The 264,608-nt window shown below is 46.9% G+C and overlaps 1 protein-coding gene, 3 long non-coding RNA genes, 1 other non-coding gene and 1 pseudogene across 5 annotated transcripts; all 6 read left to right on the top strand.

Moving 5' to 3' along the window:
- The first annotated feature begins 11,144 nt into the window (after positions 1–11,144).
- LOC126528638 (U2 spliceosomal RNA) lies at positions 11,145–11,337 on the top strand. The gene has a single exon (XR_007599067.1). It is a non-coding gene; the product is annotated as a U2 spliceosomal RNA (small nuclear RNA).
- Positions 11,338–13,268: 1,931 nt separating this feature from the next.
- LOC126528659 (U2 spliceosomal RNA) lies at positions 13,269–13,435 on the top strand (annotated as a pseudogene).
- A 17,738-nt stretch (positions 13,436–31,173) lies between these two features.
- Positions 31,174–80,654, top strand: LOC140213222 (uncharacterized). Its single transcript, XR_011890166.1, has 9 exons — positions 31,174–31,990; positions 48,148–48,215; positions 50,480–50,512; positions 51,500–51,529; positions 52,428–52,457; positions 53,776–53,814; positions 58,787–58,819; positions 79,335–79,364; positions 80,619–80,654. It is a non-coding gene; the product is annotated as an uncharacterized lncRNA (long non-coding RNA).
- A 9,115-nt stretch (positions 80,655–89,769) lies between these two features.
- LOC129383980 (uncharacterized) lies at positions 89,770–96,565 on the top strand. Its single transcript, XR_008611748.1, has 5 exons — positions 89,770–89,809; positions 92,851–92,880; positions 94,040–94,069; positions 95,090–95,119; positions 96,536–96,565. It is a non-coding gene; the product is annotated as an uncharacterized lncRNA (long non-coding RNA).
- Positions 96,566–100,229: 3,664 nt separating this feature from the next.
- Positions 100,230–192,545, top strand: LOC129384112 (uncharacterized). Its single transcript, XM_055069252.2, has 11 exons — positions 100,230–100,258; positions 121,869–121,951; positions 126,012–126,119; positions 134,620–134,736; positions 136,787–136,974; positions 147,377–147,492; positions 160,910–160,991; positions 180,937–181,074; positions 182,005–182,091; positions 183,888–183,994; positions 192,356–192,545. The coding sequence occupies exons 2-11, from the start codon at positions 121,885–121,887 to the stop codon at positions 192,405–192,407; spliced, it is 1,062 nt and encodes a 353-aa protein (XP_054925227.1). The 5' UTR covers positions 100,230–100,258; positions 121,869–121,884; the 3' UTR covers positions 192,408–192,545.
- A 25,999-nt stretch (positions 192,546–218,544) lies between these two features.
- LOC129384111 (uncharacterized) lies at positions 218,545–253,232 on the top strand. Its single transcript, XR_008611887.2, has 3 exons — positions 218,545–218,725; positions 229,008–229,086; positions 253,025–253,232. It is a non-coding gene; the product is annotated as an uncharacterized lncRNA (long non-coding RNA).
- The last annotated feature ends 11,376 nt before the right edge of the window (positions 253,233–264,608 follow it).

Raw genomic sequence — 264,608 nt, 5'->3', positions numbered from 1 at the left:
TGGCCAGCCCACCGTCCTCGGCACCTTGCCCAATTCCTATCCTGAGGGCAGTGCCTGTTAATAAACTGCTTGAAGATAACCGAGCGTCACCCATCTAGGTCTACGGAAAATGCCTGTTTGTGAAAATTTATTCGCAAATAAACCGTCATAAAACTCAATTTCAGTATTCTTTTATTATTATTTGCAAGTATAGATGACTTCTGCTTCTTGACATAGTATCTTTTTGTCGAGCTTTCTTAGCTACTATTGAGGAAGACAGTATGGGGACAATTGCTATAATAAAGGCCGCTAGCAAAAGGTTTGCGGTAAGAATGGCTGCGTGCTCTAGAGCCAGCGTATCTAAAATATTCGTCATGCAAAGAGCATTGGCTAAAAGCTGGCATTAATAATGGCAACGATATGGCTCAACACTGGTCCTACGCTGGCAGCACGATGGCTGCTGCAGTGGCATAACATTGGTCCAATCTTGGCTTTAACGCTGGGCCAGCATTGGATTGGGTTGCACTTTGCTAATATGCCAACACTGGTCTAATATTGGTACCAATTTCTGCCAGCATTGGGCCATGGTTGGACCATTGCTGGTGTGCTGGCTGTTAACAGTTGTACGCATGGTAATTAATTCATATTCCGTACTTGTTGGTTTCAAGTTCTTGCTGTTAAGTTTGACTTCATCATCAGCCTGGTTACGCCCACGCAGGGCAAAGGCCTCTCCCATACTTCTCCAACAACCCCGGCCATGTACTAATTCTGGCCATGTCGTCCTTGCAAACTTCTTAATCTCATCCGCCCACCTAACTTTCTGCCGCCCCTGCTACGCTTCCCTTCCCTTGGAATCCAGTCCGTAACCCTTAATGACCATCGGTTATCTTCCCTCCTCATTACATGTCCCGCCCATGCCCATTTCTTTTTCTTGATTTCAACTAAGATGTCATTAACTCGCGTTTGTTCCCTCACCCAATCTGCTCTTTTCTTATCCCATAACGTTACACCCATGATTCTTCTTTCCATAGCTCATTGCGTCATCCTCAATTGAAGTAGAACCCTTTTCGTAAGCCTCCAGGTTTCTGCCTCGTAGGTGAGTACTGATAAGACGAAGCTATTATACACTTTTCTCTTGAGGGATGATGGCAACTTGCTGGTAATGATTTGAGAATGCCTGCCAAACGCATCCCAGCCCATTCTTATTCTTCTGATTACTTCCGTCTCATGAACCGGTTCCGCCGTCACTACCTGCCCTAAGTCGATGTATTCCCTTACCAATTCCAGTGCCTCGCTACCTATTGTAAATTGTTGTTCTCTTTCGAGACTGTTAAACATTAGTTTAGTTTTCTGCAGATTAATTTTTAGACCCACTCTTCTGCTTTGCCTCTCCAGGTCAGTGAGCATGCATTGCAATTGGTCCCCTGAGTTACTCAGCAAGGCAATATCATCAGCGAATCTCAAGTTACTAAGGTATTCTCCATTCACTTTTATCCCCAATTCTTCCCAATTTAGGTCTCTTAAAACCTCCTGTAAACACGCTGTGAATAGCATTGGAGAGATCGTATCTTCCTGCCTGATGCCTTTCTTTATTGGGATTTTGCTGCTTTTTTTATGGAGAACTACGGTGGCTGTGGAGCCGCTATAAATATCTTTCAGTATTTTTACGTACGGCTCGTCTACACCCTGATTCCGCAATGCCTCCATGACTGCTGAGGTTTCGACAGAATCAAACGCTTTCTCGTAATCAATGAAAGCTATATATAAGGGTTGGTTATATTCAGCACATTTTTCTATCACCTGATTGATAGTGTGAATATGGTCTATTGTTGAGCAGCTTTTACGGAATCCTGCCTGGTCCTTTGGTTGACAGAAGTCTAAGGTGTTCCTGATTCTATTTGCGATTACCTTAGTAAATACTGTGGGCAACTGACAGTAAGCTGATCGGTCCATAATTTTTCAAGTCTTTGGCATCCCCTTTCTTATGGATTAGGATTATGTTAGCGTTCTTCCAAGATTCCGGTACGCTCGAGGTCATGAGGCATTGCGTATACAGGGTGGTCAGTTTTTCTAGAACACTCAGCCCACCGCGGTTAGAGGCTTTCATACATTGACGTTTCTTGATCAGATCAGACCACGTCTTCATAGAAGCTTTCGACTTCCTGGTGATCATGAGTGGATGTAGGGGCGTAGACCTGTACAACCTTTATTTTGTACCTGTTATTAGGTTGCACAACAAGACCTGCCACCAACTTGTTAATGCTACAGAGTTCCTGTATGTTACCAGCTATATTCTTATTAATCAGGAATCTGACTCCTAGTTCTCATCTCTCCGCTAAGCCCCGGTAGCACAGGACGTGCCCGCTTTTTAGTACTGTATATGCTTCTTTTGGCCTCCTAACTTCACTGAGCCCTATTATATCCCATTTACTGCCCTTAATTCCTCCAGTAGCACTGCTAGACTCGCCTCACTAGATAACGTTCTAGCGTTAAACGTTGCCAGGTTCATATTCCAATGGCGGCCTGTCCGGAGCCAGGGATTCTTAGCACCCTCTGCTGTGTCGCAGGTCTGACTGCCGCCGTGGTCAGTTGCTTCGCAGCTGCTAGGGACTGAGGGCCGGGGTTTAATTGTTGTGTTCATATAGGAGGTTGTGGCCAAATACGGCACCAGGGTGGCCAATCCTGCTCTGGTGAGGGAGTGCGTTGCCGGTTCTGGTCACCGGGATCAGGCCACACTCCAGGCCTGTTTATGCAATTTTTATCGACACGCCGATTTGTTTTTTTTAATCCGGTGGAAAATTGCGCGGCACCGGGATTCGAACCACGGACCTCTTGCACGTGAGGCGGGTGTTCTACCTCTACGCCACCGCTGCTTCTTACCTTAGAGTATATATTTTTCAGTAAAGCTGTGCATCACGTTCGGGCAAAACAAGAATGCATCAATTGTTGTAGCTTCATGCATGTCACGCATTTGCTTGTGGAACTATTAATGTCGTCTCTTCTAGTGTATAAATGAGTGCGCAGATGTTCTAGTTTGTGATTCTAATAATACTTAAGCTGCTGACACGTATTGTAGTTAGGCAGACATCAATTATGGACACTAGCATGATTCATTTAGCTAAGATGCTGCTTAGGTGCGCCCTAGAAGCAACAGTGTTCATTTGTATGTGTTCTTCAGTCACAAACCATTACAATATATGTCGCAGATCTTTGCATTTCACATGGAAAAATTGTGCTTTTTCAATTTACGATGCAGTCAAAATTTCTGTTCCAGACATGCAGTAAAGAGGACGGCACCAGTGTAAAGCAACACACTCTATTCCCTAAAGAGAAGCTACTGTCTGCTACAAAAAGGCCATTTTGTGGACTTTGGCTGCTACTACAAGGTAAACAACACCAGGTTCAGAAATAAACATGCTCGATATATACTGTATTCGCTTGCTAGTCTTGAGATACATGTAATTTATTTTTAGCAGATCATATGAATGTTTGTTCATATTTACGGTTAGGTTTGACTAATACATGCTGTGTCTAATCTCTGTGCTGTATCTCTGTTACTGTTCAACGAGCCATAATCCTTTTCAGCCGAGTGTAAATTCTGGGGATAGAAAGCAGAGTTGTAACATATGGTATGGGCCTGCCAGGCTAATGGTGCCTTAGATACAACAGCCAACGTGGGAAGGATGGGAGGCAGCCCTTTCCAGCTCAACCCTCGAGGACCAGCAAGCTCTCGTGAAAGGAGCCAGAGAGGCGGCCTTAGTCAACGGAATTCCGAAATAAGAATCCGACCACCCTTCTCCTAACTCCATTCCCCTTTTGCTGTCAATAAAACGTTTTAATCATCATCATCACCCCCAACAATCTGCACCAAGCACACCTTAGTCCTCATCACAGGTGCCCCCATCTGCACCAACAATAAGGGGCTGGAGCAAAGTTCGCAAGGCTTCTACATCACTGAAGCGGCTGCTGAAGTATTTGGATGAGGTATGAAGTCTACGGAAGTCTGTCAAAATTTACAAGTGCCTCAGCCATCATTCCGCCAGTACGGTATTGGCCGAGTCATCCAAGTACCCCAACAAAAATTTCTAGAAATTCTTTGTGTTCAGATGTATCTGCAACCTCCGAACAAACATGGATGACGTTGTCCAAAAGAGTTCCTTCGGATTGCCCTTCCTTAATCAGCTTCCTGGCCTTGTCAAATTCCTTTTGTGCCAAGTATAATTTTTTTCTATGAATAAAAGCTTTTTCATTCCACAATATTCTTGAACATTCTTCTTCCTGAACCAAACAAAAAAGGTGAACCGATTCTTAGCTCCTACTTAGTGCCAGGCACTGTCTAGTAGCATAAAATATGTGTGGTAGTATCTTCTAGTGTGTGCCGTCATGTGCAGTTCCTCTGCTGAAATAGCTGATGTGGCGTTGGCAAGTGTTTTGCATAACATTTGAGCTGTGTGCTATGTGGCATTTGACTTTTCTTAATGGTTTTAGCCGTCAGTGCTTGCAGAGCAGAGTGTTTTGTTTAATGCAAGCTTTCTCATTCCCATGTTTAATTCCTAATTTCGTTCCGAATAGCTCTTCTTGCTCGTTAGCCTGGCATTTTGCAGAAACTACACTGAAGTTTTTGATTGCAGAATCTCGTTTTGCTGCTGTCCCCCTGGTCGTGGTCACTGTATTACGTTTCTCGCATAGTAGCACTAGGCAACAGTCTCTCCAAGTAAGCACCTGCTTCTGCAGTCCGCACAGTGACGCAGCCTCCCAATTTACACGCACCGTAATTGGTGCTCCCCGTTCGTCCTGTCTAGCTGCTGCTGTGGGCAAATTGTGCTTGTGGCCTTTCTAGCCACGATTTGGCGTGAATGGAGAGCAGGGACCCTATAACGTAAAACAATTCCAATATGTTCTTATTCTAACCTCCTGACTTCCAATTTGCGTAACTGCCGACGAAAACATCGGTCGATGACCCGCAGCGTTGCCTCAACAGCCCAGTCCAGCGCTCTCTTAGTTTATAGAAGGTCACTTTTCTTTGCTTTCAAAACGAATAACATTGCTTACACTGAGCGGCTTGTCGTATCTAATTGGCGGACAAGAGGCGAGGAGCACGCTCAAGGGGAGAGGGATTCGATGGGTCAAGGCCAGTGCGCTGAAAATGGTAACCGGATAAAGAGGGTGGTGCCGGCGTCTGCGATTGGTCCACTTTCCCTCACTTAGCCTGCGGTGGCTGGTCGAAAATCGCGGCGGCATGCAATGGAGGGTTAAGAATACTGCTAAAACGGATCCCCAGCAGAGAAGAGTTGGCAGAGCGAGGTCGTAAGAGTGCCAAAGGTGCCCAAAAACGTAACACAGCGACACAAAAAGTTTTATTGTATGCAAATAACCTACGCTCTCCGGCAGGTGCGTCTAGCCAGTGCCTGAGCGATCAGCGCAGCCATCTTCTATAGCTTTCGGAACGGGGCAGCCTGCGACTATTCAAAAAACAATTCAGTACTGCTCGGCATATCAATGCATTTTTAACGCATACACGTCAATTTGACGTGGTGATTTTTCGCGGTTTTCCTTATGTCACGTGACAGACAGGCGAAGTGAGTGTAGTCCAAAAAGGTTTTTGACCAATCCCTCCGCGATTGGTCATTGCAGAATTGGAATAGAAAAGTTTGGAATAGCTTTACTTTATAGCGCCCAACATACGCGCTTACATGGTCCGACGTACATGAAGTTGATAGCCACATGGGTGGAAAGGCCCGCAAACTTGGCTGCCGAAGGTGATGCCCACGAAGCCGACTTGCCCACCTTCAGATTGAGTGGGGCACTAAGTCTGAGCCGCACATTAGCGCACCCCGAAAAAAAGGAAACAGGCATGTTGGAAAGAAGTTGCGCTATAATACCAGGTAGTCCATGTCGCTGTGGTGGCTGCAGCGGCTGATGCCTGTATCAGCCGATTGCTTTGCAATACAAGTTGCTTGTCTTCAACGGTGACTGTTAGTAAACAGGCGGGACGTGCCACCTAATCTGTTAGCGCTGATGGTTGTCGCTCATGACTGGACCGCCGTTGCGACGATGAAGGTGAGCCGTTTGCGAGCTCACGTTAGTGGTTTCAGTGTATCTCGACATGCAAATGTTTTTTTATGCTCTTGTACTACAATGTGCACTGCTTGTCTTCTGTCAATGAAGTCGCACGTCCTGTTCACTCACTTTTGGCTTGTTTGTATGGGGGTCAGTCGAGGCTCTCTGCTCTCCTGGCAGTTAGAATGCAACAGCTACACTGCAGTCAAGGCACTGAGGCATGCAGCCAAGTGAGCAGGGCGAGCACGTCATGTACCAGCGTGCGCTACCGAAAAAAAGTGCCAATATTAGATTTTGCTTTTAAGAGATTTTTCATTTCTGCTTCCTGATTGAGCATTGCCACTTGTCTCATTCCTGCCTAAGTTTCAAGTGCTACCGTTGCTTTTTTTCGCACCATTGCGTAAGGTACACTTTCCCTTCTCTAAAGCTGGTTCTTTATTCTGTGGTAAATGCCCCACCACAGTGCTGGAACAGGCAATAGCGTCGCTTTTCCTCTCCCAGCAGCTATATGTTCAGCATTATATACAACTTGCTTGTATTTCAGCGGTATGGTGTGTTCATCTGCTCACAACGCACGATGTACGATCAATTGCACGAAAGCTTTTCATGTGCAAGGGATGTCCAAATCACAGGCATTCGATCCTTTGAATGGCCCTTGACTTGCCCGTTACTAGTGGTACATTTCGTATACCTGATCTAGACGTCGTTAAATGTCTTGAATATTTGGTATTTTGTGGTACGTCCATGGGATATTTGTGGTTTGCTGGGGGGTGGTAGTTCCGACTTCATGATTGGTTTAATTTAATCACGCTGTAACACTTATTTGGCGCACGAATGCCAGTTTTGCTACTGACCAAATGACGCATACATACGTGCGTACGGTTTTATACACTCGCTAATCGCGTCCCAATTGCGCGTTTCTCTAGTTAACGTCTGTTTAGTACCTATGTAGAAACCAACAATCGGCTCATACGACGGTGGTACACACACACACACACACACACACACACACACACACACACACACACACACACACACACACACACACACACACACACACACACACACACACACACACGCACGCGCACCCACAAACACACACACACACACACACGCACGCACGCACGCACACGCACACAAACAAAGTCGATCTATAGAAACACGTTGTTCCACCTTGTATCGCTTCGTTTGGGCTCAAAAACGCGTCGCAGGTTGTTCCACCGCGCATCGCTTCGTTTGATCCCACACACTACTTCGGGTTGCCTGGACTATGGGGGTGGTCTGCGATGTTTCTCTGGGGATGGAGACTAGGGGGCTCAACGAAGCTAGGTACGCTTCGCGCGACCACGGCACCCTTGGGCAAAAAGTACCTATATGGGCAGTTCCTGTTGGGGACACGCGGGGGTGCTTCGTTCATCCGGCTGTATGGGCGTGCGAATGTAAATACGCGGCGGGGCGTGCTGGAGCACGCCGGCCTACTGCAGTGCCATCTGTCACTGCAGCCTCGAGTCATTGCTGGCAAGAGGAAAAATAATGCTGCAACACAGTACCTCCGGGATCAGCATTTATGGTTGTCGCGGAGGTCATGCGTGTACGTACGGAGCTCCCGATTGATTGCTGTGGTTTTTCGTAGTTTTTCCTGCGGCGTTCGCACATTCTTTATGTGCACGGGAAGCGCTGGATTCTTAAATGTCTGTGTGCGTGCGTGCGTGCGTGTGTGTGTGCGTGTGTGTGTGTGTGTGTGTGCGTGCGTGCGTGCGTGCGTGTGTGTGTGTGTGTGTGTGTGTGTGTGTGTGTGTGTGTGTGTGTGTGTGTGTGCGCGCGCGCGCGTGTGTGTGTGTGTGTGTGTGTGTGTGTTTGTGTGCGTGCGTGCGTGCGTGCGTGCGTGCGCGTTTTTTTTTTCTTCAGTGAAACCTGGAGACCGCCTTTCTGGCTGATGCAACTTGAAAGGAATCCCGTGGCACCCACCAGGCGCAGTGCAGGTGATCCTTCCATGCTTATTTTCGTCACGTGTTTCGAAATACTCAAAGCATATATGCGTGCTTACCGAACGGAAGGAGTAGACAAGTGTTCGTTTTTCTTCTGTAACAGAAACGCTGAGCATACGATCAGGAACACTGCATGATCTGTGGTTTGAAACTTGCAAGCATAGACGGCGTTATTGACGTATCCTAACAGTTAATTTGTAGTATTTATTTTTTGTGAGTTATATTACCTTCAATCATTTTGAGACCGTTTTAGTTCATAAATGCGGGGTTTATCATAACATGTTTAAATTTCCCGCGCTAGACACGCCGGCCGATCGCAGCGCCCTGCGTCATCGGGGAAGCGTCTCCGGTTCTCCCATTGTTTTGCTGTTCGGACGGCACACTGCCCCATTCCAGTACAACTTACCTACACTGCAGGCCGTGGACCCGTGGCGCCGGGGTTTACGCTGGCCCATGGGATTCCGGCACGGAGGAAGGAAACTCAGGAGAGGCCCTGACGTCACTCTTTGTGAAGCTAAAGTGAAGCCGGAAGTTGCCGTTGCTCGTGGCGTTGCTCCGCCTATCGGGCCAGCTCTCCTCTCTTGTTTACATTTAAAAACCACGCCGCGCTGCGCGCAACCGGGCTGCTAGGGCACGCGCGCGTCGCCGAAGTCATGTTGAAAGAAGTTAATAACGAACTTCGCAAATTGGGCCGTGAGGTCGAATCGGCTGCTTTTACCGGCTTTTATGAAAATAAACATGCTTTATCAGGCCAACCAAATGAGCTATTCCCATCAACCGCGGGTACCGGCCGCTGCCCAGTTCTAAAACAGGTCACCTTTATTGCTGACTTCTACTCGCTTTTCTCTGCTTGGACTTCCTGGGGCGCTCAGACGATCTTGCGGACTAGACGTCTGGTGATACGAAAAAAATGTACGCATTCTCACTGCACTGCAAGAACGCACTCGAGACACGTACGACACATCGACCCATTTGCGATCCATTCGGAGTTTATGAGCACAAACACATTCTCGATTGAGGAATCGTTGTGCTTTATTGAACAAAGTTCGGGTGGCCGCGCATCACTACGACAGCGCGCCGGCGAGGAGGCAAAATGTCATTTCTGACTTCGCGTTTAAATTGATATACTGCGGCCTGAGGTGCCTTCTTACCACTGTAAGTGAATGGCATCAGTGAATCAAAGTTTTGCGATAGCCGGCGCAAGCTGCAGAACAGTACGCGCATAGAACCAGCCGACGTGCGGCCATGGAACAGCCGTTTGATGTGTTCGCAGGCGTTCGTTCTGTGGAGCCTTGCAGACTCTTGCAGCGCACCCGCTAACCTTCACTTCTCGCGCGCACAGATAAGATACGCCCGCGGTAGGGAGGATTCGTTCCTTAAGTCAAAGCAGCCGATTCTTTCCCATCTTCCAGGATGACTCGTCGGCTGGCATGTGCACGGTGCCGTGGGCAGCAAAAAGCACATATTCGGCGTAACGCTCTCTCAGCGCGTGTATTGAGGTACACCTGTGCCGGTGAGCATGAACCTCGAACACGCTCAGCTGAAAAGACTTCGTGCTGTCGCGAGTACTGCGAGGAACAAGCAGCAGTTCAGTAACATGTGTTTTAATATGCACAAGAGCAAGTTGCTACTGAACACGAACTATGTATTCATAACGTACGTCTACGTGCCGCAAATGCACCATATGCGCTGTCAAAATTGCAGGAATCACTGACCTGCAAGGCGTTCGTTGTACAAAACGCATCGGTTTCGGCGTGCGATGGCACGTTAGCATGATTCCTCGAAAAGAGCAATATTTCCCGCGGATATTCCTTCGTCCGTTGCCATTGTAGTCGCACGGTACATTGCGTACAGCGTTGCGTGCGCGTTCATTTCACAAACTTTAGTTCCTCTTGTCCCACCTGGCCATAGCAACATCCGGGAGTACACGGTGCAGATAACGCAGTGCAACAAAACACGAGCGGCGTTTACATGAATGCGACAGTGTCGCATCGCATCGCATTTCTAGCGCATCACATTCATGTAAACAGCGGTAATGCGCTAGGAAGGAGCATCGCATTAATGCGCCAGGCGAGGGTAGATTTACGGGCGCGAGTCGACTCTCGCGGAGCATGTAAACGCAGGATCGTCGCATTAGGAATTATGGGAAGGAATTAGCCACCAACATGGCGGCGGTCCCGGCTGCCCGCTTCGAATTGAATTTGGCGTTTCTTTTGTAAAGTGCGCTTCGTTCGCAGCAAATGATTGTGCAAACGGCTTTCGCTTAGTCTCAGGCCGCTTCGACGACAGAGTGTTATGGATAACCTTGTGGTGTTTTCGAGATCACTTCTCGTTTCGAACGAGTCGAAGCCTAACGAAAGAAACGTTCGAGATGTCAGCGCTACCTATCGTTAGAGTTCAGAAATAGCCCCAAAGACGGCATATGTCCTCTGAGATGCGAAGATCTCGCTGGCCAACTAAAACTGTGAAAAACGTGCGCTGTTTAGCGTACGTTATACTATAGCGTATAGCGCACGCTATCAGTTGCGGACGCTAAACTAAAGCTGTCTATTTCTCGGCACTCAGCCACCAACGTGCACTCGGCCCACCAACGGAAACCAGTTACACCGGAAGTCGACTGCACTATCCTTAAACGACACCATGTGGCCTTTCCCTACGGCAAAGAAATAAAAAATGAGCAAAAAAGAGGAGAACCTCTACGTCATTTCCTCCACACTTTTCTCCTAGCGCGCGGCAGGGGTAGGGCCTCTCCTCAGTTTCCTTCCTCCATGGATTCCGGGATTCCCGCTATGAAAACAAAGGCACGTGACCATAACGAGACAACTAAGTTGTCGTTTTAGCCACAGGGTGGCGCCACTAACCTAAAGACCAGTCACACTCGAACGCACGCGAAATGATAGTACGTAGATTGTTTTTTCAAATTGGAAACGTTATATTTAAAACTTATTGTATTTTAAGATAAAAGTTATATTGCGTACCATTTACGCATATAGGAAGCATTATTTTTTATTGTGAAATTTGGACAGGTATTTAGAAAATGTAGTTCTCACTCGCACTTCCCTGGCTCTATGTTGTAGGTTAGCTTGAAGCGGGTCACATCGACACTTTACCAGCGACATCGCTTCTCGGCCTTTTGGCTAAGATCAAATGTGTAGTATCTGTTCTTATCAGCTTAATATCTGGTACGGCTCTCTCATGGGTCTTACGATATTAACCGTATTTTTGTAAGCCGGTGCTAGGACGGGGCTTGCCTCTCCAGTGCCACGGGTTGTCCTGGTATTGCACTGCAACCGGGTGCAGCCCACCGTCTGAAATCTAAAATCAGAACTGCTTCCTCAATGCACTCACGTGCGTCGCATCCCAGCTAACCGTGGCTTGTCGACAATGAGATGCCCTCGCCACATTCGGATTCCGACGGCGAAAAATCAACCGCGGCGCGTTCTAGCATGAGCACGCAAGTGGAGCTACTGTAATTTGGCCGCAAACTTTACTTTGCTTTAAAACTGCTTCCTAATGCCGCTAGCTGGCGAGCCAGGTACACTACAGAGCCGCATTAACGTAGTGGCAACCCTGTCGAGCCAGCTCGGGCTACGTCTGAACCCTGCGAAGTGCAAGTCACTGCACCTCTCCGGAAAGACACCCGTGGGGACAAGACCTACGACCTTCACGGTCTACGGCACCCCAATCCCATCAATCAGTGACTTCGAGGCACACACCTTCCTCGGGCGACCAGTCGGGTTCTCGGTACTACCGGACCAGGCAACCGTGGACGAAGCCATCAACGTGGGTCGCCGCCTGCTTACCTCGATGCTCGCCCCGTGGCAGAGATTGGACGCCGTTAAAACATTCGTATTTCCGGCGCTCAACTTTGCCATGAGGTGTGGCTCCCTTGGTAAGGCAGAGTGGTCTCGCCTGGACACAACGCTTCGCCCACTCATCAAACGGACCCTCTACCTGCCTGCCAACGCTGCTAACGACTACCTATACGGTAGCTCCACAGCGGGTGCCATTGGCATTCCTGTGGCGGCAGAAGTCAGTGACATCTGCAGAATTGACAATGCTTTCAAACTTCTTTCCTCTGCAGACACTGAAGCCCAGGACCTGGCACTGCAGGCGCTGATCGTCGTGACATGCAGGAGGTTGAGGCGCATTGCAGAACCGGGTGACATGGACGCCTACCTGAGCGGCGAGACTGAGGGTGACTTAGGGGCCACGGCGACGCAGCTCCAGTCCGTGTGGACGGAGGCCCGCAAGGCTTCTCGGCGTCTTGGTGTCACCTGGGAATTCGAACAAGACGGCTCCCGTATCTCCAGGGGTGACATAACACTTGGCCCGAGGAAACGTACTAAGGTGGTGAAGACACTCAGGACGGCACTGGCAAACGCACGAGATCACGATGTCCACCAAAAACCCAGTCAGGGGAAAGTGATGGAGTGCGTTGCCGCCGACCGGAGCAGTTCCCACCTTGTACCTACCGGCCAATTCACGAGGTTTGCCGACTGGCGTTTCGTTCACCGGGCCCGACTCAACGTCATTCCCCTGAACGCAGCGAGGCCATGGGCTACGGCCGTGGACCAACGGTGTAGGATTTGTGGCGGTCAACCAGAGACCCTGCCACACGTCCTGTGTCACTGCATGACTCACAGTCAAGCATACACCAACCGCCACAACCAGATCGTGAACCGAGTGAAAGCCGCTGCCTCCGCCAAGTTCACTGTCACCCACGAGAATCGACCAGTAGGTAATACTAATCTCCGTCCAGACCCTGTGCTTTGCAGGGGCGAGGAGGCGAACATCATCGATGTAACCTGCCCGTTCGAGAACCGGCCTGCAGCCCTGAACGCGGCCCGCCAGGGGAAGGAGGAGAAGTACCAGCCAGTCCGGGAGTACCTGCTGCGGAAATTCCAGAAAGTTACCGTGGAGGCCATCATCATCGGAGCACTTGGATCGTGGGATCCCCGAAACGACCGGGTCATGCGCCGCTTCTGCAGCCGCATATACCTGCGGCTGTTCAAGAAACTTGCCGTGAGCGAGACAATCGCTGCATCACGAGACATCTATGCAGCGCACATCGCAGCCAAGTGAAGAACAGCACTAGGTAGAAGACACACTTCTATGCCAGCACAAAAACTTCTAAAATACCCAACAAACACACGCCTCCATGCCTGCCCAAAAATTAACACCAAACTCTAGTAAATTCACATCAATAAAACCGTCTTTCATTGGAAAAATGTAACAAGCATTTTTTCAAAACCTCTGTTCTTATCAGCTTAATATCTGATACGGCCCTCACATGGGTCTTACGATATTAATCCTATTTTTCTAAGGCGGTGCTAGGACGGGGCTTGCCCCTCCAGTGCCACGGGTTCTCCTGGTATTGCACTGCAACCGGGTACAGCCCACGCTTCGAAAGTCTAAAGTCAGAATTCGTGTTCCCATGCATTTCAGTAATGCATGCCTCGCATCCTATCTGCAGCATGGCCTTACGATCAAGAAGTGCTCTCGCGTAGCTGCCGCTCCCTCCCCCCTCGACTCAGCAAGCCACTATCCTTCTCGGTCAACCGCGCGTGCTTTCCCTCGCATTCGGTGCTTGACGGCGGGAGTTTCTTGCATTTAGTCCTAGTACAGATCTACTGGTGTTTGTCACTGCTGTTCCCACAGTAACGAGGGATAATTGGTCACATCAGATTGCCTGAAAGATGACACATTAATTGCGATAAAGTATGAAGCCACTAGGTGAAGCAAGCTTCCTATTTTTATCGGTCATATAAATTGCGGTAAACATTCGCTCACTAAAATTATGATTAAGTTTGCAAGAATGGTGTCGCGAGCGTACAGGCTGCTAGCATGAACAGACCTCCTTTGATGACCGCGGGCACTCACTGTCCCAACCGTGGTGTGGTGAAGGACGTCAGCAGCGGCGAGAGAATTCACCTTCGTGCTGCCTCTCGCTTCAGCGCGAACCAGGGGCTCGAGGGCACAGCACACACGAATCCATCAGCGATTTCGTGTAGGCTAGCCTTTTGCTTCCACCGCAGATTAATTTCAAGATAGGGTGCGCGCGGCCGCTTCCGGCCTCGCCGTGTGCAACTGCGTCCATAGTAATCGCACCCTCCCCCAACCTTGCGCGCTCATCTCCCCGCTCTCCTCCTTAGGGCTCGCAAGAAGACGGCATGCAACCTCTCCCCCCTCCCCTCGCGCGCTCATGAAAGCACCGTAAGGTCCCTCTTATTGAGGGACTTTAAGGCACCGTGCATCAAGGCGCCATCTTCGCCTCACTCTTGCACACTTTCCTGCGCATCTACCGCACGCATACGGCGGGCGGCTGCAATCTTATCGCACTTGGACTCAATACGGAACTTCACGGCGACGTCGACGACGGCGGAAATTAATTAGCCTTGACTGTTCACATTGTTGCCATACCAACAAAAAACATATGGCGCGCTCCAGCAGCGCACGCTCCTATGGAAAGCTGTACGCCGTGCGGAATATGTCAAATTCGCGATATTCTGCGCCGACACCGCACTCGCCATCTATGACCTCTGAAATCCGGACGCGGGCGCCGCAACATTTGGGAGGTGAAATCACCGCTGAATTTGCTGCTAGCGGTGACGACGCTGCTCCGCTTCAGAGGCCACGAAATATGAAGAGGTGCTTTCGCAAACAACTGCATGTAACTTAGCCCTCTGCGCCACTGGTACATTTCATTTATTGCCTCGGTGTTTATTCGCGTGGTGCCAGCAAAATTAAGGTATATTGAAATCGCGCTTAAAAATTTAACACACTCCGTCATGTTGAGGTTCAACTTATAATGGCGATCGGTGGAGAAGACGTTACAAAAGGTTGTGCTTCATTATATCGCGAATTTCATTAGATTGGAGTAAATTATATCGGGCTTTAAGATACATAATCATGTTGGGTCAAAAATAAAGTGCCAACAGCTCTAATTGAGTGAAGCCGCATTGTGTTAACGTTCGATTCCATTTTTTCATTATTTTCGCCCCTCGTCAATGACTCGGAAGATGATTCGCCAGCCGACGTTATCGCTGGGATTGACCACTGTGCACTCCGCATGATAAGAGTGAAAAGGGAAATGTAAAATTATTTGCACAGGTGTCAAAACTGGCACAAATCAACTTTTTAGCCGCAAGGATATTTGGGGTTGCTGAAATCCTTCTTAAGAATCTGACGGACAAAGCAAGAAACATGACAAAGCCACACAGATCGTGCCTTGGATACATAAAACCTTGCACTTTTGTCATGTGGCGAGCAGCATTGCATTCACGTGGTACTTTCTGCTCGCAACTAGCCAGCTCATCTTTGCCCTTTACTAGCCACATCAGCTGATATATAATATACATTTCAAAAGAACGACACTCACCCATTCGTCACTGCAACTTGCAGGGATGTAGTATATAGGACAAGCAACTGTCCAGTGAAAAGCACACGTCAGTAAAACAGAATGGTGCGTAAATGACCGTTTCAAATACACCATTTGAATACATTTAGGCCATTATTGTGCCTTTCTTTCTTGTCTGTATATCATTATCGTCGTATGTCTCTAATGCCTGTGCGTGGTCATCATCGTGGGTTGCGCCTTGGTCTCTTTCGAGTGCCTTCATTGGGTTATAGAAAGGTTGGTGTAACGTCTGCCTCGTAATATAATAAATAAATAAATAAATAAATAAATAAATAAATAAATAAATAAAGCATGAATTTGGTTGAGTATGGGAACTCTTGTGGTTATAAGGGCATTGTTTTCATACGGAGACGCTTGGTAAAAGCTGGAATGAGCATGCCTCTTTATTTCTGGGGGCTTGACTTACCATTCTGTTTCTATTGAATGCGAAATAGACGTGACTTCTTAAAGCATGGAGGACAAACATATAGTCAACTTTTTTCCATCTTTTTTGTCAACACTAATGCAGATGTGCGCAACAGTGATATGCGTTTTATTAGGTCGTTCTTAAATAAACAGTTGATAGAAGTGCCTGTCCATTTATGTTGTGATGTGTATGAACTACTACAGCAAACTGCCCCAACAAGGACCATTCTAAGTAATTATAGGTCTTGCAAGACTTATCTCGCATCACATTACACAGCCCACTTCTCAGGTCTCCAGAAAACAGACAAAGTGAAGAGCTTTGCAAACCACTTGAGCTGTGTTTGGATTTCAGCGGATCTGTGGTTCCCAACTTGGTACATCGCTATGGCTGCCATAGAAGCACATATAGTCGTATGTGTACTTAACCAGCATATATAATGTCGAGCAATTGAACAATGGCCTCTGTAGGGGTTATGTGACTCTTGCAATATCTTAGGTATTTATAAAGCCGCATCATCGGTCCTGACAGGATCCATGGGACGCGTTCGTGGGACGTAAAGGAAGCGAAACCCTACAATGTAACGTGCTCGCGACAAACAAGCAAAACCTCCCAGAACGCCAAATCTCGGAGGCCATGGTTGAAACATGACGAGTGTTTCTTTTTTTTTATAATATCGGGTGTCCTCCAGCACGTGCCGTCGACATGAGAATCACGCCTCGAGAAGGCGGATCCAGAGGTGGGAGACACGATGTGAGTTGCTCCAGTCGCGGACCTGCACTGATGCACATACTTATGCACATACTACACACTTATGCACATACTACACGCTTAAGCACATTCTACAGCAACGAATGTATCATTCAATAGAACTTTATTATAAATAACTCGAAAAACATAAGCAACGATAGTTGGACCCATAGTGTAATGTGATTGATTACTTGCCAGACCAATAGGAATACAACAAAACATGCGCGTTGGTGAGCTCCGAAAAACAACATAAATTCAACAGAAATTTAAAATAAACTCACCACCTATCTCCGATACGGGTTATAAGTTCACAGATGTTGCATAGAAAAATAACGACTTTCATGGTAGTCCAAATAAATGTGCAGTTCTGTCTCGATTGGGTATCATGTTGCAAGCCATAGCTCCTATAAATTCTTTGAATATTTCGTCATAAAGGTTACATTTAGAAAAGTTAAAACTCCCGTTCGAGGTATATGTCGCGTAGCAGGAAAAGAGCATTTTCCTGTTGGTCAAAATGCTCTACTCGATAAACCGTGGACTGCCCAGTGACCCAAGTCGGCGGTAAATTGATTAGAGACCCAGCTAGACAGCAATAAAGTGCTTCAAGTAGCTGAAGAATCCTGATCGCGTTAAAATTTTAATTGAGAAGTTGTTGAGCCTATTGAGAAAATAAAAATTTCGCCTGAAGGCCGAAGCACTTACAGTAATGGCAGGCTCCTTCAATACTTTTCGAAAGTATTCAAGGACCATGGTCATAGCAAGGTTTAGCGCTGTGCTTGAACTCTCATGATTCCATTCTAACAATGCGCGAGCGCGACAATATTTCTATGCCGCTCAAAGCGGTACTGACATCGTGTCTTCGACTATTCATGTTTTTTCGCTATATGACGGTACTATACCTAAAGCAATAGAAAAAACAGTGACAAGGCTACCATGAATAACTTAATATAACAGCCTCTCAACAGCCACTTTCAGCTTTGTTTCCCATGAGGAGACTGTGCCACTACACTGCTACATCGGCGCTCACAATAAGTAGCAGCATGCGAAGCAACCGAGTGAGCCTAAGTGAGTGTCGGAATGTCCTGCTCTGACATACTATGTCGAGACGGCATGTTACAGTATCCTCCTGGAAACGAAACTGAAACCCTCTGTAGCAACGCTGTTATGTTAAATTATTAACGGCACTCTTATGTATGTCACTACTTTTTCTAGAGTTTGGTGGTCTAGGACTTTCATTTACCACAAAGAATTAAAAATGAATAGACGAAAAAAACATGCCAGTACCTCTTTTAAAAGCTTCGAGTGTAGGGCCTGTAATGCCATCGCACAGATGCCACTGCGCTGTCTGTAAACAGAGGCGCCAGTAAATTAACATCGTTTTAAAGTTATGAGCAATAATATATTTTGCGCCTTTAAATAGAAGATTTATAATAAAGTGCATGGGCTGTGCATATTTTTTGACTGACTTTTGCTTGTACGCTGCAAGTTCTAAAATTTCTGAGAAATAATTGCAGTCAGGAACTGCCTCAGTAACTTTGGCCGTTGGCCACCTAGGGGACCATTTCAAACCCACGCTAGGGATCAGTAGCAGGCGACAACTCTTTGCCGCAAGGATGGCTGAAGCTCGCAGCTGTGATTTCTCCTCTGCGGTGACAGCTGCAGGAAAGGCGCGGTCCTCTGTGAAAGCTGACATATACACGATGTCAACGGAGTTTAGGACAAACCAGTCCGCATACGCGTCACACGCGCCTCGCAGACGAGCGTGACAAAGCCCTGTTACAAAGTCGAGCTCGGGTTTAGTAGCCATTTCGTTGTGTGAACTAATGCGATGTCTCCGTCGTATACTCCTTTTTAGAATTCTACCCTTGCCACATTACTGTTTATGTGCCTCAACAAGATGCACACGTCGTTGGTGCAGACATATCTCAAACGACTCCACACGGCACGATGCCGGTACACAGTACATAATGGTCTGGCTACCGCCGAATACATGTGTCATCGCAGAATAACTGTCGCGAGAATGGCCTCCGGAAGAGCTGTTGCGAAATTGCCAATAAATATGCGGACGATCGTCAACGAATTCAATTGCCAAATGCACAGGTAGACAGAAGCGTGAGTAAGTGCTGCACTGCCAATGTAATTTCGCTGCCTACGATGACGAGCTGCCCTTTCTACTACTGTTGTCTCAATTTGAAGTCCTCTTAGTGTTCCACTTGAAAACGTGAAAGCGAAAGACTTACCAAATTTTCAGTATTTTGGAAATATTACTGAATCGAGAAGCCAGACCAAATTTTAAAGGTGGACCAGCACTGGCCAAGGAAGACGGGCGCTCACCGCAGTGGTGGGTTCGGGCCTCACGGCTTGAACGTTGCACTCAGAGAAATCAAGTGATTACGAAATGCACACCTAAAGGTTACTCAACCGCGAAACTTACGATCCACTCCGTGTTGCAAGTGTGTTCAAACAGCAGCCAGCTTTAATGACTTCACAAATATGATGCGTGTTTTTTTGACGAGAATCCATGCGCAGCAACTGCTAGCAGTCTTAGCCCTGCAGCTGCCTGTTTTGAAGATGTCCTCGAGCGAAAAGAATCATGCTGTTGAAAATACACTTGCCTGTCCTCATTCTGAGATAACCGCGATTTATCTCGGTATAAACCAGGTGAGGCGAAAAATTCGTACCTAAAAAAAGAAAAATTAACAACAGTTCCTCGTGAAGCAACTAGCAACAGTTCAATATTCGCACAGCTGCGCGCAAAACAGATCCACAGACCTGAACTGCGTGAAATTCGGCGCGGCAAACTAACGGGGGGAATGAAGCCAACAGTCACTGCTTAAGCTGCAGCATCTTTAGTGCACAGCGCAACGCACTCGTGCATTCTTACTTACCCTATAGGGGGTAAGCGGATGATGACGTGAAGTGCTTACCCCTATAGGGTGTAAGCACTTCACGTCATCATTCGCGAAGAAAGCTAGCACCATCCATGGTTGCCGCCACATTGCCGGTCGCTATTTTGAGCGTTCGCGTGTTTTGTGCGTGTCATCTTGTGTTGAAACGGCCGTACCGTCCTTCGTTCTTGTGTGACGGTCTGTTTTACACCGAAGCTCCGGTGGTGGTCGATGTATGTCCGTCTACGCGTCGCGTCGACACGAAAAATTTCCGGCTCTAGCTGGTCGCGACTGCTCTGTAGCTTTCGATCTAATACAGACATCTCGGAAAAAATCATATTGAAATTGGCCGCTAAAAGGGCTCTAGCATTACGCTGAGTCTACTTGTCGCAATTGCAGGCCGGTAGTTGAAGCTGGAAATGTTACTGAATTCCTGTCAGCTGTCAATACATGGCCGTCTACGGGGGGGAGTATGGTTACAGAAAATGGTTGCAACTTGTTTTATCGAAACTGGCCCAAAAGAAATTCCATGACAATTAGCCGCTAAGATGACTCTAACATTAAGCCGAGTTTCATCGACTTTTCATAATCACGTAGTTCACAATGAAGTTGTAAATATTGTGGAATTCCCGCCTGCTTTCAATGCACGGGCTTCTGCGGGAGGAAAACGGACAGCCCATGCTTGTCCGCTATAGAATAAAACTCTAGTCCTTCCAAGTTTAATTCAGCTAATTAACTAGGAAGTATGCTCAACCACAAATTACAAACAAACGTGTTTTGTTTCGTGCACTGCTCTGACTGCGTCCCGGCCAACGCATGTCGTGGCTGGTGTTGAGGCTCGGTTTAACGGCCCCCTGCGTCCAATACACACTGCTACCACCAGTGGGCGTTATGTGTTGTGATTACGTCATAGTCGCCTAGGTGACTTTATTGGCAGTTTCAACGGAGACCTGGCCTTGGCTCTGGTAAGGGATGGACGCGTGGTTTGCGTAATACCATGGTAATACCTATATATACATGGATGCGTCGATTTAGGTAAAGCACTGTAATCCACTATACCAATCGTCAATAACAGCGTGCTACTCTCACCATCTGAAGCGGCGACTGAATTAAACTCGCTTTTCAGCTCTGTATTCGCAAACTAAAACCCAATACCACCTGATCATACGTTTCTTTCAATTAGCTCATCTATGAATGACCTTATAATTACGCTGAAGGGAATAGAATTGGCCATCGATCGACTTTCGAATAACTCAGTGCAGGTCCAGACGGCATCTGCCCAAAGATACTTAAAATGATTAAGCTTATAAGATCCCCCGGGTTAGCCGCCCTTTTCCAGCCATAAATAGATACAGGAATTGTACCGGATTAGTGGAAGATTGGTCATATCACTCCCATTTACAAATGAGGTCACCGTCTGAGTGGCCTCAAACTATAAACCTACATCCTTGACTAGTATTCCAGGGAAATTACTTCAGCATATCATATCTTCCACAGTTATGAAATATTTAACCAAACATAACCGTTTTTTATAATAATCAGCATGGATTTCAGCAAGGATGCTCTTGTGGAACAGAATTATTTGAACATATAACTGATCTTCATCAAGCTGTTCACGATTCCATAAAAATCGATGCCATATTTACTCACTTCAAAAAAGCATTCGATAAAATTTCCCGTTCTCGCTTAATGATGAAACTTAGCCGGCTTAACATATACATGGTAAAATTGTTCATTGGATCTGAAGTTTTTTAACCAATCGCTAACAATCTGTTTCCGTAAGTGAACAGTTTCCCGCTTTAGCACAAATAAAATCTGGCGTCCCTCAGGGCTCCGTACTTGGACCAATTTTATTCTTAATTTACATTAATGACATCAGTAACAACCTGACCACAAGAGTACGATTCTTTGCAGATGACTGCACTCTCTACAGACAAATTATTACCTCGGAAGATACTAATATTTACAGGCAGACCTAAACATAATTTCACTTTGGTGCGAGCAATGGCAAATGGAAATGTTTCTAATACAAAAACAATGACATTTACCAGAGCCAGTAACGCTTAGTTAAGCTCAAATTTTATGGACAACATGTTCATAGAGAATGTGTCTACGTTGAAATATTTGGGCGTCCATTTAAATCCTAACCTTACATGGAATGAACACATAGATGAAATAATTTCGGAAGCAAATAGAACACTTGGATTCATTTGGCGAAATTTGTATTTAGCAAATCAGTCAACTTAACTATTAGCTTACACAGTTCTAGTTCGTTCAAAGATGGAATACGCTTCAATAATATGGTATCCAAATCAGACATACCTAATAAACAAGCTTGAATCTTTACAAAATAAAGCAGCATGTTCCATGACTAAGACCTACTCTAGAACATCCAGCATCACGGATATCAAAGAGTCCCTCCAATTACCCTCTCTAGAAAACCGACGACTGTTAGCACTGCTTTCCCACTTCCGCAGATTATATCATACTCCGTCATCCTTTACTGCATCCCACATCAAACCTCCGCAATGAATTTTCCCCTGTCTCGATCATCCCTTCAAAGTGCGTCCCATGTTTGCGCATACGAATCTGCTTCGACAATCACCGCTCTTTCTTGCTGTATATCACTGGAACAAGCTGCCAAAAGAAATTGCTTCTATACATGATCATGACCCGTTTGTGAGGCATTTGAAGCGTAGTTTAAATACGCATGTCGAATAAAACATAATTTTGTGCTTTTGACCCATTGTAATTGCATTTACATGCTTTGTACCGAGTGTTCATCATGTATGCATTTGTTTCTTTTTCTTTCTTCGTTTCGTTGTGTTCAGTGACCTATACTACGGTGTTCTATATTGCTTTTCCCCAGAATTGTGTTTGAAATCTCTTGTTGTTATCCTTCCTCCGCCCCCTCTATGTAATGCCCGCAAGGGCCCTTTTAGGGTATCTGAAAAAAAAAAAAAGCTACAGGCCTCGTGCGTATAATGTGCAAAAATACTGAAATACAAAGTTCGACAAAATGATAAAATGAGATTTTCAACAATCTTCGCATAGTGAAATTCTATTGAGCTAGTTGAAAAAAATGGGAGGGGGGGGGGGGGGAGCATGCCGCCAGAAGGAACGCTTCTTCGAAACAATCTTCTGCCGCCTATGCTTTCATGTATGAGGACCAACGCGCAGCTTTCTGCTGATGAGCGAACTACAGCTTACGTGTCATGAGCAAATTGTCGTATATGATAGATTGGTAAACTTACACAGTTTATTTAATTCGGAAACCTAAAGAACAGTAAACATTCACCATTCCCCTTCCCCGAAGAGGAAAAAATTAGCAGCAACGGGAAATCTATTAGTTGTAAAGAGACGTTGCGATGTGTAGAATCACTTGATAACGGTTGACAAAGTTTGACGTAAACAGTGTTAAGAGTAAACTGCAAGATCAGCACAATTAAACGAGGAAAGCACGTAGTCCTAAAAAATTTGCATTCGGTCAGGATAAATAGAACCGTACAGAGAAAAATACATGCATTTTACATACAAAACAGTGCACCATATAATGTGACAAGCTAGAATATATATATAAAAACAGGCAACAAAAATAGAACCCCACTAACTACAGAAGCCTGCGAGTTTCTAGCGAGTTCGTAAGCGCGCTTCTTCCAAACTAGTCGGTGGTCTTAGGATGGAAAAGCTGAGAATAATGCGTGCATTATGCATATGAGCTTCGATCATTCAAAAGAGTCCGTGCGAATATCGGAATAACTCTGTAAAACAATCAACTCCAGATGACGTGTGGGGAGCTGTGTGAATGAGCGCAAGCACGAATGAAGTACTGCTGTGGTATAGAGGGAACGGAAAGGTTGTGGGCCAGCAGTCTTTCTGAGCATGACAGGTGCTGTCAGAATACGCGATTTATACAGCGCAGATATAAGTTCTCGTATTTTGAGTGCGAAGGCGTTATGAAAACCCGCTGCCTTGTTCTGTACCGATTGGAGACAATTTGCGAGGTGAGCGTCACATGCGTGGCTTATAATACAATAGAAGCATATTCAATTGAAGAACGGATTGATAAATTGTGCCCCTTGACTATTTTTTCCTTATTAGCAAGTAGTACGTGACATTTAAGAAGTACCAGATTTCCTGAAGCCTTAGAACTGACGTTTCTGGTGGGAGAAGCCAAGCCAAAATCGGAGCGGAAAATAACCCATAAATATTTATGCTACTGAATCGATAGAGTTGTGGTGCAATTCATTAAGTACACATTGGGAGCTTGGGAATACAGCGGAATTTTCACATGCTCATAATTTTGTTCATAAATGTCTACTTTGTATTGGGGGCTAGCTCCACCACTGGAAAAGCTGGCGCCACCGTCGGCGTGACGTGTTATGAGGGATCACGCGGACACAGCGGCCGTGTCGTCTGCTTCAGAAGCGCCGAAGCGAGCTGAACACGGAAGTTTAAAGTCTCACCTGCGCTGCGGTTCTGATTTAGCGGTGAGGCTTTCTCGCCTTAGGTGTCTCTTTGACAACATTTGAAATCACTATAATAGGTAGTGGCTGCCTTTGGTGGCGTGTAGCATGGTAGGCTACTGCTCGGTGCCGCAGTGCCGGACGTACGTAACGGAGCCCGGTGTCAGCCTTATTCGCACGTAGCCGCAGGACAAGAAGCTCCGTGAAGCTCGGCTAGCGAAACTTAGAACCGGCAAACAGCCATCGGCTACAGCTCGGGTATGCAGCAAGCACAGTCGCGAGGAATATTCCTGCTACGGCGCCGGGACTGCGATGTTCGGTGAGTAGCAGAAAACGCGCACTGAGGCGTTCGCCCGCGCTCCTTGCCCGGCTAATATCACGACGGTTTAGTCTCTGAACTTGTTGATGCTAGACACTGGCAAGTTCATTGGAATGGAAAGGGAGTGGTAAGAAGCACATTAAATAAGGGCATGGCATATGGTCATGTTTGTGTTATGAATTAACGCACTGAATTACGAAAAAGAAGCAGTGCGAAATCGCCCGCTGACTGCATACAGTGCGACGCAACTTTAGAAATAATATTGAAACGTCCAACAATTTAGAAGAAAAAAGATATTGAATCGTCGCGACGGCACATCAGAGTCGCCAAAGGCATCGAAGTCCCTTGTTAAAACGAAATTGTGTTTGAACAGGTCTGATAACGTTCACGCAACAATGGTTGCCTGTGTACTGTTAAATGCTCATATGCTGCGGCCTGAAGCTCACAGCACGGTGCGAAAACGCTCTCAGTGAAAGCGAAGCATTGTGCGCGGACATGCATGCAGACGCGTGGTCGGTCGCCGCAAACCCGTGCGATAGCTGCATGCATTGAGGCTTCGTTTGGTTATGCGCGATTTGGTTATACAGACCGCCCACTATAAGAACATATTTCACATAGTTTACGCTCGGCGATTGCCGACCTTTCAGGCAAGAAGCCGACGCGGGAGACTCAATTACGGCGACTACGCGCAGTGGCTTTCGCTGTACGTATTCGCTAAAGAGATGGCGTCTGTAAACGATTCTGTGCTTTCAGTCTGCCCAAGATTATTATTTCGACAGTAATAAAGTTCCTTCCTTTTGAAAGTACTTACAGAAATGTACAGGAAGGCTGCCGCTTGGTGTTTTTATTACGCGCCGTAAGCCAAACCTATGAGGAGCGCGCCGCGTTATCCCTCATACTACGCAAGGGAGGCGCTTCCGACAGATGGCGACTCCGTAAGTCCTCGCCCCCAATGCTACTGAGACAGGAAATGTAGGACATTGGCATGTTTACAACAAAACGTAATGGCGTTCAAAATATGTTTGAGGAGCATATATTTGATGTAGCATCACTTATGTATGGTAAAAATCAAAGTGCGCCGAGCAATAACCTTTAGGATAACGCATTTGACTTGGACATCGCAGAGCAAGAAATTACTTATTTTCAGTGATATTGTTTTTTGTAAATGCATTCAAAACAACTTTCGTCTTCTCAATCATGCTCGACACAGACAATTTAAACTAATAAGTTATAATGGCCCAGGAGGCACTCTCTCATAGGCTTCTCAAAAATAAATAAACATAGCAAAACGTGTGCAAGGCATTATGATCAGTTACATGCGTTACAGCATGTAAATGATCATAATTACATGTAACTGATAAATTACATGTAACTGCATGTAATTTTGCTTGTAAATGAGTGGGTTGTGATGGTTTAAAAGGTTCATTAAGCAGTTGTTATACTGTAGTATTTTACAGCAGATAAATTCAAGAGATTAGTCAGTATTTGTCAGATTGGCATTATCGGCAGATTTGGTATAAATTGCTATAACAAAAGAGCCGACGTCCTGTCATTCGGAAGGCTGCCCTAATCATTCGATTGCTGGAACATTAGTGAAAGTATTGGTGTACGACAAGTTATGATTGAGAGTGTGGGCCTGACACCACCCGCTTTGGCGCTGGTAATTGGGGGTATAGCCGGTCGATTTCGTATGTTACGCAGTGTAGAGAGATTATATGCGCAGAAAAAGAAAGATTTATAATTAAATTTTAAATGATCACTGCGTAAATATATGGCAGAAATGGTTGTAAAACCTCTCGGTTGCTTTTTTTGTGATACAAGATTTATGATCCCATTTCACCCGGGCTAGAATATGCCAATTAGGTATCGAATGAACTGTTTGCAGAAATTTGAGGGTCGACGGTGTACGTGTCATTAGGAAAAGTACTATTTAAATATGTCGTTTCGCTTCAGACACGAAGCACTCGTTTTCTCATTCGATCGGGAGGCGTCGCGGAGAAAGCTGGCGAACAGGCGGCCCCGAGCTGGCGGCGAACAATGCGGATGACGTCGTCACAGGTGGTGGACTGACGCGGTCGACCCTCACATGTCGACGTAGCAGCAGTGTTGGGTAGCCGCGTGGTGTGGTGTGTGATACGGCATTCTTTATGATGGCGTCGATTGTTGAGACGTTGCCGAAAACAAGCAAACTGAAAGCGTCGTTGGCGATGCCTTTTAGAACATATTACACTTTATCATCTTCAGACATAGCATAGTCAGCTTTGCGGCACAGAGCCAAGACGTCGAGGATGTAAGAAATGTACGGCTCTGTAGATGTCTGAACACGAGACGCAGGAGCCTTTCTCGCGGCAACCTTGCGGCCAATGGGATCGCCGAACAGTTCCGTGAGCTTTTCTTTGAAATTGTCCCAACTGGTTATCTCGTCGTCATGCGTCTGGTGCCACAGGCGTGGGGTGCCGCCGAGATAAAAGATGACATTGGCGAGCATAATGGTTGGGACCCACCTGTTATCAGCGCTGGTATGTTCATATAGCTTGATCCATTCGTCAACGTCCTGTCCCTCTCGGCCAACGAACACACCAGGGTCGCGATGTTGGGCAACCGTGACGATGGGAGCAGTCGGACAAGCCGAAGCCGTTGCAGAGGCGGTCTCGTCACCGGGAGGCATGGTGACAAGCTCAATGTAGCGACCACTCCGGAGTTCCGTGGCGAGGACGGGGATCGCTCACCTCCACCAGAATGTTACGCGTAGAAAGACACAGACGGAAGAGGCCATTTACAGGCTATTTACACTAATTTACACTGCACTGGAGCCAGAGCACCAGGCCGACATTTGCTCGCGCCAAGGGCACAGACCCACTTCGTCGTCGTTCTCGCGGCGGCTCGTCTCGAGTATCGTAATATCGTAATAATAGATAGACGTTTTCTTTCCGTTCAAGAGAGATTTGAGACGTTTGGAAAACCAGAGGTTGTTGTAATCGAATTTAAGAATTATTGTTGGAATGTATTTATTTTTTAATTTGAAAAGCGTGTTCTTGAATAACTCCCAGTTAGTATTTACGGTTCGAGTCAGATACGAGCGTTCAAAACTGTCGAGATAAAATGGAAGTTTGTGGTTAATAGCGTCAAAGTTTCCTTTCTTGTAGTCAACAATTACTTTACTGATAGGCGATCGCTTTTGATTGGGGGTCAAATACAGATGTGCAAGAGGTTATGGTCACTGATACCTGGTAGCGTGTTTATTCCGCTGATATAATCAGGATTGGATGTTAATAAAAGGAATAAAAGGTCCAGGTTATTTTCGCTTTGAAAGCAATCGCCCTTTGTATTGACCGTACCAATGGATGAGTAGTGGAGGGAAGCGCAATGGTTGAGGTTTCTAAAGATCACGAATTAAGTTACTCGTGCACAAATATAAAAGCACTCTCTCGTTGAACGTTTGTCAGGATTGTGGGTCACGTGGAGGCTGTAGCCCCGAGCGAAGCTGCAACCTTGGCTATTTTACGTAACTCAGTCGCATTTCTTGCGACAACGTAAGGCTCTGGCCGACAGTTACTATTGGTCTGTGTAGCCGTGGCGCCCATGAGCTGGGCCATTCACACTGAGAGCTGCCAGAGTGTGATGGTTCCGGTGAGTAAAAGAAGCGAGCATAGTTGGAAGGAGCACGGAGGACGGATACTGGGTTTACAAATAAATTTTAATTTGAAGACCATCCCACGGAGCAGTGCCGTGCAAGCGCAACAAACACAAAAATCGGAGCGAGAGAGAGAGATAAAGTTTTATTTGCAGCAGAGGAGAAAAAGAAATAAACAGCAATGAACACGTGCTTAGAGCGTATCTTTAGTGATTACAGTTTCAATATTCCAACTCTTTATCAGTAAGTTGAAAAGAAGGTTCACTTACTGAAAGTAGACTGGAGAGGGAGCAATGTGAAGCTGCCCACATCAGAAAATTGGTCACAGAAATGTGTGTAAGCGAACGCTCCGTCCAACTTACTGATTGAGAGTTCGGATATACAAACCAGACACCAAAGGTACGACGCTAAACACGTGTTTATTGCTCTTTATTTCCTAATATTTTCTGTAACTTCACGCGCAAGCGCGGAAGCGCTTTGAGGGATTGTCTTCAAATTAAAAATCAGTCGTGTACAGTGGTTGGGAATCCAGCGTTCGTACCGTGTCCTCCTTCTAGTTGTGCTCGCGTCTTTTAATCAGCTGGGACCATTATAGCCTCACGATGCACCAAATCATCCAGCAGACCACCCCAGTTATTGGGCATGTACAGTTTGTTGTAACTTTTGTATTTAATGACAGACATTGGACATTCACATACTCCTATGCAGTCAGCCGGATGCATGCTTGGTCTCCATCATCAGACCTCTTCTCCTCGAGCTGTCGCCATCGCTTCAATATCGCCCACGGTCTGCTGCTCCGCTGTCGTCAACAATTTTTCAAAGCGCCTAAATAACTATCAGTAAATCAGTTTAGAAGAGTATGGCCCGCAGAGTCAGGGTGTCAAACGAAACCGGAATCGAACCGAAGCCACCTTTCCTGCCTTCTTGGTAACGAACCCGAGCTGGTTCGGCCACAGGTTCAGCTCAGGGTTCTTTTCGTTCAAATTCCACTGACGAGGGTAGAGGACGTCTCTCGTGTGAATTTATCGCAGCGCATGGAGTGTTATAACCTCGGCAACAGTCATGTTGCTCGCCACGGTGGTCTCAGTGGCTGACCCAACTGCACCGACTGTCGGTGCGTACTGTATAGACCTGTCTAGCCCCCGTTAATCGATAAGGCATATTTATGTTTGACAACTCAGAACTGGTAGTGGCCGGTAATTGCGCGACTACTGGTTTCACATCTGTCGTCATCGCTGTTTCCGCGCCGCGTCGAGCTGCACACGAACCAATGTCGACGAAGTTAAGGTTTTCATCGTTCGCATCATGCACTCATTAGCAGACATTACCGGCGATATCAATGCGACATCCTAACGTTGGGACACGTTTGATGGAGACACGCGTGATGCATAGTCATCACAGTTCGCATCCGCTGCTGATCTCGTAGTACTCAATTACCCTCGAACCCAACGTACATTTCAATCGCACCTTTTTCATAGCTAGACACATGGCGCGTTAGCATCTCTTGTTAAGGGCTACGTATAAGTTCACTGTGTGGCTAAGCCTGGTTCATTAGCGATTCCTAAACGCTTCCCATCAAAACATTTAATGCTCTCCTTCTTTTGTGAAAACAAGCATCAACTAGAATGCCTTACACATCAGTTAATAAAATGGTTCCTCTAACACCGAACTGCCATTTACTGCTGCGACACCTGCGAGGCGTAAACCACATCTTAAATTGAAGTCCTGAAGGCTGAGGAATTATTCTTCTGCTGTGGAATAGTATTATTCACAGACTTCTAAATCTCCCACTGCCGCCGAGTGCGTCAATGCAGGCACACGCTGGCGGCAGTTGGTTGTCATTTCCGCAACCAGTCGCTCGGATCTCGAAGCGAGGACACGCGAAGCACTCACGTTAGCTCAGTTGTCACAAAAGACACCGTGAGAACCGGAGAATCATGCTTCTCATAGATCACCCCATGCCAATATTGTTACCCTAGTTCGGAACCGCACTGTCTCTTGAAATAGCGTCTCTCTTGAATGCTCCCCCCCCCCCCCCCCCCCCCCGCAAAAGAAAAGAAGAAAAATCCTCAACATTATTTGTTATTCGAGCAGAACATGTACTGAAGATGTAAACTATCTCCGGACAAAATCAGAAATTATTTGATCCCGTTTACTCACACTTTGCTACTTCCGTAGCGCTTAATTTGCTACAACCTTTGCTAATGCCGTTAGGTAGATAAAAATAAATTCTGGGGATTTCTCGCGCTAAAATCACGATATGGTTATGAGGCACGCCGTAGTAGCGGACTCTGCATTAATTTTGTGCACTAAATTGCATTAACGTGCACTAAATTATGCACGGTACACGGGCGTTTCTGCAACGTGCAGTCATAGAAATGCGACACCCGCGCGATCCCGCGACTTCGTTCTTAGCAGCGCAATGGCAGAGCCACTAAGCAATCACGACGGTTTGATAAGCATGAAGAAGGAAATACATGATGGGAAAGAGTAAATTTTCAGAATGAATTGTACTCTGTACGCCCAGTTGACAGCTGACTCTTTCTTATATCAGAACCATCACCCACTTGGTGGCCAACGTTCCCGATGTATAAGCTGACTTGAAATCTCACCTACGTACAACGCACACTCCTACATCACCGTCACAACCCGTGCGGGTTGCACCTAGTTGGTGTTGAGAACAGTTGCCTCACTCGTCCTGTCTTGTTTTCCTGCTCGGATTTGAGATACACACTAGCCCAGCAACTCGTTACACTGCGATATTACATGTTCTCTCAGAACTGGATGCCTTAGTAAAATAACATGAGCACGTACTACATGAGTATCTAATAGTCGACTGGATAGTGATTTTGCACTTTGCACAGTACAGACAACAAGCGCGAGCAACTTCAAGAATCCAGCGAAAGGGTAAACTTGGGAGACTGGTGTCGCGGTAAACCAGTGCACAGGCATGCAGGGCGCCGCAAAGCTAATTGAACGCGCAAATTACAACACGCAATTGTGTATCTTGCATAATTTTTGTGATAGCGTTTTCAAATTAGTGTCCCTGCAAAACAAGACGGTCTTACACAGCTGGCAGCTAAGCAAACTACGTTTCTCTAAAGGCATCGCGCGTTTTTCAACCCTAAGTATGCGAATGTTTCTTTTTTCTTCTTCGAACCCCGTTGAACCCGAGTGAACCGGTTCAGGAAGCTCCAAGCCGGTTTGAATCGTTAATTTTGCTCCCGAGCCGAAATATAACCGAACCGAAAAACGTGAACCAGTACCCGAGCTGAATCCGAAAAGATTTCGGTTTTACACCCCGGACGGAGTAAAATGTACAAGAGAGCCGACTGATCTGAGAAGAGAGGACCTTCTTGATGCGGCCAGGCGGCAATTTCGCCACTTGTACAGGTGGCGACGCATGGTGAGATATGTACATGAAAGTATTTGAGTATGATATACCTCTCCTGTGTGATGCATGATATTACGGGTACGAGTTATCCTACCAGTGCTAATGACTCTCTAGTGACGCGACACTTTCTGTGTGTTCGGGACCTTAGTTGTTTGTCTAGTGAAATTTCAATGTCTTCTTTATTGTTTTTTTTTTCATAATTCTTGCCTCTGTAGTGTGTTTGAGATTGCTAGATAACTGGCAATAAAGAGACCTATACGTTCGGATTTTGTTACTTTTGTAGTAAAAGAAAAAAATATACCTTGAGCCCAGTAACGGAAAGGTTTGCAAGGATGTCGAAGACGCTCTGATACACCTTCCATGCGACTTATTCTTTAATTTCTGACCATAATGTTTCCTTTTCTCTGTACCAAAGTGATTTCGATTTTTTTTTTCATGTGATATATTTTTCTCTTTATTCCTTCATTTTATTAATTCCCCCTACCTCTGCTCAATCCCGATCTGTCTATCCCCGACTTAAGTTTATTTCTATTGCAAATCTCATGTTGTATATGGTGCTAGGCGGTTCGTGGTCAATACCCTAACGTGGGTATGGGCCACTATCTCACAAGCTCTCACATATAAGTCTACATTATGGCGCCGAGAAATCGCCGTGTGGAAACGAGGAAAAAGACGAGCCCTTGACATGGGTAAGCTGGCTGAACACTGTATTATATTTCAGTGCTTCGCTGACGAGCCTAGTATCTTTGCATACACGCGAGAAGAATGTCCGCCAGCGGACAGCAGCGTGTAGGCCGACGATGAACTGCGTCAGGTTAAGGGGCTTCGTAACTGATTTTCGAGTGAAATTTCCACGCATTGGAGGTTGGGGGGTGGCGTCAGGGTAGCCACGCAAGCTCGTGAGCTTGACCCGTTGAATTCTGGCTTGAAATGTCACCTGGGAATGCCGCATTTGCCGGTGTGTGACACGCGTTATCGAGGACATGTATTGTCATATTTTTATGACAGACCCGCCGGAGTGGTTCACTAGTTTTGGCCTTGCACTGCTAAGCTCGAGCACACGGTTTCGACTCCCTGCCGTGGGGAGCGAATTTTGACGGCTGCCGAATGCAAAAAAAAAAAAAAAAAAAAACCGTTCGCGAACCGTTGCTTTGGGTGCGCGTTGACGAAGCCCAGGCGGACAAAAATGTGTCCAGGGCCTTCTCCTATGCGGCGTAAGTCATAACCGATTTGAAACGTTGGACCCCGCACTAAATAGGCATGAGAACTGCACGGGCATCATTGAGCTCGATTCTACTTTCTGCTTGCAAGTCGATCACTCATAATTCGTTTCAAATGGATGCGCCTTGCCAACTCGCCCGCTGCAATTATTAAATCGCAATTTACGCCGTAAAGTGCTTACTGAGAAAGGCATATATCGCACTTTTGTCAAGTGCATTTGTTAAAGCCCCTAAAGCGGCAACATTTCATACATGAGTCTATAGCTTAAGTAATATTCCCACAATGCATACGTGAGTTTTTTAAAGCCCTACGCACAACTTAGTGTCACATAGCAAAACGGGGCAAAATGCGTTAATCTTTGCTCTTGAGATACATTATTTGTCAAAACGGGGTAAAATACATTAATTTCTCCTCTTTAGATGTATTATTTTGTCGCAACAAATAGAACTGTCCCATCCTTCTTACGCGCAAGCGTAGATGTCCCTGTCTGTCAAATCGGCGCGATTACGTTTGTCGCCGCGGGGGAAGCGAGCACGGGAGGAGGAACGAGACCAGAAGTGAAGAGAATCGCCGCATTCGCGCCCTTTCCGTTGGTGCTTCGATGCCGCGGTGCTCGACGTCCATGTCCCTGACGTCTGTCTGCACGCGCAGAAGCACGCGCTTTCCCTGGGGCGCGCCGGGCGTTGCAACCTCTAGATCAACGCGGCTCCGCTACCGCGTTTGTAGCCTTTCCGTTTGTGCTTCGACGCTACGGTGCTTGCTGTGCATGTCGGCGGCGTCCATACGATTGCGCGTAACCCGTGTTCGCGAAGTGAGCGTCACTGTAAGGCTTAAAAAAAGTGGGTTTTTCGTTACAGCAAATTTTGCGAGAAGATGCTTAGAAAGAGGAAGCTTAAAAATAAAGTTACAGGATCTAGTTTGCAACCTTGTAATCGGCGATAAACAATTACAGGGACGTTTCGCTCCGTAAACGCGGGTTACGCGCTCGAGTACGGACGCCGCGAACATGTACAGCGAGGACCGCGGCCTTGAAACACGAAGGGAAACGGGGCGAACGCGGTCGCTACACGGATCTCGACGGTGTGACGCCTCGACAGGCCACAGGGAAAGCGCATATTAAAGTGATAGCGTTATGAGACCCGTGTCACAGAAAATGCGGCGTCGGACGTAGTCTCACAAAAAAAAGATTTTCGAATCACCAATACCCAGGCCCTCCATGTGGAGCAAGGAAGCTACTGATCTAATTGAATTTCTCAAGCTAAAGTACGTTGAAAAACCGTGAAGTACGACTTACACACAACCTACATACATGATAGCGTCGGATTCTAATTTGACTATACGAGAAAACGTAATTCTGTTACGCGAAAACTAAAGAAACACTCTTTCCCAGCGTTTCCCCCACTCAAAGACCGTCCACGGCGTCCGCCATTTGCGCACGCCGGCGCGTGAGTTTCTCGAGGGCCACGGAGCGGCGCGCCCGGTTCCTTGACATACCTCCAGATGGCGCTCCCTAGCGGCGGTGACAAGCGCCATGTCTGCAATAACGATTAGTAAGAGTTGATTGGAAGATTAATGGAATTAAGGAAACAAGAAACAACGGAGGTGTACAAAAATTGGCCGACGATAGCGCTTCTTGGTAATGCGATCTTTGAGCGCAGCTGCTGCCTCATTTTCACAACAGGCAACCGCATACAGAACACGCAGTGCCGAACGGAGGCGGTTCTGCGTTTCGGATTGGGCAGCACACACCGCGATCAGCCGCTATCGAGCCGACGCTCCGGCGACGTGCCATCCCGTCATTATATAGCGGGTCACCGCCGCGGAGAGGGGGGGGGGGGGGGATTAGCAATTACTATTCAATGTTTCTTCTGAGGTGGGATCACGAAACGGGTGGAGAACAGCGACGTTGAGCAGAGGTCACACAATCATTCACTCATCATTCACTCACAGACAGGCCTGAATGTGGCCGCACAAGCTTGGGGTGGGAAGTACCAGAAGTAAGGGGACGAAACGCTATAACTGTCAATCGTGTCACCGCAACGGTGTATCGCCCAGTAAGGGGATGTATAGGGCAAGAGCAGAGGCAGGAGAGGGAAAGCCAGGCGCAAGCACTGTCAGAGGCGACAAATGACACTGAGGAACGCGCCCCGCAAACGGGGAAGCAAGAGACACTTCCGAAAGCCGTATAGCCACGCGACGCGCAGACGGAGGAGATTGTCGCAGACTGTCGCCTTCCTTCTCCGGCTCTTGCTTCGCTCGCAGGGACAAACATAATTTCGCCGATTTCACAGACGAGCACCTACCTACGCTTGCGCGCAAAAATACAATTCGCTGAGACTCGAGAGTGCGATCACCACGGCACCGCAGTCTCCATTCGTCTGCGCAAGTTTCGAGTCTCCGCGACAACGTGCACCATCTCCTAGTTCTTAACACAAGATCACTCATTAAGCATCTTATTTTTAACGACCGAGAGGCGTTAACTTAAAGAGTGTATATGCGGCGGTAAAGTTGTTAATCGATGGTTTAGTTTTGTCTACTGTTAGCGTCCTCACATGGAAAGACTTACACAAATACTTTAGCAAAAGCTAGAGCAGCCTTGTTGGTTTTGAAGGAAAGTATTGAGCAAGAATAGCAACTGCGAACATCAATTTAATAGCAGTGACGGAATCAGGGCACGACGAACTCGGCTGAGATCGCAGACTACAGAGACGATGTCCCATTTTGATAAGAAATGAATCAAGCTATAGTTATGTATCGCAATGTATATCGAATACAAAATTTGAAACTAGATTCTAGAGTTTTACGTGCCAAAATCACGACCTCGTTATGACGCCGTAGATGAGAGAGGGGGGACTACAGATTAATTTTGACCACCAGGCGTCCTTTGACGTGCTCGCAATGCCGGGCACATGAGCGGCTTTGCACTTCGCCCTCATCGACCGCCGTGGCCGGGAACTGATCTCGCGGCTCGGTGTTTAGCAGCGTAATGCCAAAGCCACTAAGCAACCACCGCGGGTACGAATGCGAACGAATGTGTGGTGTAGAACTGAACTTAAATGAAAGCAAAGCTTTAATTTTCGATAACGTGAAAGACCTCTTAACAGCAACCTTAATGTAGTTCCAAAGGCAAAAGTACCTGTTCTTTTTGAGCCAAGCAAAGTCCTACCACGGACGTGGGAAACAGTTGAACATAAGGAGATTGGAGACACTAAAAGGTGTAGCAACGCCTGACCACGAGAGAGAGAGAGAGAGAGAGAGAGACATAGAGAGAGAAAGAAGGAAATGCAGTGAGGTCAACATGATGCGCGTGTAGTTTGCTGCCCTACACAGGGAAAAGGGGCCCAAGAGAGAGAAAAAAGTATTTGACATAATTAACCCATCTCACAATGAATGTCGACGGTAATGCATTAACGAGTTGAGTGACACGCCGTCCTGCCACCTCCGAAATGCATCAGGTATGAGGCCTGTATTGCAGCTGGTCTTCTCTCTCGCGTTTCGATGATGATGATGATGATTCATTAGAGCGATACTGTTTACCTCTAGCCCCCGTATGCATCCCCGCATGCGCTCCCAGGAGAGGTACCCTGGGCGGCTTACGTCCGAATCACGACACCTGAACAGGAATGGAGACATGTAGACGGAGAGGGAGGAAAAGGAGTTTGGCGACGGCGCCTGCGCACGTGATCTGCGCTTCCGTGGTTATTACGTCCCGCGCGTCGGAGCAGCCGGCGGGGATGCGGCAGCGGTTGCGGCAGATTTATGGGAGGTGCGGTGACCGTGGTGGCGTTTGTGTCGGCGTAGTGTGGTATCGCATGAAAATGAAAAAAATATATATATATGATTTCACAATGGACGCATCCAATGTATGCAGCCCCTATATGCAGCCTAAACAGCTTCGCTCGTAATCCCTCCCGAAATGAATGTTGCGGCCCCACGAATTTTCGATCTTCATTATGCGCTTCGATGAAACGGCCGTGGTTTCGGGGCCGTAAGTTCTGTGAAACGTACGCCACGACGACCTGTCCTCTTCTGATAATGCCTTTTAAACGGGGCGGTGGCAAATAGTCACCTATCCTGCTTGAGTTAATCAGGTATGCTATACATGCTTTTCATTCGGTACACAAAGGAAATAGGGGGTTGGGGGGGGGGTTCTTTTGTGTGCATATACATCTTCTTAATCTTTTCTTTCTCTTCCTCAACACTTACTTACCTGTCTTGTACAGCTGCCTAAGCCTGTAACGGATCCGGTCGTATCAATTTCTTCCCTGCAGTTTTTATTTCTTCCTGATGCGCTGCGCCATATAGCGGTGATCTCGCGAAGTCCGCACGTGGCCGCCTAGATGCGCGGTGCACCGGTGCATGCGAGCGCTGGTAAATAATCTCACCCTCCCCGCGGTCATGTCGCAGTCAACAATAATCATAATAAAAAAATGTTTGTTGCGCAGCACGCTGACGCTTCTGTATGCCATGCTTCTGGAACGCATGTGTCAGCGTTCGATTCCGCCGAACAGCGCCTAAATTTAAACGCATTTTTTTTACGCGAAACTTCCTTAAAAAGGCTCAAAGAGTCGCTTGCTGAAACCGATGTAACAAAACATGCTAAAGCATTATCGCTTATATCCTTTGCAACCGTGCTACCCGTATAACCATATAGCTTACTTTGGTATCGTTGCGTAGATGAAAGAAGCCCTTAGTCTACCATGCATGCGGTGTCGCGTGTGCAGATTCTGTACTAAATCGCATGAACTGAGCGTTGCTGGTGATGGCTATCGCAATGTTTCTGCTAATAAGAGCATTCGAAAATTCCCACACTATCATTCGTACTGTCATAAAGCTATCGATATATGTGATAGGAGATTGACTGGTAGTTTTGCATAACTAGGACTGCACCACGGCAGAAGTAGTGCCCATTCTGGCGGCACGAGTGGCTGAGGTGTCCACAACGTACTATAAACATATTTATCAAGGTGAAACACAAAGTCACATGGTAAATAGCCAGTCAGCCGCATATACCGTAGTGACGCGGGAAAATGCAAAAAAGAAAGGAAGAGCACGGCGACGCTTCGTCTGCTGCATGCTTGCACCCCCTGTTGCAGGCTTCCTTACTTCCGAGCTTATATTGCTCGCCAATGGAGAAGAACGAAATAATCTGACAGGGTGACGATGTTACTTGTCATACCCAGCATTCACTCTGATAGCTTCCGCAGGTGCGAAAGCTACCTTGCGCCGATGTCAAATTCGCATGTAACCGGATGTGCATGCCAGACGCAGTATTAGGATTTTTTGAGCAGCTCGTGATGGGTTGCAAGCAGAAAAAGGAATGATGATCATGTCTCCTTGTGTATTGTCGTCTTTTCGCGCCGCGGCTTAACATATAGCCGCCGACGCTATCTGCCACGCGCTCGCCTGTGTCCTTCCAAAAATGTGACAGAACATTATACGTATATGCATAGTGTTACAACGCAAGTAGTTTATGAGTGAACGACTAGAAGAAAAAAAAACTGCATCAAGTAACCTTCGCACGCTCGTTGTTACCGTTCATACACAGCTATTTGTGCCAGGCATAGTAAAAAGCCTTGCCATCGAGAAAAAAATCACCACACAAGCACTCCGTACAGATGGTTAACCAGTGAAGCTAAAACGTGCGGCCCCAGTGTTTATCACTGGGTTAATCCCGATGGTTCATTAAACAATGGCTTGGTAGACTGCCGGATCCTCAGTACGCAGTTTTTGCTTGCGCTCGGCTGCACGAGCTAGTTCTTGTGCCCGGGCTGCAGCATCGGCACGGCGTAGAGGAGCTCATTCCCGGTTATGCTCGCGGCGTTGCTAACCGAAAGCTGCCCGCTCCTCAGGAGTGCGTATGACACGTGGCTAACCCATTTCGGAGCCGGAGAGAAACTGCTGCGCGTGCTCGACTACGACGGAGAGCAACGACGTCACTACTGGCGCAGCCAATCGCGTGCCTCCCTCTTTTTTTTTTTTTTCGCGCATGTACGTGGGCTTGCGCCGGAGGCGTCTTTAGGCTGTTTCACATGCTGCGACTGCAATGACGAAAATCGGTACTGTCGCACGCGTCGCAATGCGATTTTTAGAGGGCTCATTTTACATGATTGCGATTTTAACAATGCGACCGTTGCGACGCCCAGGGTTGCTTACTGCCAGGTTTCGTGGCACACGCTGCATAATTCTTTTATTGTGGTGAATAAAACGTTTACACTATAATATTATTGACTTATCTTGATTGGAAGCAAATAATATGTACGTTTACTAATTTAAAAACGTTAGTTAAGATTTGTCGTGGAGTGCGCGACGGCGGTTTCTGTAGTTCAGTGCGACATCGCGCACGTAAACAGCTGTTCGCAGGTGGTTCAGCGGTTCAGCGATTCTTTATTCCATTGTTCAGCGCTGTGTGTTGTCTTATCTACCTTCTATGACCGTTTCGTTCTGCCTGCGCTACAACAATCTACAAGATGACCTATCGACAAATTCATATAGCTACCCTCACCGCATATGCAGTATTCGAAATTCGGCTGCCACGAAGTTGTCGGGTCAGCCCAACAAGATCCTCGCGCTACCCGTGCTCGGCGTCAGCTTCTGGAGAAATGATGCGTGTATATTGCCCGTCATTACGCATATGTGGTGCCTGCTCCTAGCCGTATTCTTACGCCAAATGCAACAAGAAGCACCAACCCGAACGTCCGCGTGTGCCCGTGAACGAAGCCTCAAACGATCTGTGTGATTACGACGTGGAACGAAAATTGTGTTGTGAAATTCAACCTTAGCGCTAGCCTGGTTCGTCCATCGCCGTGCTTGCGCTGCGAATATATATGTGGGAGCCCTCTCTAAATATTTCTAAAGGCGCAAAAGCCGACGCATCAAATGTTTCGACCAGTTACCGTCACTTTTGTAGAAACCTGTACGTTGTAACATAGCATTCTAAAAGACACGCTTCTCGTCCACTTTTTTGTCCCGTGTCTCGCACTGGTGGTATACTCGGAACTTCTAACAAGAAGACCGTATCAATACGCGCTATTCATAATGCAGGATCGTAGGCCCACGGCAGGCGCACTTGCCGTAGAATTTTTCAGCTTTGTGCTCAGCCTCGCACGCCGCTCACGGTTAGCCTGTTTTGTGGAAATAAATATTATTATTATATTATTAATGTTATTAGATATTATAGTTTCTTCACTGTTTTTATAGCAATCATCCAGATTTCTTAAGCTAGTCATGCATTTAACCTGTATTATATCAACATTGTTACGACATGCTTATGGGAGTCATTTCAAACTAGATTGCTCAGCAAGAGAAAGTACAAATGCAAGTCTCAATGTTTATTCCAATTTGGCATTCCTAAACAGATTATATTGGCAGAATTTTATGCCTGCTAGCATTTCCTGCAGTTCAATGTTCAGAGCTGGAAAAACTGATTCCTTTTCTTGCTGTCGAAAGGCTGCTTAAATGTCGATAGCAAGCTATAATTATTCATTTCGAAAGTGTTAAGCAATAACTATATGTCTAAGCTTATCCATGCGTTTTTGTTCCACGAACACAATTAAGTTTTCTCTCTCCCTCTCATTGACAGCCATGGAATGAAACCGTTCACTTTCATAAGTATCAGGATGCAAACATTCTGGAGTTTGTCCTGAGCATTTGTCTGCATCCTATACTGTGCATGTTTGTATCAAGTTCTGGTGTTACAATCGCAGTGATCTACACATTGTTATATTGCAAAAAAACAAATTTATTTAACTTTGTTTTCAAATCTACTATGTGGCCATGCAGTAAGGACTACATTAATAAGCAAAAAAAAAAAAAAAAAAAACTGCAGATTCAGTGTACGTGTTGAAATCTATGCGAAGTGAAGCTTTTGTCAAGTGGTCAATTAAATCTGTTAAAGTAACTGCAATATATACAATTTGTCTTATTTTCAACAATCCAACATGTGATCTTTTGCAAGGTTTGCTTATGCACCGCATAGGTCACAACCTTAATGTCATGTAATCTTTATGCATTACACTGTTCACAAACTGTACCGAAACGCAAATGGCAGTTAACGTAGATGCACGCTGCGAGACATCAACACAGTGACGTTTGTTGAGCAAGAAATGGTGCGAGGTGTATGCAGATGAATGAATGACGTGCTTATGTACTTATTTATTTACGTACCTCGCAGGCTGCAAGGTTGGAGTATTATGCAAGAGGGAATAAAAAAGTTGTTACAAAAGGAAGAAGGGCACATTAAGAAAGAAGCCAGCAAAAAAAGCAGTACCAATACATTACACCAACTAGCCCAACGTGGTTTACTGGCACAACATTATACAATACTTAACAAACAATAACAGAAAAAGTTACTGCCCATGCACCCTGTACAGATGGTAAATCAGCGAAGCTGTAATGTGCGGCCCCGGTGTTTATCACTGGGTTAATTCCAATGGTTTATTCACGTCTTTCTATATTATTGGTTATGTCTATGTTTGTTAATGAGGTTATGCACATGTTTGGCTTGGGTTTATCACATTGTTTATTTGGAATGCCACACATCGCACTTTGCAAGATCACCATCATGGAAAGTGCAATGAGTGGTTCATTGTGTTAATCCAGCGGGTCCATCAAAGTCTTTCTGAATTATGTTACGCACTTGTGTTTTGTAATGCGTAAATCATAATGTTTATGACTCAGTTATGCACTGTAGTTACCAAGTGACACACCGGGGCTGCACATTTCATTTAATTAAATACAGGGACACATTTTTGAACCTATTGGGAAGTCGGAGAGAGACTGCTGCACGCGCGCTCTGCTGCTAGAGAGAAACGACGTCACTATCGGTCTAGCCAATGGCCCACCACACCTTTGCTGCGAGATAATAATGACATCATGATCTTGTCTTAACCCCATCCCCCTCTGTGTCCCTTCCCTGCAATAATACGCATATAAATGTATGTTTGAAATGCATAAGCATTGCTATGTCTACCCAAGAAGAAATTTCTCTGTCCATCATGCAAGGCGAATACAATGACTAACACCCCCTTAAACAATGGCTCATACCCCTACAATAGGGTTTTTGGGATCGGACCATGAGTGTTTCGCCTAGGCATATACAGCTTCACTGTAAAAAGAATGAACACCTTTCTGCTAGAGACCAAGACAATCATGAGGTGTATTAACAAATGAAAGTTTAGTGAACATGCCAAGTAAATGCTGGTTGACAAGCAATACATCGAATTTACACAAAAAGCAGAAGCAAGATCTGATGCGTGTCCATACAGATCCCAACAGGAAACGCATCCATCTCTGAAAGTGTAACAGCGGCCATACTGACACAAGATTCTCCCAGTGTCCTTGCATCTACAGCTTCCATGATTTCTCTGGGCAGCCGATCTCCACAGAATGCTAGCTTCTTCCTTTACAATGCACTCTCCACATCTGAGCGTGCATTGCAGAGGAAGAAGCTAGCATTCTGTGCAGATCGGCTGCCTAGAGAAATTACGGAAGCTGTAGATCTAAAAATGCTGGGTTAATCTTGTGAGCACGGCCTCCGTTAGAAATGGATGCATTTCCTGTCAGGAAACGCACATGAATTCTTGCTTTTTCTTTTTGTGTATGTTCAGTCTATTGCTTGTCAGCGAGTATTTACTCAATGTGTACATTAAACTTTTGGTTGTTAGATCATCTCGGTTTTCCTGTTTGTCCTATGTGTTTTCTGGCGCCATTTGCAGCCAGGCTATTTGTTTTTTTTTATAGACTGCAACAAGTCACTTTAATGGCCCTCGTGATACCTTATAAAATTTTTTATTTGGCCAATGTAGCAAGAATGTACAGTGTGAAGCAGTAAGAACAGGGTACGCTAACTTCTAATTAAAAGGTTTGTTGTGAAAATGCAGTGATCTATAAAGGTTACCACAAAGTAGTACAGCAATAAAACCTGATAAAGACTAGTGCTTGATGAAACGAAACATAAAAGCAGGAAAGGGAGAATATATATATATATACAAGTCCAGGGAAAAAAAAACATTGCGATCACCAAGTGTGCATGTGGCTACCTTCCAGGAAACTGATTTTTTTCCCAATGGCATGGAACTGGAAGAATGTGCTTGCATCAGCAAGCTGTCAGTCTGTCTATTGAAATAACAACAGTATTTCTCGAAAGGTGCTGGCATGCAGGATTGGTAATTGTAATGATTTTTTCCTGCACTTGGAATTTTTCTCTATTTTCTTTCTGTAGCATTTTTATTTATGTTTGGCTGCATCAAGCACCAATTTTTATCTATCCTTCAAAGATGTCTTTCTTTTTCTGGGGAAAACTCGGGGAAGGCAGGAGACGGAAATTCAAGAGGATGAGCAACATGAGAACAAGGTGAAAGTAGGAGCCAACGTTTCCACAAGTGGACCTTGAAGAAGACAACTCCACTTGTCGAAACGTTGGCTCCTGCTTTCACCTTGTTCTCGTTTTGCTCATCGTCCTATTTTTTCTGGTAATTTATATAACTCGCCACATTTTTATAAATGAACCTCAGTTGAAAGTTAGTCCTCATCCATATCTAGTGTCATCCTGTTGATACTGCTTCATGCTATGCACTCTTGCAACATTTGTGTGTGTGTGTGTGTGTGTGCACACGCGTGGATTTGGATGTGAGATCGGGCCCTTGGGCAGAGGTATCATTCTTCTCCTGTGCAGCCTTATGAATTCATTAACTATAGTGCAACAGAAATACGGTGGACAAGAACGAAGTGAACACCCAGAGCACTTCGTTCTTGTGTGTTGTCTATCTGTTGCACTTTAGTTAATAAGGAATACACACAAACTCATCTAGTTTTCAGTTATTATGTCGGGCTTATAAGCCCGCTTGTGTGATGGGCAGGCCCAGACAGTTTCTGGTGAATCCATGCAGGGTGTTGTGCAGGGTGTAATTTGCACTACAAGTGCTGCTTTGATTGCTTTCAGTTCAGCTTTTCTAGGTGTAGGATGACCTGGAATGGTACTCACTTATATGGGGTTTAGTTCTATGTAGTGTCATACTACTGTTACACTGCTATTGCCATGCCATATGTGCCTTATGTTTGCTTGCATCTTCATGATTAGCAACCTCCTCTGTGTGTTTGGCAGTTGCATATAGTCTCCTGGCCTAATTGTTTGCCCCCATATTCCACAGTATGGGCCTGTTGTGTTTCAAGTTCAGGTACTCCTGAGGTTGTGTTTCTGAAGGGAGGGGTAGTCGTCTGCATCTCATATGCTAGCTGGCATAGTATCTTGGGACGAGGTTCTGAGCTCTTGAGACAAAGAATTTGTGCTGCAGGCTGCAACTCTACTCTGTCTAGGTGCTTGTTCGTTAGCACTTTCTCATAGAGGTCTTCAAGCATGGTAAAGTTGGAAAGACCTGTTATTACTACCCGATGCCTGTATTCGATGAGTTGTCTTTTTTGTGTGCTGCTGGTAATTCATACCGTACCATACCTTGGACACAAGCACAGCATCTGCGATTTTCTATAGTATCCACTCGTCCACCCCCATTATTTCGAGATTATTCTTTTCACCAGGTGTGGAAGTTGCGTCCAGGCATTGCATAATTGTTTCACCCACATGCTGGCTCTGCCGCCATGGGCTTACACTAGCTGAGGATTTGTGGATGTTGACTTGCGGGCATATTTGTCCAGCTATGTGGATCACAATGCGCAATCTGTGGTAGTTCTTGATTCTAGTCTTTCTTTTTTTCCGACGTCGATATGAGCTGACTTATCAGAAAGCAAGAGGCCAGACTGGCCAAGAAAGTCTGCAGTGTTGTCGAGGGCTCGTGGCATCATTCTTGATTTCTGTATAAGATAACTTTCCCATAGACCGTAGGCTGTAGTGTTGCTTGTAGTATGCCCGTGTTGTTGGTGTGTGTGGGCCAAGTGTACCTCCAACTCTCACCTGGTCTTTCAGAAAGTTCCTGTTTAAGTGCTCTACCAGAAATGTTTTTGCTCATAGTTCCTCTTATTAGAGTACCATGAGGTACTGCTGTTAAAAGCCTCTTCACTCTCTTCATTCTTTCATAAGCGGTATTACACAATGTCCTGCAATAAAGTTTCTGCTGCTTATGGCCCACTCATATCTGCCAGAAGGGACAACTCTTGAAAAAGGTTTTCTTTGTGCTATGTGTGCGCCGTAGTATGAGCATTCATGCCTTGACATTTATACATCTGTAGAACCAGCTTCCTGACCGAGTACTTGCTATACCTGATCATGCTTATTTGTGCAGTGCTGCTGAACAATATATATTGATGCAATGAATATTTACACACTCGAATTATCATGAAAGATGGTTGTTTTACAATTCTGCCCTTTGCTTTCTGTTGGTTTTAGATTTTGCATAAGCATGCCCCCCTATGCAATAGTATTTTGAAGTGTAAGGGTTCAATAAAAGGTGATGAACTAAATCTAAGTGCAAGAGCTTTTTTTTTCACCTATGACTCCCATGGCTGGCAAATCAACCCCTTGCCTTGTGTTAGCAGCAGAATGCTATAGCCACAGTGGCAGGTGAACAAATTGAAGAACAATATTTCTGTCTATAATTTTTTTTCTTGCCTGTATGTAAGCAAAGTTTGGAATAAGTTTGTCATTGCAAAAAAGCCCAGTTTGTGGTCTTTTATTGAATAAACCACATATTGTGTATAGTTGAAATGCAGAAATTTGTTCTAAAATCCTCGGGTGATATATGTTCTTGCAAGTAGCAAGGTATTTCATTACTTATAAAGATATATGGGTTTACACACTAATACATGTGGCCACAAACTTATTAGAAACTTACTAGAAACATGTAAGGCATGAATGTTTCTGCACACTTGATCAGCTGTGAATGTGCAAGAACTGCTTGTACTGGCTGACTTCACTGCACAGTTTTGATTTACTTTTCTTCAGCGTTTCGCGTTATACTGATTTATCCCCTCAAGAACCGGCCGTTTGCCTGCTTTTCGCATCGTTGCACGAGTTCTACATAATTGTGCAGGAGGGTACGTTGTCACTGTGCCACTATAGCAAGCAATATACTTAATCTACTAACTGTACAGTTAATTACCTTGCAGAGCAAGTGTTCATACAGATGCAGTAAGGATACAAAGCCCGCAACATAGTCGATGTTTATTGGTTTCTGTGCAAGAAAAAAAAATTATCCCGAGAAGAGGTGCAACTTAACGTGCATGTAAGGTTTTATTCAAGCCACGGATTTAATGCTATCGTAGCAAATTCATTACGATAGCCTACACATTCGCTCTGTCAAATTTAATAAGAGGCAAGATAAGCTTTCAAGATGCATCGGGAAATTCATGCTTGAAAACCGACAAGAAAATGCAACTGAATGGTACCGCGCTCAGCGCAACGTTGAAACTTCGGGTACTTTGCTGTCTTGTCATTTGCCCTTGCCGAGGTTGAAATAATTCAAGCTGCTCCGTAAGCACGATTTTTGCATGCAAGCAAATTATGACGACCTCGTCGTCTGCTGGGGATCGAACACCTCCTAGCACTGACAACTCGCAAAGGCGTACGAAGCAAACGTGAAAATGCACTTCGCTTGCTGTGTAGCGAGTCAAAAACGCATAGAAATCGGAGAATGCAATCTGCGGTACAAGTTTTTTATTCTCCCTTCGCGTACGTACCGAATTCGGCGATCCACGTCTCCGCGCATTGCACTTGTCTTGCGGGACGCCATTTTCCAATACAAACCGGCGAAATAACTCCGTTGACAGCTCTCCGCGCAATTTCGACGGAAAATCGCAGCGATCGGTGCGATGGTGCGACTGTGCGACCAACCGGTTGGTCGCAGCCGAAAATCGGGGGGTCGGCACTGCGACTGCGATTTTCATCGCAAACGACGGAAATCGCACTTCCGGTGCGACGAAAATCGCATCATGTGAAACAGGCTTTTGGCGTACAGGCGACGGCCGGACGAATCGGCTAGCCCCCCCCCCCCCCCCCCCCCCCCCCACATACAGCTTCGCTGTTAAAAAGAAACCTTCTGAAAGAAGCGAACTTGCGAAGAGCAGCGCAACCATCACTGCTCGTCGCCCAAGTACTCTTATAGAACTATTTCTACGCGTTCTAGAGAAACTTTGACATTCTGCATAATCCTTTCCATTCGACGAATTCTACGTCAATGCCCCACGTGGCGGCGCCAAGCCTTGACGCTCCTGGCCAAGCGGGTTGCACTTCCGATCCATTGGCCCCCTTTTCGGAGGTGTTATCGCGGCAGTATTCTAAAAACATATTCTGAGTATTGCGGCATGAAGGCCTATAGCTTATGCCCACGAAATGAGCGGCTCGCCACGCCACTGGCTTCAGTCTGCGGGGCTCAGGAAGAGTATGCGCTCATCTCTGCTCGCCCATCGTGGTAGCTTCCGCCTTGAAACGACGGAAACGCTCAATGACGTTTAAAGAAATACGCGAGCGCGACAGGAGGCTTGTTTAATATCCATAATGGTGCAATATAAATGACGACATGTGCATATCCATAGCTATACCTGCTATATAGATAAGCGCTAACTAGTAGAAGCCTCAGCGCCATTGAAAAAACGCTTACAGATGTGGAAATAAAGGACGCGAACTGTTCTTACACTTTCGGCTTTGCACTTGGCGCACTTGGCGCACAACACTGTGGAAGCACGGCCATCGCAATGGACCGCGCCGCGCCTTTTGTGGTTCAGTAGTTTAGACACATGCCGGTCTGATCCAAAAGAGCGTGTGCTCGATGTCCTGCCTGGGGAACGTTCTTCGTTTTGTTTATTTTTTTCTTTAATGATCACTTGAAAATATTCTTTGTGTGAACTTTTTGCGGCGTCTTTTGAGCTTCATACCAGATCTGTAGATGAGACTACATGCAGCCCCGCGAATCATGTGTCATTGGTCCGTTTATGCTTGGCTATGCACTCGCGCTAGTCGCGCTAGCATGCGCGTAAGACTGCTGAGACGAGGTACAAATATAAATAAACCCAAAAGAAGAAAGAAAGATTTAATACAACGTATATGAGCAGCCGTATAACACGGTTTGTTACATTTTAAGAGTAAATTGTTCTTTTTATTTTATGCTTAACCAGCGACAGATCAATCGGTGGGTTGATATCCTCTATTCTTTTCATAACGGGGCAGTCTCCAGCCATTCAGATTAAAAAAAATACACTTTTGTTCGGCCTACTAATGCACCTTCAATGCGTGCAGGTGACTTCAATTAACGTGGTGAGTTTTCGTGACGTCGCATGACAGAAAGGCGAAGTGGGCCCAGCCCGTAAACAACTTGATCAATCGCGAAAGCCTAACGATGAGAAAGGGGTCAAATCAAAAATAAATGTTCTGTTGTTCGGTCTAAGCATGTAGAATCAGTGTCTACACGTGATATCATATGGGGAGCTTTCGCACCGTCTCACGATAGGCAGCCAAAGCGGGGGTGGCGCAATTTTTTTTCTTTTGCCAATAATGGAGGTCTGATTGCAGAAATGAAACATAAACAGTTCGGAATAGCTTTGCGTCATAGCGCCCCTAGTTTGGTCCGGAAATAACATAGCCCAACAAGGTTTTTCCACGAGTTGTACAAACATTTACCTACTTAAGCGCTCATAAATGTATATGCATAACGACGGATTCATTCCTTTTGTGTTTCAGCTTTTCACAGGTTGCAAGGGCTACGCCATTTCTTCTAGCAAAACCCGTCGGTCTCTCCACCTAAGAAAGTAAGCCTGCCCGTACTGCTTAATATTTACCTGTGGTGTAAAGGCAGAGAGCCTTTTCAGACGAAAGAGCAGACTTCGTCGTCGCCGATGAACAAGCCTTGAAAAAACAGTGGCAGTGCGTCAGCTCGCCTGCAGATTTATTTTCTGCCTCGAGTGCATGAACTGCATGCTCCGTGGCACAAGCTGACTCCTGAGCACCGTTTCTTCCATCGACTTCCATCCGCCGCCCCGTTTAGCAGACGACACTACCACAGAAGTTGAAACAAACATTTCAACAGCGGCATCAGTCTAGGTACTAGAGAACTGTACACGTTCGCGGCGACCCTGGCTGGCGCCTTCTTCCAGGCAAAACAGTCCGTTCATTCATGCACTAAGGAGCGCTAGCAAAGGAGCACTAACGAAATTAATATTTCGTTCTCCTTAAGCGATTAGACGAGAACAAACAGCAAGTGCGACAAGAAAAAAAAAATACCTTCGCACATATGTGCAGATCTGAGCAAATGATACAGTACACACATCGAAGTTGTATCGGCGACTTCTCACAACTTTCGTAGGAAGTACTAGGGGCCGGTACTTTGTGATCATTAATTGTCAACGCTTTTGCTTTGTGGCTGCTTTGAAGCTCCTATACAAGTTGCGTTAATATACCACGATGTCAGCTTTTTATCGCTCGCTTCCTAGCCGACTTCCAATGTGTAGCTGGTAAAACGCGAAGTGAGAAACAAGATTACGAATGAATATGTATATGCAAGCCGCGCAACGATGAATTTCAGTTGAACGTATTAGTACTTCCTGCGGACGCCTACTTGAGCAGCTTATGACTGAACTAGCGATGGCTACGTCACCGTACACTTTGCTAGGTCCAATGGCAACGGTGCAGGGTTGCCATTTCGCAAAACATTTCCAATACATTTCTATTCCATTTTCTGCCTTAGCCCTTCGCGATTGGTCAAACATATTTGGGGTGACGTCCACTTCGCCAGTCAGTCACGATGCATCACGAAAACCACGAAGATGATGTCTACACACTCATTAGGAATTAACAATGAGGCAGAACAAAAGTAAAACTGTCCTTTCCAATTCTGCGCCTTGGTCCCCATTAGCCTTCCGCGATGAGCGAAAATGTTTTCGAGCAACGTCTGGTTCGGCTGTCTGTCGCACGACGTCACAAAGCCATGGACACACACCACGTCAAAGCGACCCGTGCTCACTAAAGGAGCATTATTATGCCGAAAAAAAAAAGTCAGCGTTCCCTGGAATAGCTGAGACTGCCATTTTTGCGAATACAAGATGACTATTCACTGATCGTTCCGACGCTGTGTACTTGAAGCTGCCCGCGAGAATTGGCCTCCTTGCGCATAAAAAAATATTTTGCGTAGCGCTGCAACGTTGCCGAGCCTTTCGGACCACGTATATAACGTCGCTCTGACAAATTTTCTCGACGAAGCATGCCTTGTGGCTACAGGCTTACGCTCCTTAGCACGCCTCCGCAATGGTCAACGGCGGGTTCCGGTAGTTAAATCGGAAACTAAGAAAGGGGAAGCGGACCAATCGGAGACGCCGGCGCCACACTCTACACCCGGTTATCTACTTTCACTGCGCCAGCTCGGCCCCATGAATAACCTCTTCTCTTCTGCGCTCTCCTCGCTTCTTAAAAAAAAATAAGGGGTTTTACGTCCCAAAACCACTATCTGATTATGAGGCACGCCTTAGTGGGGGACTCCTGAAATTTAGAACACCTGTGGTTCTTTGACGTGCACTTAAATCTAAGTGCACGGGTGTTTTCACCCCCATCGGAATGCGGCCGCCGTTGCCTGGATTTGATTCCGCGATCTCGTGCTTAGCAGCCCAGCACCATAGCCATTAAGCAAACACGGCGGGTTCCTCGCCTGTTGTGAACTAGTTAGATAAGAAAAACGTGTCGCGTTAGGCAATGCTGTTCGCTTTGAAACCAGGTAATGATCCCCTCCTACAAACGAGGAGAGCTTGGTCGTGCCGCCGGAACATCGCCCTTGCTTGCGTCAGCGGTTACGTAAGTGTGACGCCACGAGACTGGAATAAATTTACGTCATAGCGCTCCAGATCAATAAAAGGACGCTAAATATTACTACGGCAACCTGACCGTGACAAGATTGCCCACAAACAAGTACCGCTTTCCGGAGCATTGAAGACAGGATATTTCTTACCCAAGAAACGCGCATTAATTTTTCTTGGTTTTTAAACAGGATACCGGCTTTGCTCTCATATTGGTTCTTGCCTTCCAGATATGTCCCGACCGACAGCACCCTCCGCCACAGGTGAGCTCGTCACATGACACTTCATCTTCTCTTCTTTTTCTAGTTACATTATTAATGCCATTACTGCCGGTCTTCTATGGGCATTAATTTAACTTAATATCTTTCATCATACTTAGAAGCCAGCCTTCACTCTAATGTTTTATAATTTTTGACACTCCATCGTTATCACTCCAACAAGACGTTTCTATCACCGCGAAGAATTAGAGAGGGAAATGAACAAAAATAAGGAAATTGTTCGAGATAATCATGCGATTCGATTGCGCGCCGTGCGCAGTTGGTCACATGGTATGCATTACAAAATGACGGCCTGCCATCATTTACAAGGCGAACAGTTTCCATACGTACACCGTTGATACTTCGCGAAGCCATATTATCGCAAATAAAAGGAAAAAAAAAAACGCAAGAGCATTTCTATGGCCGTTTAAGGGGCTGTAGTAAGTGTTCAGTGTAGCACCCGTAGTATCCGACTTTCTCTTGCTTGTGCTTCATTTATTTGCCTACAAAAACTTCACAAAGGTTCTCTCTGTAGCTTTTTCAGGAGCTTCTGCCCTAACATATCTAGCACAATTCGCATTTCGTTCCGCGACTAGTGACCATTGACTCCATTTCACTTCTATTGGCTTCACCTGGGACCTCCTGTTGGCTAGAAACCCTCTAGCTTTTCATATAACCCGCTTCCACTCAGCCGGGTTTACATCGCATATGAACCGCCCGTGATTACAATGCAAATTAAGTACCGCAGCGCACCTAATGCTCGAGAAACGCGTGCGGGTAAACCCTACAGTCCGAATAAATTACCTTGCAATGATGGAGACGATTATGTGCAACTGCCACGTAGAACGTCGTGCTTGAAATTGTACATTTTCGGCGGCTCTTATGCTTCAATTGACGGGGGCAGTTGGAGAAGTATGGGAGAGGCCTTTGCCCTGCAGTGGGCGTAACCAGGCTGATGATGATGATGATGATGCTTCAATTAATGTTCCGCAGGCGCTGAGGCCCAGCCTGCGTCACCCACAGGTAAGTAGCACTTTGACATCTTTTGGTAATTCGAAATTCGATATGACGAACGCGGATGCAATAAAATCTTGTGTGAAATGAAGTATAGAAAAAAAATTATTATCGTCGATAAAAGCGCATAACGAGTATGTGCTTATAACAAATACCAGATTTAAAAATGGCTGTTTTTGTATCGGATACCAGTTCGTTGTAAACGCTGCAGTACTCTCTCTATTGAAACTCTTAATAAGTTACTTGGCTAAAGGCATTATCGCTAACAGAACTTATATAATCGAAAACGGACCAATTGTACTCGTTAATGAGTCGCTCCTTCGCTTAGCCATGGGTTGACGTTACAGAAAAGTTATGAAATTATGTTATCCTACATGAAATGGAACCGATGTTCATCCAGTTTTAATCGGATCATTTTAACGTCGACGCCGCGGCCATAGCTTTGCCGAATGGGAAGAGATAACACTTAATCAGAGAAATCACCTTTTTCATTGGAAAATGTACCATGAGCAAAGTTAATAGCTTCGCAAAACTATCTTTGGGTGTACACTCGTGCGAAGCAAAACGTATGCCGAAATGCAGCAATAAGTGTCGCTAAAACATCGCGGATAAATTCATGGCGCGCGATGCGGCTTTCAAATGCTCTCCGACAAACGAAGGAACAAGTGTCTAATAAAGGTCTTCCGTTTGCGGTAATTCAGTTAAAGAAACTGCCACTGGAGTCTAGCTCTGTTACGTTGCTTAGTTGCACACTAAAGAGTTCTACCGCACTTGCCTGAAGTTATGCTTATATATGGGGAAATTAGGACGGCCGGGCTATATACAAGATGCGTGCTAGAGCTGCTTCGCCAGTGCTATGGCCAAAAGACAGTGCCTCATTTGTTTATTACGTTTCCCTTTCGCACAGCAACCACCATGAAAGCGGCAACGGGACCAAGTGAGTGCTCACTTTCTTCGAAATTGCAGTGTCGGCGGGTCTTGCTAAGTTGCCGTCCTACAACGGAGATCTCCATGTCCTCTGATAAAGCATGAAGGTTGCCCAAGTGGTCCTCAATAGTTACTTACGAACTGTGAAACCTTGGACGCGCGCTTTCAGTTGGTGGTTAGTAGCCGACTGTTCGTATCACCTGAGTGAGGGATGGTCTTCGAATGGCATAAGGCTCTCTAGTTCGTACTATAACAAACGATAAAAATTTTCGCTCACTCGATGCTTTCTCTACTTTTGTGCCAGCCGTATTGTAACCATCTTTTAATAGTCTTTAAAATAGTTTCATTCACTTTCCCTAACGTCCTTAGAACACAGAGCTTGGTGCACAGTGTGTATGCCTTCATTTACTGCAGCACACTATATACAACTGCAAGTTATCAATATAACATGTACTGAGTAATTTTATCGCTATTTTCGCCCGCTGAGCACGTGGCGGCAAAGTGGGCGAAATGAAATTGTAGATGGCGTAACAAACGCGAAATATCAGACAGGAAAATTTTCAAAGATACTTCAGTAAAGCGCCGACACCAGTTCACGAGGCAAGTTGCTGAAGCCTTTCACATACAAGGAGTGGCAGATGTACCCATGAATGCTTCGTCCGTATCACTCTGAAACAGTAAACTTGATTTTCATAGAAAACTTTAATGCACGGAGACAATGTTCATATTCAATCTGGTTAAATTAACTTGCCCGGTTCTTTCGTTGTCGTCGTTCTTCTGGCGGTAGCTGTGCAGTGTTTGCACGCAGCAAAATGTGGCCATGGCTTTACGAAAAAGCGAGTTTTTTGTGTGGGAAACTTTTTTCCGTTGTTTCGTGTTTTTCCGCGCCATTTGAAATTACCCACCGTAGACTACTCCGTAATCAAATGAAACCTGCATTATTTCTGAGCACGCGGCTTGCTGGTGCCAACGAAAACAAGTGCTTGTCTGTCTTCTTTGTTCGCGTACAAAAATAAATAGTGTTCTCAATACTCGTAAGATTTCTTACTCACTTTGCTGTCTGTTCCGGATAATGTAAATTGACATGCGACGTAAAGGTCGTTAAAGTGATTTAGAATTAAACTAACGTTAGGCGATCGAATACCGCCGATATAATGTATGGTATGACCAACAGAATAATGCCGCCATAAAAGCGTTGTCCGTTCCCTTGTGTAAAAAAAAAAGTGTCATCGTGTAGATTTTTCTGGATCAGATATCGACAGTGCCGCAAATTCTGAGAGGACGCCTGGCTAGAAAGCGCATGTTACAGTGTTTTACTGACGTTTTAGGAATGCCGCAACCGCCGGTGGCACCCTTGCGCCCTGCTGGTAAGTGTAGCAAGCCTCGACTAACATCAACCTCCTATCGTGTTTTGATTGAAATGTTTGCGGAATTCCGCCACTATTGCCCGCATGCGATTTACTAAAGTCATGTAGAAGCTGGGTGCATGAGTATGTGTAAGAAGATATCAATATGTGTCACGGGAGCGTGCGTTCAACTAATTGAAGTCATCAAAGTAACATGCGTCAGAAAGATCGCAAAGCACGACCTAAACACTACCTACAGACATGATAGCGTCGGAGTGTAATTTGAATATACCAGAAAACATAATTCTGTTACACGGAAACTTGAGCGCAACCACCTTTTTCCAGCGTTTCTACCATTCATAGATCGGCGTGGCCCACTCGGTTCCTTGCAACAACGCACACCCAGATGGCGCTCGCCTCCACGCATCCGCAAGAGAGCTGCTGTTGCCGGGAGGCGTGACAAGCCATTGGGGATCTCTGAATGCTATCGCGTTCCACTCTTACAGGCGAAGCTTAAGCGCCCCCCAAACGTTTAAAACTAGGTTTGCAACAACCAAAACATTGTGCGCGAGAGAAGAACACTGAAAGGCAGCAACATCTGCGGCGCTTTGACAGGATATTTTAGACGGGTTGCCGGCCATTTTTGTGTGCTCATCTGTTCTCCGAATAGCGCCAGTTACTTGACAAGCCATCTCGTACTCTACGCCGCTTGCTTACGAGCGTGAGGCTCTCGACAACGTAGGTGTTATGGTGTTGCCCGAAATTGCTGCTGTGAAATTGCGACGCTCTTAAGAAAATGAAATACCAGAGTGAGCGGCGAGTGCATGCTGCTTTCAGAACCGTGACTCTTGTAGAACACTGTAGCAATCATGATCAAGATAACCCAGAGCTAAACTGGCCGCTTGATGTTACCTCTGGTCAGCAGTTCACGAGAAAATAAATCAAACATCTTTTACAGATCTCCATCGTAGACACATGCACGTACACATGCAGGCGTGCTGAAGGGTCTCGTGACTGTAGGGCATTACTGAGGAGTGGGCACAGAAATGGCGGGCAGACGGTGTTCTGCTGCAGTTCTCAACCAAGAAATTTTGGGCGCTAACATCGCAATCGAAATCATTGCATTCTTGCAGCACGTGTACTAAAGAAAGAAATAGTTTCGAAACGCAATGAATTGGTCACCTGGTGTATAGGCAGCGCAGAGGTGCGCCATTTAAGATGAGCAGTGCGTTAGAGTGATTATCTGGCTACTTGAGGGTCATGAACAACAACAACAACAACAACAACAAAACCTATGTATACAAGTAATGCTTTACGACAAGGAGTCTCATGAAATGGAACGAAACGGTCATGGTAGTATAGACAATTGAAGAGATCGCTACATCTGCTTTAGCTACATACAGATTGTCCCAGCTAATGTTAACCAAGGTCTTCAAAAAAAAAAAAAAGAAGTGCAAAAACACGGTGCCAGGTATAAGATTTTAAGGCCTACGGAATTCGGTCGTCAGACCTGTGACAACAGAACACCATAGCTTTTGTCATTGTACCTCGCACCATTTTTTTTTCAATCTTTTTTTTTTCTTTTTCATTGAACAGCTCGGCTAACGTAAGCTGGGACACGTGGTAGACGAGGTTTACTCTAGCACTTTGACAGGAGTACAGTTAATTCCCGTTTGTTTGACCTCAGTTAATCCGACTTTTTTCTTAATTCGAACACACTGGAAAGTTTTAGCATGAAAGCAACGTTGCTATAAAAGGAAATCTCGTTCAGCCCAAATGTGATAGCGTGCTGCTTCAGTTAATTGAAGCCCGCCAGCGACTCTGGGCGCTTTTAGCCGTATGCTGACGGAGTCACGCTTCCAGAGTAAGAAGCAAACCTACATTACAAGATACTTCAAGGATACTTCAATATACTTCAAAGATTAAAATGGATCTAAACTTGGTTGTTTCGCCACCATTTTTTTTTTCATTCAGCCTTTCGTTTATTTCGACCGAATCTTTTAGTCCCACAAGGGTCGAATTAACGGAAGTCGACGGTACTCCAGTTTTCCGTCTTCTTATTATGACAACGAATTGATGAGTGAGTTGGTTCGACATACCACAAGTCAGCAGCGCAGGGAAGACGAGTACAGAAGAAAACGCAAGAGGGACGCCATGAGCGCTGAACTAAGAACTGAGTTTTATTGCTGATAATAGCGTGATCAATTGACACATGCAGGAACAAGATATCGGCTTTTGTGTGCAGATAAGTTATTAGTTCAGCACGCGAGGCTTCCATTTTACGTTTCCTCGAGTCCTCGTCTTCCTGGTGCGACAGCCTTATTAGGACGACTTCACCGACAACTGCGCATTTGTTCTCTTGAAAGTTTCCTGCCATCATCTTGTCCACGGTGCCTGTAAGCGATTTCCGTCTGAGGAGCGTTATCGCAAGATGATCTATCCTCGCGGTGGCGGAAGTAATTATAATCGCGCGGGCAAGATAGAACCTCTGCAAAGCATTTGATAGTGCCCGGACACTTTAACCTCCGATTCCAGCACTAAATTCACAAGAGGCACAGGGTTGCCGGCCGAAAAAATTATATTCAGTCAGCTCAGTGGCGAGGTTCACATACATTGATTTTCTAGGTTATTGAAATGCCCTGAGTTGGTAAACTTGACACTTTGTCGAGAAGAAAGCGTAAAAACGTAAATTAAAATCCGAAGTGGAGCGCCAGAAGTGAGTGAAGGGGGTGAGGCCTAATGGTTCTTGACAAATGCGATAGAAAAATCAAGTGAAGTCTGGGCCGTACAGATCGTGAATAATATATATAGGGCGAAGGCGTAGTGAAGTAACTGATCAAGAGTGTTGTACCAACTGAAAATGAAGCTCACGTGAAGGCCTTCTGCAGTATGGCCATTCTACGCCCATTTCGAAAGCTGTGATCATGCACTTGTCGATTTAGAAGCTGACACCATTTGGTGCATTGACCAAAATCTTATTTTTGAATCTTATATTTCTCATCCTTTTTTGATCGGTCAGATACAAGCGCCCATGTCAACTGGCTATCTGGATGAAAGCAGAATCCCTGTTCAAAAATATGAGAGCCGCGAATACCTTCGCGTTGGGAAAAAGCGATGTTATTTACTTTGTTTTGAAGCTAAGACAATAAAGTACTGAAAATTATGAAGTCCCTCTATAATGCTCTGCAGAAAAGCACAGTCTTCAATGACTGAACATGGTTTTGCATGTTGATTTAAAAGCGAACTATTGTGGATGGTGACTGGGTGGATTCGGCCACAGCTTCAGGGGACATGTGAGCTTGTCCTAACGGTGCTAGCAGCGCATACGATGCTTGTACTAGATTGGTGTCATAAATATATTCCACGTTGTCGAAACATTGCGCTTCTAAATTAAGTTAGTATCAACGCCGTTTGTTCTCGCTGTTCTTTATTTGCCAATTCCTTTGAAGCAGTGGCTCACCATGTTTCTGACTCAGTAAAGATCCTCGCTGCGGTCACCATCTGATCGTTTGTATTCGACCTAATCGCTCGCGGATGTGCTCAGTTGCAGTAGATTCGTCGTTGCCGCGCACAACGCTCTGAACATGGATCGTCTGTACTTTGCAATAACTTATAGCAAAGACGTATTACGGCTAGTCAGTGCTTACTTTGTAGATTATCACAAAAAGTCGCAGTTTTGCCCTAAAGGCGAAGCACCGATTCTTATAGCAAATTAGCAGACAGCTATACGAACTAAGGACAGTAGCTTTATCAGCCGTACGAACTTGGAAACGTTCGCTTACTAACTGAATTAATAAGGATGGTGTCAGGGCGCGAAAGCAAACAGAAACAAATCACACTCGATGACCGCGGACACTGTTGACAGCTGAGCGATGACCGATGACAGCTGTCCATCGCGAAGGGTCGGCAACGCAGGCGGACCTTGTGTAGCGGAGGTCCGTGAGCTCCGTCACAAATAGTTAATTTTGTACCTTAATATGCCAGTAACCTTCTTTTGAAGCCAACTACTGCACACGCACACGCCTTTCCTCTACTGTTCCCCACTTTGTAGCAATCAATGGCACAGTGTATCAGGGATCACCAAGTTGCACTTACGATCGCTGGACACACAGTAACAGGGCAGAAGCTGTACTGGTTTAGCATTCGGGTGCTCTCACCTGAGGTCACCAGGCGCCGCAGACAGCGGCACTTCGTTCTGCTAGAGCACAATGCTTCGCTGAAAGCGTCTATACAGCACCGCTAAGACATTCAAGGACAGAGTCTTCCATATTTTAAATATCCTGGCAAGGTGGGCTGCTTGTTGGATAACAGTCGCTTCTTGACCAGAATGTATAAAGGGCTGCCCACCGGTCGAGCGAAATGAGGATGCTATCTAAAATCTTTGATTTGACCTGACCACTCAGTCTGAGAAACCAAAACCTTAATTTTTCCATACGATACTAGATTAACCACGCGTCCGTTTGTGGGTGGAACAGGAAGCTCGGTTAATCCTTAGCTTGCGAATGCCAGTCGCCTATGCACTTTCGTATAGCAGCTAAGAAACGATGTATGGTGAAAAACAAAGACAAAAATCGCACGACTGACATCACATTGGTTGCTATAAAATGCCGCTACACACTGAATGAGACTTAAGCAGTCAGTACTTTGCCAATTGGCTGAAGCGTAGCGGTAGTCACAACGGGCAGCCAACTGGCCGGCATGATCATCCAATAATGTTTCGTCAGCGACTGCGTCACACCGAAGCAACCATTGCTGAGATGCGTAACCAGAACGTGCGTCATAACAAATCTTTCAGGTTTTGTGCCAGGGCCGCTGATGACGCGATGGACCGTGTTGGACAACCAGCTTGACTAATGTAGAGGTGCCCTACAATATGCCACAGGCTGAGCAGCCTTGCTGTTTTCCGAGCATCCAAACACGAGAACAAACATTGGGGCATCTAATGAAACCGTTGGCTTGATCCTTATTTGCCTTAATCTGGTCTATGTTGCAGCTCCCGATGGGCAGCCAGCACAGCCAGCAGCAGGTGAGTGTGAGGTTAAGAAGAGACAACGTCAAGTCTATCAGTAAACTGCACCCTTTACTGAGGTTTATTAAGTTTGAATAGCTTGACTCATATTTGGCAAATAACTGTCATTATTATGCATCACCACGAGTGAAAGAAGTGACAAATTTACTACGCAATTTATTTTCCATGTTTATTGGGTGTATAGACAGAACACATACACATACAATCTGAATATTTACTTAATATTCTCACGTCTTTATATTGTTACATGTAGAAAGACACAGACAAAAGAGGCTATTTACAGACTATTTACACGAGACTGGAGCCAGAGCACCAGGCCGACATTCACTCGCGCCAAGGGCACAGACCCACTTCGTCGTCGTTCTCACGGCGGCTCATCTCTCGGGTATTTACCGATCATATCGTACGTAATACTACCCCCCGGCGGCAAAAGCGCCGTCACGGTGCAGTTAAATATCCAAGGCACGTGGAGAGTTGTAGGGCTTGAGTCGGGTGACGTGGACAATATCACTGGTTGTCACAGCAGAGGACGTAGTGGGCGTGGCGGGAACGATTTCGTAGGTGACATCTGTCACTTGGCGAAGCACGCGATATGGGCCCGTGTAGCAGGAAAGCAGTTTTTCACAAAGGCCAACTTTACGCGATGGTGACCAAAGCAACACGAGGGTGCCGGGGACAAAAGTGACATCACGGTGACGGAGGTCGTAGCGCTGCTTTTGTTTGTCTTGAGAGACTTGTAGACGAGTGCGCGCAAGTTGGCGAGCATGGTCAGCATGGGCGATAGCATCACGGGCATAAGCGCTAGTTGATGCTGTGGTGGACGGAAGCACAGTGTCCAGTGGGAGCGTCGGTTCACGGCCATACAATAGGTAAAAAGGAGAAAAGCCAGCAGTGTCGAGACGGGAAGAGTTATACGCAAAGGTGATGTAAGGTAGAGCCTGGTCCCAGTCACGGTGGTCGTCTGAAACGTATTTGGATAGCATGTCTGTAAGGGTGCGGTTCAAACGCTCAGTCAGGCCGTTCGTTTGAGGGTGGTAGGAGGTGGTAAACTTATGCTGTATTGAGCAGGCACGCACGATATCGTCAATGACTTTGGCTAAGAACGTACGGCCACGGTCTGTTAGCAATTGACGCGGAGCACCATGAATCAAAATGATATCATGCAGGAGGAAGTCCGCAACATCAGTTGCGCAACTGGTCGGAAGAGCGCGGGTTACGGCATAGCGGGTCGCGTAGTCCGCCGCGACTGCAACCCACTTGTTACCTGATGTAGATTCCGGAAATGGGCCGAGAAGGTCTAAGCCGACACGATGGAAGGGCTCGGCAGGGATGTCGAGCGGCTGCAGGTAACCAGCGGGGAGCTGGGAAGGCTTCTTGCGTCGTTGGCAAAGTTCACAGGCGGCGACGTAACGTCGTACGGAACGGGCAAGGCCCGGCCAGAAAAAACGGCGACGTACACGGTCATAGGTTCGAGATACGCCGAGGTGTCCTGCCGTTGGTGCGTCGTGAAGCTCTTCTAAAACGGTTGAGCGGAGGTGTTTAGGTACGACAAGTAGGAACTCAGAGCCGTCCGGATGAAGGTTACGACGGTACAGAGTACCGTCGCGGAGGACGAAGAGGCGTAGTGTGGCGTCGGCCGGAGAGTGTTCAAAACGGTCGATGAGTGCTCTGATGTAGGCGTCACGACGTTGCTCGTCGGCGAAATGAAGCAGCTGCGACACAGAGAATACGCAAGCAGCACTGGGAATATTGGAGGAGTCAGGGTCGTCAACAGGATAACGCGACAAGCTGTCAGCGTCTTGGTGCAGGCGGCCAGACTTGTACACCACGGAATATGAAAATTCTTGTAGCCTCAAAGCCCATCGACCAAGCCGGCCTGTAGGATCTCTTAGCGATGAGAGCCAGCAGAGAGCATGATGGTCAGTGACTACGGAAAAAGGGCGACCGTAAAGGTAAGGACGGAACTTCGCTACCGCCCAGACTACAGCAAGGCATTCTCGTTCCGTAATGGAATAGTTGCGCTCCGGTGGTGTGAGGAGGCGGCTCGCATAAGCAATAACGCGATCCTGGCCACGCTGACGCTGGGCTAAGACGGCACCTACGCCATGACCGCTGGCATCTGTACGCAATTCTGTAGGGGCGTCAGGGTCGAAGTGGGCGAGAATGGGTGGTGAGGAGAGAAGAGTAACGAGACGAGAGAAGGCGGTAGCTTCTGCAGTACCCCACGAGAATTGTACGCCTTTCTTCAAAAGATTAGTGAGGGGTCTAGCAATTGCCGCAAAATCTTGAATAAAACGACGAAAGTACGAGCATAGCCCTACAAAACTTCGAACGTCGGCGGCTGTCTTCGGAACTGGAAAGTCTCGGACAGCGCGAGTTTTGTCAGGATCAGGCTGTACTCCGGAAGCGTCAACGAGGTGGCCCAGAACAGTAATTTGGCGGCGGCCGAAACGACATTTGGACGAGTTAAGTTGCAGCTTCGCCTTTCGAAATACATCAAGTATAGCTGTGAGACGCTCAAGGTGAGTGTCGAACGTGGGTGAGAAGACGATGACGTCGTCGAGGTAGCAGAGACAGGTGGACCATTTGAAACCTCGGAGCAAGGAGTCCATCATACGCTCAAAGGTGGCAGGGGCGTTGCATAATCCAAACGGCATTACTTTAAATTGGTATAGGCCATCAGGTGTGATGAATGCCGTTTTTTCTCTGTCCATATCGTCAACAGCAATCTGCCAGTATCCAGAACGAAGATCAATAGAAGAGAAATAGCTGGAACCGTGGAGGCAGTCAAGGGCGTCGTCTATACGCGGGAGCGGGTAGACGTCTTTCTTAGTAATCTTGTTCAGATGACGGTAGTCTACACAGAAGCGCCACGTGCCATCCTTCTTCTTAACCAGCACTACAGGTGACGCCCAGGGACTCGAAGAAGGTTCAATGATGTTTTTGTCTAGCATTTTGTTCACTTCGCTTTGAATAACTTGGCGTTCCGACGCAGAAACTCGGTATGGTCGTCGGTGAATAGGAGTAGCATCGCCAGTAAGAATCCGATGCTTGACCGCGAGCGTCTGGCTTAAAGGGCGATCGTCGAAGTCGAAAATATCTCTGTAGGCCGCTAATACTCGATAAAGGTCTTCAGCCTGCGCAGAAGACAGGTCCGTCGCAACCATTTTCTGTATCTTGGGATCGGCGGCAGAGGCTGGCACGAGAGGCCTGCTAAGCTCGCAAGAAGGATCGGTTGATAAATGTGCCACGTGATGGTCGCCGAGACAATCAACGTTGGCTAGGCAAATACCTTGTGGTAGAATTTGCTTCGCCAATCCAAAGTTAAAGATAGGCATGAAAGTGCGGTTCGCAGTAATAGTAAGTATACTGTGAGGCACGGTAACGTCATACTGTAGTGGAATGTCGCGCAGAGGAGTGACGAGGTACTCGCCATCAGGGACTGGTGGAGAAGACAAGAGTTCAATATAGGCTATTGATTGTGGCGGCATGCAAATAAAGCCAGTGGGGCGTAGGCGGCACTGGGGTGCGTCAGAAGGTTCTGCGAGAATAGGTAACTCAAGGCGAAGGGTACTGGCAGAGCAGTCAATAAGAGCAGAATGCGCGGAGAGAAAATCGAGGCCGAGAATGAGGTCGTGGGGGCAATGAGCAATCACGGTGAAGAGGACAGGAGTGTGGCGGCCGGCGATGCTAACACGTGCCGTACACATGCCGATGATAGGCACAGTACCGCCATCCGCAACGCGGACGACGCGTGCCGACGCTGGGGTGAGGAGCTTGTTCAGTCGTCGTCGGAAGGCAGCACTCATAATAGAAAGATGTGCCCCTGTGTCGATGAGTGCCGTGACAGGATATCCATCAACGTCAACGTCAAGAAGGTTTTGGTTCGTGTTTAACGTGAGCAGAGGATTTGATGGCAGTGTCGACAACGCAGCTTCACCTCCAGAAGCTGCAGTGCCTAGTTTTCCGGCTGGGCCCGGGAGGTGATAGGCGGTGAAGAGAAGCGGCGGGGTTGGGGCGAACGGGACTGACGGCGTCGAGGTGAGGGTGAGCGGCTGTAGCGAAGGTTCGGAAGAGGAGCATCAGCGGCAGTGGGTTCACGGCGGGTGGCATAGGGAACAGAAGGTCCAAAGGTGCGGGAGGAAGTGGCGGCGTATGTTCGAGGAGGCGGAGGCCATCGGTTGCGGCAGTGACGAGCGACGTGGCCGATGCGACAGCAGTGAAAGCAGATTGGTCTGTCATCAGGGGTACGCCAATCGGACGGGTTGCGGCGAGATGTGGCGGAAAAGGACTGTCGGGGACGAGGAGGGCCGGTGGAGAACTGGGGAACGCTGGGTTGAGATGTTGAACACACGGAGTTCAGACCCATGTTCTCAAATTCTTGTCGGACTACGGCCTGAATCATGGCAATCGTGGTTGCTGGCGGATCGGGAGGCGTCGTGGAGAAAGCTGGCGAACAGGCGGCCTCAAGCTCGCGGCGAACAATACGGGTGACGTCGTCACAGGTGGTGGCCTGACGCGATCGACCCTCACATGTCGACGTAGCAGCGGTGTTGGGTAGCCGCGTGATGTGGTGTGTGATACGACGGCTCTTGGCTTGTTCAAGGCGACGGCATTCTTTAATGATGTCGTCGATTGTCGAGACATTGCCGAAAACAAGCAAATTGAAAGCGTCGTCGGCGATGCCTTTTAGGACATGTGACACTTTATCGGATTCAGACATAGCATCGTCAGCTTTGCGGCATAGAGCCAAGACGTCGAAGATGTAGGAAACGTAAGGCTCTGTAGATGTCTGAACGCGAGACGCAAGAGCCTTTCTCGCGGCAACCTTGCGGCCAATGGGGTCGCCGAACAGTTCCCGTAGCTTTTCTTTGAAAGAGTCCCAACTGCTGATCTCTTCGTCATGCGTCTGGTACCACACGCGAGGCGTCCCGCCAAGATAAAAGATGACATTGGCGAGCATAATGGTTGGGTCCCACCTGTTATTAGCGCTGGCATGTTGATATAGCTTCAGCCATTCGTCAACGTCCTGTCCCTCCAGGCCAGAGAACACACCAGGGTCGCGATGTTGGGCAACCGTAACGACGGGAGCAGTCGGACCAGCCGAAGCCGTTGCAGAGGCGGGCTCGTCACCGGGAGGCATGGTGACAAGCTCGACGTACCGACCACTCCGGAGTTCCGTGGCGAGGACGGGGATCGCTGACCTCCACCAGAATGTTACATGTAGAAAGACACAGACAAAAGAGGCTATTTACAGACTATTTACACGAGACTGGAGCCAGAGCACCAGGCCGACATTCACTCGCGCCAAGGGCACAGACCCACTTCGTCGTCGTTCTCACGGCGGCTCATCTCTCGGGTATTTACCGATCATATCGTACGTAATAATATGTAGCCTCAAATGATTCAAATGATAAACTTTTGTTGAAGGAAGGAAGGAAATCAACTTTATTCAGGTCCTGCAGGCCACGAGAGCTTTGGGCTCTCATGGAGTGGGCGTCTCCCACGACGGAACCGGGAGGTTGAGTTTCCTGGCGGCGTCGTGGACCTGCTGGACGGCCCAGAGTTGGGGAGCGAGTTCTTCGCTCCGGATTGCCTCTTCAAACTTGCGCTTGTCCTGTTCGTAGTTTACGTGAGCTTGCGAGCACGGCCAGAGTAAATGATAAACGTTAAGGGATGTATTGCAATTGGTGCAATAAGACTTGTCGTAGAGCTCAGGCATGTAATGGTGTAATCTGTTTTGAGTGGGGTATGTGTCTGTTTGTAGCATTCTGAGTGTAACCGCTTGAGCTCGAGTGAGCGTGCGGTGTGGCGTGCTATATTGTCTGCGTTGTAGGTAGTAGTGTTTAGTGACTTCGTTGTATGTAGTGGGCGCGTCCTTATTCTCCGAGTGGTCGGGTGAAGCCGCGCGGTCTGTAAGCGCGCGCGCAGCCTCGTGTGCCGCCTCGTTAAGGTTGGGGACGTCGCCGAGCTTTGGTCCTAAGTGTGCCGGGAACCAGTATATGAAGTGTTTCTTAATCTCTTTCTTTGAAACAATTTTGAGAGCCTGTGCGCAGACCGTGCCCTTCTGGAAAGCTCTGATAGCGGCTATGGAGTCGCTGTAGATATGGGAAAGATTGTCGTCGGTGAGCGCAACAGCGATCGCAACCTGTTCGGCCTGTTCAGGCTTCCTTGCAATTACCGTGGCTGCATATCTTGTGGATCCGCGGCCGTCCACAACCGCCACTGCGAAAGCTTTGTTTCCCGTGTATGCCGCCGCGTCCACAAAAGCTGAGCGTTCACGGTTCGCCAAGGCTTGGTTAAGAAGGAATTGTCCTCTCGCTTGTCGTCTGCCCCTGTTGTTTTCGGGGTGTACGTTTCTGGGTATAGGGCGGACCGTGATCCTGGCGCGTATGTCCCGTGGGAGGTCCGCAAAGTCTTTTTCTATGTGTCCTTGTGCAAAGCCTAGCTTCTCTAGGATCGTGCGCCCCGGAGGCGTCGTCGAAAGCCTAGCAAGCTGGGCGCGCTGCTGGGCTTCGGCAATTTCTTCCAGGGTGTTGTGCATGCCCAGGTGCCCCAGCTTCTCGTTGCTGGTGCTGGTTGGAATGCCGAGGGCTTGCTTGGTGACCTTCCTGATTTGGGCATTCAGTCTGTCTCTTTCGGATCGTGTCCAATTGAGCATTGCCGCAACGTATGCGAAGTGACAGGTGACGAACGCGTGTATGAGTTTGATGAGGTTATGTTCCTTGAGGCCCCTGTGTCTATTGGCAATTCTTCTGAAGTTATGTGCACATGACATCACCTGAGGCACGTGCTATGACGTAATTTTATTCAAGCGTGCTGGTATCTGCATATTTGCCAGTTTTTTTTTCACTCTCTATGCAACGTCACGAAATTTACACGGTGAGTGAGATCATAAAACGCGCGCTGCTCACAATGACACTTCATATTTGTAAATATCTTCTGCATATTTAATGTTGCATTGTTTCTTATGTGACGCACATATACAGACACAACTATCTAATATGACCATGCAACAAATCAAATTACATCTTGTTCTCACAATTTTTTACAGCTTATACAAAAAAATGGAAACGCCTTTGTTTCGAGTGCATTTATAAAACAACCATATTTTTGTTCGAGTACCATTTCTTGATTCTTAGCTATAAAGACTAGCAGCTAAAATGATAGCGTCGGACTGAATTAGAACTGAACCAAAAGCCCAAATGAACTGCTATTTTCAGCCGAAGCGGAACTGAAGCCAACCATTATTTTTCGTCCACATAGGAACCAAACCCGAACAGGAACCTATTGGCTAAATCATTCCTAACGGGAAAATAAACGGTTCGGAAGGCGCTGTGGGCGATATGCTGGGGGAAGGTCAGAGGGGAGTCGTCGGACAAGGGCTCAAAGCCTCCCGCAGCCTGCAAACGATTCCTATCACTACAGCAAAGTTCAAATAACTTCAAATAACCACAAAATCTTTTGCAGACTCGCTACTTTGTTAATTTTCGTGCCACCGAAGCTGTCCTTGAAGCGATGAAAACAGTGGGCGTTTTACATGTGCTTACGCATCTTGCTCCAGCAAATGGATCGGAACAATGCTGTTCAACTTCCTGTTTCGTTGTGACGTTGCACGCGATCGGGTGAGCTGCAGTTGTAGCCCAACTACTCACAAGAAGGCCATAGCGTCGAAACTCCTAACTTTCTTTTCGGTGCTGTTCGGGGACACGTGTCACGTACGCGAAAGCGTTACGTGTGCCAACGATGACAAAATAAAGCTCTCCATTGGATCCACAGACCAGATAGGCAGGTGATAAAGAAGTAAATATCTTTTAGAAATGCAACACATTTTTAACGGGGCGTAAGTTTGCTCTGCTTGGTACAAATACTTGGGAGTGTTGCTAGGTCATCAGTGCAGGTTGATGAGACTGCGAAATATGACAACTAGGAGAAACTCAACCTCGACCGCTGTTTCTGGATGCAGTGCCCCATCCTCATAAAGTAATTTATCTACATCAACTATGCAGCAAGCTACAATATTGCAGAAAAGGCCGCAATGCAATTGGCGCAGTAATTAAAACACACTATAAACACGTGACAGCTTCCCACTTTGAGCCCTTTGAGATAGCGGCACTTGTCCGAGTGCGTTGTTAAAACTGCACTCGGTTGCAGTCAGTGCAGAACAGAGCTTTCTCTGTATGGCTGACCAATGTCACGCAGGCCTGTATCGTTGCCAAATGTTAATATGCTAGTCCCTCACTGGTCCTCACCAAAATGAACGAGGTGCACGCAGGTGCAAGAAAGCACAGGTGAAATTAAATAGAAACAATTGTTTTGAAAGCACAAGATACTGTTGCGTTCTAATGCAAATCACAGTATGCTTCCGCGCCATCATTCACAGTGTATTCAGTTTCTTGCGCACCGTTTCAGGCGCTGTGTACAAAACTGTATGCGCGCATATAGTGCATTACTAGCAAAAGCATTGATGAAAGTAATCTTTAACATGTGTCACATACATGTTGTAATACTTCTCAGTAGAATGAACGAGAAAAAAGGACTTTAACCAATGGGCCCAATTTTATTAATCCTACCATAAGAAGCCAACAAACACAGACACCAAGGACAACACACGGGAAAAAACTTGTGCTTACTAACTTAAATAAAGAAATGATAAATTAATGGAATTGAAAGTGGATGAAAAAAAAAAAAACTTGCTGCAGTTGGGGAAGGATCCCACGTCTTCGCATTACGCGTGCGATGCTCTACCAACTGAGCTACCGCCGGCGCCGTCTTCTCATTCACTTTCTGGGGAATTTTTGTGTTGCTACTGGAACTATTCCTGGGATTTTTTGGCAGCGCCAACAGTCACAAATCTTAGCGACGGATGTGGAATTGTGATTCAAGTCTGAATAACATGAGCAAGATGTTTTAGTAAAACGAGTGAGAAGTTTGGCAGCTGGGTGTTCTTGCTAAGTACGAGAGGTAGGTACCAGATATACGAGGTATGTCAGAAACGTTTGTGCATGCAAGAGCTAAAAGAAGATTTGGGCACGTTTCAGCTATATCAATGCAGTCACCTTCAAAATACTTTCCATTAGACAAGATACACTTCGTCAATCACTTCTCGATGTATATAAAATAGTGCGAAACAGAGCGTGCAGGCGCCGTGCGACACTCGTAAAAGCGAAAACATTTCGAGGCGAAACTTAAGAACGCAAGTTCCAACCCAAGCAAAAGGCAGTCTGCATTTAAAGTGTTGATATTGTAACGCACAGTTGAGTGATGGCGCTTTAATCGCTTTATCTTGGGCGAACTTGTGCCCGACAAACAGCTAAACAAGAGCCTCACTGGAGCGTCCGCAGTCTTTTCGCAAGAGACTCGCACCTCTTCTTCTTCCCTCGTGTCCCGCGCTCATGACACGCTGCTCCGATTGCGCGTGCCTTGCGAGCCCGTGTTGCCCGCTTCACTGCCGCTATATTTCGCAGGTAGCAGTAAACAACTGGACGAACGCAGGAGGCGGATGGCGCGCGTAATTTGAAATCATCTTGTGTCATTGTCCCCCTTCCAAGAGTGCATCGTCCCGATGCTCATACAGAGGGCGGTGATTTCTAGACTGTCATGATTTCGCAATGCTTGTAGGCGGAAGCAGTTATTGCCTGTCGTAGTACGGTTTCATTCTGACGACGTGGACGATTTCTGTTCGATGCCGCCGTCGTGATGAGGTTACTTGACCTTCTGGAGCAACTTCGTAGTTCAACGGACTAATTCGGCGAATTATCCTATACGGGCCGAAGTAACGACGAAGAAGCTTCTCGGATAGGCCGCGCATCCGTACGGGAGTCCACACCCATACTTTGTCTCCAGGTGCATACTGGACGGCTCTTCGTCGCACGTTGTATCGGTCCGCGTCGGTTTGCTGTTGCTGCTGGATGCGGTGTCGTGCCAGCTGCCGTGCTTCTTCAGCTCTTTGTGTGAAGGCGCTGACGTCATTGTCATTTTCGGAGGTCTCATCTACTGGTAGCATTGCATCTAAGGTTGTGGTGACGGTCCGGCCAAAAACGAGTTGGAAAGGTGTCATTTGAGTCGTCTCTTGCACAGCGGTATTGTACGCGAACGTTGCGTACGGTAGTATCCTGTCCCATGTTCGGTGCTCCATGTCCACGTATATTGACAGCATATCAGTCAGCGTTCTGTTGAGTCGCTCAGTCAGTCCATTTGTCTGCGGATGATATGGCGTGGTTTTTCGGTGACTGGTGTGCGTCAATTTCATAATGGACTGTGTCAAGTGGGCAGTAAATATGGTTCCTCGGTCCGTGATGAGAACTTTAGGGGCGCCGTGCCGTAGTACTATGTTAGTGACAAAAAAATCAGCTACTTCACTGGCCGTTCCCTTGACAAGAGACCCTGTCTCGGCATATCGAGTTAGGTAGTCAGTTTCAACTACGGTCCAACGCTTTCCTGATGACGATGTGGGAAAGGGGCCAAGTAAGTCCATTCCCACTTGTGCGAATGGAGTTTCCGGTGGCTGTATCGGTTGTAGGAGGCCTGCTGGCTTGAATGGTGGTATTTTACGTCTTTGACAGTCCCGGCAGGTTCTTACGTAGTGTTGCACAGAATTCAATAACTTTGGCCAGTAATACTTCATGCGGATGCGTGCGAATGTTCTGCTCACTCCTAAATGTCCTGCTGCTGGGTCGTCATGGCATGCTTCCAATATCTTGAGTCGTAACTTTGAAGGTACGACGAGCAGAAATGTCTCTGCACTATGTTCAAAATTTCGTTTGTACAGGACATTATTTCTCAGGACGAACGACGACAAGCTGCGTACAAAAGCTCGTGGAATGTCGACAGCATGTCCTTCTAGGTAATCAATGAGCAGGCGTAACTCCGCGTCGGATCGCTGATGCTGAGCCATTTGTGATGTTGTTACAGCTCCTAGGAAAGGGCAATCCTGTTCATTTTCCCTAAGCGTAGATTCCGTGTATTCAATCGGGGGACGGGACAAGCAATCTGCATCACTGTGCTTGTGACCGGACTTGTATACGACCGTTATATCGTATTCCTGCAGCCGTAGACTCCATCTTGCCAGCCGTCCAGATGGGTCTTTGAGATTCGCCAGCCAGCACAGCGAATGATGGTCGCTGATAGCGCGGAATGGTCGGCCATATAAGTATGGTCTAAACTTGCTGATGGCCCATATCACCGCGAGGCATTCTTTTTCTGTCGCTGAGTAGTTCACCTCAGCCTTCGAAAGTGTTCGACTGGCATACGCAATGACTCGTTCCTCTCCGTTTTGCCACTGAATGAGGACGGCACCAAGACCTAAATTGCTTGCGTCTGTGTGAATATCAGTTTCGGCTTCCTCGTCGAAATGAGCAAGAACTGGGTAGTTCTGAAGACGCTTGCGGAGCTCATTGAAAGCATTCTCCTGCTCATTCAACCAGACGAAAGGCGCGTCTTCCTTTGTTAGCCGCGTTAGTGGTTCGGCGATCCTTGAAAAATTTTTCACAAAGCGTCTGTAGTAGGCGCAAAGTCCTAAGAATCGCCTAACAGCCTTTTTGTCGGTTGGTTTCGGAAATTTCTCCACTGCCGCAGTCTTCTCAGGGTCAGGGCGAATGCCTTCTGAACTGACGACATGGCCGAGGAAAAGAAGCTCGCGAAAGCCAAAATGACATTTCTGCGGTTTTATCGTCAGACCTGCTGACCTAATCGCTTCCATCACAGCCCGCAGTCGTTCTACATGCTGCTCGAAGGTGGTAGAAAAAACCACGACATTGTCAAGATAAACTAGACAGGTTTGCCATTTCAGACCGGTGAGCACAGTGTCCATCATCCGCTGAAATGTGGCAGGTGCGGAACAAAGGCCGAATGGGAGCACTTTGAACTCATACAGTCCGTCTGGCGTCACAAACGCCGTCTTTTCACGATCTCGTTCGTCCACTTCTATCTGCCAGTAGCCGCTTCTGAGGTCCAGGGGGGAAAAGAATTTGGCATCTCGTAGTCTATCTAGAGTGTCATCGATTCTTGGAAGTGGGTACACATCCCGCTTTGTGACGGCGTTCAGCTTTCGGTAATCAATGCAGAAGCGCAAGGTTTGATCCTTTTTCTTTACAAGTACTACAGGCGACGCCCACGGACTGGCCGACGGCTGAATTACGTCATCTTCAAGCATTTCCTTAACTTGACTTCCGATGGCTTCCCTCTCTTTTGGTGACACTCGGTAGGGATGCTGGCAAATAGGCCTCACTGATTCGTCAACAATTATCCGATGTTTGGCAATAGATGTCCGCCGGACTTTGGATGACACTGAAAAACATTCGGCAAATTCTCTTACGAGGGTCTCTATTTGCTCCTTCTGTCTGGGTGATAGGCCTGGTTCGATGTCGATGGCTGCAAGGACAGAATCCACATCTTGAAAATTCGATGGTGAAGACTCTAGAATGCTGAGATCTGGAACTTGGACGAAGTTATTAAGGGTGGCAACAACGGTTCCCTTCGCGACATGTTGCACCTCATTCCCAAAATTAGTGAGGAAAACGTTGGCACATCCGCCACGCAGCTGGACAAGGCCTCTTGCCATGCAGATCCCTTTTTCGAGTAGGAGACTGGTGTTGCTGTCTGCAATTCCTTCGTAGTCGCTGAACGCGTCGCTTCTGACTGTGACGGCTACGCTGGATCTCGGAGGAAGCATCACGTCGTCATCGGCAATGTAAAGGGCGTCGAATTTTTCTTCAGTGTTGAATGCTGCGACAGCGTGCTTGGTTGAGAAGGAAACACATGATTCCCGCAAGTTGATTATAGCGCCATTATCCTGCAAGAAGTCCATGCCAATAATCAAGTCTCTTGAGCACTCGGAAAGCACGATAAAGCTGGCGACGTACGTGAAGCCTCGTATTCCTATTCTAGCCGTACACTTGCCCGTCGGGTCGATGAGGTGTCCTCCTGCTGTGCGAACTTGTGGCCCTTTCCAAGGAGTCAGCACTTTCTTCAGTTTCCTGGCGAGCTCACTACTTACTACCGAGTAATCTGCACCTGTATCCACTAATGCGTCTACTTCGTAACCGTCAACAAACACACGTAAATCGGAAGCAACGTCACTCTTACGGCACTGGTTTCTGAGTCCCTCGTCGTCGCTCGGAGTCATCGATGGAGGTTCTTCTCTTTTCGCGTCGGCAGCGACCTTACCTCCCGAGGTCGCTGACTCTAGTTTTCCCGACGCGGGCTCTGTGAACGGCGTCTTGGGGAGCTTGAAGACGGGCGGGGGCTCGGTGACCGATGCCTCAACGGCGCTGTTGACCGAGGTTGGTGTTGCTGGTAGGCGTATCGGGAGCTTTGACGAGTGGACAGGTACTCTTCGATTTCCAAGGGACGCTCACCATTTCGAGGGCAAGGTGCGTTCACCGGAAAACCGCGAAGCCCTGCCTGACGATAGTGGCACATTCTGTACAGATGGCCAGCCTCACCGCAATGGTAGCAGAGGGGTATTCGGTCAGGAGTGCGCCATACATCGGCCTTCCTGAATGTTCTCTCGGGTGGCGGCAGCGTAGTTCGAGGCATCGAGCTATTCATAGCGGAAGTGGCTGCGACGTCAGCACGTCCGGGAGTTTGCCTCAGCACATCGGAATATGAGAGGGTCGGCTGGCGCAGGAGTGGCGCTTGGGGCTGCGCACTGAGCTGTGGTTCCCGGACCACCTGTCTGACTTCTTCGCGAACGAGGTCTGCCAGCGAAGAGGGCGTTGGAACGTTCTGGTCAAGCCGTAGCCTCTGAAGCTCTTCTCGCACTACAGATCGCACGAGCTCTCGCATGACCTCCACGCTGTTTCCGAAGACGGCTGGAAATGCGTCCACAGAGGTGATGTTAATCTCCCGGTTGTACATCCTTGATCGCTGTTGCAACGTGCTTTCCATAGTCGTCGCCTCTGAACGAAACTCAGCGACGGTGCGCGGCGGGCTCCGAACCAACCCTGCGAACAGTTCCTGTTTTACGCCCCGCATTAGATGGCGTAGTTTCTTGTCCTCGCTCATGTTCGGATCCGCTCGGCGGAATAGGCGGGACATGTCTTCTACATACATGGCCACGCTTTCGTTGTTACGCTGGTTTCTAGCTTGCAGGGCAGCTTCGGCCCTCTCCCTGCGGTCGGTACTCGGGTAAGTTGCCAGCAATTCCCGTCGGAAAGCATCCCACGACACAAATGTCGCTTCGTGGTTTTCAAACCACGTTCGTGCGCTGTCCTCTAATGCGAAGTAAACGTTTCGTAGCTTGCGCTCTCCGCTCCATCCATTGAACTCAGCGACGCGCTCAAAGCGTTCCAGCCAGTCTTCTGCGTCTTCAAATGTGTCGCCGTGGAAAAGCTCTGGCATCATTGGCGAGTCGACTACGATATGAGTTGGCGTAGTTTGAGTGGTCATCTCGGTAGCGTTTCCGCTAGCAGATGCTGACGCTCCGATAGAATCCGGCAAAGGGGAGAACTCAGGGGGCTCACCACGTAGGCGACGAATGCTGCGTTGGTGAACAGGAGTCAATTCGATGGGTCCAGGTTGCCGTGAGTCCGGGCTCCTTTCTCTGACTTGAGAAGGGCTTGAAATCATACCCCGCACCTCCACCAGATTTGTAACGCACAGTTGAGTGATGGTGCTTTAATCGCTTTACCTTGGGCGAACTTGTGCCCGACAAACCACTAAACAAGAGCCTCACTGGAGCGTCCGCAGTCTTTTCGCAAGAGACCCGCACCTCTTCTTCTTCCCTCGTGTCCCGCGCTCATGACACGCTGCTCCGATTGCGCGTGCCTTGCGAGCCCGTGTTGCCCGCTTCACTGCCGCTATATTTCGCAGGTAGCAGTAAACAACTGGACGAACGCAGGAGGCGGATGGCGCGCGTAATTTGAAATCATCTTGTGTCAATATGTAGTAAATATGTAGTAAATCACTACAAATAATGTAATAGGCAGCATTTCTAAGCACCTAAATATTCCATAAATAGCGTAAGCTAAACATTCTAATTCAGTTTGCTTTGATAGGAAGCATTGGTTGAATAGACCTACACGTAAACCATTTGCAGTCCCTATGGGATTCTGCAACTTCGGCCGACTGTACCCAGCAGAGCCTTCGTTACAACGTGTCAATGAAATGGACAGGACCTCCGTCGATTACATATGTAGGGCCTTCCTGCATACGCAAGAACTGTTCCAGGAGGTTTAGAGCAAACGTAACTCATTCTACTTTTTAAGCATGGTGCCTAAGAATGGTGGCAAAATCCATCTCACGATGACTGTCGATGGTAATGCGTTAGCATCGAATTTGTGTAGCGGCACAAGGTATTGCACCACCGAAGCGAGTTATGAATGAGGCATACGTGCCGCAGCGGGACTCAATTTCGTGCATCTCTCGGAGCACTCGGCGTCATTTAGAGCTGCTGTCGCGAAGCATGCGCATGGCCTCCGAAGTGCGTGGCGTGCCGCTGCGTGCGAACGCTGACTAAAGGCACGTTCACACTGAAGACGGAGCGGCCAAAGCGGGCAAGCTTGCAGGCGGAAAGCGGGCGAACCTCCTCGCCAGGCGGGTAAAAGTGGGCGGAAAACGAGGCGGCGAGGCCGATTGCTCGCGGACCGATTTTATTCCGCCTGCCGGAGCTGTCCGCTTTGCCGCAGCCAATCAGAACAGCAGACAACGGCGGCGCGGTGAGGACGAACGACCGGTGCCACGAGATGGCGCACGTGGCGCCACGAGAATGCTAGATCCTCCGCCTCATCGGCGGCGCGGGCAGCCATGCAAGCCGTCCGGTCTGAACAGGCCCGCGCGTTCACCGCCTCCCCGTTGTTGAAAATCCGATTGGCCGCTTAGACGTTCCGCTTACTCTGGAAACTTCCAAGGCTCATGTAGAAAAGCCGACGTGTATGACCAGCGGATCAGATTTTCGACGATCGCCGACTGCGTTCACCGCTAGCGTTGCGCGGTTGTGCTTTGAGTGTAACCTGTTTTTACAAGCATAGGCTCCCACAATAAAACTTAGTTTTGTGGTTCACAGTTTTGCTACTGTGTTCTTTGCAGTCACTACTACGTGACGATATGATCGGCCGCACGATGACAAGATCTCGTGCACGGCCGCGCTCTTGCGCGGTGCATAGCAGGTGGCGTGCTTCGTGACACAGCACTTGTTGGCGGTATTCCAAGTATTTACTTTTTGCAGAGGGAGCTTTGTTTGCTAGAAGGCGAAAATATAACGCGCACGTCCGCCCGTCCCAAAAGTTTCTTAACGCGATGGGAAACACTGTGCAAATAGGGGACTACCACCATCTTGGATTTACCAAGGACTGGCCGAACGTGGTCCATGGGGAACCTGATCTCACGTAACAAAGCACCAGTCAAGTCAGTCAACAGGGATTCAGGCTAGCCACTCGTCTTCAGTCGTTGAACCTGGGTATCGTAACTTCGGGTCACCTGCTGACGGCAGGAGCGGACTAGGGCGTTTCTGAAGGCGCCACTGGCGATGGCTCGTTTCACGGGTTTCGAGCGATTTAACGAGAACGGCAGAAGGAGTTACTTCGAGCGTGGCGCATAGGTTCAGCTTGCCTGGCTTTCGCTGTAGTGCAGCTCTAAATCGAGAAAGCGTATCGTGCCATCAACAACTAGCTCCCGGGTAAAGGTGAGGCCTGAAAAATACGAATGGAACTACCTGAAAATACTTTCAACTTAGTTGGGACCTTCCTCAGCATGAGCGTGGTATACCAGCAGGAAGTCGTCTACGTATCAAAAGAGCCTGATCCACCCAATGGGCTCGAGGTTCTTTTGAAGGACTAATGGGCCAGAAGAAGGTCGCTCAAAATGGGTGCGGGGCGCCAGCCAATACATACACCTTTCTTCTGTATATGCAAATGCTCATTTTTTTCGACCACAGTGGAGCGGGGGTACAGTAGCAACAAGTCTTTGAGCCTGGATGCACTGATGCCACTGCCGTTCTGAAAACGCTCAACTCCATGTTTTTTTATGCCTTCCTGTACCAATTCCAAGAGGTCGACTTGAGGCAGGGAATAAAAAAAGGCCTTTGATGTCTACCGAGAAGCATTCTCGGTAGACACCAAATACATTCTTTATTCCCTGCAGTGGGGCAGCTGCCACTGGGGTAGCGGCACGTTGTATGACGCCCCGCTAAAGGCGTAGTCGGTCCATGATCAGTCATGCCGACGGCAGTGTCCTTCCTGAATTTGACGGACACTATATTGTGAAGAACGCAGGGACTGCAGGTCCATCGTTTACGGTCTCTCGGTGCGACTGCTTTATTCGAACCCCGCGTCCCAATGGCCTGTGCGCTCAGTGCTGGTGCGCGTCTCCTTACATTCTCAACACCCTGATTCTATGACGAAACCCGCAAGAACTACGAGTATCATTAATTATCCTTCGAACACACTTCATTATGGTAGCTTTGTTTGAATAGACACCACGCGAGCGGCAGGTCGAGTTAGAAAATCGAGAGCAGTCACTCCTTTGCGACCACGTTTGCGGCATCTTGCCAAATGCTGCGAGCCTGTCGAGCCTTCCCTTGAAGGTGGGTTCATTGAACTTGCGTCGGCGCCCGCTCGGCCCGACCGCTAGCATTCACGTGAACCTGACAACCGGCTTTCAGTTCGACTAAGCATGGCTCAACCCGCCTTCTTTGACTTGGTGTAGAAGGTAAAACTAGCTATTAATCGCGTCTCCTCTACCTTTTTCGATAAAGACAGGGCAAGATATTTGCTTTGTGCCGCACAAGGTGAAATGCTGCCGGTTTTCAGGTCCACTCAGCCACCCTCATTCACCCTTTAATGGTACTAGGTGGGGCACTATCTTAGCTTTCTCCCCTATTGTAGATGGACGCGGAGGAAGGTCTCATAGACGTACACACGAGGTAGCGCCAATGAACATTTGTGTTTGGGGCTGGGATTTGCCCAAACACAGATTTATCAGGGAAGAAGTTTGGGCGTGTTGGTGGGATACATGCAAACTAGGATACATAGCGCAAGAATGGCACAAGGACGAAGGAGGAACACGGGACGAGCGCTAAACAGCATAGGGAAGGCCCAAGGTACTAGAAATGCACTTTAGCGCTCGTCCCGTCTTCCTGCTTCGTCCTTGTGCCATTCTTGCGCTATGTATCACAGATTTATCTACTCCACATAGTTTGCACGGTGATACTTTCAAACAGAGCACACTCATGCCCGGATGTAGTTTCGAACTAATTTAACACAAGCATCTGAATGAGTGATTGCATCTTGTTTGCCACTGGATCCTTTTAGAAAATAATCAGGAGCGTAATCAGAAGCAGTAATTAGTGGGCGACTTCACAAAACTCTTCCTTCGGAAGTGCTCTTTGCTATTGGTTGGCAGCCTTTGCTTATAATGTAGCGAGCATCACGATTGGCCAGATTTTTTTTCTTACCAACAGTTGTAGCGTCAGGCGCCTCTGTGAATGAACGCCCATAAGCGCAAGAAAACTGTTTTGCCCACCTTAAAACACATTTGAGGCAAAGAAAGTCGAGCGTGACCGTACGAGTCGCACAAAGATTTAGGGCCCGTATTTACCAAAAGATTCTACCGTAAAATTAACGCCAAAAGCAAAGTCCCAGCCAATCCCAATACTGACATATCATTACGAAAGGTGGCGGGTCAATGACAAAGAACGCTTAAGGACGAGCTGCGAGAATACCCCCCCATATTTATTTATTTATTTATTTACAGAGTATACCTACATCGCCATAAAGGCATTACGTAGGGGGGAACAAAATACAACCAGTAATACAGAAAGGTTTTGGACAGATATACTAACGAACAGAAGCACTACAATAGCTGTTAGAGAAAGGCATAGAAGTAATGTGAAACAAACAGGTTCCAAGATATATAACACATACATTTGTTTTACAAGAGCACCGTCACAGCATTGAATAGAATAGTTCGTGTTTTGACCTATGTACTATATCATTTGGTAAACTGTTCCATTGTCTAATTGATTTGGGGAAAAAAGAGTAGTAAAAAGTGTTTGTTCTGCAGTTATAGGCTGAGATCTTTTTGTTGTTATCTCAGCGAGTCAATATATAATCTGGTTCGAGAAGATAGTTATAGCGATTAATACCTGTCTGATTATTATATATTCGGTGCAATAGTTTAAGCCTTAACTAGTTAACTAGTTGAGGCTAGTTAGTTAGTTAGTTTAACTAACTAGTTAGTTTTCACATGAACAATGCAGACACAATGGCCAGAAACGTGCCAGAGCGTGCACGTAGGCTCAGGCAAAATGCTTTACCCTCTAATATAATAATACATAATATGGGGTTAAGGCCTTTATAACCCCCTATTATTATGCGATAGGGGTTAATATTGTTATACTAACCCGCTATTATATATATTATTTATATGGGGTTAGTATTAACGGTATTAGGTTGGTGCCATGTCAACATGCCCATTACAAAAAGTATGATCGAATTGTTGATGAGAACAATTAACGTTTTCTTTTTTGACGACTGTTCGTGAGCATGATGAGAGTTGTGAGAGACTGTACTAAATCTACGTGAAATTAACTTTCATCCCTACCACATTGTGATGTGCGAGTGCGCTGTCGTGTACAACAACAACAGAAAATTATACCCTCAAGCTACCTATGTAAGCTGTGGGACAAACTACCACAGATAAGGACGCGACAAGTCTAAGCGTTCTTGTTAGTAGGGAACTGCAATCAGTTTTGCACATATTATTACGTTGCTTGAGATCCACGCAGCAGTGGCGCTAACTGTACGTATGTATAAGGTACATAAATTTGGATTGTGCATGCTTTTCAGAAAATGTAATTACAGAAAAGCAGTGTTCCTTATGAAGGCGTTCATCTCTAGTAAGACACAACGTACCACACTTTTCAATCCTTGAAGATGGACTTGCATAAGCGAAAAAGTAGCAACAAAATGTTACGCGTTTCTGGAGACTGCGCCAGGAAAGAATCTTCGATAAGAAATAAGGATTCAAAAGGTAGTGTAAGTATCCAAAGGCTACTCGTGCACATTTTGAATTCATTGATTCGTTTATTCAGTGAAGTCGCGTCGTGGCTATTCATGTGTGCGACCCTAGCGCTGTGAGAGCGCCCATTATCGCACACCACCGCACTTGTTTCGCCGCTTTCTGGATGAACCCACCGTCCTAGCATATAAAACAATTATCGGATACAAACGACTTGGTTCGAAGTAACAGTACAACAACCAGCAACTATGACCGGCCCACTGCGGGACGCGCAGTGTAGTATCAGTGCAGTAAGAGTGCACTGGCGCATACGAGCCTATCGCGCACACCCTGCCTACCATTTTCGCTATGACAAAGCGGGATAGTGCGTTAGCGTAGGTATTATATGCTCACACCTTGTCAAAAGAAAATACGATATTTGCGTAATAAGATGGATGAAGTTGTACGTGACACCGTTAAGTTGGCGCTTGTGTTCACGCGCCCGAAATAAACATAATGTGCTTATGCAAATATTCGTAATCAAGTGCTGCACGGCCATTTTGTCCACATGCAGGTCAAGAGGTGAAGCGGACGTGGGCTCCACGTAAGTGAAATCAACGACGCTATCTCAGCGAAGTGCTGGCTGCTCGCTTGTGCGGAAAGTGGCCCTCACTCAGTGGCTAAAAAGGTTGGCCTGAAGACCCGTGATCGCTGATCTGGTTCCGGGCGTACCTACTCGATTACTTGTATTACTTCACGTTATATCCTAGCGTGACGAAAGAACGAACGAATACGATTCATGGGTGCCCCATGACTAGCTCACAAATGACATTCGCAGTGGAATGAAGCCATCCTTTACAACTTCGATTTACCTTTTCCCTATCAGTCACATTCCATGCAATCTGAGCGTTTTACGATGGCGCTCCTTTGTCTGCAAATTATCCGCCAAAGTCAATGGTGAGGTATTGGCTGCCACACATCGTTGCAGCTGATTTCTGGTGCCGAATTTTATTAAATAATTTCAAGCCTGTCCAGAGAAGCGCAGTTCGTGATCATTAAGGTACAACACGCATATAAGTTTCTTTATATAATTTATTGCGAAATTGCCTTACTGATCCTTACGAGTCATAATTGCGATCACGCCAAAAAATATCCTAAAACAGATATTATTGTCGAAACACTTGATTCGTGAGTATTATTATTTTACCCTCAAGAAAATTCTACACTCAACACATGTCGTTTAAGGGAATGCCATACAGAAATGAAGAAAACAGCTGGGTGATGGATTAGTACTTTTAAACTCTTACTTATCTTTTGGAAGGGAGAAGGTTACTTATTAGGGAAGGAAATGAAGTTGGCAGTTATTATTGTTTAATTTCAAATATTGCAAATCCTTGTACGGTTATCATCGAGGTGACTTTGTGTATCAATTTCAAAGTATTCTTGCACGGTTGTATCATTCTGACATGCCGCGACACTTTCTATAAATCGCCAGGCTGTCTCCGTGCTTACTTTTGTACATGATGTAATCATTTGTTTTAATAAAGAACAGTATGGTTCAGCAGATACCCTAGAAGTTTGTGGCTTCAAGGGAAGTTGTGTTTGTTTCCAGGAAGGCGACACGACCCGTTTTCTGATTTGCTTAATTTTTTACTGACCAACCTACGCCAATTAGTTATTCATGACGCCGGTACGAGTCAATTAGTTGTTACTAGTGGTAATATTTGATCATGTAATAGTTGCCTAACATTATTCAGGAAACATGGCTTGTACCTACTTTTTGTTGCTTAGCACGATGGGTCACGAATTCCCACTGTGCCATCATAGCATTCCCTCACATCGTTCTTTTTCACTGCAGCTATGTACGCCGGCGTGCGCCGACCATCCATGGGCGGTAAGCGGTATTTCGCGAATCAAGGCTACACGGGCTCAACGTGCAGGTTTCGTAGTCATTGGCTCGACAGTTTCGTATGAGTCGCGAGCTGTACTTACCCTCTGTGCAGTCGCGCTCCTGATGCTGAAAAAAAGAAATGACCCCGAGACTGGTGCCGAATGCAAAATTTCCGCAACAAAATATCCTTGAAAAATAAATATATGTGTAATGGTAACAAGCGTACACAGTAAACGCAAAATTCAGGTAGCGATAGCATAGAAGGGTTTACCTGTGGTTTCAATTGAAACGTGGAATGATAAGCAAAATAAAGTAAATTCAAAGATAAGTTACCGCCGGCGGTAGTCTAACCATCGCCCTGCGCATTACGTTAGCTATGCTCTGCCAAATGAGCTACGGGGGCGGCTGTGCATTTTGTGCATTACAACTTCTGGTACTGGAAGTGTTAGCCAGCTAGCTCAAGGCTGTAGCTGTCGTTTCGAGACTATACATCAGTACCAACTTTCAATGAAAGTCTGCATCAGGTTCTTGGAGTTTATAAACTTCAACCGTTCTGCTCGAACGTTTACGAAGAAGAAAGAAAAACAGCTCCTGACGTGCCAGTCCGCATGGTGGACTGCAGTTCCCTGCATTTGCATATTATGTAGGCTCCTTCGCGCGTAGCCAATTTTTATTTTCGTGGCGCCTAGTTGCATATATTTGTATTTCGTTACCTGGGCTCCCCGTTTAACGTTGCTCTCTACATTTTTGCCGCCCCATTTGACGGTGTGGTAGTGCTTCCCGGCCTTGGTAACTTTATACGCGCTACACTGAAGGGCCGTGGTTGTAGTATGCATCTCTACAATTTGCTTAAATGTCGGCAGCAAGAAAATATCGCTCGAGTCCATTTGTTTAGTAGATGTCAGCGGTGTAATGGGACTATAAAAGCCGTAAAGCTCGTAATCACGCCTTCTTTTATGTAAGATAATTCGGAATGCTCCGTAGCAGACGACAGTCACGCGATGAGGCGAACCTGACGTCGATGCCAGAATCACGCGTGGCATATTGCAAGTTGTGGCAACGGTGTTTTTGTTAGCTTTCTCGCTTTCAAGATATGCAAAAATACATCGGAAGAGCAGCCTCACACAGCACACATCATATGCGCGTGGAGCGGCTGGCATGCCCGTAGGTCTGCACAAGGCAGAGTCGTGGTTCTGTGCCACTTTCAATAAATTCTAATGGCTGCGTCTTATTTCTAGTTTAGTTGTAAAATCTTTTTTACGGCCGTTTCTCTTTTTTGTTGTTGTTGCTGACAGGCCCATTTCATTGATGGGAAAATTTTAAAACAATTGCTTTCTTATCAAACTTCCCGGATTTTGTTAACTTTATTTGGGTGCTATACTACCTTGCCGAATAGTCCCGAGAAAGAAAATAAAATAATCACGTGCCCGATGGGGGATCGAAACTGAACCTCCATCGAGCTCAACAGTCCGATGCTTGGGCCATTAGGCCACGACCTTTTTTTAAAGAAAATCTTCATACCATTAGGCCGCAGTCGCGTGCATGCTTCTCTTGTGCCGCTGCCGAGTAGCTCTTGGATACGATTTGTGCAAGCGTGACGTCACGTAGCACGTGTGCGTGCGAGCACGTACGTGCCTGTTATCATAAGATGGAAGTGCTGTCGTGCGTGAGCTCTTGCGGCGTCCGAACGTTTAGGTGCTGCTGTCGGCGGTGGCGCTGAGTCGCGCTCTCGACCTCCTTGGCTGAAGTTCGCGGGGCGCGTCTCTTACTGAGAAGGACCGTTTGATCTGACCGGCTCACCAAGGCTTCGCTTACGCGGACTGTCACGGTGATCTACGTGTGGGAGTAATTTCTGCACTGATCCTCGTCCGTAAGCCAAACTATAGACAGAAATATCCCTTACGGGATGCAAAATTTCGCTGTGGTGGCCTCTAATCGCGCTCAGGGCATCTTGCAATTGCCCTTTTTTGTGTCTGTTTTTCGTTCAACCTTAAAACCTCATATTCGGTACTCTATATTTTACTGCTCCATAACTAACAGACCTCATCGCTTTTAACCTTGCAGCCATGTACGGGTATAGTATGCGGCAACAACTTTCAGGTAAGAACATATTTACAATTAATCTGAAGTTACCGCGAATATTGAAATTCACAAAAAGAAATTATGGGGTTTTTCGCGCCAACACCACTTTCTGATTATGAGGCACGCCGTAGTGGAGGACTTCGGAAATTTTGACCACCTGGGGTCCTTTAACGTGCACCTAAATCTAAGTACACGGGTGTTTTCGCAATTCGCCCCTATAGAAATGCGGCCGCCGTGGCCTGGATTCGATTCCGGGACCTCGTACTCAGCAGCCGAACACCTAGGCCACTGAGATTGACATTCACCAAGGAATGCCGGCAGTAGAAAATATACAAATCTGACGTGGTTCGGGCTGGCAGTGTGTAACAAAACAGTTACGTTTAATGATCACGGGCCTGTTGACAATTTGATATGTTTGCCGAAACTGTTCTTATAAGCACAAAACGAAGTAAAAAAAGAACAAACATCTTGTTGCAATATAGAAAGAAAGTTGAATTGGGGCGGCTTGTTTTTCGGCTGTCGGTGTATGGTTGATTTCTAAATGCTGTGCACTAGAAGAAGGAGTGTATGATACGGCTATGATAAGGCTGCTGGTTAGAGAAAACGTAGCTTACCTCATGGAGTAAGCTATCAGAGCCACTTGGAACGAAGTTGTGCAACGATTAAAGCTCCTTCAATTCTTCTGGCGATGCTGCAAGCGCGGGCGAACGGTGCTCCCTGTATATTACGCATGGCGTTCCAGTTATGAACGAGAACTTAAATAAAGGAGGAGGCACGCAAATAAGACCAAGCGCGTGTTGTGCAGCGTGTATAGATATGAGAAATGACCAGTAACTATCTAGTCCCTCATACAGAATTATCTATTTAAATGTAATCAGTAGAGTTGCGATTTCCGGGATGTGGCCCGGTTTCGAAACATGTCCCGATGTTAACGTCAGCGACGCATGTGCGCGTACCAAACTGCTTGCACGTGTTTTCTTTTTTCTTCTTTTTTGTCAAAAACTGTAACAGACGTCATAATGAGAAGTGTTCAGCAGGAAGCACACCCACCCGTTCACGATTTCTGGCTAAAAGAAAAGGTGCGAAATATGAAAAGTACCATGTGACTACGTACAAGCGCGCACGTGACAGTCTCAATGCGGAAGCAACTTCTGCCGTCCGTTGAGCTGAGCAGAAGTTATTGCAGAAAAAACTTCTGTCCTGAATTCTTGACCTGAGCACTCAGAGACTAGCAGTTAAGATGCCATTAAATTTTGTCTGTTCTGGCCCTCAGCTAAATTGTTTTAGGATAGTAGAATTTTGTGAATAAGAAGGACGGCAGGCACGTTTGCCGTCTATCGGGCGTTGAATCGTCAGTGTAGGGTTTCTTTATTCTAATCTGCAATTAACATCATTTTCGTTATAGGTGTCAATATGGCCTGGCCAGGCCCGCCAGGTAAGTGTCGTTCTCGGAAAAAAAAGTGCCGCGTTTGTGTTATTACGATCTATTCGGCTCAGTGCGTATTAATGACGTTTTCTTGAAAAATAATTTAGTGCTATGAAAGGAGGCTTGAAGCTCTATTCACATGTGATTGGACATTGCTTTCATGTTTAATTAGAATGGCCGACAATTATTATTTGAGTGAGTGTAGAGTTGGTATTCGGAAGCACTGCCACGGCAGCGACTGCTTCGTTAAAGTTCTCACAACAAAGGCGCAGAAGAATTGCCGGCTTTCGCCATAACCTCATTTTCTAGTGGCAGCTACCTTGAGTTAGAAATTTTCATAACCTAAGAGAAACCCAGACACGCCATTACAAAGTCGGGTAGGCACTAGCTAGTGAATTTTCCGTTGATTATTTTCTTTCCAGGTGACGACATTCGGCGCCAGTCCATAGGACGTAAGTGCGTCTTTTGTCCTAAGAAAATATAAACCTCGTCGTGTGCGAGCCTGTGTGTAAAACGCCTCTGAAAAATGTAATCGAATCGAAGCTACAACGTTGTGCTCATCGGCGCAACGCCGTAACCACTCAGCCACCATGGCAGGTCGGAATTTTAACACACAAGCGAAAATTTTATATATCTCGCGTCTGAATAAGACACGGCGAAATTTTAAACAAAATTATCAGTAGAGTTTTTTGGCAAACTACAGTCGAAGACTTCTCGTAAATTGCAAAAAAAAAAAAACTCATAATGTTAGAGAAATGCGACCGTTCTCATGAAATTCCTGATTCACTATCACAAAAGTGCGAAATACGGCCACAAATTACCTTTAAACAAATTAAACCCCGCATGTATCCCTCGCATGCGTTCCTAGGGGGGGGGGGGGGGGGGGGGGCGGGTACCCTCGCCGGCTTACTTCCGTATCACGGCGCGTGGACAGGATTGCGTGGGCCGATACGGGGAATAGTGCAATACCGGGCCGACCCGCGATGAAGGTGAAGCAGGCTTCAAGCACTCGGCCACCTTTCAAAAATAGGTTTAACATCCTGGTTCCAAGTAGCACCAGATAATTCGGCATGTAGAAAAAAAGTGCACTTTAATTTTCCAGTTTCAGTTTCAGTTTATTATTCATTCATAACAATTGGTTACAAGAAATTATATAGAGACAAGGGTCCCAGAATCAGACACTGCACCGGGACCCTTGGATTAGAAGTTATATAAAGAAATAAAGCGGAATATAGAGCAGAGAAACAAAATATGGAATAAGCAAAACATAAGCAAGAAATTTAGTGATGACACACATAAAAAGCAAAAAAGGAGGAAATATGTACAATCATTCCTAATTACACAGATACGAATTTGCAAAATTACATTACAGGAAATTAGACAGCAGATAATTCTTGAGTTCGTATATAAACGGGAACACGGTAGACGACAACTTAATGGAATATGGTAGACTGTTCCAAAGCTTAAGCGTGCAAAAAAAAAGGAAGCCATCTTTCTGTAATTACTATGATACAAGCGCAACCGAAAATTTTCTCGTGCTGCAAACCTTGTGTTATTAGCATAAAAAGATCAGAACTAACGAAGTTGTAAGAAACTTGTTGAGGTAGTAATTTGAAAAATAATATCGCTAGATGATAGTTAAACAAATCAGTAACTTGAAGAATGCGGCTTGTACGTAGTTTTGATGAGGTGTTAGACAAAAAATGGCTTGCCGTTGTAATGCGAATAGCCTGATTTTGGATGTGCTAAATAGAGCAAAGATGACAATGATAAGTATTACCCCAAGAAGCGATACCATAATTGATATGATGGTGAATGAAAGCGAAGTATCATGATAATAATGCTACTTTGGAAAAAATGCACGTGACTTGAGTAGTGCTCTAATATCAAATGCTGTTCTTTTTTTTTTGACATGTGCAATGTGGTTAGTAAACTTAAGATGGGGATTTAATTTGATTCTAAGGAAAGAGACACAAGTGGAGGCAGAAATGTCATTCCCATTGAGGGTTAAGGTCGGAGAACAAGGTAAATGTCTCTGCGATGACTTAAATATCATGAATTGCGTTTTCATAGGGCTTATACTTAGAAAATTGGCGTTGCACCAATCAGTAATTTTAGACAGATCACTGTTTAGTTTAAAAGTTAGCGAAAGTAATCATTTATCTTAGAGGGCAACAGTCGTATCGTCTGCGTATAATTTAGGTAAAGTATAATTAAGGCCATGAGGTAAATCATTCACATAAATGCAAAATAATAGTCTACCTAAAATCGAGCCCTGAGGTTAATTTTGCTTTTAGAGAAGGCCCCGCCTGCGTACTCTTAATTCACGATTAAATAGATAACCTTTTAATATATTAAGAGCTGGACCAGTAATTCCATTAGACTCCAGTTTATCAAAGAAAATTTTACGATTTATTGCATTAAAGGCTTTAGTAAAGTCTAAAAAGACCGAGCCAACAAAGTATCCGAAATCAAGTGAATGTCGAATATAATCAGTCAATATTAGCAAAGCCAAGTTAGTCAAGCTTCATGAACGAAAACCGAACGACAAGGTTTTAACAAGCTAAATTTGTTAAGGTAGCTGTTAATACGACTAAGACCCCTGTCACACGGGAAGATTTAATGTCATTCGAAACGAATGGCATTCGATGCATCGAATGCCATTCGGTCTCTTGTGGTGCTACACAGCAAAATATAATGGCATTCACACATGATAACAATGACGATCTGGAACAAAATTTGTGAAATTCGAATACATTTTGTGTCTATTAAACGCGTTTAAGAACTTTTGCGATTACGTTTAAAACGGACGAAAACATTTTGACGACAATTATTCACAACTAAAGGCACTTCGATCAACACATCCCATATGGCTGAGCGCCGCAACAGACTCCTGATGCAGAGTAACAGCGCTTGAGCACAGCCCGTGGCGAAAATATCATCGCGGCAAAAATAATTATTCCTATTTATAACTCTAAAAAATATCTTCTGACTTTGCTGATGCACGCATTATTTTTTCGCGTTGCGTGTCGCTGTTGTCTATCTGGGGTCTAGAGTATACATTCGGTTCGAAATCGAATGCGAATGAGTTCTCCTAACTCATTCGATAGCAAATGTCATTCGATTCGAATGACATTAAATCTTTCCGTGTGACAGGGTAGTAACTTTTCAACAACTTTACTAATTGAAGGTAAAATACATATAGGACGATAGTTACCTACTTGAGCTTTCGCACCCTTTTTATGAACACAAATTACCATATCTTTTTTTAGACTTCTAGGGAATATACCGGTTTTGAACATAAGGTTAATTAAGTTACTGAGAGCATCAGAAATAACGTAGCAAGTTGGAGTTCACGCGCTCTATTTGTTTTAAATCCCGTTAGATGAATAATGCGAGGGGGAAAGAGTGCGGCGACGGCGCCTGTGCACGTGACCTGCGTTTTCGTGGTTATAACGTGCGTCGGAGGTGCCGCCAACGCTGCGGCAGCGGTTGCGGCAGATGCGTGGGAGGTGCGGTGACCGCGGTGGCGCTTGCGTCAGCTTAGTGTGGTGTGGTGCCGCATGAAAGTAAAAACTTTAATGATTTCATAATGGGTATAGCCCATGTATGCAGCCCATGGTTGCAGCATAAACATGTTCGCTTGTAATCCGTCCACATGTGGACGTTGCGATCCCAAGAATTTTTTTCTGTCTGAAAGCATGCGATATGCCTTTCGGCAGCAGGTATCAGAAATACGGCACAGAGCCCTAACCTGCACCTTGATGAGACGCATGGAAATCTGCGATATATTAGAGAGTTTTAGTTTAGGGGACGCAAGCGGCTTGCGTACGCAAGAACTAGGGGCGACGGTGCTGCGCATGCGCAGACCGCTACGTCTATTTGCGTCCTTGGGGCGGCCGAAAACATCGCTGCCCCTAAGCGGTCACGTTACCCACGTGACTCTTGGAGGGTGTACGAGTACTTACGAGTAGCTAGCGGGTAGTTAATCTTACAAATCGTGTCGACAGACGTCGTTTTTATATATATTAGAGAGGTATAGCTTGTCCGGTATTAGGGTAAACACAGGCATGGGGCGGTGGAATAAACGGGAGCGGCCTGCATGGTGCATCCACCTGGTGGCGCAAAGCTCAAACCGACAAAAACAGCTAATATTGCTGTAACCAAGTCTATTCTACTTTGCTGCTGGTGTAAATTTTCGGCACTGGCGTAATCGTGTTGCTGCCAAAAATTTACACCTGCAGCAAAGTAGAATAGACTTGGTTACAGGAATATTAGCTGTTTTTGTCTGTTTGAGCTCTGCGCCACCAGGTGGCTGCACCATGCAGGATGCTCTAGAATTGCTGTATATGTACAGTAACTCTAGGCCGCTCCCGTTTACGGCACCGCCCCAACGCCCCGCCTGCGTTTACCCGAATACCGGACACGCTAAACCTCTCTATAAACTGCTTTTAATAAGAATTGTTTTATGTGCTTTACTTCATATGCATGATTTCACATTTTTAAAAATGTTTGTTTCTGCTTGGGTACCCAAACTCAAACGCATCCAAGAGCTAGGGGCCCCAACCCAACTAAATCTCTCTAATAGAGAGTTTTGGTTTAGGGGACGCAAGGCGTTGGGGCCCCAAGCGCTTGGGTGCTTTTGCGTTTGGGTACGCAAGCAGAAAAACGTTATAAGTCAGCGGCCCCAAAAGCAAACCGAAGTGAGGTCGGATGCGCTCGCAGTGCCATCAACGTCTGATCTTTGCTTCGTTATCATTTTTTAAAATATTAAATCAAGCATATGAAGTAGCGTACATTAAACTATCTTTATTAAAATCAGTTAATATATATAAAAACGATGTCTGTCGACACTAGGCAAAATATTTATAACATTATCTACGCGCCTACGCTGCGACTGAGGCCTAGCCGAAGAAACCCCAAACATACGTTTGGGGAACTGTAGTTAGGCGTTTCGTGCAGCATAATCCGTTGTGGTCTGTGTTTTGTTTATTTATAGCCTCCTGCAAATTTTGACGTGCAGCCGTTGCGGCGACAGCGTGCCTGTGAGCTCTGCGACCAGCTTCTTTACCACGTCGGCCGTGAAATGTACACGTGCACACGTCCTCGCCGGCGCAGCCATGTTCTACGTCTGTGTCGCAGGATGGACGGCTTGTCTCGGCTCGTCTCGCTTCTCGTATGTTCTCGTACACCGCGAGTCACGTGGGCAAAGTGACCTCTTAGGGGCAGCGATGCTTTCGGCCGGCCCAACCCCAACCACCCAAGGACGCAAGTAGACGTAGCGATCTCCACATGCGCATCACCGTCGACCCTAGTTCTTGCGAACGCAAGACGCTTGCGTCCCCTATAGTAAAACGCTCTATTAGGAAAGACCCCATTAGTGCGCGGCACCGCGTCGGCAAAATAAGTAATTTAAGAGTTGGAGACACTGATATTTCCGAAAATTGTGTTGGTGTTCATTTCTTCACCTTGTGAGTCATTTCTTGGACAGCAGTTATTGTGACGGCATTCATGGGAACAGAAAAAAAATTTAAGTGAGTAGAGAAGCTCGTGCATTGGTCAATTTGTGCACGGGCAATATTATTTGATCATGGCACTTGATCTGCTTTTTCCGTTACAGCGTATGATCCTCGTATACAGCAAAGCGGCGGTGAGTGTAAATCATTACGCTTATTGTGCTTTCTCTGAAGCGTAGAAAGCGAACGCACAGGTGCTTTTAAGCATGAAATGCTTTTAGCTCCCGTTGTTAGCCACCTTGAGACAAAAGCCAGAGCCGTTATCCGGGCACTCAAACGAGAACGTCCGCGCAGTTTGCGAGAACAAAACGGGATCATCCGGGCAACCAGTCAAGACCCCATTACACTCACCAGTTACTTCCCAAACAAGTTACAAAAATATTGCTTCCGAGTTCTTCCAAACATTTGTCCACAATGTCACTCAAGCTGTAAATTCTAGTACGCTGAAGCTTTACGTGTAATTTTACATAGCGACGTTTAAAAGGCGGATACACTGGATTGTAATCTTTCGGCGCTGAGACATAGTTGCCTGTGCTCTTTTCAACGCCAGTGGTCTGCGAGATCTGCGGCGCGTCCGGCGCCCCGGCAGCGGCCTTATTATTATTTTTTTTTCCAAAATAGAGGAGGCGATGGCGGGTAGCTACCGGCAGCGTCCAAACCGGTAACGTCCGACGCACCGCGGATGGTTGTTTAACCGAGACGAGACTGTACAATGAGGTTCTGTCTGTGACAGGAAACTATTGCATCCATATGGACCAATATGACGTGGTGCGGTGGGGTGTGGTATTGTGGCCGTTGTGAACATGCACTACACGCATTTTAAGATTGCAGCTTGTACTATCTCCACCAAATCTGCTTCGTTGCTGGTGTCCATTTCATGCTTACATCTACTCTCGATTACGGGAGGGCGAGAATTTTCAAAGCGAAAGCTTTACTGGCCGCGAACTTGCGATTTCGCCGTGGCGGTGCTCCGAGGAGGCACATGACGTCACAACGTGCGCCTCGCCGCGGATATTTCTCTCTCTCTCGCTCCCTAGTCACTACTGCGCATGCGCCACTAGTAGCACGGAGCCACAGGTGTTCCGCCGCCGCGCAGCGCCGCGTCTTTCCGCCGCCGCCGTTTGGTATGACGTCACACCGCGTTCCTCGTCGTTGCGCTCGCCTCCGCTCGCTTTACCAGCTGCGTCGCATGCCTGATAACATGTCGGAGGATCGAAAAGGAGAGCTCGCGTGCTCCTCAACCACAGTTGAGGCGGCCGTATGGACGGCGACAATTCTGATAAGCAGGAGGACGCCAGGAATCGACATCGGAACGAGATGAAGAGGAAACGAATCGCCCAGGAAACAGACGAACAACGCGCCGAACGATTGGCTAAACACCGCAACATAGCTAGACAACCAGACTAACCTGGACTTGAAGTAAATATTAACCAAGGCTAACCATGCTATGCCTTAGCTTTCGCTACGTATATCGTGGCATAGCCGAGCTAAGCCACAGCCAATATTTTTTTTACAGATCACACCGCAAAAAAAAAAAAAAAAATAGAAGAATGAGAGATATTCCGAATGAGTGAACTGGGTCATTCACAAAACCTTTACTTGGTTATTAAGAGCGTTTTCTTATCAGATATCATTCGAGCATGCGACACTCACGATAGCAATCAGTTTGGCATGATGATCATCGCGGAGACCGCCAATCGCAGGCTGAACATACGTAAGGTTGTCAACACTGACCGTGACGGTTCCTGCGCTCCTCATGTGAAATTCATCAGTCTTCTGAAATAATCTGTGCTGGAGCCAAACAAGAAAAAAAGAAAACGGTGATGTAAATATAGCCATTCAGGAGGAATAAGGGGGAACGTTATAGCTCAAATATGCTCATAGGCTCATGAAATCGACTAAGGAAAGCAGAGTGGAAATGTTTCTTTTTATTTATATGGGCCGATGAAAGTAATATTTACAATTAAGTTCATGTGCAAAAAGCAGAAATGAAACAGGAGGAATCGATAACTTTGCCAGCGGTAAAAGTTGAAGGCAATACTCGTGCATGAAGCGTGCGATCATTTGGCGGTTGCTGTGCCTTCAACCACTTCCTTGTGTATATTCGTGGACATGTATTAAGAACCAAACATGGAGAATGTTTGCCAGCGTCACTCACTCTGGTGATGGCTGATGTGCATGTGCACCCATTAACAACCACGTTACCATATGTATGAAGTGGCCAGCACGGCAATTGTTTACGACGCCACCGCCAGCAGTGTCATCCTTTTTTTATTTTAATTCCATTTTATCGACGTTATGAGGTTTCTTTGTAACTGTAACATAAGCCTTCAATAATTCCTACGGAGAAACTGGCAAATTTCTTGTGTTTCTTTTTCCTAATTTCATAAACGTGCATCCTCCAAAATCTCCTGTTCTATAAAACATATGTTGTGTTTGTATTGGACACTGCATGGGAGAAACCGCATGTTCCAACATGAATTCAAATGACTATGGGTGATTAAGGTACGAGGCATATTGACCTTTTTAATAGATCATGACCTCAATATCAGTTACCCTCTCATATATTTGTCCCACAAAAATAATCGTCACCTGCCATGCTTGCGTTTCCTTTCTTAAAAACTCGGCGTTCGCTACTTTCCTGTCGAGAATGCTGTGTAACGTTGACAACGCGCTAGCCGTTCGTGACTTGGAAGTACCGAGCTCGAAGCGTTAAAGAAAGGAAATGCAGGGAAGACAGACGACGATTATCGTTGTGGTACAACATAAGCCCGAAAGGGTGCAAATTTTCTAAGAGTCTATGCGGGGGCTAAGTTTAGGATATAAGTGCGTAAGGAGAGCTCAAACTGGTACGAAGAGCGTTCACATTTCTGCCGGTAGAGCGTGAGAAATTTATTACACACAGGAAAGTTAAGAAGTTTCAAATCAAGAACTATTCGAGTGGTGCAATTCGCGAATGTTCTGCAATGTCACTCGGAAAATCTTTTGCGTGTTAGAGCTAAGCAGCGATATACGTGCAATGGGTGGCGAGTGAAACGTTCAACATTATGTCTGGTGTAAAAAAGAAAGAAAATATCTGCACGTCACCTTGTTGAAGTCGTGAGATATGAAATGTCAACACTGTTGGCCGCATGAATATATGCCACTCGCTGTCTTTGTGTGTTTCTAATTGCAGTTATGGATTCGAGGCGATGGTCCGCGTGTGGTAGGTTCAGTTTATATTATTTCGCGTACGATAACATATACAATCTTCATTACAGATCATGGAACAGTCCTTGTCAGCAGGACAGGATTGCTAGACCTTCCATGATTGCCTCTTCGCAGCTGGTGCTCGTGAACGAGAAGGTCCATAGTAAAACACAGCGAGACAATTGAGCCCATTTCAGAAGTCAAATTTCGCGGCTTTACGTTCTTTGCGCAAGCTGAACGTCGCCGTTAGCCTCTGCCTACCTTGACCATCCGTCGAATCACTCGAACCTTGAAACGTGCGGAAGAACTTTTCGCAAATGTACAGGTCGTACTTCTACAGCGAAGATAAAACCACCTTGTTTATTTCCCCAGTGCTATTAATCTCCGCGCACACCATGGAGATACAGGGCAAATCGCTAGAATTCTACCACATGTCATGCAGGGAATTACGGTGTTCAACACAAAATTTCGCTGCGCCATATGACATCATCAAAACCGTTCCATTTATTATGCCGGTAACAGACCACGGATATGCTAGAACAATAGCAGTTTGAAAAATACAGATCGGGATGGAATGAAACTTCGCGAGAATGTGGGCTATATAAAGCACCACTATGGAAAGAAATGTGCGCACAATTTGATAAGACGCACGAAAGTAAGGCATTTCAGCGGAAAGCACTAAAATTCCTTATCAAATGTTGAAATTAATCTGGCAGTTATTGTTTTATGCTGAGAATAACGATTTCGAGCCTAAGTAGAACTACAACTATGCCCGATGCAGAGTTGTAGTTGATAGTAGGTCTCTACGAGCCGAGAGCATCAAAAACTGTTTTTCTTAATGGCACGTACTCGAGTAAAGGCGATAAAAGGGTGGGAGCGCATGTTGAAAGAACGGAATAGCATCCGGAATGCGCGGCATCTCTCTAGTGTGATCCTCTTACGCTGGAAATGGGGACAGCTTCGCTGGTCTTTGGCCGTTAATCCTGCAAAATGGAATATGTATGCTGATTGTAAAACAATGCTTTCCTTGCGAACTATCTCGACCTTTGTTGACCATAGCTGCTGCTCTCTGGCACCATACTAGTTCCAGTTGCAACATATATTGTTTATGTATATTGTGCTCCGTATTAAAATGCGCCAGTGTGAATTACACATGTTTCTTTAACGTCCTACAGGTCCTCCGCCATGGCAAGACGATGACCTAGGTTAGTCTAATATTCCCTATTGTGCATATGCTATCAAGATTTCTTCATTTGTTTTCGTGCTTGTATTAGTTGAACACGCAATGTTTGCTTTTATGGATGTTAAACCTCCAATGCACTGTATATCGTATATAATATAATATGATTATGTTAGCGGAGTTTGTGGCCAGCATGTGTATTAAGAATCTCATATTCCTATAAATATCGTCTGTAACTGAGTTTTGCAATGCGTGCACCGAACTATCGGTAGAGGAGCCACTTGTCTAGTTGTTTTGTAGTGCCGACGGTAGGGACTTCATCAGTTGAATTCCAAGCTGTGCAAGCCAAGGTTTTCAAGCGCACTGCCCGCCGACGCAATTTTTAAGAAACTGGACCAGTTTTCACAGCCTTACTTTCGTCGACTTCAACAAAGAAAGTGGTTCTATAGCTTGGGTGTTCTGCAGACGAGGAGTGTACACACACGCAGCCCACCAGCTCCTTGTCAAGCGAAAGAAGAATTGTTTCCACGTCTTTCGTTTTGACGATTTCCGTGAAGTCATCAGTTTGAGAAGGAGCTCTACGGCCTTGACTAAGGGTCTCAAAAACTGGACTCTCATTAGAGAACATACTTCTGGATCTTTCGTCAACTTTATTCAGTTTTCGTGAAGTGAGCAGCTAGAGAACGAGACGTTGTGGTGACCAGGAATCTTGAATGTGCGAAGTGCCAGCGCACAGGGAAGCAGTTTTGTAATTGCATTGGCGCATCTCTTAGTCATGTAGGTTTTTGTAACTCTCTACTTTTACTTAGAACAAACCTGAGTGCACATCATAGGGCGGTTTCACCGAGTTAATTAAAGACCCTTGATCTAAATCAGTTCCTACATGTCGCGAGTCAAGGAAATTGGCTTTATTACATGCGTTGCACTTCGTGACAGTTCCCATACCCGAGGGGTCAGACACAGCTGCGCTGTCGTGTGTTCTAATGTTATTCTTCCTCTTACCACCGTGTAGTTTGGTTAAACTACGGTTTATCTTACCCTACAGCTGCTGTGCCATGGGGAGAGTTCGACCAACGTACGTAAAACATTCTTCATTGCAGAGAAATCTCTCAGCAGCGCAGCGCGATGCCTGCCAACCTGCACGCCGAAACGGCAGCGCACGTGTTCTGCATGCATGTTTCGTTTCTTGCATTTTTTCGGGCCTAAAGGGTTGCCGCTTGCAGCATGCCACTTTCCGAATCTTTTAGGATAAATTAGGTAATTGACAAAGAACGCGATAACGTGGGTCCCATCCGCTACCCATACCACCTCGTTTCCTGAAATGTTTACAGAGAAAGTGCCAGTATCCACCGGGCAGTCGGAGTCCTTTAAGTCCAGCGCCACGTTCGTTCGATGAATAACCAACTCACTAAATTGCCTGACCATCCAACTACATCAATGATGGGAATCGCAACAAAATAGTATGGCCCTTTGCCCCTACGCTAAGTGGCCGACGCCAATAGTCGCGCCACATTGCGTCGGTGTTCTCCGCTTTTTCATATTTTGCGTAATCCACCATGCGGCGCGTCGTCCAGACGAGGGGCCGCGTTTCGCCTGGACCCCGAAGCTAAGCTGCTTTCCACGCCACACCCTGCGTTGCTATCTTTCACATAGCCCTACCAGCGATACACGTATACGAGCTCAAATGAATTTACGCGGGGATCAAACGAATACACGTGACAAAGAGAGATAAGACATGAATCTGTTTTCGGAAGTGCTGTCCTCCTTTCTGAGACAAGCTGAAACTAACCCCAATGTCAAATAAACTCAATGCACTTCATGCAGGCGAAATTTATACCACCCGAAATATGAAAACTGAAAACAACAGAACACACTACAATGTAGCCGCGCATATACTGCACGTACGTGTACCGAAGCACACAAAACCATGACTGTATAGTGGGACCCCTGTCTCGGCTTTCGATTTCCGCAGACACGCAGCAGCGGCCTTCTCATTCTCACTCCCAAAATACCCGCATGTCCGAGCCGATGTCGGCACTCTCCTGGTAGAGCTACAGGTTACGAAAATACCAGGAAACGTTAAGGTGAGACATGGGCAGAATGGGGGCGGTGAAACACACTGGTATCTTTCGCCGGTCAGGTCATACTCACTGGCATGACCAGTCCCGCGAAGTGTTCGGTGGCTTTGTCGTCTCGCGACATTAAACGACCAATCTCAGGGCGAGCCGTGGTTTGGACCAACTTTGAAGGGTAAAGCATAGGAGATGATTTTCATTCATAAAAAACTCGCAATCCTTGACTGGGTCTTTTTACATATAAGTCCTCGCCAAGCTGGTATCCTGCATTGTTCCGACATGGTACTTGCCAACCGCTTTTAGTCTGTCTTTCGTTTGTTTCTGTGCCTTTTCGTTTATTCCGAGGCCACCACCCTGATCCAAAGAATGATGATTCCGTTGTGTATGATGCCCCTTTCTTTTTTACATGTTTATAGCGTTTGACTACGACCGGCCACTCAATCTCGGTGAGTCAACGTTTTTGCATCTTTCAGAATCAGCCTAGTGCCAACTGGCCAGTCCTAGGGACGATGAGAATCAACGGATTAAATATTATCCGACGGTGTCGGATAAAATATTCCCAGCCTTTATTGTTTAGACCATCGCCTTTCCTTGCTACTATGTTAGCTAAGTAGGTCCGTAAGCTTTCATTTATATAAAACGTCCCCCGCATACATTGCAAAGTACAATATACAACATTATTTTTGTGGCCCTCTAAACCTGTTACACGCCTACATGCATAGGACTCCCTTCGACTCCTGTTTTTCAACGCCTCTGTTCAAGGAGCCAACAAATCTGTTCCACTATAGTGGACCAGAGTTGTTGAAAAACAGAAGTCGAAGGTTGCCCTATACATATAAGCGTACAGCTGCTTTAAACCACCCCAGAAAGAGTGCTGTATATTGTACGTTTAAGGTATTCGAGAGACATTATAAATAAATGCTTCAGGCGTGTTTAACTAACATAGTAACAAGAGAAAAAGATGGTCCAGCGAATAAAGACTGGGAACATTTCGTCCACTGGTAACGTAAAGCGGCAGCGTCGTGTCTGCTGATGTGAACACATTATTAGGGCGTGTTATATCATTTGAAAACCTGCGCGTTAGAATTTCACGTATTTTGCTTTGAGCATTTAACAAATTTGCAATGAATGTCTCGAATAACACGCCCGGAGTTAGAAAAAAGGCCGCGGTCCTCTATGCAGATGGCAACAAGTCCATTTTTATAAGCTATACAAGAAGCCCACCAGAAGGCTTTCGCTAAGACAAACGTGTTGATTAACAACAAGGGAGCGCGTGAACGTAATTAATAACTTCACGGTGCCATTTTCAATAAGAATGTTTGAGAGCAATATTAAAAACCGCGAAATCAGCCGTGTGTATTCGGCATGATATCAGATGCGTCGCCTATTTCTTCTGCGCTTACAAGAAAGCCACTCATTAAATTAACAATAAGCGCGCATACCATCGCGTGGCAATGCGCAGGAACACAGACTAACGTGCTACTGCTTGCTGCGGAAATAGTTGGTGCATTCGTTGTTATGACATTCAAAAAGAAATAAGAATAACGCGATGAAACTCCAGAAAAATCTACAAGAATGGAAAGAACACGTGCTATCTTTCCTTTTTAAGTGGAGTCGCATATTTCAAACGATAACGTAAGAACAAAGAGAAAACTGTTGCACAAGGCGTTGACGTCCATCTCGGACTAGGTCCGCTCACAGACTAACGTTAAACAAACATAACTCATTGTGTAGTTTCTCGCGTGAGGCTTCCATAGTGAGCCGTAGTTAGCCTTAATACCTCTTCTTCACCTTCAGCAACTGGTCCTCGAGCTGTATATTTAAGCACTGATAGCATGATGCGTAAACCGCAACAAGAAGCGAGTATAGAGAGATAAGGCAAGTCATTTTCACATCTTGTTCTGCTGGATCAGCTTTGTTTTGCCACAGTAATTCACCTACTCGCCTACTTTCCTTGCTCACGATCACTGAAGTGTATTGTGCTGTTATGGTCGGCAGCAGGCATTTGCAGCTCACTCTAAAATAAGTTTACATCCTTTGGTGCTTATCTTGTCCCCAAACAATAACCGTCATCTGCCTTGCTTGCGTTTCCTCTCTTGAAAACTCGGCGCTCGCTTCTTTCCGGTCGTGAATGCTGTGTCAAGCTGATAACGCGCAATCCGTTCGTGACTAGGAAGTACCAGACTCGCAGCGTTAAAAGAAGAAAATGCGAACAAGACAGATGACGATTATTGTTTGGGGACAAAATACAACCCAAAGGGTGTAAACTTTTTTTAGGGTGCTTTTACTTTCAGCGCTGCTTTGCTATTAGCGAGACCGGTAAACTGAGCAAACAAAAATTACATATGTTAATACGAGGAAAATACTGATGATATCTTTCCGTGTCACCTGACAAGGAGATGGAAAAAAAGAAGCAAGCGAATAAATAGAAGAATTAAAACATGGCGTGTGAAATTAGTTCACGTGCTTGTAGGTTGTGCGACGAATTAGCAACTCGCTCAAGCCAACACCCTTCTCAACGAACAATTCTTTTGAACCTTCAATCGAAAGCTCCAGCTCCCTTCAGGAGCTTTCGTGAATGTTAAGTTGTGCAGAACACACTATACTGGAACAGGAACACGCCCTTTTATAGAGAACAGGAACGTGTTTGCAAAGAAAAGTTGGAGAAAATTTTGCGCATGTAAACGAGGCCTACTTTTCCGCAAGAATAGGGGTTCCAAAGAGGTACACAAACCAACAGCACAAAATTTGCAGCACGTTAAAATTGTGAAATGTCTTTAAAATGTAACGTTAACTGGCAAATGCCCTACGCTGAAAAGTTTTTGCATGCGTGTTTTATTACGATTAGCATTCTTAGTGCACTTGACTCACTTTCCGGTATTTATCTATATTATATCTAAAAAGGCGATAAGCACGCTTTGCCTACTACAAACATATTGAGTCTGTCATCGTCATCATCATCGGTTCATCGTCATCTGTCTGTCTGCCTGCCTAATGCCCGTGCCTGTCTCTCTGTGACCTGGTTACCTGTTTTGTCTACTAGCTTGCGCTACTAGGTATGTCGTCATGGTCATAATGATGTCGGGGTTGTTCCATCGTCATCGTTCGGGCTTCATCGGGTTCTCGTTACAGCGTTGTCGTGATTGTCGTTCTGCCATTGTCGTCGTGGTGCCGTCGTTCCTAATACATCATTCCTTCTTCATCATTTCATCGTATATATGCTGTCGCCATTCCATGATTATGACGCCGTTGTCATGCCATTGTCGTCATTACGTCGTCGTCATACGATCGTAATCACGCAGTCGTCAATATCATGCAGTCGTCCTCACGCCATCGCCATCATACGCTAGTCGTCATACCACCGTCGTGCCGCTGTCCTGGTTATACCAGGCTCGTCATTTCATAATCGTCATCTCATCGTCGTCAAGCCGTCTTCCTCATACCACCGTCGTCGTTCCAGCGAAATCATTCCTTCTTCGTCGATTCTTCGTCGTCACTGTGTCGTCGCTACAGAGTCCTCGTTATGACGTCACTGTCGTGAGCCACATCGTAAAGGTGTATTCAGGAATACGGTTTCGCTTCATTGGTTGAACGTTAATCGCTATAACATCGACAGTCATCGTCATATAGGTTCTGCAGGGATTTTTTTTTTCCACGAGGGAGGAAAGGTGCTCAATAATCTCGATTATGTGGCCACAATTAAACTGTGCGCAATTTGGTTTCGAGATGAGACGTACAGTGGCTGAATTATAGAAACGAGAAGAAATACCTAGATGCCGGGAACCTAGAGGTTTATAGGCTTGGGCTTGCTCATGGGCTTGCTTCACGGCTTATAGGCTTGGGCTCATGGGCTTGCATCACGGTTTTTAGGCTTGGGCTCATGGACTTGCTTCACGGCTTATAGGCTTGGGCTCATGGGCTTGCTTCACGGGCGGTACGCTGGACATGCAGCTCCACATCGTGAAGCAGTTACATTCTCGACCTATCAAAGTGAGCGCCTTGCTGGAGCTTGTGGTCACGTAACATTAAAAAAAGAACATCTTGTGCATGCTGTTTGTGTGTCATCACGATGACTACTGCCTAAATCCTAGCTCTTCCCTTTCAGAGAGAAAGGACGATGACACACAGGAGAGCAGCAAGTGAGTCTTTCGTAACCTTTTTTCAAGGAAACACGCATTCTCTGCATTTAATAAGCAGCCGCGGAGGTATTGAACTACAGTGGAAGCTTCAGCGGAAAGCCGCCTATCTTTTACTTATATAAATACACGCGAAACTGAAAAATGATCCGATCAACGAGCCGCTGAACAATTTGAATGAAATTTACTGAACTTGGGGCATAAATATAAGTAGTACTCCCGTAAGAATTATCTTCATCATGGCTTCGGGCATTTGTGTGAAATTGTAGGACCTCGGTTAACCTTAAAAAAAAAGAAGAAAGATTTTTCGAAACTTTCATTGAACTTCCAATTCCTTGATTAGTTCCGCAGGATGGATCAGCTATGGACCCACTAAATCTGGAGCAGAGACGAATACAACAATTCCATAAACTGCATCAGTTACGGCTTCTGAAGCGTTCCAATTGTCAACGCAGTCATCATTTCATCATTTACGAGATTTTCCCAAAAGCTATCACCCGACGTTATCGATATAGTGCAGCACTGTGTATAAACTGTCGGTTTTGTACATTTGAGGTGTGCCAGTAGATGCAGGTTACAAGTTGTGATATCACTTTTTATAATTATCTAGTGAAGAGTTGTAATCTTAACGCTTTCTTTCAGCAATATTATAAAGTCGAAGTTTCGCCCGAAAGGCGAAGCATCAATTGCGATAGCAAATTAGTACACAGCTATACGAAGTAAAGATAGCAGTTTTAACGACCGCATAAACTTGTAAACATTCACTTACTAAATTAACAAGCACGGTGTCAGGGCGCACAAGCAAACACGAAAACATCGCACTCGCTGAGCGAGGACAGTTGCTGTCAAAACGCTGGTGTTACTAATTCCGGCAGCAACAGCGAGCGAAGTCACCTTCGTGCGGTCTGTGGCTTCAACGCAAGGGCGGCGAGAACACAGAGCGCATAAACGTATGAGCTCTTTGCAGATTTGCGGATTTTTCGGGTATTTATGTGTTACTACGAGAACTAACCCTGGGAGTGTTAGCCAGCGCCACCACCTACAAACCTTGGCGGTGGAAGTGGAACATCCTTTCTGCCGCAGGCGGCACGAGTACGTGATCTTTTCGGGGGAAGGCAACTGCTCAGTAATACCACATGTGCTACCTGAAGGCAACAATGCTGCTGGATTCGAGATCCTCATTATGTAATGAACGATGAGAGGCCCAATTTTTTAAACAATATCATAAGAAGCCAACGAACAAAGACAGCAGGGACAACCACAGGGAAAATTACTTACACTTAATAGCTGAATTAAAGAAATTATAAATTAATGGAAATGAAAGTGGATGAAAAAGGTAGTAATAAATACCCAAGAAAGTGGATGGGGAAACGGCGCCGCGGTAGCTCGATAGTTTAGAGCATCGCACGCGTAATTCGAAGACATGGGATTGTTCCCCACCTTCGGCAAGTTGTTTTTTCATGCACTTTCATTTCCAGTAATTCATAATATCTTTAATTCAATTATTAAGTACAAGTAACTTCGCCTGTGTTTCTCTCTGGTAACTTCTCGCTCGCAAGACTATGTGTCCGGAGCCTCACTAGAGGCAATGGACACTACACCTGTCATCAAGGCGCACCAAACGCCTAAGGAGCGGCGAGGCTCCCTCGAACGCTTCAGAAAGGGCAAAACCCCGATTACAGGGCCTCGCAAGAGCTCTGTAATCTAAGGCATCACTACGGTTTCCGTACACACAGGACCTATTTAGTTCCAATATGGATACACAAATTATTCAATGGAACGTCAGAGGTCTCCTTAGAAACCTTGCTGATGTGCAAGTACTCATCCACAAACACAATCCAAAAGTGCTGTGTTTAAAGGAAACACACTTAAAACCAAAATACGCAAACTTTCTTCGACTGTATGTTACTTTTCGCAAAGATCGCGCTGATGCAATCGCATCATCGGGCGGTGTTGCAATTGTAATTCAACAAAGCATAGCGTGTCAACGTTTACAGTACGAACGGCTCTTGAAGCAGTGGCGGTTCGAGTTGTTCTGCTAAACAAACTTATCACTACTTGCTCGCTTTATATACCCCCACATTACAAACTAAGCAAACATGAATTTCAGTCCTTTATAGATGAATTGCCAGAACCCTATGTTGTTCTTAGCGATTTCAATGCACACAACTACCTGTGGCGCGACCCTCGTATAGATGCGCGAGGACGCCTTGTTGAACAGTTCCTTTTTTCATCTGGTGCATGCCTGTTGAATAAGAAGCAACCCACATATTACTCTCTTGGAAACAGAACCTTTTCTTCAATAGATCTTAGCTTAATTTCCCCGTCTATACTGCCTGAACTTGAATGGGAAGTTACCAACAACCCTTACGGCAGCGACCACTTCCCCGTACTGCTAAGAACATCTAAAGAAAACGAATATCCACCACAGGCTCCTAGGTGGATGGTCGATACAGCTGATTGGGAGAAATTTCGAACTCTTACTAGTATCTCATGGACTGATATGTGTTCTTTAGAAATTGATGGTGCTGTGGAGTACTTTACAGCATTCATTATAGATGCTGCATCTAAATGCATATCTGAAGTAAGTGGCTTGGCATGCAAACGGCGCGTCCCGTGGTGAAACTACGAATGTAGGATCGCTCGTAAGAAACAAAACAAAGCGTGGGGGTTGCTACGCGCCTTCCCCACTTCGGCGAATCTTATTAACATTAAAGAAGTAAAATCCGAAGGCAGGAGAATGCGCCGACAGGCCAGAAGAGAGAGTTGGCAGAAGTTTTTATCGGGTATCAACTCGTATACAGATGAGGCCAAAGTCTGGAACAGGGTTAATAGGATAAGAGGGCGACTAACATACTCCCTCCCATTGGTAAACACACAAGGCGATACCCTGCAAGACCAGGCAGATTCACTTGGGGAGCATTTGTAGAGATTGTCAAGTTCAACCAATTATTCACAATCTTTTCTCAAATATAAACAAATAGCCGAACGTAAGCCATTCGCAAGAAAAAGTTGAGAGAATGAGCCTTACGACCATCCTTTCAGTATTGTCGAGTTCAGAGATGCCTTCAGCGCATGCAAGACCTCTACACCGGGATCTGACAGAATAATGTATGAAAGGATCAAAAACTTACACAATGACACCTAAGGTACACTACTCGCACTTTTCAACACCATTTGGGCTGTAGGATACCTTCCAAGTGCATGGAAAGAAGCCATTGTGGTCCCTGCTTTGAAACAAGGCAAAGATCCTTCCTCAGTGGCAAGCTACCGCCCGATAGCCCTCAGAAGTTTCCTTTGTAAGGTATTTGAAAAAAATGATTAATCGGCGACTTATTCACTTCCTTGAACTGAGCAAAATGCTTGATCCCTATCAGTGTGGCTTCAGAGAAGGGCGATCCACAACTGATCGCCTTGTACGTATTGAAGGAAATATCCGGGACGAATTTGTACACAAACAGTTTTTCTTATCCATATTCCTCGATATGGAGAAAGCGTACGACACAACGTGGCGTTACGGAATCTTAAGATACTTGTCAGAAATGGGCATCCATGGTTATATGCTAAACCTAATAGAAAGCTATCTGTCCAATCGTGCCTTCCGGGTAAAAGTCGGCAATGTACTTTCGCATCCTTTTACGCAATAAACGGGTGTACCCCAAGGAGGCGTGCTCAGCTGCACGCTCTTTATCGTGAAGATGAACACGCTTCGTGCTTCATTACCAGCGGCCATCTTTTATTCCGTCTACGCGGACGACATTCAAATAGCTTTCAAATCATGTAACCTCGCAGTGTGCGAGAGACAGGTACAACATGGCCTGAACAAAGTGTCGAAGTGGGCAGACAAAATGGATTTAAGATCAATCCTAACAAAAGTTCTTGTGTTCTTTTTACAGGAAAGAGAGGTCTGATCCCAGATCCTTGCTTAGAACTGTGTGGACAACAGATACCTGTAAACAAAGAACACGAATTTTTAGGTGTTATACTTGACTACAGACTCACTTTCGTCCCACACATTAAACTTCTTAAAGAAAAATGTCTAAAAACAATGAACATAATGAAACTTCTATCCTAGACTACGTGGGGTAGTGACAGGAAGTGCTTAATGAATCTCTATAACAGCCTCATTCGATCACGATTGGACTATGGTGCCGTGATTTATCACTCTGCCGCCCCGAGCCCGCTAAAGATACTAGACCCAGTCACCATCTAGGAATCCGACTGGCCACTGGCGCTTTCAGAACAAGTCTCACACAAAGTTTATATGTAGAATCAAATGAGTGGTCACTTCATCTGCAGAGAACTCACATCAGCCAAACATATTTTCTGAAAGTCCACTCTAACCATCTCGCTGAAACGTGGGAGGCTGCGATCTCCAAGCCGGACCTGGTCGACCAGCGCGAACTAGTCGCCCGGGCCCGGAGGGCGATCCAAGCCAGAGGGTTTCTGGAATAAGGGAACCTCCCACCTCGACTAACAAGTCACGACTTCAAATAAAGGTTTCATTCTCTCTCTCTCCACTCTAATCCTCAACATCCTCAATACCATTAACGATATGACATATGCTACACTCTTTCGTAATCGTCCCTCCGTAAGACAACCTTTCTCGCTGTGTGTGAGGGAGCTTAGTGCTGAAATGGATGTCCCAATCCTTAAATATCGCCTAATACCTCCAGCTAAGCTGCTACATCCTTGGGAGTGGCAGATGATACAATGCGATTTAACTTTCATGCAAGTTATAAAGCACGCTCCAGAGATTGAAATCCAAATGCATTTCCGGGAACTCCAGTACAAACACTCCTGCACAGAGTTCTACACAGACGCATCGAAGTCACACGATGGGGTGTCCTATGCAGCCGTCGGTCCATCCTTCTCGGAAACCGATGTACTGCATCCGGAAACTAGCATCTTTACGGCTGAGGCTCATGCACTGTTGTCGCCTGTAAAGCATATAAAGAAATCAAAACTCCAGAAATCAGTTATATATACGGACTCCCTTAGTGTTGTGAAGGCCTTGATGTCATTCTGTAACCACAAAAATCCGGTAATTAATGAACTCTACTCCGTCCTGTGTAAAGCATATATATCTAACCAACATGTGATTATATGCTGGGTGCCTGGACATAGGAGCATCGAGGGTAACGTTCTAGTGGACCAGATGGCCACATCAATTTTATTGCATGCAGTTAATCGTACTGCTTCGGTCCCTGTGACAGACCGAAAGCATTTATTAAGAAGGAAACTGCGAAACCACTGGCAACGTATGCGGGATGCAGAAGTAAATAACAAACTGCACGTGATAAAGCCACAGTTACGTTCTTGGCCCTCCGTAACAAAATCACGGCGAACAGATGTCCTATTCTGTCGCCTCAGAATAGAACACACATTTGGCACGCATAACTTTTTACTCACTGAAAATGAACCTCCAACCTGCGGTAGATGCGGGGAGAGGCTGACCGTCCTCCACGTCCTTCTGGAGTGTCGAGCAGCCGAATCTGAGAGAAAGAAACATTTTCCCCTAGCATACCGGCAGCACATCCCCCTTCATCCTGTAATGTTACTCGGCCCAGAACCGCTATTTGACACCAACGCAGTCCTAAGTTACTCAAGCTTGAGGATTTCTTGGCCGAAGAACGAATGCCATCGTCGTTTTAACATACACCACATGAAATAGACACAATATGGAAATCAAAAAGCCACGAACTTCAAGTACTGCTTGAATACCGCTGCCGATTTAAACAAACCTTACAGCAGACTAGACTATGGATGTTGAGAAAGCTAAGCATAATTGTTTGAATATGTTTTCTTTTTTAAACTAAAAGCAAGATATCGAAGTTGTGATGTTGCACAGGAGTTTCCAACTCTGTGTTAATCCGTTCGCATTCCATGGGTACTCCATGCATTTCCCTGGGGCTAACTATATATATATATATATATATATATGTATGTATTATGGCAAAGAAGCCCGACACGGCTGTGGACAACGCGACCGACGCGGACGAGAAGACGCAACAGGAGCTCTGCACGGCGCACTTCTTCTTCCCTACAACTTCCCCCCTCGCTGAAGACGGAGCCGCACAGGAGGCCTAAGGCGTCGTGAGGACAAAGGGCTCGTGATACGGCTTGCGCCGATCTACGTGCACAGTTTCACGGCCTCGGCGACGCAGGTCCGTAGGGGGCGTCAGAGGTACGATGACGTAGTTCACCGGAGAAGTTTGCTGTCGAACCCGGTAAGGCCCCTGATATCGATATACAAACTTGGAGGAGACACCTGGTGTCGAAGTAGGAGGCACGCACAGCCAAACGAGAGCGTCAGGCGAAAACTGGTGGTGAGTGCGCCCGTCTTGTAAGGGAGCGAGCTAGTTACCGACATTCTTCTGCATACCCGGTGGCTTCGGAAACCGGTTCGGGACGGTAAGGAAGAATAGTGTCAATGGGAAATGATGGTGTGCGGCCATATATAAGAAAGAAGGGAGAAAATCCCGTCGTTGACTGGGGTGCCGGAGCATACGGAGGACTGGGGAGCAGATGGTGGTAAGCTCGGGACACTTGCGGTGGTCATGATGGCAGGGAGAGTCCGGCTGCGCAATTCCAGGATTACAGGAGACCCAGCAAACCTCCAGCAATTATGGCAAAGAAGCCCGACACGGCTGTGGACAACGCGAAGGACGCGGACAAAAAGACGCAACAGCGTAGGCTTAGCCAGTCACACCAGGAACAGCGTCTAGCCCGAGCCCCACTTCAGTAGCATTGGCGATCCGGCTGCGGAGCTCTGCACGGCGCACTTCTTCCGTACAACGAAATATATACATATAATATATATGTATATATATATATATATATATATATATATATATATATATATAGAGAGAGAGAGAGAGAGAGAGAGAGAGAGAGAACTTCATACGCACAGGGCAGCGGCGCTATAAGGTAATAGAGGGGCCCAATACCGTAATACTATTCCAATATGTTTTTATTCCAATTTCTTGACGTCAAAATTGCGTAACTACCGACGCAAGCATCGGGCGGTGACCCGCAGCGTTGTCTGAACAGACCGACCAAACGCTCTCCTCGATTATTGGCGGTCACTTTTGTTTGCTTTAAAAACGAATAGCATTGCCTACAGTGAGCGGCTTCTCTTAGCTAATTGGTTCACAAGAGGCGAGGAGCACGCTCAAGTGGCAGGGACTCGTTAGGGCTGAGCCAGTGCACTGAAAATAGATAACCGGACGAAGAGGGTTGTGCCGGTGTCTGCGATTGGTCCGCTTTCCCTTACTTAGCTTGAGGTGGCTGGTCGAAAATCACGGCGGCATGCAACGGAAGGTTAAGAATACCGGTAAAACGAATCCTCAGTAAAGAAGAGTTGGCAGGTCGAGATTGTAAACGTGCCGAAAGTGCTAGAAAACGTTACACGGCCACGCAAAAATTTTATTGTATGTAAATAAACCCATGCTCTCCGGCATGTGCGAGTAGCCAGTGCCTGAGCGATCGGCGGCAGCCATCTTTTATTCCTTACGGAACGGGGCAGCCTGCGGCTATTTAGAAAAAATTCAGTTTTGTTCGGCATATTAATGCATCTTTCATGCGTACACGTCACTTTGACGCGGTGACTTTTCGCAGTTTTGTGACGTCGCGTGACAGGCAGGTGAAGTGGGTGCAACCCGAAAACTTTTGACCAATAGCCGAGGGCTAATGGCGAAAAGGCGTCGAATCAAAAATAAAAATTTTTCGTTTGTTCAGTCCAATGATGCATAATCAGTGTGTACGGGTCATATCAGATGAGGAGCCATCGCGGTTTTCGTGACGTTGCGTGACAGACAGGCGAAGGGGGGGGGGGTGTTTCAAAAAAGTTTTTGACCTCTCGCGGAGGTCTGATTGCAGAATTGGAATAGAAAAGTTTGAAATAGCTTTAGGTTATAGCGCCCCAGCTCCAAACGAGCCGCTGACCAAATTGGGTCACTGCATATGGGCCAGCAGGTGTGCACCTCTTTTCAATAAACGTCTTTAACGCCATCCTGGGTAACTAGGATGTGCAACTGGAAATGTGCCGCTCTGCAAGCACTAAAACTACCGCTTAATTTTCTCCACTGGTGAGGGGAAATAAGCCCACGTCACACGGATTCCTCAATGTCAGCCACGCGGCGCATTATCAGGCGGCGCCTTTCGCGTCAGCGATTGAGCGAGCTGCACAATCGGCGCACTGAGTAGGTGCCACTGAGTGTCTGGCCACACAAGGGAACAATTCACAGCGTTTTCTGGTACCGGTGTGGCAAAGACGACGCGCGGACTTTTCGGTGGTGGTGATACACTTTATTGAAAGGGGGAAGGGTAAAGAGGGACGTGGCTGAGGGTTTGGGCTCAAGTAAGGCCCTGAGCCTGCTTGGCCTTTTCCGCCCAGTCCACCAGTTCAAGTTGTCGGTCGACGTCCCCGGAACTGAGCCAGGCTGTCCAGTCAGTCTCGCTGCTGACGGGGCGACTTTGCGGAAATGCCACTGGATGGAGCAGCGTGTCCAGAAACAAGCGCAATGGAAGAGTCCGGTTGCCGCATGACGCGCTTCTCAGCGATCGTACACACCTGCGCGCCATGCATATCGTAGACTATGAGCACGCTTCACGGCGGCAGCTCTAAATCGCACCGAGTGCTCTTGGGGATGCACGAAAGAGGGCCACCGCTGCAGTATACATGCCCGTTCATAACTCGTTTTGACGGTGGCAGTACGCTATAGGCTACATGAAATCAAAAGTAACGGATTACCGGCGGCAGTCGTTGTGAGATAGGGTGTGCCGTCAATTTCGGGCGCCATCTTTAAAAGATGTAGAATGATTGACGACTGCTCTAAGCTATCTTAAACGGTCGTTATATATGCTGGAAGGACCTACACAGCTAACTGAAAGAAGTCCTATCTGTTTCAGGCGATTCGTAATGTGTGAAATTGAAGTTATAACGAAAACTTTCCTGGGTAGTCAGCCAATATTGCAGAATCGCATAGGGACTGCAAAAGGGATACGTGTAGGTCTAGTCAACTAATGCTTCGTATCGTTGCAAGCTAAGTTAAATTAGTTAGCTAAGGTTACTAATGAAACACTGAAGTGCTTAGAAATGCTATCTTTTACCTTCTCTACACTTATTAACTACCCTTGAGCGCTTTAACTGCTGACGGCCTTTTTCTTGGTTTGGAACTTGCCTTCGTGAATTTAGTCTGGAAATATTTTCGCTTTGTCGAGTGCCGCACGGCGCACATTCTATTTCGCGCTATTTTATGCAATCCGCCATCTGATGGACTCCGGGTATTTTGTCTAATGAAAAGTATTTTGAAGGTTACAGCACTTATATAACTGAAACTTTCCGAAATATTTTTTTAATTCTTGCATGCACGAACGTTTGGGACAGACCTCGTATATATGGTGCCTACCTCAGGCACCTAGCAACAACACACAGCGGCCAACCTTCGCAGCCGTTTTACTAAAACATTTTGCTGATGGTATTCAAAATTGAATGACTCTTCCCCTCAGAAGTATTACAAGAGTTATGCGTAACATGGTAAATGTCGTTACTTTCATCAATGCTTTTGCTGGTAATGCACTATATTTGCGCATGCAGTTGTGCACACAGCGTCTGAAACGGCACGCAAGAAATTGAATACACTGTGAATGATGGCGCGGAGGCGTACTGTGATTTGTATTCGAACGCAACAGTATCCTGTGCTTTGGAACCGCTTGTTTCTATTTAGTTTCACTTGCGCTCTCTTACACCAGCGTGTACATTGTCCATTGCGGTTGAGGGACCAGTGAGAGACTAATCTATTGACACGTGAACAACAGGCCTGTGTGACAGTAGTTGGCCTTACAGAGGATGCTCCGTTCTGTACTGGCTGCAACCAAGTTTTAAAAACGCACTCAGGCAAGTGCCTCATCTGAAAGGGCTCAAAGGAGGAGCTGTCACGCGCTTATTGCATGTTTTAATTACTGTGCCAATTACACTGCGGCCGTTTCTACAATATTGCAGTTTTCTGCATAGTTGATGTAGATAAATTACTTAATGGCGAGTCTCTTGCGTAAAAGCACGAGACAAGACGTTACCAACTCTGACACGGAACGTGCGATGGTAGAGGTAGCTCTGAATCACATTCAGCAAGTTGCCTCTTGCTCTCACTTCAAACAGATCAAGGAGGATTCCAAAGCGCCAACTTTTGTCGTACGCCTTCTCCGTATCTAAAAATACTCAGAAGAAAAACTGTTTGTGCACAAAGGCTTCACGGATATTTGTCTCGATACGGACAAAGTGATCTGTTGTGGATGTACCTTCCCTAAAACGCACTGTAAGGGATAGAGCATTTTGTCGCTTTCAAGAAAATGGATGAGGCACCGGTTAATTATTTTCTCAAAGAGGTTGCATAGATGACTTGTCAGAACTTCAGGCCTATAACTTCCTTACCCTCTTAGAGAATAGGAATTCCGATTGCTTTTTGTCCAGGTGGACGGGATGTAGCCCGTAGAGAACATGGACTTGAAAAGCGACAATAGTGTTCTGTGTGTTTTAGGCTGCGTTTGATTATTTCATACATTATTCTGTAACTTCCTGGAGCGGACTTGTTAGAACAATTGAATGAGGTCTGCCAATCTGCCATGGTATACTTCATTGTATGTGCCTTTCCGGTCCAGAGGCAGTTGCTGTGCTTGTCGTTGGCATTTTAGAAATGTATGTGGAATGGGATGTACTTGAAATGTGCTCCGGAGGTTCTCCTAGACAATCTGCCTGGTCCTCAGGAGTGTCTCCTTTTATATTTACTAAAGGTAGAACATGACTTTAGCGGCCGTTACTTTTGTTCACCTGTTCCAGGCTTTTCGTTCTTATGATGAGATGAACTTTCCAGTTTAGCACGGCGGCGTGCTCATCTACCTTGTGACTTAGTCGCCTTGAACTTAATTAGGTTGCTTGTGCTTCGGGAGTTGCGAAGAAGATTCCAAGCCTTGTTTTGCTTTTTCCGGGCTTCCATACACTCGTCATTCCATCGTGGAATACGTCGTTTCGAAGGCGACCCATTTCTTTGGGTATTACATATTTATTTATTTACTTATTTATTTATTTACTTACTTATATATATATATTTATTTATTTATTTATTATTACCCTCAGGACCAAAGCCATTAAAGAGGGGAGTGGGTTAGAACAAATGAGAAAAGAAACAAATATAAGCAGTTAGAAAGTTTCAGTACAAAGGCTTCTGAATATACAGCTTTAGCTAGGGTTAACAAGTTCATGATAAATTGGTAGCAAACTAGGATAGAAGCGGTAAATACAAAAGCACTTAGGTGACTACTATACAGTAAACAACAACAAAAATTCTTCAATTACACAATGTTAGCTAGTACTGCTCGAAATCTTTGGTTACCGTAAACGGATACAACTTCACCAGCAAGATGGTTCCATTCCGTGGATGACCGCAGAAAAAAATGGCTGCAAAAAGCTTTAGTGTTACATGATTCAAGACTAACTTTATAACGCTGGTCGATTCGAGGCGATACGTATTGTAGCTGAAAAATGAAATCGTCAAGGAGTGTTGAATGATGGTAGAATTTATGGAAAAGGACTAAACATGCGATTTTGCGGCGAGAAGAAAGTCGGGTAAGTGAAAGGTTTGTTTTCACGGCAACATTTCACTTGCGTTCACTTGTTTCACTTGCAGTTCTGATGTAATTACATAAGATGAAACGGACTGAATTATTTTGCACGAGTTCTAATGAATTAATTAGTTTGTCAACGGCAGGATCCCAAACAGCGCATGCATATTCAAGTTTCGTACGTATAAGGGTAGTATAAAGAAGCATTTTTAGGGATGAAGGGGTAGCTGAAAAGTTACGGCGTAGGTAGCCAAGGATGCTGCTAGCATTGCGAATTGCATAGTTGGTACGAACATTCCAAGATAAATAATCAGATATATGCACACCTAGGTATCTATAAGAGTGAACTAATTCCAAGGGAACATTATTTAGGTAATATATAGGCATGCTATTAGCTATTTGGGATACCAGCATCATTTTACATTTGCCAATGTTTAGTTACATTAGCCAATGTTTGCACCAGTTTGCTACTTTAATTAGATCAGACTGAAGATGGTTAGGATCCTTTGAATTAGTTATTTCACGGAAGATAACACAACCATCAGCAGATAAGTGAATGTTAGATGATAGTGACGAAGGGAGGTCGCTAATATAAATGAGAAAAAGGAGGCCCGTGTACTGAACTTGAGGTACACCGGAAGCTACGCTTCGAAGTGGAGAGTTATGGCCGTTTGCAGTTACAAATTGAGAGTGATTGGATAGGAAGCATCACTTCACTTCAGGATGTTAGTGTCAAGGTTCAGCCAACTTAGGGAAGTCTAAAAATTGTAATCTGCGAATGACGAACGATCGAGAATACGATGTAATTTGTGCGTAAAGATTGCAAGCTGAGTTTCACATGAAAATGTTTCTTTTCTAAATCCACGCTGGGCTGGTGTGAAAAATGAATTGCATTCCAGAAAGTTAACAAGATGTTTGAAAATTATATGTTCGAGAAATTTACCAGAACTGCTTGAGAGTGAGATGGGGCGATAAGTAGCTGGTAAATTTTTGCTACCCGATTTATGCAGTGGAACCACCTTCCCAATTTTCCATTGGCTAGGTTGAGTAGATCTATTTAGTGATTGCTGAAAAAGGTTTGTTAGTATAGCTGAACTAATGGCGTTGGTATTTTTAGGAAATTTTGAGTTAATAGAGTCGTAACCAGGCGATGAGTGCTGGTTCAGGGAATAAGTTTAGTTTTCTGATGCCAGCCGTATCCACGATCACTGGAGTCATAACTACACAATCGTACTGACGAGTAGGAGGTAGGCACTCGTTGTAGAGGACAGAAACATTTTGCAGAAATGCGTCATTAAGGGCAGCACCGCATTGTACCTTAGGTATAAGGTTGGCGAATGGCTCTTCCAGGGTTAGGCGCTCATCATGCAAGGGGTTGATTACACCCCAAAACTTTTTAACGTTAATCTTTAACATTGATGGAAGTAAGTTAGATAGAAAGTTATATTTAGCATTCTTTAGTGCTGTTACGTACGGGTCGAGTGCGGACTTACAAGCAGACCAGCGTGTGGCAGTTGGCGAGCGTTTTGTGGAGCGATATAGGCGTTTTTTTGCGGTTACATGGGCGCTTAAAATGGGAATTGTACCAAGAAGCATCAGAATTGGAGCTAATGATGCGGGATGTAATGTTCTTTACAGTTCCTGAAATTTAGCGGCGAATACGTCTCAATTGAGCTGAAGTGAACGATGTTTAAAATTCGGTAGGAAAGTGTCGAGAAATGCAGTTAGTTCGTTATTTATGGTGCTAAAGTTAGCTTTTCTTCTAAATATCTGTAGTGTTTCTGATTTTATTTGGTTAGCGGGTTAAAGCGTTAATTGAAAATGCAAGTAGGCAGTGATCTCTTATACCAGGTAGGTGCGTAATCTGCGAGATTGCATCAGGGTGGGATGTCGAAACCAGGTCAAGGGTGCTTACAGCATTAGAAGTTGCACGTGGAGGTTGTGTTACTAGCTGTAAGAATGAAAAAAAAAAACTGCGCGCGATTCTAAAAAGTCGGTAGCTTGTGCCGAAAAGGGAGAGAGCGAAGAAGCTTGACTTTTCCGGGTTATGCTTGGCATATTAAAACCGGCCTGAAATAGGGTGGGAGTTGAAGGAAATCACGTGCGAACAAGGTTTGTAGTCTCGTGTAGGTCATGGGAAAACGTAGGTTGTGCAGAGGGTGAGCGATAGCACATGCCTATGGTGAATTTTTTGCGACCGCGAGTTACGGAAATACAGACAGCCTCTAGATCGTCGCTCGTACGGACAAGAGAAGACGGAATGTCATTTGAAATAGCCAAAAAGACACCACCTCCTCTGCTCGCAGTACGATCGCAGCGATAAACAAAAAAAAAATGCACAGCACCGTGAAATCCTTCTGTGTAAGTGACATGCGCAGGTAACCATGTTTCAGAACGGAACGATTTTTGCAGAACATGTGTGAATTGCAGAAGATAAAGAATCGTATTTGTTGGAGGTGCTTCTTACGCTAAAATATAAAACTGAAACTTGAGTAAATGAAGAAAATAAACCACTGCCACAGCGCTTTCCTAGATCGGAGAACATGGTAGAACAGGATATGCACGCGGCAGTATTATCACAGCGGTGTTTGAGTTCTTCAATTTGATATGAATTGGCGTTGTACATGCTTGATATTCCTTTTAGGATGAACTTATCGCAATTTGAAAGGTTCAGAAGAGGCTTGGCTCTTACCGAATGCAGTCAGTATTCTTCACGCGGTTCATGTAGCAACAGAAAATCTTCACTTAGATTGATGTTCTTATGCTTGAATCGGCTGCGCAGATGCAGTAGTTTTTCTTTGGTTTTGAAGTTTGTGAACGTCACAATAACAGGATGGGATTTATTAGGCACATACGAACCTAGGCGGTGCGCACGTTGGATGGTGTCTGCAGGAAGTGCGTTGGTAATACTACTATATAATGTGGTTATATTCGATTCTGTTTGTTGCCATCTTTAATTATTATTAAAAAAATGAAATTATGGGGTTTTACGTGCCCAAACCAGTTTCTGATTATGAGGCACGCCGTAGTGGGGGACTCCGGAAATTTAGACTACCTGGGGTTCTTTAACGTGCACCTAAATCTAAGTACACGGGTGTTTTCGCATTGCGCCCCCCTCGAAATGCGGCCGCCGTGGCCAGGATTTTCATTATTATCAGGGAGACCATGGAAAATTAAACTGTCACAGTGCGACCAATCTTCCAGTTCATTTGAACGAGACTTAAACAGATTATTCCGAGTGCTAACTTTGTCAATTGTTTCTGTTATGCTGGAAACTTTCACGCTGACATTATCAAGGTCTTGAGATTTTTCCTCTAGTGCGTCTAGCCTTTTCACAATGCCAGAAATTTTTGATTCAATCGATTTTTGTCCACTTCTTATGGCCTTAACATAAGCAGTAATCTCGTCCTGGAACCTTGACCTTTGCAAGGAACGCGCATGCATGTCCTTTATGAGCTTGAAGATTATGCTCATCTGCTCAGAGGGGTCATGTGGCAAAGACTCAATGTCAAGTGGAGATTCAGAGCGCGTGTTATGGCCAGGTTTCAATTTAACGTCCCCCGAGCACAACAAAAGAAATGCCATAGAAAAACACTCACGAGCGGTTTTACAGAATACTCTTGGGCACGGGAGCAGAAGCAAACATGGGTCATCGTTTTTCTTAGCGTACATAGAAAAGGAGGCACAAACCTTCGAACTGAAAACATAGTGGTTGAGAGTCATGTCAACGGTACTGCTCCCGTGCCCACTAAAGGCGGACGGGACAGGTGGGCATTTTATATAGCTGACAGCTGGCGATGTCACCAATGAGCGTAAGGCGGAGCCAGGGGTGATTTGCGCAGATGCAGTCATGTTGATGAAGTGCGCAGCATCCAAGGTGCAAACGGGCAAGACCGGTTGGAAATGTTGTACAGGACACTATGCTTAGGGCTATTGAAGAAAATGTTTTGTGTGTAGACCCGTAGAATGTTGGTATTTTTCTTCCTAACCTAGCAGGCAGCAGAGAATAGGATGTTTTCTATTAGCCGTCTTCTCGCATCACAGCGAGAGTCGCCCCACAGTGTACTATGCGTCTTTAGATCACCGACGACTATGTAATTGTGATAGAGCAGAATTGATTGCAGTTGCTATCGAAGCAGTGCAACTTCGATAGCAACTGCCACAAGAGGAGTTCGGAGTTGCAGTTGCCGTCAGGCAACGCCTCTGCCGACTATTAAAGCTACGCCACCGGACGATGCAACAGCGTCGTCTCGGTCTTTCCGGAAAATAGCCTATTGCCAGAGAAAGTTTGTTTGCGTAGATTTAAGATGTGTTTCTTGAACGTACAGCACTTTTGGATTGTGGTCGTGCAAGAGTTATTTTTATATCATCGAGGTTCTGGATAAGGCTCCTGACGTTCCAGTGTAATACTTCTAAATCCAAATTGTTTGTGCTTTTGTGCTGTGTGTGAAGAGGACTCGAGTTGGCTAATGGAGACTTTCCACACCCTATGATCCGTGCTTTGTCTTTCATGGAGAGGTCGCGAGAATTGCGCCGCTCCCGAGGCGTTGAAGGCGCCGCCTGTTTTAGGATTGTGTCAATCGACTCTTGGGAGCCCTTGGACTTCTGATCACACGAGCGGGGTGGGTTCAAGGTAGGCCTTGCCTTCATAGGCAGGGCCTTGAAGGCCACCAACCCAGAGGTCGATGGGCCCTCCGCCAGAGACGGCGTAGCAGTCTCTTGGAGCTGTCGCCTGGGGGCTGGGTGCAATGCTGCGGCCACACTCTTTGTGGGCCGGGCTGATGCTGGAGTCTGTTGCGGCGTCGCTCTCCTACGCACCGCATCAGCATACCCTGCGGTATGGAGAAAGGAAATGTTCTGTTCGATCTTTAACGAAATCATTTCCTTTTCCCTGTTCCAAGAAGGACGTGACCGGGATTATTCAGGGTGGTCACCATCGCATTTGTCAGGTGCTGTTTCTTCCAGCCCTCAAGCAGTTAGGTTTCACTCAAGTCTTCGAGATCTTGCTCAGATACGACTCCGCGTGTACTGTTCAAGAATGGTGCGCGTTCATGAGAACGGAGTACTACCAAATTCAACAAGTCCGGACAGTTTCTCGAGCTTTTTCTTGTGACTGACTTCGAGCAACAGATCACCGCCTTCCATTTTTGTGACCTTGTAGTCGGGACATAGTTACTCAGTGAGAAATTGCGACAAAAATTTTTGAAAGGGTTCTTGCAGTTTTATTAGGGTTTTCACAACTTAGGGCGTGGTACTTGGGTAAATTTCTTTGGTCTGGCCGAACATGTTCAGGGAGTCATCGGTGCGCCCTGTATTGGAAAGAGGACGATCAGAGAGTCGGGGGGACGATGAAAAATCCATAAATATAACTATAATTTCGGTAGCTATGCCAGCCGCCCACGACCGAACCCAACAAGCGGACGCTCTGAAGCCCGAGAGCAACGAAGACTCCTACTGTGCATAGTTTCTATATCCTAATATAAAATACCCAAGGTTGGATAACTACACCAGGTTAACCCTTTCCGCCTGGAAATGTGGCAGTGAAAAGTGAGTAGAAGACAGGAAAGATTTAAAATGAGACAGAAAGACGAAGATTGCAGAAGAGGACAAGAAAAGCTACTACCGATTCCTTCCAGGTGGGTCAGGATGGAGGTACCGTCTATGTGAACCAGAGACCAAAGACGTGTGTTGCCTCCGCCGTGGAGCCTTAAAGGTCCAAACACCCAGCATTGGCTAAAGCCCGATGATTCCTCTTTCCCCAGATACGGCTAGGACACACTCGGCAACACGCGCAAGGGTCCAACCCTCATGTGCACACCTACCTAGTCCCGCATCTACAGGGACCAACGTAGGAATGAGAGTTTTGTTGATGAGTGGCACGTATGGATACACACTGCCAGATAACCAGTGACCGAAATCGGTCCGATGGTTGGTTTCAAACTCCTTTCCCTCAGCACAACTGCCTGATGCGCAACCCATTCAACCACGGACTACCCGGTGACCCAGGTACGCGGGAAAGCGGTTACAGACAGACAGACAGACAGACAGACAGACAGACAGACAGACAGACAGACAGACAGACAGACAGACAGACAGACAGACAGACAGACAGACAGACAGACAGACAGACAGACAGACAGACAGACAGACAGACAGACAGACAGACAGACAGACAGACAGACAGACAGACAGACAGACAGACAGACAGACAGACAGACAGACAGACAGACAGACAGACAGACAGACAGACAGACAGACAGACAGACAGACAGACAGACAGACAGACAGACAGACAGACAGACAGACAGACAGACAGACAGACAGACAGACAGACAGACAGACAGACAGACAGACAGACAGACAGACAGACAGACAGACAGACAGACAGACAGACAGACAGACAGACAGACAGACAGACAGACAGACAGACAGACAGACAGACAGACAGACAGACAGACAGACAGACAGACAGACAGACAGACAGACAGACAGACAGACAGACAGACAGACAGACAGACAGACAGACAGACAGACAGACAGACAGACAGACAGACAGACAGACAGACAGACAGACAGACAGACAGACAGACAGACAGACAGACAGACAGACAGACAGACAGACAGACAGACAGACAGACAGACAGACAGACAGACAGACAGACAGACAGACAGACAGACAGACAGACAGACAGACAGACAGACAGACAGACAGACAGACAGACAGACAGACAGACAGACAGACAGACAGACAGACAGACAGACAGACAGACAGACAGACAGACAGACAGACAGACAGACAGACAGACAGACAGACAGACAGACAGACAGACAGACAGACAGACAGACAGACAGACAGACAGACAGACAGACAGACAGACAGACAGACAGACAGACAGACAGACAGACAGACAGACAGACAGACAGACAGACAGACAGACAGACAGACAGACAGACAGACAGACAGACAGACAGACAGACAGACAGACAGACAGACAGACAGACAGACAGACAGACAGACAGACAGACAGACAGACAGACAGACAGACAGACAGACAGACAGACAGACAGACAGACAGACAGACAGACAGACAGACAGACAGACAGACAGACAGACAGACAGACAGACAGACAGACAGACAGACAGACAGACAGACAGACAGACAGACAGACAGACAGAGACAGACAGACAGACAGACAGACAGACAGACAGACAGACAGACAGACAGACAGACAGACAGACAGACGGACGGACGGACGGACGGACGGACGGAGAGACAGACAGACAGACAGACAGACAGACAGACAGACAGACAGACAGACAGACAGACAGACAGACAGACAGACGGACGGACGGACCCCGGATAGAGCGAGGGAAGTACCCTAAGAATTCTAATGCTATAAATGAAGACAACGGCTGGTGCATAAAGAATGGTCGCCGCAGTGTGCTGTGCTAACTTAACAATCCCAACGCAATTTCCTACAGTGTTGCTCGGCGAATATCAAACCACAGCAGCCATATTTCGGTTGCGTCCGATAGCGAAACTGAACATAGCCATGGTGATTGCGCATAGCAAGATTGACAGCGATGGCGCACGTGTGGAGAAGCGAATCTATGCAGTGCCCGCTCACTCTTCAAGTCTGTCGCCACGCGACGCAATGCAAGACGCGCTGCCGCCATGCGACGCTAGGCGCGCCCAGTTGAGACGCGCCACGCAACGCAAGACGCGCTGCCGCCATGCGACGCAAGACGCGCCCAGTTGAGACGCGCCAAGACGCGCTTTAAATTGAGCGCAGACGACATCGGCGGGCATTCTGTTCGACGACCGCCGAGCACGCTGTTCGCCTCGCCGCCGCCGGGTAACTCAGGGCATTGTGGGCGCAAGTCAGCCCAATAAACAGTCTGCTTTCGAAGAACTTTTGTCCATTCTCATCGTCCCTGCGACTGCCGTCACCACTACGTGACAATATGCTCTATATAGATATTCATGTACATTTTTCCTATCTAAGTAATCAAAGTGAAGTTGACGTCATAGCAATTAAAACTACCAGATCAATTTGCGCATTCGCATTTTTCTAAGGATGTGGCTAGTGATAAGAAAACCACCTAATGAATTGTTGTAGTGAATTATGAATAATGTAGCGAATACAAACTAATCGTGATCATGTCCGACCACTGTACACAAAATTTATTCGTGCGCCTAAATGCGTTCTTAGCTGTGGTATTTACAGAACTGTAATATCTGTTTTTGAATCTGACTTAAAGAGTTGCTAACGTCGTGCCCCCATCTTATAATATTGTCAACTTATTACGAAACTTCACATAAAATCAAAAAGCCTAAAGAAAGCATCTGCTCCAAAGATTAGCCTGCCTTAAGCTAGTTTCTAAATTGAACTAATTTAATTCAAAGCGATTCAACGGGTGGTAAATAGAACATTTCTGCATTTTATGTGTATTTTTAACTGTATTCGGGGTTTTTTAACTGTATTCGGGGTTTCTCTCAGACCTAACGCACATATCCCCGTCATCTTCTTGACTTCAAGGATTGAGGGATTTGCGCCGCATCAATTTCCTGAAAGCATGTGTTCACGTTTGTGGGCATCGCCTTTCTTCCCTCACAAACAAAAAAACAAGCAAGCAAACAAACAAACAAGCAAACATGTTTATTTGAAGACCGCACTGAAAACCATGGAAACAAAAGTGAGGCTGGCGATAACATTAAGAAACAAACATGCAAGCACGCTTGCAAAGCAAACGGCCAAATAAACAGCTATGTCCCTTTTAAAAAGTCAACGAAAAACAAGTTTAAAAAATTATTGGGTGTGATATACGAGTGCATGCGGATGGAACTATATGCTGGCCTCTTAGTGATTTCATTTCCACTTGTTATTGAAAAAAAAACTGATTCATTGTGCTAGACGTACCACGGTGTCACGACAAAAAACGGATATGTAGTGCATTTCCAGTACCCCCAAATGACGTAGCCATTCAGTATGAAAAGTAAAGGCAGTGAATCGCCGGATTATATTTAACCCAGATCTGTTTAGGCTAACAAAAGACGCTTTCCTCTGAATTTGGGCAAATTGACTCTCTTTTTACACGCACGGAGGTACTGCTGCCAGTAAGTACCCTTGTCACCTAATTAAGCAATTATTTCTTCAGTTTCGCAGTATAACTGGTGTCCATAAATCAGACGGTAACATATGCTCGACCCCTGGGACTTTGTGGGGCCTGAGAAGGCTAGAGCTGTGGTTACACAACATTTTACATAATTGTAAAACTAGCTTTCCCACGGGGCATTCTGGCACGCCGAAATTTTTAGTCACTTTTGCAATTAGGGGGTACGAGCACAGTTTTCTTGTTTTACAACATCAAGTACCTAGCAGTAGTTTTTAAGATGGAACCATGCGCAAGAGACAAGCCCTTTGAATGTGCCACTCGCACTTCATTTTCATATGGACAACCACCAATGCTATCATTAGATGGGCAAATGTACAGTGCAGAGAAGCACACGTGATGATTTTGAAAAGGGCCTATTGTACGTCGGACTGGTCTTAAGCATTATGAAGACGGCTAGCGTTGTTTATGAGGGCCCTGTGGATCGCGAGAGATGTATATCTTTAGATAAATAACTTTGTTTTATTGTATATATGTGTCATGTGTTATCAGGTGCAGTGTCTGACCCTTCCGATTTTCTGTACGAAATGAATTATTTAATAAAATGAGCGAAAGATGTATCATTCCCTATCACAGAAAAATAATTTCAGACACGTAGGTTTCAATAAAGGCAGCATGTTTAACGCCATTCGTTGATGGGGCATGTGGTTTAGGCCGCGGTTCTCGTCCTTCCATAGATCAGGCATAAGTACAGTCATTGCCAGTCTAAGAATATTTTGTTCACGACCAGATAATAAAAAAGGGATCTGCGCTTCCGTTTCGAAATGTTTTGGTTGACATTATGTATATACTAGATTTCTCCCTTCGCTATTACAGATACAAGAAGAAGGTAATGGCCGGCATGCTTTTAGTCCTTTGCCTCTGTGTGGTCCTTGCTGTTTGGCTTCTTCAAGGGAAAGGTAAGAATTGTGGCACTTTTGCTTCAACCATTTTTAATAATCAAAACTATGATGAGGCAATTAAAGGGCCAAAGTGTGGGTGTGACTTTCGAGAACTGATTAGGGGACATTGGATCTACTTAGAACCTCTTGATGATGGTAGCACACAATATCATCACGCATTCGTAGTCGTAATCCTGCTATTTTATGTTCACTGCGGGACAAAGGCCTCTCCCACCGCTATCCAATCACCCTTGTTGGCACCAGCTGATACCATCAAATGCGTAGAAATTTCTTAATTTCATCTCACGACCTGGTTCTCTGCCTTCGTCAACTGGGCTTCCCTTCCCTTGGTACTCGTTCGTTAACACCAATAGACCATCGGTTATCAGCCCTGCGGATTGCACGGCCATCGCTACTCAATTTCTATAAAAGATATCGGCTGCTCCCGTTTGCTCGAGAAACCGCAACGCCGTCTTGTTTCTTGTCTTTACACCGATTATTTCTTGTTCCATCGTTTGCTGAGTGGCCCCACAACTTCTATTCAAGCTCAGGTTTTTCCACCCCGTGTGGAATTACCGCAAGACAACAATTATGTTACACTTTTCATTTTAAGGTAAGCGGTAAGCGGTTGGTTCTGACTTCGTAATGATTGTTCATCAGTACGTACTGCGTGCCTTATCGTCCCGTAGATGCAGTGAAGTTTAAATGCACAGTGCCTGAAACTGCAAATACACAAATTTTACGAGAAGACTTGTTTCACTAGAGCAAACTCTCGTTAAAGCCGTCCAGTTTCAAGGCCTTCATCTGAGAGACAGAGAGAGTGAGAGAGAGAGAAAGGAAAAGGAAAGACAGGGAGGCTAACCAGAGATTATCTTCGCTTAGCTGCCCTGTACCGGGCAAAGGGCAAGGGAATGCGATAGGCGAGAGAGAGAAAGGCCTTCATTTGAGACAACGAGGCCGTCGTGCGAGTGAAAACCTGCCATTCAAGTTCAGCCGAGATAGAGTGCAAAAAAAAAAAAAAATGAGCGGTAGTTGACAAGATATTACGTTACCTATCGGCTATTGCTGAACACTTGGTTATTATGTACCAGAAAAATGAAAGAGACCATGTGTTCGCTAAGTGCTCAAGGTGGGACTCAAGTGTTTAGCTGCGTTTAACGACCGCGACTAAAATTTGGCGCACAAAGAAAAAGTCAAATAGCTTTAGCGGTACTTCAGAGGCCACGCCAGTGCGACGAAATATAACGGGGCCCCGATGGATTCGCTTCAGGTATCTCGACTAACAATACCTGCTTGGGTGGAATAGTGTAACGGCGGGCGTCATTTCCGCCATCACAAAGCAAGTGTTTAGTGCTTAGAAAGTGTTACGCCATGATTCGTCGTTTCTCTTCGAGGAAGCAGAGGCTGTAGCCAGCTAACGGCGTTTTGCGTCCTGCTTTCAAGTTTCCCTTCAGAGAAAGGGCAAATGTGTTGCGTGAAGACGACCATCATGAGGGATCTCCCTCTGGGAGGCTAAAAAAAAAAAAGAGTTGCCGAGTAGTATTAATACGGTAGTAGTAGGACTAGTATTAATACCGTATGCGAGCACTCCGATTCCAGGGAAGGCACTGAGACGCTTAGTCGTGTGCTCACGAGTTACGGGAGCGCTAGATGATGTCAGAGCCTGCTGCAAAGCTAAGGACGCAGAGGCGAACGCACATTTAACGAGAACCTGCGTTCATAAGTGCCTAATGGTGGCCTCGGCTAATTTGGACTGTTCTTCCTGGCGCTTGATGGTGGATATTTGTTGCAGTTGAGTTCTTTAAATACTGTTAACATTTAATTGTGTAATCTTGTAGGGAACACAGCTACACACCGGCACATCTGTAGAGCCAGTAGAAATGGCTACATAAATCGATTAGACTACCTGTTTAATACCCCGTCATCTACTTTATGAGAGACAGACTAACGTCGACAGACTAAACGCCGAGGACATGCAGGCGATGGAAATTTCGTTTTTCGAAGGCCAAAAGTAGTTCCGTCTGGATTAAAGACACTCCCTTCAAAGCAGACCTAAAAAGTATCTCTACAATAGTGGAGACCTTATTCTGCTCAAATATTGAACAATTTCTTACACGCCTTTAAAAAACGTCCGGTTTTCGAAATGAAGCCGGAGTCACTCCAGTTGGGGTCGATAATCGTAGCCCAAAGGTTTCTTTAGACATATAACCCAATATATAATGTATACTTTATCCGCCAGGCTAGCTTGTTGTCATCAGTATAAAAACGTAATAAAATTGTGAGCTTAAATACTCAGCTGAATACTTACCTTGGTTTTGTGCTCAGATACTGCGGTCGTAAAGGCGGTAACGTTTTGCTACTGAGTGCAGAGCCATGAATTGAATCGGCAGCTGTTTTTCGACGGAAGTAGAGCGCAAAAACGAACATGGACTTAGGTTTTTAAATGTACATTAGGTATACGTACCCTTGGTGGTCATCATTATCGTGTCCATCTTGAGCACGGAAGTCATGGACAAGAAATACAAGAAGGTAACCGGGCAAAAGCTTTTCCCAGGGCAATAATTTCAAGAGCAAAGCTTTAGTGCCTCACTCTTCCCTTCACTTTGCCGGTGCTTGCTGCTGACCTGTCTTGAACAACGGGTCGGCCCCAGCGGTACCGGGTCGCTTCGATTGGTCGTCGAGATGGCCCGGGACTGCTGGAAGGCGGTGCCTTCAGGCAATGAGCGTTGGCGTCCGCAGTTTCTTCGACAGCCCTGAATAGTGCTGGACGGCTAATCGAACAGAACCAGTACCAACCGAATCCACCAGGTGAAGCCAGGCAGACTATTACGTTGAGCGGATTCCCGCGGAGCAACACAAGCAAACTGGTGCCGAAGCGTGTAAACGCGCATTGAAAGTGGAGAAAGACAGAGCCTCGAAAGAAGCGTCCAGCAGGAGCGAGAACGGCTTCTACACGCACACGCAGCAAAGCGTGGTTCACAGCGCGAGTGCATGCAGGTTCGTAAATGCCAAGTGGAGAAACCGTGATGCACAGCAAATAATGGCTTAGAAGACAAGTTCACTCTGACTCGCGAACGAGGTGACGGGCATCGTCGATACGCAATGTTGTGAGAGCGGCGCAACCGGGAGCGTTCTGTTTGCGGCTGCGAACAAGTAGATTGAGAAACACTTTGTACGGGACGAGTTCGATGTGCAGTGTGTGCGCTATTGACTCTTCTTCAGACGTGTCTGCAATGTTTCAGAGCCTAAAGCTTGCGTTGAGCGGTTGTTCTCCCACAAGAATATGTCCGAGTTTGTAGTGTGCTCTATACTGGCTTATGATCGCTAGGCAAGAACGGCGTTTCCCCGGACAGACTAAATGAATCTACTTAGCTTAGAACGATTTCCACAAGGCGCGGGACGCACTGAATATGCTGTGGATCATTTAAAGTGCACTATGTAAAAACCGGAATGTTCCGGAGTTTATGGTCATTATACAGAAACCAAGAAGCATTAAAGAAAAAAAATTGACACGCATCCGCGCGTGCTGCGACCTCTTGAATTTAGATCTTACTGTCGCCCTAAAATGCCTCGCTCCTATTGTATCGATTGACCTGTGTTTTTCTTCAACGGCAGCGTTTACCTAATCTAACGGCTATCGAACAGCGATTATCTTATCGAACCGCTATGTGTTCCAGGCTAAACTCATTCTAATAGCCCACCTCCCATTCTTGCAGCTTTTCATGCGAATACCTTGCTTTGGCTCTCTCGGCCGTTTCCGTGGTCGGTCGGTGGTCGATGGTCGGACTCGGCGAGCAACCATTCGTTCGTTCTCTCGCTCTCTCTCTCCTTGCCTCTCGGCTTCTTTCGTTCGCTCGCTCGTTCGTTCATTTGTTCATTCTGGTCTTCGCTCGCATTGAAAATGATCGCCGCTAGCTTCTCCGCAATATTTTGTCAAAAACTGCGGAGCATTCTCTTACGCAAGCAGGATGTAGCTACGGCACACAGGCGGCCATAAGTTCCCTATCATCTCACTACTGCTCAAACATTAAAATAATTGCCGCTGATATTATAGCGTAATATTCAAATTCTGTTGCAGAGAGCCCGGCGTATGCCGGTCAAAAGACAGCACTAGCAGCGAAGGTTACAACGAGTGGTCCAGTCAAAGTCGAAGTCAGAGCAACAGCACCGCCTTCGAAACCTTCAGGTACGATTTATTACTAGAAATGAAAAGATCACAAACTCGCATTTGACACTCCGTCCTAATGCGTCAGCATAAGAGTGTCAAAGTGAGAAAAATTATGCGTTTGAAGTGTGGGAATCCAGTCACGTGGTCGACGTCAATATATATATATATATATATATATATATATATATATATATATATATATATATATATATAGTCATAGCATAAGAAGCCAACAAACACTGACACCAAGGACAACATAGGGGAAATTACTTGTGCTTAATCAATGAAACAAAGAAACGATACATTAATGGAAATTAAAGTGTATGAAAAAGCAACTTGCCGCGGGTGGGAACCGAACCCACAACGTTCGCATTTCGTGTGCGATGCTCTACCAATTGAGCTGCAGCGGCGCCGTTTCCCCATCCATTTTCTTGGGTATTTATGTGCCCTAGTAGAACCCTGGGAGTGTTAAGCCAGCGCCACCACTCACAGACCTTGGCGGCGGACGTGGAACGTCCTTTTTGCCGCAGGCGTCACGAGAACGTGATCTTTTCGGGTGAAGGCAACTGGTAAATAAACCCACACATGCTACCTGAAGGCATCAATGTTGCCGGATTCGAGACCTTCGTTATGTAATAAACGTGAAGAAAGTGGGTTTAACCGAGGGGCCCAATTTTTTTAATAGTCATAGCATAAGAAGCCAACAAACACTGACACCGAGGACAACATAGGGAAATTACTTGTGCTTAACAAATGAAATAAAGAAACGATAAAGTAATGGAAATTAATGTGGATGAAAAAACAACTTGCCGCAGGTGGGAACCAAACCCACAACCTTCGCATTTCGCGAAAGTTGTGGGTATACTTGTAATCAAGGATGGCGTAGGTACTTGGAACGGCAGTGAGTAGAGACAGCTGCCAAGCGACACCTGCACGAATGAACTCCTTGGTCTCGCAGAGCAGGAGCCTATGGTCGGGAACTGTGGTTAAGCTTGAAACCGAGGCATCCTGAGTGGAAAAGTCCGAGTCAGCAGTCGTTGTGTGCATAACTCTGACTATGGACAGCGGTTTCGACGACGGTTCATGGTTTTTTATATAGTAGCATTTGAAAGGCGTCGTCTTCGATACTTTTCAAGATATAACGGAACTTATCGGATTGGATCATCGATGCATTTAGCGCGCTTGCCAAGGTCGACGACGCCTTTTATGTAGACGGTGACGTTATCACCGGACTCTTGCGAACGGTTGCGCAAGAGCCTTTCGCCACTAATCTCTCGCACCACGGGGCGACCGAGTACTTGCGCGAAGCTTCTCTTGAAGTCGGACCAGGTGCGAAGGTATTTGTCGTTGTGGAACCGCACGTTCGTGACGCTCGTGAGGTAAAAGACCGCGTTTCTCAACTTTTGTGCACCGTCCATACGCTGTGGGCACTTAACGCGTTCACAGGACGACGTCGCTTTCATCCCGAGCCGCTTAAGACTGGTGGGTCCCGTTGACGAAGCGGGCCGGAACATGGAATAGTGGGCGAGGCTGGCGGTCGCGTTTGGCTTGCGTCGTCCGGCTTGATGGGCAGCAACTTCCGACTACGGAGTTCAAGGGTTGGGGAAAGCCTAGGAACCTCCACCTATTATGCAACGCGGCTTAATTTACAAGCCAAAACGATACGCAGGCAGGTTTCTTCATCAAGTGTCAGACATCGAGCGCAAGAACTCTATCCTGGAGCGAGGCGCTCACAATGCGGCCTAAACACATGCGTGTCTTCTTCGTTACATCCATTAATAACAATTGTGACATATCCATAGGTAGCTACATGTAACAATCACCAAAATAACTTCTCATTGGGCGAACCTGTGCCCACAAAAGTAAGTGATAATCGAAGCACAACGATAGCGGCGGGTCAAATCGGCGGCTTTTACAACGTGACTCGTTGAGGTTTCTAGCTAATCGCTGACCCCCGCGTTACTTTCAGAAAGTACTACACAATTCGGACAGCGCATGCAATCAGATTACACAACGTTCGGTGACAATAGACAGGGGAGAGAACCATCGATAACATTAAGAAAACTTCCGATATAAGCAAGGATGGCCTGCGCCGAGCGATAACGTTTAGCATTTCTTGGCTGGTAAAAAGTGACCTCCCCCCCCCCCAAAAAAAAAATAAAAAAAAATAAACGCTTGCGCATGTACATATTGTTGCGGGGAAGTGAAAGAAGAAGGTGTCACGAGAAGCAGACGACGAAGGCTATGGCTGCTGCCTGGCCGCCATTTCTATCTCCTGTAAATAAACACCTGCTTGCACCTGTGCGCCTGCCCTTTTCCTCCCTTTTTCCGTGTGGGCTACAATCACGGATTTTCGCAACGGACGCCAGCTACCTGCCACAACGATGGTCGACGAAGCGACAACGTGTCATCAATCTGTGCCTATGGTCATCCTGGCCCATCCACGGGACCTGGGAGCATTTTGTGGTATGAATGAATCTGACATCGAGGACTTACTTGATACGTACTATCAGCGTCAAACGTAACGTGAACAGCGGAGCGCTTGGCGCAAACATTAGTGAAGGCATAGCGCGCGCCCTCCACGGTAAGGCTCGCACATCCGGTTTGGCCGCGCCCGCGTACCTTTTTCGCTTCTATTCTGGTTCGTGCATTTGAAAGGGAGAAAATGAAAATAAAAGAGAACTGAAGCTAAACTTGCAGCTTACGGCGAGTGTTGTCGCACAGTTCGCCGAAGCCATAAGTGCGATCGGTGGGAACAGCGGTGCGCGTGGTGCAGTTTTCACCGTCATAATTTTACATTCGCTCACACGGTTTGCCGCTTGTGCGCCACATTCATTCATTCGATCGGCAAACTAGAGCAACGCGGTGTCGCCGGCAGCCGCGACGGTGGCCGGCGTGAGCGTGCCGAGCGCGTCCGGCCGTTTGTTTGACTCGAAACGAGCGCCGTGCGGCCAAATCCGATGTGCGTGCCTGTCGATGGTGACGACTGGACGGTGCGCACTATACCTTCAATCATGCCTGGGCCACGCGCTCCGTTGTTCACGTTTTATTTGAAGCTGATAATACGAGCGAGTGTGCAACTACAACAAGTGGGACCAGACAACGATGCTAGCGATACTCATAATCTTCGAGGAACCGTGCGGAAATGACATGAGACGCAAGACGTCGACCTAAGTAGCTGGGATGTCTGTAAAGAAAAACTGCGAGACCTGTTTGGCCGACCTGTCAGTCGTCAGTTGGCAGCGAGAAAGGAACTTGCCTGCCGCGCTCGAACGGCAACAGAATCTCATGTCGCTTGTACAGAAGGTGCGCAGGCCCTCAGCTACAAAGCCGACAGCAACATGACAGAGGCAAAGTTCACCATATCTTAAAAGGCATAGCAGACGGTGCCTTCAGTCTTCTGATATGCAAGAACTGTGCGACAGCGGATGCAATTATCAGGGTCCTTGCGCTTTTAACAATGAAAGATTCGCCGAATAGCACAAATGTTCGACAGACTCACCAATACCGCCGCGACATCTTCGTGCGAAGATCCACTGCGGTTAACTCCGGTGCCGAAAGCAAGACATACCACGCATTATTCGCCGGGAGATGGATGCCATGTCTCCGGGTCCTGTTCGATCTGACTTACGGGACAGCCTGCCCTCCTTCACACTTATAAGTGCTTGTTCGAGAGGAGATTGCAAGCTTTGGGCTTTCGTCTTCGTGCCCGGTCCACTGTTCGAACGCTTATCAGGTCCCACCAGCTACTTGCTTCCGTACGCATTTATCCCCCGCCCCGTCGGGACCCGGCTGAAGAAGGAACGGTAAGCCCATAGGCTTTAATTGTCTCCGAATGCGACATGTCGGCCGTCACTCCCGCCGCCGCTGGTCGTCGTCTCCTGGATCGCCATTGCTATCGTCAAGCTCCAGGCCCTTGTACTTCCTCACCTCACACGCCGACTCAGAACCCCAATGCTGACAGCGCTTCGCGGAGACCCAGCCGCTCCTCGTCTCCGCAAGGTCGTCGGTCGCGTTCGCCTCTCGTTCGGCGCTAATCGTACCCATCTACAACTGTCACTACGCTCCAGCAAATTAAGCAGTGCAGCTCCCGGAGATCAAACTGCAACTACTACCCGGCCTACAAATCCTCTTTTGTCCCTGCTTACACGTGGAAGCCTACTGAACGCGGAAGTAGATGGTATTCCCATCGCATCTTTCGTCGACACAGGAGCGCAGCTGTCAGTTATGAGTGCTGCTCATCGCTGAAGGCTCAGGAAAGTTCCAAAATCCGCCGTGCCCTGTACATTACAAGACACTAAAGGCAGCACTTCACTTGTTATTGGAATGTGGGCAGCACGAGTGACCACTGGTGGCCACTACACTACTGCTTTATTTATTGTCCTCGAACAGTGCCCATATGGCCTCCTTCTCGTCCTTGACTTTCTTTCGAAATGCTCCAGCCAAATTAACTGTTCCGCCAGTACTGTGCATTTGGATCTGCCGTTCCTTACGACGCGACTTCTAGTACACAACACCGCTTATATTATGCCGAGTTCACGCGTCTCTCTCCACAGGTCACCGCAAATGTCCTCGTGACCCCTTGTCGTCCCTTTCTTGATTGCAAGTACGTCGCATCCCTGCTCACTGACGTGTTCTGTTGCGCAGTATTGCGCCCCCGAAAGCCACGATCGGAATCCTCGAAAATTATGCTTTCCTACTCATCCTCATTTTTGTGTTTTCAACGTACGTTCTTCGTCATGGCATTTGCCTGGCGCACGTCACTCCTGTAAAATTCCAGGTTTCTTCATTGTCCTCTGAAGCCCTCGCCAGTAACAGCGGGTCCCTGCCATCCTCTCTTTAGTGTTTTTCGCCTGCTGACGACATTTGTAGAATGATTGCTCCTGATCTCACTTCTGAGTGAACAGAACCTCTTCGTCGCCTTCTCTCTTCTCATAGAGATGTTTTCATCTTCATGACCGCTCTCTCGGACAGACATCCGTATTCGTCCTGTCATGTGTAAGAGACCTGCGGCGCGAAACGGCGACGATGATGACGAGAGGAAAGCGTTCGAAGCGGCACGAGCCCATGAGGTGAAAGTTTCGGTGGCACGAGGCTCGTGACCCGAGCCGTGATCGGGACAAATGCTGCGCTGAGCTGCCATTGTCTGCGTGGCTATGGCTGAAGGATGTGGTCTTGCCAGCGCCGTGCTGGCTACGGGAGCAGCGAGTGTTCGGTTTCAGAGGCCGTGATGCTGGCTTTCCGACGCGTGGCCGTCGACCTCGACGACGTTTTAGCGAAGTTCCTCGGACTTGCTGCAGCCTTTCACGATAGTTCAGGGTACTCCAGCAGCAATCCCTCTTCGAAGGAAGACGAACAACGCCACGAGAGACAGTCCCCGACGCACTTCGGCATCACTTGAGCAAGCCACTGGACGGAAGCGGCAGCCGAACTCGTCACTAGGTCTAATCTGCTATGCCTCACCACCCCGTCATCGACAAGCGGGACACGGGCATCAGAAACAGTTGGATTGTCCGGCTGATGCACAGGCGATGGTATCTACAGGATCATCGGGAGTACCGACCATAGACGAGATGCGACCAAGCTCGGACTATGAGGCAACAAGAGCCGGTGATAGAAAGTAAGAACATTGCATTTGTGTAGCGACGCAGGCAGAGAGGTCAAGGTGGTTAGACTGCGGTGGGCAACAAGCCCGCCCGCAGAAGGACACCGTTCTCCTTGTCGTCTTCGCCACAACGATGGCTATTCAGTTTTTTAATTCAGTAGTATTCGAGCTATATAATAACAACCCTCAGAGCGTCCTAGACAGTTGAACTGTCTAGGACGCTAGGACGCTGTCTAGGACGTTTCCTACAGCCAGTTCCGGCACCGTTTCTCGGGGGACGACTCTGTGGTGACGTCATGATTCAGAGGGTCGTCACGTGGACGCAGGACACCGCAACGTTGTGGCATTTGCTCCCGCTCCCTGTGTCGTCTGCTATACTGCGATGTCCGGACTCCTAGCGAGCAGCGGTGTAGCAGGCGATCGCGCGGAACACAGCGAATGCCGGAACGTCGCGCTCGAATGGAGGACAGAGAGCGTTGCGCGACGCGATTGCGTCCAAACGAATTGGCTCAACACATGATCGTCTCGTCAGAGCGCGCGGTTGGTTTTACTGTTCCGTCTCTGGAGGGAAAGCTAAAGCGGGACAGCCTAACTAGTGCGTGTTGATAGAAAACTACGGGTAACCAAAGATCTATTGCCAATAAGCCGAGACCTGCTGGGCCGATACTACAAGGAAAAGAGCGAAGAGACTTACTTCACGGAAAGGCCGCTTGCCATGACTGGCTACGTGACGTAATGCTCTCTCCTACGTCTTTTCCTCCCTGCTTGGTCGCGCTGACTTGCTGTCACGTGAACACCTTCTGAATCACTACGTCCCGGCACTGTGGCCACCCGGTAAACTAAACCGACACTGGCTGCACAAAATATTTTATAATACATCATTTGCGGCGTTTCGAGGTTTGCCAGTGTATTACAAATTAAATTATGGGGTCTTACGCGCCAAAACCACTTTCTGATTATGAGGCATGCCGTAGTGGAGGACTCAAGAAATTTCGACCACCTGGGGTTCTTTTACGCGCACCTAAATCTAAGTGCATGGGTGTTTTTGCATTTCGCCCCCATCGAAATGCGGCCGCCGTGGCCGGGATTTGATCCCGCGACCTCGTGCTCAACAGCCCAACACCATAGCCACTGAGCAAACACGGCGGGTCCCAGTGTATTTACCAGGGGGAAAAATGGAGGCTTGAATATATCATATCAGTGCTTCTTGAAGTCACTAGATGTTTCATTTTTCGGGGCGGGCTTTCTTGCGGAATTTTGGCATGAAGGTCCGATGAAGCCGATCAAGCCCGTTAGAGCCCCTGTGTTCTACAAGCGCCACACGTGGCGCCGAGCAACCTATGACTGCAAATTGTGTCAGCAGAGCATAAAATTTGAAAAATGTGAGAAATTGCTGGCGGTTCATTGACGATCGAATTTGCAAGTGTCGGCTGGTTTAGACGTGTCAGACTGTTTTGTGGTACTTTTACAATAACATTCGTACAGGTTACCTTAGCAATAATTCCCCCGCTACCGCTGACGTGGGCATGTTTCCAATTTCGTGTGCGTTGTGAGGAGGCAGTTTCCCATTCAGCCAAATGAAGTATCGAGAGCGGCACTTTTACGCAGACTCCTTTAATCATATATGCTTATTTAAAATTAAACTCTTGTTTTGCTCCTGATGTTTAGCCGCTCCTCGTGTTGGTGGGTTCAGAGTTGAGAAGTACATAAACTTCGTGAAAGTGAGCCTCCACATCGTATGCTCGGCAGGACGTTTGGGCCTACCGTCGAAGAAGGCGTTGTTCCATGCGGATTCATTCATGCATTTGATCACGTCTATCATGCGTGGCTAAAGGCTCACTCGCACCAGCGAGTGACACCGTTCGTGCGACCACGTTGATGTCAGAGCGACCATCGGCAAACGGTCCCCAATAGTCCGTTTTCTCGAAAAGCGACCGTTTGGGGCCAGTGGCTCGCTGCTCGATTTTTCAGTCGCGCGACCACAGTCGCAATACTGTGGAACCAATCAGATGCGCAGCCACAGGACGTCTGTATGGACATCTACGATTGAAAGGTTTTATTTTCGGGCCACTGAAAAACCATAATACTAGCTCAGAACAGTAGTCTTCATGCTTCGACCCAGCCCCTTGACGCTGACATTCTGCCTGGAACACTGTACATATTTATCATTTGTTTACGCTGCTAGTCTGCACACACTGATACTTATTTTACGTGGCGACGCAATTGTGATCTGATGGGGAGTGGCCGGTCGCAATCGTCGGTCTGAGCATAGACCGCCTTCGGTCGCTTTATGGTCGCCAGTCGCAAATGGTCGTGCGACCTCCCGAAGTCGCCGATGTGACTCAGCCTTAAGACAGCGCTTTCCATTCTTGTAAATTGACGTCGTCATGCTGCCTCATCGGCTGGGCACAACTACGCCGAACGTCATAGCAGAGGGTGTATTAACCCATTTGTGTTAGGGCCCCGGAACTTGCAATGCTTATTAGCAGTGAAATTAGACTGAACGCATCCTTGCCTGTGGTATGCGTTTTGGGGCGAAAATATTAGACTGTTTGTGTGTGTTTTTTTCTCATTTATGTGCAATAAACAGCTGTGTACTTTCTCCTTTATTACGTGAACGAAACTAGATAGCCTGTTGCGTTGCCACCAGTTATACTTGCGTCAAAAGCGGTATGTTCGGCGAAATACATTTATGTTTTTAATTTCTTATTACCTTTACCACGTAATGATCCGTGCTGCTTCGAATTAACGGAGCTTTCGTCTAAGTGCTTCAAAACAAATAACATGAAGTTACCTGAGGAAGCAGACACGAGAATAAACGTTCTCGTTTCACAAGCACGTGGGTACAGAGGCCGCTCTCTGTGCAAAACTCAAATGCAGATAGGCTCAAGAGGTTTCGCTCTTCTGTTTCAGTCGGACTCACGTGCATCACTGACACCCTGTTGAAAGTGTCGACTTCTGCGTACGACGACATGTGCGCTAGACTGTACGTAAAGCTGACTATCGCCGAAGACGACACATTTGATCCAGGTCAGTAAAAGCAGTAAAGGAGGTGGAGTATACGTGGTTAAACAATTTGGTATTGTGAGATGTGTGAACCACTAATCCTACAACATGCCTTGTCGGCACTTCGAGAGATCGGCCCTGCTCTCTCTTGCGGGTAACTAAAGCGAAACAATAAATCAGGTTCGAAAAACAAAGTCGTTTCTCAAAAGTGTATCTTTGGTAATTTGTTGGGTAAGGGACAAGGCTAGAGCACTAGAAGAAGGACCAAAGGCCAACGTTCCATGTTTATATTTTCGCGCCTAAACCCCATCGCCCGTACGTGAGCGTGACGTCATGGGTTTAAATGTAGTTTTGCTTAATTGAGGCGCTGTGGCGCAGTAAGGTTTCAGTCAATTGGTCGTTAGGAATAGAACGAGTCAAACGGGCCCATGCCGACGCCCTTGAAATTCATGACGCCACAGCGAGGTGGTGCGAAAACTTAAAAGAACTGTCACTTTTCGTCTTTCTATATTTCTTTTTTCTTATCAAGCCTATCTTTTACGGTAAGAGTGTTTCTTTATGTGGTTTAAAACAGCTATTTTCGCATACAGCTTAGTATAATTTTCCCTTTACTGTCCTTTTGTAGTTGCGCGTAGTAGCGCTCCTTATGTGTTTATTTACTTATTTATCATTTTTTTATAACAGATGCCTATATTCCTTACAAGGTATTATAGCAAGGATCCTTTGTTACAGTCGGAGATTAGGCCTAACAAAGAATAGCAATATAAACAAGAATAAACAGTGAATAAACCGCCCTAAATAAACAAACAAAAACAAGAAAGAACTCAAAAAGAGAAACATTATACGGCTGCAAACAATCTCTAGCACAACAAATGACAAACTCTACATAACGGATACGCAAGAAATAGTTGAGGCATAAAAAGGTCTATTCATTGTGATATATAGACTCTTGCATATGTACATCATTCCGTAACTTACTTAAATCATTGATTGTATTGCAAAAATAGAGAGTATTGTAAAATGTCAATGCGACATTGTTACCACGGCCTTGTTTTCTTCTTTTTCTTCTTTCCAGCATAGTTTATTTCTAATAAGACTGACTGTGGCACGTTTAAATACAGGTCTTTGTAGATTCAATTTAATCTTCCGCGTAATGAACCGAGATCGGCTCGAAAAGATTGTCCGGTCTATAGCACGATGCGATGTTAAAGCAATGGACTGTCGTCACACTCGTGCTTACGTGACTAAACCTGCTAGTGCTTCACCATGAAACTTGATCTCATTCCATATAGGTGGTACTATGCAAATGGCACCTGTCTTCAAAACTTCCTTTTAATTAACCGGCCCTATAAGGAAGGAATTAATTTGAGCGTTTGTTCGTCCTTCGGCGAAGCTTTTTTTTTTTTATTGAGCTTTATACCGTAACACTTTCTCTCGCGATCAATGTCGATCGGGATGTACTTCCTTGATTGAGATTCGCAATTATCGCTGCTACGTGATGCAACGATACGAATTCCATTTGGGTGAGCTCCAGCACACCAGGTGCCATTAGTTAGTCCAGGGCGCTTATAAAATATGTCCCACTATGCTGTAAAACTTATGATATAAACTTTATATTCGATGCAACATTGTTTCGTTTGGCATTGCGGTTAAGGCTAGTATCACCTGCTGATCGTCTGCTATTCTCAGAAATATATGTGATCATAAGCCTACGACCACGATCAATAGGCTCAATCGCAATGCACGGGTCGCGATTGTGCGGATGAGAATCGAGCAAGGTCGCGATCTAAAGTGACTATATAGCAGCTCTCGATCGGCATCGAGCTCAAGCCTAAATGGGCCCGATTGCCATCGACATTGGTCGTGCGACACCAGTAATAACATAATATTAGCACACATAATTTCCACTAAGCAACTGGAACATCTTCATCTCGTGCTGTATGTGCAACATGTTCCAATAAGTAAGCGGATGCATATTTGCAAAAATGCTGTACCTACTTAGTTGAAGTCGTGCGGAACGATGTTGCGGGTGTATGCAGTGAGACATCTACATGTGTTTTTTTTTTCTTTTCAGTTCCGCTATCTGTCAGAGAAATCCAGGCTTTGCACCCGAAGACAGTGAGGTTTGCGATCTCATTGCGTGGCATAAAAGACCAGGCGCTTTTGTTCAAAGGCATAAGACAGCACCATGATTGGGTGGAGAAGGGTTGCGCCTTGCTGGACGTGCCTTTTCAAAAAGCGTTTATGACGAACTTGGTCGAAGTAAGTTTGTCGAAACGAAATGATCTGTTTTCCTTACTGAGAATAATTAAGCTCGCACCTCGTTATCTTTCCCCCGTAAAAAAAAAAGCAACCCTTTGCGATTGAAGTAATACGCTCAGAAAAAAAAAAAAAACCATTCTTTTGCTGGACGAGCCAGTTGATTAGATATAGTACTTCTTTTTGGCAAAATACATTGTTTTAGTAACTGTCACATCATCTGCGCTTGCGCCTTATGTACATTAGACCCATATTTTTTTACATAGAAGGCACCAAAATAAAACAACTGCTATGATCGGTTACCCGCTGCGATAACTCAGCGGCTAAAGCATTTCACTGCTAAGTACGAGGTCGCAGGTTCGATGCCGCCCGTGGCGGCCGTACTCCGATAAAGTCGGAACTCTAAAGCCATCCTGTAGCTTGCACGGGGTGTGCTTTAAAAAAACCCATGTCGTTAAAATGAAACCGGAGTCTGCCACTAGGGCGTGGCTGATAATTTCATCCTGATTATGGCACGTGAAACCACATATGTTATTCATATATGATTGATTGTTCGTTTACTTCAGAAGCACGCCTTGTTTTTCAATATTTCTCACATTGAAAAAAAAAAGAACAGGTATTATAGACATATAGTGGCAGTAGTCTGCGTGATGTGCTTAGTTTTGACCATTCCCTCATGTCTGCACGTGAAAACTGCTGCCACCTTCTATACCTGTTTAGGCTGACTGGGTAGCACACCTAAAGTTAGCTTTTCGCTCTCTATGAACTTATTGTTAGCATAACACTAAGTATATGCTGACTGCATGTTCTTTCTCGTCACCCAAAAGCGCCGCGCTGAAGCCCTGTTGTTTAGCCGGCCAGCTCTGCACGCTCACTTAGCTGCATACTGGGTGCCGAATCCACAAAGCTTTTCGTTCCTATGAACTCGTTCAAATCGGTTGGGCGCATTCGCTAATCACATGACCATCATCAGGAGCCAGAATGCCAAGTCATGCTGAAAGGGTGAGCTAACTGCGCTGCGGCCGCATGGCCTCCACGCTAGTTCCTCTGCCAGAGTCTCAACTACTAATTTACGCCTCCAACAAAGTTTACTTCTCTCTCTCTCTCTCGTAAGGACAAGTCCAGTGTAAGTGGCTTGTTGTGACTACGGGCCCGGAAGTACATGTATAAATTTCAGCATGTATTGTTGTGGTCTGGTGACGGGGAAGAAGTAAGCGCTATCCAAAACTGTGTGTTAAGAACCGAGATCTGTTCGCGCTTCCACCGGAGCGCCCGCCTCCTAGCGGCGGAACCGAGAAGCAGATCTATGTCCAGTGATGAAGCGAAAAGGTATTCACATTTCGGCGCGGGCTGAAAAGTTTCCTCCCAGTTGTCAAATCGCCGCCATGCCGCCTGTTACGTTTCGCCTACGACGCGCGGTATAGCCGGTGCGGATGCAATGGACGCCGGGGCTTCATTCAAAGCGGCGGACATTTTGGCCCGTTCAGCGCTGCCGTAACGCTTCCTGCCAAGCGCGTCCAGGCATGTTTCAATGCCACGTGTCTTCGTGTGTGCGTGTGTGTGTGTGTGCATGTTGGTGCCCACGCTTGTCAAAGCGCGGCAGCCAGGGAGAGGAGCTCCCCCACTGTGAAGCGAGGAGGTCTGACCGGCGCCGGCCCGGCGGATGCGTCACCTTCTAGTCTCAACGTGTCTCTCAGCGTGTCCGTGCCCCGCCGTCACGTGCGCCTCTAACGAGGCGTTCCTTCTTGCCCTCGACTTCGAGAGTATAAAAGCAGCTGCCCCCGGACGCCAAGAGAGAGGCTCCGATTTCTTCCGTCGAGTAACGTGCTCTCCCGTCTCTCCACTTCGGTCGATCTGACCGGCCGCTCTTTTGCGATGCTAGAATAAACAAGTTGTTCTGTTAGCAGTCGACTCATGCTTTGCCAGGACCTTCGGATGCTTCCAGTTGTGCCCCAGGCCGCCAGGCCAACGCTACCCTTGGGGCTTGCGACCCATTTGCAACACGCCACTCACCAGCCAGAAAAAAGAGAAAACGGACGTCGAAAGTCTTTTCTTGTGACTATTGTGCATGTCCTCGCGGTGGAAAGACGGCAATGGATCATTTCACCGCTTGCCGAAAGAAGCAGACGACGCGCATCGGAGATTGACATCGCTAAGAAACTCTAGCACTGTGAAAAGGGTGACTCAAACTACGCTTTTCCTTTCGAAGCACTTTACTCTGGACGACTGTTTCTTCCCGTTTGGTTGAACGTTTCTTTCTTTTCGTAGATTTCAATTATCATGCGGACTTTTGAAATCGCGGAGTTCACTTTCGTTTAGGCCGACGCCTTCATAAATTATAGAGCCGTAAGCTTAAGCTTCGTTTGGTTTGTTAGTTCGTATTTTCTTACCCGAGCCTTACTGCCACCGGTCCTTATAAAGCCGGAATATTCTCGCTAATCTACTTTTGTCCGAGGGTGCGGTAGCAGTGAACGATAACTGGCTCGAAATGTGTCAAGTAGGTCGTGATATGCATTATGCTGCAAAATGACATATCATTTTGACAACGTGCTTTAGTACTTAGGTGCAAGCAGAATATCTCGCATCCTCATTTAACGGGGTGAGTTGTCAGTTTAGGTGCTCGCAATAAATTTAGCAATATCAGCAAAGAGCACTCGTTGCAGCTTTTGAGCGTTCAGCATGCGCATCGGTGCGGTTGGTTTGCTTCCGACACTGTGAACGCAGTTAAATTCCGTTACAACTGGTTTGAGTGCTTTAGAAGTCGTACATTTACATTAATGCAAATGTCCTTGCTCAAAATAAATCAAGGCTACTTGTCGGAAACCTGACGGAAGAAAAACAATCTGGTACAATTGGTTGTCTCATGTTAACGTTTCCAAGTTTCATGGGAGTGTGAGCCCCTCCCCCACATGGGTGCTGGGTGGGTGCTATGTTCCCAAGCCCAGGTCCTACTCCAAGTACTGCGTGCTGGAGATGCATACAGCTTTACTACCTCAATCAGCGAAAGAAACAGAAGGGCGCACCATGACTCGAGCTCTCGTTTGCTTTGATCGCAAGAGAGACACTGACCGCACAACTGCACATTTTTAGCCTTTTTATTTTTGAGGGCACGATATGTTCAATCAGCTTCCGAAGGGATTATAGACGCTACTGCCTGCACTGTGTGGAGCTGTGTAATACATTGGTCGAGTAGTAGAGCGAATTTGCCTCCGAAGGTGGAAAACAGTGGTGTTCACCACCTGCAGTGGTGGAACAACTCCACGAACAAGTACTTGAACATTTCGGAGAGGCCTATACTGCGCTTGCAAACACTAGCCTCCCTTTAGCCTCCGGCTCACTTAAAAGGCTCTTTTTCAAAAAGAAGGGGAGAAAATGTGTTGCCACTCGACGCGAACGTCGCACGATTGCATGCCCAGCAGCTACTTCCACTGTTTCGTCGCTGGAGTCCTTGAGATCGATCGACATAAGTCGACCGACAGCTATAGTATGCCCCTTCGGCTTTGAGGAAACGCTGCGATTCGACGACAAAATCAAGGAACTTGAGCACAGCACCAAGCGAAGCTGCCACCATGGCCCTGTATAATCGTAGCCGTCTTTGCTTATTTAGACAGTGTTGCTGGCGCAAGTAAAACATTCTAGAATTACCAATAGGGGGCGAACTTCGGCACAGAAGGAGAACAAGCAAAAGTCGAAGCACGAAGTTCGCGGCGAGCGTTTTCGCCTGTTGTCTAAATCTCAACGCAAGGGTCGAGGTTGTCCTTATATTATGAATATACCATGATATGTTGAGCAATACCTAAAATGTAAAAATCTGGCGAAATAAATAAATAAATAAATAAATAAATAAATAAACAAATAAAAGCAGCAGCGGCGGCGGCAAAGCAAGGCATGTCAAGCAGCAGCACTAGCACAAAACACAGTATTTCACTGCGAAAGTGGGAAAAAGAGGTACTTTTGGCAGCTTGACCAGCCCTTAATACCCATGAACTACAAGGAGCAGCAGAACCGCTCTAATACCTCCGGGTCCACCGCTAGTCGGCCTGGCATTGCACTCTTCTCGGGATCGGCCCACGTATGGGCCGTGCCTAACGCTTGCTTCACCTCCGCCGCGGGTCGGCCCAGTATTGCACATTTTCTGGATTGGTCCACGTGTGAAAATTGTTGGTCTACGTGAGGACCCGATCCGCTATATCCGAGCCGTAGACAGCTTCACTGCAAAAAAAAGAAAAGCTGTCAATGTAGATAATGCCATTTGATTTCAAAGCAAACAAGGGACTTCCTGCAAACCAGCAGAGCGTATGATTACACCGGTGAAACAAAAATGCGAGTCGCCGCTTGATGCCCGCGTCGGCGGTTGCGCAAATTTGACGTCAGCAGATTGGAACAGTGTCAGAATGGAATAATATTACCTTACATGGCCCCTGCATTGGTATTCATAAATTACGTTTTCAGAAGCTCTGCGACAAGTTTACGAAAATTCGAAGATGACCCCTTTTTATGCCCCGAGTCATTTTTTTTTCTATTTTCTTTTCCTCGTGCACCACGCTACATACAGACTGGCCGGAGCCGTCTGGCGTAACACTTTTCACATAACGCAAGCATCCGGAATACACGTTACCCTTGCCTAAATATTCATCAGCCAGTCGCCTGGGAACACCATATGGTTGGCATGTAGATTGTTAGGAGTGAAACTCTAACCAAAGCTCCAAACGTTACTGTCATTTTCCCGCCGGAACGTGCAATAGCTGTGTTTTTTTTTTTGCTCTATCAAGCTTACAAAAGAAGTTGCGCGTGTTCTAAGTGTGCCGTTGCATAATGTCTGCAAGATTGACGCACTTTGTTGGCCTTCACTTTCATTAAAACAAGTTGCGCTTTACCTTATCTGGTTTTCGAGTAACAATATGTAAGAAGAAATAACTGTTGAGCAAATAGCTGTTGAGAACATTCGTATCTTTGAAACAAGCTACTCCAAAGTCGTAAAATATATTTTCGCCGCCTTTTGGCGAATGAAAATCCGTACAAACCAGACGCGTCATCGAAGCCCATTTTTATCGTGAATTAGACACGATTAAGCTTGTTATTTTCTAAGTAACATGAAAGTAAGCAAAACTTGTGCACTTGCAACACCCTTTGAATTTGGTAACATAAGAACGCGGGATACCTCATAATCTTTAATTCGTCAATAACTCGTTAGTTCTTGCCACTCGCCCCTATAACGTCGGGTAGAGAAGCGTGCTTCTTCTTATGATGATGATCTTAAATCAACGATTTGTTCTGAGCCAGCAAAGTCTTCACTCAAGGTTGGCGGCCTCATTCCAGGAGACCATGGGTGCTGGCCGCCCTCCAAGCCCTGTCCACCAGCGCTAGCTGTTCCTCAGGGTTCAAGCGGGACAGCTGGGCCTCCCACTGGGAGCGTTGGCGGTGTGTTCTCCACGCCCCCACACTCTCACACTGTTGTGACGTCATCAGCCATTCGGGTGGCATATTTGTGCACTCGCTGCGCATGCGCCGAGAAATGGCGTGTCCTTATGTACGCTCTCCAAGTATCGTTGTGTGTTCTCTTCGTGTTGTTGAATTGAGGCTGCCAGCGTGCGCCTCGATAGGAAAGCATATTCTAACCCGTCCATGGCGTCAAGCTACACCAACTGGCGAAGAGAGTGGGATTCAGGTCGGGCCACTAGGATGCCCACCCCAACCAGGGCGAACGGAAGCTTGGTGACCACTGTTGGAAAGCTACCGGAGCTCCAACCAGCTAGATGATGGCAATCTTGAGATATACTTGTATCGGTTCCAAGTATTTGCTGCTGCCAACGGCGTAGCCGAATACATGAAGCCCCCAGTGTTCTTAACGGCTATACGTGAGAAGGCGTACGTCACGCTGCGGAGCCTGCTGCATAAAACACCAGCTAAGGCGTTATTCACGGAAGTCGTGGGCGCTCTGAAGAAGCATTGCGCTCCTAAGGGCTCCGTAGTGACGGAGTGGTAATACTTTCACCAGCGAAAGCAAGAGCCACATCAGACCACAGTAGATTTCGTAGTCAAATTGAAGAAACTCGCTGCAACATGCAAATTCGGCACCTTTTTGACCGAGGTTCTGCGGGACCGGCTTGTTGCCGGGCTACTTACCGAGGGTGTACGGTGCTGGCTATTCGCAATGCCACACGAGGTGACATTGGAATGTGCGTGCAGCATTTGCAACAGCCATGGCAGCAGCGAGGCACGACACGAAAGAACCGCTGTAACCAAATGCCAAAGGAGCGGCTTCTGAAACTGAAGACATCCACTGGCACCAGAAAGTCACGCAACACAGCAAAGCACCAACGAGAAAAGCGCCGACCAAGTCCGGCTTCGCAAAAGCAAAGTGGTCAGCGAAAAAAGAAACGAAACGAATGTGTCGTTGATGTGGAGGACAGCCTTCCCCCGTGAGTTGCCGATTCCTGAACAATACCTGGTAATATTGCACGAAAATGGGACATGTTGCCAAAATGTCCAGCTTGTCCACAGTGTAGAGAGCGAAGAGTGCGACAACGAACTACTCGTTTTGTGTCACATGAACAACAAGGAAGGCAGGCCGGTCCATTTTCTAGAGGTTCTGAGAAAATGATAAAGTGATACCCATAGAACTTGACACGGGAGCAGCAGTCTCAGTAATATCAGTAGTAGAGTGTGCTAAACACTTTTTGAATGCCTCATGCAGACAACCAAATGTCAAAGTAGCCACGTACGCAACGGCAGTTTCTACGGTAGGCGCGATGGATGTAAAGGTGTAATATCAAGACCAATGCTTCGAAGCTGAACTGGTCATAGCGAAAGAAGCGCAGCGGGCTAGAATGCTACGTTGTTTGGCCGACATTGGCTTTCTAATATCTAAATAAATTGGCTGAAGTCTTGCCTGTAAGGGCTTGTTCGTACTCCCTGCTGAGAAATTTGCCGAAGTGTTTGACGCGCGTTTTGTTACCATTAAAGGGTTTGAATGTAGTATCGAATTGAAGGGTCACGTGCGTCCTGTCATCGTGAAAGCGTGACTGGTGTCAAACGCGACCGATGCCACAGCTAGAAATAGCTGGTGTCAATTACAGGGTCGGACACAGTAGTACTGGGCAACACCGCTGGTTGTCGTCCCAAAAAAGAACACGCAGGAACTGCGATTATGTGGCGACTATTGCGTCACGCTAAATCCACCAATGAAGGTCAACGAACATCCCTTGCCGCTGCCTCAAAATATATTCGCAAACCTGTAGGGTGGAACAGTGTGTTCTGTCATAGATCTCTCGAAAGCCTACTTGTCGCTTGAACTAAACAACCAAGCGCAAGAACTGCTCACCATTAAAGCCACTTAGGCCTGGTTAGGTTCCGCCGCTTGCCTTGTGGCGTAGCGTGTGGACTGGCTATTTTCCAAGCAGTGATGGACTAGATAATGGGCCGTATGCCGGGAGCCGCCTGCTACTTAGATGATATAGTCATTGCAGGTGAAAATTAAAAGGAGTGGTACCACAGAGAGTAGCAAGGGCTTCGACGCATTAGTGAAGACAACATAGACGTGACCGCTAAGAAGTTCAGTTTCTTTCAGCAGCGCGTCAGATATTTGGGGCACGAGACCGACAACAATGGCTTTCATCCAACGGCGGAAAAAGTAGAAACCATTAGAAAAGCACCAAGGCCCACTAGCGTGTCTCAGATGAAAGCCTTTGTGGGTTTCATCTGTGGGTTTGATTAACTTTGTGGCAATTTTTTGCGAAATTTCGCATTCGTCTTGAAAGCATCGCACTGCCTGCTTCGAAAAGAAACTAAATGGCACTGGTAACGTGAATGTGATGAGGCATTCGGAAGATGCATATAAATGATGACGGCTAAAAGTGTGCTGCAACTCTATGACGTGAAAAAATAGATTTCGGTCACATATGCGATGCATCTGACTATGGGTTAGGTGCTGTGCGATCGCACGTGGTGAACGAGGAGGAAAAAGCCAGTTGCTTTTGCTTCATGGTCGTTGTCTATGTCCGAACGTACCTACGGGCAAATTGATAAAGAAGCGCTTAATTCGTGTTTGCTATAAAAAGATTCACAAGTACCCCTACGGACGAGCCTTTGATATAATTACCGATCACCAGCCCTTGACAACTTTGTTTGATCATGAACGGCCGCGCTGAGCAGTTCCCACTGCAAGAGTGCATCGCTGGTTGACATTTTTGGCCGACTACAGTTACAGAATCAAACACAATCCAGGATCGGCTATCCAGCATGCGGATGCATTGTCTCACTTACCCCTACCCGACACAGGCAGCAACCGTGAGGAAATCTTTTACTTTTCGGCCTGAAATGACTTGCCGTTAATATCAAAAGATGCCAGTCGGGAAACGGGGCGTGGTGGAGTGCTGAGTGCTGTACGCGACATGATTTAGCATGGATGACCCAAAACATTGTCCGAAAAGCTGAAGCCATTCTGGACACGCCGGTTGGACCTCAGTGTCGACGACGAGCAGAGTTGTAGTGCCGGGGTCATTGCAAAAGGGTCTTCTGCAAATGGTGCATGAAGAAGACTTGGGCATAACTCGAATGAAAGCATTAGCGAGGTCAGTAGTATGGTGGCCTGGAAATAGACAAAGCCTCGATAGCATTGTGCAGAAATTTGAAATATACCACAGTGTTCTCCCTGCAGGACCATCCGTACTTTTGTCCTCATGGCAAGTAAGTCAAAATCCGTGGTAACGAGTGCATTTAGATAGATCTCGCCGAAGAAAAAGGGAAGATGTTTCTTGTTGCTATCGACACGTATTCCAAATGGTTGGAAACCACCTCGAAGACAGTTGAAGTTGTGCGTTCTTGGTTTCCGGCGCATGACCTTCCTCTGGAGGTAGTGACGGACAATGGGCCGCAGTTTCGAGCCGTTGAGTTCAAAGCCTTCCTGAGAGCTATATAATGGTGTGAGGCACACTGACGCCAGAGCGCGCAGTTCACACTGTATCGTGGCCGCCGCAGACGACACATTACTAGAGGCTCCATGCAAGGGGAGCAGTAGTGAACCCCCTCTATTGAACAGCCGTGTACATAAACACTAAAGTGGGAGAGTGTGTTCCCTCACCACCGTGTTGGATGTGTGACACAGATATCGGTCACGTCACACGTGCTGTACATGTGAGGCCCGTGCTGCGCCAGATACACGTTACACAGGCAACTAAAGGAGCACTGCTCAAACAAGTGCTAGAAGATGCAGAAAAGGGCACTAAGATAATACTTGAAGACAGGATAGATAACTTCGTATTCTGTTATCAAACAATGCATCACACCTTCGCAGGAAGAACATCTGCTGAATTAATTTTGCGAATGAAGCTGCGGACCCGATTGCCGCGGCTGCAGTGAGCGCAAAGCCTGCCAAAATAAAATCATCTGCTGATATGCGCAGAAGTCCGAGGCGAGTAGTTGCTGTGGGTGATCATGTGCTAGTGCGTTCTGTGCGTGGAGAAGTGGTGAACTGATGGCCTGCAGAAGTGACGCGTGTAAGGTCGTCTTCAACGTATCTAGTGAACGTGCGAAACGAAGTGAGGTTCGTGCAGGCAGCCTACCTGCGACAATCGGGCATGGAGCCAGCGATATGACGTGACCAACTGGTTGAAGTGGGACTGCCACATACACCAGACGTCACCGACACTACATCGACGACAGACCAAAGCCAGAGCCGTCATCGCCAGCAACGACTACACTGCGTTCCGGCAATCGCGAGCAGCCGGTGACCATACGAAGAAGCACAAGAGATCGGCGCCCACATTATCGCCTCACTTATGATCATTTCTAAAATTTTACGGGAGGGAGGTGTGATGTCACCGGTCATTGTCATTCGCGTGGCTTATTTGTGTACTCGAAAGCTACTGCTGGCTGAGCATGCGCCGAGAGATAGCGCGTGCTTACATACGCGCCCCGAGTATCGTTATGTGTTCTCTTGTTGTTGAGCTGAGGCTGCCAGCGTGCGCCTCGGTAGTAAAGTATCATCTAACCTGTGCCTCGCGCCAAGCTACAACACACACACCATGTGGCGTAAGGCATTGGGGACGTCGCAGAGCTTGCAAGTATATAGGTGTGGCGTGAGCGAGGTCCTGTGGTGTAAAGTGCCGCGTACGTAGGAATTTATTTGTAGCTTCCTGGAAGTTACCGCTTCTCTGTCGAGAGTGGTGTGTGGAGAGCGATAGCGTATTCCGTTTAGTCTGTAGTGCTGTGGAATGTATGCGTATATCTTGCGTGCCTGCTTATTAATATTTTTAATCGCAATCCTGCTCTATCTCTCTATTCTTTTAACACCTGTTCGATGTGATTTATGTTCGTTTTGTGGCCTATATTCCAGTAAATGTGACAATATATACTGCAGTCCCGCTATTCTCATTGCCTTATGGCGTTTAACTTTTTTTATCAGGAATTCATTGATTGCGTGAGCATCAATATGCGGAAAGAAATGGTAATGATGAGCATTGAACCTGATGATTACACCAACAAGCTTAAGGACATCATACAACCATCAAAAATGCCTGGGTAAGTGATGTTACCTTATCTACTAGGTAATTCGCTGTGAGTTCTCATATGTTTTATTGCTTTATTGGCCTATAATGGGATCCAGTCAGCGGCTACGGTGTTACGCTGCTGAATGCAAAACTGCTCGTGTACCCTGCATCCGGTGCACGGAAAAAGTCAAACTTTATCTGGAGTGCCTCATACAGCTTGCCTCACTATCAGGTCGTGGTTTTGGCACGCAAAATCTAAAAATTTGATAAGATCGCTGCAGTTTTATGTTGTATCTGGCGTCATCATTGTTGATATTAGGAGGCCGCATGAGTATGACCTCCCAGATGCGGAATCATGCTTGGTGTAACTCGATTCATACCATAAGCTCGTTTTTCATACCATACCATAATTTATACCATAAGCTCATACCAGATTCATACCATAAGCTCTCAGGTTTTTACGTCTATACCAACTGTACGACCCCCTTCTGCCATGTACACTTGCCCCCACCCGCTTCTACGCGCGTCACCCTCCTGTTTGTTATTCCGGCTTCGATCCCCCTCCCCTTCTCCTTTCCCTTCCTTTTTTTCAATCTATTTTTTGAAACCCCCTCATCAACACATTCCGAAGTCAATATGCCCTTTTCGGCGCCTCAACCCAGAGTATCGCCATTTCTGGATGCCGCCGTAACGACACCTACGTTGAGCGACTGGGGCAATGCCCCTTGAAAGACCATGCCGCTGCCTTTCAGTCACCTCATACATTGCACCGCAGACTCCGCGTCGCCATCTTAACTATTTCAAAATTACTCGACGTATTGCTGCTATGCTACTCAAGTCACTTTTTCAATTCATGTTATTTTTTTCTGTGTGTGTGCGTGTTTTTTTTTTTTTTTTGCTCTTGTGTTACTGGCGCACTGACCGCCTGACCGGCCCTTCTAATGCCACAAAAACATGCCGCCAACGACTCCCCCTGAATGCTTCCTAACCCCTCGCATCCCCAACACGCTCTCTAGCCTCCCCCCCCCCCCCCCCGTCTTTCCTAAAATTTTGCTTTTCTATTTCTTGTTCTTTTTTCTCTCCCCCCTTTTTTCCTGTCTTGGTGCCGCCCTGGCTTCCCCCTCCCTTTTTTCCTTTTTGCCCTTTTTTTCTGCTTATGTTTCTTTTCTCTTCTCCCCTCGCCTTGGGAACGAAGCTCACAGACGTCGGACGACAGCGCTTGTTTCCTCTGGTAGTCTCTCTCTTTAAAACCAGCCGCCAGCGACAACACCCGCACGTGACGTCACTGCACGAACCTTTTAAAACTAACACGCCGAGGATGACGAGGCCGCCTTTGACGAAGATGGGTCCTCCTATCGAAACGTTGGCCAGCCTTGCTGAGGCACCTTATCCCTGTTTACGAACTTTATACATAAGCTCTTTGAAAAATTTATGCCTAGTGTTTGGCGCATGAGAGTCTTATTTGCTCATCTGGCATAAAACTTAACACATAAGATATAAGCTGGGACTCAACAACTTGATCTGCCGAAGCCGGTGAGGTGCAATAGCTCACCAGTCAATACATATCGTGAGGTACAATACCCGAGTGTGAATGTCTTTATGCGATATCTAATACCGGCCTGCGCTTCAGTTTCTCAGAGCGTGGCAGAGTTAAATTCGCGGAGGACAAAGGCCTGGCGACGCGGTTTAGGGTGCTGGGCGGAAAACAATGTCACGTGGTTAAGAAAATTAAATTATGGGGTTTTACGTGCCAAAACCACTTTCTGTTTATGAGGCACGCCGTAGTGGAGGACTCTGGAAATTTCGACCACCTGGGGTTCTTTAACGTGCGCCTAAATCTAAATACACGGGTGTTCTTGCATTTCGCCCCCATCGAAATGCGGCCGCCATGACCGGGAATCGATCCCGCGACCTCGTGCTCAGCAGCCCAACACCATAACCACTGAGCAACCACGGCGGGTGTCACGTGGTTGATTGTGCAACTTGTAAAGAAAGTGTTCCTTGCACGTGCGGGTTTCCGTAGTGTCGGCCAGTCTTCAAGATCAGTGACTTTCATGAATCGCCGCTTATTGCATTTTGCCAACGACTACATAACGTGGTGAATCAACGGAAAGGCTGCAACAGAGAGACCACAAAGACATCTGTTGCCACGGGGTCATTCTGATGGATTCTGGTTGTGGTTTGTAATTAACTGCGGATCATGCGAAGAAGCAGTCCGTCACTATAGCTGATCCCTTGTAGACCCTTGGGCCGGAAGGGGAGGTCGTCTTTCTTGAATTCACCGCCAGCTTAGATCTTGACGGGGACTGGCTTTGTCGCTGCGGACACGTTTTAATTCGAAATTTTAATTCGAAATGGTTGCTTCTAAACCTGTTGCACCAACAGTGGTCACAATTTCGGCATGACTTGTCTAAAGTGAGAATGTGCGGGGCGGGCACGGGTCTATCTGCTTCCAAACATTTCGAAACCACAGCTGCACCGTCCTGAACTCTCCTAACTACGCACGCTCTGGCACGCAACGGCGCAGCGAGGGCGTTGCTACGACATTGTGCCGGCACTTAATTCATTAGCGCGATAAAAACAACAGAAAGCCGAAAACGCCTACAGAACCACATCGGGAAATGAAACAACGCGTTTATCGCTTATGTTACTTGCTAGTGTTGCCAGACTACTCAACAGTGCGATGCCCCGCCCACTCCCTAACATAACAGTATTAAAAAAAATATCATGCCGAATGCGCTCAAGCTCGGCCACCTTCTTGACGGACACGTGCATTTGAACTTGAGATGCATAATTTAGGATCTGAAACGTCGTGTCATGGTCCCTTCGAAGGAGCCTTATATTCGAGGAGCCAGTGGACTTCATCGTTTAGCTAAACTGAGTTTTAAGAAAAAACAGAGCTAGAAGCAGGACTAAATAACAGGACACAAGGCACTTTCATATGATCACAGACAACTCATCGGCTTAGAGGCTTGGGTGAGCTTGTATGACTTCGTGCTGGAGCTTCTTAGCACAGAAAAAAGAAAGAAACGCGGCCACGAGGTGAAGAAAGGTCAGGACCAGCGCTGATTTCTAGCTGAAATTTAGTAGACGCATGAGTGGACAAGTAAAACAAGAGCAACAAAACACAGGCGCCCACGCGCGGGCAAGACATTCCGTCAAGATAAAACGGATTTTTTTTTCCAGCAGATTCAGTTCATTCTTGACAAGAGTCAGTGACGATTCACTAACACACCGTGTCGCAATTTCTATGGATGACGAAAGCTTCCACTAGCTCTCGTGTTAGTTCAGCACCATGCTAAAGAAACAACTTGTGGCGGCGTCATGGCCGCACCGCAGCCAGCCGAGGCTCCCTCTCTCATCTTGCACCATCGCTCGAATGTTATCGCGTTACGTGCGGGGAAATGATCAATAAAACTTTTGTTTGTGCCAGTTCGTTCGTAGCTGAAAACCTTGACGAGTAGCGCAAAAAAAAAAAAAAAAAAAACGTGGACCAAGAAAGACTCAAGTGCACAGGACGGACGCAAAGGAGGATGGTGCCAGGAGGCGATACCGAGCTGCCGAGGTTGGACGATGATGAAAATAGTCAATTGTTCTTTTGTTCCCTCAGGGACGCATTACTCGCTTCTGTCTGCCTTATCCAGCCGATCTCGCGTCCAACAGGACATTGGTGACCCGGACTACACCTGGCGACAACTTTTTGTGGCAGTGTAGCGAAGGCTGCGTGGGCGGAGCTTATGCACATTTATTCTAGGTGGAGCCTATGGGTGGGCGGAGCCTATGCACATTTACTTCCAACCTTCCGCTCGAGGTTTCGGTTTTCGGTTGCACCAGCGCTTTCCGCCAATGGGCGTTTTTGATGACTGCTTTCGTGCGTGCATGTGGTAGACATATCTTAGCCGTGTTAAGGCACTGCAAAGATTAATCATACGTATACCGCATCATATATATAGAGAGCTGATCTACTTATATATTTTATATATGAATTCTTAAAAATTGTATTTTTTTTTTTCACGAGCAACCGTCACCTTTAAGAAACCGGCGCTGCAGCTACGCACGAACTGAATTTCAGTTGTACTCTTATGTAAAATACATTATTTCTGTAACTTTTGGAAAATGCCTCCGACTATGCGCTTTGCCGTGCTTTCTACACATACAATGCACGGCATGCCGCGCTACGACATGCCGTGCGATGTGTTTCATTGCAAGGAGCAAGGTCAACGTCTTCATTTCTACAAACTTTCTTTCCAGATGATTGCAGCATACAACTATTCCTAACTATTCTCACAACTTTTATGTCCGCCATCGAAATGCACATGTCCTGCACCCACTACGACTGATTATTAGCCATGGGCTGCTAAGCTTGCGGGCTCGATCACTGCGGTGACATTTCCATGTGGGCGAAACGTAAAAGCGCCCGTAAATTAATATCTGGTGCACGTCCCGGAACGCATTTGTTCCCGTATTTTTAACGCCCACTTGGTTACGCCTAAGGGGAAGCTTTCAAAATTAAAAGGAAAAACAAAGTGGCACACATTGTTCCAGGGTGGAGCTCTACGCTGTTCCTTGGGATCATGCTCTGGTTTTGGCACGTAAATCCTCATAGTCAATTATTTCATATGCCGAGTGATAAGTAAAAGCTTGAGGCAAAAGCCCAAGTACAAAACACAATGTTGCGCAGGCTTCTGCACCCGTGTCTGCATTCACAGCGGCTCTTCTATTTCACTCCTCTCGCTATCACTCGTATCACACTCGCTGCTCGTATCTGGTGCGAGTGAAATTTGAAGGCTGTCGAGGCTCGCGTCAATGATGCCGTCACGCTGCCAGAATTTCTCTTCGATCCTCTGAATATGAGAATACGCCCTAAGCCACTTGTCTGCCGTTACAAAAATTGATGCTTTCCTGCAGCAACGTTTCGACAGCTGCCAGGGTGAATGCGGTATCGTTAGCCGCTACATGACCTTCCACCTGGCTCCAAATCAGTTCGATCGGATTCAACTTGCAGTGGTATGGAGGAAGCCTCATGACTTCGTGACCGGCAGTCTTAGCAACCGTGCGATATGCCGCGCAAAATCCACGCGATAGGCCAAAAACATCTCCTTGTGTTGGTTGACGAGCTCCAGCAACTCTGGCTTCTATTGATCCTAAGGAAACGCGACGCCTTCCTCCGTTAGCCAAGGCTGAATGTCAGCATATCGTGTTGATGCTCTCGGCACTTTCTCGAGGTGAACATTGGGGTAGGGTGCATTGTCCACTACTATAACTCTGCGCGGTTTAGTGTTCGGTAGAAGCTGCTCAGGGAAACACTTCTAGAACCATGGCCCATCCATTCCTTTGTGGTAGTCACCAGCTCCTCTCGCTGGTCGGAAAACGAAGGAAGCACCATTTACGAAGCCATCCTCGATACCGGCGCGCAATGGGGTCCGCCTGCCACCTTTGCCGCTGGGTATGCAAAGGCCTCTTGTCAGAGCTTCCCGGAAAGCATCGTCATGTGTAACGACATTCACATCCTTCCAGACCTTTTCCTTGGTATACCCAGCGTTGACCCAAGTTTCGTCAAGGTGCCTGTAAAACAGAAACAAACAACGAAAAGAATTCAAGCATGTCGCCAGGCATACGCAGCTCGCAATTTCTCAAGACGGGCGAAGGACTGAGTGAATTTGCGCTGCTCAGCTATTATGCTTAAGGAATATCAAGGCAGCAAATATTCGTGAGACGCAATAAGCGAAGCATATTATTCTGCGCAGCGCACAAATGCTGGCCAGGTGATTGGCCTGAGCTGCACAGCGGGCATCGAAGTGTGGTGATGCGCGACATGCGGCCTCAGAAAACGCCTCCACTTGCAACGCTAGCCTTAATGTTTCTTCCCCGAGGATTAACAACGCATTGAACTGTCAAGCAACAACGCTTGCGTTCGTGCACACAGCACTTCTGTGAGCAGCGAAAGCTTGGGTGCTACCAATTTTTATGCTAAATATTGCAGCCGAACGCAGTTCGAGTCTTTTGCGTCTTGGAAACAATCCCTCCCTTTTTACGAAACAAATAAAGGTTCAGGTTTCCGGAGTGATAAGAAACCACTTATTCATCCTACATTACGAAACTTGCAAAAAGGATCGATTATCGTACATACCGCTTTTGGCTGCGAAGTTCCTGGATGGTACGCAGGTACTGCCGCCGTCACATGATGATGTCGCTTCTTTCGAGGAGAGCAGTTTCTCTTCCGCTTGCGAAAAGTCAGTGTCGTTGAACAGCCTTCGCAGTGTACGTACGTATATTCTACACCTATCCATGTCACTATCACTGGTCACATCTCGAGCAAGTTTTGCGGCTGGCAGAATTTTATTTCGCAGGAATTACTGGTGCACTTCGTAGAGCGGCTAGGGACAAACTGTCGTGAAGTTGCAGTCTCTTTCTTCCGGTTCTGGCATCGCTGTGTGCGGCTGGGAGTCGCGGCCGTTTGCGCTTCGGTGACCTCAAGGTGCCACACAGTGCGTCGAGCTCAATTCAGTGCACACCGCGTTCGCTAAACGCAGTGAGCTCCGACATGCGTCTGTGATAGCCAGCTGCGGGTCGATTTTGCTTACTTGTGCGTAAACGTTGTACACGACTTTCTTGGCCTGCGTGGACAGCTTTGCCTTCGACAAATCTCGCTACAGATGCACGGCGGCTGGGGTCACGCAACGCTGTGGACATGCGTCTGCAGGCGACGTTGACGTACTGAAACTCGGGGACTCTCATTTGTTTAAAGGTGATAGAACATAGATACGAACGCCCAAAAACCGCAAAGCATGGAATAGCGTGAAACGAAATTCATTCAACACGGCTACGTTTTTCTTCATTGTTAAATTATTATCTTGCATTAAAGAAAGTGCAAGTTACTGTAACATTTTAATTTAACCTGCATAGCGTAAATATTATTTCGGTAGGGAACTACGTGCAGAGGCGTATCAAAATCAGTGCGACTCGACTTCGTGGACTTGGCGGCACTGCCACAGAAAGTTGTCGCCAGGAATAGTAGCAAGTGCTATGTAGACACTTCAAGACGCCCACTTTCCAGCACTCTCCATCGTCGACGTTAAACTGCCCGCCATTTGGACGGCGGATCGTCAATTGTGGTTTATCCGGGCTGAATCGCCATTCACTGCACGGCGCATTATGGAAAACCTCTCGAAATACCACTACGTGGTGAACAGTCTGCACCCCCCCCCCCCCCCCCTCAACCTCTAGCAAAATTCGAGACCTGCTGTTATCCCCACCAGCAGGCAACGCTTACGCCACGCTGAAGGCAAAGCTCATTCGCAGGGTCACGCCCCCTGAGAACCAACGGCTGCAACAGCTGCTCCAGCAATCCCACCTCGGTAACCACACGCCCAGCCAGCCGTTGGGCAACACTGGGCAACGGTGGATGGTCTCGATAGTACATTGTTCCGAGAGATATTTCTACAAAGAATTTGCCCGAATATTAGAATGGTTATTTCTGCCTCCAATGAAACATACCTATCCAAGCTGGCCGAGGTGGCAGACAAGCTCATGGTGGCAGCTCCCACATCTATCGCAACCGTCACAAGCGAACCGTCTCTATCCGAGCAGCTTCAAAAAATGAAGGACGAAATCCCGCGCCTAGCGGACTCCGTGACCGCTCTCCAGACAGAGTCAAGTTTAATGCGTCAGAGTTCTTCGCAGTTGCCTAACAAGCACCAAAATGTATGTTCGTAGCACCACAAATTTGGCAATGCCGCACGCAAATCTTTACCGCCTTGAGCGCTCGCGGGAAGCGCCCCTGGCAAGCACTGAGGGCGACCAGTGTCCCTTCCACACCACGACGGCGTTCATCCGTCTTCTTCCTAATTGACCGCTACACCGGCATGCGCTTCTCGTCGATACAGGTGCCAAAATAAGCGTAGCTCCAGCCTGGCCCACGAACCGCAAGCGCCCGAACACATCGCCTCTACAAGCGGTAAACAACGCCACCATTGTCAAGTACGGAAACCGCTCCCTGCAGTGAACACTTCGCTGGATTTTCATAGTGGCCAACGGAAAATTCGCTATCCTCAGGGCGGATTTTCTGCGCTACTTCGGTCTCTTAGTCGAGGTGCGTAACCGAAGATCACAAGACCCTGTCTCACACAGTGAGGTAAGAGGCAAGCCCTCAAGACATTCGCCACTCAGCCCTACGTTGTTCAGACCCACTGGCACTCTTCGCTTCGCTTCCATATTGAACGAATATTCAGTCCTGACGCATCAACACCAAATCGTATCCCTTGTGAAACATGACCTGTTCCACCACATCAACACCGCAGGACCACCGGTGCACGCCGGGCTCCGTCGACTATTGCCTGAAGAACTGCTAGTGGCACGTAAGGAATTTGACCATATGTGGTAGTTGGGTGTCATCCAATCTTCTTCCTGTACTTAGGCATCTCCCCTCCACATGGTTGATAAACCGTCATCGGAGGACTGGCGTGCGTGCGGGGACTACCGGGCGCTGAACATTGTTAGGACGCCCGACAGGTATCCTGTACCACATACCCACGACATACTGGCAGGTCTGAATGGCGCCACAATTTTTTTCGACAACTGATCTCGTGCGAGCTTACCACCCAATACCTGTGGCACCAGAAGACGTCTCAAATACAGCCATCGCTACGCCATTCGGGCTTTTCGATTTGCTGCGCATGCCATTCGGCCTTCGCAAAGCAGGTCAGATGTTCCAAAGGTTCATCGACGGCGTTCGACGAGGCCTCAATTTTTGCCACAGCTACCTGGACGACTTGCTCATCGCGAGGAACACCCCGGAAGAGCACGAAGAGCACTTACGCACTGTTTTTCGGCATATATTCGAGCACGGCGTTATCCTTAACGCGGCCAAGAGTGGACACTGAGTGCCCGAGTTATTCTTGGGCCATGTCATCTCCTAGTCGCATCTAAAGTGCAAGTGATACATGACTTCCCACAACCAACCACGAAGCGTCAGCTGCGTGAATTTCTAGGATTGATAAACTTCTACCATCGCTTTGTGCCTAAGTGAGCCCAAATCACAGAGCCACTTCATAGACTACTGAAGACAGCGGAAGGCTTCTCAAGCGACCTGCCTTGGGGCATAGAAGCGAAGAACGCTTTCCCATAAAACAAGCAGGCCTTGGCAAATGCGGCTCTCCTGGCGTACAGCCAACCAGGTATTCCACAGTGTTTTATAAGGGACGCTTCGGACACAGCCGTCGGTGCCGTGTTGCAGCAACTCAGCAATGGTACATGGCACCCAACTGCGTTTTTCTCAAGGAAGCTCGCAGCTACTGAGCACCGCTACAGCAACTTCGGGCGCGAACTGCTAGCCGTCTACTCCAGCATACGCAACTTCCATTATTTTCTGGAAGGCGTCGAGTTTTTCATTTTGACCGACCATTACCCTCTGACCTATGCTTTTCGCTCTCTCTCCGCTCGGACAGTGGCAAGCACACGACGCGTGAACTTCGCCAACTGGCATACATCTCCGAGTTCACGATAGACTACCGCCACGTAAATGGAAGCGACAATATTGTGGCCGACGCCCTTTGGCGGAGTGCCATAAATGCTGTCAACGCTCCTGAGGAATTACCTTCGATACACAGGCGGTAGCTCAGATTGAAGACATCGAGCAGATTCCTGGATTAGACGGCCAAATTTGCTGCGACACCTCTACAGGCAACCCACGCCCCATCGCGCCCACCTGTCTACGTCGCCGTGTATTCCTCTCGATTCACAAGCTATCCAATCAAGGAATAAAAGCTAAGCAAAAGTTGCTCACATCAATGTTTATTTGACCAGGTATCAATCGGGACGTTCGTAGCTGGGCAAGACGATGCATGTCGTGTCAGTACGCCAAAATTCATCGCCATACTGTGATACCGTTGGCAAAGCTCGCGCCTCCGGACGCACTCTTCGACCGTGTTCACCTCGATATTGTCGAACCACTAGTGCCTTGCCAAGAACATATGTATTTGCAGACATGCATCGGCAGATTCACGCTGGCTAGAGGCTGTACCTATGGTAGACATCACCGCTGACACCGTTGCCTACGCCTTTTTGCACACAGGATTGCTCGTTTCGGTGCACCTTCAATAATAACGACGGACCATGGAACACATTTAGAATTTGCACTTTTTTCCAGCATCATGCTTTTATCGGTGCTTCAAGCATTAGAACAACTGCCTACCACCCGATTAGCAACGGCATCACGTAGTGTTTTCATCGCCAGCTGAAGACTACGCTGGCTGCAACAGACGAGCGCAGATGGACGGAAGCGCTGCCACTGATTCTCTTGGGAGTCCGGACAGCCGTCAAGACAGACATCGGCTGCAGCGCGGCCGAATTGGCCTACGGAACGACACTCTGCCTCCCAGGAGAATTCTTCATGGCCACTCTGAAAGACGCTTACAAGGCCACCGCGGACTACCCACTTAAGGCTACGAGTCGTAATGAGCAATCTTCTTGCTAACCCACCGCGACGGGCAGCGCCACGTGCGGTGGACGTACCATCAGAACTCGTCTCGTGTACACACGTATTCGTACGCCTCGTCGCCGTTCATCGGCCTCTTCAACCACGGTACGACGGGCCGGTCCGAGTGCCACAACGAAGTGAGAAGCACTTCACGATCGACGTGCGCATTCATCACGAGTAGTACCCCTCGATTGGCTGAAGCCAGGCGCACATCGAGGACGCAGACGCCGTTTTACCTGCCCCGGCATCTGTGACATCATCCGCTAAGGCTCAAGTAGTGCAAACACGCGATGTCACCAGGACACACAGTGGACGCCCTCCCACGGCACCCCGTCCTATGGAACTTTGATGATTCAGCGTAAATGCCTTTGAATATTATCAATTCTGTAAATGTTCACTAACTCGCTAAGAGGGGAAGTGATGTGGCGGCCTCATGGCCGCACCGCAGCAGCCGAGACACACTTTCCTATCTTTCACCATCGCTCGAATGTTATCGCGTTATGTGCGGGGAAGGGACGATGGTGCAAGGAGGCGATACCGAGCTGCCGAGGTTGGACGGTGCCGAAAATAAAGTCAGTTGTTTTGTTCCTCAGGGACGCATTACTAGATTCTGTCTGCCTTATCCAGCCGCGCTCGCGTCCCTCGCGACAAACTGAGGCGTCTGACGAAATTGGCTCTCACCAGCGTTCACGGTAGTGCGACGTACGGTGAGAACAAGATTTTTTTTGCGCTATGCAGCTTAAACTTGAGCTCCCATCTGTTGGCACACCTTGAATTTGTACAGGCTGCCTTGTCCAGCCACTTTAAGACTCTTCTGCAGTCGTCAGGGGCGCCGAAACTGATTCATGTGTCCACCAGAGTCAGCACTTTACATGGGACCAAAAACTACATTCATAACTTTGACTTCAGGGCCAGTCTCGCTTAGACAATGGGTGTAACAGAGCATTTTCTGCCTGTCGATCCCTCAGAACAAAGCGTGGTTCACCAGCAAACGCGGAGCAGTGGAGTGATATTCACGCTTCGTCATTTACTAAAGGCGACTAAATCAACGTTACTTGAAACTTACGGATGAGCAATTATGTTCCGTACCATCGCCTTTTCGACCGCCCAAAGCTGGCAGGCGAGTCGAGTGCACGTCCGGACTACGACTTGACCTGGAGCCGACGACGACGCGTAAAGAATGACAGCTCACTTCAAGATGGTCATGCCGCCCTCCGATTACCACGAAGGCTAGTCTCCCGATCCTCCCAGATTGACTGTCCCGAAGAGGTCACTAATTGATGAAAGCAGCCATTGTCGAGGACTACCATGGGAACGGCATCAACATCGGGTTAGCAGTTTGCCACGTAGTTGCCTCATATGCGGGAGAGATGTGCAACGTTGGAGGCGGGAGTCCGGCGGAACGATGGGACGTTGGGGGAGGGATATTATGAACAGTTCGGCGTTTGTGTTTGGCCATGAAGAGAGATGAATTCCCTCGACGAGTGAAAGGGGAAGATAAAAGGGATAAAAAATTGGCAGTGGCTTAGCTCGGCTATGCCACGATATACGTAGCGAAAGCTAAGGCATAGCATGGTTAGCCTTGGTTAATATTGACCAAGTCCAGGTTAGTCTGGTTGTCTAGCTATGTTGCGGTGTTTAGCCAGTCGTTCGGCGCGCTGTTCGTCTGTTTCCTGGGCGATTCGTTTCCTCTTCATCTCGTTCCGATGTCGCTTCCAGGCCTCCTCCTCATTATCAGAATTGTCGCCGTCCATACTGCCGCCTCAACTGTGGTTGCGGCGCACGCGAGCTCTCCTTTTCAATCCTCCGACATTTTATCAGGCATGCGACGCAGCTGGTGAAGCGAGCGGAGGCGAGCGCAACGACGAGGAACGCGGTGTGACGTCATACCAAACGGCGGTGCGGACATGCGCGGCGCTATTAGTGGTGCTACTAGTGCAAGTAGTGCTACTAGTGCTACTAGCGCTACTACTTGGTGCTACTAGTGGTGCATGCGCAGTGGTGACTAGGGCGCGAGATAAGAGAAATATACGCGGCGAGGCGCGCGTTGTGACGTCATGTGCCTCCTCGGAGCACCGCCATGGCGAAATCCCAAGTTCGGGCCAGTAAAGCTCTCGCTTTAAAAAGCGGATCTGGACTGCTATGGAGGACGCTAGGACATGCAAAGACTTTAGCATGTAGTGTGCTCCTGGAGTGATGGAGCCATTTCTGTAAAACTCGGTCATGTAGATTTGTATACAGGGTGTCCCAGCTAATTTAAGCCAGAGTTTAAAATCATGCAAATGCCACGTAGCTCGACAGAACAAATATAATGTTTGCCGTCGCTGGTAGATACTCAATTCTTTAATTCCGCCTGATTAGATAATTAGGCTTAATTAATCAGCATCTCAAATATTATAATTAGACGAAATGTGTCCATGAGAAAACTGTAGAGGGACATGAAAAATTTCCGATACAGCTTTCTCTTGGTCAATAAGTGCTACAGAAAAGTGTTTTTCTGAGCGTGAAAGAAGCCCGCGAACACAGGCAAAGCACCTGGAGCAGCCAGTCGCGCGCCAATTTTGCGTGCATTTGCGGGCTTCTTTTACGCTGAGAACGACACTATTATGTAGCACGTATTGAGCAACAGAAATCTGTGCCCGGATTTTTTCATGTCGCTCTACATTTTCTCATTGAATTTTCGCAGCACAAATTTGATTAGTGTTAGACTGACCAAAACCGTAAGCAGAGAATATATTTTGTGAGTGAGTCTGTGTGACTACCCTTTACTTTGCAGATCCATGGTTAGCAGAGTCCTTTGGTGTTAGTCATGGCACAAATCAGCTCCATTAAGGCTGCCTAAGTTTAACGTGTTTTCGCTTGCTTTGAACGCATACGAACTTTCATCGCATGTACAGTTTTCGTTCCAATGCAACACGTGTGCTCCAGCTCAGTGTCATTGCGCAACGACCTTTTGCGTGCTTTGCTCCAGCGTCCACATCATCGTGGTTGGCACAAGAAAGGGTCGCTATTCGTGCCCGACAGATTACCTCTGGAGGCAAAAGGAGTCGCTGGTAAGTCAAGGCTGTATAGCGGCAGAGGCTCGCTTATCAGCAGATCAACACACACAAAACAAGAGCTATGGTATTTTCGGGAAGTTCATGAAATGGCCAAACCATAGTGTTTCATGTGCACGAACCCGCAAGTAGCAACCGCGAATTTATTAACACTGATGAGGCGGAGAGACGAGAACGTAAAAATTAGTAGCCAACATTTCAGAAAGAAAAGTCCGTTCAAGACAGTTAGAGGGGTGCCTTACAGCTTATTTTGATACTTTAGTGGCTTAAAAACTTGATGGAATCTACGTTAGCGAAGCGGTTGGTTCAGGGTTATGCAGCTACGCAACTAACGCTGAGGCTTGTCATTGTGATTACGTTCCTTCTATGTACAGGGTTATTAAATAATTAACTGCATAGGTAATTACTTTACGTCACATGCTGCAATTTACCAATTGTAGCCGGTAAGCTTGCAAGACGAATTCACATAAAACTAACTTCCAGGATGACACCAGTTGCGCGATATTATTCCCTCAATTGTTGAACGAAATACACGGGCATTTCCAGTTACTTTTGTGCTTCAATGCATGAAAGAGCGTTTTGGTAAAAAAGTAAGTGGAACAATAGTGCATTTCTACAGCAAGTTTGATGGGGCATATCACTAAACTGGTTTCATTCTGGAAATTCATTCCAAGTTCGCACAAACTCACCGGCTGCAATTTGTAAATTGCGATATCTGTTGTAGAATAATTAATTAAAGTATAATTTTATTTTTGTAAATTATCTGTATGTATTTTGATTTCTCGTGCAAGTAATGTCCGCCTTTCGGAATAAACTAGCTCAAGGTCTTGAATTATGTTATCCGCAACAAGCTTTTTAGAATTCTATAGAAGCTAAAATTATCACCTTATATATATATATATATATATATATATATATATATATATATATATATATATATATAATGTTGTCGCGGGCGAGTTTGTGCCGCTGTGGACCAAAGGACGTCGTGAGGGGAAGAGGAGGTTGAAGTGTCTCGACGATCGGTAGATTGCGTTACCCTGACTACTCAGCTGCAACCTCGTAACTGTATATATTGTAAATACATATATTTTCTCCTCCCTAACATTTTGGTGGACGTGCGGGGTTCTCTTGCCACAAGCCGGCCCTGGATCTTCGCAACGGGCGTCACATCGGTTCCACTGTTAAGGCTACTGACGCTGCCTCTGCTGCTGACGCTGCCTCCGCCGCTCAGACATCAGCGGAAGTAGTGCTAACCCAGTTACGTCACCCGGGAACCTTCAGCGGCACTGGCAAGGTCGACGTCGAAGACGGGCTGACGTCGTATGAACGCGTCGATAAGCACAAGTAGGATACCACACTTTTGCTGGCCAACGTGATCTTTTACTTGGGACGAACTGCGAAGGTACGGTTCGAGACGCAGGAAGCCGACATTAGAAGCTGGGACTCCTGCAATAAAAAGCTACTCGATCTCTTCAGAAGACCTGTGGGACGTCAAATGGAGGCCAAGCAAGAGCTAGCATCTCGTGCCCAGACGTCAACTGAATCATACGTCGCGTATATTTAGGACATTCTGGCTCTCTGCCGTAAAGTGGACGCGGACATACTGGAGGCGGATAAGGTCGGACACATCTTGAAGGGCATCGTGGATGATGCGTTCAACCTCCTGCTTTGCAGGAACTGCTCAACGGTTGAGTCTATCATTAAGGAATGCCGGAATTTTGAGCAAGCGTAGAGCGAACACATCGTACAACGCTTTGACCCACTTCTGAACATGGCTGCCACTTCCCTTGCAACGACCCTCCGGCGTCACATTCGCCTACAACGCCAAGCTTGACGCAAGTCATCCGTCGCGAACTTGAGGCTATGGCTGGAAGTTCTCACTGCCCCCATACGCATGACAACATGACCATCTCGCTCATTCATGCTGTTGTGCGCCAAGAAATTGCAAACATGGATATCCAGTCTGCCGTCCGCCCACTTCCCACGCCTACCGCTCTTGTCATTGCCTCTGCTGCGCCTCGACAGTCGTTCCCGAATCGATATTGGAACCCCTCTGAGTGGCGAACACCGGATGACAGGCAAATTTGCTTTGCTTGCTTCCGGGTCAGTTACATCTCCCGCCACTGCCGTAGCAGGTGCTGGTACTCCTCGCGTCGACCATATGCTGATGGCCGCTTGAACCGAGACCTTCGGCGTCTGTCGCCCCTCTGTATATATCATGCCGGCCTTCCACCTCGGGAAAACACCATTAGCAGATCGCCCTCGCCGCAACGCGGCCAGTGCCGTTCGCCTACACCTCGACGTCCCTCGTCCTCGTCCTACGCGGGCCGCTTCTCGGGAAACTAAGCAATGCAGCCCCCGGAGGTGCGGCTGCATTGACGACTAGGACTGCAAAACCTCTGATGACCCCTGCTGCTCGACCGAACCTTGTTGAAATTTGATGCTCTACCCGTTCAAGCACTCATCAATACTGGCGCTCAGGGGTCGGTTATGCGGTCAGATCTTCGTAGCCGTCTCCGTAAAGTCCTGACACCTGCCGAGCCCCCTGTCGTCCGAATAGCTAATGGTAATGGTGATGGGAATGCTCGCCACCTGTGTTGCATTGCCGGCCGTCCAGTGTTGGTACTGTGTTGACTGTACTGGCCGAGTGTCCTTGCGAAGTGATTCTTGGAATCGACTTCCTGACTGCCCATTCAGCACTTTTGACTGTGGAACCGGCACCCTTCGCCTTGAACTGCCCCATTAAATTGCCGACCCGACCGACAACCACAAGTCCCGCCTTCCTTCTACTGAATTTGCTCGACTGCAACCTAATGCTGCGACTTATGTCCTCATATCGCCTTACGTGGTGTCCCCACTTCTCGACGTCCTCCTGGCCGGTCAAATAGCACTACCAAGCTCAATTGTAACTCTTGTCGACATCGACAATCAAGCGTGGCTTCCTCTTCTGAACTTTGGATCTCTCGCGGTGCTGTCCCATTTGGAAGACTGTGGAGTAGCTGCTCTTACGCCCGAACCACGATTCGGCACTGTTGCAGCTTCTGCCCCTCCTACTTCACGCAACGACAAGTTTACACCAATGATAGCTACTGATTTATGACCTGCTTACGCCGACGCCCTTCGCCGCATTCAGATGTCCTATGAAGTCATCTTTGATTTTGGCAATCACCCGCTAGGTCGAACCCGTGTCGTCACCCATCTAATACACACTGGTGACGCTCCTCCTATACACCGGAGGTACTACCGTGTGTCTGCGGCTGAACGCCAGGCGATCCAAACGGAGGTGGACAAAATGCTCTCCAAAGATATCGAGCCTTCCTGCAGTCTGTGGGCGACACCTGTCGTTCTGGTTAAAAAGAAGGGCAACACCTAGAGATTTTGTATCGATTAGCGTCACCTCAATAAGATTACTAAAAAGGACGTGTAAATGCTTCCACGTATTGATGTCGCAATGGAATGCTTACACGTTGCCTGTTATTTTTCGTCAATTGATTTGCGCTTTGGTTACTGGCAAATCGCAGTGGATGAACGATATCGCAAAAAAAAAAAAACCGCCTTCGTCACCCCAGATGGTCTCTACCAACTTAAAGTGATGCCTTTCGGACTGTGTGTGATGACCCACTTATGGGGGCAAAGGTTCGTGTACTCAATGGTTCTGATGGTTCTCTTAGGCGGAGCCTCCGAGAACCCAATTGAGGACAAAGCCGTTGGTTTGAACACACACACAAAGACTTTTAATCTAACTAAGAAAGGCTTAAGATAAATAGAAGAAAATAGAAAACATTGCGGCAACGAACACATATAGGGCTTGCATGTGGTTAACGAGTGCGCGAGTCCGGGCTTGCCACGAGGGCGGGGACGCGTCACAGTCTCGACGCGGCGACGCGGCGACAAGCTGGCGAAAGGAGTGCTGCCGGTCTCACCATAGGTCGCGGTGTAAGCTGACCGACCGGGCGACCGGAGTGCGCCCGCTCTGGCTAGGCGAGGAAAAGTGGGCGGCTTGGTGGCAGGAGTGGACGGCGGCGGCGTTCTGGCCGGGCAGAGAGCTCGGACCCGTAGCCCGACTGCTCCTGTCTCCACCACGGGCACGGAAGCTCGAACGCCGGCCTCGAGCAGCAGGTGGCACGGCAGACGGGGGTGGCGTTCTGGCCGGGCAGCTGGCGTAGAACTCGGGCCCGAAGCCCGACTGTTCTCGTCCTGCCCACTGGCGCAGAAGCTCACCGGCCTTGAGGAGCTTGACGGCACGCTCGGGTAGACGGGCGACGCACAGGAACAGGGTGGCAGGAGGCCCCGGGCGGGTGAAGTCCTGGTGGGCTCGGGTCCGGAACCCGACGGCCCGTCTTCAACGCCCGCTCCGGTGGTTGACCTCCTCCTGCCGTCGCTTCCTGGGACTCTCCTGGCGTCTCCCCGGCGTCTCCCTGCGTGTCCTCTTGCGTGTCCCCCGTTCTGCCAGCGCACCACGCTTTTTCTCCTGATCTGGCCGATTCGGCATTCTCGGATTGGCTGCCTGACGCCCCGTGGTCTTTCTTGATTGGTGAGGCTTTTCTTCCTTTAGTTGCTTTTCATGCGCCGCGCGTTCACGTGCCGGACGCTCTTCGGCGTCGTCGCTTCTCCTTCCAGCACGGAATCGGCCGCGGCGCGCGCACTCCTTGTCGTCTGCTCTTGACCGTCGCGATCACCGCACCATGTCGCGCACCACACATCACACTGTGCAATGCCCCTGCTACCTTCGAGCGCATAATTGGCTCCCTTCTGTGCGCATTCAAATGGACCACATGCCTTTGCTACCTTGATGATGTCATTGTTTTTTCACCGACGTTTGAGAGCCACCTCCACCGACTCTCAGTTATCCTTGCTCTTTTTTGACGAACTGGCCTGCAGCTCATTTCTGCAAAATGCCATTTCGGCCACCGCCAAATACGAGTACTTGTTTACTTGGTTGACGCTGCTGGCGTCCAGCCTGATCCTGATAAAGTTCATGCCGTTGGTGAGGTTCCACTTCCGCGTTCTTCTACAGATGTCCGAAGTTTCCTGGGGCTGTGTTCCCATATTCGGTGATTTATCCGGAACTTTGCCAAAAATCGCTCGTCCTCTCACAGACCTCCTCAAAAAGGACACCACTTTTCGTTGGGCACCCGAGCAGGCTGCAAATTTTTCAACGCTTATCAATCGCCTTATCAATCCACCCGTGTTGGGTCATATTGATCCGCATGCCTATACAGAAGTTCACACTGATGCCGGCGGCCATGGCATTGGCGCTATCTTTCCCCAACGACAGCGGGACACCAATCGCGTGATCGCGTATGCCAGCCGTCTTCTTTCAGCACGAGAGAGCGCAACTACATAACAGAACGTGAATGCTTGCCCCTTGTTTCGTTCATTGCTAAATTCCGCCCTTACGTGTTCGGTCGGCATTTCACCGTCGTGACAGATCATCATGCCACTATCCTCACTCAGAGACCCGACAGGCCGTCTTGGCCGCTGGGCTTTACGCCTGCCAGAGTACACCTTTTCCGTGTCCTACAAATCTAGGCGGCTACATAAGGACGCCGACTGCCTCTCCCGCCATCCTGTCAACGCTCCCGATGGCACCAAAATCGATACAGCTACCTGCGTTTTGTCAATCTCCGACTTCTCACGCATCGCCGACGAACAGCGTCGTGACCCATATTTGCGATCCATCATCGAACGCCTTACCTCAGAGCAACAGGACGTTTCCCTCCGTATGTTTGTTCTTCAGGAGGGGACCTTATACCGACGCAATACGAGTGCACATGGTGCTGAACTGCTTCTTGTCATTCCCCAGCATCTGGGCTCGATAATTCTCTCGCAGTTACACGATGTGCCCACCGCTATTCATTTGGGTGTCTCCCGTACGTACGACCGTGTGCGAAGGCTATTTTTCTGGCCTGGGATATATCGCTCTTTTCGAAGTTACGTCACTGCCTGCGAAATTTGCCAACGCCGCAAGAAGCCTCCATTGTCTCCCGCTATGCGCCTTCAGCCTACAGATATCCCCAGTGAGACACTCTACCGCGTGGGCCTGGACCTCCGTGGCCCATTTCGAACTTCAGCCTCGGGCAACAAGTGGGTGGCAGTTGCGACGGACTATATCAGGCGTTATGCCACAACGCGGGCCCTCCCTACGAGCTGCGCAACTCATGTGGCTGATTTTCTCCTTCATGAAGTAATCCTGCATCGTGGTGCCCCACGTTAGCTACTCACCTATAGAGGCCACTGTTGTCTCTCTATGGTTGTCCACCACCTTCTTCGCTCTTGCACCACGTCCCACAAGTTCACGACGGCTTACCACCCACAGACCAGCGGACTTACCGAGCGTCTCAACTGTACATTCACGGACATTCTCTCTATGTACGTGTCCGATGATCACTGGGATTGGGACTGCACGTTATCCTTCGTGGCGTTTTCGTACAATTCTTCGCGTCACGATATTACTGGTTATTCTCCATCTACTATATGGCCGTGACCCACTCCTGCCTTTTGACTCGCTGCTCCGTTCCGATGCCACCACTACCATGTTCTGTGGTCACGTCGAAATTGTTCGCGTGGCTACAGCACGTCGCATTGCCCGTGACCGTCTTCTGGGACTGGCCAAAAGCACCGTTACAGCAGTCGTCGTCGGGGCGTTCATTGCAGGCCTGGGTTACTTGTCCTGCTTTGTTTACTCTCCCGTCGTGTCGGCCTTTTCGATAAACTGCTGCCGCGATATGTCAGGCCATACCAAGTTCTTCGCCAAGTCTCCAGTCTCCCATATGAGGTATCACCTGTGACTTGGACGTCTTCTACCCCTCCAAGAACTGATATCGTGCACGTTTCGAGACTAAAGCCGTATAACTCGCACGCTGATTCGGCACCCTAGGAAGCATCGAGACGATGCTTCTGACGCCGGTGGTTAATGTCACGTGCGAGTTTGTGCCGCCGTGGACAAAAGGACGTTGTGAGGGGAAGAGGAGGTTGAAGTTTCTCGACGATCGGTAGATGGTGTTACAAATATATATATGTCAGATCATCAGAAGCCAACAAACACTGACACAAACGACAACATAGGGGAAATTAATTGTGCTTAATAAATTAAATAAACAAACGATGAATTCATGGTTGTGAAAGTGGATGAAAAGACGACTTGCCTACGGTGGGGAACGATCCCACAACCTTCGCATTACGCGTGCGATGCTCTACCAATTGAGCTACCGCGGCGCCGTTTCTCCTTCAACTTTCTAAGGTATTTATGTTAATTCCGAGAGTTCTACTACAGAACATAAATACCCTAGAAAGTGGTTGGGGACACGGCGCCGCTGTAGCTTAGTTGGCAGAGCATCGCACGCCTGATGCGAACGTTGTGCGATCGTTGCCCACCGGTGGCAAGCTGATTTTTCATCCACTTTCATTACCATGAATTTATCGTTTGTTTATTTCATTTATTAGGCACAATTAATTTCCCCTATGTTGTCCTTGGTGTCGGTGTTTGTTGGCTTCTTATGACATGACTAATAAAAATCGGGACCCTCGGTTAAACTCGCGTTCTTCTCGTAAATTTATTTATTTATTTATTTTCAATAGTGCTACTCTCATCTGAGAGCATAGCAGGAGGGCAATACAATATGTGAAACGTCTACAAAACAATGAAATATGTGAACAAATGTAGGAAATAAGAGGTTACAGTAACGATACTAGGTACATGAATACAGACAGCGAACATCACTCTAGTGTTTAAAAATATGGATACCAGAAACAATTGCATATATATATATATATATATATGTGTGTGTGTGTGTGTGTGTGTGTGTGTGTGTGTGTGTGTGTGTGTGCGTGTGTGTGTGTGTGTGTGTGCGCGTGTGTGTGTGTGTGCGCGTGTGTGTGCGTTTGCGCGCGCGCGCGAAGGAATTCTTCGGATCTGGTGTTTAATAAACTGAAAGTGCAGGCACACGTAAAAACATCACGAACAAACATTTATTTCGACGTTTCGGCCGGGGTCATTATGAAGGCCGGGCCACACCGCTGCCGAAGCGTCGAAATTAAATTTACGTTCTTACTCGTAGAGCGCAGCTCTTAACGGCCCGTTCCTGCTGCGAGCGTCGGCGGCGAATGTGCGTAACCGAGCGAACGAGCACAACTGCGAAAGGGTTCACGCGGACAGACAGGTGAAAGAGGCGAGCCGCTTGCGGGCGGAGACACCACTGAGAGCGGCCCCTTCGGCGACGTGCGCGCGCGAAGCTGGTTTTATGCGGACCCGCCCGACCGCTCGATGCGTACTCGCGTCTGGTCTCAGCTGGACCGCTAGTTCCGTACCATCGTCTTCTCGCGTCAGCTCTCTCTCTCGCGCTTCCTTGGTCTTCTCTTGGTTCGCTTGGTCTCGTTCGCGCTTGTTTCGACTGACATGGTTTGCGATCGTTTTGTAATCTGATTGTAAGCGCGACACGAATTGTTTCATACTTTCTGGAAGCCAAGAGGCACCAGCGATTGCGCTGGGACCTTCGACGAGCCATGTATAAAAGCCGATTAGCTTGACCCGCAGATCATATTTTCGACGATTGCTGGCTCTGCTACATGTCTCTCTCAAATTCTTTGCCTGGATATATCGCGAAATGAAAAGACCTACACAGCTGCGCTCAAATTTCGCATTAGGGAATATCGTAATCGTCGGTGAAATTGTTTTACGTGCGCCTGTACTTCTTTCAATTCGCATATTTATTTATTTATTTATTTATTTATTTATTTATTTATTTATCTTTACGGTGGTAAAGGTGCTCGCTGAACTCAAGGAAATAGTGAAAGAAAGACTCACGCGTCTGGCTAAAAAGCGAAAACTTTACTAACATTGCGGTCGGTGGGCCGGCGTACTACTGGTTGCAAAGTCAGCAAAATAGTTTTTTTTTTTTTTGTTACTCGGCCGGGCTGGTCTCACGGCTTCACTGATGCCTTGTAACGATTACAATCCCCTGTTCGTCATATTAGTTTGGCGACATAATCGAGACTTGCTGAAAGGCGGACTTGCGGAACTTTGCATGTCATTCAGTTTCTTTGTGTCAATCGGATCAGTTCCGTGAATTGTTCATCTCTAGTTTGAAAGGAGCGCCAACGGCGGTTACGGCTTTGGGAAGAGGGTTTGGGAAATAAATTCTGCTCAAATGATGCAGAAATACGAAAGACGACTGCACTACGTCAACACTGCGCGCCAGAGAATATTTAGGGCACACAAAGCACAATGTACAGTGCACATGAAATGAAACGCGTCAAATTAGGGCTAGCTAATGCGCATACTTTCGTTCCCACCGGCTGCACTCCGTGCCACATCGACGTAATTTTGGCGGGTGCAGTTAGATCGGAGTCCGCGTCACCTTTGGTGACCAGATTCCTAGCGGCATGACCTCGTACTCCCGAGTACATTGCAAGTATGCAGGGTTACACTAAATGCTCCCTGTCACGCTTCCTTCCATGAGCACTGTACACTTCTGCAATGTCGTTTCGGAAGGATGATAATGCACGCGTATCTGTCAACTCAAAGGCTTGTAATTGTTGCACTCTTATATTGAACCGTGAATTCGTTTATCTTTTACGGGTGAGGGCTTTTACCATCCACGAAATCTTATCGCTCAGCGCAGGACGCGTCTCAATGTATCGGAAGTTTCTAGAATGTTATCGATGCCTCTATCCGTTGTCGGTTGTCGCCGAACCTTGTGTAATCTGATTGCATGTATGCGCGACGCGAATGGCGTAGAACTTTGTGGAAGGCGTGCTTGCCCCACCGATTACTCTGGAACATTCGACGACTGATCTATAAAAGCCGACGCGCTTGACCCGCTGAGCAGATTTTCGACGATCACCGACTGTGTTCGCCGCTCTCGTTGTGCTTTAAGTGTAGCCTGTTTTGTGGGCACAGGTTCGCCAAATAAAAGCTACACTGTAAGTGCCCCTTCTGCCACACAACGATAATCGTCATCTGCCTTGATGCGTTTCCTTTCTTTAACGCTGCGAGCCCGGTACTTTCTAGTAACGAACGGCACGCGCGTTATGAGCATGATAGCATTGCCGACAGGAAATGCTGTCATACTGAAAACGCGCGTGCCGTTCATTGCTGGCAAGTACCGGGCTCGCAGCGTTAAAGAAACGAAACGCATCAACGCAGATGACGATTATGCTATCATGCTGATAACGCGCGTGCCGTTCGTTACTGGAAAGTACCGGGCTCGCAGCGTTAAAGAAAGGAAACGCATCAAGGCAGATGACGATTATCGTTGCGTGGCAGAATGGGCACTTAGAGTGTAGTTTTGTCTTTCACAGTATTGCTACTGTGTTGTTTAACGTCACTACCCCGTGTCATCTGGTGGAGGTGCTTTACATTCATGTACCGGACGCCCCCACAAAGCCGTGACCCAAGCCCGCACGCGGAAGACAACACCAACGTCGCCAAGAACCAGCGAGGTAACCACAGGCTGCAAGGACTGCCCCCGGAGCGCGGATTTTGCCTGCGACGATCAGGAAGATCGCCACCATGTCCACCCCAATGGCAGCCCCAGCGTCCCCCATTGTGCTGCAGCAGCCCAGGGATTCTCCGACGTTCCGCGGTTCAACGTTCGAGGACCCGGAAAGCTGGCTTGAGACGTATGAGAGAGTCGCTACATTTAGCAGTTGGAACAGGGACGACAAACTGCGACATGTCTTCTTCGCATTGGAAGGCGCTGCCAGGACGTGGTTCGAGAATCTGGAAGCCACCTTAACGACCTGGGAACTGTTCCGAAGTGGTTTCCTGCAGACATTCGCAAGCGTCGTACGCCGACAACGAGCCCAAGCGCTGTTAGAAACCCGGGTGCAGCTACCTAATGAGACAAGCGCGATCTTCACGGAGGAAATGAGCCGTCTATTCCACCACGCCGACCCTGAAATGCCCGAGGAGAAGAAAGTCCGCCTACTCATGCGTGGTGTGAAGGAGGAACTTTTTGCCGGAATGGTACGAAGCCAACCGAAGACCGTAGACGAGCTTCTTCGCGACGCCACCAGCATCGAGAAGACACTGGACATACGAAACCGGCTATTCGACCGCCGCACGAAATCGACAAACTACGCCGGAGATCAGTCACTGGCCACCGACTACCTGCGCGAGACTATCCGAGTGGTCGTGCGGTATATAGGAGCTACAGAAGCTGTTCCCATCATCACAGCCTCAAGTGGCTTCGATTGCCGACGCCGTACGTGAGGAGCTCCAACAACAACTCGGAGTAGCCCCTGAATCGCCGCAGCCCCAGCCGCAAGCGATGACATACGCCGCTGTGTAGCCCACCGTCACGTTCCCCCTCCACGCCCGCGGCAGAGCCCAGTGACGACACAGTTCCGTCGTCCACCACCACCACCGCCTGCAGCACACTAACCTGTCACCTAACGCTGCGTTCCAAGGAAGACTGACGTTTGGCGCGCCCCCGACAACCGTCCGCTTTGCTATCACTGCGTAGAAGCCGGGCACATCCACCGCCGATGCCCATACCGGGAGATGGGACTCCGAGGGTTCGCCGTTAACGCGCCGCGACCACAGATTGGCAAACGACCTCGCGATATCGCCAACTACCTCGCCGCCATTCAGTGGAGCCCTCGGCGACCGTTCCGTTCGCCGTCACCAGGCCGTTACCTGTCGCCGCAGCGCCGACCATACACTGGCCCAGCCCGGGGCCGGTTGCGAGCCCATATCCGGAAAACTAAAAGCAAAAACCGATGGAGGTGCGGTTGGTGTTCGTCGAACTGCCGAAGATCCTTCGCCGCTGACAAAGACGCCGAAGAAACTACTTCGACGACATAAAAACATGCCGCCGTCCCGACGAAGTGTGGAAGCAAAGAATACGACGACGAAAGACGACCTGACGACGTCACATACCAGCCACAGGTCAACGCGACGCAGCCGTGATCCGACGCCAAGACCGAACTGTAATGCAAGACAAAGAACCACCGACCTCGACACGCTTCTCGAAGGCCACGCAGTCACCGCCTTAGTTGACACAGGGGCTGATTACTCCGCATAAGTGGACAATCGCGGCCCAGTTGAAGAAAGTTAAGACTACATGGGAAGGCCCTCAAATTCGGACTGCTGGAGGACACCTCATAACGCCGACTGGAATGTGCACGGCAAGAATTGCCATTAACGACCGGACTTACCCTGCCACCTTCGTTATCCTCCAACAGTGTTCACGAGACGTCATTCTCGGCATGGACTTCCTGAAACAACACGGCGCAATCATCGACCTGAAGTCGAAGTCAATAACGCTGTCGGAAGATCAAGCGATACCGCCGGAGAGCCTTTCTAGTGACCGCGCCTTGAGTGTGCTCGAAGATCAAGTGAGCATCCCGCCTCGCTCCAGCATTGTTATTTCGGTAGGCACCGAAACACCTGCTGACGTAGAAGGCGTGATCGAAGGCAACCAACGTCTACTGCTCGATCGCGAAATTTGCGTCGCAAGAGGAATCGCTCGACTGCACGGAGGAAACACGAAAGTGTTGCTGACAAACTTCAGCCAGGAGTTCAAGCACATCAACAAGGGTACGACGATCGCATACATCAAGGAAATTCTGGAAACCAGCAATGCGTTTGTCCTCTCGGATTCTGCCGCATCTATCGCGACGACCGTAGTTCCCGAACCAGACTTCGACATAAATCCAAGTCTCCCCATGATTAACAAACAACAGCTCAGAAGTTTGCTTCGACGACACAAAGAGTGCTTCTTGACGTCATCAAGGATTCGACAAACACCAGTTGCAAAGCATCGCATAATAACCGAAGAGTGCGCTCGACCACTCCGCCAGAGCCCTTACCGAGTTCCGACGCAAGAACGTGAAGCTATTAGGCGACAGGTCGACGAAATGCTGCGCGATGACATCATCTAGCCGTCGAAAAGCCCGTGGGCACCTACTGTAGTCCTGGTGAAGAAAAAGGACGGTACCCTACGCTTCTGCATCGACTATCGTCGACTGAACAAGATCGCGAAGAAGGTCGTATACCCCCTTCCACGGATAGACGACACATTGGATCGGCTCTGCAACGCTAAATACTTCTCGTTGATGGACCTCAAATCTGGCTACTGGCAAATAGAAGTCGACGAGAGAGATCGCGAAAAGACCGCCTTCATCACGCCAGACGGCCTCTTCGAGTTCAAGGTCATGCCATTCGGACTGTGCTCGGCGCCTGGAACGTTTAAGCGCGTCATGCACACGGCGTTAGCTGGATTGAAGTGACAGGCGTGTCTTGTTCACTTTGATAACGTCGTTGTCTCCGCCGGAAATTTCGACGATCACCTTAGGCGGCTTGCGACAGTATTAGAGGCCATCAAGTCACCAGAGCTCACTCTGAAGCCGGAAAAGTGCTGCGTCGCTTACTATGAGCTTCTGTTTCTAGGCCACGTCATCAGCAAATCTGGAGTCCGCCCCGACACTCGGAAGACAGCTGCCATCGCAAAGTTCCCGCAGCCCATCGACAAGGCAGTGCGTAGACTCCTTGCCATGTGTGCCTACTACAGGCGCTTTGTCAAGGACTTTTCACGCACCGCGGATCCGCTAACACATCTAACCAAATGTGATGTCGAGTTCAAGTAGGAAACACCGCAGGCCGATGCATTTCAAGAACTCAAACTACGCATGTAGTTGCCGCCGGTACTTGCACACTTCGACGAGGACGCCGATACCGAAATCCACACTGACGCCAGTAGCCTAGCCTTCGGTGCCGTCCTAGTCCATAAGAAAGACGGACTTCAACGGGTGATATCTTATGCTAGCCGGTCGCTGTCAAAAGTGGAAGGCAATTATTCTACGACTGAAAAGTAATGCCTCGGCATCATTTACAGCAATATTCCTCTCTTACCTATATGGGAGGCCATTCAAAGTGGTAAGCGACCATCACGCGTTGTGTTGGCTAGCTAACTTGAAGGACCCTTCAGGACGGCTGGCGCGGTGGAGCCTCAGACTGCAAAAATACGACACCACTGTAACCTACAAGTCCGGAGGAAAACACTCGGATGGCGATTGCTTATCACGCGCCCCCATTGACCCACCACCGCCTTCCTTGGAATAATAAGAGCGGAAGACTTCGCTGAACAGCAACGAGCAGACCCGGAGCTAGAAGGCTTCGTCGATTATTCGGAAGGTCCCACCGACGTTGTCCCTACGGCATTTAGGCGCGGATTGTCTTCGTTCACGCTTCAAAAAAACATACTCGTGAAGAACTTCTCACCAGTCCGCGCCAACTACCTTCTTGTTGTTCCGTTAGCGCTGCGTCCAGAAGTACTGCACACCGTACATGACGATCCGACCACTGGGCACATCGGTTTCTCCCGGATGCTATCGAGGATACAAGAAAGGTATTACTGGCCGTGCCTTACCGCCGATGTAGCCCGTTACGTCAAGACATGTCGAGACTGCCAGCGACGCAAGACACCACCGACAAGGCCAGCGGGATTACTACAGCCGTTCAAGCCTCCTTACCGACCTTTTCAGCAGATCGGGATGGGCTTACTGGGACCGTTTGTGGCATCAACTTCCGGGAATAAGTGGATCGTCGTGGCGACGGACTATCTCACCCGCTTCGCTGAAACTAAAGCTCTACCGAAAGGCAGCGCAGCCCAAGTGGCGAAATTTTTCGTCGAGAACATCCTGCTGCGACATGGTGCTCCAGAAGTCCTCATCACCGACAGAGGAACGGCTTTTACAGCAGAGCTCACCCAAGCCATTCTGCAATACAGCCAGACAAGCCACAGGAGGACAACTGCCTACCACCCGCAGACGAATGGTCTCACGGAGCGCCTGAACAAGACCCCCGCCGACATGCTAGCAATGTACGTCGATGTCGAGCGCAATACGTGGGATGCCGTCCCGCCGTACGTAACCTTCGCTTACAACACGGCGGTGCAAGAGAGAACTCAGATCCCGCCGTTCGAGCTGGTTTACGGCAGGAACCCGACGTCGACTCTCGACGCCATGCTGCCGCACGTGACCGACGAAGAAAATCTTGACGTCGCTACTTATCTCCAGCGCGCCGAAGAAGCCCGACAGATCGCCCGCCTACGGATCAAAAACCAGCAGCGTACCGACAGCCGACACTACAACCTCCGACGACGCTACGTCCAGTACCAGCTTGGCGACCGTGTTTTGGTTTGGACCCCAATACGTCGACGAGGACTCAGTGAGAAACTATTGCGAGGCTATTTCGGACCCTACAAGGTCACTCGACGTGTTGGCGAACTGGACTATGAGGCTGTGCCAGACGGCATTTCGCATTCACAACGGCACCGCTCACGATCTGAAGTAGTTCATGTTGCGCTTCTTAAAGGGAAGCTGAAACGGTTTTCAATTTCCATGAATTGCTGGGATTGGGAAGAACAGACTTAATAATTTACGGTTCCGCAATTTTTTTCTTCGTTTTGTTAATATAAGAGGCGGAAATCGCTTTCTAAATCACCCCCGCGGACACGCCCCCATCGCTTCCCGGAGCACCGGGTGAGGTGGTTGCCAGAGGAGAGAACCGGCGAGAGTGACGTCACGCGCGGGGATCGAGCTGCCGGACCGGCGTGCTGGCATGTGTTGGCATGCCTCATTTCGTCCTGCGCTTTACTGAACGACGCTACGAGAGACTTGCCGCCGCCGCCGCCGCTCACGTTTGTTTTATTTTGAGATTTTCGTAAACTGTTCTTTCTTTCGGTGCTGCGTGAGTGCCTACAGCCAAGGGCGCCCAACATGCCCTCGTTCTGTGCAGAATTCGTCTGCGCGAACACAGGCGGGCGAGACGATGTGGTGTTTCACAGGTTCCCGAAGGACAAGAAGCTTGCAGCGCAGTGCGGTGAGGAGAGATAAGTTCGTGCCGACGAAATCAACTGTGCTGTGCTCGGACCATTTCCGCGATAGCCGGATAGCCTTACGACAAATGCGGAAACGCGTTGTTGCTAGCGTTGCTATACTCCATTTCATACATCAGGTGCAACGCTGTGGAGGCTTGAGATACTTCTTGCAGTGGCTGCGTTCACACTTAGAAAAAGTTCGGTGTTTCTTGACCCGATTTTTGAGAAAATATTTCATATATAAGCTCAGTTCTGAATGAAAAAAAAAAGAATTTACCCATAGAAACAATACGGCTGCTAACACGTTCTTTTAAATCAATTTTCTTCTCGGCATTTTTTAATTGCAGCCCGTCGCGGCAGCTTCACGTGCATGCTCGCGCGAGCAAACGCCGCTGGCACGCTGCGAAGCACAGACGGAAACGCGCCCAGTAATAAATTTTGGTGACCGGACTTCGTGCGTAGCTTCCACAGCGTTGCACCTGAGGTATGAAATGGAGTATAGGCTTGCCTAGTGACATTCGACGTACGCTTGCAGTTATCGTGTTTACCACACGGCGGTGCTAAAACTGCCTAATATCTTTATGTCAACACTAGCATGGAGCACGCATACCGATTCTTGATTGAGCCACAATCGCAAAGTCGTCGAACCATAGTATGAATATTGCACATTTAATACCTCTGGCCATCTCTGGATGTGTATGATAAGCAACTTCCATGACTGTACCTCGCAGCACTGCATGTGCGCGCTTTGAAACACGGCACTTATGTTCGCGATCGTGTATCAACACTCAAAAAACCACGGGACTTTAGACAAGCAGCGGCAAGGTGCTTGACATCGCGGAATTGCACCCGTGTTTACAATCTAATGAGAAGTTAGTGCTTCGGCATTCTTCCAGCAGCAAGTTCTCAGTGACACATTAGTGCATTTTTTTCTCCCGTCATTGGAACGTGCAGCTACATGAAAAAAACAACATACGTACCAGCTAAGATTTCCAACGCGCGAGAAGGTGCACACATCGCTCTCGCTTTTGGCACACTCAACATCGTCGTTGCCGCCGTTGCCGCCATCGTTGTCCGTATCGGCTGTCGGTTCGAACATGTGCGGCGAAAATACAAGCTCTCCGAGACAGCGAGAACGTTCCATAATGCTTACAACTCAGCTATGAAGCCAGAACAGAACAGCGTGCTTACGCTCTGAAACGGCGGCGCCGACCGGCGACTGCCGCGAGTGACGTCACAGCGGCCCCGACCAATCACGGGCAACAGCGGCGTTCGCGCAATAACCTGAGGCGCTGGTGCGCGTTTTCATGAAAAAACAGCCGCTTGCGCTTGTTTCCGCCCTTTTTGAACCAGATATTCGTGTTCAGGGGACTCAAAACTGTAGAATGCCGTAGAGAACTCATTTTTTTTTTAAAAGTGTTTCAGCTTCCCTTTAAGCCGTTTCACCAGCGCTAATGAACTTTGGGGACGTCCCATAGCTGAACTTTTGATTCTATTTTTTCTTTACTGCGTCACATTGGGCTTTGTTTTTTTTTTTTGTTACTTTCTTCAACAAGTCGTTTTGTGTTTTACTCTCCTGTTATGTTTGTAGCATCGGGACGATGCCTTTTCAAAGGGGGGAATTGACACGTGAACTCGTTTATCTTTTACGGGTGAGCGCTTTTACCGTCCGCGAAATGTTATCGCTCAGCGCAGGACACGCCTAAATGTATCGGAAACTTCTAGAATGTGATCGATACCTCTATCCGCTGTCAGTTGTCGCCGAACCTCTTGTAATCTGATTGCATGTATGCGCGACGCGAATGGCGTAGAACTTTGTGGAAGGCATGCGGGTCCCAGCGATTGCTCTGGAACATTCGACGACTGATCTATAAAAGCCGACGCGCTTGACCCGCTGAGCAGATTTTCGACGATCGCGGACTGTGTTCGCCGCTCTCGTTGTGCTTTAAGTGTAGCCTCTTTTGTGGGCACAGGTTCGTCGAATAAAAGCTAGTTTTGTCTTTCACAGTATCGCTACTGTGTTCTTTAACGTCACTACCATGTGACAATATGCTGTGCGTTGGGTGTGTTAGTATAGGAAATTTTATAGCATTGTAGCGCTAGCAGGAAGAGACAATAGGTAGACGTGCTTTCTTTAGCGCATAGTGGGGCCTACGGCTCCCGTTTCTCCTTGTTTGATGGTGCTACAATGCTATGCAAGGCCTATGATGCCGTAAGGGGAGGATATCAGCGTGATTCCTTGCACTTGACGCCCTTTTGTGTAAGGTTTTTATACCAAACTTAACGATTTCTCCCCGCCGCACTGTATCGCGTAACTTGCTTAAAAACTTCGTAAAGGGGTACCACAAGAAGGGATGTCTTATAACGTATACAGAAGGGTGTAATGAAAGCTAAGTATCGACAAAAAATTTATTTGACCTCGAAAACAAAAAGTTTGATGACCACGTGACGACAGCCGCTTGAGCAATCACGTTACAGTGCTTAGCTGCTCCACGGTGGAAAAACGAGGCTGAGGACGTACTTGAGTGTGAGCGTAGTTGTGCTACCGGAAAGACATGACCAGTGCGTTGTCATCGGTGTGATGGGCGGACAATGTATGGTGGGTGATTAGGCGACCAATTGAAGAACCTGCAGAAGAAGAAAAGGGTGACAATGCGACGACGCCTGGATAGAGGGGCTAAGGGAGATTATTTTTCCGTGTATAATACGGAGACGTCGTCAGAGTCGGAGGAAAGCACATGCCTTGCCGTGCCCGATGTTCAAGTGTCTCAAGGTCTTTGACAAAGTCAGCTTGATGCCGGTCCCAGATAGACGATGCATATTCAAATTTTGTTCTTTCTAGGTACATAGATACCGTCATATTTATGCGTTTCGGAGAGCAATGTTTTGAAATCGCGATGATTTGTGAGCTGAAGAAATCACCTTAGTAGCGTGCGCGTTCTATATTTGGTCCTTAGATACGGTGGCACCTACGCTTCTACTAAGAACACAGACTCGTCGCTAATATTAATACAAAACAGAACGGCTGATGCCGACGGGCAAAGGTAGCGAGTTTGCAAATATTAAGGCTGAGGATCATTAGCAAAAGGTTGCACCATTCCTGTAGTTAAACTGTAGTGCTGTTTTGTCAGTTGTTATTGACAGCAGCTCAAATAACGCAGTCAGTGGCAAAAATGCAGATGTGGTAGAACACGTGCAAGAGCCAGTTGTGAATGTCAATTAAGAGTAGAAGGTGGCTGAGGATGGACTATCGTGGCAAGTCTTATGTTGCGGATGCAACGTTGCAAGAGTGGTTGTTATCCGAGACATATTCCTAGCAGTTAAGAATTCATCGAGCTATGCCTGAATATCAGGATGCACATTCAAATGAGAAAGTTTCATCAGTAGATGTTGGTGTAATATCTTTTCAATCGCTTTCGTGTAATCCAAATATGTGGCGTCTGTTCCTATGTTAAGGTCAAGGTTGACCTTAATTTCATGAAGAAAGAACGCAAGCTGGGTCTCGCAAGACAAGCGCTTGTGAAACCCGTGCTTCAAAGAATGAAACAAAAAAAGGTTATCGCCTAGAAATTCCATGGCGTGTGAGTACATAGCATGCTCCTTGACCTTGCTGAGTACGCTTGCCAGTGAGATGGGGCGGGAATTGATAGGAGAGGTATTATTTTTTATGTGTATTTGGGAATTACATCCCTAGTTTTCCGTTCCTCTGGGATTGTACCTGTGAAAAGTAGTTATGAAAATATTAGATGCAGAAAGGCTGCAGAAATTTGCTTCGTGCTTTTCTACATGAGAATCGTTCACAAGAAATGCTAGCTATATCCGAATTTCTTTCGTGGAATGCGAGAAGCGTTGTTATGCCATATGATTCATTTTTAGGAAGAGATATGCGACAACCTTGAAGGCCGAACAATAAAATCAAATACAATTGAAATGGCGGAGCTTTAGATTTATATTCGAAATTTGAAGTACTCGCACAGTTTCAGCCACCATTTAACACCTTTGGAAACCTTAGCCGATTTGTACATTACCTAGTTATTATTTCGGTGATTTCTCCCAAAGTTTCTCCGGAATTTGCTATAATATCCTCTTTTTGTGCGTACTTTTCATTTTAGGACCTTGCCATTCTACTGAATAAGAAAATGCCACAACCCGTTTCAATCGCCACTACAGCGGCAGTGGCGGAATTTCAGTTTGCTTCAGGTCAAGGCGGTGCGTGCCAAAGCGTTAAGAAGGTGACCGGAGAGTTGCAGGTAGGAGAAAGCAATTGCCTAGGTTGTTTTCTAAAGCCTCGCTATACTGACGACACCTGTTGCGGCATAACAGGCGATAAAAGAACATTTAGAAGTGTCTCAGTCTCCCTTCAGTGACTGGTCCGACAAAGAACGCGTTTTCAGGTTGCCACTGAGAGGCCATTAGTGCTCAGTGCTCTTGGGCCATGCTTTCTTAAAATTTAATTTTCTTGTGCATCTGCAACTGATATTTCCGTGATTTGGTTAAAGACGCTCGTATATGATTTCCCCTCCTCGAATAAATATATATGCGGGACTCAGCATGATATGCGTGCCGACTTTCCTGTCCGCTGTCTTGCTCAGTTGACGCCCCTGAGATGAATCCCGAAGTTCACCTTGTTTAATGATCTGAGTGCTGATGCGGTGCACCAGTAAGTGGCATGTGATATCAATAGCTGCTTACGATTGTGAAGGGTACTTTCCTTACACTCAATCGAACGAGGCCATTAGTTGGGAGTGTTTTACAGCGAAGCTGTACACCTCTACCGTCCAAGGAAATTTTCGTGTCGTAAGCAAAAAAACTCGCCATACGTGTGGCGATCACGGAGATAGTGCAATACCAGACCGACCCGCGGCGGAGGTGAAGCCGGCGTTATGCACCCCCATACGTGGGCCGAACCGAAAACACTGCAATACCGGCCCAACCCGCGACAGAGGTAAGCAGGCGTTATGCACTCCCCATACGTGGGCCGATCTCGAAGTTGTGCAATACCGGTCCGAACCGCGGCAGATGTGAAGCTGGCGTTATGCACTCCCCATACGTGGGCCGATGTTGAAGATAGTGCAATACCGGCCCGACCCGCGGCGGAGCTGAAGCCGGCGTTATGCACTCCCCATACGTCCTTTTTCCTTCTTTTAAGACACTGAGATTTTATCTGCTCTTTTCTGCAGGGTTGCCATGCAAAATCTAAGCAGAAAAAATTTATGTGTGGTTCCAAAATATATTACACCGAGAGTGACGCAGCAATGAAGGCAATGGTAAGAAAGCAAATGTGCATGTTTACCATATAACTTCCAAATTGATGAAATATATTGGGACGGCGTAAGCATTACCGCACAACCACTACATCAAGCATTCTGATGCGATCGCACCTATCCAAACCAGACCAAAGGTTGGACACATTAAATAATAAAAAAAGTAGAATTAGAAATTGACGTAGATAAAGGGGCCGAAAGAACCACTAAGACATGCGCTCACTTTCAAGTGAATGTAAATTTTGAATAACAAGCATGTATAAGCGAGTCAACAAGACAAAAACGCCTTCTTCAAAACACGAAGCCAGCATGAGTGCGCATTCAAAATTCAAACGAACGATAACCGCAGCTTTAAGACAAACGAGAGCGCATCTGTGATCTCAAGAAAGCAAGGTCTTTATTTGCTAATGAAATTGGCGGTTTACTAATCGAGTCAGTGATCGCTGCTGCTTCAATGGTAAGTTTAGTGTTTTCATTCGGATGCCTAGCTAAGGTACTGGTCTTTTCAAATAACGAAATATAGCCGCATCGTGAGCAATGGATACCTAGAAACCATTCTAGCCCATTGCGCAGTTTATTGCTATGTTCTTGCAGTTTAGTATTCAGACACCTACCTCACGGCTGTATATAAGACAGACCGCATTGCTGGGGTATCTTCTGAGCTACAGCTTTCAAAGAATCCGTGTACTTTTTTTGGTGTGATTGATATTGCAAATCTGCGTCCCTTAGTATACATCTGAAATCATCTTGTAAAATATTATATTTAGTTGAAAAAGGTCACTAAGAAAATTGTAGAGCATAATGAAAAACTCGCGATAGAGCTTTCTATTGCTCAGCAAGTGCTACATAGAGGAGTTTTCCAGAGCGTGAAAGAGTCCCGCCAACAGACGCAAGGTTGCCGCGCGACTGGCCACTCAAGGCACTTTCCGTGTATTCGTGGGCTTCTTTTACGCTCGGAAAACACTTTTATGTAGCACTTATTTAGCAGCAGAAAGCAGTATCGGAAGTTTTTCATGTCGCTCTACAATTTTCTCATTGACAGTTTTAATCTAATTATAATATTTGAGAAGTTGATTAATTATTTAAGATTCATTATATAATTAGGCGGAATTCAAGAAAATAGTTTGAGTATCTATAAGCAACGGCGAACATTACTTTTGTTCTGTCTAGCTGCGCGGCATTTGCACATTTTTAAACTCTGGCTAAAGTTATGCGGGACAGCCTGTATGGTGTTATTACATCATCTAGCTTAGCTTTAAGAGAAAAGCAAAATAAACCGCATATTACCTCGTCATTATAATCTCGCATATTCGAAGAGAGTATGTTATCGTAAAATTGTGTTTCAAGTACTCAGGAATCACAAGAAATAAAATATTAATGTTTCGCTGAATGAAGAGTGCGGTGCGCGCTGTAGTATTCAAGGGTGCAACCGGTAAATGTGCCTAACTTACGCGTGGGGGAAGCCCCTTTCTGCAAACTTTCGAGTCTCCTATAAAGTGCTTGAGTTAACGCTTGGGAATTTTATATATGGCACGGTTACGCTTTTGCGAGCTATGGCATGTGAAAGATATTCATTCTTGCTCCTCGAGAGACGTTCACCTCTCCAAATGGCGCATCATCCTCGCCGCGATGATCGCTGTAAGAACGGTTCGCACACTTCACAGTAAAGTTATTTACCTTCCATTATTAGGCTAACCTTATAAACCCGTGTGAAACTCAGAGCATTCTTCTGACGAATCATCATTGCCCTTAGATGCACAGTAAGCAAAATAATATATTTCTTTATTTTCTCTACAAAGGCAATTTATGCGAAGAAAAACGGCCTCAACTGCGCTGTGGCGGACGCGGAGGCAGTAGACATGGCGGCGAAGTATGTCGAGCGAAGCATGACCAACTTGAACTGCAAGTAAGAGACAAGACTTTGCTTGGAAGCGTGAATTGCCACATCATAGCGATGCTAAGAATTAAACATGCATGCGAATGTACACGCACACACGGTGCAGGGACTCCGTGTTCTGAGAAAATAACTATATGGCAATCAATCAATCAATCAACCAATCAGTCAATCAACCAAAAGTCAGTCCGTTAGTCAATCATTATCAATCCACACTTTTATTTAATTTTCGATAGAAGGAGCCGCGACTAAATATCTCCACTGCTACGGGACACAGCCTAGTATTCCTGCATCTAGCCTGCATAAATATTCACGAAACACTGATTGCCGTGCAAGTTTGCTGGCTAGTGTCAAAAACTGCACAAATATTCCATGCTATCCAGGATCTTGAGGTCTGAAGTTCCCCACTTGCCTGCACATGTATAAAAGCTATGCTCGCGGTTGTACCGCGGTCTCTCATTGCTCTTCTCTACTTAAAAACAATAATATGCTATCATTGTCGAGTATTTTAAGTAGGGGTACCATTTTGCCCTGTTTAAAAAATTAATGGTCAGTTTTTCTAAAAAAACCCGCGACGTGACAAGGATCGGACTCGGTCAGGGCTGCCGTAGAGGGGGGAGGGGAAGAGGGGAGGCTTGTATTAATTTTAACCTCCCGGGATTTCATAACGTGCCCCAAGACATGGTTGGCCAGTGTAACATGTCCTGTCTGAGCAGTTCGAAGCGCATTTTCTGAATGCGGGTACACACACTCTTTACGAATGAACAGAATCACGGACAGTGCTGATACTGCTGATTCATATTGCGCTAGTGAAGTGCAATTAGTTTTATTCAAAGTGTAATAATAGGTGTGCTCTTTAGGCGGAATGCTAAAGGCAAATTTCTTGATACGACACGTCCTTATGCAAAAAAAAAAGAGAAACATAGCGTTTGAGGCTCAGCAGCAATGTTGCTGTGCCACAGAGTGAACGTAAATTAGTAACATCTGGAACGCATTATTAAGGCACAGATTCGGTAACACCGTCTAAGAGCACTTACAGTCAGTGCATCGACTATTTCATGTTAAGCATCAACCACTCTGTAATGTTCTTTTTGTAATTCCTAATTGGCGTATTCTCATAACTAAGGTTTTGGATGTGTTCGTTAATGTCAAGAAAACGTATTAATTGAAGTTACACTGTTCGCGCACCATAATTTGTTCTTATCCGCGGTGTTTTATGAGAGACATGCCTCAATTCATGATTGGTTAGCGGATGTGATTTGAAGTTGAAATAATTTTGCTTTCACTATTAGCCAGTTGCATTTGCATCATGATACGACTATACTGCAGACGGGTAGGTTAATTATTTCTTTACATTTGCTATACTTAGTGAACAGAAATCTGTAGCCGCCATTTCAGTATGCGGTATGTTAACATCTCTAATTGCTTTCTTTTGAAAAAATAGAGATTGAATTGAGGCCTGTGTTACTTGTATGAATTGAGGCCTGTGTTACTTGTACGAGACCAGATTGACACACAACAACGCAAATGGGATTGACTGACACCCAAGTAAAGCTGTTTCTTTAGCCATAGTGACAGGAGGAACTTTAGGTTTTTGAATTACTCCAACATATCGAGAAATTTTAGGGCAGGTAACTTTGACGTGTTCTATGTGCCAAAGTCGTTCAGGAAGAGTCACACAAAAGAATTTGGCAGATGCATCGAGAGCGATAATCGAAAAGGAAGAAAAGAAGAATTGAGCTAGCCTGCTATTTCTTTCAGTATCTGACTTTGTCTACCTTGGATACGCTTTTTGAATCTATGTCATGCTGCGCAAGATGCATTTGCATAGCCCGCAATATTTCCTTAATTTGTCGAGTTGCTTCTGTGCCCCATTTCTCTATTCGTAATGGACCCTAACACAGGCTCCTATTCATCGCAGTGTCTCAGCGTCTTATTCTTTTCTTGCGTAGTACATACATTTAGCGTAGTCATGTATCATCTCCGTCTGTGAATCTAAAAATGCGATACTTGCCAATTGTATGGAAACAAAAATTCTATATGGTGTTTTGCTGCAGATCAAAATAAAATGCCTTATCAGGCTCAACTTCACGCTTGAACAATACGGTTTATAATGTCTTTAATGGCACAATGCTATGAAAAACAGCCATTTCCAGATTTCTCTGTGAACGTATCCTCGGGGCATCGCTCATTTAATTGCAGTTAGGCGTCAAAATCTCACCGAACTCGATATAGAGCAGAAGGGGCCTGATATTTTATATGCAATTCCTATGTTTCATTCGAGTATCTTAGTATTTTACATTTCGCATAGACATACACTGTGGTGGTTTCCTCCTGTGTCTCACGCACATGAGTTCGAGGTCGCGGTTTTGATACCGCAGCGACCGAATTCGGATGGGAGCAAACTGTAAAAAAAAAAAAAAAAAAAAAAAAAAAACGCTCATGTGCTTAGATTTAGGTGTGCGTTACGGAAACCCAGGTAGTCAACATTATTTCCGAGTCCCTCGCTGCGGCGTGCCTCATAATTAGGTCGTGCATTAGGCACGCGAAGCCCAAGAATTCGATGTTTATTTCCCATGTAACTGGAGTTTATTTTTCATGAAACATCTTTTACAGCGACGCTGTGTATGGCGAGCCGATTCGTCCGCCCTTCAGTCTGCCAACTGTACGCCGACAACTCATGCAGCGCAACCCTATGCGCATGCGCAAGAAAAGAGAAAGAGAGAGAGAAAGCGAGCCGCGCGATTGGCTACGCCAGTAGTGGCGTTGTTGCTCTCCGTCGAAGCAGAGCGCGCGAGCAGCAGTTTCTCTCCGGCTCTGAAAGGAGTAGGCCACGGGTCATACGTACTCCTGATGAGCAGGCAGCTTTCGATCAGCAACGCCGCGAGCAGAACCGCAAACGAGCTGGTCTACGCTGTGCCGATGCTGCAGCCCGGGAACGAGAATAGACTCTTGAGACCGAATGCAAGCAGAAACTGACTGCGTATCGAGGATCTGGCAGCCTAGCAAGCCGTCATTTAATGAACCGTCTGGATTAATCGAGTGATACACACCGGGACCAGACGTTTCAGCTTCGCTCGTGAACCATCTGTACGGGGTGCTTGGGTGGTGACTTTTTTTTTAGAAAGAGCATGAAGCATAGAGCATCATTGTGTTGTTCAGGTGGATTACCTGAAAAGGCGGACGTTAACTTACATGAAAATTCAGTTTCCACATGGCTAATGAAAAGATCAAGTAATCAACTTTTAATTGTTTTCTTTAGGGTACAAGCCTTAATTGCGAATTTGAAGCCGAGCAATAATAAATTCACAGTGAGCTGACTATACTCCAACGACTCGTATTTCTAGGAGCGTTGTCGTAATCAATGTATAATTAAGTTTAAATTATGTGGTTATGATGGTTAGGTGGTGTTGTCCCAGAGAGCATTGATGTTCAAAGGGTGCCCGATTATATCCTGAAGGTCCTGTTTATATATGTATCCGCGTTGCATGAACAAACATAAGCACTGTATATCTCCAAAACGGTAAATCTTCTCTCACGGACTTTTGGAGCACATCCTCGAAATACGACTAAGCGTTCGTACCCCCAGATATCAACTGTAGAAAGTGCGAAGAGCGCATATGAACTTGGCAATAGGCTATGCTGCGGGCGCTCAATACGCTGGTTCTTCTAGTATCAGCAAGCTAAGCAGAACTGTGATTTATTCATTCAAGATTAAGACGACCACTTTCACTTCGAAAATAATTTGACAGCTGATGCAGCTCCCACCAGTGTTATTATTTTTCATCGTACATTTATAATCATGTCCAGACTGCTGGAACGAGGCACTTTCTGCTAACGAGACACTTTTTAATTGTCTCGCTAATATTCGTACTCTGTCAGTCCACTTCCTGCAGTTGCGGTTCAGTACCTCTAATGTCTTTTCTATGATGATTTTGTTAATATGGTCTACACTCTTGCACATGCTACACATGGCTGACCAGACTTATGAGGTTCCTGGTGACCTAATCAATCTTTACAGGCTTTAGCATGTTATCAGGCAGTCTTCGCAAGTGCCACTAGTACGCGTACTGCAATATAAAATGTAAATCTGCTAAAAAAGGCAAAGAAAAACAATATTTCTACTCATACTACGTAATATGAGGTGTCCTCATATTTTTTATTCTTTTTGACATGAAAGGGTGCATTGTTGAGGATGAGTAAAGCTTGCTCACTTATGGGATAAACTGCCTAACAGTATTTTGTTTAACAATATAAAAAGAAACAATAAAACGATGTACACAAAATCACAAAAAAAAACAAGCTAACAGAAAAGAGAAGAGAACAGAAGAGATATGTTGCGAAAATTTCTACACTTACTTTTTTTTGGGGCAACATCTAATAATATCTCTACAATGCCCCTACTCTCGTGCCTGCGACTATTTCACCGTAGATACCGTTACGAACGTCAGTGACGATCAGAGCGGGATGACACTGACGGATGTTCGGGGGGTGTTCGGTCGCGGGATGCGGGAGGAGCCGTGCCATACGTTTGCAAGAAATTAGCAGCACAAGCAAAGCAAGCTACAGGAGCAACGTTGGCATCCAACTACTTTGTTCCTTTAAGATCGGCGTTGTACACGTCACAATAGAAGCGAGGAAGAGTAGGTACGAGATACCCAGGTAATTGCGTAAACCAGAAAAATAAGCACGCAAGAAATGACATTGCTGTCGAAGCGTTAGGCCTTCCATGCGTAATGTTGAAAAAGTGTGGCTCCTATGTTGATAAACAAGGGGGGGGGGGGGGGGTTGCTGCCGCATGGTGCTTGACCTTTAGTCTTTAGGGTCAGCGCCATGGTCTGTGCAGAAGTAACATTATCTAGGTCAGTTACTCACAGGGTACCCTAATCATGAAAAGGAAATTTACAGAATAAACGTGGGTTTGTGTTCATGCTGCAGACATTACCGAATATTGAGAGCTTACTGCTGTCGTTGAAAAGCAAAATGCACCATCATTGCGTTCTAACGGCGGTCACATATGGGGCACAAACTTCGACGTTAACAAAGAATTTCGAAAACAAGTCAATGTTCTCGCAACAACCTATGGAACGAAAAATGTTAGGCGTAACGTTAATAGACAGGAAGAGAGCACAGTGGTCAAGAGAGCCGACGGGGATAGCCAATAGTCTAGTTCACACGAATAGAAAAAAAATCACGCAGAAACTCCTCTGGCAGTGCTACGAGTATGCGTAAGCATTGTGGCACTTGCAGCTCTACGCAGCTCGGTGTCATTATCAACGTTATGGAACTTGATCTGACCACTATAAACTCTTCTCAACCCTCATCGGTCGTTCGCTTATCACGTTCATTATCGAACATGATAAGGCAGATTTAATTAAGGTAGAATTCATTCCGGCACCCACGACCACTGGTGTTAATTAAGGTGAAGTTATTTAGCACCAGGTAATTAACCGAGGTAATTAATGCCCCCGTACACTCGACCTTTCGTGGGTGTCAAACCCACCACCATTGGTATTAAGGTAAATTCAGGTTAATTTAGCGTAGCTGCGGCAAAGCGACCATCACATTTGCTGAGCGGGGTATGCAATGCTTTATTCATGGTATCGGATGCTTGTTTTGAGCTTGTTCTTTATTGAAACGTATGCTATTCTGTACATTGTATGGATGATTTCAATGAGTGCACGCACTGTTCGCTTCATTTTGCTTGCAGCCTTACGTGGGTATGAGCCATTGCATGTTTTGCTTGCTAACGGGGTATGAGTCATTGCTTAAGGGGGTGTGAGCCATTCATTGTCTTACGTTACGGACAAATTTCTCTTTGGGTAGGCGTACGTACAAACGCTTACGCACTTAGAGATGGAGCTGGGCAGGCCATGTAATGCGAAGGGCAGACAACCAGAGGACCATTCGTGTTGCAGAATGGGAGCGAAGAAAAGGAAAGACCAGTCGAGGATGGCAGAAAATCTGGTGGGGTGGGAAAATTACGAAATTTGTAGTCGCAAGTTGGAATGAGCTAGCGCAAGACAGAAGTAGTTGGAGATTGCTGGGAGAGGCCTTCGTACTTAAGTGGGGCACAAAAATAGCCTGATGACGGTGAGGCTGATGATCATGATTGTTTCACTGCCGGTCATTTGAACAGCCTCCGTTATCCGCCTATTGATATATCTTTGGTTTCTACCAGCACTATCGCTTTTACAACGCTGTGCTTTGCTTGTTTCTTGATTTTGTGTCATTAACGGTGTTTTATAGTGATACAGCATAATCGGCAAGTTTTACGACATTTGGACGTACATAAAAGATGTGAGGGCCGATTACAAAGGCAGAGCAGTTTAGCACAGCGTCTCCAACCGTTAGCTGTCATAATGATTGAGTGGGAGAAAGTCACACTTGACGCACGTTTCCAGGCCTTTCAAAAAGCGACTTTGGCGCCACAGAAGCATGCGCGTGACAGTGGCCTCATGGTCGACCGAAAAGAAAGGGAACTGGTGGAGCCGTGTTTTTAATTAAGCCATAAGTAGTCAACAAACAAAGACACCGAATACATCATAGGGAAATTACTTCTACGTCATAACTGAATTAAACAAATGATAAATTAATGCAAATAAAAGCGGATGAAGAAAACAAGCGGCCGTAGGTGGAATACGAACCCACGTCTTCGTATTACGCGTGCGATGCTCTTACTATTTGAGATACCGCGGCTCCGTTTTGTTATCCACTTCCTGGGGTATTTATGTTTTACTACTAGAACTTGCCGTGCGAGTGTTAGCCAGCGCCACCACTCACAAACCTTGGCGTCGGATATGGAAGATCCTTTCTGCTGCAGGCGTGACCAGTAAATCATCTATTTGGGTCACCGCTACTGCTCAATAAATCCACGCATGCTACCAGAAGGCATCAGTGTTGCCTAAGTTGTCCTATTTAGGGTATAATAATAATAAAAATCGGGTCCCTCGTTTCCCTTTCTTCTCGTTCATTACATTACGATGGTCTCGAATCTGGCGACATTGATGCCTTCAGGAAGCATGTGCTGGTTTATTGGCCAGTTACCATCAGGCAAACAGATCACGTACTCGTGACGCATGCGGCAGAAAGGATGTTACACATTCGCCGCCAAGTTTTGTGAGTGGTGGCGCTGGCTAACACTCCCAGGATTGGTTGTAGTAACAAAATATGAATGCACTCTAAGAAAAGTTTACACCCTTTGGAGTGCCCCTTCTGCCACACACCAATAATAGTCATCTGCCTTGATGCGTTTCCTTTCGTTAACGCTGCGAGCCCGGTACTTTCCAGTAACGAACGGCATGCACGTTATCAGCATCATAGCATTCCCGACAGGAAAGTAGCGGGCGCGGCGTTTTCAAGAAAAGAAATGCATCAAGGCAGATGACGATTATTGTTGTGTGGCAGAAGGGGCACTCCAAAGGGTGTAAACTTTTCTTAGAGTGTACCCTAGAAAGTGGACGGGAAAACGGCGCCGAGATAGCTAACTGGTAAGAGAATCGCACGCGTAATGCGAAGGCGTGGGCCCATATTACACCTGCGGCCAGTTGCTTTTTTATCCACTTTCAGTTGCATTATTTGATCATTTCTTTATTTCCGTTAGTAAGTAGAAGTAATGTCTTCTATGTTGTCCTTGGTGTCTTTGTTGCCTACTTGCGGCCTAATGGTTAGAGCATATCGATGATGTGCTAGCAGACAGGGTTTTGACCCGCCATCGACTGTGTATTTCTTTATAGCATTATAGGTGAACTTCACTCGCTTTCGGAGGTACCTAACAGAAAACTCGAGCGGTGTTGAGCGCACGCGAGTGCATCACAGTGGGTGCGAATTTGCAAGTTAGCACCAGATATGATCTATACAAATATCGCTTTGATAAAGAAGAGTGCTAAGGTCGCCCTTGACGCACACGCGCGCAGCTGTTGATATGTCACACGTTAGTATGCCGTCGCATACGTAGCGGGTTAGTTAATCTGGCCTAGTTTTTTATGTGGGTTACTTCTTTATTTAACTCTATACAAAGTCGATCTGAGAAACACAGATTAGGCACAGCCTAGGGAAACGTCGCGCCCTTTAGTTCTTATTTTGTTCACAAACAATATTACTCTTATGTTTTGCTTGCAGTTCTTTTTTTAAAGCTTTGCGCTCTCGGTAACTTCAGGGCATGTGCATATTCAACTGAGCGTGAGCTTGATGGAGATCATTCTTTAGGGACAGAATGAGCCCCAAAGAGTGTAATCTTCTTTTGTGGTGTGGTTGTATGTAACCGCTGGTGCTGAAGTTTTCTTTAGTGATTGACTTTTGCTCTCGTTGTAAAAGGACAAGTAGCTGACGAGCGCCCCAAACATTGCTTAAAATAGTGTTGTTTCTGCGCAGCTCTACAGACACGAGCGCCCACGCTAACACCGCCGACAACGACAACGCTTGACACTTGCAGTCTGCAGATGAAAGGCACCGGCGTCCAGCCTTGGGCCGAGTTGGAACTCCACAATAAAATAGCAAGCATGCATTCGGCAGCATTGCAACCTTCTGGCCTGCAGCAGCTGACCTATTTTTGTACATTCAAACGGGTTTCCAGACGAAGGCTGATAAAACACAAATTTCTTTTGCACTGTACGCTTTGAAAGTTTCCCACGTCGTCACTTTCACCAATTACGGCACACTTATTGCGAAATGATCAATGTAGCATTTAAGGTCGACGATTTGAAGGCGAAGAAATGGTGATGCTAACCGACATGCCTTCAGCTTTATACTCAGTCGCGTACACGATAGTTCGTGCGGTTATTACATTTCCGCAAACATAACCGTATGGAGACCATGTCGGATATCATAATGTCAATATACACGTCTGAACGACTACTGTTGTTATTTGTTCACGCATGGAAAATCTTTAAGCATGTGTGCATATTGTATACAGCAATTTTCGGAAATAACGGGAGTGTAAAATAGATTTTAGCAGTTAAATAATAACTTTTGGCTTCGCGTTGGTTCTTTGAACACCGAACAGTCTGGACAGTTCGAACAAGCATGAAGTTGTTGGCGGCACTCATAACTTGCTAACGCTGTCTTGGTGGCATTGCATCAATTTTTTTTTTAAAAAGACGCCCTTAACAGAACTCGCGGGAAGCATTGCATAGCGCAGAACTAGAACGTACTCTACCCAGAATGTTCAGAACCAACGCGGTATCTCGGCATGCCCTTCGAGATTATGTGGCACCTTGGTTCGATGAATATAACGGAGGCGACACACTGTGATTAGCGTCACATACACTGACCACGAGGCTCTCGAGTCCCTCGCTCAAATGACATTTCGAGATTGCTAATAAGAAAATTATAGATTTACCAGTGCCGCAGTTCTGCCAGGATTATTTCAGTAGTTCTGGGAAAGTGAAAATTAACAGCCTAGTGGAAATGGTGGTTTCAAAGTTTAAACATTTACTTAACGGCATTGCAGTGATCACTACAGGAGATGCTGAACATGTCGACCACCGGCTTGCAGATATGACAGCACATGGCGTTGCACATTGTCAAACATTCGATGAAGGGTTCCTGCACTTATCTGTGCGATGTGCTGGACAATGGCTGTGCGTAGCTCCTCCAGCGTCTGAGGATTGCGTTCGTTCACAATTCTTTCGATTGCACATCACACACGTTATCAGACGATCTGCAGGTCTTGCGTCATTGTATTGCCCTTAAAGCTGCTATATCATTCACAATTATCCCCATGTTCTTGTTTTTTTTTTTTCTCATAGCATAGTTCATTTTTGGGACACCCTGTATCTTTATTGTTCAGGCGGAGGCCTGGGCTGTGGTCCGGTCGACACTTATGCGACCAACGTAACCAAAGTGCAATTTTGTTGCAGTTCGCCTTAAAAGAACCCTTGGTGTTCAGAATTATTCGGAACTTTTCCAACTACGGTATCTCTCATGGACAGAACATTGTTCCGTGACATTAAACGCTACGCATCGATAAAATCACAGCTGCAGGATAACGTGGTGGTTCACCGTCCTGATAACTGTATGCCTTGCCGCAGAAGTAAGACTTCGAACTTCAGTGGCAGTGCGACTAATTTTCTACTTTAATGTGAATATTCCTTTTCCTACCACTCCATGGGTTCACGTGGCTCTGTCAGTTCGTCGCTGTTCGGCATTTCACTGAACAGAAACACCGTTTAAATAAATTTAACAGGGATTTTGCTTCACACATCCGCTCTCAGAGTGTTGACATAGCGCATCTGGGCTCTTCTAGAAATGCGCATTTACATCACTAATGAGGCCCACTGCGCTTCCTTTGACCTCATTGGCGAATCCGTTAGGGAAATCACCAACGATGACACCGGTCATGACACGGTCGAAACCTAAACCAGTGAACCGATGGACATTGAAAAATGTCAAGCAATGGGTATCCGTATATTTAACATACTCTAAGAATGCGAAATTGTACACGATCATCAACTATAACAGTGCGATGGGATCTCAACATTTCACCTTCACAACTTGCGGTTCATGTTTCGCTTCAGGAAATTACCACGGTTCGTATGTGCCCTTGCACTAAACTAAACAACACTGATTCGCATTACATAGTGCTCAATTTGAGTTATCGCTTCCAAATTTTCTACCTTAAATTATGGTTGAGCGCTTTTCCTCAGACGCTGTATTTTCAGGTTGGCCATGACATTACGTACAAAGAGTACTTATGTACCTGTCCGTCAAACCACTTAAAAGGCTTAGCTACAACGTTATGTTTCGAACGCCACAACATCGAGTAAGTAACTTCTGCGTGTGGAAATTTATTTATATTCAAGAACCAGAGCAAGTTTCAGTGCTTTAAGAAGTATTCACATTAATGTGCTTAATTCGTTTAGAATCCGATTAGAACCTTATGCTACACCGGAATGTGTAAGGATTCATTTCGATTGATTCTAGTCTTAACACTCACCGTTCATGACCGGCTGGTCTTGGTGATAACATAAATGTGGCCCTCCTCGGACCACTGACGAATCGCCGAAGGAAATAGCATTGGATTAGAATGGTTGCGTTACCGCAGCTCCTTATATCAATGTTGATAAAGATAATAAAAACATTGTGCAGTGGCTACACTCAGTTTTAAAAACAAGATCCCCCGTAGGAGCGTCTTCGTCAGCAGGCGTTTGGTGTGTGCCGACGCCACGGACCAGAGCTCATGGGAGTTGGGTGATCCCACGCCTAACCGTGCGCGGCTTAGCCGTATCCGCGGAAAAGAGGATCCTGGGGGTTGGCCAATTCCGGGTCTTTAGACCTTTACGTCCCCTCGGCGGAGGCGACACACCCCTTTGGCCTCCGCTTCACGTCGACGGAATGACCCGCGCTGACCCACCCGGGGGAAACAGGTAGTTAGTTGCCGTTTCCTGTCCCTCTCCACAGTGTATTGATTTCCTATTAACTTACCTTTTCTGTCCCGTCATCTCCTTTCTTCAGAATTTTTCTGTTTCTCCCAGGCAGCTTGGGTTAACCTGGTGCGATATATCCAACCTTGACTGTGGCCCATTCGGTTATAGCAGCGATGCACGGCTGGCATGTGCAAGACATTGCTCTGTCAAACTTGTAGCGTCCCCTTGTTGGCCCCTTGTGTTCCGTGGTGGGTGGCTGCCATTGTGGCCGAAGTAACACCATCTCACATGCATAGAGCATCTTTCCCTCAGCTGCCTGATCGCACCGCTGCAAAGCGCGTACGTACCAAAGTCTTCCTAAAGTTCTTCGTTACACATAGTCTTTTCTACGCTACCACATTATCCACAGTGATAAACCTGAAAATACAGTGAAAGTTATCTCAACTTTCCTTGTATCGAAATCCTTAGCAGGCACCATCGGACGAGGCTATTAAGCTAGCAAGATGGCAAGCGGCGACCTCTCCCTTGAGGTTCGGGACAAGCTGCAACATAACAAACGAAAAACTCACATACTTTGCTGACATACCAATTATAGTGACCCCACATTACCACAACACAATCCCCTTTAGTTCACCTCGTCTTGTCGGTTTTTCATTGAAAATGATGATGAGCGCCGATTTCATGGTCGCATACAAGGTATCATCGCCACCCAACTGGCATGGGCGTAGCCAGGGGGGGGGGGGGGGGCTTATGGGGCTTCAGCCCCCCCCCCCCGAAATTTTTTCGTGCTGTCCATGCGCCACCGGCCAAAACAACCCCCCGCGCCGGATATCATGCTCGATTTCGTCTAGAATGTCCTTTTCCGCTCGAAAACACATTTTAGCGCAAACATTGCGAAATCGAGCTGGATTTCGCGGCAACGCCCACGCACCAGGAGTCACATATCGTAACCCAAGGAGCTCCATCCGAGCACAAAGTTCCAAAGGCGTGGCGGGCGGGCTCGTCGCGGCATCTCGCTGAGGCCGCGGAATCGGTAGCGCTTGAATTTCTATTCGGACACTTTATGGGTATAAAGTTCTAATAAACTGTTGAAGCGAAAGGTGCATTGATATTTCCAAAGTCGTGCTTTAGATTTTTAATTCCGGAACTTTGTGGGCTGAATGTTGTTATAAACATTTGACGCAAAAGGTGCGTTGACATTTCTAAAGTCTTAGATCGGAACATACAACGAGACAAGCCAAATCAACACACTGTCAGACAAGTTGACAAAACACGCAGCGAGATACGATGAGACGAAGTGTTGTGGTGGTTCATTTGTGCCGTCATGTCGCATAAAAAAATATCAACATTATTTTTCACCTACGCCAAAGCATCCATGTCAAGACACTAAAGCCAGCCAGGGTAACTACGTTCTTATTTTTTTCTACTTTGACTTTTATTCGTGAGGACACATTGAGCCTCTTAATTTTTTTTATTCTCGCTACCCTACCCGCGGGCTGCCAGAGCCAGCCAGAGCGCATGCGTTTTTCTTGTGTTGCCTCGAAACTACCGCGCGGCGTAGTTCGGTGCGCGTGTGGTTTTCTCTGGCCGAGTGAATTCTCGCCTGGCAGAGTTTGGACGCCTTCTGGCTAGCAGACGAGAAAAAGAAATAATGGTCGCTCACAGTCACTGTGAATACTTGGCGGATTACACCGTGTTCGCTTGAGCGCAACCTCTGCGGAAAGTCTTATCTCGCCGGTGTAAAATACCGAGCACTATGCGTATGGTTCTCAGTGGACCAAGCGTCTCACGTCTTCTTCGATATTCATTCGGTAGCCACATTAGGTGCCCAAAGTAGGCATTGGATTGTGGCCAACATACTCTCCTTTGCGTTCTTTTTTTCATATCGCGGCCCCCGCCCCACAAAAGGAAAAAAAGAGCTACATTGTTGCGGCGCAGCGAATTGCCGCAAGGTGACAGTTACTTACTTCTTTTGCGGAAAGTAATCGGCCACGGCACGCTTCGGTTGCCGGATACTATTATTATATCATTGTGATAGCAATTATATGAAGACTCCAGGCGCTCCTGCTGTCGCCATCGCCTTCATGTTTCGTATGAAGTCTCAAGGCAATAACGTCGTGACCGAGTGCCGCATGCTGTATGTGCGAGTGAAAGAGTAAGGGGGGTGGAATGGGTGAGCTGACGATGGTGGCGCAGTCTTGCGTGCGCAAAGGAGAAAAGCGGGGAGCAAGCGCGCCGCCTTCCGTCGCACGCGATAGATCGGGTGGAGTGGATGGAATGGGGGCGGCATCTAGGATTCTGTGAATCTGTGATTTCGCTACTTGTTTATTTGCCTTGTTTGACGCATCATATACAGTGACTTTTTCTTAGATGAGTAGATTTATTGGAGACTGATACGGGGGGAGGGGGGTATACCTAAATTTCTTGTTGCGAGGTTTTGTGTATACGTGCATGAACTTTCCTTCTAGTGACACTTTTTTGCCCTTTATCAACCATTTGTATATTCCATTGTATCTTCGAATTTCTAATGAACGAGGGCGAGTTAAATGAAAGTGAGCCTACCCACCCCGCGCCATAATGGTTCGGTTCATTATCTGCGAGGCATGCGCGTAGCAAACAGGCATCTTTCATTTACAAAAGTGACACACCGATGTGAGGGTAAATGTTCTTTAATGCTCTCATACACTGGATTAAACATGGTTGCGTGACGTAATGGACACTTCAGAAGTTGATCAGCGGGGCACCGTGAATGTTTTGACAGCTGAAGGTTTTTCCCAAAAGGGAACTATTCGCCGTATTGCTGCCGTGTACGTTGAACATTGCATTTCATTGGCCACTGTGAAGCATTGGAGCAAACGGTTGAAAAAGGACGTGAAAGTCGCAAAGACGATCCAAGACCGGGCCAAAGCCATCGTGCAATCACCCCCAACACAAGTGAAAAAGTTGATGAGCTGATGAGACAAGAACGGAGGATAAACATCGGCGAACTGGCAGAGCGTGTGACAATCAGTCGCGGTTCGGTTCACACCATAATTCATGAACATCTCGGTTATCGGCTCTCGTGTGCGCAATGGATGCCCAAGATTTTGAACCTCCGCCGGAAGAAGGTTCTGCGCTGCCTTGACACATCTGATCCGGTATCACAATGAGGGTGACGACTTCTTGTCTGCAATTGTGATCGGGGACGAACCATGGTGCCACTACTACGAGCCTGAAACACGACGGCAAAGCTTACAGTGGAAACATTCGAATTCACCGCCCCCAAAGAAAGCAAAGGCCGTCATTTCCGCCGGAAAGGTGTTGTTTACTATCTTTTTCGATCGTCAGGGGCCATTACTGATAGAATTTTCTAAAGCCGGAGAGACTATCAATCGTTTCCGATATTGTGAAACGCCGGATTGGCTGCGTGTCGCAATCAAGAACAAATGACGTGGAAAATTGACCAATGGGGTCATCTTGTTCCCCGGCCTGGCTATGGTGTTGGTCTGCTCAGCACGAGGTCGCGGAATCGAATCCCGACCATGGCGGCCGCATTTTGATGGGGGCGAAATGCGAAAACACCCGTGTACTTAGATTTATGTGCACGTTAAAGAACCCCAGGTGGTCGAAATTTCCGGAGTCCACCACTACGGCGTCCCTCATAATCAGATAGTGGTTTTGACACGTAAAACGCCATAAATTTTTTATTTTTCCACAATGCCCGTCCCCACGTCGCAAAGTTCAAGTGGGAAATGCTACAACATCCGCCATACAGCTAAGACCTGTCGCCTTGCGACTCCCACATTTTGGGGCAAACGAAAAAACAGCTTAAGGGAAACAGATTCGTGTCGGACGATGACGTGAAAGAGTCAGTTGCAGATTTGTTGAAGCAACAACCTAAGGAGTTTTATGAGACGGGAATCACCCGACTCGTTAGTCAATGGGATAAATGTCTTAATGCTCATGGAGACTACTTTTAAATTAAGTAACTCGTTTGTCATATATTTGCATTGGCGCACTTTCATTTGACTCGCCCTCGTATATTTTGCCGAACGGGTTTATATAGGTGCTCTTTGTTGGGACGATAATTTCGGTGCAATTACTCACGATACACGACCGGTGACAGCTGCTCCTGCGTAATACATTGGAATAAATGACAGCGTCATTGAGAATTTTCATTGGCCGTTGCATATGTACAAAAATGTAAACAAGGTTGTTGAATGACAAAGTTTCATTAACATATTTGTCCTCAACTTGTTGATTTATGGCCTTTACATTTTTCTTATCAGTGGCATGCACTGCTTTGCTGGTTTCGAACTGATATAGTTCTAAGGATGGTGTGATATTTTCTTTACTTATTAAATAGACAAAAACATGGAAGCATTGATACCGGTTATTTTGAGCACAAATTCTGGCACATACGAGTGTATCTTTTTATTTAAAGATACATATATTACTTGTATTGACAGTGCGTAGCGCTCAAGAATTCCTTTGCAGCATCCGCTGGAAGGGTTCACAGGCAGCAACATAGCGTCGGACGGAGCGAGCGAGACCAGGCCAATAGAAGCGGCGGCGGATGCGGTCCTACGTGCGGGTTACCCCGAGCTGTCCTGCAGTGGGTGCGCCATGCATCTCAAAGAGCACAGTCTGTCGTAGATGTTTTGGCACGACAAGAAGATCACATCAGTCAAGGAGGAAGTTCCTTCGGTACAGAATGCCGCCGTGGAGGATATATCGGCGAACGGATGCGTCGGTAGGTGTAGTGCGCAGACGCTCGATGAGTGCTCGCAGCGATAGGTCTCGGTACTGCTCATTGGCGATGTTAGCGAAGGCAGACACCGAAAAAATGCCCTTGGTGGTACTACTGTCAGCGTCGTCAGGCTCGTCTACCGGGTAGCGAGACAGGCAGTCAACGGCCTTGTGTAGTCGGCCAGATTTGTACGTGGCAGTATACGAATATTCTTGGGGGCGTAAGGCCCAGCGACCAAGTCTTCCTGTAGCATCTTTCAGATAGCATAACCAGCAAAGCGCGTGATGGTCTGTGAGAACGAAAAAAGTTCGGCCATATAAGTATTGGCGGAACTTCGCAACCGCCCAAACTAGGGCCAGACACTCACGCTCAGTGATGGAATAGTTGCGTTCCGAGGATGAGAGGAGCCCGCTGGCGTATGCGATAACACGGTCGTTGCCGCGCTGGCGTTGTGCCAGTACTGCGCGAATTTCATGACCGCTGGCATCAGTGCCGACTTCAGTAAGCGCAGAAGGATCGAAATGGGCCAGAACGGGAGGCGTTGTGGGAAGGTCGACTAGATGCGAGAATGCACAGGCCTCGTTATCGCCCCACTGGAAAGGGGCGTCTTTATTCAAAAGCTCGGATATTGTTCGTGCTATGGCCGCGAAAGTTTTCACGTAACGGCGGAAGTACGAACAAAGGCCGTTGAAGCTGCGCACATCCTTGACACACTTCGGAACAGGGAAGCGCGTAACAGCATGGATCTTGCCTGGGTCCGCTTGCACGCCGTTCGCGTCAACGAGATGTCCAAGAACGGTAATCTGGAGACGGTTGAATTAGCACTTCGATGCGTTGAGTTGCAGACCGGCTCAACGAAAAACGTCCAGGACTGCTGAGAGGCGCTCGAGGTGCGTAGCGAACGCTGGGGAGAGAACTGCAACATCGTCCAAGTAGCACAGGCGCGTGGACCATTTGAAACCGTGAAGAAGGGAGTCCATCATGCGTTCAAAAGTGGCAGGAGCGTTATATAGACCGAACGGCTTCACTTTGAATTGATAAAACCGTCGGTGTTACAAAAGCAGTCTTCTCGCGGTCTAAATCGTCCACGGCAATCTGCGAGTAGCCGGAGCGAAGGTCAAAGAGGAGAAATAGCGAGCACCGTGGAGGCAGTCAAGGGCGTCATCAATCCGAGGTAGGGGATGCACGTCCTTTTTGGTAACCCTCTTAAGGTGCCGATAATCGACACAAATGCGCCATGAGCCATCTTTCTTTCGTATTAGTACAACAGGTAACCACCGTGGACTACATGACGGTTCAATAATGTTACTGGCAAGCATTTTGCGAACTTTTATTTATTTTTTATTTCCAATACTGTGAGCCCTGTCGGGCAGTTACAGGGTGGGAATACAGAGCACAAAGTTCATGCAAAGAACGCAGTCAAGTTTTCTTCAAAACAGTCAACCCTGTTATTGCTCGGAAACACACAATAATTCAAGTTGTTCCACTCAACAATAGCCTTGACAATGAAAGAGTGCTTAAAGACACCAACTCTTGGCACATAAGGCATTATAGCGTAATTGTGGTTAGTTCGTGGTGAAACCCTTCCAGGAGGCTTCAAATACAAACTGTAATGCAGGTTCAGCTTATTGTGATAGAGTTGATATAAAAACTTCGGCGTGAATAACTTGACGCTCAGCCGGTGACACTCGATACGGGCGGCGATGAATAGGAGGGGCATCGCCGGTATTATTGCGAGGGTTAACAGCTGTAGTTTGGGCCAAAGGACCATCGCTAAAGTAAAAAATATCGTGGTAGGAATACAGAACGCGGTAGAGCTCACGAGCGTGCTCGGACGGCACGTCGGGCGCAATCATTTTCTGTAAGTCGGCGATGGTACAAGTTGCCGACTGCGATGGTAGAGGAGGATCGGCTGAATTGTCGTCTGCTCCAATAGATGCTACTAAGTTATCTTCGAATGAGCAAAGCTGGGCCAGAGACGTCCCGCGTGGCAGCACTTGCGTCGTCAAGCCAATATTGACCACTGGCAGGCAGGCGCAATTTGCCGCGATAGATAAAACTGTATGAGGTACTGTGATCCCGTGTGTAAATAGGATTTCTTGCATAGGAGCCGCGATGTAGTGACCGTCTGGCACTTGTGGGGGGTGACACTAAGTCAATGTAAGTCAGTGACGAAGGTGGCAAGCGAACGAAGTCGCCTGAACTGACGCGACTGTGGTGTCGTTCAGCGGGATCCAGAACAGGCAGATCAAGGCGGAGAGTACTGGCGGAACAATCGATGAGAGAAGAATGTGCGGAGAGGAAGTCTAGCCGAGGATTATGTCGTGGGGACAGTGGGCGATGACTGTGAATAGCACGATAGTCGAGCGATTGGCGAAGGAGACGCGGGCAGCACACATACCAATTACGGGGGGCTGTTCCGCCATCGGCGACACGGACAACAGGCGTCGTAGCGCGCGTGAGTATTTTCTTCAGGCGAGTGCGAAGGTCAGCGCTCATTACCGACAAATGCGCCCCAATGTCTATAAGAACAGATACAGGAACGCTGTCGACTTGCACGTCAAGAAGGTTCAGATGAGTGGGCAACGCCAGCAGAGGATTTCGCGGCGTAAGGAGCAATGCAGCGTCACCTCGAGGCGCTGCATCGTCTAGTTTTCCGGCTGGGAGCGTCCGAAGGGGGTCGGCGAAAAGGAGCGACGGAGCTGGGGAGAGCGGGATTGTCGTCGTTGGGGCGAAGGCGAACGAAATAGGGGTGGTTCGGCAAAGGAGAATCAGTGGCGGCATTATCGGAGCGTGCGGCATAGGGACGAGAAGGGCCACCTGAGGGTGAGATTAGGCACTATAAGTAGACCGGGTCGGGGAACTCCAGCGACTGTGACAGTGCCGAGAAATGTGCCCGATTCAACGGCAGTGAAAACAAATGGGCTTGTCAGCAGTGCACCATTCAGATGGGTCGCGGAAACGCGATGGGTAATAAGATGCGAGACGGGGCGGAGTCGAAGAAACCGGGTGGGTATCAGGGCGATGGGCTGAGCAGATGGTGTGAAGACCCATGTTTGCGAATTCCTGGCGGACAACTGCCTGGATCAGGGAAACCGTGACTGTAGGTGCGTTGGGGGAGCTGGAGTCGAAGGCAGCCGGATAGGCGGCCTTGATTTCACGCCGGACGATTCTGGTAATATCGCCGGTGTGGTTGGGACGAGGAGCGTCGGCACTGGAAGATGTCGCTGGGGTGTTGAGCAGACGGGCAAACAGCTGGTCGATACATCGGCTTTTAACGAGTTCCAGGCGGCGGCACTCTTTTATAACTGCATCCACCGTCGCCACGTTGTTGAAAACGAGCAAGTTGAAGGCGTCATCGGCAATGCCTCTGAGGATGTGGGAAACCTTGTCGGACTCAGTCATATGTGCGTCAACTTTGCGGCACAGAGCCAAGGCGTCCTAAATGTACGTGACGTAGGGTACCGTTGACGTCTGCACACGGCTGGATTACGCCTTCTGCGTGGCAAATTGGTGACCGTATGGGTTGCCGAACAAGTCTCGGAGCTTCTGCTTAAGCGAATCCCCACTGGTGAGCTCACCTTCGTGCGTCCGAAACCAAACTCGAGGTGTGCCGCCGAGGTAAAAGACTACGTTGGCGAGCATGATAGTAGGGTCCCACCGGTTATTGCGGCTGACGTGTTTGTACAGGCTGATCCAGTCCTCGACGTCTTCACCATCTTTGCCCAAGAATACGCCAGGATCACGGGGAGCGGTGATGCAGGTCGTCGAAGTGGCAGCAGGTGTCGGAGGCGGCTGAGTCGAGTTCTCATCGCCGGGAGCCATGAAGGAAGACTCGACGTACCGTCCACTGCGAAGCTCCGTGACGAGGTACAGGGAATGTCCACCTTCACCAGATATATTACCTAGGAAGGCAGAGACGAAAAGCTATATACAAGTATACTTACAAGGGAATACGCCGCACTTGGCCTAGAGGCAACAGCCCACGCTAGCCTCCAATCGTCGTCGTCGTCTTCTCATTGCTCGCCTCTTGGTCATTGCAAATACTCTTCCGTAGCATTATATCTCGCTTTATAAGTGCGTGTTATAAGGCATCCTAATCTCGCTTCGAGAAGTAATGAGGTTCCCTTTGAGTTATCATAAATTGTTTCTTTCCTGATTTCGTTTTTCCCCTTAACTAGTTACTCATAGCTGGTTTCTTTTCCATTGCCGCCACCCATGAGATTATTTCAGCCTCTCTGACTTCCCGCTTGACGTTCTCTGTTGCTGTGTTCCTCACTTTACAGGCCGCATACTTGCTGGTAAGCTTCCTAGTTCTTTTCCGCCACTGTGAATCAATGTTTTTCTTGCACAGATACTTCAACCCTCTCCCAGCCCATTTTCTTTCTTCCATACTCCTCAGTCGTTCCTCATAATTAATTTTACTGTGAGCGTTCCTCACTTGAAAACTACTCCAGCTCATATTGCCCTGCACTGCTTCATTTGTAATCTTCCTGTGAGCGCCCAATGCGAGGCGTCCCATTGACCTTTGGTTCTCATCGAGTACTGATTGTACCCCTGATTTCAAGCAAGCAACCACATTTCCAAAACTAAGTCCTGGAACAATTACACCTTTCCACACACTCCGGAGCACTTCGTACCTTGCTTAGCCACGACGATACGCTTCGCGTCACCGACGCGCCGCATATCGGCAACGTTCATCAATGGCATGAGAACAGCCATTGCACTGGTCACCACCTGTGACTACAAGACCAGCGCTGTGAACTCGCATGCTCACCCCATACTACTGCTCCCGGTGCAGCGTAACGTGACATGCCTGCTTCAGTGCCTTTGCATGCAGAGCTATCACTTCTCAAAATGGGTACCTAGCTCTAGCACGTCATGAATAGTTCATCTGCCGTCGACAAGTGCTTGCGTACACGGCCGACATGACAGTAAAACAAAGAAGACTGATTTGTTCATAAATTCCTTCCCGTGTCTACGTTCTAGAATTTGGGTAAAGTTATGTGTACTCATGTCTACTTGTCCCGGAACCATGATTTCTCATGGACTGCGATTCGTGCACGAAACGTAGGGATCTCCTCCGGTTGACACTGTGTAACGAAATCAGCTTTATTCTTGTTTATAAGCATCTGTACTTGCATATATCTGCGCACTCTTTTACGTATAGAAGCCTTTTACACAACTTTCTTGTCCATACTCGCATTTGTTCTCGTGGTCTCTTCGCTTCTCTCGACTCCTTGATTTAGTTTTCATCCTTGTTTTTACCTGACTGAAAGCCGGAGGGCGTGTTCGTGTGTTTGTATAGCTTGGAGTTTATGTTCAGCAGCGCAACTATCGTCTGCAAACTAGAGCACCGGTACCATGCTCCGCTCACTGCCTCAATATTAATAGGCCAATCCCGTTCAAACCCATTCGTCGTAAAGGACATCTGCCGCAGCGCACAAATAACTGAACATCATCATCTTCAGCTTCCTGTAATTTGCCGTTAGGCCCTGGTATGAGTGACGTATCTAGCAGCACAAAACCCGGTAACAAAGGTGGACTGCACAAGACCACGCTCTTTCTTTTTTTCTTGTCTATTTCGTTGCCACAAAATGCGCTGGAAAAAAAAGCTCAATGGCTACCTATTGTTCCTGCCATTCTACGACCCGGCGCCCTCAACATGTGCCGCGAAGTGCCTGCTACTGGCTATCTACAGGTTTTCCCGCTCAATTTAATCCAAGCGCCAGTCAATTTAATCCGAGCGCCAGTCAATTTAATCTAAGCGCCAGTCAATTTAATCCAAGTGCCAGTGATTTTAATCTGAGCGCCACTCAATTTAATCCAAACGCCACTCAATTTAATCCAAACGCCAGCCAAAATAATCCAAACGCCAGTGAATTTAATCCCGGCACAACGGAATTCAAGAACCTTTGGATTTCAAGACTTCTGAAAATTTGCGAACATATTTGAGTTAACACCTTGAACATGAAAGAGCGGGGAGGTAGACCAGTAGCTATCCTGCCACGGGACTAACGACAACTTTTGGAGGTTTTGAAGCGAAATGTTTCGCTACGCTAGTCAACACCGTGCATGGAGCGAGCCGGCGTATGTCGGAATTGGCTCCGTAAGCATGTTCGGAGTCGAATTGGCTCCGTGAGCGTGTTCGGAGTCGGCGCAGGTGACCACTGCCGCGCGCTATGCGTCATCGTTTCACGTTCGCCGCAAGCGCGTGTTAATCTCAGAGGCCCACTATATAACCGCTTGCCATAGAATAGGCGTGCGCATTCAACATGGAAGGAGAAGAGAGTGATACTACCGATACAGAGAGCTGTGTTTATGGCTGTACAGAAATCGCAAGACACTGTGTCCAACAATGATGAATAAAGAAGTTTAATAATCCTGCATAACTTATGGTATATATCGTTGATAAGCAATTTGCGTAACTACACATAGCATTTGGATGGATAGTTGGGCGTGTTGGTTAAGCATGATTTCTGAAGTGAAGGCGCTAAAAAGACGGAGGACAAAGAAGAAACACACACACACAGGGCGCCTCCGTCTTTTTAGCGCCTTCACTTCAGAAATTACACATAGCACACGTGTAGCATAACCATAAGCTAACCAAAGCATATCCATAAGTGAAACCGTAAGCATAACCATAGGCTAAATCATAAAGCATAATCATAAGCTAAACCGTAAGCACATTCATAACTTAAACCATAAGCATATCCATAAGTTAAACCGTAAGCATCACCATAGGCTAAATCATAAAGCATGACCACAAGCTAAACCGTAAGCATAACCATAGGCTAAATCTTAAAGCATAACCATAAGCTAAACCATAAGCATCACCGAACCTTTTCGATTCGAGATATCCAGGCTTAACCTTAGCTAAGCCCCAGCCAATTTTCTTATCTTCTACTTCGTTATGAGAACGACACAGAAGATGAACATGCTCCAAATTAGTTGAGAGGAAACGTCAGCATGAGTACGTCGAGTTAATGGTACGCATGCGATTTGGTCATGGCTATCAAACGAAACAATAAAGGTTGATTCGATGATAATCAGGTGACGCGTTAGCACAAATTATTAGGCTAATGAATAAAAATTACTTTGAACTTTTTCTCTACGACATCAAAGCAGTTTGATGCTCGGAAGTCTAGCTTTTGCAAAACCCACCTAGCTTCTTGCGAGCCCATTTATACAGGGATGGTGTTACTTTCGCCTAGCCAGTAGCATATGGCAAATGCCGGAAGCGAAACTGTGATACTCAAACGGGAAAATTCATTGTGGCCATTCGAAGGGCTTCTTAAAGTCAAAACACGAAAGTGGCAGGCTCGTGGCGGTCGCGAGAGTAAGCTTTCCGCAGTTCAAGATTCGCCACTTTTGTCAGCCATCGATGAAGCTCAGGAACGCCTGGCCTTTGCTTCACAAGCGCGCATCCAGCGGACGCACACAGTGAACAGAATTGTACAGGAATATTGGCAAGAAGAGAGCATCCCATACGATGGACCTGACTAATGTCCACAAGCAATGGCTGAGAGAGATGACGATAAGCAAGGCCATATATACAAATTAAGCTCTCCCTGAAAGGAATAATGTACGCAGAAACACGTCAAAGCAAAACAAATGCAACCGTTCTCGGCATTTATCATTTACCCTGTTATTAGTACGGCCCTCTTTAAGTGAAGGAAAACAAAACACAAATTGTAGTGTACGCAGGTATGCTTGCTTTTCAAGAGGCGTGATGCTTTTTTAAACAATTATTGTAAAGCCGTTCTTGCCGATTGCATCTTGAGCAATTATGCGTCCATTCCAGTTTTTTGGGACGTTTCGTAGTTTGTTGCCGCCCTTTTTACTCATTCACATCATTCGCCTTTTCAAGAAATTTGTTAGAACAGCAAACCGTCAAATGGGCCACCTTTCTCTGAACGTATCAGACCTGCGAAAACGTTCTGTACGCATCACAGCTACCATATGCATTGTAAAGCACCCTGAATGTCCTGTTCACTTCATAGCGTAATACCGCAGTTTACATATGTGCGACGTACGGGAAATGTGATGTGATCTGTCATCTCTAGGGGCCAAACCATATGAGATCCTACACGGCGTAATCTAATTACGCTGCTAACGACTTTTCTTGAGATGCCCTTACAGGGAAGAATTGTATATACCCGGCAAACAGAACTGTGCAATATCACTATTTATTGCTAATGACTTGCTGATGTTCTTTATATTCTTCAAATTATTGCTGGTTTAATGAAACTTTACCCAATTGCAGCGCGTACAAATAGACTCGGTAATGGTAAAAGGTTATTGATATTTACTACTGGCTTAAACTTCTCATTTCATGATTGTCCTAACTTAATCACCTTTTGAGCAATGTTTCATTTTATGTTCGTGAAGCTGTGATTTGTGAGTAGTCGAGAAAATTAAAGTGAACGTAGTCACCATTGACCCCCAGCAATTCGATCACATCAGCAATCTCCGAGGAAAGTAATTAGGGGAACACATTCAATACCTGTGGCAAAATGAACGAATGGTGGCTACCGCTCTCATAACAAAGTGATTCGTGATTACTAGTGACTTGTTCTTATCATCTCCATGTTATTAATCTTGAATCATCGTTTCAATTACCTTTTGACATGCATGACGATATGCAGCATAAAAGTGCAAGAACACCGAACAAAGCTTATCGCTAGTGATCATTAATGGCTCTGCGATGTAAATTAGCGATGTTGACTGATTAAAACTCTCATTTATTGACACTTTCATTTATACCATTCACGGCGTGCATGAATGATGGCTCTCACCACCAAACCATCAAAGTGATTCTTCATCACTAGAGTCAATAAATCTTAGTATTTCCTATAGTTATCAAATTATAGTTAGTGAATAGCTGTCTGAATTACATTTCATTTCATATCTATCACGCTATTCTCCATGCAAATTCGAGAACATCGCGGTGAGCGCATCACTAGGGATGACTTAAAACTCGGCGGTATCAGTTGGCAGTAGTAACGCAAAAGTACTCATCGTGCTACAGCTTCATTGATAGTACTGACGGCACCCACGAGGGAAAGCTGCCTCAGGGATAGTAAAATAGGTGAATAATATTCACCAGTGACTTAAGTATACGAGTTTATAGTAGGCATAGTGAGTCACTCGTTTCATCGCATTTCATTGGATGTATATGACGTCATGTTGCACAAAACACCAAGAACCCCGAACTGCGCATTGTAGTTCACTTGTGATCACTAGTGGCTTGACCATATTAGTTATGCAATTAAATGGTATTCATGACTGTTTTAGCAGTACCGATAACAATGTATTTGATTGGAGGCTGCGGATATCGCAGTAGAATAGTGAATCGTATTCGCTAGCGACCGAAGCCTCCCGACGAGGGCCTAATGATTATCATCGAATCAACCTTTATTGTATCGTTTGATAGCCATGGCCAAATCGAATGTGTACCATTAACTCGACGTACTCATGCTGACGTTTCCTCTCAAGTAATTCGGAGGATGTTCATCTTCTGTGTCGCTCTCATTACAAAGTAGAAAATAAAAAAAAATTGGCTGGGGCTTAGCTAAGGTTAAGCCTGGATATCTCGAAGCGAAAAGGCTCGGTGATGCTTATGGTTTAGCTTGTGGTTATGCTTTATGATTTAGCCTATGGTTATGCTTACGATTTAGCTTATGGTTATGCTTTATGATTTAGCCTTGGATATGTTTACGGTTTAACTTATGGATATGCTTATGGTTTAAGTTATGGATCTGCTGACGGTTCAGCTTATGGTTATGCTTTATGATTTAGCCTATGGTTATGCTATACGTGTGCCTTGTGTAGTTATGCAAACTGATTATCAATTATATATACCATAAGTTATGCAGGATTATTAAACTTCTTTATTCATCACTGTTGGGCACATTGTCTTGCGATTTCTGTACAGCCATAAACACAGCTCTCTGTATCGGTAGTATCACTCTCTTCTCCTGCCATGTTGAATGCGCACGCCTATACCCTAGCGAGCGGTTATATAGTCGACCACCGCGATAAACACGCGCTTGCGGTGAACGTCAAACGATGACGCATAGCGCGGGGCAGTGGCCACCTGCGCCGACTCCGAACACGCTTATGGAGCCAATTCGACTCCGACACGCTCACGGAGCCAATTCGACTCCGAACACGCTCACGGAGCCAATTCCGACATACGCCGGCTCGCGCGATGCACGGTGTTCACTATAGCGTATAGTGAAGTTTTTCGCTTCAAAACCTCCAAAAGTAGTCGTTAGTCCCGTGGCAGAATAGCTACTGGTCTACCACCCCGCTCTTTCATTTTCAAGGTGTTAGCTCATAATATGTTCGCAAATTTTCAGAAGTCTTGAAATCCAAAGGTTCTTGAATTCCGTTGTGCTGGATTAAATTCACTGGCGCTTGGATTATTTCGGCTGGTGTTTGGATTAAATTGAGTGGCGTTTGGATTAAGTTGACTGGCGCTTGGATTAAAATCACTGGCACTTGGATTAAATTGACTGGCGCTTAGATTAAATTGACTGGCACTCGGATTAAATTGACTGGCGCTTGGATTAAATTGAGCGGGAAAACCTGTAGTTGTTCTCAAGACACTGACTAAAACGTCTGACAAGTTCTAGTCACGCCGCATCACGAGAGTGTAGGCACCTTATGTGGCTTCGTGCCACACCTGTCAACGCCGGAAGATCAAACGACATTGATTTAAACACCGATGGCGACCACATTTCGTGCGTCCGCTTGACGTTGCGGGAACGAACTCATCATTTGGTTTTCGAAACTTGTGAGCGGAATCACATACATTGTCGCGGCAATTCATTGCCGTGTCAGCATAGCTAAAGCGAGAACGATACCCCACATGCGTGGAGCACATCGTGTAACTTTTATCACGGAGTGAACGATTCAACGCCACAGCAAACCACGGCTGCTAATCATGGTTAGCGGCGTGCCTTTCAGGTCGCGGGCATTTTAGCGTGCCGCGAGCGGTTGTGGTATTTATTTATTTATTTATTTATTTATTTATTTATTTATTTATTTATTTATTTACGAATACTGCAGGCCCTATTCGAGCCCAAGGAAAAGTGGTTACATCAATGGTAATAAACAAGACTAGAAAGCGAAAAATAGAAAAATATAGAACAATAAAAAATTATACAGGGACATCAGCATTTGCAAATTTAAATTTAACAATAGATACGAAGTAGTAACAATAGTAGTTCGCAACTCGACAACAAAGTAGTAATTAACCATGAACACATACCATATCACTCAGTTCAGCATTTTGCTTAATTTTAGTACAACACACAGACAAGAATTAATTTCCTTCCTTGTGTGCAGGACGCTATTGTAGGACGATCTCCAGCGTCTCTTGGCCACCCGTTCACAATTGATTTTGTGGAGCTGATTAAGCGCACTTTAACAGATGTCCTGAAAACCCTTGTGAACTCGATCCGCATTGACTGCCTAGGTGCTGTCACATTTCTTAACGAACCTATTCGGTAGCCGACATCCCTGACATCATTTGGACTGTTTTATGGTCGCAATGCCATTCTTCCTGAAGAACCACAGTTTGGTCGTTTTGGACAACAATGAAAACCAGCTCGAGACGAATATTTTATTAAATTTAGTCGAATTTTGGGGTTTAACGTGGCGAAGCCATGATTTTATTTTGAAGCACGCCGGAATGCGGCGACTCCTGGTTTATTTTGACTACCAGACGATCTTTAACGGGCCCCCAATGCACAGGACACGGGCGTTTTGTATTTTGTCCAAAATTCGAAATGCGGCCACCACGGCCGGGATTTAATCCCACGACCTAATGCTTAACAGCGCTAGGGAGAAAACACTGGAGCATATCGGTCAAAGGCAACAACATATGCCCAGGTGACGTAAGAAACTGACGCATCCTTCTCAGTTCCGTGTGAATAATCCCCTCATTGTGCCGATGCGCACACTGAGCTCAGGTGTATTCGCGCCTTGCCAAGTCTCCTACCACATTAGGAGCAAGTTCTTGAGCTTTGTGCACTCTGCAAGAATGTGTGCTAGAGTGCCTTTTGATCGTCTGCAAAACGGGCATGTAGTGACATGCTCTGTTGGGAAGATCTTGTGCAAGAGCACGGGATGCGCTAGCGACCCCGCTTGCGTGCGTCGCACGATCGTTTGCTGCATTCGGCTGAGTTGCGGATGTGGACGGGGAAGTCTACATCTGCCGCTTCTGTACATTTGGGTGATTTCTTTGGAACTTGTCACGGGGTGCGATAGCTCTGGCTCGTTCTCGGCCCGGATTCACAGTTCTCGGGCATAGTGGTCGGCGAGTGCGTTGCCTTCCACTTGCGAGTGAGCCGGGACCCACACGAGCTCAACGGCCCGTCCCGGTGATTTGCATTTGGTGAGGATCGCTGTGCCGCGGGAGAGATGTTCCCCTTGCGGTAGCTTGCGTAGGCTGTCTGGGAGTCTGTGACCACGGTTCTCCCCCCCTGTTGTGCGAGTGTGATGGCCAAGGCCACTTCTTTTGCTTCGGCTGTATTCGTCATCTGTATCGACGTGCCTGTGACCAGTTTATCGATGGTGGTGACGACCGCCGTTGCTCTGGTTCCGTGCTTGGGAAGCGAGGCGCCCGCGTAGAGAACCTCGGGGTCCTCTTCCAGCTGTCGAGCCAGTGCCTTGGCCCACGCAGAGCGTCTCTCGTCGTTCCACCCCGGCTGCATGTTCCGGGGGAGGGGCTTGGTCTTAATAATGTTTCTCCACGTTGTGGGGAGCGGCTGCGTTGTCGGTTGCTGTTCAATTTGCCATCCTATCTTGCGTAGGACGGCCCGACCGCGGCTCTGTCCGGCTCAGCCTTACTCTCTGGTGGGATAGGTGTGCTTCCACCAGCTCCTCCACCGTGTTGTGGGCACCCATTTCCAGCAGCTTCTGCATTGACGAGTAGACTGGGATTCCCATGGCGTGTTTGACTGCTTGCCTTATCGTCGTGTTCAGCGTCTCGCGGTTCACCTTCGCAAGCTGGAGGTACCGGGTGGAGTACGTTACGCGTGACACGACGAATGCCTGCACCAGGCGCAGTGAATCTTCTTCTTTGATCCCTCTGTTCCAGTTGGTGACTCTCCGGATCATGCTCAGGACCTCCTCTGATGTGGTCTTGATTTTGTTGACGGCTGCGTATGCCTTGCCGTCGCTGCGCAACAGCAGACCCAGTATCCGGATCTGCTGCGTTGGCTTGATCTCTATGCCGTCGATGGTGATAATTATGTTCGGCGGCGGCTCTTTCTTTGGTCTTCCGGGCTGTACCATGAGCAGCTCCGATTTCTGTGGAGCGCAGCTCAGGCCGCAGGTCGTGGCATACTCGTGGACGGTCGTTGCCGCTCTCTGCAGGGCTTCCTCTGCCCAGGCATCGGACCCCGCGCGGTTCGTCCACACCGTTATATCATCGGCATAGAACGCGTGGTCCACGCCTTCGATCTGATTGAGTAGTTCGGGCAGGGGCAGGAGGACCAGGTTGAAAAGCAGAGGCGACAGGACCGACCCCTGTGGGGTACTTGTGTCTCCGAGCTCCACAGGCTCTGACCGTTCCTTTCCTATCCTGATATTTGCCGTTCCATTGGTTAGGAAATCTTTAATATAGCCGTAGGTCTTCCGGCCACACCCCATGTTGCGCAGGTTCTGGAGCACGCTGGCGTGGGACATGTTGTCGAAAGCCCCCTTGAGGTCTGAAGCAGCGCACCTCCCGAAAGGGATAGTCATACCGTCTAGAAAAAGCGGATGTGGGCGGCAAATAAGTGCCTGAGATAAACAAGGCAAGTTGCGAAAAAGGGACTATGAAAACGAGTCTATCCTGATGCTGTAACTTAGGTTAGCATCGGCTAGTTAACTTTCTAGTTTCTTCTAACTCATGATCGTTGCCGAGTAGGTTAGGTCTACGTAGTAAGTAGGTTAAGTAGGTCTTTAAGACAGCCGAGGCCGGCAATTCTCTTAGCTATGTGCGAACTGACATGAGTCAAAAGAATAACACAGGATCATCACAAACGTGTATGTAAAGTTTAGCCCTTCAGTCAAAGCTCTGTAACATGAAAAAGTTCTTTTCTTCTTTTATTTGGTTTTACGTGATGAGGCACGCCGTAGTGGAGGACTCCGGAAATTTCGACCACCTGAGGTTCTTTAACGTGCACCTAAATCTAAGTACACGGGTGTTTTCGCATTTCGCCCCCATCGAAATGCGGCCGCCGTGGCCGGGATTCGATGCCGCGATAACACGAAAAAGTTAGCGGATACGCGATTCCTAGAACGTGAACACAATAATCGCCACCAAAATTTTTCTAACGACCGCACTTTAGCAAAATCTGTTTTTTTTTTCGATAAGGGCTATCATATATCAACATTATATTTAATTTTCAGAGCTCCATTGATAGTTCGTTATTGGACTCCTGGTGCACTTTATAAGAAGCTAGTACTTGATGCTATATTTGACAGATTACTGAACATAACCACTTCTGTGAAGAAAATTAAGGAAAAGTTAAAGTTGAAGCCTTTCCCACTGTCAACAAATCTTCATGTGTTTCAAGTAGAGGGATGCTCCACTGGCGTGAAGGCAGGAATTGCAGCGTTGGCCTGCGTCCTTACATATTGTGTGTCCTCGCGGACTGCTATATTGCTAATTTGGAAGCGTTCAGTGTTGTTTTAAAGTTCTTAACCACTGATTCAACGACGAAATATTCACTACCGGACCAAAGCCGGAGTTCTAATTCTGTTTGCCAAAGCACAGACAAACTGAGCCAAAGCGGCAAGATCCGTAAATAACCTTTCTTGGGTTGCTTAACAAACGCCGACAAGATGCCTCCTTCTGATTAGGTACGCTTTTGCTGCACCTAATGGGAACATACTTGCCGCGTTATTGCAGTCTTCTAATCCTGAAAAAAAAAAAAAGCGGCTATAACGCAGCAGCAAAGTTACGACTCGGCGCCATAAATGCATAGCTTACTGGAAGGCAATAAACTCTCGACATCCTTCATGTATATCGGCTCGTATATCTAAATACCTTTTTTTTATGTTTTGTCCATTAGGTTCCTATTGTGCATTGCGGTGAAGCTCGAAAAATGACCGAAGAGGCGACGCCTTAAATTCCTACACACGTCCCAATCAGCGGCACTAAGTGTTGCTTATAATCGCGTCCGCTCAGCAAGAGTCGCGTGCACTCAGGGATATTTGGTCAGCGGCGGACATAGATGTGTCGCAGCGTTTACACCTGGCGGAGCGGGAGGGCTTGACGCTGCTGGCAAAGGGCAGAGCCGCTGTGTCGGACGAATGTTTGCAGTAATCTGGCTGCGTGGCTGCTAGCAAGAAAGTTGGCACAATATACAGATTCATGTATAGGGATATCACGAAGGTCTTAAGCGCGTCACAAGCTTCTGGCTCAGGAGGTGGAGCATGGCAGCGTAATGTAAGAGGATGCATGGCCGCCGTTATGTAATATCGTCACTGCTGGGTTGTGGGATTGCGGAGGTAGAATCCTGACTCGAGCTTGAGGAGTGCCATGGTAAAGCTTCCCTACAAGAACTTGGGAAATGACGTTGGATCGAGGATGCAGTGCCCCGCTACTTCTATACAGGCGGGAGCACCATGCTGGTACACAGTATCAAGGACTCTCGTGACATAGTGCTTGGCAGTGAACCGGCAGAAGCTTCTGGAACACGTTGTTCCATGGTCCGGTGTCACCACTGCAATGAAAAGGAATGTTGCCGCTTCAGGAATCAAAAACCAAGTATATAAACATACCTTATGAATAACCTGCTCCAGTTGCCATTGAACAATGCTTTTACCATGGTTTGGGAGGAGATTATTTGTGACACTGCGTTGCAGTATGTGTTGTGAGGGGCGCTCCCCTTACCACCGTACCCTAACTGTACGGGAGAGCCAGCCGGTACCTTCAAGTACTGCTTCCTCAAAAACCAGTTCCCAAAAACGCCTTCCCAGATCAGTTCTATGACAATCTCAGGCCCTGTACACGGTGGTATGGTGCCATTGTGCAGTCACACGGCACCAATGCACAGACTGCAGAACTTTTTGGATGAGAGTACGAAAATGGTTAGACACAGCACATCGTGGTTAGTCTCTGGAAAACGCCAAACGCTCTGAAAGAACAAGAGTGAACGCGTTCGCCCTGCTTGCTCCACCCTGCCGCACTGTATAGTAGTCGGTGCCGACTCATTGTTGCTACGAAAGAATGTTTACATGGAGCAGTCACGTCCTCTAGCTCTTGTAGCATGAATAGAATATCGACATGCCATCCAAAGATGGCGACGTCAGTAACAAGATGTAACTTGGCTAGAAGATGTGGCTACAACCTTGGAGAGTTGTCATCTACTACTTCCTCCTCCCTTCTATGCGTTAACAAGCAGCCAGAAACCCAAATTGATGCTTTTGTTGGGGAAGAAACCACGAATGGCGCTTTATCAGTGATCATGTGAAGTTGCTTGTGAAGATGCGGGAAAGCACAAAATCCGCTATGGGGCAGCATAAGCGTTTATTCGAAAGGGTAGCTGAAGAGTCATGTTCGTAAAGTTGCATCTTTGATTAGCAGCGCGACGAACTCCATGGGAAGTAAATGAAGTGACAGGAAAGATGCCTTTCCTGTCCCTTCTGCTCCCTGTCCCTTCTGTCACTTTCCATGTAGACCGTTGTGCTGTTAACGAAAGATGTTTGTTTATTCGAACTATATCATAAGTTTGTCTACTGCCCTTGCTGAATTATATGTGGCACTGACTTCACATCTGGTGACTATGCGGTACACGATGGGACTCGTGTGCGTAGATCTAATGTGTGTAATTTCGACCTATGAAGTAAAAAAAAACTTATTCAAGTACTCGGAAGCATTATACAGCCGTTCACCGAGAGACTTCGCAATTTCCTGATATAACCAAATCCGGCAGGCAATTCAGCATTCCTGGAAATGTGTGGGGCGTTAACATCTCCCACAAATCATCATTAAAGCGAGTGAATTTTTCATGAACCCCTTCGGTGATCCGGGACTACCGTTATTCAAGCGAGTTTAAAGTTGCGTTATGTATGTGTCAAATGTGGAATATAAGCTAAACGAAGCTTTTTATTTGCTACCACGTGGAAGAAGTTTCAGCTGTTGCAACCTATATTGTATACTTATCCTCTTCGCATCTGTCAACAATGTGAGCAAGGAAATGAGTGACTGTTTTAATATTTTTCTGTATTGTGGTTGCTAGAATTCACAGAAAAAAAGTTGAGGACTTAAAGAAAGCTATAAAACCAGAAAGCCGTATCCATAAATGTGCACACAAATGACGAAAATGCCTCGTAAGCTGCTCCCAGCCATTTTTTTTTTCTTTAATAGCCACTTAAAAATTAAATTATGGGGTTTTACATGCCAAAACCACTTTCTGATTATGAGGCACGCCGTAGTGGAGGACTCCGGAAATTTCGACCAACTGGGGTTCTTTAACGTGCACCTAAATCTAAGTACACGGGTGTTTTCGCCCCCATCGAAATGCGGCCGCCGTGGCCGGGATTCGATCCCGAGACCTCGTGCTCAGCAGCCTAACATCATAGGCACTGAGCAACCACGGCGGGTTTAATAGCCACTTAAGCTAACATATGGCGCCTCCTTTGGAAACAGGGTAAACCATAATTAAGATGATAAATTGCGCGATTCGACTGCTTTAGAACTATTTCTTGAGATGTACTTGGTTTTTAGAGAAAGTGTCCACAGTGAAGGCCAACGAATACATTGATAGCAGTGTCCACAAAGATGTCCGAAATGAGGACACTGGCAGCAAACAGTAAAATAGGAGAAAACGCCCGCGGGCATGTCCTTGTTTTAATGGCCTCCTGGACCATGCTATGATGTCCTCTTTTGGACTCTGTGTAGACAATGGTCCAGGCTAAGAAAGACGCGTAATTTTATAGTCTCGCCAGTTTTCGCTCAGGAGTAACTGGCGTTATAAAAAAAGTATCCACGAATATGGACACTGGTAGCGAAGAGGTTATGCTCAAATACTCCCGAACTTGTGTTCGAATATTCAGTTCATCTGCAAACAGCTGGGCTGAATTGTCCACCCGCGGGAGATATTGCTCTAAATTAGTTCCTGCGATATTTTGTAGAAAATTCAGAGCTAATTCTATTTCTCATTTTTCCTGAATAATTTTTCCATGAAATTTGTATAGTTGCCGTTCAGTGGTAGCCTGTTTTTGTAGTGGTCATTTAACTAAATAAACCGAAATAATGATGAACGAGAAAGACTCACTACTTTATTAAGAAATATTCGAAAACACCATCTTTACCCCTCATTATGTCCGGCGTGAACAGTGTTACAAAACTGCTTCAGAGTGCGACTTTTACTTGAACATGAAAGGGTGCATGTTAAGATGGCCATTTTCAGGCTGCACAGCTCCCTGTTTGGCCAGCAAACCCAGTAGCTATTCTTTTCTTATAGATTACAATGGACGGTGACGAAATAGTGCCTTGTGAACAGATGGCTGATACTGTCTGGAAGATGAAAAACATAGAAAGCAAGCCAACTAGCAACCACACTGCAGCATCATTTTGGGAATTTCACCAGTGCACCAAAATACCAAACGATTACGTCATCATGCCGACTATTAATGATAGTACGTTTGCCAACATTATGACTACTTCCTTGTCGTGTATAAAACACATTGTAATAGAGGAATCTTCATCGATGGGCCTTTAGACTTTCTTAAGCGCGATGACGTGAAGACCCGAGGCCAAATTCGAGGGCTCAGTATGTACAGTATTGTCCACCGTTTAAGAAGACAGTGTTATGCGGCTCTCGCTTTTCCAACTCTCTATATGGCTGCAAGTACCGGCAAAGTCTAGGTCAGCGCGTAGAAGTGTGCTGGCACCACCAATTACAAGTGATCGGCTGCAAACCAGCGCGATTGTAAGCTCGCCAGAAATTGAAAAAAAAAAGCAGACGGGCTTTGCATTCACTTGTTCTATTTAAAAGTTGACCGCACTGTAAATTGCCCTCAGCACGCATGGTTGCTTAGTTGGTATGATGTTGGGCTGCTAAGCATGAAGTTCGCGGGATGGAATCCCGGCCACAGCGGCTGTATTTCGATGCGGGCTAAATGCGAAAACACCCGCGTACTTAGGTTTAGGTGCACGTTAAAGAAGCCCAGGTAGTCCAAATTTCCGGAGTTCCCCGCTAGTGCGTGCCTCGTAATGAGATCGTGGTATTGGCATGTAGAACCATATTATTTATTTATTCCTTTAATTGGCCACACCAAATTTCAGCCCGAAAGCGCATGGTGCCCGAATAAGGGCTCCCAGATTATATAACACCGGCGTATCCAGAAGTTGTAGAAGTAAGCGTCCCTAACGTTCTTGGCCACCCTCCCTGTCACGCGAAAGACAATATGTAGTTGTGTAACTTTGGTAACGTCGCCACCATGTCACGTCTGTTTAGACGAAAGGTTTTTTTTTTTATACCTTCCGTTGTTTGAGCTAAACGCCTGTTTAAGCGAAACACTTTTTGACCTTGCCTGTGTCAAACGACTTGTGGACAGTTCGTTGCGCCAATGAAGGCAATGTTCCGCAATCGAAGCACATACTTGACATCACTACGTAAGGCAGTCCCCGATAGAAGGAAGACGTCGCATTCGTGCTTGTTTACACTGAGGGAACAGCAAACGTAAGCGCTTCATTTAAAACCACCTTTACGCTATTAATAAGCATAGAATTCGCGCTGTGGTAAACTTAAATTTTAGTTCTTCGGTTTGGTCTTACGCATTATGGCAACTGCTAAACCATTGCAAGTAGCGACGCTATACTTGCTCATAAAGTTCACATCCTGCATGACGTCATCGGTCAAAAAAAGGCCGTTACACGTCCAGCGCCATGGCCTTGTGTGGCACTGGGTAAAGCTTCTAGGCATAAATATTGTGTAGGTACATAAATATCCAAGAATATAGGCGTAGAAACAACGGCTCCCGTAGCGAAATTGTCAGTGCCCCACATGCCTAGTGGGAAGGGTCTGGGTTCGGTTCCCAGCGTTGGGAACTTCTTTGTGTACTTTCATTCCCCCTTTAGCTTATCACTCCTAAACTTCAATTTAAAAAGCTACAAATAAGTGCCCCTTTGTTTTGCTTGCCATCATTATTTCTTGCACATACGGTGGTAATTTGGCGAAAATGAGGTCCCGAGGTTTCGCCTCTCTTTGTTCACCGATTCACTGTGGGCTCCGAGAAACGAAAACAAACTGCCGTGGAAGTGTAGCATACTACTTGGCACCAGTCATGCACGCACAGAAGTTCGCCACTCTGGCTGACATTCGCTGTCACAGAACGTTGACCGTGTGTTCTAGCCCCGAGAAGTTTGAGTGGTGCCCTCTTGCGTGTGACGCAACTGAAGGACCGGGCTGATCCGCAGAATAAAATTAAGTTTCAATACTTCCGGCTTGCCACCGCATTACCAACACGACGGCTTACTCAAAATGTTTCAATGGCTTCGCGCTTTTATAATCACTGAACTGTGCTTATTATTTAGCATTACTCCAATTATCTTGTACTCAGCGTAGCCCAATGAGGAGAAAGCAGGCTTATTTTTAAAAGGACGTGGTAAACTGGCATAATGTGCGTATTGTTTTCACCGCGTAGGTACGTGCGTTGGCTGACGAAAGAGAATCTAGGGTGAAAGGAAGCATGGGAGACCTCACGTTGGCTGCGCTTCAGAGACCAAATAAGTGTGGCAAGGCAAGCGTCGGTCATACTGGTGTTTAAGTAAACGACCACCAATCGGAACACCAAGTACCTTCCAGAAGGAAATGACCGTCCAATTTATTGACAAATCTGGGCCAAGCCTGCACATGTCAGTTGCGGTTGGTGAGTGTCCGAATTCTGGGTGTAAGCCAAAATGAAGACTTGATATTGAGTGATAAGTAGTCGCCTCAGGGAACACAAGGCTTCCCTTTCCGCGACTGAAGACCCTCACCTGTCTAGTCGCTGTAGGCAGTGCGGGTGCCCCGCTGAGTTTCATAAGACAGGCGCCGTTATAGACTGCTAGAAAACAAGCACAGAAAGTGACATTATGGAGGCCTTCCACATAATTACACGATGTAAACAAACAGTGCAACATTTACGTAGGCTGTAGGAAAGGAAGACACACAAGCGCTTCAACTCAACTTTTCTTGAAATCATAGCTACACATGTATAGCAACCTTATCACAGCGCAAGAATAAAAAAAATAAAAACTCACCCGCAACAACGGAAAACCTTTCCTTTGGACATGCTACACCATTCCGCGTGCACGTACGACCAACGCGTTTGCCACTTGTCAAGATAGTGTATTTCACTTTCTGTTAATGCGACTGCTGGATGGGCGATGGATCTGTCTTGCTTTCTCTATGTGGTAAGCTTCAATGATCAAGCGGGCTACGCTATCCTTATGTCTCACGACGATGTTAGTCTTACTAAAGTGCATACACCCGCGTGCACGGCAGTGCAGCTGAAGGTGAGCCGCTTCGCTGTTGTTTCTTCTCTTTTACATTTATACACTTTTCTGAGCGACACCACCTAAGCAAAAACGTCTACACGATAATAGGAGCTTACATGCAATGCCTGCTTTACATTTTACATAATTAGGCAGAACAAAACTTGCGTCAGGAACGCTTATCTGAGCCTGGACGATAAAGAGATGAGTTTCCTTAGCGGTGCGGTGGCATTGTAAAACTATTAAGTAGTGCTGTGCTAGAAAATATTTTTTGCAATGTTTCTTTGAGCATATGCCTGGAGGCTAGTCGGAACATATGTTTCTCTTCTTCCCGTAATAAATTTAAATTGACAGTCCAGCCTGTCCCGCCGTCTTCATCGTCTTGTTTTTATGTTTCAGATCAAATAAAAAGAATTTCAAAGTAAGATTACAACAAGGATATGCAGAAGAGGGTCTCACGTTCGCAAGACCGTACCAGGAACTTTCTTTATCTACTTATCTGGCTTTATCTATTTGCTAAGATGTACCGACTGGCCCAGCACATCTTTTTTTCTTATACAACCTTTGTCATCCTATTGCATAGGCGTATCTACTGGGGAGGGGGGGGGAGTTGCAAGGGGGCACTTGCCTCCCCCCCCCCAATATTCAGAAGTGGCGAGGCAAAGTATGTCATTTGTCCTCCCCCCCCCCCCCCCCCCCCCTTCTTATAGCGGGCACTTTCGGCTGCACGTTGGAAAGACGAACAAAACTGCGGCTGAAGCTAAATTTTTTTTTTTGATAGAGTGAGTACATAAGTCATGCTTTTCTTTAGTACGTATCCCCTGCTTCGACGGCGAGGATTGTTTTTTGCGCCTTCTCAGGACGCTCTGTAGCGGACGACGCGCGCAATCGACCATACACACTCGCGCTGAGGAGAACACCTGACCCTGGGCAGTTACCGCCCTAACAAATGTCAGCTTGCGCAACTTGCATCATGCCCAGGTTACGGCGACCGCTACTTCCGTATTCGAATACATAATCAGCTTCGTACATCTAACCTTCGGGCGAGGGGGAGTTCCGGATAAAGGATTACAATCTGCCGCGCCCAACCACTGGCGTGCCTTACGGCATGAAATCTTTGGCTTATCAAATGCTGTAACTATTTGTGTCTACAGATATCCTACGTAGCGTTGCAGTCCCAGTATATTAACGCCATCAACAATCTAATCAAACCTCTTACGGGTATAACTGTCCAATTTCATAGTGCAATCATGGCTCACCGTAGATACGCTAGATAAAATTACCTTGGACGGACGTGCAGAGCCATTTCACTACCAATAGAACACTGACGTGAAGTTTTCCTAAAGGAATGTGTCACTTTTGACTTTCACGATTTCATTTTCAGGCTGTTTATAAATAAGAGCTGCACTATTACTTCTTTCCAGGCAGGAGAAAGAAACAACAGACATTCAGTATTTTGGAACAAGAGGCGCACTTTATACTGACGTGTACCGAGAATTCGCACTGTGTAGGTTGCCTACGGGCTTTGTAAACAGCTACTGATAGTCGCTTTCTCCCAATGCCTATAAGTTATACGCGGCATTTAGTCATTTTTCCCGGGATCCTTGGTAAAATATGCGGGGCATGGTGTTTATGTTTATTCGAAGTACGAAGCAATGTTCTGTGTGACGAGCGATATATGTCTATTCTGCGTAGGTTCATTGCAGTCTTTGTAGAAAGTTACTCATTGAAGCGTTCCGGAGCGTCATACTGCCGCTAATCTAAATGCTTCCCAGACTCCTAAAACAAGAGCACAATAGACGGTTGACGTTTCGTGAAAATCGAGATAACTTTAAACGTAATACGTTGCCAAACTTTCACTTTCCTGCTTTAAATGGAAATGTTGCACATAATTACTAAATCCCCATTTTTTTCATGTGTAGTCGTGCCTGGTACGAGATTCGTAGTTTGTTTCTCCGTATCCATGGTGAGCTAAACAAGGCATCTAAGCAAGAGTCCTTTTCAATGTCTGTCATTACTGCAACCGTTGTTTCCATGATGTCAAAAATCTTTTTAAAGACTCCCGACTGAAATGACAGATGTTGAGGCCGCATACAAACTGTTCTAAAAGGCAGAGGGTTGCCCTACTGTAACAACACATCATGGCCTGTTGAGCCACAGGCAAACTTGAGCTGGAGAGCCTTTATGACAGTCTCGGCACTACACACGCATCCATATCTGCTCCGTTCATGTAAGGTAGACTTCCAGTCCTCATTGCGGAACTTCAGATTGGAAATTAAAGCAGATATATTTTCTTGTGGATGCTTTGAACGTATCGCTTGTTTCTTGAGTTTCTTCTTGCAACGTAAGAACTGCACGTTGGACACAGTATTGTTCTTTTGCAAGTCCTGCAACTTCTTGATCAGCTCACTTGGTTGCAAAAAACAGATATCTACTGATTGCCACACATTCTTGTTCTGCTAAATAATGTCGGAGTCGCTACTGTCACAATCCCTTTCTGCAGCAGGCTAACTCTAACAAGCATCGACGACAAGGATAGGGGGCAGTGTTCGCTTTCATGGAAGCTTTTTCTGGCTTGGACGAGCTGCAAGGGTTAAAAATAGTAATAATTATATAAATGCTACCAAAGTATTAGGATGACAACGAAACTTCCATGAAATATTAATATCAGGCATGCAAAAGAGGGTGTTGCCAAGTGTTTGCCTATAAAGAGTATGCTATTTTTACACTGCACACCAAGTACCTTTCATACTGCTGCGCAGCAAAACCTAGAGCAGGTTTATGCATTAGAATACTACGAGAAAGCCTTTGTGTGCACAGGTGCGTTTAAGGTCTACATGAAGTTTCATAGCTTGAAGCACGCAATACCTTACAGTGCATCCATGTTGTCTAGACAGCGTTTGCTCCAGAGAAGGCTGGCAACACGTAATATTGACAGGTGTACTTATCTTTATCAAGTTTCACCGCCTAACAAATGTAATCGCACAGCGCGGGACGCGCCTGCATGTATCCGAAGTTTCTGGAAAGTTATCGATTCCTCTACCCGGCTGTCTGTTGTCGCCGAACCTTGTGTGATCTGATTTCATCGCGTGACGCGAATGGTGTAGAACTTTGTGGAAGGCACGCGGGTCCGAACGAATAGTCTGGAACATTCGACGAGTGCTGTATAAAAGCCGACGCGCTTGACGCGCTGATCAGATTTCCGACGATCGCCGACCGTGTTCGCCGCTATCGTTGTGCTATAAGTGTAGAATGTTTTTGTGTGCACAGGTTCGCCCAATAAAAGCAAGTTTTGTATTCCACCGTATTGCTGCTTTCTTCACCGTCACTACCACGTGACATCTGGTGGAGGTGCTTGCGCGTTCATGTACCGAACGCCGCCGCAAAGCCGATCAAGCCTCCTTACCGACCTTTTCAGCAGATCGGGATGGACTTGTTAGGACCGTTTCCGACATCAACATCCGGAAATAAGTGGATCGTCGTGGCGACGGACTATCTCACCCGCTTCGCTGAAACTAAAGCGCTCCCGAAAGGCAGCGCAGCCGAAGTGGCGAATTTTTCGTCGAGAACATCCTGCTGCGACATGGTGCTCCAGAAGTCCTCATCACCGACAGAGGAACGGCTTTTACAGCAGAGCTCACGCAAGCCATTCTGAAATACAGCCAGACAAGTCACAGGAGGACAACTGCCTACCATCCGCAGACGAATGGTCTCACGGAGCGCCTGAACAAGACCCTCGCCGACATGCTAGCAATGTACGTCGACGTCGAGCACAAGACGTGGGATGCGGTCCTGCCGTACGTAACATTCGCTTACAACACGGCGGTGCAAGAAACAACACAGATCACGCCGTTTAAGCTGGTTTCCGGCAGGAACCCGACGACGACGCTCGACGCCATGCTGCCCCACGTCACTGACGAAGAGAATGTTGACGTCGCTAGCTATCTCCAGCGCACCGAAGAAGCCCGACAGCTCGCCCGCCTACGGATCAAGAACCAACAGAGGACCGATAGCCGACATTACAACCTCCGACGACGCTTCGTCGAGTACAAGCCCGGCGACCGTGTTTGGGTTTGGACACCGATACGCCGACGAGGACTGAGTGAGAAACTATTGCGCCGCTATTTCGGACCCTACAAGGTCATCCAACGTATTGGCGCACTGGACTATGAGATCGTGCCAGACGGCACCTCGCATTCTCAGCGGCGCCGCGCACGATCTGAAGTGGTCCACGTGGTGCGCCTTAAACGCTTTTACGGACGCTGACGAACTTCCTTATTTTGTTGTTTTCTTTGCTACGAGGGCTTTTCTTTACTACTTTCGTTTGTTTGCAGCATCGGGTCGATGCTTTTTAAGAGGGGGGTATTGACACGTGTACTTATCTTTATCACGTTTCGCCGCCTAACAAATGTAATCGCACAGCGCGGGACGCGCCTGCATATATCCGAAGTTTCTGGAAAGTTATCGATGCTTCTACCCGGCTGTCTGTTGTCGCCGAACCTTGTGTTATCTGATTTCATCGCGTGACGCGAATGGTGTAGAACTTTGTGGAAGGCACGCGGGTCCGAACGATTATTCTGAAACATTCGACGACTGCTGTATAAAAGCCGACGCGCTTGACCCGCTGATCAGATTTCCGATGATCGCCGACCGTGTTCGCCGCCATCGTTGTGCTATAAGTGTAGATTGTTTTTGTGGGCACAGGTTCGCCCAATAAAAGCTAGTTTTGTATTCCACCGTATTGCTGCTTTCTTCACCGTCACTACCACGTGACAATATACATATCAGCATCTATGTTTTAGAATGTCCACCTAAAAACAACCTAGCTTAAGCTTCGAAGCTTGTGCAGCCTCAGTATCTAATACACGAACAGGTGGAGAAAGAAGCGAGGACAGCACCTTTGAGAAAAAAGTCAGCTAACCGACTAGCAGATTCAATACATAAACACAACAATGAATACACTATGAAAGCAGAAGGGACCCCCAGAACTTGCTGAAGAACTGGCAATGATAATGCGGTAAGTGCATGTGATGGGGTTGTAAAGAACAGGAACCCTTGCTGACAATATGTTGCAGTACTTTTGACCTAAAGCTTCAATATTCGGTTAATGAAATAGAGTAAGCAAATATAGGCTTCCATTGCGCAAACCCGCGTGTAATTTTTGCGAGAAGTCTTTATGATAAGCAATCCCCGACACATACGCACATTCCATGAGCGAAGCTTAAGCGAGTGTAGTCTGTGGAAAATAAAAGCGGTAAATTCGCGCAAGAACCATGTACTGTACAGAAGAATTGGTAGCAGAAGCAAGTAAAAAAAATGCACATACCACATAACTGCACACTATATAACACTTTGGTTAAAAGGTAAACAAAAACCCGGGGCACTTCGCCGACCAAATAAAGATTTAAAAGAAAAGAAGACGTTTCGGCTCCCACACGGGAGCCTTGTTCACCTGTGATTTTACCTGTGAACAAGGCTCCCGTGTGGGAGCCGAAACGTCTTCTTTTCTTTTAAATCTTTATTTGGTCGGCGAAGTGCCCCGGGTTTTTGTTTAGCTTTTAACCATGTTTCATCCCGACCAGACGGGCTTTCGTCAAACACTGAACTTCATATAAAACTTTGAACAATGCCAAAATATTGAAAAAGAACATTATATACGCGTTTACGTACGGCTGTAGTCGAACAGAGTAGACAACGCATTCCACTTGAGATGTCCTCCATCCTGACAATTTAGTTCAAATTGATCGTGCTCAAAGTGGAGCTGTAATGATGCAAGAATGAGGAGCAGTACGTTATTGAAAGACGAGCCGGCAAACTAAATCTTAAAGCAGTTTCCTCGCGCACACTCGTGTCGACGAACAAATAAATCCCTCGTGCCTACATAGAAGAGATAATTGCCCAAACTAAGAAAGGAAACGAGTTTGCAAGGGCCGCATACTACTAGCTGCAAAAAAACATAGGTCAGTTCACACACTAGAATAAACCTGTAGCGCCCTGCCTTGGGCGTTGCCTAGGACACGGATAGCGCGCGCCCTCTTGGGAGGAACAAAAAAGATTGCTCCTGGTCGTGGCACGAGAAGCCGCGGCTCACGGTTCTATTCCGGCGGGCATTCGGGTCAGCTGTCTGTCTCCTTCGCTGCTGAGGCATAAGCCTACAAACCTACACTGTTGCAACGACTCAAACATGGCGATCACACCATGCTACAGCCTTATGATCACTACAAAAGGCACGCCAACATATACATAAAAAGGATTACAAAGGGACAGTATTCCTAACAAAATCACGATCCTTACCTCGCATGTCTTCGGTGTGTCCGTCGGTGTCCAGTTGTCACGTTTCACTTGTGCTGCCCTTCTCTTCCTTCGTTCAGCGTCGCCGGGGAAACGAAATACCCGCTGTCCGTTTGCGCTCGATCGAGTGCACAGAGGAACATATGAGCCGGTCACGTTTCGTTAACAAGCATGAACATCGCAATGGACTACACAAAGCACGTGCTCTCGCACCATAACGCCACAAACAAAGGAAATGGCGCGCGCGTCTTTTCAACTCGACGGCAGGCGCGAAAGTACCAACATGGCGCCGAAAAACCAGATAGGGCGGAGGGCGGTTCACACGCTGTCCGCACCCATAAAAGGAGCGCTGGCATCGACTTACCATAGCGTTACTGAGGCGCAGTTCGAAGGCAGGCGAGATGCGCGGATGAGGCATGCGTGGCTAACACAGGCTTCCGAGAGCGAGAGAGACGGTGAATTGGCGTCGCCGCGATGCCCTCTCCCCTCACGCAACACCTGGCGCTCTATTGTTGCACTCGCTCTTCTCTATCGAGGCGCAGTCGTGCAATGGCGTCGCAGCTAATGGGAACTCCGTCGAGACGAGCTCGTGCTGTGGCGCCGCTGCAAATTAGAATTTAGGTACCGTTTCGCAGCTACAGACGCCGGACGCTGGCTTTTTCGCTGAACAAGCCATTTGACGCTTTCGCTTCTACAACACGGCCGGTAAGCGACTGCACTGCCACTTTTCTCTCTAATATTATTCGCACAAAAAAGACGCACGTTAAACGCACAGAAGTAAACAAACCGACGGAAAACAGTCGTGGATAAAATAGCTACAGAATGAAACTCTGAAAATTCTCATGAGGCGTATATTGCTGCTCAGATCAAACTCCAGAATAAAATGCGTCCAGATACTTTTGAAGATAAAAGGCGATCATGATAACAATCATTATTACAGAAGCGCAGCCCACTGGTTCACGAGAGTACTAGCTGGGCAACGAAACAGTCAGAGGGCCCACTCTTTCACAGGATATATTTCCTATGACTACTGCAGATGAACATACACTTTAGAATTACATTGCAAAATTTAGTTTCAAAATCTTGTGACCCTTTTTGATGAAGTAACTGCTTGGTGCTCCGTGATGTATCAATTTCTTTTTTACGAAGACCCCATCCTGAGCCAACCTAACGAGTACCTTGGTCCAGGAAACGAAGTATACTTTGACACTACTTCAAAAACATCTGAGTAAGTTTGACAGCTCTCCAAGCGTTTCAAGGGGTGTTGTGACTGATAAAGCTGGTTTCTTGTTGAACGGCAGACTTATAGAAGCAGTTCATTTGTCTTGTAGAGCACTACGTAAGTATTACCAGAGATGCTCAACTCAAACCCGCACTTTTCATTTTTCAAGATTAGACTTGTAAAAGGGACATCCTTTTACGAGATAATCCCGGTTCAAGCATGCACCCTTATGGAACAATTTTGGCAGCACATGAATATCAGAAGCACAGACAGATTTTCTCACATTCGCGTAGCCATGAATAGACAGCATGCTTGACTTCTTTGTCACACCCGCCGTGGTTGCTCAGTGGCTATGGTGTTGGGCTGCTGAGAACGAGGTCATGTGATCAAATCCCGGCCACGGCGGCCGCATTCCGATGGGGGCAAAATGCGAAAACACCCGTGTACTCAGATTTAGGCGCACGTTAAAGACCCTCAGGTGGTAGAAATTTCTAGAGTCGTCCACTACGCCATGCCTCATAATCAAAAAGTGATTTTGGCAAGTAAAACCTCATAATTTCTTTTACTTCATTTTCAATAAGTGTTAGCCTTCCAGGAAGTGTTTCTGCGGTCTGAACAAGTGACAATAGCTTGGAGCGCGATTGGCACTGAAAGCGAGTGGGACATTACCTGCCAACTGAGATCCCGCGAACTGCACATTCGCCAATTTTATCAGGGCGTTACCGTACACGGTGAGCGTTTCATCATGCGCGAAGTTTAGCGGGCTCAGGTATAAGATTACCGGGGCACTCTTCCGGATACCGTGTTTCCACAACAACATGGCAGCGCCGAGGCTACCCGCTTCGGCCCTAACCCGCTTGTGATACTTGCTTTCTGTCGGGACACCAAGAGATAAATGGTCAAATTGGCGGTCGCTAGGTCACACCTGACGCCAAACACAAAGTGTAAGTGCTATTTGATCGTTATATATATATATATATATATATATATATATATATATATATATATATATATATATATATATATATATATATATATATACTGTGAGCATTATATTACCCCTTCATCTTCTTCATCTGTATATATTCATCAACTCGGCCATCGTCTTCAGCGCGCGACCTGCGCAATAAACCGTTGAGGCTTAGCAGCTGTCTCGCAAGTGGTGGAGGCTGCTTTCGATCACTTGGTCCTCTACGCCTTCGAGTTTTCCTGGAGCTTCGTTCAGGCCGCCACTTGCTCCACCTTTCCGCCAGGATGCCCCAAGAAGATCCTCCAGGAGCCTCCGGCGTCACCGTCTCTGCCCCACCGGCCGTTCCTTCGTGGACCGTCAGCACGTGGCAGCGCAATCCCACCATGTTCGCTGGTCTTCGTAGTGACGACGTTGATGACTGACTGGACAATTATGACCGCGTGAGTGAGTCTAACCGGTGAGATGACATGCACAAGCTTTACAACGTCGCATTCTACCTCAATGACGTAGCGAGGACTTGGTTTCTCAACCACGAGAGCACCTTGCCTGACTGGGCGGCATTCAAACACCAGCTTCGGCAGATTTTTGGCGCTACCAGCGTCCGCTCTGAGGTCGCCAAGAAAAAGCTTGATGGACGCACGCAACTCCCCGGGGAAACATATACATATTATATCGAGGATTTCCTCGCCCTTTGTCGCCGTGTTGACGCCACCGTGACGGAATCTGATCGTGTTCGTTAAATCCTAAAGGGCATTGCTCACGTCGCGTTCAACGCACTGGCGATCAAGAATCCTAATACTGTTAACGATGTGATCGCGACTTGCCAACACCTGGACGCACTGCAGGCCGTCCGTTTCCAACCTGTCGCCCGTGACGCACCTCCTTCGTCGGATACCGACCTGCGTCCGCTGATTCTGACTCTCATACGCGAAGAGTTCCGAGCGCGAGGCCTGCTCAGTCCTCCCGTTCTCCAGCCACAGCCTTCGGTTCCTGGCCTGCGCGACATCATCAAAGAGGAGCTATCCTCCATGACCTGCGCAGCGAGCTGCGGCCCTCCTTCGCCATCCACCTCGTATGCTCAGGTTGCGGCTATGCAACCAGCGTTCGTTCGGAAAGCGCCTCCTGCTCCTGCTACTGCCCCCAACCATCTGGCGACTCTACCACCCCGTCCGCCTGCCACAGGATTTTTACACTACCCGGCCTACGCCCCGCCCCATTTGTTATTATTGTGGTATTCGCGGTCACATATCGCGTTTTTGCCGAAGACGACAACAGGACGAACGCCGTGGCTACGTTATTTATGAGAGAGACCCGTTGCTTCTTCCGAGTCCTTAGCAGCGCCGGCTCTCCCCACGCTCACTTTCTCCACCTCCCGAAGCGCGTCGCAACTACCATCCAGATCGCCGCCGCTCGCACTCCCCTCTCCGACGCTCGACATCACCCCTGCAACCGGCCACCCGCACTCCTGACTACCTTCGGAAAACAAGATGGTGCAGTTTTTGAAGGGAAAGCTGCATGGCTCGCACAGACTACAATTCCTCCAGCGTGCCCGGCCAATACTTTATTCGTGTGCGTAGAAGGTGTACCAGTCCTAGCATTGCTTGATACGGGAGCAGCTATTTCTATTCTTCACGATGGCTTGTGCGCTCGTCTACGCAAAGTTACTACACCTTCCAGTGGAGCTCTTCTTCGTGGTGCAAATAATGTGATTTGGCCATCGGCGCAATGCACCGTTCGAGTTTCGATCGACGGGATACGCCCCCATATCCAGTTCGCAGTATTGACTTCCTGTGCTCACATGCTTATACTAGGAGGGAACTTTCTCTCTTCGGCGTCGGCTTTCATCTCGTGCCGTGTGCGCCTCGTTAACCTGACAGACACCGACAATTCCGACGAAGTGCACGAACCGCCCCTTCGCTTACGAACTGCTGGCGATTGTATGGTGCCCCCTGGTCGCGAACAACTCCTTGCAGTTAACTCTGACATCCCCGATGGTGACGTTTTAGTTGTACCGTTAGCCCGTTACTTATCCAAAGGGATTGCTTTGGCACCCAGCCTTGTTCGCTTCACCAACGGCATGGCCACTTTGGCTGTACTCAACACAACCAATGAGCTAGTCCTGCTTTCTAAAGGCGCCGTTCTCATGTGCGTCTTGGACACTCAGCCTGTCTCTGTGCTTACCTCGACTACGGCTGTTTCACAACCACCCACAGCTATGGATCTGGTCCCTGCTTCTGATCTCGCTAGTGCCATCAGCTCCGATCTAACGCCACAGCAGACGGGGGAGTTACTGGCGTTGTTATCCAAGCATGAAGACTGCTTCGACGTCCGCTCTCCTCTTCTGGGACAGACTTCTGCGACGGCTCATCGTATACACACAGATGGAACTACCATCGTGCGTGGGCGCCATATCGCGTTTCTTCCGCTGAACGACAGATCATCAATGCCCACGTTGCCGACATGCTGAAACGTAGCATAATCCGCCCATCTTCAAGTCCTTGGTCGTCACCTGTCGTTTTGGTGCGTAAGAAAGACGGCTCAATGCGATTTTGCGTAGACTACCGTGTCTTGAACAAGATAACCTGCAAAGGTGTATATCCACTGCCCCGAATCGATGATGCGTTAGATTCATTACAAGGCGTGGAGTATTTCTCCAGTCTTGATCTACACTCTGGAGACTGGCAGATACCCATGCACGAAGCAGACAAGGAGAAAACCGCCTTTGCCGCACCGGATGTACTTTACGAATTTAACGTAATGCCTTTCAGCCTGTGTAATGCTCCCGCCACATTTGAGAGCGGATGATTTACACTGTACTACCGGGCCTAAAGTGGAAGACTTGCTTATGCTACCTTGACGACATCATCATATTGTCGCAGCACTGCGCGACTGAGGCAGAGAAAGAAGTAGAGTGCGCGCGCGTGAGCTCGGGGTACTCTGCGCCGGCTGGGCCTGGCCTGTAGCTTCCCTCTCGGACCTCGTTTCACCCTGTAAATAAACTACATTCGTAACATCTTTGGTGGAGGTGCGGGGTAAATCTTGGACGATCCTGGACGACCCAGCTCTACCAACTGTCCGACGGAGTAGACGCTTGGCCGGTTTACGACCACAAGCAGCGGACATGGCCGATTCCGGAGAAGGCAATGACGACCCCACCTGCGGCGGACCAGAAAGCAATCACGCAGGTCAGGCCGGCTACTGGACACCGCTGCGAGAGCTACCCACCTTTTCGGGGAATGCGAACGAAGACGTGGACGACTGGCTTAAACACTACCACAGAGTGAGTGGCCACAACCACTGGAGCTCTACGAAGCAGCTCGATAACGTGGTTTTTTTTTTTTTTCGCTGGAACCGCGCTCCTCTGGTTTGAAAACCACGAGAACGTTCTGACAAGCTGGGATAATTTTTTAGAATTCACCAAGTGCTTTGGGGACCCGATCTCTAAGAAAAAGAAGGCTGAGCAGATGTTTTCCCGACGAGCTCAATTACCTGGCGAAACGTGTACAACGTACATAGAGGCTGTTCTGAAATTATGCGGAATCGTCAGCGCTACCATGACAGACGAAGACAAAGTAGGACATCTGCTTAAAGGAATCGCTGAAGATATTTATAATTTTCTTATAACGAAGGACGATCTTAGTACTCCGTCTGATTTGAAGAAACACTGCCGGGCGTTTGAAGCGCTGAAAATTAGAAGGATTGGGCGAAAGTTTGGACGCTTGGACAATGTTACTACTATTGCAAGTATGTCCGTCCCAACCTACGACGACATCTCCTCGGTGATTCGGCAAGTGGTTAAAGAAGAGCTTGAGCGCCTTAAAGTTGTTGACTACGCTCATGTGTGCCATCAGTGTGCATTTGATCATCGCTCCCGTGTGCCACCGGCCACCTGGGCACCTCAGAGTTACCGAGAACCTCGCAGGACCTATGCTGATCGTACGGAGAGCAGCAACTTGCCACCGCAACCGACAAGTTTTGGACGCCGACAAGATGCACCACAACGATTTGTTCAGCGGGCGCTTCCCTCCTACAACCAGCCTGAGAGTACATTTCTACCCATGACACCCATGTCACCGGTGTCACCCGCGAGAAGCCGCGACTCCCGCATTTGCTACAGCTGCGGTGTGCCTAGACACATTGCTAGGTATTGCCAGGGCCACCAGCAGCGTGCTCCACGGTTTAATTCCTACACACCCCGCGTGCCCGCTGACGACCCTGCAGAGACGATTTTTGAAGGACAGGTTCATAATAGAAACTGCCGCCCCACTGCCAACTAAAGCAAAGTCACTCACATTGCCAACTAAAACATACACTTTGTTTTTAAACAATTTTACACAAGGGAGTCTTGATGAAGATGAACGTATTGCGACCTCACCCCCGTCGGTCGCACCAGCTAGTTTCCCAGCGGCGGCGGTGATAACGAGCGACGACGAGGTGATGGAGAGCGTCGTTGTCGTGTCGGAGGTGGTGTGAGGCTGCGATCGGAAACGGGGGAGCCACTGCGGTTCGCGCGTCCCTGCTGCAGCCGCTGGAAGGAAATGGGGTACGGCAACACACTAAGAAAAAAAGAGTATCTCTTACTATTTTCGGAGAGTCTGGACTCGCCATGTATACGACACACTTTGTGGGAGATACCCGAACTCTCTTTCGGCAGAGAGTCCCGAGACTATCTGTGCTCGATACAAGGTGGTTACGTGACTCCACACACAATAGTCATTCACACTCTCTTGTAGTAGTCTCCTAACCCTCTCAAAAGGGTTACACGACTAGTGCTGAGGGAGTCCGCTAACTATTCTGCATGAGTCAGACGACTCAAGATAAAGGGTCACATGACCACTGCTGAAGGATTCGGGCAACTATTCTTGATGAGTCTGATGACTCCAGCAGTGTGTGTCAAGTTACCCTTAGTGCGTGGTGCAGGACTCTTGCAAATAGAGTAAGATAACTAATCCATGTAAGTCATTTGACTCTCGAATGGCAGTGTCGAGCCGCTTTTCAAAATGTGTCAACTTTTGTTGTAAGTACACACGACTACGGCTAGTTCTCAAGATGACTACTGTGAAAAGACAACATATAAGAAAGAACCCATAGCAAACTTGCCAAAAAGGACATGGCAGGTTAGCAGCAAAAAGTTAACATTTCATCACCCTATGTTGTCTTCTGGAAAATTCAAATTCATTAGTCAGCACAGAATCACCATGAAAGCAAGACAGTTCTCAATACTATTAAACTGGAATCAATAGCCAACCAAGCAAAACAGTCTTAAATAAACATCCAATACGTAGCCTGCAGGTGCATATGCATGACACTGCAATGCAACTCAGAACCATAATGAGACCCCAAAATATTATGTAACACATGTAGAAGTTTAATTCAGCACTGCACGTCTCTAACGTCAAAACGTTTATAAGTTAAACCTATTTCACTGTTCTTCGAGACGTGTTTTTATTTAGAACTTACGATTTAACATTTTAAGCAAGTAAGCTGCACATAACTAAAAAAGGCTGCACTTATGTACAAAGGAGACCCAGATAATCAAGTGCAATAAAAACAGTATTCCAACTTAGATTACATAATCTATGCGTTATACTATGCTTGCTGAAAACAACTGGTTGGCAATTTATAATCCAATCTAACAGTAAAAACAGCTGTCTTACCTTATGGTATTCTCGTTGGCACTTTTCCCCCACAACTTCAGCGTCAGTTGAAAATTGATCTGAAAAATACCACATTAAAAAGTTGTGCATCAAGATTATTCTGTCATACAATATGCAACAGTGTATAAAAGCTTCACAACAGATAATATTACAAAAATAAGTACAGCAACAATGATACTAATTGTTTATTTATGTTGACAAACATACTTTTCCAAGACGAAGTACAATAGCTGACACAGACAATTTCACAGATTGCAATAACCACTAATACAAAACTTGGCATAATGCAAACACGCTGACAAAATATGTAGCACAGGTAGCTGTATTTTGTTACGGCAAAGATAGCACATGAATAATGAGGACAAGGGAGGAAGCAAAACACAAACTATACCCAGCTGCGTGCATGCAGCTGTAACAATACACATGGTGCACCAAGATCCAAAAGAAACAAAGAGGAAGAATGTGAGGAAGGCTTCTTTTACTCATCATAAGTTATCCTGTAAGAGCAGATTATGCACTGGCTGTAATCTACCCTCAGCACATACGTAAATAAGTTACATTAGGTGCCACATTTGCAAATCACTCATACGATGTTCTTGTGATTGTCCTTATTCCGACTTTTAACTTGGAAAGCATGACTGAGTTACGTAAAGCCTCCCTACGGCTTGGCACATATACAGAAAGAAGTGTTTCTATAAACACTGGAGGTGTTTGACACATACGAGGTGACTGACACATACCTCTTTTAATTCTTCTGTCTTTGTCTTTATGATTATCTATCACAGTAGTCTTTTGTAGAGTGATACACATCCAGATAATACACCGTGGGCAACAAAGTGTGAATACCTGTTCTTGATTTCTACCTTTCTCTGGTGTCCCGCTAAGGTAAGATTGGTGCAAAAAATTGTCTTCCCAATGTATGCGTTCCCACAAAACAAAAGAGGAGCAGATGATAAGCCCCATTAATGGTGCGTGAAATAAAACATCTGTTCTTAACTTACCAGTGTCATTCGAATCTGGTGCGATTTTCTGCTTTGTTGGGTACTCTAGCACAGGTGCTACGCAGTTCACTTTGTGCCCGAAGCAACTCTCACACCATAGCAGGATGTCAATTTTGTTTTTCAAATTATAAGCGAAACTCTGGTTATGGGGGACAATTGCAAACTTATAGTTTTGCTTTGTATCTTCATTATGTTGTAGAGCAGGGTAGAAAGCAAGAACAGATATTTATAATTTGGGTTCCCACTGTGCATTGCATGGAAATGTTTCAATGAATGATAAAACTACTTGGTAGATAAACATATGAATGATAAGAGAATTAAGCTCGAAGTCTGCCACATCAGTAACTGGGAATTTTATGTGTAATTGAAATTTTTCGATTCCCAGTGATGAAGAAACAGTTTTGACAATATGTGCCAAGGCAAATAAATCACTCATGCTCCCAAAGGAAACAAAATAAAAGCAAGCAAGATTACAAGAAGTTCGAACTTGCAACCTAAAGTGAGACACCTCACATGACTCATTTATGTATTTACTGAGCATAAATTACATCTGGCGCATAATCTACTTGTGCAAGATGACGAACAATAAGTTACTGTTGCTTTCTCTCTGGGGCATTCCGCTGTTCTGAACACATGCACATTGTGTGGCACAGCTGCGCGGATGTAGCTGGGCACAGCTGTTATTCAGCATCAGTCTGTTTTTATGGTATTGTACTATTATCGTTGTAATTTATAATTAGCAAATAGCCTAACTATTGGGTTGATCAGCTCTATTTTAAACAAAACATACTGACAGATTTTCCTGTTTATCGCTAACAAAGAGATGGGTACATCATTTCAGATTTCAAGAAACAGCTGTGGAACAGAACCAATTCTGAAGACAGAAAATCTACAATGACCAGTACTTTTTTTTAATAAATACCATGTACTCTTTCTGCAATGAATACCATTATTACCAAAAATTGTAGCCTGAAAAAATAATTGGGATATATTTACAAAAGTGACAGGGATTAGAACTGCATGTTAATTTCAGATGTCCTCCTAAACAAGGTCACAATAATTGAAGTTTCAATAATTTCAGCAAAATGCTGACATCTCATTATTGAAGGTAGTCAGTGCTGAAGGTATTGTTAGTTTGTCGGAGTCCTCAGACTGGCAGCTCTGAAATATTTGTCACCATACTTGGTGGAACATTATTTGCTCTTTCAGATATTACTTTGCCAAAGAGCCTTCTGTAAGCCTTGTGGGACAATTCTGTGTGGAAGAGAAATCTATTTTGTAATGAAGAAGAAGAGAACAAGAAGAAGGCCAGCCAGATCGTCTCTCCATGCCTGCTGTGCAGCCAGTGGGCCAGCCGGCTCGCCAGTGCTTAGCACGAGTGTGAGCCGTTCGGGCAACCAGCTGTTCCTGCTCTGCGTCACCTGCCTCCTCGGTTACGAAGAGACGTTACCCTCGGAACTGTTCAGTGCACCCATTACAATTGAAGGAAGGTGCGGGGTACTCAAGAACATCTACACCCTGGAACTCCGGTCTCGGACTCTGCCTCCCGTCATGCCTGACTCTCCCCAGCCGACGCCGCCGCCACCCCCCGTTGCCTGCTCTGGCGCTGTCCCGCAACGCCATCCAGCGGTTTTCAGCGGTACGGATGAACAGGACGTCAATGACTAGTTGACTGCGTACGAACGGGTGAGCTTGCACAATCGATGGGATGATACCGCCAAGTTAAATGCCGTCATATTCTACCTTGCGGGAGTGGCTCACCTGTGGTTTAAAAATCACCAAGCCGACTTTCAGTCCTCGTCCGCGTTCAAGACCAGTTTCGCTGCAGTTTTCGGTCGCCCTGCCGTACACAAGTTGTGCGCCGAACAGCGGTTACGAGAGCGTGCGCAACAACCCGGTGAAACATTCACCTGTTACATTGAAGAGGTTCTCGACCTATGCAAACGTGTGGATGCGTCTATGCCCGAAAATGACAAATTGAAGCACATCTTTAGGGCATCGCCGATGGCATTTTCCAAATGTTGGTCGCCAAGGGGACGCGCACCGTAGCAGAGCTCATAAACTTGTGCCAAAGCTACGACGAGTTGAGGAGGCAGCGCGAGTTGACCAGGCGCCCCTCAGTAGCTGACGAGGCCCTCTCTTCCATGACAGCCTTCTCTGATCGCTCCTCCTTGCTCACATAAATCCAAGCTTTCGTGCGGGAGGAAGTTGCACGTCAGCTTTCTCTGCTACCCTTCGCTGAGCTACAGCAGCCGTTGCCGCAACAGCCTCCTACACAGCTCGCTCCTACGCTCCAGCGGGTTGTTGAAGACCAAGTTGCTGAGGCTCTACCAATGCAGCATCAGCAGCACCTTGCCGCCGCGCCACTTACTTACGCATCCGTCGCCGCGCAGTCCCCTCGTCAACCGCTCGTTGTGCTACATCCTCGGCCGCCACCACCCGTTCATCATCCCGTTCATCGACCTGCTCCTGCCTTTACTAATCCTTGGCGCACGCAAGACAACCGGCCCATATGTTATGCCTGCGGTATTCCCGGCCATGTTGCACGACTCTGCCGCCGCCGCATGCTGCACTCTGATGAGTTTGTGCAGTCGCCTCCCTACGCCAACGTGCAGCCTTTCCATGACACTTATTTTAGTCGGCAGTCGAACAGGCCACCAGCCGAGCGCCCGGTCCTTACACGTCGTTCACCTTCCCCGCGTCGCCGCTCGTTGTCCCCCATGCGGCGGCGCCCTTCACCCACGCAAGAGGAAAACTAAGCGCCGCAGTTCAGGAGGCAAGAACTGCGTAGCCATCGATCTGTACAAGTCCTCCATTGTCGCCTTCGAACGTTGTCGATCTTACTATTGACGGCGCCCCTACCGTTGCGCTAACTAATACTGGAGCAGCCGTGTCTGTCCTAAACGAACGCCTCTCTCGCGCTTTACGAAAAGTTACGACGCCACTTTCTGGGTTTTCTCTTCGCACAGCAAGCGCCCAGCCAGTTCAGCCTTCAGCAGCATGCACAGCTAGAGTTGTTATTCAGGGCGTTCTCTATATTGTGGAGTTTGTGGTTCTGCAGTTATGTTCTCACGACGTGATACTTGGGTGGGATTTTCTTTCGGGAAATAACGCCGTCATCAATTGTGCACGTGCTGAAGTCGAATTATCGCCTCTGTGTGACATGCCCCTCGTCGGCGCCACTTCTCTTCCCGCTAAGTTAGTTCTTCGAGAAGACATCGCCATACCGCCGTACTTGTCTGCCGTTGTTCCCGTCTTCTGTGGCGCTGTCTCTGTAGGCGCTGTCCTCTTCACTCCTTCAGAACTCTTCATGACTCGCAAAGACGTTCCCCTCCCTTTCGCCGCGCTTGACATTTCAGCCGGTTTCAGCGCCATCGTTGTCTGCAATCCGCTTCTTACAGCCCTGATGGCTCTTCGCGGCGAAGCACTTGGCCATGTTCAGCCTCTTGATGACATGTTTATAACCGACGTGCCGGATGCTTCGTATGCAGAGCTCACTGACTTCTGTGCACTTTCCACTTCTGCTCCGCCATCACCTGACTTATTCACACCTTTCATTGCCGGTGACCTTACTTCCGAGCAGCGCTCCCAGCTTCTTCGCCTGCTTGCCCAGTTCCGCTCTTCTTTTGATGTCGCTCAGCCTACTGTGGGTCGCTCGTCAACCGTCAGCCATCACATCGACACTGGCTTCAACGCGCCATTGCGGCAGCGCCCGTACCGCGTATCCGCCAAGGAGCGTCAGGTGATCAGTGAGCACTTGAAGGACATGCTTCAGCGCGGCGTCATTCGACCTTCCAATTGCTCGTGGGCATCACCGGTGGTTCTCGTCACAGAAAAAGACGGTTCCATTCGGTTCTGCGTCGATTATCGCCGTCTCAATAAGATAACGAGAAAAGACGTCTACCCTCTACCCCGCATTGATGACGCTCTGGACAGCTTGTAAGGCACTAAATTCTTCTCTTCGTTGGATTTACGCTCGGGCTACTGGCAGGTCCCGATGTCAGCAGTTGATCGCCCTAAAACGGCATTAATTACGTCAGATGGTTTATACGAATTTAATGTGATGCCATTTGGCCTATGAAATGCGCCTGCTACCTTTGAACGAATGATGGACAATATCTTGTGCGGCCTAAAATGGAGCACGTGTTTGTGCTATCTCGACGACATCGTTGTGTTCGCCCCTGATTTCAGCACGCACCTTCTTCGCCTTAGGCAAGTGTTGACGTCCTTGACCAACGCAGGTCTGCAACTGAACCTGAAAAAGTGCCAGTTCACAGCGCGCAAGCTCATGATTCTAGGTCACGTAGTATCACAAGACGGCATTTGCCCCGACCCATGAAAACTTCGCGCCGTAGCAGAATTTCCGAAACTCCGCGCCTTCATCGGCCTCTGTTCTTACTTCAGACGCTTTGTTCGCAATTTTGCCTCGATAATATCACCTCTGACACAACTCTTAAGTGGCGCCAACGACCTATCCTCCTGGTCTCCTGCATACGACACCGCGTTCGTGAACTTACGCCGTCTCCTGAGGTCTCCGCCTATACTGCGACACTACGAACCCACCGCCCAAACTGAAGTGCATACCGATGCCAGTGGTATTGGCCTTGGCGCTGTCCTTGCGCAGCGCAAGTCTGGCTACTCCGAGTACGTCGTTGCTTACGCTAGTCGTGCGCTGACCAAAGCGGAACGCAATTACAGCGTCACAGAAAAAGAATGCCTGGCCATCGTTTGGGCACTCGGGAAGTTTCGCCCCTATTTATACGGCAGGCCTTTCAATGTGGTTACTGACCGTCACGCCCTTTGTTGGTTATCCTCTTTAAAAGACCCGTCTGGACGCCTTGCCCGCTGGGCTCTGCGCATTCTAGAATACGACATACACGTCATATACCGCTCAGGTCGCAAGCACACTGACGCTGACGCTCAGTCCCGCTCTCCGCTGCCAGCCGACACGGCCTCCCTCTCCACCATTAAGCCGGTATCCTCGGTCGACATCGACACCTTCGCATCAGAACAGCGCAAGGATCCTTGGGTGGCCTCTCTTTTGGATCTCCTTTCTGGCTCACCTGCGTCTCCCATCTCCCGCTCCCTGCGTCGCCAGGCTGTCCATTTTGCTGTCCGGGATAACCTCCTGTATCGACGCAACTACCAGCCCGATGGTCGCAAGTGGCTCCTGGTTATCCCTAGGACCTTGCGTTCCGACATATGCGCGTCTTTCTATACTGACCCACAATGTGCACGCGCAGGCGTTTTGAAGACGTATGAGCGCCTGCGGCAACGTTATTACTGGCGAGGAATGTTTACTTTCGTCCAAAAGTTTGTCCGCTCGTGCCCGCAATGCCAACGCCGCAAATCTCCGCCTCATCCGGCCCACGGTTTATTACAGCCGCTTCCGTGCCCTGCTCGTGCCTTCGACCATGTGGGAATTGACCTGTACGGGCCGCTACCACTAACACCCGCCGGAAAACGATGGGTTATTGTCGCAGTTGATCACCTTACACGCTATGCCGAAACCACTGCTCTACCTGCAGCGACCGCCAATGACGTTGCATCCTTTCTGCTCCATCGTTTCATTCTTCGTCATGGCCCACCTCGGGAGCTGCTGAGTGATAGAGGCCGTGTGTTTCTGTCGCAGGTGGTTGAAGCTCTGCTTGCTCAATGCCGCGTAGTTCACCGGACCACCACGGCGTACCATCCTCAAACTAACGGGCTTATAGAGCGTTTCAATCGCACCCTTGGTGATATGCTCGCCATGTACGTTTCATCGGAGCATACAAACTGGGACATCATCCTCCCATTTGTTACGTACGCATATAATACGGCTACGCAAAATACCACAGGATTTTCTCCATACTTTCTTCTCTACGGTCGCGATCCTTCCCATACCATCGATACGGTTTTGCCTTATACACCAGACGCGTCAGAATGTGCTCCCGTTTCAGCCGTCGCCCGATACGCCGAGGAATGCCGTCAATTAGCCCGAAGGTTCACCTCCGCTGACCAACAACGACAAAAAGCCAATCGTGACGGCGACGCTACGAATCCGAACTTCGCTCCCGGCACCCTTGTCTTGTTGTCGGTGCCTCCTACCATGCCTGGAATTTCGACAAAACTTCTCTCGCAGTATGATGGACCATACCGCATCGTCAAACGCACCTCTCCGGTCAACTATGTCATAGAGCCGCTTACATCAACATCCGACAAGCGCCGCCGTGGACAGGATGTTGTTCACGTGCGCCGCCTGAAACAATTCTATGACCCGCTCGTCTCCACGTCGTAAGTCGCCAGGATGGCTCCGCTTTTGCACCGGGCGTAATTGTAATGAAGAAGAAGAGAACAAGAACAAGGCCAGCCAGATCGTCTCTTCCATGCCTGCTGTGCAGCCAGTGGGCCAGCCGGATCGCCAGTGCTTGGCACGAGTGTGAGCCGTTCGGGCAACCAGCTGTTCCTGCTCTGCGTCACCTGCCTCATCGGTTACGAAGAGGCGTTACCCTCGGAACTGTTCAGTGCACCCATTACAATTTGATCATTACTTTTTGGGTATGTGTTGCAACTTCACGTGTTTTCGAAGTGCGCGCACCTTTTATCACCTCATCTGGCGATCCTTCAGAGTTCGGACTATCACTGCTAACACGTGCTCCTTCCTATCTTCCTGCCACTCGGCTACTTATAAATACGCTCTACACATTTGAATAAACGTTCATTTTGTTCTACTGACTACGCTGATGCTTCACTGGTCTGGCGTTATTGCGAGCACGCCATGGCTATGCCACAGTGGCGACGAGGATGGACATCGCCCATGCAGTGAAAGTCGACGCTGAACCGGAACCCACGCAGAACCGAGAAACCAAGGTCATCATGGCTCACCAACTTCCCGACTTCGAAGAAGGCAAAGATAAGTGGAAACCGTACCTTATTAAAGTAGAAGCATACTTTGAAGCGAATGCCATTGAAGATTCGACTAAGAAAAGAGCATTGCTTGTTGCTGCGTTAAATACGCATACGATGCAAGTGCTGGCAGGGAAGGTGGCTCCGCGCAAGCCAAATGCATTGACGTATGAAGAAGTCGTCGAAGTTTTGAGTGAGCACTACAGTCCCAAGAGACACGAAATCACCGAAAGCTACAAGTTCTTCAGTCGTTGTCAAGCGGAGGGCGAGCCTTTTAATGAATTCCTGGTAGACATTCGCCGAATAGCTGACAATTGCAATTTTGGCAGTGCTTTGGATCGCATGCTTCGAGATCGCATTGTTTGTGGAATACAGTCAGGTGCTCTGCAGAAGCAGCTACTGGCACAGCGGGAATTAACGCTACAAGACGCTGAAGCGATGGCCCTTGCAGCTGAGGCTGCGGATAGTGATGTAAAAGAGATGATCGGACCGGCAACGACACCCGTGTTAAATGTACAGGTGCATCAGAAAGGAACTCTGGTGGGTGAGAGGAGGGCTGCCGCACGTCAAGAATGCGCAAGGTGCGGTAGTACAAAACATAATGACGCGTGTTGCCCCTGGTCTAACGCTCGCTGTTACCGCTGTGGACGACGTGGTCACCTTGCAAGGAAATGTCGGAGTCGCGGGGTGTTAAAAGCTGAAGCAATCGTGAGTGAAGCTGAAACTGCATCGTCGTTAACAATTAAACTGTTAGAAGTAGTGTTACTTGGCACTATCGATTTCCAGAACATACGAAGGTTTGTTTTCATTAATTTTGGCAAAGGAACAGCATGGTAGAAATCCTTGGCAGATGTCAGTTTCTGGTGAAGTTCTTCCTTGGCATCATTGAACTCTGCAATTTTGACAGGATTACTATTTCTTTTTGACTTGCGCAATCTCGAAACAGGACGCGATAAATGCAGTAGTTCTCTTGTCATCCACGGTAAATTAATATTTTTGTTGTTTTTCTTTTCAAGGGAACAAACTCGTTAATACATGTTTCAGCAATTTGTTCAAAAAACCTAACGGCAACATCAACATCACTGGTCAAAGATAACTTATGAAACTTCTCAAACGATTCGCTAAGCATTTCGGTAACTTCAGCATCATTGGCCCGGCTAAAATCATGAAAAGTACAGTACTCAATCCGCGGTTTGGGAACTATACAGCAAACTGAGAACAATACGGCTTGTGGTCAGAAATCCCGTCAGTAACGCAGCACTGGAAACCACTCTCGAAAATACTTGAACTAAGAGAAACTAAATCTAGGACAGCCGTTTCCCTGGTGTTCTCGTGGACAATCTATGACCGAGGGATAGGGAAAGGCGCAAGAATTTTCTTGAGAAAGACACGCCGTAGCCGGTAATGGTGAGATAGGGCCAGTGAATGCCTGGTGCATTAAGATCTCCCATAAGTATTATATTTGATGATTTCAAATCATGCAAGATGTTGCTAAGAGAACCGAATTGATCATTACAAGAGCCGGGAGGCCGGTAAAACACTCCAATTAGTGCGGATGACCTTTCCAAATGAATCTTGCACAAAAGCAATTCAAGTTCACATGGGGTTTCGAGAACTGAAAACTTCAGGTGGGATTGTATATAGAGGGCGACACCGCCACCTCTGCCATTTGGTTTGTCAACTCTTACCAACGTGTATCCATTTAACGCAGCTTCGGAGTCGTATATGCCATCATGTAGCCATGTTTCCGTAATACCTATTGGGGGAATGAGCAGTTACCAGAGAGATGAAGTCGGAATATTTATTGAGAAGGCTTCTTGCGGTATTATTTAATACACGGAGGTCATTAGTGTTGCGACGAAGTAGTCAAGGCGGAGAGGCAGATGTGACACTATTTAGTGGTGTATTACGAGGTACTTTCTCTAATGTATTAGAAGCACTGTGACAGTTGTAGCGAACTTCATCGATAAATATATGGTCAAACCGTATGCAGACCGTGCACCCGTCGTTCCCGAAACTCTCAGACGCTTCCCAAAGTTTTTTTGCGGATATTCCGGACACGTAGTGAAAAATCTTCTGATATACAGTAATCGGTTTCCTTAAGCTTGCGACCACTTTTTAACACCGAAACTTTCTCCCGGTAGTCCAGAAGTTTCATAATCACGGATCGCGGACGGTCACGTGAAGGCCATCCAAGACGATGGCATCTTTCTATTTGAGGACAGCTAATTTTTAGTTTATCTTCAAACCATTTTGCAATGTCTGAGGACAGGCGTTCATTATCTTCATAGGAGGATTCTGGCAGACCGTGTAAGATTAAATTGTTCCTGCGAGCCCGGTTTTCTTATTCATCACTTTTAGTTGAAAGCCTGTGTATTTCGTTTCTTAAACGTATGAGTTCACTGTTAAGACTTCCACTTTCGACGGCAGGCTTATGTGACGAGGACTCCAGACCGGCCAGACGCGATTCCATAGTCTCAAAACGTGTATTAGCAGATTGTTGAAAGTGTTTCATTTCGGCGATATCCTCAGCTAATCTTTTCTGTCCGTTCAAGAGCTCAGCGAGCATTTCAGACACCGACGGTTGATCGGCAAAACCTTGCGAAACGCTCAGATCTTTTGGGGAGCGAGGACCAGGATTGCTTTCAACATCACCACTCTGTAACAATCTACTAACGCAAACAGCGAGCTGCGAGTATAAAGAAATATAAGCAAACATCCGTGTGAATGGTGTGGGCAAGGGAGCAGCAGTAGGAATCGATCATCACAACGAATGTAGGGGGCATTCTGAAAGTAACATACTTGCGTATGAAATAGGCAGCTGGTAAGCATGCATGGTGCTCGTACTGCTGCTACCTCGCCCACTGAGGAAGGAAGGATCCGGCTGGGAATTTATAGGCATGGTCGTTGACGTCATAGGACTGGGCTTGATTGTGAATGGACGGTTCAGTATGCCAGCTATGCCCGGTTTGCTGGCACGTGTTGTTGCGGGAAGATCAAGACAGTCATCCATAAGGGAGATAGGACAGTTCGTATACAGCAGCCCAGGCACGTTGACAATGGCGACGAGTGCACGAGAGCTGTGACGTCAGGAGAGATGACCGCAACACATTCGAAGTTGCAACAAGCGAGGAAAGCGAGGAATTGCTCTGGTGGCCATTCAGGGCTGTTTCCACCGTGTCTGTGGCGCTTTAAGCCACTTGTGTTGAGGAGGAGAAGTGAGGCCTAAGCTGCACAAAATGTGTATGTTTTCGTAGCCATTTCGTGGCACCCCGTTGACATCGTAGGCGTCACGATACACTGTCATTCGTTTCTTTTCGCCACGGCCCATTTCGGGCTCACCTAATTGATGCATCGGGAAGGTTCGTGCCGCGCTCTCTGAAAGTGATTCCTCTGTGTTGCACCAAGACTAACGCGTATTAGGGCCCGTTTCCTCATATACGAAGCCCAGCAAGGTGGGCGAAACAAGGGATCAAATCGCGCAGCCATGTCCGAAAGAGATATGAAGGCCTGCCAAGGCGTTTCGTGGCTCGTACAGAAGACGGTGGGTGCGATTGCGACATACTATTTTTCCTGACAGAGGTCCCGAATTATGCAACGAATTACGCAACGCTTCTAAGCGATCTGCTGGGACCACTGATGGATACGTACAGGCGTTTTTGTCCTTCCCATGTAGGCCGAAGTGAGCGAGTACAAGTGCCTTGGAATTACAATTACTAAGAAGCTAAATTGGAATAGCCATATTGCTGCTACCGCCTCTTCTGCTTTCAGAAAGCTATGTCTACTTCGCCATAAGCTTAAACATGCATCCCATGAAGTAAAATCATTAGCCTATACCACTTTTATTCGACCCAAATTGGAATACTCGTGCTTTATTTAGGACCCGTTTACGAAAATCAACATTAACGCCCTTGAAAGGATACAGAGAAAAGCCATACGTTTTAATTTTTTTTTTTCTAAATACGGCCGAGAACAGTGTATAACTGAATTACTGCGGGCAAATGGTTTTCACACCCTTCAAACGAGGTGAAGGATAATACGCTTGGAGTTCCTTTATTCCTTCATAAACCGTAAATTTTTTCAGATCCTAGTCCATACTCTTTCTACATCCTCTTTCTACATTTCTGCTCTTTCTACATCTAGGAAAACCCGTAATTCCCACCCCCTCGCTCTCTCCCCTTACGTTGCCAGGACGAACCTCTTCAAATTTTCTTTCTTTCCTCGAACAATAGAAGAATGGAACCTCATCCCTTCCCATCATCTGAACTCCCCTGAATCAATTCACACTCATATTATTAGTATTTCCTAAGTGACATTGCTGTTTTGTGCTATATTGTTTCACTTCTTAAGTTTTATATTTTGCAATTCTGCCTTTTGTACGCCTATTTTTTCTTTGTTACCTTGCCCCTCCTGCTTGGGCTACACGGCCTGCAGTATGATGTAAACAAATAAATTTTAATATGTAACGCCGGGTAAAGATCAGCGAGAAGTTACAACTCAGTAACCTAAACATGTTTGCGCGTTTTCTTCTCGCCGTCATGACAATGCTCCCGTCTCGTGCTGTCACAATAATATGGATCACTTAGCCGAATGTACAGCTTTCAAACCAGTCTGCGGCTATAAAACTGAATGACGATTTCAATTTTTTTTTAATTTGACCTACTAACGTCTACAAAACTTGTCCGCACAGTGTGAAAGTGTTTCTGTTTACACAGTCTGCTCACCTACATTGATATATAACACATCAGCAGGACGAATGCTTTGGCATTCAAGTAGTAAAGTCAGATAAAGCATCGTCACTTTCCAATGTTGACTGATACGCTTGCGACTATCATGTTTTGATATGCTACAATCACGAAAAACTGCACTCACTCACCTCATAAAATAATGAACCTCGCGCGTGACTTTTCAGCGCATGTCATGCTTCCTAATCAGGTCGGACTCGCCAAGGGACGAACAGAGCAAACAGCGTTTTCCCCCGAAGTACTTGTGCGAAGGCAAAGAAAAATCCGTAGATGCAGCAAGGCGCATTTTGGTTATTTTGTTACGCATATAGGGATCAGAGCGCGCGGGACGTTTGTGTCTTCACCGGCCGCTGCCAGGCACGCTGAAAAGGGCGGACTCGTCGACTTACCAGACAATACTGCCATCTGTAGTAAATGATAATAGGTAGCTGAGGCTCGCACGGCTGCGTTAGAGGGGTCTACCATCCGGTGATGTTCCGTGCAGCGAGTTTTCCCTTGTTCGGGGAATTTTCGGCCGCAATATTGAACGAAAGGGAAAAAGTAATCTTCGTCAAGTTGCAGCGACATTTAGGATTAATCAAGTGAACATAAGAATTATACCTTTGCGAATGCCATCACTTTGACAAAACGCAGCACACCCTTTTCATTGCGCGGGCCAAACTTAGAGTCGGCCAGCTCCAAGTTCTAATGGTCTTTGTTATTAAAAAGCTGGTGTGCTATTTTGGTACAAAACGTGAAATGCAGTAGAGTGACCTAGCATAGTGCAGTTTGTTGAGTCAATATTATGAGATGACCTACTTAGAATCGCTAAAAAGTTGCGAGCGCCATCAATGGCAGTTGATAGTAAAGCTCTGTCTACGCCTAATGTATGCCGGGAACCGACATTAGAAAGTGCCACGCTAGCAATGGCGTTTTCAGATTGCTGTCCGGCCGAGATAGTAAAAACGAGCTTTGTAATGTTTTTAAGATGATGATGACATACGATTTTGAAATACTGCAAGGAGATTTTTCATAAAGAAACAAATTGAATATGAGGGGACACTCGGCAAAAACTGGCAGCAGGAAACACGTCACGCCTAGTCTTAACCCTAGTGTTGGATGTAGCGCGTTTGTTGGACTCCCGGCGTATTCTTGCGTTACTTCTGAACTTCGACACGGCACCACTGCGCTACGGCAAGGTGAGAAATTTTGTTTGACAGTCTGCGATGGATTTCACGCAATTTTGGCTTTTAAGACATGGAACCGAGACTTGTGTCAGCGAAACACAGCTCGGTCATCCTGGCGCCGTTAAATTGAGTTAATTAGCCGTACTTGGAGATGTTTGTGACGCTATCTGTGACGCTAGTTTTTGGGCATGCTCACCGCACCCGGCTGTGTGACGCAGTTAGCAAAAAGCAGTTCGGGCCGTGGGACGCAGTCTCGCGTGTACTGAATCTTACCGAGACAAGTTTTAGCGCTTTCTCTGACTTACAAAATTATTGTAACTGAACTCGTTACTTTTCGGGATACTTTTCAGGCACGCTCGCCGTGCCTCTCATGACGCAGCGAAAAGCAGCTCGGCCGTGGTGACAAAGTTAATTTGGCGTGTACTGAATCCTATAGTGAGACAAGTTTTTGACGCTTCCTATGGCCCCGCAACATGTGCCTTCTTTTGGTACTGCCTTCTTTCGGAAGACAGGACGGGCGATTGCGAATAGTAGTAACACTGGAGTGTGTTGCTTACGCCAGCAGAACGCGCAAGAGATAACGCCGAGAAGCTCAAAAACCAAGGACTCGAAAATTACGTCTTCTGGATGACTGAAAACAGGCTCTGCACCCACGCATTGCTCCCGAGTGCGAGTAGAAGGCACTCTGCGAGCGTCTAGCATGGTCTGGCTAAGAGCCTATGTTGTGGCCGCCTCTGTGCACGTAGCGTACTATCGCTTCGGCTGAGGCCAAGTTGTTTTGGAAACGCGCAGTCGCCCGTGCATTGGTGCTCTTAAAGTGCAGGAAATATTGTCCGGGAATCGGGGAAATGCTTGGAAATCCGATACTTTCTTCATATAATATAATATAGCTTGGGATGAGTTTGCTATTTTCGACGCCATGTATCTAAAAGCGAATTGTTTTTGTTTGTAATGCCGCATTCACATCTTTCACGCGTTGCCTCTACACGCAGTATTCCTATAAAGTTCAACTACCAAAATGACACGCACTTGTAATTTACTTTTTTTCAGCTGATGCCGTCGGGTCGAGCTCCGTGCCGGAGCTACGGCTGCTTGCCTGGCGCCACAACGTTGAATGAACGCACAAAAAGCCCGGAATGAGCATTTCTATAGAGCGAAGTAAACATTTCGTCAATTACAAGGCGCCTTGCCTCTACATTATGAAAGTGCACGTGAAACAGATTCGATGAGGGCTTGTAAAGATCGTACGCAATCATTTTAACTAAATAAACGATTCTACACTAAGACTGCGTGCAATAGAGCAGCCGAAGGAAAAACAAGAAATACGCACCAATTTGTGCAACTGGCGTAACGCGCGCCAGCTAGCGCTCAGAACGTGCACGCCCAAAACCGAAACAGGAAGGCGTTAATCCCATCCGCTTGGTACGCTATAGCCAATTCGGCCGCTGAGCTCTATGGGAGTGTCCACTCTTGTTGACTGTCTTTCTCTATGGAACTGCTACAAATAGGGAATGGCAAATAGAGTACGGCCGTACAGACCAGGCTCAGGCCGTGATAACGCTTCGCCCATTTCGCTCTGGCGTCTCCGCATTCCTGCGTGTCTTGCCGCCGCAACTAAAGTATGGCCGGTGCGTCGCGTTCTCCTTCGTGACAAATGCAGCACGCGCTTCCTGTTGAGAACGTTTCTGGTACCGAGTCGGAAACGCTTTCGTTTGTCTACTTCGGCGCGTTCGGTGTAAAGATGCAAAATAGGGCTCGAAGATAACACACTATGTACCTGAACTGATCGCTCGAGAATAACACTCCAGACTACAACAAACGTCTGGTTTCCGTGCGCCATCGCGGCTTCACTTGCAGTAATCCGGAGAAAGCGTTTGCCAAGCAGATCGTGCACGGGTAAGTGACTGTGCTGTTGAATTAATTGTAGCTTGTGCAGCTTCGTGAACGGCAGTTTACATGCTTTGAGCGCGTGGGCTGGTCTGCGTCGCACTTGCCTGGTGCGGTGCACGCTTGGGCTCTGAAAGATGGGACAGGAAAGATGTGCTCGGCCGCTCAGCGTTGCGTACTGCACTGCGATCGCTCGTGTTCGAGTACGTACGCGTCGGCATTCTCGCAGCAGCTCAAATCACGCGCGCAACGAGAAAGCACGCCAAGATAGACACTCGTCAGCTTGCGAATGTTGAACGACCGACCCGCCTGGGCGCCTAGACGCAACTGAGAGTTCGCCAGTCGTGCAGGGTTCTCAAACCTTCGCCATTTCCGCATCGCTGCTGTTTACCAGCAGCTGCACGCGTCGTACGCTTAGGCGCTATTTAAAGCGCTGCTAATGAGGAAATTAGACAATTACCAGCCCAGCGGCCTTTCCAAGATTACATTAATACTATATACTCTAGGCATTTGTTGGCAATCTAGTCCAAGTGAAATTTCGTTGCGGTTGGTCTTTTAGCTCTGCGTCACTATAGATGCCGCTACCAGAGTTACTGCTGCTATATGCCTCAGTGGTGGCACGGTTTATCTCAAACACTAACACCTTTGCGTACAAGCTAAGACTTCCTATTAGCCTGTCGCGGTGGTTAAGGCGGTTCCGACGCTGTGCTCCTGAGCATTAAATCTAAGGCTCGATTCTTGGCTTCGGCTGTCCCTTATATATTGCAGTGGGCCGGAATAAAAAAAGAAACACTCTGGTTACTGGGTGCTTGAGAAACTAAAGAACCCCCCTCGTCAAAATCTTACAGCTCCTTCTGCTGCATTGGGACCCTATACCGTATCAGTTGACCTACCAGCTTTATATTACGACGCTGAATATACAAGATAATGCAGTCAATTTTATCATACGCGTATGCATCAATGACCGGCACGCTTAAGCATAGGTGCTTGCGAGCGCGGCTGGGCAGTCAGCAATACTGTGCAACTGATGCACTACTCAGAACATTACAGATGAGAGTTCATTTCGCTTGCAGCTTATAAGATCTTAACACATTAAGCTGCTTACCACGGATCTCACGACGAGCCCAACATCGAAAAACTAGACTGTACCTAAATGGACGGCAGACAAATAATCACGTAAGTAAATGAAAGGATGTAATTGACAAAGCAAGAGAAGTTGCACTATTGTATTTATAGTAGCGCAGGATTGTGAACAACAAAACTTGTGCGATGACAAGTGCATCTGTTTCGTTCGCTGTCCAGAACAAATGACCTTGAGAACCGCCTGAGCGCTGTCAGCGGGGTTTCCTTTCCTTGAGATGGTGTTCAAGAAAGTTGGTATATAAAATGAGCAAGTTTGTTCATTATTCGGTGTACGCGTGCGGAATAATGCATTTATGAGCTATCCAAGTGTAAGTCGGATACGGAATAATCTGAAGTGAAACACTTCTCCGTGCCGATTGGTACCGCGTTCTACTGGAACACTGAAAAGCAAATTTACGTGTGCACCATGTTCAAGAGCATTATTCAACTCCATTTGTGCTTTTTCGTACAACTGCCGCCAATTCTCGCAAATGCCCATTGTGTCTTTCAGCTTTTCCTTTTGGTGCCTCAAGCGTCAAGTCGCAGCGTCTAAGAACTTAGCACTGGAATTGCTTTTTAGGCCATATGTGGATCAATATGTTGCACGAGATATGACAAAGGGCACTCTGAGTGTGGGAGAATGCAAGACCCCTATTAGTACTAAAGACCTTATTTTAAAAAATTTGGTTTCCTGGAATATTTCTGACTTGACGGCTGTGAGCGTCTAAAACAATACACGTTGCCAAAGCGCAGAATTCAGAGAACCGCGCTAATGATAATTGTTTTTAAGTTGATCCATATGTGCTTCGTTTCACAATATTTCACCATAACAGCGAAGGATCCAACATATTAGGCCTTGATTTAGCTCGGCTTGGAAAACAGCAGCGGAGCCCCGCGACTCAGAACTGGTGAGCCTCGATCACCAGTGAGCGTTTTGAGGGGAAGCTTTTTTGTATGACTAGGCGAAACGAAAGCGCGTCTCTCCGCGCCTGTGCGCAGGAAATTATCATCGTCACCAATGGCTCGAGCATCCTCGTCTTCTTCCGCAGCTGGCTCCGTTGTCGCTCATCATTCGAGAGTAGAATTTCACTTTTCTGTCGTCGTAACGGCGAGCCGCATTCACGGGGTCATGAGGCATTGCTTAAAGGGGTCTTGAACCATTCATTGTCTTACGCGACGGATAGAGTTAATTTTGAAGCAATTTAACTTTGAAAAATCCGAAGCGTCAATGGCGGGTGGATGCTGCTAACTACCCCCACCGCGCAAGCTCTAGACACCGAAGGCACGCTACAGCGGCGGACTGCAGGCATTCCGTCACTGACGCCATTCTCTCAGTCGTAGCCGAACCTGTGTGTGCAACCTCATTAACAAACACAAAGACGTAGCCAATAATTGAGAAATACTTTAATGCACCGTCTTGATTAACCCAGGGATAAACACCGGGGCCGCGCGTTTCAGCTTCTCTGGTTAACCATCTTTACACAGTGCTTGGGCGGTGACCTTTTTTTCTGTTTTTAATTTTTGTTTTCGCTGTCTGTAATCTCACAAATCACGAACAGTGGGCTGTAGGCCTATGTCTTGGAAGTCGTATATTATTTAGAACATTTTCGGCTGCGTGCGCAATTAGCCTCAAGCAAATGAACGCACCTTCAACTAAACATGGTCACAAATGAGAGGGCGAACATTCTTTAGGGATATTTCGTTTATAAATAGAACAAGGTTGCCGCAGCACCTGCTGCCATGGAGTTATTCAGGAATAATGACAGTATAGTCACATATAAGTTTGAAAATACACGTATTATATCCCCTCTAGAACACTTGACCTTGCGCAACTCTTTGGCAGTCTCAGGAAGGTTAGGTTTTCGTTGAATATGGTACTGCAATGGGCTTTAACTTTAGATGATAAGTACATTTCAAGGGCACGGGCAAAAAAGCAAAAAAGGATATTTAGATACACCAAGGTGTGTATAGCCATAAGTTATTCGTTCTACGAGATTCAACACGCAATTACAAAACAGAAAGAAAAAAAAACTTCTCCGAACAAATCCTGCAGACCGCACGCACTCTGACATGACTAGGCGAAGTTGCGGTCAGCTGGCAAGACAAAACGGCACGTCTTGACAGGAGACAGCCTGCGGATATTGTGAGCAAATGGGCCCCGTAACCCTCAGCCAAGGCATCGGGAAAACCGCGAAACTGCGCCACCAATGACAACAGTTTCTAACCTTTCAAACGCCGTAAATCTCGCGCTTGGACAGGTGGGTCATAATGATCCATATTAGTGTGCGTTCGGCGGCAGAAGCATTCCGCAACTGGGTTTCGGGAAAGAACCCGCTCTCAGCGGAAAAGCGCTGAGCACGAAAACAGGCGCAAGATAGGAAGAAGGCGTTCGATTTCTGCCGGGAGAAAAAAAAACAAGTAAATAAATTCCGTTCAGTAAAATAACAATGCGCTTGAACCCGTAGATTTGTTGCAGCGATGACGTTCAGACAGCGTTTGTCGTTTTATTGCCCAAATCCTTGTAGAGAACATAGCCTATGAGTGGCCCGTCTGTGGTGGTATGAGGGTACACGAGGGTACGCGAATGCCCTGACTCCTTTAATGTGCTGTCCTGCAGTGCGGTGACGTAGATTCCGTAAAACGCAATTCTGCGGAGACTCCGAAAAAAAAAAACGTAGCTGCAGCAAAAAGTATCATGCTGTGGTGCGCTGGGCGAGTTCATTGAAGCAGAGATGAAAAACAAGACGATCGCACACAAATTGGACGGCGTTAACAATCACATTATTACAGGCTATAGTTTGCTCATTTGTGAGCAATTAAGGAAATATGACGCGCCGTTTCTGGACAGTGTTCTAGCATAGTGGTATGACCGAAGTGAACACTGTATGGCAATGGCAAACCTATGATGGGAATATATGATAACATCGACAACCAGTGCAGAAAAAAGATGGTAATGTTACTCACGGCATCATAGATTCGGCAAGTCTGTTTTAGAGTTTTGGGGCAATCGCTGGTATGGGAGGTTACTTCATTTTACCTGTACTACGCCTCTAAAGTTCCCGACAAGTACTTTGCAAACAAAAAATTAATTGAGCGGTATTCACAATGTCGATAGTTGCTTCACCTCCTTGACAACGGTGCAATCGGAAGGTGGGTCAGGTCTTTGAATTTCCATTTGAAGCGTTGGACGAGGACGAAGCGAAAAACAGTATTTCGGCAGCGCGGACGGGGAATGTGTTTAGGTACTGCAGCGGAAGGCGCGAATATTTCATCTGTTCAACGCCGATTTGGCCCTTTCCTCTTCCTTTTTGGTTTTTTCGCAGTTATCCTCCATGTTGAAAGTGCTGTGAATTCAGGAACACCAACTAAGCAGTAACCGTGATCGTGACTCAACGTTACACGTAGTCAGGTTTCAACAGTATTCATTGCCATGTTCGAAGGTAGTTCCTGAAAAGAACAGCTTAAAACTTCAACTTAAAGGTCAACCTAAAGAACTTAAAAGAACAGAGTGCTTTTGTTGTAATACTCTTTTCTTCGTCGTCGTATTTTTTAGCGCTACTGCTTGTCAAATATGAACTTCGATCAACTCGCGCAATTTCCCTACTTTTACGATTAAAAGTAGATGTTGGCGTTGCCAAGGCTCTTTTAGCATACTCTCATTCACGCAAAGTGGAATCCTTGATACTAATATAATTTAGCAACGTTGACGTAAGTCATTTAGGCGTAAGTCATTTTCTCCTGCCATTACCTTTCGAACAGATCACGACGGCCGTCTTTAAACCATGGAGTGTCGCCTACGACACTGTGCCACAAGATCCCCCCACCCAATGCTTTCGCGTTTTCTTTTTCGCAAGTTTGACTTGTATGTAGTAAGAGAGAGTCTCTCAACATTTCCAAGATAGAAAGTTGTCCATTTATAGTCCAACGAAAAGGGCTTCCTGGTTATCTTTTGCATGTTCTGAATATTTTGTTCATATACCTTTCTTCAATATTTTCTGTGTGCGTTCGGCCAGAGCCAAGCTTGTCATGCCGTATTTGGTTATGCATTCAAAACTAGAAAAATAAACTCCAGAAAAGTTTTACGTTTCTCTTCCTTTAAATTATGGCTCCATATATTTTCGTATTTATTGTGATATCCATATTAGTACGAAACGAAATTATATCAAAGCTTGTTATTTATCTCAATTATTCATACGTTTCTTCAATTTCTTCAGATATTCTTGACGCCTCCTACCACCAGATTCTTCGATAATCCTTTGAAAGGAGGGTTGTACCATTTCATTGTGGGGAAGCCTAGTTGACCCAGCCAACCGACTGTGAGTAAAGAAAGAAAAGGGAATACAAAAAATAACCAGGGGGACAGGACCCGGAACCTCCGCACGGCGGGTGCGATTCTCTACGTGTTGAACTACGCTGCTGCTTTCCACGCATGCACTTCTGCATGGGTTCTTAATCTCACATTCAACGTCTTCGTCCTTGACGCTGATTGGCTGACATTCCTCAGGCAATCCCAGAAAGGTAAATGGGAATCGTGAGCTATATTTGGCGATAGTGTTGAAAAGGAAACTATAATTAGCACAACATACAAGTGTGCTAACAGACTGAGCTTAAATTGACAAGGTTGTAAACTTTAGAGGAAGGTTAGCAGAACACAACGAGCAATGGACCGGGAAATCACAGCCCCGGCGTAGGCAAAGGAAGATGGCAGAAGTAAACATGCGTACAGTGATATTCTAGCTTAGATTAAGAGGAGAGTGAAGTGCGGCAGGTTGTGTAAACCGCATAATAGGTAACCGAAGGCCTAGTACAGCAACAGAAAGTACCCAAAAGGACAGGGAAAAGTGGCAATGCATTCGCGATGCATTAGTGCATTCGACTAAGAAACACGCATAAGATGCAGTTCACTGACGCAAGGTTTCAACGCAACACTGTTGTGGCCAACAACCCTTCATCAAGCAGGGGTTAATAAATTTGCTACTTACACTTAATGAGAGCGATTATGATAACGCAGGTCACTTTTACTGGTTCACAATTATGAAACAACTGCGGATGTTTCCCGTCCTCTCAAGTGTCCGCAGATTCGGAATTCCCAAATAAAACGAACTATTAGGCTGCATTACGCGAAAAAATACGCATGCCATCTACGTTAAACTTACGTGGGAGGGATGTCTTGATAACTACTTAAAAAACGTGAGTTTTTTAGCCTTTAGAGCTCTGAAAGTTCTGAACGAAAATTGTGAACAATAGTTATGTAAGCTCATCGGCTGTCGTCCTGGCACACGATATTATCGCGGGATAACATGAACTGGAAAATAATTGCAGCAAGTGTTCCAGTCATCAAAGGGATGACTTGCGCTAAATAAGGTTTAATAATCAGCACAGCACTGATAATAGCACGAATTATCCTTTATAGTTGTTCGAAGAAATCTAGCTGCCTAAGTTTTTCATTCATTTATCTTAAATATACGCTGCTTATATCTCTAAGTCCTTTGATTGTCCAAATATTACTGTAAAACCCGTATCGATTGACTTTTGTACTATTTACACTTCTTTTTGCTACTTTGCTTGCGCTATTATTCTATACGATAAAACCCCGCTGAACGGTAATCGCTTAAACGAAAATGCCACCTAAACGAAACAACAGCTTTCTGATCGGTTGGTTTTGAATTAGTGCACTAAACAAAAAGATATTTACAAAAGTCCGTTAAGCAGAACCACGTTTTTTTTTCCAAACCCTGGATAAACGGAACAAAAATATCACCGGGTGTGAAACTGAGCGGCCAATCTCAGTCACATCGCGACAGGCATCGCTGTTAGCGTCTTCCCTTTTCGCTTTCGCGTTTTCCTTCCAGTTCTCTACGTGATCGCCAAGACGGCTTCTGCTGGCTTTTGTTGGCAACGTCGTCAGTGTGGCTATACGATGGGGATGACTTGTTGTGGTTTCTTTGTGCTGGCCATATCGGTGAGCTGCGAGTTCGCTTAATTAGCGTTTCCTATGGCAGCCCAGAAACACCTGCACATTGCACTCACGCTGGAGACCAAGATCAAAGCCACCGATGATTTCGGCACTGGCTCCTTCACTAACTTGTTTAATTACTGACGATTTCTTTTTCATCCTGTAATCGCGCTTTGCGCTGCTAGCTCCGGTCAGCGGCGGCGTGCCAACAGAAGCTTTGCACGAAGAAGCCTTCGAATTGCGTGCGCTACATGTGTTATCAACTGTTGTCAATAAATTACATGCCTACTTCAAGAGAGCGTCTTGTCTGCCTTTCAGCTAATTCTCCCTTTGGATGGAGTTCCTGATAGACAGCACTTATTTACCTGATCGTTTGAGGTTCCATTTAATCAGAGTCCAGTCAAAACTAAAAGTTCGCACTTACCTACCCACACCTACCCACACTGACGGAAGAAAATAATCCTAGAAGCTTTCGCTGGAATGAATAAGTACAAACGCCCTTAAATAAACGGAACTGGCTACCAACGCAGCAGGCTTTCGAATAAAATGTGTGGTAACATTCCAGCCACATCTGCAGACACGTTGCATCCGTGGGACGCATTAATGCGTCGGTGATCTCGGGGTCACACTTTCTTAGTCAATGTCGCCCTCACTTTGCTCAGAATGTTCCAACGAGATGGCGCCACAAACCAGTCAAGTAGTAACGTAACTGAATACAAGTATTTTAACCTTTTATTGGAGGCTGTTCCCACAGGCAAGGCACCAGAATATGTTCTCTTGATGAGTTTCAGTATTGAGTACGGACTTTACCGGTAAATATCTTCCGGTAACACTGTATGAGAGACGGCAGGCGTAATTTATTGGTTTAGAGCATTAACACAAAAAGAGGTAGAAGTTCGGCACGTCACTTTTTTCTTTTGAAAGCCCGGCCCAAGGAGACCCACTGACGCAAGGTCTCCTGCAGCAGGGGTGCCACACACGTAGTGCAAAGCAAATTAAATGTACACTTTTTGGTCACATATGACGAGAGGTGTTTGCACAAATGCAAAACGAAGCCAAAGGTGGCTTGGGATGAAGCCAACTTTCAGGCATCTGCCGGGGATTCCCTCTCTATAGCCGAAAAATCTTACGCAAAAGATTTTCTTTCCGTCGATTATGCTGATTATCGACGTTTTGTGCAGATTAAGATAACAAAATACATTTTGGGGTATTTATATGTGCCGTCATTTTAGCATTCTTCTGGGTAATCGTACTACATAGTACAGTAATTACCACCCAAAAACGACATGACCACGAGTGATGCTGTTTTCCGAGTTCTGAAGTAGTTTTCTGTATCCTTTTCCACTTTACAAATATCTGCATTTATTAGCAACAACGGTAAATTGAACAAATGTTCTTCGTTGAACTGTGAACTTTCAGGGAACAGTGCTTCAGTGAACTGCGTTTCAATCATCTGTGCTTTCAAGGCAATACAACAGAGCTGTATAGTGAGTACGAGTGAATTCAGATGTAATAAAATTTAGTAATACTGCGCAAACAGCCCAATATTTCCAGCACAACATTATCTTTTGTTAGTATTGCTTTGTTGGTAGTGAAGCATCGACGGCAGTAAGACTCTCATCCTCGACTATTTCGAGCAGTGATGAGCACGTAGAGATGCCCCGCCCCCCCTTCAGGTATGCTGCACCACAATCCTCATAATATGAGCGCTGACGCGAGAGAAGCGAGTATTTAGGTGTTCAGCGCGCTTATGATCAACGTATATCTTAACATAAAACATGCCATAACCAACGAGATACGGGAGACGTACTTCCGTAGAAGGCTGCCGAATCCGTCGAACGTACCTTTAGCTACTGCGTTCTGATAACCTTGCAGCTTATATGCTCTCAATAACTAAGCATTGCCATCTACCGGACCTTCAACTCATCAATCTTTTCACTAGAATTCTATGCTTACGATCCTGCAGGCACCACTAAAATCCATGAAATTTATATATAAAGGTTAGTTCTTTTCCAAACTTGTCTACTGGCTGATTTAATACAAATAATTTGTCACCCACGCACCAGTCAACTTTAGCGGCGTCCTGCGATTCTTCAAATACCTCATCTTACTCTGTCAATGAGATCATCATGGCTATAATATGCCGCACCTGAATGGTGTCGAACTGACGATCTGTTGTAAGTGCTTGCGGCTTAGTAATTTTCACTCTCCTTCACCTCAGCCAAATAAAATTGTGCTACGCTGTTGCGAACTGTGTGAACTCGCGAGTTCTTAAATAATTATTTTGATGATTTTAGCAATGCGTGATAGCCTCCTGGCTCCAATTCATTCAATAGCCGCCGTGACACTGCACCGATCTGGTTCCAATGCGTTGTGGTATTTACTCTTGAAGGTTTTTCATCGGATATATTCTTGCAGTCCTGCTCCGTTTCTCATTTCTCAGAATAATTTCTCGAACTCTACGTATTATGGACCACTTCGTCTTTATCATTCCCAATTCTGTATCAGTTTCCTTCAGCGATAATATCGCATATCGCATATATCGCATATGATGACATTTCATATATTTTTTTGATGTTTTCTGTGCATTCATGGGATACTTTGGGTTCCCTTAGATTGTAGTGTCCGTGTCAAAATTTTACTGAGCGAAGTACGACAAGAAAAGTTACTAATTCCACAGTCTCGTATATGTATTGCAAGCTGTTCTTGTCTAGTGTATCGGAATAACGTAGTGTTGTACTTTTTACTCGTTGTGATCACAGACTATAATTATCCTGCAGCAGGGTTCGTAAACTTCTGACGCCTAGTGTACATATGATTTCCTTATTCCACCACCTATGTAGTTTGCTTCTTTTCGCTCAGCGTAACATTTTGCTCCTCGCATATCTTTTTGTTGCCGCGACGTGCTTGTCTATTCCAGTTTACCCTTATAGCCATATCCCTCCTTGTCGTACTACCCGCTATAGAGAGAGCGGGTAGCAACATCCACTGAAGGTTGATGTAAAAAAATTATTGTGGCAATGGCATGATACAGCGGCCATGCTTAACCTGTAGACCTGGCAAGTTGTGCACACTGCCACTCCAGTTATCCACAGCATTCCTCGCGCTGCGCGTTGGCAATCTCGGAAGACGGCACTAAAAGCGCTTGGTTAGAAGTGACAGCGACAGATGGCACAACAATATCGCATAGAAGACGGCCCTGGCATGGAGAGGGAGCTAGTAACATCGGGTTTAATCTCTCATACACTCTTAGCACGGTAACGTTTATGTTTTCCTTTATTTGGGAGCAACCTATAACATATAGGTTACGAAGTTACTAAACCAACTTGATATTTGTGTTTTTGTTAATTTCAGTCGCGGCTAGAAGTTCCATGTGTCGAAGTATGCTATTTTAAATGTTACTTCAACGCCAAATGTCTTGTAACATTTAGATTGTAACTTATATAAAGAAAGTTGTAATCCGTGGCTCAGGGGACCCATTGCATATGGATTGGAAGTTTGCTAATTATTGTGTCGCATTGGCGATCCTAATATGAAATTTTCAGCCAGGACGAACGTGCAAAATATGGTGTGCGGCCGCAGGACAGAGGCAGGTTGGGCTCGATTAATATGTTATTGGTGCCAGTCGGAATGTTTGTTTTCGCAATATAAAAAAAGAAGGCTTAAATCTTGCACGAGCGCATGCTCAAGTCAACCAGCAGCAATTCAGTGACCAAGATTATATACTGCACACGTGCCACTATAATGTAAAAGTAAGCCACAGAAACATTAAACATACATCGGAGAATATAGTGGCGAACGATGCTGCGGCATAAATTTCAGTTACGGTTCAGTGTGGTGGAAAGCCTACCGCTACCACTGCAGGCATTTTATGCCGTGGTATAAAACCTGCCTGCAGAAAAACTAAACGCAGATTCAATATGGTGATTATATACATTTGTACCCAATAATGTCTTTTCTTTATTTGAGCATCAACGCTTCCTTTAGTGGCGTTTGTAATCTTCTCCTGAAACACGACACCCTTTGACAGCAGGACGCACATGGAAGGGTGCACGCGTGCGCACACTGGAATACTGTAAAAGCTCGACGACCGACAGAATGAAAGCGTCGAGCAGGCCCAATAACTATTCTGTGGGGGAGAAAAATGTTTTGTACACTGCAACAGATTGTAATATGCCGCCGTGTTTATTTTATTTTTGTCCATTCTAACGCATAATAGGAGGTGGTTCCTAAACTGCAGCAAATGTCGGGTTTCTTAAAGAACGCCAGACACGCACTGCTTTTGCTCGCTCGCTAACACGCGATAATGACGCCGCTACATTCACGTGACAGCGGGCGACCGCCGCTCCAATAAGGTCTCGCAGAGAGATGAACGGGCACTCACAGTATAAGGCCACAATGGCGGCCGGCCAAATGAGCAGAGAGAAAATATACAAATACGAACGAACAGCAACATCTTTAAACTATAGAATATTAGAATCTTGATATACTGTTATGTGACAGTTTGGCGGAACAGTAGCTGGATTATTGTTTTTATTTGCTCTCTGTAGATGGACGCCGTAATCAAACGCGCTTCTGCTTCAGCCAAACGCGAGCGCAGTCATATCACCTCTGCGTTGTGTAGCTCTCAAGAAGCATGCCGGGAAGAGTATCGCCGATGCGGCGTTTTCGAAACGGTCGTGTCGCGCTTTGTTTCATCGCTTTAACCACGTTTATAAACGCCCTCCGATATCGTGGTGTACGCTTACCAAGGGTGTTGTGTGTCTGAGTCGCTCGTGACGCGTGGTACAGTTACCAAAAAGACTCCTAAAGATACGCGAACCGCTGAAAAGAAGCACTGCCGCCGTGGAGCAGCGACATATTGGCGCGCTGCGTGGCGCTGGCCGACGCAAGGAACCGCATTGCCGATGGAATATGGTAAAGGTTCTTTTACGCGAGAGTGGTGAGCATCGCTTATGTTGTGACTGCTGTAACGAATACTGAAGACAGCGATACATATGACCCAGGTAAGCAATGCTTCTTGTTCAATTATTTATTTGCTGGTGTGTGTGTGTATGTGTGTCGTATATTTCACCGCGAATTCATGCTCATGCTTACGCTACTGAGTTTTATTGAAGCACTTCTCGCTCGCTTCATAAGCACGTTTTTTTTTATCTCTATGAGTCACCATGTTGGTTACTCTTAAAGCTCGAGCACATGTTGCACTTTTGTGCGTACGCACAGCATTAGACCTCATACACGGAACCGGTGCGTTGTGCTGATATGATCATATGTTTCAAAGGAATTGTAAAACTATCCTTAATTAAAGAATAATAATTGCACTAGTTCATTTCGTAATCACTTGATATCGCGTTTTCACTGTTAAACTGACACATTCTTTCGGTGTTTTTTGTACTGAAGAGGAGTACGAACTGACTTGGAAATTAATTTGCATGATTAGTTTGAATTGATTAATATATTTTTTTAAATATTTAACCTTGAATTTTCATTGTTACCGAAGTATCCTTGATAGAACATACTTAAATTTTGCGTGTTTAATTATGTATTCTGTAGTAATATTTTATCTGTTTGTAGTTAATTTATGTCTCTTTCATTACATGTTGATAGCTCTTTGCAGTGCGACATAAACAAGTAAATATAAGAGTTTTAGATTACTATTCTGTTCTTGTAGGCTCCACTGGAGACGAGCTGACATACTGGCCACAAACAGACATGATTGTGCTCTCGACAGGGCTGACATTGTCTTCCTTATGATAATATAAAGCTTATATGTATTTCTATTTAGACATATTGTACACGAACCTTCAACATTTATGTCTATTTGCATCATTCCTGGTGCTGCTGTAGCAATAAATGTGTTCTGCCACGCAGAGCTGTGCTCGAAGGTTTTTTTTATTATTACTTCATGGCCGTGAAGAAAAAAAAAAGAGAGCAACCTTGAGCTCCCAAACTGTCCCCGTACAAACGAACATGGCATCTATAGATGCCATAGGTGTCCTGTTAGTGTCACATAGCCTTCTGAGATCCTGATACATTATCGCAGTAAAACACAGCGAAAAGCTTCTATCATGCTTAGATGATAGCCTGTCTAACAAGATCAGCGTGCTTTAACCTTTGAAAGTGAATACTTGTGGTGCCA

Source organism: Dermacentor andersoni, chromosome 9 (assembly GCF_023375885.2).
Source record: "Dermacentor andersoni chromosome 9, qqDerAnde1_hic_scaffold, whole genome shotgun sequence".
Lineage (NCBI taxonomy): Eukaryota > Metazoa > Arthropoda > Arachnida > Ixodida > Ixodidae > Dermacentor > Dermacentor andersoni.
Note: the sequence above shows the minus strand (reverse complement) of the source record. Positions and strands in the feature narration are given on the sequence as shown.

Excerpts from the sequence above, each read along its gene's own strand:
- LOC129384112 (XM_055069252.2), top strand. The coding sequence starts at position 121,885 with ATGGCCGGCATGCTTTTAGTCCTTTGCCTCTGTGTGGTCCTTGCTGTT. Across the intron at positions 134,737-136,786 it reads AGACGACACATTTGATCCAG|TTCCGCTATCTGTCAGAGAA; the intron begins GTCAGTAAAAGC and ends TTTTCTTTTCAG. Across the intron at positions 181,075-182,004 it reads AGGTGACCGGAGAGTTGCAG|GGTTGCCATGCAAAATCTAA; the intron begins GTAGGAGAAAGC and ends TCTTTTCTGCAG.